Raw genomic sequence first — 288,358 nt, 5'->3', positions numbered from 1 at the left:
AGGTTGAGCTTGGACTCTCTGTCTGTCTAAAGCAGTAGTGAGAGCAGAGAGCCCTGAGCATGGTCGAGCATGATCAGTGTAGGGTTTTTGTCATAGCAGAGGCTGGGATATGGGGATTTCTAGGGTTCAGGACCCTGATTGACTGACATTTGTCTAAGGATGTCTTGGTGAAAGAGGATAAGTGTATGCTGGGTTGAGGAGCATCTGGCGATCTTATCTATAATGACTGGAACATTAGGTATTTTTCCCCTGGATGAGAACGTGAAATATTTACCCCTTGGGTGCCCATTGGCCTATTCCAGGGCTGTGCCAGTTTATGGCTTTTCCTGGAACTGGGTACAGCCTTAGGGTAAACCAAAACCTAGGCCTACTCTCTAGCTGGTTTTTATTGAGCCTGTCATAGTAGCAGTGTAGCCAAGCTGCCCTGAGCCCCACATATAAGTGACCTGCATGTGGTAATCCCACCCAGACAAGAATAAGACCACTACCACTATTTTTGAGCCAAATTTGAAGCAATGATTTCTTACTTGGGTGCACCAGAGAGCTGACCAGAACTGACTCCTAAATTGGGTTAAAGAGAGCAGCCTCAAGTCCATTTCTTAAGACCCCTTTAAGAAGTAAAATCTCAAGTATTTGCAAACTAGGTTTACTGCAAGACAAGGGAGCAGTAAGAAAGTGAAGAAAAATCTCAAACAAAAGAAAATAAAACAAAACCCAGCCACCGCCATGTGGTCATCATGTGATTTGGGATGGAGTAGGGTTAGGGTGACTAAAGAGGGCTTGGGTGTTCTTGAAAACAAGTCAAGGTCATGGATTGAGGCAGGTTAGGTTCCAGGCAACAGGGACTTAAAAACAGAAACCCAGCTCTTACAGTAAATGGAAACTTACTTTTAACAATACAGCATAATGACTCCTGCCTTCAAAACAGAGCCAAGCAGGTTCCTCACATGAAGGCTTTTTTTTTTTTCAATTCAAACAAATGTGACACAGATGGCCTGATAACTTTACAGACACGTTTGATAAATACTAGGTACTGTGCAAATTGAATCTCTAAAATATGAAAAATCTGTCCTTCAGAGTTCAAAATACAGATGAACTCTTTATCTTTGAATCTCGTTGGTCCATTTGGAGAGAGATTCCATCTCCCTTCCCCTTCCAGTCCCCTGGGATGGTCACAAAGTACTGAGTCAATCCAGCAATTCACACTGGATCACATGTGGTCATAAGTCTTCACTAATTCGGTCTCTAAGATTGATTCTCATAGCCACTCAATATATGATTCTTCATGAATTATTAATGAAATCTCAATTCTTAAAGCAATTACATTATGTAGGGCAAATCATTTAATCTCGCTAGTTAGCCAAAAGACTGAAAATCAAAGATTGAACCTACAGGTAAAGTCTAATCAATTCAAGATAAATTATTAGTGACTGACCACTGTTTAAAGTCCACACACATGAGAATCTGAAATGTTTCCTCTTGTAACCATTCCTACAATTCTTAAAGGAAGGAGTTGAGTTTATTAGAATAAGGGGACAAAGAATTACACAGAAAATCCAATTACTAAGGAAATTAGGAGACTGGATAATTCTGTCCTTCTACAAATTTAAATTTTGTTTTTCTTCAATACCAGCACCAAATCTTAGGTTATTAGTGTATATATGTATCTCATTCATTAAGCATTGATGAAGCCAATGTGCTAGTCTATCTCATTGCCTCTGCAAGGAAGAAATTAATCAATAGTGTGGTCTATTGCTGGAATCCATACAAGTGCAGAATCCCTAGTGAAGATCATCCAGCATATAGAAGTTCATACAGGATTTCCTGTGTCTAAGACAGAACCTCTGGTTAGTCTCTTAGAACACTACCTCACCTCCTGAGTATAGGCATTCATTTAACATTAGGTAAATGCCCAGCTTAGATCATACAGACTCCAAGCAAGAGAAAGGGGTCCAGGCTGCTAAAGAAATTAGGTGGGCCAGTAGCTGTAGGGAGGCCTGTTCCTATGTTATGTTCAAGTGAAATGGATAAGCAATGACACAGAGAAGTCACTGAACTAAACTGCTCTATGGGTAGAAAGAAAGGTTTATTGGGGATCAAACTGCCAAGACCGTCTGGGGTAGGGCAGGGCATGTGTGTGTGTGTGTGTGTGTGTGTGTGTGTGTGTGTGTGTGTAAGAACAGGATATGACTTTGGACCTGACAAAATGAAACTTTTGGAGGGGGTCATTGGTATTTTCTTGAGAAAGATATGTTCATTGTAGGCTTAACCAAAGTTAACACCTTTTTTTTCCTATTTCCTATGGGATGAAAATACATCACAGCATTCTTACATTATTGTCATGTATACCCACCCACATGGAGAACTGCTGAGCAAAGAAATAGTAACAATGCCTTTTTCTTCAACATGATGCAAGATCAAGGCAAAAAGGAGAACCCCATTCGGGAGCTTCGTGTCTGCAAGCTCTGCCTCAATATCTGTGTTGGGGACAGTGGAGACAGACTGACCCGGACGGCCAAGGTGTTGGAGCAGCTCACAGGCCAGACACCTGTGTTTTCCAAAGCTAGATACACCGTCAGGTCCTTTGGTATACGAAGAAATGAGAAAATTTCTGTTCATTGTACTGTCCGTGGAGCCAAGGCAGAGGAGATTCTGGAGAAAGGCCTGAAGGTGCGGGAGTATGAGTTACGGAAAAATAACTTCTCAGATACTGGAAACTTTGGTTTTGGGATTCAAGAACACATTGATCTGGGCATCACATATGACAGGCTGCATTGGGGCCAAGAACAGAATCAGCAAAGAGGAGGCCATGCACTGGTTCCAGCAGAAGTATGATGGGATCATCCTTCCTGGCAAATAAAATTTATCCAAAAGGCCAATGAAATTTTTTCAGGAATGCAAAAAGAAAAAAAAAAGACATAATAACACATATTTCATTTCTCAGAGAACTACAAAATCACCATGATGAATTCAGGAGTTGTTAGACATCACTTACAATAATAACATCATATTTTTCTTAAAAACAACAACAACAACAACAAATATATCCCTAGTGCCGGTTCCAGACATGAAAAGCACAGAAGCACCTAGTTACAAAATATAAGAAAGGGTGTTGCGCACAGTGGTCCACACCGATTAACTCAGCGTTTAGGTGAAGGCAAGATGATCTAACTTTCAAGGACAGCCTGGGCTATAATAATTAGTTCAAAGCCAACCTGGACTAAAGGAGATCCCATTTCAAAAAGGATGCCAAAAAGTGAAATGCAAATGAAGTAAAAGTTCTAAAGTAGTTTGGATTTTGTTGTGTCTGTTTTATGATAAATACCTAAGAAGCAGCATGTTTTAAGGGTATAAGTAGTTTTTTTTTTTTTTCCTTTTTTATCCCCAGGGACATAGTATAAGTAGTCTTTCACCCATGTCCTGCAGGGACAGAGACTTCTCAGTACTGTAGGGAATGTGAAAGTTTATATGGTTATTCAAATGTTAAACCACTGCCATTATCCAGGCTTTATTCTTTGAGAAAATTGAGTCTCCTTTGGGAGAGAGAGAGAGAAGGTGTTGAGGACATTTAAAATCTGCTCCTTGTAGATTTCTACTAAACAAAATATCATGATCTCTCTTCTTGGCGGTATTGGGGTGTCTAGGGATAGTTCGTTTCAATTAGTGCATTAAAATACCTTACACTTTGCAAACTGTGTAGAAATGTAAGATGGCCATGAAAGCCCAATGAGGATCCTGTAGGCAACCTGGAGGAAGCAGATGCAGGGAGGCTGTAGACATTGTCTCATCAGTTTCCCATCCCTCTCTCCTGGAAGTAGATGTTTTAGTAACTTGCACTTGGGTTGGGAATCCTGGGTTTCCACATAGATGACTTTGTTCAGGAAATGAGAATAGAGGAAAAGCAGACAGAAGAAGCTCAAGCAAGTGGTCAGACTCTGAGCAGCACCCACACAGTGTCGAGACTGGGCATCACAATGGAAAAACATGGACCAGCAAAATGGGTTTGGGGATAAAGGTGCTCACTACTTCTATCATGTAGGCTCAGTTCCCAGGGCCTACATGATAGAAGGGGAGCACAGACTCTAGCAAACTGTCTTCTGCTATCCACATGCACTCCTTGGCACAAGCGTACATGTGCACACACACACACACACACTCACACACTCACAACCTCACATATGCGTAATGTATACATCAATGTAACAATTTTGAATGGAAAATTAGGAAAAGGTAACAATCATTACAGGAAGCCCATTCCTTTCTTGTGGTGTGGTGTGGTATGTGTGTGTGTGTGTGGGGGGGGGGGTGTGAGTGTGTGTAAGAAAAATAAAAAGAAACCAGAAAATATTGTTCCCACAAGTACAGACTTCGGCAATTTACCTTTACAGTTCCAGAAATAAGTATCAACTTTCCTTTTCTACTTTATTATTTCTTATAATTAGATCAACTGTTTAGATTATACTAGAATTATGTGAATAGAAGTTGTTCTGTATAAGTTATTATCAAAGGAACATTTACAGCCTCAAAACATAAATAAAACAATGATTTAATTTAAGGCAAGACCTACTCTCTGATAAAATTTGAAGGAATGCATTCTGAATGTAAATTTTAAATCATTTTTAATGTAGCCTTGAACGTTGAGCTTCAGGGTGCAATATCTTCTCTGACCACCAGGTAGCAGACAAATGCCTTGAAAGAAAGGCTTGTCAATCTCTACTAAGTGACAAGAAAAATAAATAATAGGCATGGGTAATCTAATGCCTGTTTCATTTAGAAATAAAGATTTCTTTGACAAAATCCAACATCCTTTCATGATAAAAGTCCTGGAGAGATTATGGATACAAGGGACATACTTCAATATAATAAAGGCAGTTTACAGCAAGCCCATAGCCAACATTAACTGAAATGAAGAGAAACTCAAAGCATTCACACTAAAATCAGGAACAAAACAAGGTTGTCCACTCTCTCCATACCTATTCAATATAGGACTTGAAGTCTTAGCTAGAGCAATAAGTCAAGTGAAGGAGACTAAAGGGATACAAATGGTAAGAGAAGATGCCAAATTGTCTTTATTTATTTGCAGAAGATATGATAGTATATATAAGTGACCCTAAAATTTTCACTAGGAAACTCCTACAGCTGATAAACACTATTACCAAAGTAGCTGTGGACAAAGTAAACTCACAAAAAAAAAATTAGCCTTTTTATATACAAATGACAAAGGACTGAAAATGAAATCAGGGAAACAATATCTTTCACAACAGCTCAAATAATATAAAATATCTTGCAGTCACTCTAACCAAGCAAGTGAAAGACTTGTGTTATAAAAATCTTAAAAATACTGAAGAAATGAATTGAAGAAGATAACATAAGATGGAAAGATTTCCCATGCTCATGGATTAGTAAGATTAATGTAGGAAAAATGACCATCCAACCAAAAGCAATCTACAGATTCAATGCAATCCCTATCAACATCCCAACACAATTCTTCACAGATCTTGAAAAGAAAATTTTCAACTTCATATGGAAGTACAAAAATACCCAAGATAGCTAAAACAATTCTGCTTGATGTATCATCATCCCTGATCTCAATTGTACTATAGAGCCATAGTAACAAAATCAGCATGGTATTGGCACAAAACAGACACATTGATTAATGGGACCCAACTGAAGACCCAGAAAACAAGTCCACACACCTATGGTGACTTGATTTTTTTTTTTATAAAGAACCCAGAAATGCACACTGAAAAAAGACAGCAACTTATACAAATGGTGCTTGTCAAGCTGGATGTCTGCATGGAGAATGCAAATAGATTTATACTTATCACCATATTGTACAAAAAAACAACTCCAACTGTATCAAAGACCTTAACATAAGACCAGATACATTCAATCCAATAAAGAGAAAGTGAGAAATTAAATCAAACTCATTGGCACAGGAAAATAATTTCTGAATAAAACACCTTTAGCACGGGTACTTTCACTGATAATTAACAAACGGGGCCTCATGAAATTGATAAGATTCTTTATGGCAAAGAACACCATCATTTGGACAAAACAGCAGCCTACAGGATCTGCAGCCAACTGCACATCCTATAGAGGACTATAACCAAAATGTATGAAGAACTAAAATAAAAAAAAAAAAAACTGGACATCAAGAAAACAAATAACCCAATTAAAAGTGGGGGTAAGATCTGAACAGAATTCTCAAAAGATGTTACACAAATGGGTGAGAAGCACTTAAAGAAATGTTCGACATTCTTAGTCATCAGGGAAATGCAAACAAAAACTACTTTGAGATTTCGTCTTACACCCATCAGAATTGCCAAGATCAGTAAAACAAATGACAGCTTATGCTGGTGAGGATGTGGAGCAAGGGGAACACCCTTCTATTGCTGGTGGGAGTGCAAACTTGTACAGTGTCTCAGTTAGGGTTTCTATTGCTGTGAAGAGACACCATGACCATAGCAACTCTTGTAAAGGAAAACATTTCATTGTGGCTGGCTTACAGTTTCAGAGTTTTAGTCTATTATTGTCATGGTGAGAAGCATGACACCATGCAAGCCAACATGATGCTGGAGAAGGAGCTGAGAGTTCTACATCTTGATCCACAGACAACAGACGGAGAGACTGTACCACATGGGGCATAGATTAAGCAGGTATGACTTCAAAGCCCACCTCCACAGTGATACATTTCTTCCATCAAGGCCACACCTGCTCCAACAGACATACCTCCTAATAGTGCCACTACATATTGGCCACACATTCAAACACACGAGTCTATTGGGGCCCTACCTATTCAAAACACCACAGTCACTATGGAGATCAGTATATCAGTTCCTCAGGAAGACGGACATTGATATACCTCAAGATCCAGCTTAATATCTTTTGGGTACATATCCAAAGGATGTTCCACCCTGCTACAGAGAGACATACTCAACCTTATTTATTTCTGCTATAGTCATAATAGCCAGAAATTGGATCCAGTCTAGATGCCCATCAATAGATGAATGGATGAAGAAAATGTGGCACATTATATAACAGAGTATTATTCCTCAATTAAAAAGTGAAATTATGAAATTCATAGATAAACGGATGGAGCTTGAAGAAAATCATCCTGAGTAAGGTAATCCAGAGCCAGAAACATATGTATTCGCTTACATGTGGATGCTAGCTGTTAAGTCAATGATAAGCAACCTACAATCAGTAGAACCAAAAAGAGTATTCTTAAGGGACTAAGTGAAAGGTTTAGATTTCCCTTGGAAGATGAATAGAATAGATAGTTATAGATGGATGGGGAGGGAGGCTGGAATGGGATGATTCAATTGGGAGACAGAGGGAGGAGAAGGGTGAGGGAGAGTCAACTAAAATGAGGACCATTTGAGGGGTTTCCTGTGTGTGTGTGTGTGTGTGTGTGTGTGTGTGTGTGTGTATCTATATATGTATATTCCAGTACTGGAAATGGGTTCAATCTAATTGAGTTGTTGGTCAAAGGGGTCCCATGGGAATCCCCCCCCCCCCCCCCGCCAAACAACCCAGACTGTTGCCAATGCTATAGGTTGTTCTGTACAAACTGACAGCAAGTCTCCATTATTGCAAACAACACTTACACAACTCATTGACTATGGAGAACTTGAGCTGGTACCTACCTGGAGCCTTCATTCCTATCAGCCAATGCTTTTGGTACTGGAAGGATCTCTGCATGCTACCGAAGGAGAAATGTAAACACCAACCCTTTGATCTACGATGGTGTCCCACTAGCAAGATAAGCTAGTGTGATGGTGGCACAAAGCTTATGGGAATGACCAACCAATATCTGACTTGATTTACAGCCCACTCCCTGAAATGTAACCCATATTGAACATTGCTTAGGTGACCACAAACCTGAGACTAGATAGCCTAGGGATCTAGGGTAAAACCAAATACTACAGTTCTACTAAGGAACATGGTGATAAAATGACACCTAATGACATTCTGCCTTATTCAGTCACTATCAGAGAAGCTTTGTCCTGCAGCAGATGGGAACAAATACAAAGACCCACAGCCAGACATCATGCAGAGAGTCAGAGACCTTGGAACACTCAACCCTAAACAGGATGCCTCCATCATTCAGGGTACAAGGAACCCTACAGAAAAGGAGGCAGAAAGAGTGTGAGAGCCAGAGGAGATTGGAGGACACCAAGGCCTCTAAACACAGCAGGAATGACACACTTAAGAATTCATAGAAACTGTGGCAACATGTACAAGACCTGCATAGGTCTGCACCAGGTGGGGTTCAGGAGCTGAAAGAACAAATGGACACATGCCTCCATCTATAACCCAGCAGCCATCTCCAATAGATAACCATTTACAAATCCAAAAATTACTTTTCTACAAGGCAATCTCACTGCGAAACAAGCTACTTGTAATAGTAGGGCCCATGCCCAGCAATAGATGGCCAATAGAAAAGAAGCTCAAGGGATTACTTGGAGGTTCTTTGTCTCATGATAGGTCAGGACCTGGTTTTTTGTTTGTTTGTTTGTTTTCTGTTTTTTGTTTGTTTGTTGTTGTTTTTGTTTTTTTAACCTCACAAGTCCTTCGCATATATATTATGATTTCTTCTTTTTTGTTTTTATGAAACTCCTGTGGAGGCAAACATGTGTATCTCTGCATCTATATGTGTTTCTTAAGCATTTTCTTTGGCCCTTTTCCTTTGTTTTGTCCTGTTCAAATAGTTTTGTTTTATCTTATTATATTATGTTATATTATTATGCCTTAGCTGTCTGTTTTCTAAGGAAAGGCAGAAAGGAGGTGGATCTAGAACAGAGGGAGGAACTGGGAGGAGTCAAGGGAGGGGAAACCATAATTAGAATGTATTCTATGAGAAAAATCTATTTTCAATAAAATAAAACTAAATTTAAAAAGAAATAAAGAATTCTGGAGATATATATTTACGACAAAAATCACTCTATCCCAATATTTTGAAAGAATTTATCATCAATATATTTGTAAGGAAATCTTCTCCTCTCTCTCAAGGTGGGTGAATATTTATTTATTAAAGGGCATATGTCTATATATACTCTGCCCATTCCCTGATGTTGTCTGATACATCTACAGACAACAAACACTGTAAACTACTGTAGCCTTTCTATTGACACAGACCTTCTTCCCAGGCATCTTTTGTTATCACAAAGCTTGTTGGAGTTAAAAAAAAATCAATATATGACTTAGAGTGGAATTGCCAGCCTCAGTTTATTCTTCGGTCAGTTTTAAGTTAAACTCCAATCCATTAATTATGAAAATCAACAAAACTGAGGCAAAACCTTAATTGAAAACAAACTTAAGCAAATTATTCTTAGATATGTATACCCACCATATTATGTACCTTTAATTTACAGGTGTTAATTAGTAAATGTTATGAGAACATCCCCGGGTTTTACCCTAATAGTCCTTCCTCAAAGGTTAGTCACAATCTTAGGAAGAGTTCAACTGAAAAGCAGGTCTTTGCCTTCTGGTTGTTGGAACCTCCTCATCCTTGAGCTCTCGTACATTGCTGCTAGCCCATCCCCTGACTTCATTAGGTACAGAATCTGCACCTGCTGGCTTCTCCCCACCTCTCTCACCAGCTCTTGTTGCAACTGTCATGGAAGATACAGTGGCCAGCCAGTGGTTTCTTTCAGCACTCTCAGAGACTTTAGACATCCATTTGAGTTTTGATCCATTTTTTAAATTGATATTTGTTCATAAGAGATAGGAGTCTAGCTCCACAAGGGAGGGTTTTGAAGCCACATGTCCTGAAGGTTTTTCTCTTGAGCAGACGAGAGGATTCTGAAGGTGGAGTGACTTCACCAGATTCTAATTTGAAAGAGCATTTATTCACACCAACTATTGTCATATCAAATGTAGCCATGTGCAGTTCATCGAATTGTTTCTACAAATGAGTTTCTTAGTTTGCATTTAACACTACATTGATTAGGTAAGAAAATATGTTCACTGTGGTGTAAAGCTCTTTCTCAACTAAGGCATTAATGCATGGCTGCAGATAATAATGCATGGCTGTAGATAATAATGCATGGTTGTAGATAATAATGCATGGCTGCAGACAATAATGCATGGCTACAGACAATAATGCATGGCTGTAGATAATAATGCATGGTTGTAGATAATAATGCATGGCTGCAGACAATAATGCATGGCTGTAGATAATAATGCATGGTTGTAGATAATGCGTGGATGCAGATAATAATGCATGGCTGTAGATAATAATACATGCTTGTAGATAATAACTCAGGCTGTAGATAATAATGCATGGTTGTAGATAATAAGCAGACATTCAAATCCTAGGACATCTGAACTCAATACCTGACCACCCTGCCCTACACTCAGGATTCCCGACTGCCTTTGTTTGGTTTGGAAACTACTCTGCATGTGTTTAAGACACACTCAGTGGGAGTATCTCAATCCCACGTTTTCTCTCTCATGTCTCACATAGGTGTGTGAAGAAGTTCTACCGACTCAGCCATGCAGTGTTTTTCAGACCCTTGTTGCCATCATCCCACCCCGGCTGGATACCTGTTAATGCCCTGCTGGACTCTGATCACGTTCCCTGCCATTCTACCTATTCTCAGAAGGAACCGTTTCCATTACAGACAGGAGACAGATTGTACTGCTGCACCTAGAGCAAATCCTTCGACCCTTACAGCACTCCAGTTTTGCTGTGGTCCAGCCTGCTTCACTTCTCGGCTTCTGCTGTCTTCTCTAGCTCACGTCCACAATCAGCCTTGTCCTCTATGGTGTTGCTGCAGAACACCAGGCATGTCTCTCTTGAGCTAGCTCCTCTCTCTGCCTAAATTACTTTTCCAGGGGAAAACTGTTAGCTACTGCAGGAAGGTCTTTCAAGCCTGTGTTCAGATCTTACTTGTCAATGTGGACTGCATCAATGGATTTATTTGATATTACAGCCTACCTGCCTACATGCTTCACACCCTTGGCCCCCGTTACTTTGTTTCATATATTCCTTTGTTTCTTAGCACATGTTGTTCTGCTTATTTTCAATTCTTATTTTCAATTATGATGAGAAGTGTTTCAGATTTTGAACATTCTTTTCTGTCTTTGAAATATTTGCCTCTGCATAATAAGATATTTTAGACTAGGACCCAAGTTGCAAGTGCAAATACAAAATTCACATTTTATAAACATGATGATAATAAAAGCAAACAAAACAGACAAATATCCATGCCCCTTAATATTAATTTTTTTTATGGAGAGAAGGTTTTGCTATGCAGTCTTGGCTGGCTTTGAACTTTCAGAGATCTATTTGCCTCCTCTGTGCTAGGATTAAAGGACTGTGCCACTACACCAGCCCCTTAGGAATTTACGTTCTAGTGGCAAAACAAATAAGATGCAAAGTAAAATTTAAATGAAGCTAGATGTTTAGTGAGGGGAGGAAAAAAAACCTCTAGAATGAGATGCAAAAGTTGTATAGGAGTTAGAGATGATCAAGAAACACATCTGTGCTCCAAGAAAGTAATATTTTTGTCAAGAAATAAAGGGGGGCGCTGATGAGATGGCTAAGTGGCTAAGGACATTAGCTGCTTTTGCAGAAGGCCAAGGCTTGATTCCCAGCACCCACACAGCAGCTCACAGCCATCTATAATTGCAGGTCCCAAGGATCCCATGCCCTCTTCCAGCTTCTGTGGGTACCAGGCACACAAGTGGCACCCAGATGTACACCCAGGCAAAACGTACGCACATAAAATAAATGATGAGTACATCTTCAAAAGGTCAGAAGTGAAAAGGAAGCGTTTGTAAATGCAGAAAAGGTAAATTCAAGCCAGAAGCAGTAGGGAGGCCCATAGGGCTGCCACAGAGTGAACTGGAAAGGACAATAAGGAAAATTAGAGAAGTTAATAGAAGCACATTATCCTAGCTTTTGTGTGTCGAGTGAAACAATACAGCTTTTGTGTTGACTTCGATGAAAAAGCACTGGATCAGAGGCAGAGCACAATGGATGCGTGTTTCACATTGATAATGGTTCCAATTAGCATGCTGAACATTGTCTGAAAGGCATACCTTAGGTGGAGGAAGAACAGTAAGAGTCTTACAATAAAACAGACCCTAGAACAAATGCATGCTGCAGACGATAGAAAGCTATTGGATCTTGGGTGTCTTCAGAAGATGAAGACACCAGAATGCTTTGATAAATCATAATAATATGAAATAAGCTTTAAAATCATAATAATACAAAATAAAGTCAGGAAAAGTGATGATTTAGAGGTGTGTGTTCTAAACAACTGAAATGATTAAATGTTACTTATGAGAGAAGAAGACAGAAAAGGAACAGGCTTTGGAGCTAAGTTAAATAATTTAATTTTTTTCCACAAGTAGTTTGAGATGCTTTTTAAATATCTAAGTAAAATGGTTGTGTTCCATATTGTACTTAGTAGTTTATTGCTTGAAGCAAGAATTCTAAAGCCATAGATATAAATGTATATGAAAATATTTTCCAGATTTTTAATTAGTGTTTATTACTTGTAAAGAAATATGGTGTTCATTATGAAAATTAAAAAAAAGTGGATATAATGCACTTAACATTCTCCCAAATTATCCTCTTTTGAAGATATTTAAAGCTGTGAGATTAAATGAATTAATTCAGAGAAAAAAATATAGCAAAGTGCAGGAAGCCACCATGACTGATGCCTGTGTCATACTAATATCCCAGATTAGACAGATGAGGAAAAACCAGCCAAAATCTAGGGAAGGTGCATAGAGACAGTTTCCCATCTGCCTTAACAGGGATTTTCAGAAGCATGCATGCTATAGCTTACAGTATTTTTTAATGAAACTAGGAATTGGTTTGGGGCACTGATGAGTTAGCAAAACGTAGCACATGAGTACACCTGAGCTTACGCTGTTTTTTTTTGTTGTTGTTGTTGTTTTTGTTTTTGTTTTTCATTTCCTCAACACACTAAGCGGGATGCAAGGAGGGCCGGAGCACAGGAGCTAACAGTGCCCGCTGTACTAATGACATCCACACTCACATGGGGTTGTCTCTGCCAGTCTTCATCAAGACTCAGAGTTGCCCAATGGTCTACATGTGGTATTTCACAACTGATCTTTACATTATTGATTACATATTTTTTTTATAAATACAGTACATAAATTCTGTTACTTTTCTAAACATATTCAATTTTTGGAGGCATTCCGGGTGGTAATCTCCTATGAACGACATTCCCATGCTTATCCAAAATTTAATTGAGAATATTTTTTTTTTTTTGTTTCTTTGTTCAAGACAGAGTCTCTCTATGTAGACCAAGCTATACTGGAACCTCGGCTTCCCATATGCTGGAATTAAAGGTGTGAGCCAAGTTAAGCATATTTATAACATTAACAGCTCTTGAGAAAAAATATAAATCGAATCAAAGAACAATGTGGTAGGAAAAAATTTTGGTCCTTTTGACACAGTGAAACAAGTGATTTTTTATTGTTATTAAAATGTAGACTAAGGCATTCTTATGTTTTTTTTTTTTTTTTATTTAAAACATGACATGTGCCTGACTATGTCATTGCCCCTCCAACCTAAATTCTTCAATGGCTTCCTATTGGTCTTTATTTTATTATTTTTATGTGTGTGGGTGTTTCATCTCTCTATATGTGTCTGCACCAAGTATGTCAGGTGCTGTTCGAGGTCAGACAGAGTGTCAGATTCCCTGGGACTGGAGTTACAGATGGTTGTGAGCTGCCACGTGGGCGCTATGAAATCGAACCCAGAGCCTCTGAAGAGCAGCCAGTATTCTTCACCAATAAGCCGTTCTCATGTCCCCGGTCCCTGACAGTTCTTCTTAACAAAATGCTAATACATCTTAGATGGCCTCCTGGATCCTATGAGGCCCCACCCTAAATTTTGTGGAGACTTACCTCAGAACAATCCTTCTCGATTCACAGTTGTTCTTTGATTGAACCCTATTCTTTGCAGGCCTTTATAAGCAGTTTTCTCTGCTGGGAACTCTTCTTCATTTACACATTCCAGCTATGCTCAGTTGTCCAAAGAACTCCCTAAAAAAAACTCAAGTCCTTTATTTCTTTCTCAGTGAACATTTCCTGATTTTTTTTTTCCAGCCTATACCAGGGTCCTCTCATAGACTTGCAAAATACTTGACCATCGTATCATTTGTAATTTTATTTCTCTTCTTATTGTTTTTTTTTTTTTTTTTTTTCCCCGAGACGGGGTTTCTCTGTGTAGCTTTGCGCCTTTTCCTGGAACTCACTTGGTAGTCCAGGCTGGCCTCGAACTCACAGAGATCCGCCTGGCTCTGCCTCCCAAGTGCTGGGATTAAAGGCGTGTGCCACCACCGCCTGGCCTTATTGCTATTTTATAAATTAGATAGTAGATTACATTGTATCCCAACAATATTACTATGGTGATTGATAATGTCAGTTCGACAGGGTCTAGAATCATGCCTATGGGGGATTACCTTGATTTTTAGTATTTGATATGGGAAGCCACATCTTAATGGTGGGTTTGACCATTCCCTAGGCAGGAAATTCTGGACTCTATAAAATGGAGAGAGTATGCTTAGTACTAGCATGCATTTGTTGTTTCTTGACTGTGGACATTGTTTAAGCAGAGGCTTCAAAGTCTTGCTGCCTTGACTTACCCATCAGGATGGACTCTGACTTGAACTGTGAACACAAACAAACCCACTCACACAAAGCTCCCTTTGATCAGTGTCAGGAAAAAAACTAACTTCAATACATTGTTGGTGTTTATTTATCTACGTTGAATGAATTAATACCTAGAAAGGACTAATCACTGAGTGCTACTTAGAGAACACAACTTCCTTAATGCTATTATCTGTTATTTTTTAAAAAAGAAAGCAAGTCAGAAGAACTAAATTATTTTGAGTAGTTTTGCATATGATTCAGTCATCTTAAATTTACCATGAAACTGAGAGAGAGTTTTAACCTTAGTAATGCAGAGGTTGGAATAATGGATATCTTAATTCATGTTTAGTGATGCTTTGGACAACATATATGACTCATTATTAGTCGAGCTAAAACCTAATGCATTAGAATTGGGAATGTATACCTTACTAAGCAATAAATGTAAGTGGAACTTGGCTTATTAAACATCATAGTTCCAATGAATTTGAGAATCTTTATAGAACGTAGCTTCACATCTATGGTACAAGTCACACAGCGATTGAATTGAACCTACTCATATTAAAAACAAGAACTTTGTTGTTTTATCAGCACTTCAGTATTCCCACTAGAAATTCTGGGCTAAATGTGTATTCTGGGTTGAGGACTATTCTGACTTTTAGATTATTAGTTGAACAAGTCTACAAGAAGAAATGTAAAAGCCTAAATTCATCTCAGTCTGGGCAAGATTTATTACAAGCATGTACAAAAAGTACAGTGAAATGCAGTTGTTCCCTGATGTCATTCTCATCTCAGAAAGACCATTTTGCCTCTCTGCTGATCGCTCATTACCCCAACATGTTGGCTAATGTTTATCATGAACTTGATGGGATCTAGGATCACCATGGAAACAAATCCCTGAACATACCTGTGAGGGAGTTTACAGATGAAAATTAATTTAGGTTGGCAGCCCACCCTAAATGTTGGTGGCAGTATTCCATGGTGGGAGTCCTAGGTTAAATAAAAAGGAGAAAGTGAACTGAATACCAACATTAATCTCTCTCATTAGTCTCTTGCCTGTGGGCATAGCATGGCCAGCTGTCTCCTTCTCCTTCCACCATACTTCCCTACCATCATAGACTGCTCACCCTGAAATTACAGGTCAAAGAAAACTCTTCTTTCCTTAAGCTGTCCTTGTCATGCATTTGCCACAGCCATGAGGAAATTAACTAATATATCATCTACAATCCATTTATTTTTAATTAAGCCCCATCAGAACACACCCCTTTGGTTTTTATGTCTTTGAATAATCATTAGATCACTTGTCTAAGAAAAAAAAAGATGGTACGAGTGTTTGCTGAGAGATTCAGGCTAAAATCATAAGAAAGAGGATTTGGTCAAGTATGAAAAAAAAAAAAAGTCCAAAGCAGGAAGAAGAAACAGCCTCAGATATTAAGGATATCAAATATCTTCCTGAACTGGAGTGATAGGATTTTTCTAAGATAGCTTCAAGTAGGCAAGAAACTCGGGACCTTACCAGAATTTGTGAATAAGATTATAGACTTTTGGTTTAGTTAATCCCTGGAAAAAATGAGTACATTTTTATCCTCCCTCATGCCCTTTCATATAATACCATTGTATTTTAGCTACAGCACTAATCATTACCATGAATGTATGTATGTGTGTTTATAGTTGCACATTATACAGGTGGGTATGTAAAAGTTTTCCTTCCCTTGTCCTTGCCTCTAAGCACTGAGAACAGAGGGTTTATCTTTGGACTGAAGGGCTACTTGTTAGAAAGTATGTGGCACTGTTAGGACATGCGAAAAATCTTTAGTTCATGAATGAAAGGATGTTTACAGTTTGAATCACTATTTGTATCTATTTTGAAAAGATGCTTGTTCTTAACACCTACAGGTTAAGTGGGTCACTCTCTATGTTCTCTCTCTTCTAAATCATATCTTATTATTTGTTCACTCACCTACCCACCCACTCATCCATCCACAATCTATTTTGTAGGTCAGCTACCTATTTATTATTTCAACCTTTCAAGTTTTTATACAAGTATGTATGGTATGCTAACAGTAAATGGAATTCTGCTCTTACATTTGTCTCACAAGAAAACAGAAATTCAAGGCTATGATAGAAATAAAAGGACTTTAATGAGACTGAATAGGCAAGGCATTTAATCCAACCTTGTTTTCTAAAAGAATCCCATAAGCCAAGATCCCAAATAAGAGTATAATGAAATCATATTTTAGAAAGAAAAATTTTTAAAAAATCACATTTCCAGGCTGCAAGGCTAAAATAGCATGGTATATGTGTAGAACCTCTTTATCCACCTAGTGAATCCCAGCTGGTAGATAATAGAAAGTACTTGTACTTACTGAATATTTAATAAATGTTTGCTCCAATGGTTGTATGGTTCTCCATTGATAATTATGGCAATTATCCACAAGCTACTGTGACTTCCGGAGAAGTGGAGATTTTTCCTTTTGTTATAGCAATATATAGCTAAAGTAGCATCAATTCTTAAGCATATAGTATTTTAAGTACTTTAAAAGATAGAACTTTGGTTTTCACTGCAGCGCTGTGACCACATGCACCTTTGACTTGGGTTGTACGTTGAGCTTAGTAAGAGAGCAAGAGTTTTGTACACATTATGACTGAAAAGAAACCATCCTCTATCTCTGTGAGAAGAGAAGGAAAGCAGGTGCTTATAATCTATCAAAAATATCAAAAAGCGTTCACTACTCTTTGAAGAAAACAATAAACTTTATTATTACAGCATTCTGGGCCCCAGTATATTCCATGCTATTTAATACAGAATATCACTGGAGAATTTCTTGGCAATCGTAATTCATGGTTGATCTCTCTCTGTTTCTTATGATGTCTAGCCAACTCCCATCTGTTGTGTAGTTTCAGAACAAGGCTGTCACAAAAAAAGATTCACTGCCCATCGGAGGGGTAGACCAGAAGCTGCAGCAATCTTCACATCTCAATCTGTAAAAGTAGTGCAAATTCCCGGGTGTGCTTGTGGAACCTGCGAGAGTCAGAGAATGGGCCAGTTACTGAGATAATGAGATGATATGAAACATAAATACCTCATTAAATCATACAGAAACAACATCAAACAAACATCGATGTGGATACACTAAGGAGAGGGCATATGAGACAAGAGCACATGCAAACTTTCAAGATGTTCAGCCCCAAAGCCATTTATCATTATCCTAGTCTATTCCTCTATTCTTTTTCTTCGTTTTCTCATAGCACATGTACAAAATTAAAAGTTTTTAAGTAGAAAGGACTATTTTTACATAAGCCCTGAGATTCTTAGTTTATCTTGGAGCAACTGGACCTGCATCATTGCTGGTTAGGTCCAGGGCTAACAATCTACATGCTCCAAATGTTATTGGTTTCCCAATTCTCACTAATTCATTTCAGTCACGCAGCCTCTATGTCCATCTCTGTTACCATATAGTTTCTATAAAAGGTTGGCTTTGTATTTTCTTTTTCTTAGTTCACCATGTGTATCAGTTTGTTCTTCAAATTAGCACCGTGAAAGCCTTTCCTTATATTTAGCTGTTAACTCCAGAAAAGTTTTGTTTTTATTTCATTTTTGAATTTCCAGAGTCTATAATGGATGAGTAGAGTTAATGAAAGGATGATGCAAGAGATAAAACAAAGTCTCTGAGCAGGAAAGAGGTTGGCCTACTATGCTATGTGAGCCTTACTAAGGAATATCTCCACTTGCAGGGCATCACTTTCTATGTTTCGAAAAATATGGCAGTTTGGATGATTATAATTTTCCTTTCATTTCAGAAATTTTTTTGAATTGGATGGTTCTCAATTTCTGCAAATTTGCCACCTCGGTCATGAGATTCCCACCCTCTTCTCCACCAAGTATGAGTGGGAAGTTATTCTAATTATAATTTTCAAAAGGCAGTCAAGAAAGGATGTCAAGTAATATAATACTTGGAATGGTGTGAATGAGATTTCAAACTAAATATTTTTAGCCTGTGTTCTTTCTTTGATGTGTTTTTTTGCAGGGCTCCCATTTCAGATGTGACTTAGAGTTAATAATATGGTAAGAGTCAAGCAACTCTGTTTTCCCCTTTATGCTGCACAAAAGGAGGAGGAAACAAGCATCAACAAACTCATGGCTAAGAACATGAAGAGTTGCATGTTCTTTTATATTTGGCAGAGCAGAGAAATTCTGTGACCTCATAAAATATAAATAATAATAGCTGTAATATGTTCTTTTCTAGTCCCCGTAGGGTGATCAGAATTTGATAGTTGTCTTAGATTATCTGTTGCTGTGTAGAGATTCCCATGACCATAGCAACTCCTATCAAAGAAAATATTGAATTGTGGTGGTTTGCTTAGAGTTCAGAGGTTTAGTCCATTATCATCATAGCAGGAAGCAAGGCAGCACACAGGCAGACATGGTGCTGGAGAAGGAGCTGAGAGTTCTTACATTTTGACTCACAGGCAACAGGAAGTGGCCTGAGACACTGGATGTGGCTTGAACAGATATGAGACCTCAAAGCCCATCTCCACAGTGACACACTTTGTCCAACAAGGCCACACCCACTCCAACAAAGCCACACCTCTTAATAGTGCCACTCTCTTTGGGGGCCATTTTCTTTCAAACTACCACAATAATACATTTTTGTAATATTCACAACTGGAGCATATACTCCCTGCTGTGTTTGGAATACTCTGGATAATTTCATAACATAAATTTTCTTTACCTTGACTTAGGTAGAAGTCTTAAGTAATGGATTTCCTTCTTAAAATGTACCACTAAAGAAATGTGAATTGCACAGGAACTGTTACCATGTGAGTACAGAAGCAAACATTTGATTAAAGTCATCTAAAATGATGACCCTGGACAACTGCTCTTAATGAGTCCATTCAGCTCATATATGCACAAACTTTTGAAGAGGCATTTTCCATTCTGCCTCATAGCATCTTTCCCTTTTTTTTAACTTATACTTTAATAATCCTACACCACATCATTAGTACAATATGTTTGTGATATGATAAATCGAGGGTTAGGGAGAAATACTATTTTTCACACTTCTCTTTTGGGGATCTGTGATTATTTATTTTTAGTTTATCTCTAGTTGGAAATAGATTATTCTCTCATACAATATACCCTGACCACAGTTTCTTCTCCATTCACTCCTCCCAGCTCCTCTGCAACTCCTCTGTCCCCCAGATCCACTCCCACCCTGTTTCCTCTGCAGGAAAGAATAGGCCTCCAAGAGACAACAACCAAACAGGAAAAAAAAAAACAAGAAACAGTAAGACAAGACAAGGCAAAAGCTCTCATGCCCTCATATCTAGGCTGGACAAAGCAGCCCAAATGGAGGAAAAGAGTCCCAAGAGCAGGTAAAAGAGTAAGAGATACACCACTCCCACTGTTAGGAGTTCTACAAAAACACCAAGCTAGTAAGTAGCTGTAACATATGCAGGGGACCTGACGCAGATCTATGGAGGTCCTGTGCTTGCAGCTTTAGTGTCTGTGAGCTGATGTGAACCCTTCTTAGTTGATTTGATGGGCCTTGGTGCTACCGACATATTAACCCCTGTAATTCTTTGTTCTCATAGATGCCCTAGACATTGATGGACATTTAGCAACATTCTTACAATTTGTCCACTAGATGCCACTAACATCCCTTCAGTTATGACAATCTCAAATTTCTCTATAAATTTCCCCTCCCTCCAGGCTGTGAGGCATAACCACTTTCATTGAAATCCAGTAGAATGGTTGAACTGCCCTAGAAAGAAATTCTAAGTGTGGCTTCATAAGGCAGTAGAAACTGAGCGTTCATGGCTCAGTGACTACTGGGTTCCCTTGCAAATTTGTTTCTCTTCAGAAAGTACATTATGCTCTGTTCATACACATCCAGGGATAGTGAAGGGAAAAGTGTCAGATCAGGACCCCCAAGACAAAGTTCTCAGCACAAAGGAGACTTCTTTGCCCAAGAAGGACAGAGGGCAGGGAATAAGAGATAATGACAGGAGGTAGAGGATGAGGGAGAAGGGGAAGGGAATAAAAGAAAGGGGGCAGAGATATTTGTTCCAGAGGGACAAAGGATTGCCCCTGGATAGAAAGGAGACAGATTTGGTTCATAGGAAAATGGGAGTTTATAAAAAATAAAGGGGGAACCCCCGTGTTAGGTCGAGGTCTTTAATTTTAACTGGGCATGTTAATTAGGTAAGCCAAAGGGGGCTTTTGATTGCTGGACTTCAATACTTTAATACCTGGACCTTGGTACTCAGCCTCTAGAGGAGGAAGTGGCCAAATAATGGAACAGATCTTGGTGGCTAGCTTTAGGAATGTAATCTAATGGTTTTCTAGCAAGGCAGGGAGAGTGGGGGAGAAGGGCAGAGCCTGCCAGAGCCATGCTTGCCACATTCCAGCTCACCACCAGAGTCCCTTCAGAGAGTTTCTAACAAGTGTTCATTTTTGTAAAAACTCTATTGAAGTCAACACTGTACTTTAGTTTAACCTGACACCATTTATATGGGTGGCTTAGGAGTAGAAATTTTGTTAAGTGCAACTTGGCATGTTATCACTTTCGGGGAAACTCCATTCTCAGGAAATTAATTCTATCTCAGCAAAATTGTCCCATAAAGAACTTGGCAGATAAATGCTGCTTCGACTGTAGAGGTCAAATATTTATAGTTTGATAGTAAATTGCTTCAGCTTGGTACCAATGGATTCTTTCTGTAGAACATTGTTAGACAGGAAAATAATTGACTTCTTATATTTTTCAGCCAGGCTTCACAAACTGAGTCTTTGGCTAGTATTTTTTTACTGTGAGCCTAGCCTTCAATGTCTGGCACATCTCTCCAACCCCAGTCTGAGTCTTTGAACCACAGAGTGTTGAGTTCTAAATGGATTTCACCAGAGCATTTTAACTTTAAAATATTAGCTCCAGTCCCAAGTAATAAGCACTAAGTCTCTGCCTGAAATTCCAACCTTCTTTCTGATATCTTGAAGAAATGCATTCTTGGCAAAATAAGAACCGATGTCTCTGATCCAAACACCTTGTCCACCTTGCTGAATAAAAGTTTCATAAGCTCAATCTATACTGTAACTCAGAAGGCTGAATTTGTTAACTGCAGTGTGTGTGTCTCTCTGTGTATGTGCATTTATATAGTGTGTGTATGCTTATGTGTATGTGTGTATCTGTGTGTATGAATGTATGTGTGTTTATATGTGTATGTATGTATACGTGTATATGTATGTGTGTGTGTAATATAAAGAAGATAAATTATCTTTTTGTCTAGAGGTAAAAGAACAAAAACAAAAAACATTTTATTTGCAACATTTTGAGAAAATTTTAATGATCAAGGAAAAAAAAAAGTGTTCTGTGCCTGGAAAAGTATGTTTCTTAGACTCACAATTACCAAAACCATCAAGAAAAACCTTAACACATCAGGTTTGGGCCATATATTCAGACAGGAGCAAATAAATAACAAAAACAAACAGAAGAAAGCAAGTAATTAAATTTGATAAAGATAAGAGTTATTTAATTTTAAAATCATAGAAGATCCTTTAGAGAGATATGAAATGAAACTTATTTAGTACCTCGAGGACACAATGTCTGGATGTGGAAAAAGGCAGAGGTGATTCCTCTAGTCTCCTTTATTTTAAAGAGATGTAAGAAAGACAGGAATTACATCAGTTCAAACAAAATGGCTACAGTTCAATGGCTTCTAATAGACGAAAGGAACAAAGATCTTGAAAGAGATAAAAATGACTCTTTTATAAAGGGAAGAAATTACTGTCCTTGAACCCCTCAATTGTAGTCCAAGTAGAATTTGTACAAAGTCAAAGCAAGCATCCTGGGGAAACCTCTGGAAGTACAGAACGATTAGAGTCAACCTTTAATATGGGAAAATTGATCTACTTGAAACACAGAAAGCAGGACAAGAATAACAATATAAAAAACTCAAGAATCTCTTGGTGAATGGTTAAAGTGGATGTGATTGATATCAGGTTTCCAAAGCTGACCTAGGCTTTAAGGGATTTGTGATCCTGGAAGAGGTGCCGTGATGTGTGCATGGAAAGGTAAGGGTAGCTGACATACAAAGGTGGCTGGGAAGCACAATTCCATGGGCCCACCTGATCTGTGCACCTGATCTGTATATATTCCTGATAGAAGAATATCTCCTGCATGTGATTATCTGACCTAGCGAAATAGAGGTATGCAAAGCTCTTTGAATACTACAAGCTTCTAGCAGTCTTTCAAATCTCCTATTTGTATGTGTGACACAAAATCTGAAGGAATAAACTTTGAGTCAGTAAAGACAAAAGTACTTAGCACTCTGATCCAGCAAATCCTCCTAGCTCTACCTGGATCAGTAGAAAGGGGAACAATTTAAGAATTGAGTCAAATGTTAACACTAAAATGAATTTTTCCCAAAGGAGCGGGGAAATATTAAAAAGAAATTAGAATATGACAAATAGGAAGCCAGAACATCTCAAAGCCGTGGAAATCTTCAGGATGACCATAACTTAGGGCACAGGGTTGGTATTAGTCTTTATAGGGTTCTCCAGCATAATTTTCAAATATTTCAGTTGCAAGATAAATCCATCGAATGAGAGGAGTCTTCAGCTGAATAAATGTAGATGAAGTGAAAGTTTCATTAGCAAGCCAACTTCCAGAAGCCTGAAAAATAATAAATCCAAGCAAATGACAGAGACCATTATGTTGTGCCCAGGGAAAATAGGGACAGCACCTATTAGTGTAGAAGCACAGTAGCAAACGAATTTTATTGGGGGTGGGGGAAGTTGAAGCAAAAGAGCTTGAATTTGCTGAATAAAAAATAATGAAACCTGTTCACTGGGGACTCCGTGTTGCAAACTTTAGACATTGCAAGGAAATGACATTATAATAAGACGGAGAAGGATGATTACTCCAGTGAGAAGGAATAATATCTCCAGCACTAAAAGTCATAGGACAAATGTCACAATGGAGAAGGCAATTAAGGATGGAATGGGATGGTAGTGAAGCCAGAGACCACATCTTATATAGAAACTGTTAAATCCACATCCAACATTAAGTTTATATCAGAAGAGAGTGTGAAACCACACAAACAGGAAGCAGATTTGATTATGGGCACGTTTAGGTCAGCAGCTAGTAACATTTGCAGTAAGGTTGATTACACTAGCCTGAAGAAGAAAGGAATGCATACTGCAGAAAGAGACAAACAGATATACATAAAATCAATTATTTATTAATGCACACCTGTGCCTCAAAATTTTAGTGTTGTAAAATAGCAGTTTAACTTCCTCAATTCTGCAGGTTGGATGGGCATCTTTTCTGTGTGTGCCCCTAGTGGAGACTGGTTTCAGTTCATTGCTTGCTAGGGCCCTAGCTCAGCTGGGAGCGCTCATATTGTTGTCCTGTTCTCTCTTTCTAGTCATTTATCCTCACCCGAACCTGAATTGATCCTCACCAAAATCGTCTTTCCAGCATGATAGGCTGAGGGCTCTGAGTAGGAAAACATGACAATTGTTAGACTTTTGAATCCCAGATACAAAATCTCACTCAAAAGTGAAGCTGGCATTTTCTTTGGGCCACCAACCAGCTCCCAAATAACGATACAGAGATTTATTATTAATTATGAATACTCAGCCTTAGCTTAGGCTTATCCCACTAGCTGTTTTAACTTAATTTAACCTGTTTCTATTCATCTACATTTTGCCTTGAGGCTTTTTATCTTTCTTTCATTCTGTATGCCCTATGTCCCTGCTTTCTCAGTGTCTGTCTGTCTGGCCCCTGGTGTCATTTATTTTCTTTCTCCCTCCCCTGCCCAAGTCTAAATTCCTCCTTGTACTTACTCTTCTTGCCCAGAAGTCCTGCCTATACCTCCTCCCTTGCTATTTGCTGTTCATCTTTTTAGTAGACCAATCAGGTGCCTTACTCAGGCGAGGTAAAGCTGCAACACATCTTTACACAGTTAAACAAATGCAACACATCTTTACATAATTGAACAAACGTCACACATCTTTGCATAATTAAACAAATATTCCTCAACACAGTAGCATTCACACCACATTTTCTTGTTCAATGAAAACCACAGTCAACTCTGATACAGTCAATTCATGAAGAGCAAGGATTGACCACACAAATCTGATCCAAGACCAGGTGGTCCATCTATATAGTCATCCTTTGCCCCAGACCACTTTTGTTTTTATGGCTTTTTGAGTTCTATCCCCAATCACCTTGAGATTGATTGGATTATTTTTCCTTTCCTGGATAAGTTTTCCTTTTTTCCATTGATAGTTTTATTTTCTTGGTTGAAATTTAATTCATCCTCTAACTCTCCAATATCTTATTCATCTCTTTGATCACATTTAGAAATAGAGGTACTCTTCAACTTTAACATCCTGAAGCTATCCTTGGTAGCAATTTCTGTCTGGGTCCAGTCCTTCTGATAGGTGAGATCTAGTGTTAGCATTTCCCGTAACTGATGTCCTTCATCACAACTTTTATGTATTGTTCTTTGTGAACAAAGCACATCCTCTAGTAACAGAAGGTAATATTTTAAAAATCATGTAAAACATTAAAAACTGTCCTCATTCTACTTATAGTTATTTGAAAAAAAAAAGAGTCTAGATACAACATAATTTTCACACAGAATCAAAGAAGTATTGCTCCACCACCTCCCTTTTGTATTGCTCTTAAGATTAATGAGTTCTAATTGCTGTTCATATTAGAGACTTCTAGAGTTTTTCTTTGCCTAAAGCTTCTAAAAACACAAGCTGGTTCATTTGTCTAAGACAATGTTTATTAGTAGACTGAATCAGTTTGAAATTTTATCTTTTTTATTTATAAGATTAAAAAAAATTCCACAGGACTTTTTAGGCACAACAGGACTGATCCACATATGAACTTACAGAGACTTTGGCAGTATAGACAGGGCATTCCCAGGTCTCAGCCAGATGGGGTCCCAGAGCTGAGAGAAGTGGACATGAGTTCCCATCTCAAACCCAGAAGTGATCTCCACCTAATAACTGTTCCCAAAAGAAAAAATGATTTTCTCCAATGAGGTTTCACTGAGTATACTAACCACACTTAAGGCCAGGCCCCATATCCAGCAATAGATGACTAATTCAATAGTATTTTTGGAGGTCGTTTGTCTCATAATGTGCAGTGGGATGTTCTCTATGCTGTGAATGTGTTGCTCTGATTGGTTAATAAATAAAGTGCTGATTGGCCAGTAGCCAGGAAGTATAGGTGGGACAAAGAGAGAGGAGAATTCTGGGAACAGGAAGGCTGAGGGAGGAGACACTGCCAGCCACCACCATGAGAAGCAGATGTTAAGATACTGGTAAACCATGAACCAAGTGGCAAGGTATAGCTTTATAAAAATGAGTTAATTTAAGATGTAAGATCTAGATAGCAAGAAGCCTGAACCATTAAGCCAAACAGTTTTAATTAATATAACTTCTGAGTGATTATTTTATAAATGCACTGCAGGACTGTGGGGGCTTGGCGGAGAGGAACTCCAGCTACAAAAATGCTTTATCTGAGCATTTTTTAAACCTTACAGATCTTTTGCTTATATATTATGGTTTTCAATTTTATTCTAATGGGTTTTCTGTATACAACTGTGTGTGTTTCAGTGTCTGTATGTGTTTCTTTTTTTTTATTTTGACTCTTTTTTCTGTTTGTTTGTTTTGTCCTATTCTTGTTTGTTTTTGTTTTACCTTATTATTGTTATTGCTATTTTTATTGTTCTAATTGTTATTTTAGACACCAGTTTATATTTTAATGAGAGTGAGAAGGAAAGGGTGCAGATTTGGGTGGGTGAGGAAGTGGGAAGGAGCTGGGGGGAGATAGGGGAGGGGAAACCATAATCTATTTTCAATTAAAGCAAAAAGAACATACAGGAAGTCAATCAACATAAGAACTGTGGAATGTGGGGCCTAGAGAGGCAGCCCAATGGCCAATGGCATTTGCTGCTCTTCCAGAGTGGACCCCAGTTGGGCTTCCAACACCCATGTCATCTGTCTCACAACCTCCTATAAGTCCTGTTTGAGGGTATCTGACACCTGTTTCTGGCCTCTGTGGCCACTTGTATACATGTGTACATGCCCCCACACACACACACCATGCATGCATGCATGAACAAATGAAAAGTAAAAATTAATCTTTTAAAAAAGGAAAGTGATTTAATTTTGTTTTCTTGTTCTTTCTCTCCTTTTGTCTGTCCTTCTTTTAGCAATCTCACTGCCTGGCTTGGCCAGTGAAAGTATGGAAACTGACTCTGTGTGTCTCTGTTTTCCTATTTTGTAGGACATAGATTGAACTTTTTTTCTAATCCAGTCCTTATTTTAACAATTTCATTATTATCATATTATTATGATATCCCCTCATTTTTTCCAAGCATCCCCTTTTCTGAGAATTCAGTTTAATCTTGTGATGCAATCATTCCCACGCATCATAAGGCAGCTTTGACCTGTCCTTGCTCACGTTTTAGTTCTGGGTAGGCCTCAATGAAATGCTCTGGTGATAGTTTATTCATTATCACTGGTGTCTTCTTTTTCTCTGTATACTCTCCTCCTCCTCCTCCTCAAGCATTTTATTTTGTGTTTCGGTTCCTCTTTGTTGTATGTCTGTTCACTCTTGCCTGTAGAGGTGACCGAAAGCGCCGTGGACAGAGGCAGAGCTTGTCAGCTATGGGCTGCTGTTTGTGTGGGATCGGCCAAGTGGAGTTTAGAACAGCCCATCCTCGTTTTTCACGTGTTTAATGAGATTCAAGCACAGGTGTTCTATATCATGTGGGATATATTAAAATAATTAATTTCAGAGCTATCCTTTCTCATGAGCCTTTCTTCATAATTACTTTAGGGAGGTCTACACTGAATAATGCCATATCAAACATTATTGCTCAGTTTTACCATCTGAATGTATTCATAGAAATATCCAAACATCCATAATCAGTAGAATTCATTGTAATATTCATAATAAATAACCTATATGCTCATCAATGTGAGATGACTATATAGACAAAGGATGGAATATATATTATAATAGTTTTTGAAAGCATAAAGGACCACCTAAATAGGCTCACATGGACAGAAACCTGAATTTCCTTTTAATTAAGATATGAGACAAAAAGAAAATATCTGATGTTATGTTTTAATAAAATTTAACTGAGCAAAATATAACTTATCCTCTGCTACAAACAAATCTTCAATTGCTATGGAGAAAAACAGTCTCTACTCCAGTAATTTTTTTCTGTGTTTAACTTGGTATTTTTTCCTGTTTAACAAAAATTCATGACAGTAAAAATACTCTTGTGTCTTCCTTCTAAAATTCAAAGCATATTTTAAGCAATTTAATTATACATTACTGTACTCAGGTATTCTTTTACGTGCAGGCACAGTTGTTCACTTGCTTTACATATATTAACTCTGCTTTAACCCTGCATTTTAGGTGAGTGTACTGAGATATTAAATGATAATCTGAAGTTTAATAGGTTCATTAATCCCTTTTTCATTACTGTGACCAAAATATTTGAAAAGGGTACCTTAAGGAAAATAAGAGGCTTTTTTTTTTTTTTTTTTTTTTTTTTTGCTTATGGTTTGAGGAGACATCATCTATCACAATAAAGAAAGCATGGCAGGGGTAGGAAGCAGCTGGCCACACTGTGTCTTCATTCAGGAAGCAGAGATAAGTGCTTTCTGCTCAATGTGATTTCTCCTTTAAAAAAAAAAATTCCTTTTTATTCCATCCACATCCTTGGCCCAGGAAATGGTGCTGCCCATAGTCAAGACAGGTTATTCCTCCTGTGCTAAACCACTTTGGAAGGTTCTTCACAGATATCTCAAAGATATTTCTCTTATGTGATTCTAAATCCAGTTAATAATGGAAGTTAGTCATCCCTAGCAAAGACCTAAAATCTACACAATCTTTCTCCAGAAGCTATACTTCAACTAGTGTGCCATCCTATTTAACACTGAGGTTTCTGCTACTTTCAGGCAAAATACAATTGGGAAGACCAGCTTTTATTACTAATATTATAGTTAGCCATTCTAATAAAAAAATAAAGGAGCCCTCAGCTTCCCAGTCAAGTTTTTATTTATTCCAGTGTGCAACATACCTCACATCTTTTAAAGTTAATTTTAGCTCTTATTGGTATTTCATTTTTATGCCTAGATTCCTAGACTTTCTCTAACCTGATGTTGACAATAGCCAAGAAATACCTATATCTAGACAGTTTCTGGAAGTCTTTCCTTCAGTAAACTGGCTGGATCATCTAAGCATGGGGTTGGTATTGACTTGATTAATTCAACCATTTGATGACGTCTCTGTGACCTCTGCAGTAAGTCAAATAGGTCCTCCCCTTAAAGCTTATAAAGCACAATGGAGTTAAATCACATTCGTGCAATACTACTAGCATGTCAAAGTTACTTCCTTCTCTAATATTCTAACTCCTGTTTTAGGTCACATGTTTTTAAAATTATGTTTTTGGCAGGGGTTTATACTTTTAGCTTTCCAGGAGGAACTGGAAAGATGTTGTGAGTTCAGATCTCTAACATCCACTGAAAGAGCCAGGCTTGGTGGCACCCACACACATATAAGCACAACACACACAGAGACACATGCAAGCACTCATGCTAATAATTTTCCCAGGTGCTCCTGGCTACTTTTTTATCTACTGTCCTTTATCTGATGAAACTGTCTCCTGACTCTTGCTTCCTAACCTGACTGTAAAGCCTGTGAAATACTACAATGGCCAGTGAAAGAAGAGATACCTAAGGGTTATACCTTTGGAATAACCAACAGCCACCTAATTAGACTTAAGGCCGACTTGACAAGAGGAAAATCACATGTGATGCTGTAAACCTAGCTAACTACTTGTGGCTGGTGAGGTCATGGACCCTAGAGGAGAGCTTTCTACTGCCATTTTCCTAAGCTAATATTGTTACCAATTACATTTTAAATACCTCACCTTACATCTGCAGATTGGTGTAACTCCCACCCTTTATCAAAGAAGCTGGTTTTTACAGTAGACAGAGACAAAAATTTACAACTGGGTCACAGTTCAGACAACAACTGACCCTACGGTGCCCATCACCAGTTGATACATCTGCAACATAACACCTACTCCTAAAGCTCAGGAAAAGATTGTGGAAAAGGGGGTAAGTTAAGAGCAGAAGAGAGTACTCATGTGTTAAATTCTCAAAAAAAAAATACTAAATAGGAAAACAGAGTTTAACATTTTATTATTAGTTGTATGTGTGAGTGAGTATATGTTTGTGTGTGAGAGACAGAGACAGAGAGGAGAGAGACAGACAGACAGACACACAGAGAGAGAGACAGAGAGAGACAGAGACAGATGAGAGAGAGAGGAGAAAGAGACTGAGAGACAGGCAGAGATGAAAAGAGATATTTGAGCCATGCGTGCTGTGGGGCATCAGTGGAGATGAGAGGACAGTGGGTGACAGCTTTGTGGCATTCATCCCTTCTGCCCATCTCTACATGGATTTTGGGTGACCAAACTCAGGTCATCAGGCCTGTGCTACAGGTGCCTTAACCTACTGAGCCACTTGGCTGGCTCTGAGAAAAGCATTTCAAACAACAGTGGATACTGATACTCTGCTGCCCACAACACAAAACCCTTCTAGGTGAGCTGTGCAGCTGTTTCCAGGATCTGTGTCTTCTTTCTACTTAGAGGAAGCTGACCTTAGTCAGACCTGGTTGACCTGCAAGTGCAGAACAAGACGTTTCTGGAAAGGCCACTGCTCTCTAGCAGGCTCTTACCCAGTGACTAACTTGATGCTCAAATGCAAAAGTCAGCTCCTTTTCCTTAGTAATGACGGATTCAGGTCTGCAGTTCACATTTCAGAGCAGCTTGTGGGATCAGACGGACACAGGAGCTTTGTCTGCAATGACATGATTGCTCTCCCTCTTTTCTATTTGGATTTATTGACCCTGGCACCAGGTTTCTATGGGAACCCTTCTTTAATAAACATCTTATCCTATACACACAAATCTCTGGGCTCTACCTAAAGGGAGTGGCAAGTTCTTAGTCTAAGAAATGAAGGGTGGGATCTCTGTCAGTTGTGTGCGGCATGAATCTTGACCCTTCACTTCTCTCTGTTCTTTTGTATGGGCTGGTCTTTTGGGCTGAGTGGGTTTGCCTTTGTCTACAACCAGGTTCACACAGTTGTGATGCCTCTGTGCATTTTCTTTACTTGTTTTCTGGTCATTTCTCATTTGTTTTTCCTTACCTAGCTTCTACAAATAGAATATCAAATTCAGAAATTAACAAAAGCAGGGACAGTAGATAAGCTCCTATTGTGATCTAGAATGGCATGCCTGTACTATTTGACGATTAAGTTAGAAGTTTGTTCTTAGGATTTTGTGGACATGTTATCAGGATAATGACAGCACTTTTTATCCTGCTTCTCTATTTTTTTTTTAATTATAAGTGACTGTCAATCATGTAAAGTGCTTTTCTGTGTCTAATTATAAAATGGTGATTTGAGGTTTTTCTCCCTTAATTACAAAGCATTCACTCACATTAACAGATTTCCAAAGCATAGCAACATTGCTTACTTGAAACAAATCCAGCTAACAACTAGTTTGCCAATATCTATTTAAGGTTTATCTCTGTATTTATAAATAAAAATGATCTTTGTGGTGGTTTGAAAGAAAATGGCCCCCAAAGGGAGTGGCACTATTAGGAGCTGTGGCCTTATTGGAGTAGGTGTGGTCTTGTTGGAGGAAGTGTGTCACTGTGTGTATGGGGGGGCGGCTTCGAGGTCTCTTTTGCTCAAGCTCCCCTCAGTGTGACACTGAGACTGCTTCCTGTTGCTTGCAAGATGTAGGACTCTCAGCTACTTCTCCAGCATCATGATTGCCTGCACAGCATCATGTCTCCACCATGATGGTGATAGATTGAGCCTCTGAAGCTGTAAGCAAGACACTTCAATTAAATGTTTTTCTTATAAGAGTTGCCATGGTCATGGTGTCTTCTCACATCAATAGAAACCCTAAGACAATCTTTTTTTCCCCCTCTGATACTACTATCCCTTAATTATATAGTACAAATTAAGAGTGCTAAACTTTGTGCTATTAAGTAAATGGAAGACTATGTAACACTGTAAGTTTGACAGAATTTGTCTTTCAATGCTAATTGGTCATGATGCCTTCTTCATTAGAAGATATGCAATTATATATTTAGTTTTATGAAAAATAAGGCTATTCATGATTTCTATTCTCTTTCATCTATTTTGAGAAATAATGCTCTAGGAAGTTACCGATATCATACATGACATTTGCTGGGACACTTTCTGAAAAGTAAACTCATATTTTTTAAATTACGATGTCATTTGAAACTTGTCCTCATTTCTAAATCCTGTGACATCTATCATTATATTGTGATTAATAAATGTCTATCTATTCTGCATTTCTATTTCATCATCTGCTCTAAATTATAAGTTGAATTTTGAGGGTTTGAAGCCTTTCTACCTTTTTATAATTTCTTAATTGCATAAATAGCTAATTAAATTTATTTCTAATGTAGTATGTTGAAGTTTTATGTGTCCTACAAGTTTAGCATCATATTAAATGTTTGGCTACAATATTTCTCCAAATCAATTTTAACCTTTGTTTTACCCTCCAATTATTTAAAAGTATAGTTTTGGAATCCTGTAATCTGTGGTTTTATAAATATATAGTATTTATTTAAAATCTAAATCAATTGTAATATGGTCAAACAATATGATCTGTTATTATTTCTTCCAAATTGGCCAAAATCCTTTAATTTATCCTAGCCATCATTTTAATATGTGTAAAATAATGCATATAAAGGTCCATTACAGTGACTATCTGATAATAGACACTCCATATAAATAATTGTTCCTAAGGTAAAGCATTACACTTAAAGTCCTGGCTATAGGTTTATAAATGTGTGTGAGGACTGAGGGGCAACATATCTTCAACTATCAGTCTAGAGTGACAGTTAGAGTGATTCAATCAGATATCTACTTCATGGTGAGTGCCTTTTAAACATTTTCTTACTGACTTCTTAAAGGAGAGGGACACTACCTAGTATTTTTTTTTTTTTATGATGCAAAACCCAAAGAGGTTAAAGACATGACAGTTCTTTAGTACCCAAGGCTTTCTCACCAGGTTGACATATCCTGAGCTTTTGATTTTGTGAACCCTTTGCTGAGTTAATCTATGTGCTGCTGAAAAGAGAAAAACAAATACTCAAATGCAAACACCTAAAGACAAAGATCTGCTTTTAGCATCTTCTGCCCCAGACAGACATGGCAGACATAGCAACTGTGGAATCCATTACTCTCAAATGATGTGCTCGTCAATAGCATTTCGTCAAGTAGTTATAGCTTCAGGTAATTCCCATTACCCCCAGAATATTTTATCCTTAGGAAATGTCACACAGTGACTAAACGTGTTCAGATGTAGGCAACATTAGAACGGATAGGAGACAGGCAAGAGTAAGACTTCATGGGATGGATTTTGCTTACTAGTCCTCCCGGATTCAGCCAGTAGGTTTATTCCTTTTCCTACAAAATCCCAAGTTCCTCAAAGGCAGCCTGCTTTGCTTGATTTTTTTTTTTTAAATCCCTCAACATGACTCCTGGAAAGTTCTATGCCACTGACGACTCAATAAAGGCATGACAAGTGGTTGTATTTTAAATCCACTTATTCCAAAGGGACACATAAGCAGATGAACTCTGACTAAACCTAGTGCAGGCTTCTACAAAGGAACGTTTAAGAACATATTTGTTAAAGAGCACTCAGGAGGACTTCATTCTAAAAGGGTGCAGGAAAACCCTGCAGCCAATTGCATATCAGAAACGGCATCCATTTATCTTTTGCCAAGCAGCGTAAAGTAAGGATGCCTTTGAAAGGAATTGCCCTTAGAATGGAGTCATGGTTTAATGTGCTTTGTTTAGAATATTTTTCCTTTTAGGAACCAGCACCTGCATCCGACTGACAGCCTTTGCTTCTGGGCATGGAGTGGAGTGGGTAATGATACCGATGACATTTACGGTCCAGTGTTTTAAGAATTAATTTACAATGGAGATGGTTCTTAGTACAGTGAATACATCACCGCAATGAAAGGTTGACGCCTACTTTATCAGCTATAAACCATGCAGGCTAGCTTAAGCCCTTCAGAAGGCACTGCAGACATTACTCACCATTATTTGTGGTTCAATAATTCACTGGGAAGATACTTGAAATATGAAAGTTATGTCACTGTAATGAAAACAAGAGCAAAAGCCTACATGTGGAGAGGAGAGAGAGAGAGAGAGAGAGAGAGAGAGAGAGAGAGAGAGAGAGAGAGAGAGAGAGAGAGAGAGAGAGAGAGAGAGAGAGAGATGAAAACAATGGAAGGAGATGTTCCTGGTCTTTTCCTTCCCTGGCCACACTTCCTATTATTCCTGATATTTCTCTATATTCTACTTCAGCTACAATGAAGCATCAAAGCATTTTCAGTCATTGAACTACTCTTCATCATAACCTACAGACAGGCCATGTATTTTACTTGTTAACCACTTATGGTTGGACACATACTTAATAATCTTTTCTTTCAACTCCTGGGATATTCCCTAAAATGACTCTAAGGATATATTCTCTCAAGAGAAGTGGGTTTCCACCCTAAAGTTACTAAAGTGTATTGTAAATAAACCCAGATGTAAGTCTTGACCATATTTTTGAAGATATGAAAGAGACATAATTACAAAATTAATGACAAAAGAGAAAAAAGGAACTAAAATGAGTGGTTACATTGCAGTAAGTGAAAATTGATAATTAAGTGAAAGGCTGGTCAGTGGGAAACAGAGGAATTGTGTCAAAAGTACCAGTGTCTATTCTTAGTCATGAAACAGACAGTGGATAAATCCTTTTCATTGAAATTAATATTTCTATGTCTTTAAAACAGTATGGTATATCTCACAGAATACCTGATTGTAAACAGTATGTTTGGGGAGGAGGTGGTCAAAATGAAGAGCAAATGGGAAATAGATTCACTACAATTAGCTTTTACAAAGCCTTTTTTATTAGGGTTTTATTTGAGCTTAATGGGATTTTAATATGTCTTGTATGTAAACCAGTGACACCTATATATACATCTTCTCTCACAATGCAGCCTTCATCCTTAAGGTCAAATATAAAGATATTTCATACATCCACCTACAATAAATAAGCAATAGATCTGCTTTAGAGAGTTAACGACCCTCAAAGAGAAACTTCACATGGACAGTGTTGCTACTGGATGGGCTATGAGTTGCTGTACACTATCTATTATTATTCTGTTGCTGCTGCTGTTTGTTGACAATGTCTTCCTATGTGGCCCTGGCTGGCCTTGAACTCAGAGTCCTCCTGCCTTAACACACACACACACACACACACACACACACACACACACACAGAGAGAGAGAGAGAGAGAGAGAGAGAGAGAGAGAGAGAGAGAGAGAGAGAGAGAGAGAGAGACCCGTGCTGGAGTTACAGTAATGTGCCAGTACAGCTGGCTTTGTTTATATTCCTTAGGTGTTCATTTAGAAGCTATGTGAAAAAAAAATTAAACACTATGGGGTAATTATATTCATAGTTTCCTTGTCTGAACAGACTGGCACTCTGCTCAGAGCTATCTTTACACAGGACAAGTCCCATGTGTAAGATTTTGTGACATTCTGGGGAATTACCTTTGACTGAACATTTAGTGGGAGCTAATCTATCAGATCATTGGAAAATATTACATTGGAAAAATACGTTCTGGAGAAGTGTCTCAGCAGTCAAGAGCATGGACCGTTCTTAGAATAGACCAGAATTGGGTTCCTGGTACCCATGTCAGGCTGTTCATAACTACCTCTCCAAATCAGCTTCATAGGATCACACACCCTCTTCTGGCTGCTGAGACCATTGCACACATGTAATGTATGTATATACCTGCAGACAAAACACTCATACACATAAAATAAAAATGAATAAATAAAATATATTTGTAAATCAATCACATATTAAAATGTAAGTCTTTTATATAACTTACCAGCAAGTGAACAGCCTCATCAAGTAAAGCCTGGATCAAACAGAGGTACTCAATTTCTTTTCAATGTTTCAAGGACAAGAGTAAATATAGCACAGGAAACCCAGTAGCCACAGTTTTAGCAATCAACCTCCGGAGAGGAAAAGACCCAACAATTATAATCCCATGTACTTGAATTTCAAGCTGTGAGCTTTGGCACAGCCATTTTCTTTTGTTATACAAAACATTTGAAATGAATGACTTCACCAGTATACTCTAGTAAGAATCAGGAAGGATAATCTCATTTATGTCTCAATATCTGTAGCATCTGGATATATTAAATGACATTGTAATAGCAATATGGATACAATCCATTTGTGCCCAACACTGGTAAATGATTTCAAACTATAATCCATATGCTTTTCCTCTAAGGATGATAGGAAAATAGTTTTGTAATGCTTTAATATTATATACAATTATACATTTATTGGTATTTTAGAATGTTTTATTGTAGAAGTGTTTTCAATTCTAGCATCTTCAGTTTTTAATTCAAAGAGTTGAGGCCACAGTTTACATAAAACAGTCTTTTGTGTTGAAATAAAATTTCATCAAAACTTTTAAGCTAACTAGATAAAAAATAATGATTTTTTGGGTAATTTTTTAAGTTTAATAACAGAGCATGCTTTGACTTCTATAAGCATTCTCATTTGGCTGGAAATTACAGAGTTTGTCAGGTAGTTTCAAACCACTCATCTTTTAATTTTGATCATATATGTGTTACTAATAGAGACAAGGAAAAGAAAACATTGGAGTCCTATGTTCCTCTTGATCCACATGACTTCTGGCTACAGTATTTATCATTATGGTGCGAACATCTAAAACCACATTATGTCTTGGGCTTATCAGACTTATCAGAATCCTAGGTTAAAGAATAATCTAAACTTACTCCTAAAGCCCTTAGTGTGAAATCATACACACACACACACACACACACACACACACACACACACACACACACACACACACATACTGTCTCCACCTATGTTATACGTGCGAGGAACTGGTTTCAGAGCTCAATACACATGATAACTAATCTCAAAATAAACAGGATGTGAGTATTGAGACCAGGATGTGATGACTGAGGAAGACACCATGCAAATGGGGAAAGCAGTTTGATTAATTTACAGACTGGGACCTAGTAACTTGACCAGGGTCACTCTGACACCAAAGGTCATCCCATTAGTTATCATACCCAGTGCTTCCCCCATTATTAGAGTTGGCCCAGAAGACCACAACCAGTGTGATATTAAGAAAGTCTCAGGGCCTCGCGCTTGCTAGGCAAGCACTCTACCACTGAGCTAAATCCCCAACTCTGAAAGTCTCAGGCTGTGAAAGCACACCTTGAACTTGATTGGCACTATTAACTTGAAACTTGAAAATCACCGAGGATGCTGGCAACAGAGAATATTTAGGTTTCGTTTTGGCCAGGACTCTCATTTGAACAATCTTCCTTTGAGGCTCTATTTTTGATTAGTTAAGCCAGTCATCCTGTTTGGCGCAGTTGTGCGGCGTTGCTTTGCTTACTCCAGCCGGCTGTTATGTTCCCCCCACGCCCCCAGAGGTGGGTGGAATGACTCTTATTTATATGTCATTCTAAAGGGATACTTAGATGACTTGAGTTGGCAATATATCAATGCAAGACATTTCTCTCACACACACAGCCAGCCTGAAGGACTTTGAAATTCTTCGTTTGACTTTATAAAAGATTCTTTTCATCCCTCACAAGTTCATAGACTATTTTCATGTAACTATTTCTAACTCTGTGGTTGGAAAATGATTTCTCTGAGGTAGATACTTGAATTTTCAGATGAGTAGATTCTAAATTTATATGAGGCAATTGATATAGTATGTCCTGTCTTTCTGAAAGAGATTATAGCATTTCAAACAGGATGAACTTTTGATCCACCATCAGATATAAAAAGAAATGTAAATTCCTTGAGCAGAGGTACTACTCATGTGTACATACTAATATGAGAAAATAGAGATTGATTCAATGAGCATTTATTTCATGCTCTTGTGTGCCTGATAGAAAACTCGGTGAAAAAAATTCAACTTTGTTCTCATTTATGGAATGTTCAACACCTCAGCAATGATTCTTTTATGGTCACACATGGATCCATTTGTTTATCTAAACTTCCACTTCTCATCAGCTCATATTACCATTTGCACATGTGATTTAATTAACTTAAAGAAACTATCATTTTAATATTTATTTTTCTTTATTGTTGAAAATTTTATGTGTATGTAATGAAACCACCTCATTTCTCCCTACAATTTCTACCAAATGTGTTCCCCATGTGTTCTCTCTCTTTCTCTTTCTCTACACACACACACACACACTATATGTGTATATTGTATATGTGTATATGTACACATATATTGTGTATAGCATATAATATATATAGCACTATATATATATATATATAAATATATATAATATGTCTTCCTTTAAATAACCACTAAGTCCAATTAGTGCTGCATATGAGGCCATTCACTGGAGGATGAAAAAGTTATGAATTGCCTTTGATAAAAACTCATGTATTCAAGTTTTATATTCTTTTCTCAAAGGAAAATACACTTATATCACTATCAGTTTAGTTTTAGCAATATGGTTTTGTTAAACCTAAAACTCTTAAAACATATGATTGTTTTAGTCACTGCGGAAGACGATACTCACTTTTAGTGAGTGGCAGGTGGGATTTCAGTGCTCTGTTTTTATATCACCTTTTAACTGAGTACACATCTTAACAGAAGGAAAGTGTTAACATTTAATTATCTGTGAAATATTTTCAGAGTCAGCTTTGATGTGAAAAAAAAAAATAACACTCTGAGAATGGTAAGCCTATAAGCTTGAGGCACAAACCCAATGCAAATTCTTTGAATTAGAAGGCAACAAACTACAATAAATAATCCTTAAAATAATGCTTTGATAGTATTACTTTTTCCACTTTCTTCCTTATTGACTAGCTCTCTTATTTGATCTGTCTGCTGTACCCCCATTCTCGTCCTAGTGGTTGTCAGCAATGGCAACCTGATTAAGCATTCGCAAGGGATTGTAACGGGGATTGGCTTAAGCCAAACTCAATTGTACTCATCTGGGTGGAAAGCAAAACAATAGTTACCCAATTCTTAAGGTGTGATGGTGACACGTCACCTAGCTGTGACATCTGCATGATGGTACATCACCCTCTATTTCCAGATGTCTAGAATCGTGCACAATCAACCTCAGTGGTTTGGTCAACAACTTTCAGTGAGAAGCACCTAGTACTAGACATTCAGTGAGGGTTAAGGGAGAGCATCACCTCATACATGGGTTATTATCAAATCCCCCCCCCCCATTCACCCTCTCCCCACCCCAACCCATCAAAATACTGAAATACCACCAGCAAAGTCTGTGTTCTGTGCTTCCGGTACTTGACCTTGCCTCATGTTTCCGATGAGTGCCCCCATTGCTGAGTAACATTATAATAGGAGAACTCGCAATATCCCCACTTGCAAATTGATCCTGTTACATACTTTCTAAGTCCTTCCTCGGCAATAAATAAAGTGGGTGACACCCAACTCCTTGAGTAGTCTTCATTCTTAGTTGAATGTAATGTATATTTGACCCCATGGTAGTTCCAAATAATAGTAATAGCTCTATGAATAGAGGTGATTATTATTTGCGGCTATATCAATGCATGTAAACCATACTGTATAGTGGGAAAAAAATGGGTCTAGTAAAAATGCTTTTCCTGTGCTTGTGTGCCTCATTTCCTTCATTATAAACTTCCATTGACTGTAAGATGCCAAATTTGAATTAAAAAAATGTTACTCCATAATGTGAACAAACAGAAAAATGCTCAGGCTGATAAATCAGGCATGCTAAATCAGACATGGTGGTTCTTTAATCCTAGCACTCAGGATGCAGAGACAGACAGATCTCAGATCTCTGTGATTTCGAGTCCAGCCTGGTCTACATAGCGATCTTTTTGTCTTACGTTTCAAATCAAATCACTGAACTGATTGTCTTTAAAAAGCAGGAAAATAAAAAACTGACTGCAAATGCTGTCAGTTATATCCTTGTTGCAATTTCCACCAGAAGAGAAATATGTACTTGACAGCTGAAAGTATGAATGGTCTAATGAAGAAAAACTTTTAGATCAGCATCTGGAAGATGTCAAATGTGACTCAGTTCACTGAGAAACTTCTGGAGCCAGGTCCTATGCAGAATTTATGAGTGCACCAAGAGCAATCCCTGGGCCCATGGCATTAAAGACCTGGATGTGCATACTGAGAAAAAAGAACAAGGGGGATTTGAGCCCGTGAGAGAAACTCAGAGAAAAGTCCTTATAATTGATGTCTAAGATATGTGAGGTGGTGCACATCTGCAATCCTAACTACACTAGCTAGACAGGAAAATTACTTGAGTTCAGGTCTTCTGGGCCACAGAGTGCCCACACTAAATTTGTCATCAATGTGGTGCCCTCTAGAAGAAGTCTGTGAAGTTGCTTAAAGAGGTGTGGCCGAAGTCAGAGAAGGAGTAGTCCAGAGCGAATGCCTGGAGCTGAGATCCACAAGAGTGTGGCTTATACAGGTGAAGTAGGAAAGAGCTCTGTGGAGTTTTCAGACAGAAGAGAAGATGCAAAGGAATCATGATGACTGAGAAACGCCCCTTCCATTGCTGGGGTGGAAGTAACAGGGACTCATCTAGAAAGAGGTAGCTCAAGAGAGGTAGACAGGAGACTGAAATAAACATTTCTAGACCTTTGTTACCAAATTTTCTTTGTGGTTACCCTATGTGAATTAAGCTAGGAGAAAAAATTAAGTATGATTGGATAAATATTCTGAGACAATTGATAAGAGTATTCAGACAATGGAATTATGTAAATCTGTGTCTCTTTCAGTTAACAATGTCCACACATCTATTGGTTTAAGAAAAAAGAATAATATGTTGGCTCTGAAGGTATAAAATACGGGAAAGAGCAGATATTCAGACACTTTAGGATCTGTTTGCCCAATGATCATTTTCAGGAATATATCTATCTATACACTAGCTTTATCATTAGGAAGGATCTGCTCTCATGGGTGTAAAAGGACAGATGGCTGCTTCAAAGAAAATAAAGCCCTCATATATCACTACTCCAGCAGAAAGAGAATTGCTTTTTCCTTGTAGTGCCAGCAGGGGCTAAGGCTATAGCTCAGTGGAAGAGCACTTACCTAGCATCCATGATACCCTAGGCTCTATCCACAATATTGTCAGCAGAAAAGAAAGGATAGAAGCAGAAGTCATAGACTGAATTGGGTAGGGGGCTGGCTCAGAGGTTAAGAGCACTGACTGCTCTTCCAGAGGTCCTGAGTTCAATTCCCAACAACCACATGGTGGCTCACAGCCATCTGTAATGAGATCTGGTGCCCTCTACTGGCATACAGTCCTACATGCTGTATACATAATAAATAAATACATCTTTAAAAAAGAATGAATTGGATAAAAAATAAAGAATGGAGATTTCCAGTCACCTCTGAAAAAAGAGGGTTAATTTACTTCTCTTTCATCCTTACCTGGCTTTTATAACTTGTTTCACTAAAAGAATTATGATTGGATTGTGAGATGGACCCCAGTTTGTTTGATCACTAGAATTTCAGAAGGTAGTGGCACTGTTTGGGAAGATTGTGTGCAATCTTTAAGAGCTGGGTCTTACTTGGAGGAAGTGTGCTTCTGGAGGCAGTCCTTGTGGTTTGTAATCCAGGCCCATTTCCTGTTCATTCTCAGCTTCCTGAGATGGAATAAGAGCAGCTACCTCCTTCACTTGCCACCATATCTACCCAGCCGCGATGGAGTATAAATCAAACTAAACACTTCCTTGCTTATTTTCCTTCTTGTCCAATTTTTTGTTGTTTCTGCTACAGCAATAAGAAAAGTAAGTAGCTGAGAAAATACAGCAGAAATATTGATTTTTTTTGTTACATCATAAGAAGCTTTACAACATTTACCTGAGTCTCCTGGAATGTGTGATGTAAAGAAATTCTCCTGGGACAGGTATGTGTTCTCAGGAATTATTACTCTTTATGTTTCAAATTTCTTATTTGTACAATGACAAAAATTTAATATTTGTTAATCATTTCTTCATCACTTCCTGCTTAGACTATATTGATGTGTATCAGCTGGTATATAGTTGAGATTTGTCTTATTTTCTGGTTAAAAACGATAACTTTTATAAGGTTCTATGGCTATAATAACTTTAGTAGTCAATTTTTATAATCTTTTTACAAAGTAAATCACTAACCAAGTAAAATGCCTATAATTACAATTCTTTAAGTAAATAAATTTGATATTCTGTACTTTATGGGCAACATGGGGACATTCGGTGCTAATATTTTCAGAAGTACTTTGTTATTCACACAGGTCTTTTCTGGGGGTTACAAATAGTTGCACATTGATGTTATTCCCAGAAACACCGCCTCCATAAGACAGAGAATTAAATTACTTCTTTAATCTAGCAACCCCAATGGGAGAATTGCAGGAAATACAGCTCTCAGATTAAATAATAGTAAGAAAACTATTCTAAAGAGGAACGTATGGGAATCAAATAGCCACCAACTTCATCAAATTGCATTTCTCAAATGAACTGAAACTTAAGGCAATCAGGAGCTTGAGTATGGCAACTAGCTTCCACACAGTGGCTGGCAATCTCTACAAAGTTCTAGATTCATTTTTCATACAGAGCTCAGAGACTCTACATCCTGGGCATGAGAAAAGGGAAGCTCTCTAGGCTCTTTCCTTGGAAACTCCTCCCTAGTAGGTTTTATTTTAAGGAACAATACTGTTTGTCACTGCTAGAAATTTGTCTCAGTGTTAGTCCCTCAGCTGAGGTGAAGTGGTCTCATACAAATGCAGAGGCTGCCCAGCTAGCTGTTCACTTCCTAAGATTTACAGATGACAAAGTCCTTTACTGCACATTTGTATGCTACGTCACCCACCCTGTTGCTTCCTAGGGATCAAGAAGATGTCTCTGGGTCTGAATCATTAGTAGGGCAATTTCCAAAGGCCTTTGTGCAAGAAGAAATCAAAGACTGCAGAAAACGTGTTGTGGGTTATTGGCTAAACAGACCCCAGTCTTCCATGCAATAATGTTAGAAACAGGATTCAGTGAACAACCTGGCATTGAGAGTTTTGTCCCTAATTATCTGCTGAATTAAATCTAGATCCCAGGGAAAATTCTAATTACTTTGAGTACTTTATAAAGTAATACTTATATTAAAGAAGTTATATATTTTTAGAGTAATACTTTCTAGTACATTGAACATATTAAATGCACTTGCACAGTAACGAAAATAGTTAGATTTTGTAGGCAGAGTCAGTGTTACTACTTTTGAATGAGAAATTTTATTACATTTTCTACAACATTGTATTTTAATTTTGTAGGGAATTACAAAACTTTACCTTCCTTGTCTTTTAAAATATTTCATATTTTAATTATTAAATATTTAAATAATATTAATATTTTTGAGATTATAATAAATTCTATCATTTTCCTCCTTCCCTTTCCTTCTTCCAAACCCTACTACACACTCCTCTTCTTGATCTTTTTCAAATACATGGTCTCTCTCTCTCTCTCTCTCTCTCTCTCTCTATATATATATATATATATATATATATATATATATATATATATATATATTCCTAAATACATAGCTGCAACATTCTCAAACCATAGTCCATATGTTACCTGTATGTATATGCTTGTTAAGATGACCATTGGTATTGGACAACTAATTGGTCTGCTCTTCCCTGGAGAGACTATTTCTTTCTTTCTCAGCAACAAATTTAATGGAGCAGATATGGTTACATTTATAACTGTGCCTTATAAAAGCAGCACTTGAGTAAGTCTGTTCTTCCTTATTTTGCTAAGAACAATGAACTTCCATATTCTCTGTAGAAATAGCAAGTGGAGAAAATATGCCTAATACAAGTTAATAAGACAAATTTATGTTAAATCATGTAGGACTCTTTATCTTGTTTCTTGGAGCTTCTTCAACTAGAATCCTTATGATCCCAGGTCAGGGAAAAGAACGACTTTTCCATACTATGGTATCATCATGCTAACTAATATAGTGACAGTGGCCACAATCAGTTTGTAGCTCAGGCCTTCTCCCCCATTTATATTCCTCTGAGCCTCATGACTGGACACAAGCACAGAAAACCAAAAAGAGACATGGCAAAGCCTTCTGGAGAACAGGAGTACTTGCTAACCTGCTATGGCGCGTCTACATGCATTGGTTAGAAATGCAGTCTTAAACGTTAATCAGTTTCACACTAATAGCCAAATTAGAGATTGGGTTGGGTGGCACACACTGTAATCCCAGCACAGGCAGAGAGATCACAGCAGGCTCACAGCTAGCCTGCGAGTTTGAGACCAGCAGGCACTATACAGCAAAATCTGCCTCAAGAAATAAAATAAAACAAACAACTCAGAGGATGAAGGTATTATCTATATTTGGCCTCTATTAACAGCTATTTCCTATGCTTCAGGGGTGGGTTCTTTTTACCCCTCTCAGTAGAATACTTATAAAAAATTGTTCCAATGACTGTCTGAATTTGATTTTCTGTTTAATCATCCACTTTTCATTTTAATTTCTTCCAGAAGAGCTTTAAGGGAATAATAAAAGATACCTGTCCATTTCCCAGACACATATGCATACACATTTATAATGTGGTTAATGAAACTTCTAAAGTACTATAAAAATGAGGGAGAACACCATATATTTCACTTTGCTACATAGTTGTGAAGATTCCTTATGCTGGCTTTCTAATAATATGAGACAATTATCCACTTCCTTTAAATATTTTATTGGTAACAATAGTATGTTTATCAAGCTATTTTCAGGCATATAGAAAAAGTTAATAAAGCCTAGATCATGATTGGCCAAGTATTATAGATAGAAAAATGACATAATATTGTTCAGTCGTTTTGCTTGAACAAATGATATTATCTTGAAAAAAATTATTTTCCTTTCCCATATACAACTAGACATTGTATGGAGTATCAGCAAAGACAGGGGGGCTTTATTTAGCAGGCATTCTTGAAATATGTTTAAAATAAAAATATGATATTTTCATAGGTGACATAACATGATCTAAAAGAAATTTGTAAATTATATCCACATTTATCTATAAGGTCAACTGTGAGATTATCTCTAACCTCAATTTAAAGGCTTCATGTTCATGATTTGTTAATTGCATTAAAGATGTTCTTTTTAAAAGCCAAGAAACAAAATATTTGTTTCAGTAAACAATTTTATTTATAGTGGAATTCACAAAATTTTTATATTTTGAAATTATCCACAATGTACTATTTATTGCTTACATTGAAAAGAAGTATTCATTACAAGAAAAGATGAAAATATATACTTTTAGGCAGCATTGTTATATTTTCATTTGATACAATATGAACAAGAGATTAAAGAGAAGAGTAAAAGTTAAATATATTTTGAATTCCCTGTAATGGATTCCAAGCTATTAAAATGTTTTTGAAGACAAAAATAGAGATCCAAATACCAAAGTTATTTTTGATGAGCAATATTTACATTATATATGTATAAGTTAAGAATTGCTATAAGCAACTGTCAATTAATCGTCCCCATCAGAAAAATATTTTTGGAACCATGAATCTAAAACAAAAGGAAGCTAAAAATGAAGACAAAGAGAAAAACAGGAAGAGGAAAAGTCATCATTGCAAATATGACTTTCAGTTAAATACATTTTCTTATAAAGTGGCAAGATAATATTTACAACTGAAAAGCATATGTTATCCGTAACTTGTCTTCCCTTCGGACATGTGGGGCATCATTCCTCAGGTGTGATAGTTCATAATACATGATAGATAAGTCTGGAACTGGAGGGTCCTGGGGTTGCAGGCTGTGAATTCGTACTGGCTGCTGGAGAGAGAGAAGCTGTGTCCTGGAGAGACAACTCGGTTCTCTCCGCAGACGCGATCCGATCCACGATGCTGGACAAACAATCCAAGCTGGATAAGGAGCTTTTATCTGCAGCACATGGTAACAGTACAAGGAGAAAAAAATGGTTTAAAAAAAAAATCCCCACACAGACGGGCTTGCTTACGCTGCCCTTTAAACTGTAGGTCAGCACCTTTGACATCCTAGGTTAGGTGATCACAGAGAGCCTGATGTAAAAATTTGCAGCAAATATCTAGCAATTCCTGGGGGTAAGGGTGTGGAGGGAAGACCCCCGGCAATATTTCAAGCAAAAGTGAGTGTGTTCATGTGTGTGTGCGTGAGTGCGTGCGTGTGCATGCATGTAGTGTGTCTCTCTGTCTGCCTGTTAGGGTAATCTGTAGCAGAAAACGTATGTTTACTCTGCCAAAGCCTCCCCATGAGAGCCTTTCATTCCTTTTCCCAGGACGGCTTGGAAGGACAGACTCTACCATGACAGACTGAACTGTGAGACTCAACAGATCTTTCAATGTCTCGAAAGTTATCCGTTCTTACCGTTTGATACGTCGGGACAGTAGACGCTGTCAAAGCTGCTGTTCTTTCGGGACCAGACAGGACTGCTGCATTCAGGCTGTAGCACAAAACACACAGAAATGTATTTTTAAGCCTTTGGCAAAAGACGCATAGACCTGGGGTGCGATAGTACCGGCCCCTAGCTCCGTCAACTGACTGCTCTTAGTTGCCTCCACAGCACTGATTTAGGAAGGGGCTGCTGTCTCCACATCGCCAGGGCACCAAGGTCAGTCTCTGTACTGGAAGAAGAGAAAAGCAGAGGGAAGACCATGGAATCTCGCAGTCATGTGCACTGGGTTAACCATGCAAAATGGATTGCAGTACAAGGAAGCCGTACTAATCCTAGGAGAGAACACTTTCCCAGGGCAAAAACACGTTAAAAGGTGGCCACACTGGAGCAGATAACCCTCGGGGGAAAAAATGAACCAACATTTTCTTCCAGCTTGACCTCAGAGCAGGGATTGGGACCAGGCTGGGGAGTCTAATTCTTCACTGAGTTATAAACTTGGGGATAGCTGTATGTTAGGTTCCACAGTGATTGATGTATTTTGGAAAAAGCAGAGAAAACAATCATTTAAATTAACCTGGGATACATGACAGTCTTTTACTACCATGTACATACATATAGACCGCGCTGGGAAATTAAAGTAAAATCTTGTACAGCAGTTTTTTCTTTGCATCGTTCTGTGAACACATCTCTTAAAGCAACGGTCCCCTCTGTACCTGGTTTAGAGGCGATACGAGGACTTTTCCCATAGACCAAGGTAAGAGAGAGAGCCGGTCTTGGAGTTGTGGCTTACCATTCCATCCGAGCAGTTGGAGGTGGGGCTGGTGGGCTCTGAGCAGCTCTGTCCGGGCAAGCTGTAATAGTTCTCCACCTGCTCCCTCAGCAGCTCCTGCAGGCTCTCGATGTAGCGGATGGCATTCCTGAGGATCTCCACTTTGGGGAGCCTCTGGTTGGGGTTGGTCGTGGTGCACCTCTTGAGCGTTTCGAAGGCTTGGTTGACCTTCTTCAGGCGTCTGCGCTCGCGCATGGTGGCGGCCTTGCGCCGATCCATGGTGGTGGACTTCCTCTTGCAAGCTTTGCAGGCCCACACGAGGCAGTGGCCAGCCTGGTGGTGGCCAGTAGGTGCCCGCACGTGCTCATCATCATCGGAGCCCTGCAGCTCAGCTTGGTGCGCTCCGAAGGCAGCCACTCTTGGCTCAAACTGGTCCCCAAACTCACCCTCAGGGGAAGGGATACAGGAGCTTTCATAGAAGTACTCAGAAGGTGAGAACTGGCAGGCATCCATCATGTCCATTCTTCAGAGAGGCAGGTGGGATACCTAGATTCAGCAGAGAGGGGAGAAACCGGACGCCTTGGCTGCTGCAGGCCAGCAAATCCCAGGCAGAGCTCAGGGTTTGGGATCGTGTCTCTGTAATTAACAAGGACAGACGCCTGTTGGCCAGGGTCGGTCGGTCGGTGGCTGAGGTTGGGGCTCTTTATATATTCTTGGGGGATGGGAAGGGAGGCTGGTCCCTGTAGCTGGGCATTATTAGCATATCCCACCACAACCCCCACGGGGTTGTCTGGGCAAACCTCTGCCTTGCTTCTAGAGACAATTTGGTGTTTACTGGGCCCTTTGACACTAATGATTTTACTGCAGCCTAACCTGCTCAGCGGCCTTCTGGATATTCTAAACCTAGGGATCATGGGGTGGTGGGGGTGGCTTCTTGAAATCGATCGCATTTTAACACAATCAGCAGCAGCAGCATCGTAATAAGGCATTCAACTCCGGTATTTCCATCTGATGCCAAAAGGGAACCTAGTGTCTGGAAGAATCGCCTCTTTACTCTTAGGGGCTGAGGGGGAGCTTGTTTCCCAGTTTCTTGAACTTTACCTGAAGAGATTTTTGTCAGTTTGTACCCTGGTAATGGCTTTAAAAAAAAAAATAAGTAAAGTGGTATTTTCATTTATGGAGTGAACCTAGAGTGTCCTGTTTCAAAATCTGTTTGATTAAAGGACTCAAGGAGCTCTGATGAGTTGGTTATTTCATGGGTTTGACATTCGCCGGAGCTTCCTTCTCAGGCCTGGCTCCATCAGAGGTCATTTTTTTTTTCTGCTGCTGTAAAAAGGAAATGTCCTCAGGTGGACCAAGTGACCCTCCAGCATCCCTCCCCTCCTAGCTTCCCTCCTTCCTTCCCTCCTTCCTTCCCTCCTTCCTTCCTTCCTTCCTTCCTTCCTTCCTTCCTTCCTTCCTTCCTTCCTTCCTTCCTCACACACTGGCCTGTTCCCTCTCCCTCTGTGCCAGACCTAAGTTAGTACCAGCACAGAGAGATTCCCACGCCTGTGGCTGGGCTATGGCAGAAGTTCAGTTTCTCACAGTTAAACTCCCTTTCCAGCGTGGAGTGGAGTTTCCTTTCTCCGGAGTTTTCTGCTCCGCCCTATCCATTCTACAGACTAAACAGCGAGCCAGGCTTCAGGGTCGCTAATTTTCTGCTTTCAGGCCAGCTAACACCGTTACAGATGCATCCCAGCTGCCGGCACAGAGATCCTGGGCTAGTGTAAAATTTCCAGCTCCTGTAACAGAGTGACTTCACACACTTTGGCGACAAAAGCCTTTCAGAAATGCAATTTGCAGACAGGTCTTTTTGAAACTTTGGTGGACCAAAGAAGACAAAAGGGCGAAGGTACCATTAAAAAAAAAAAAAAAGAGCTGATTCCTCCGTTTTTACAATGTCTCCTCCACTGTTAACTCACTTTCAGATCACTTGCAAGGGAGATGCTGTTCATATTCAAGAAACACCATTACTTAAGGTCGACACAAGTTCTTTGGGGCTTTGGACCTCCATTTGTAGCCCCATTGTAAAAAATACCAACTGTTCACAGTTCAGAGTGTCATCCAATTAAGTAAGTGCTGTGGCTCCAAAGTGATTCTCTCTCTCTCTCTCTCTCTCTCTCTCTCTCTCTCTCTCTCTCTCTCTCTCTCTCTCTCTCTCTCTTTCTCTCTCTCTCTCTCCCTCTCTCTTTTGGCCTTTCTATTCTGATGATGATGGTGATGATGATGAAGGTGATGATGGTCATTGATGATGATGATGTTGACTCAAAGTAATTTTTCTAAAGCAACCGTAACTGACTGATCTGGTATCCATAGGCCAGAGAAATTGTAACTGTCTGTGGAGGCAAGCACTCCTAGGAAGGACCTGAAAGCCAGAGTTACAGTGTTACTCACTGGGCTTGCTAGCTCTGTCTGTCTCTGTTCCCTCTGCCCTGTACTGTCACCTTGAAGACAGATTTCTTCTGAAAACCAGACCCTGTCTCACATCCAGGGACTACTTAATCATCTAGCCAATGGGAAACCCAACTATACCGTACTGGGGCCTAGTTACAAATGTATGCCTTTGAAATGAATACAGTATTAGGACAATATGAGAGGAAAAAAAAAAGTCACACTCCTGAAAACAAGGCTCCTGCCTCATTTATGTGGATGCATATGAATGCACACAGAACAAACATGGAGCCTCTGGGACTGACATTGTTTTGGAAAGGAAGATATTGTCACCCTCAAATTCACAGCAAGAGCTATAGAGAGGCTCTGGTCACCAACCACACAACCCAGAGCCATGAACCTTCTCCTCCTCCTCTTCTTTCTCCCCTTCTTCCTTCTCCCCCTCTTCTTTCCTCCCTTCCCCTTCCTCCTTCCCTCCCCTGTCTCATATTTAAGATAACTAAAACAACTTAGTGATTTGGATGCAAATTTGGTCCTTACAGTTGAAGTGGAAGACAGGGATTCTGCCCTGCCTGTCTTAGGACTGCCTCCCAGGCTGGCCTCTCCATGGGAGAGGATGGATATACCTACTAATTACTGCCTTGAATCTGCCAGGCATGGCTGGTTTACTAATCTTCACCATTTCCACATAGTCACTCAGTACCAGAAAGGATTCTGTCTCTCTCTCACACACTTTTTTTTTTTTTGTCTTCATTTTTTAAAGTTAAACTTTAACTCTGGGGCTGGCTAATTTTCCCTTGTCCACACGGGGATTTCAAACAGTCTCCTTGTCCTCAGAAATGTCACCAAGCCCCGGGAGGTGGGGAGGTGATCCTGTTTGCTTCATACAGTCACTCTCTCTCAGTCTTCAGGGGCTTCCTCAGCTACTGCAAGCAGAAACTCATGCAAACTGGAGTCTTTCTCCGGGCTCCTGTCCTGGGAAGACGCTGTCACTCAGGGGCCCCTGTCAGTAGCAGAAGTTCTCAGAGGTTACGGCTGTCTTTGGTAAGGTGATCTCCAAACAAATTCACCAGAGTGCAGCAGGCAGAGTGGAACTAAAGAAGCAGGGGGAAACACAAGCGGCTGGATGCTTAATGAGTCCTGCTGAGGGGAGACAGGGTCCGGGTTGAGGGCCCAGGGGACTCAAGTGCTGAAAATAGGATCTCAGAGCACAAGAATAAAAAATGAGTCAAAACTTTCAAGCCATAGCCACAGCTGAAAAAAAAAGAGGGAGATCAAAAACTTGAGGTAGTCTGTAAAGAAAGAAGAAAGTCTACTCCTGAGAGATGAGAAAGGCTCCCTCCCCACTCAGAAGGCATGGCTGTTCTCTTCCAGGACAGACCATGTGGGGAAGTGTGGGATTTGGTTGAATCTTATAACAAAAGACAAAACAAAATTGGAGAAATTGAAAAGGGAAGTATAGGAAATTTATATTTGGTTTATATATATAAAGAACACACAGAGAGACACACAGACACATGTATACACATAAGACACTTGTATACACACATACACACACACACACACACACACACACACACACACACATACAACCGTTTCTCCTCACTTCTGCCTCTACCTGCAGAACTCTGCTTTTGCTTCTTGTAGATGACTTCCCAATGTGCTAAACAATTTTCAGTTGTTATCAGCTTCGGGAGGGAGCTGGGCACACCTATGTAAACACATTAGTACCTGCCAGAGTTGTAAGAAGAATCTGTGGACAAGACAGCTGAGGAAGACATTGGCCTCTGCTTGAATTCGAAGGCTCCCAGGAGAGATCAAAGGACTATATAAGGGCATTTAGCAGCCTTGAGAGGAGAGAGAATAGCATGTCCCCTCAGCACTGCCATTGTTGCCCCCTGCACATGGCAGGGGCATTTCATCCCACAGAATGACTCAGAACTTAGGCTTGCAAAATAACTTTCTTTTTGCAGACAGGATCCTCTAGTACTGAGGATCATCTAGGAAAGATTTGATTAGTTTTTGGAACTGAATGGAGAATTCTGTGGAAGGGACTACCATGCTATTGCCTCTAGTAATGATCAGACCGTGAGATCTTTAATGTTTAAAATCATATGTGGATGTAAAAGCATTTTTAAAACCTATATATGGGGATATGAGAGAAAAAGTCTCTCAATGAAGAAAGGGGACATTTCCAAAGGGAGAGTATGAACAGTAGAGGAATGTCTTCATAATTTTAAAAGGGATTTTCTGCATCCCGATTTCCCCTGCCTCTCTTAATAGTTGTTAAGAGCTCCAAATGTCTATCACCCTCACAAAAAAACCTCATGAAAGAGTTTGGCAGAAAATTGAGATCATTTGACATAAGCAAATTTCCCCAATGTCGAGGTTTAGAATTCCACGATACTGTAGGATGATGAAAGTTAGCTCTTGAGAGACTTATTGACATTTGATATCTATGAATTGTTTCAATAATAGCATAACAGAAAATGACTCATTACTTAATATTTGACATTATATGAATCTCTGGAAAGAGATTTAGGTTCAATCCCAAAGCCCTTATCTTTACCAAGTTATTATGTCTTAATTTTCTGCTCCCATAGCCTTGTTTATTTTGGCTTTGGCTTCGGTTAAAGATAATCATCATTAATATCAAACAAAAACAGTTTAATCACAAATACATCAAGGATTTCATTGGAAAGCCTAACATGTCATCTATAGTACTGAAGGTCACATGAACTCTTTGGAAAATATTTTCTCTATTTAAAGAAGAGGCTTCCAAAGGCAACCTCACTCTAAACAATTTCTCAGGTTACCCAGCTAAGAATGATAGAGAAGATTTGGTTTGCAAAGACTGAATAAAATCCATCAACAAGAAAAGATCGTGGGTTGATAAAAACATTCTGCTGCAGAATAGCTCGTAGTACAAATCTTATTAGAAATATGTGTAATTCTAAGGTAAATGTCTTCTACTGCTCAGTTATGATATGTCAATTGCACAAAGAATTCAGTTTTTGAAAATACTGAGATAGAAGCACATTTTAGGGCAAATGCTTTGGTTGCCAGAAAAACATTCATAGACATATTATACGTATGGTTAGTAAGGCTAGAGACCACCCAGATGCAGTTACACATATTTGGGTTGGGTAGTTTGACTAGCAAATGTTTTGGCATTTATTTTTGGAAATTATGCTGTAATTTGGAGTTTGCTAGCTAGCTGCTCTCTGAGAAAGAGGTTTATAGAAACAATTGTCAAAGACATCCAAATAATTCTACAGATCAGAGATGTTCTTGCTCCTTTTCCAAGGCTTCCCTTTCTGGATGAAAAGTAGTCCAGAGCATAATCTTGCTTAATATTTCCCTGTCTTTGAGTACTGACTTTATACTTACCAGATAAGCTTCTACTCCAAGAATCCTCTGAAATAGCAGTAATAAATGCAGTCCTCTGGTTATAGTCGGATTATATTAATACAAAACTAAGGACAGCTCATCCTCTTGCTCAGGATGATTACTCTCCCCAGCCAAAACCAGCAAAGGCAAGGAACTATGGCTTGGGGTGGCATACCTCTTGATGGGCAATTGAGATGTTGCTACTACTATAAAATGAAAAGAGTTGATGTTAGCGTCAGTCTGTATTTTCTTGATTCAACACTTAGCATGTGCTATCTTCGTGGATGTTCACAAGCCCACGGGGCAGGGAGTACACTCCCTCCTATTGTTTTATGGACAGGGAATGAGAACTAAGCGGGAGCAGGGTTGGCTCAGGTTGTACAGGAACAGCCTGGATTTAGTTTAAGTAGAGCCCTCTCAGAGACTCCGTAGTTCGCTATGTAGCACAGCCACCTGCTTCTCTCAAACTTTTAAAAGGAATTATATGCCAATGTCAGATTCCTCAACCAAACTTTCTGAGTTTTGAAGTTTTTTTTTTTTAGAAGAACCCAGACTTTTTTTGTATGATCAGAAAATAAATTAGTTACAGAAAAGCATACCCAACCATAATGCCCTAAATCTGAAATGCTCCAAATCCCCCCCCCTTTTTTTTTTGTATGTTGACAGTCATGCTCACAAAGTTTCAGGGTTTGGTTGGATTTTGGGTTTAAAGACTGAACCTCAACATTTATGCAAATATCACAAATTCTGAAAAAGTCTTGAAAATGGAAATCTTTCCAATCCCAGGCCTTTTGGATAAGGGATTCTCAACATGTACTGGCACCAGGAAGGATTTTAAAAGGGGGCAAAATCGAGCTGCCTGTCTGCAGAGTGCATCGTCTGTGCTGCTCTCTGGAACTCTGTCTTATTCTTCGGAGGGCTAGGACACGGAGTTACGCTGGGAAATACTCGATTCGTTTGATTTTTACATCTGAGCTCTAGAGCGGCTGCGGGGTTAAGAGAATTGGCAGGGGGGGTGAGAGGTGTGGGTGGTTGGCGGAGGGACGTTTTTTACGGAATGCTGGACAGAAGCACAGGTTTAGCAGAAGCCGCATGCTTTTCTCCTCTTTACATCCCACTGTGTTTCGTGGTGGTCGTTTTTTTTCCCCCTGAGGTTACAGGATAAACAGACGCGGCACACGTTGTAAAATCTTCATGGAGTAGAGCTCCTGGGGCTGCCAGGTCTCTAGGGCTTTGCAGTTTGGTCCAGCTAAGAGGTTTCATGTGTGTTGTTGTTATCTTTTGCTCCCAACTGTTTAACCCTTCCATCTCTGGAAGCAACCCCCACCCCCCCCCACCCCCTTCAAAGACACCCACCAGCCCTCTTCAAGAGACAGATTGTTCCTTTCTTTTATCTTTCTGTTTGGAAAATAAACTCAAGCCAAAGAGCACTTGAAGACATATATTCCAGTCTGCTGGGGGGTTAGTCTAGTTCAAGAAAACTGACTAGCAGGCCGTAGGCCCTGAGGACTTCAGGTCTACACTTGGAAATAGTGTAGAACACCAAGGAATAGGAAAAATAATAATTTGGGCTAAATTAATTGAACGTCTTCTAGGGAAATGAACGAAGAAATTTTACTGTATTTAAAATAAAATTTCAGAGTAAGTAAATCTCATTCATATCACCAACTATAGAATAGTAAGGAAAGAAAGAAAGGAGAGTAGAAATGCTTTCTGGATACTTCCTTCTATTAATAACAAGTACGAGATCTACATGGAATATTAACGTGCCCAGTTTGAGTCTATAGCCCTAAAATTCATTTTCCTTTCTTTAAATTAGGCTGAGAGAAAAGGCCCAAATAAAACAGGCACATGTGGTATCTAAGTTAAAATATGGCTATTCTCTATTAGTTTTGTACACATGACCTCATTTTTTTTCCAGTTAAATCAAATTAAGGCCACCTTCATACATGTAGAAACGTATTAATATTTTAATATTACAATACCAGGATCTTCACACATTTTATATACAATGCTTAATTCCACATTTAAAATATATTCTTTGGGCTTACATAAAAATGAAAGTACTAAGACTATTTACAAAAGTACATTAAACACCATTCGGATTAAACGTTCCCACTTGGATTTAGACAGGAATGAACTTCGTTTGCAACCGATACGAAAGGGCCTTGTGACCATAATAAAAGTTAATATGTTATATATATATTAAAAAAAAACCAACCAAACTAAAGCTAAGTTCTAGAGCTAAGCCAACAGTGGTTCCAAACAATATTTGTATAATAATATTATTATTAAAAGCCAAGGGCAAAGGACTTTTTCACTTGAGGTGGCTAGGAGTTTCTCTTTCTGAGTGTCTCCGGCCTTTCATAAACTCTAGGGGTCTGGGAGCCCTAACCTAAACGATTAGGCGTTAAGGAGTCTTCCTGTTGATTGAAGAATGTCCCAAATGCTGGCTGAGTTACTTCTCCACCACCTCCTCCACGCTGGAGAGTTTGCGTTCTTCCGAGGAAATACTGTCCACGATGGACGAAAGGTACTGAAGACTGCTGGTGGCTGGGGCATCCACGCTTGCTCCTCCTAAACACAGGGAAACGAACACAGAGAGCGCATATAGCAACCCACAGCTGTGTCGCAGCGCAAGAGGATTGCATCCCGGAGGTGGGGGGGAGGGAAGGAGCGCCGGACTTTGACCGTGTATCTCTGAGCTCGCGTTGAGCGTTCTCTGTTCGGCCAGAGCATCCGGGTGCTGAGCCGGAGGCTTCCAGGGCAGCCCAGTGCCCTTTACTTTACGTTACCTTCCTTAGCCGTTATCACGAGCCCCCTGGAATGATCCGAAACACTTGGCCACTGGGGGCTGCAGGTGCGCAGGAAATCCGCACCCTCAAGCTGGGAAGAAAAAAAACCAAAGCAACAGATTAGGAAAGAAACAAATTCCGGGAGAGGGGGAGGAGGAGGCTTGGGGGTGTCTCCCCTGCTTCCTTGGGCCGGACCACATTTCCTGCTCAGGGCAGGGGCTCGGTCTTCTTGGGTCACTGGGGGTTCATTAGAGGGGGAGCAGGGCGGGGTTGGGGTAGGGGGACAAGCAGGTGGAGGTTAAGGCCTCACGAAGGCGTTTAATCAGTCTTTACATTTCCCTGCCCTGGCAGCATCTGGGCTTACAATTTCTTGCTTGGGTCTGTAGCTGTAGGGGTCCACCCCCAGCTCCTGAATTTTCTCTTGCTGATCCAGCCGGTGCAGCAGGTCTTGCAGACGCTCGATGTAGCTGATGGCGCTCCGCAGAATCTCCACCTTGGGCAGCCTCTGGTTGGGGTTGGCCACAGTCCGGCGCTTCAGGGCTTCAAAGGCCTCGTTGATTTTCTTCAGCCTCCTCCTTTCGCGCAGGGTAGCAGCTTTCCGCCGATCTGTAGGGGCAGATTTTCTCTTGCAAGTCTTGCAGGCCCAGATCAGACACTGGCCGGGGCAGTGGGGAGGTTGCAGGCCTGGAGGCGCCAGCACATGTTCCTCTCCGCTGCTGTCGCTCCCGGCTTCCTGGGGCATTTGGTCCTGGCAAGGGGACAGGGTACCATCACTCCCTGGATACAAAGGAGAGCCCTCTGCTACTTCTAATGGCTGCAGAGTCACATTTTCACCATCTAAGAAGAAGAAATAGGAGCCAGTTTCAAAAAGGTCCATCATCATGTTCTCCTCCTTGGCCTCTGACTGATCTGAACTGGGTGATGGACTCAAAAACCCAGAGGAGCCACCCAGATGGCATTTAATTAGTGCGGTGACATAAGTCAACCCAGCTTTATATATAGTAGCTCCTGAAACTCAATCCAACTTTTAGCTGTCATGGACTATCAGTCTCCCAAAGTGATTACAGCTAGCGCTCACTAGAACATCTAGTTTGAAAGAAAAAAAGGAGAAATGTCACCTCTCAGAGTGATGTGACAGTCTACACGACAAACAGGTTAAAACAAAATACACAGAGAGAGTCACATCACCAAAACATTCAGTGCTTCCTATTTTGGACAGTTTAGACACTAACCTGCTAACCAGGCAACTTCAAAACAACTGGGGATTAAGCCTGCCCGGTCCCCCTCCCTCCAGGGTTCATCTGAATTCTAAGTATAGACTCATGATGAGGGATTTCATAGGCAATAGCCATTGCTCCAAAATAGCCTCATTAATATTTCCAGTGTGGTTCGGCTCTTTTCTCTCTTCTGCCTGTCAAAAAAGATGCTATCCCTGTGATTAAAACCATGACCAGTCCTTCAAAGGTTACACATGGCTTTCAGGCCTCAGCCTCAATAGAAGCAGGTAAATAGTCTCTTTCCTCTCTTTTTTACTAAATCTGTAAGATGAGGTGGGAGTTGTGGGGGTGGCCGAAGGGTGCTCACATCCCATGCTACTCTATGAAATGACTCGGGATTCTTTCATAGTGACCTTCCTTGGCTACCAATGTTATTTTACAGAGTGGTAACTAAAATCTGAATTCTGCTTCCTTTCCCAGTTGGAACAATAGTATATAAAGTTAGGAGTGAGCTACAAGAAAGATAAAATACGTGTAACAACCCACTTAAAATAGTTGTTATAAACAAGCCACACAGCAGTTGCTTGATATTTCATGCGTATCTTTGGCCTCATCCCAAGTGTTCTTGCTCTGCACGGATTTTTCTTCACATTCTCACTATTCACTGACTCCACCAAAGTGGTTTGCTAGGATTCAGATGACAGAGGAAGCAGCCAAGACACATGTAATGAAATAAATGTCTTTTATGGCACTTCCAGCACATACACATGTAGTTCCCAGTACAAAGAGGTGTATAGAAGGCTCCCAGATTTCAAAGAACTCACTTTCCGACCTAGCTGGATTGAGTTCCATTTCTGTGCCTATGGATAACTTCTATTTGAACTACTGCAAGATGACAATGGTTGCTTTATCCAGTTAAGTAAGGGTTCAATAAAATATTATCAGACATAAGACTTATGCAGCATGTAGCTGTGCAGTGAACATTAGTTATCACACATAGTATAAAATGTGGTTGGGGCTAAGCTTTACAAGGTGAATAAGGTATAGCTGGTGTTTTCTCCTCTCTCTCCTCGGCTATTCTCTTTTTCCCTAACCCCTTGCTCTTCTTTCTTTGATTTTCTATCCTTTCTGAGAATTATAGAAGGCATACTTCCACTACCAACAAGTAGCTTTTGGAATAAAAGCCATACTTTAATAGTCAGTGCCTGAAAAACTGGATGCAAAGTATAAGATCTTATTCTACCTCAAACAATGATGATTATAGGCTATATTCCCTATGGCTTCCCTTTTCAAAAACTAAGCTAAATTAAAAGAAAAAAACAATGTAAAAATCACTATCATATAATTTATGAATTAGTTAAAGATTTAACCCAAGATGTTTTGTTTATTCTGGAAGGTAGCTCTTTGAAACCTCCATTGAGACCTGAACTTTGAATGTTACATTGGAGCAATTTTGGCTGGTTTTGTGTTTTTGGTGTTGTGTAGCTGTGTAATTCCTTATCAAGCCAGAGAACCATCATTACACTCTGGGGTGGTAGAAAACATTAGGGAGAAAAAGGAGAGTGTAATACTTAAGTTGTGTTATTTCATTCAATTTCCACCAGCTGCCTGGTTACCAAGATTAAGACTGTAGACTGGAGGCTTGTGAACCTTTGGGCCCAGTCTAGCTTTTCATGTGGAAATGAGCTTTTGTTTTTAGCTACAAGCTGTGCTGTCTCTTATCCATAGAAGACAACTTGAAAAGTTAATTTTTGAACAGGGGAGTCACATAGCATTATTACTCAAATAATTCAAATAGTGTCCTGATCACTCTTCTAATAATTCTACCTCTTCTCACTGAATTTAAATATAGAATTATTAATTACTTTGACAGAAGGACAGAAGCAGGAGTGGAAAGAAGACAAGACATGGCCCTGGAGTTGGGTTGGGGGAAAACTTCAAAGGAATTTGCTCAAACTTAACATCTCAATTTCCCATAATCTGTCCTTGAGATTGATATAGCGGGCAGAAAAATGGATGTGTTTTCAAAGTTTGTCATTAAAAAATGAAACTTCTAAAATTGTGAAATCACTTTAACAATGGAGCACCATTGAACAGGGGGAAGGAAAAGCTTGACCAGTAGGTAGTGAGTGCAAACTGGAACAAGAAGGACTGGTGTGCAATTGCACACCACAGGGACACCAGAAAACAATAAGGAAGTGTGTGTGTGTGTGTGTGTGTGTGTGTGTGTGTGTGTGTGTGTAACAGAAGGGTTGGCAGAGATGACTCCATTGGTAAACCGCCTGCTGTGTGAAAGGACAAGCTGAGTTCAGATCCCCGGAAGCCTTGTAAAATGCTGGGCTAGGTGGTACATGACTAAGAAAACCTAGCACAAGAGAAGGCAGAAACAAGAGGTTCCCTGGGACTTGCTGGCCAGGCAGTTGAGGCAGAAAATAGTGGTTGGTGGTCTTGAGTTCAGAGAGAGGTGGGGAATGATAAAATGAGATATTAGAGGTTGAGGTTCAGAAACAGGTGAGGAATGATAAAATGAAATCATTAGAGGTTGACTTTACCCTACTTACACATGCATACACATACACACATTAGAAGATGACACGTTAAAAGCTTGCAACATGAAGAAATGTTGAGTGTTTAAGAAGGTATGTTAAACTTGATTCGAATGTTATATAAGGTGTATATGTATCAAAACACATCATACCACACTTATGTATAAATTCAAAATAAAGATGTAGCATGACATATAAAATCCTTTTATTGCTGAGGTTAGTAGAGAATCTAGGCCAAAAAAAAATGTCACTGCTAAAGTTTCAAAGCTTGGTCTATGGAAGTGCCCACTAAGGTAAAGCCATCCCTAGAATCTGCTAACTTTAAGATGTATGAAGTAGATGTTACACATCACAAACTTGCTAAAGAATGTGGAAACTCCCACTTAATCTTTTACACATTCCATATAGAAATGTAAGAGAAGAGAATTATAAATTATAAACAGAGAAGATTCGGGGAACTGGTGAATGGCTGTTAAAGGTGGCTTTTCTTCCCATCAAGTTAGCCTTTTTCTACTGAATTATTCCCTACTAAATTGTAAATTCCCATTCCCACCATGTTGAAGAACTTCTGTAGTACAGTAAAACAGTATCAGTCTTCTCCTTGGCATGAACAAATTTCTACTCCCACTTCCTACTTTATTCACTCTTTCTTTCCTTCCTTCTTTCTCTTTCTTTCTTCCTTCCTTCCTTCCTTCCTTCCTTCCTTCCTTCCTTCCTTCCTTCCTTCCTTCCTTCCTTCCTTTCTTTTCTCATTTGTTGTTTTGGAAGTTGTAGACAGGAATGGGGATGTAGGAATAAGAACATTCTAGCATGGGCAATAGCTGTCCTTTTAGAATCGCTCAGTGGGAAAATGTGCACTGACCCCAAACAACTACCTAGTGTACTCTTGGAACTCAAATTGTTTACAGAATGTGAGAGGCTTATAATTACAGTTATATTATTTCTCTATAGAACATGAGGGAGACACAATGGTATCTACGAGTTAAAGAGGCTGGTGTAAATTCAAACCATCCCATTTTAAATAGTTAAAATATATCTTTAAAAATTTGGAGAACTTAAGTAGCAACGGGAATTACATTGTCATTAACAACCCGCTCAAGGAACCCTGAATTCATTAATCATAAAATCTTACACTAGGCAAATGGTAGAACATTTTCCAATCATTTTTCCTCTCATTCATAATTCATGATTATTTTCAAATGCATTTTTCTGTCATCTTCTCCCCAAAGTTTGAATATATCTAGTTTTTGTCCAAGGAAAGAAGAAACAAGAAAAGCACTGTGTATAACTTAGTAGCAAAAAAGATTGGGGATAACTTATTTAGCAGCAGAATTTAACTATGCATCTTTAAAAAAGTAGAACAATGTATCGGGAAGGGGGCAGAATCTTTGGAGCAAGACATTGTTGTGGCTTCCAAGCCTTAGTTTTTTTTGTTGTTTGTTTGTTTGTTTGTTTGTTTGTTTGTTTTTTGTTGTTGTTTGATTGCTTGTTTTTTATGAGGTCAAGTAGTGTACCTGATAAATATCTCATAATTTTGATGTTAGCATTTGACATGAAATAATAACACACACACACACACACACACACACACACACACGAGTTGGTGCATAACATGCAGTGCTCACTCAGTAACTATCAATTTTCCTCCTTGATTCATGAGGCTTTAATTGAACTAGCCATGCTAATCATACCAAATAGATTGTCAAACATAGTACAGAACATGTTTGAGATAAATTTTGGGGGGGTTGGTTATTTGTTTTAAAGATATCAAAGTGAAAATATTACAAACAGCAACTCTACTAATAGTGCTTCATGTGCTTATGCCCTAGTCAAAATTTCAGTTTACTGGGGACAATGACAGTTGGCTAAATTCACAGAAACGAATAGCCCAGGAACTTTGCAGAAGAATGCAGTCCTTTCAGGGTGTGTAACAGGGAAGAGTCTCTGAGGATTCGGGACTCAGAGGAAGGATGACTTAGGGACAGAGGGCTTAAGATGTTAAGTTGATCATTTCCAGGAAGAGAAGTTGGAGCTTTTGGAGAACTGTGTTTTTTGAGTGGTGGCGAAGGTAAGAGGAAGTTCAAAGAAGAGACTGACACAGGGAAGGGGATGAGAGTTTGGTAAAGAAATTTCTGTGGGCTATCGCTAGGGTTTGGGGCTAAATCGTTATATAACCAGATGCAAAGAAACCATTAGCTGAGAAGGTAGAGCTCAGGGCCAGCGATGAAAAAAAAAAACAAAAGGAAACTTGCGTGGAAGAGAGTATAAAAACCAACAGAATACAAGACTAGTTCTGCAGAAACCTGGATGAGTGCCCCCCCCAAGGGAAGGGGAGGGAGCAGCCTGCCAGTAAAAGGCAAAATTCAGAAGACGCCATGCCTCAAACTTGTGGACACCAAGAAACATGAACCCTGGGCACCTGTAACTTACTTAAGCAGCCAGCAATGCGTGCTCAGAGATTCCTAAACACGATGGTAAAAATAGCTTTGCACTTAGACTGAGAGAACATGTGAGTCACTTCTGGGGACATGGGGGAGGGACCCAAACCAAGTAGAGGAAGAGAAAGCTCTGAAAGGTCAATGCTCTACACTCCCAAAGGTACAAACAGAAATGGGGTAGGACCGAGACAGGGGCCACCTGAGTTGTGAAGTCTTTTGTGAAACCCAAGAGAAGGGGAATCTTGAAGCTGTTCTCCAGATCTTTCCAGAAACACTTCACTCTTCTGAGAGTGGGAAGACAGGCTCCTAAGAGCCCGCGTTCAGTTTATGCAGCAGCCTTCAGGCTGCTGCTCATCTCTTTTGGAAGCGTGATTTTCAAGGAGAAGATAGAGACTTCTATCCGAGAAACACCCAGTGTCTTGCATCTGCATTTCTGAATTTCAGGTTAAAAAAATCTGTGAACCATTAGAAATTTTACAGGTTAAGTTTTCCTTTTATGTGAGTGACTGATTGACATGAGTTTGCTTAACACTGAGTAGATGCCTAGGACTCCTGATGGAAAGCCCTATAACCAGGACAGTCTTAGAGCCATCAGAACAAGATGGTTGCTGTATGTCCGGAAGAACACTAGGGATGTTTCCATATGTCTATTCATTTAGGAGATTAATGGACAGTGCGCACAGTGCATGCAGAAAGCTTTTCCTTTAAGAATTATTGTGGCTCACAAATGTGAAGTTTGGTGTTAAACAGAGAAGTCCTAGGCCTTCCTTTGACTTGAACAAGCAAAATCGTTTTTCTAAGTTTCAGTTAACTAGACTTTAAACTGAAATCATCACTTCATAAGATGGCTTCAAAGATTAAAAGAATTTCATCAAAACAATTATAATGTCTGACACATAGTAAGTTTATTATTAATAGTATTGCTCTATTTAACCTCCAATTAAAAAGTACAAAATAACTCAGTCATTCAAACAAATCATATGAACAGAATTTTGTTTACCATTCTATGCAAATTTTATACTACATAATTTTATTTAACTATATTGCCCTCTTCAAATATTACATAAATGCTTTTGCACAATGCTACATATAGTTAATATTTAAAATGTGTAAGGTGTATAGGGTTTCTAGGTTGCTTACATCTTTTTTTAAAAATTAAGTGAATTATGATATTTACAGTATCCAAATTACAGAGGTGCCTGGTGTTACCGTCCTGCTAAGCTAAACAGATGTCTCTGGTATTGAATGGTTATCCAAGTATTTTGTTACTGCCCCCCAACTGGCTGCTTATGACATATTGCCCAATTTGGTTGGTGCTTTAATGCCAGTGTCAGGGCATACTGTGACAAATAGCCACCACTGTACAAACACACTGTTCCATAAAGCTTCTCCACCGGTTTGGGAAATGGTTGTTTAATCATCTATTCATATTTATTTCTAGGGTATGGACAATATATATTAGTTTGTAGGCAAGTGATTAAAAATACAAAAGGGTATAAAAAAGTTTCTTTGCATACAATCTGTAAATTCGTGTAAGCATCAAATGGTCAGCACGTCACTGATTGCACAGTGACAGTGTCTTCTCTGATTTCATGATCAGTGCTAGATGTTGAGATGTTAGAAAAGTTTTGCCATATAGTCTTATAATAGAATAATACTATTTTCATTACATTGATGAAACACATTGATGGTTATATTGAAACACATTGATGTTTATATTTTCTTGTAATTGAGTATAAGCAAGATATCATGAGAAGTTAGGTGCTTAGGTAATAGTGTGAGGTTTGGGAGTCGCTGCTTTTGAAGTTAGTAGAATGAAAAGCAGTAATGTGTGCATGCATTTATATCTCATAAAGCGTCTGTGATTTAACTCTGAAGAAGTGTGAGTCACAGAATTTGGATTAAAGGGTTTTAAACAAAAGATTGCAAAGCACCAAGCTTATTTCATTGTTTCCAAGACTGTTCAAAAACACAATATTTTAAAACAGTGTCAAGCAGGAAGGACAGAGATGGGAAAGTGCAGCATGTTGAAGAGGGAGGGAAATGTGATGTCAACAGACAGTGTTATCCAAGTCCTGAGTCACAGGGCGTGTGTCCTATAGTCTCTTCCCCCATCACTCAGGCTTTACTTATAGAAGTCATCAGGAAAAGGCTGTGGATGAGCACTGGATCCTAGTAGATAGAAAGTGTGTAGATCCACAGGACGCAAGCATGCTCTGACTGTCTGTTCCAAAGCTACAGATCACCTAGACCAGGAATTTTCGACCTTCCTAATGCTGGAACCTTTTAATTAACAGTTCCTCAAGTTGTTGTGACCCCTAACCATAAAATTATTTCAATATTACTTCATGTAATTTTGCTACTGTTATGAATCATAATGTAAATATGGGATATGCAGGATATTTGATATGCCACAACCCACAAATTGAGAACCATTGACCCAGAAGAACATCTTTCTCAATTGATTTTAGATGTCAAAATTCAAACATGGTCAATGGCTATAGAGAAAAATAGAAAATAGAGGAAAATTCTAAAAAGCACATGGTAGAGAGCTTTCTAGAATCTTTTCAGGAGTAACTTTACCTGTTAAGAGTTGCCCCCATAATTTGGGCAAATTCAAAGAATGTAAACTGCAGTGCAATCACATGAACATATTTGGTTTATGAACATGATTACATTGAATTTAACCAATTACATCATGTGAGCCTCTCATAAAACAATTGTTACTGATAAAGCCTTTTCATAAAGAATCTTTCCTTTCATATAGTTTCTTCTAAAATATAGATGGAATATATTTCAAATTTGCAGCTCTCCTTTCTCCTCCTCCTCCTCCTCCTCCTCCTCCTTCTCCTCCTCCTCCTCCTCCTCCTCCTCCCACTTCTCCTCCTCCAATATAGAGTTTCTCTGTGTAGCTCTGGCTGTTCTGGAACTCACTCTGTAGACTAGGCTGGCCTTGAACTCACAGAGGTCTGCCTGCCTCTGCCTCCCCAGTGTTGGGAGTAAAGGTGTGCACCACCACCACCCAGCCTTAGTTATTCTTCAATCAGATTTAATACTCAAGAAAAAAGAAAAAGCCATTTTACTTCATTGCTGTTTTTGTTGTAGTTGACAGAATGGAGATAATTAATTTCACACCTCACTCTTTAAAAAGGCTAAACCTTAAAACACTTTAGTTCTCAATATTCTAAATTATTTAGAAATAGTCTGGTTTAGGTCTTTCCTTTTCACACCTGGTAGATGCATTGCTTTAAAATCTTATAGACTGAGAGCAGAAATCAACAAAACAAGATATTTGTGTGCCCATAAACACTAATACTCTTTTTGCTATGCAAATCAACCTAGACTGTAAGGAGCAGAATCTCTAGGTATGATGGATTTTCAGTAAGGTAAAAAAAAGTTGCTTTTCACACAAACAGGGATCTCTTAATGTGCTTTCCTCTACTCTACTGGCTTTCAAATCCTCTTGGAATTGATAGCAATGGTCTATTTTGACACTTAGCATTAGTTTCGTTTCAATAGGACTATTCTTTCGGGGGTTGTGGCAATTTAAGGTTTTACAAACTTTTGATAGGTCTCTTTGTTGGAAATTCTTTTTGCCTTCAGAGGACTAGGCAGCAGCAGCATGTCATAGAGCCATTAGCACAGTTTACCTCTAGTTCCACCCTACACTTTCACAAAGAGAAACTTTGGACGTCAGAAGAAGTGAAAAGAGAAAAAGCTGTTAGTCCTCTGGATGAGGGGCCATGGCTTATGAGAACAGTAAATACATGCAAGAGCTTTGTTTTTAAACTGTTGCCATCTACGTGCATCTAACAGAATCTGATTATAGTCCGTTTATAGATTTTATTTCTTCCAGTGGAAGTCATGGGTGCCCAAATCAGTGCAAGTGAGCTCGTTTCACAGTGATGACTGGGGGTACAAACAGAACCCAGGCAGGGGGCTAATTATTTTATTCCCTGTGAAATATGGCCAATGTTATTAGGTTTTATATGAAATCAGAAAATTGTCTCATTTTAAGGTATTTAATAGGTATTTAATAAGGGCTGCAGATGCATATGGTATTTAGCAAAGAAATGAAGTCATACCATCAAGTAGTTGGCTTTTCCCATGACACAATAAGCAGTTTTTTTTTTTTGTTAGTTTTTGTTTTCAGTCACTGAGACTCATTACCTCACAAAGAAGGAATGCAAGAATAAAGGGTTGCTTTGCACTTTATCAATTTGTCGTGGTATTCCTGGAAAAGTTTATGTTTGAGCTTTGCCAAAGAGCAGCAATTATTTTATGGTTGGTACATTGAAAATTGATTGCAGTTGTGATATTTGGCTGTTTTGACACTCTTTTACCATTTTGTCCAGATAAATTAATATAGCTTAGTCTTTCAGAATATTTGTTATGATTGAATAACACTAAGAAAATACTCTGCCTTAAAAAATCTCCATCCTTTCTAGATATTAATTCTATAATCTTACATATATGATTGAAAATAACTAGACTTCTCATGTTTCTAAACCGTATCTTTGAGGATTTTATTTTTTTAATGTTTTTCTAAAACTTTAATAACAGATTTTTTTCTTTAGTCTGATCCATGTCAATTTACCAAAACGCTTGTTTGTTTTTTTTCTGACTTTGAAGAAAATCCCAGGTTTTTCAATGGAATAAGCATCTTTTAAAGATTAAAGTCATGATTAGAATCAGCATGGGGGGTATATGATAATACCGTAAGGCTATTTTTGGCCATGTGACTTACTTAAAGTTATATATATATATATATATATATATATATATATATATATTTGTTTTTTAGTTTTTGGTTTTGTTTTGTTTTGTTTTTGAGACAGGGATTCTCTGTGTATTTTTGGTGTCTGTCCTGGATCTCGCTTTGTAGACCAGGCTGGCCTCAAACTCACAGAGATCCCCCTGGCTCTGCTTCCTGAGTGCTGGGATTAAAGGCATGTGCCACCACCGCCCCGTGTGTTTTATATTTTATAAATACATTTTCATAGTAAGAATCTTAACCAGAATACAAATGAAGTATGATTGTAGAAGACTTTATAAGATTAGCATAAAATTTTGTGAGGAAGTAGAAATCTAAATCTAGCTTCAGAAGTGAACAGCAGGACTGTGTTGGGACTTGGGGTTTCAGATGACCTGCTAGAGCAAAGACAAATAATACGGACAGAAACAAGGAGAGGAAGGAGGAAGTGGGAGAAGAGAGGCCAGAAAGGGAAAAGGAGAGTTGTAAGGTCATTTTTGAGTCCAAAATAGACTACTATTAGGCTAATATAAGAATCAACCCTTTAAAAAAGATGGTAAGATTCTAAAAATCCAAACATAATTCACAATTGACTTGAATATATACTATTTGTAGCTTAACATAAAATGGCTTCAGGGTTCAGTATCTCTATGTATCTATCTGTCTGTCTGTCTGTCTATCTATCTATCTATCTACCTAGCTTAGCATAAAATGGCTTTAGGATTTAGTATCTATCTTTCTATCTATCATCTATCTATCTATCTGTCTGTCTGTCTGTCTGTCTATCTACCTAGCTTAGCATAAAAAGGCTTTGAGGTTCAGTATCAATCTATCTGTCTATCGTCTATTTATCTATCATCTATCTATCTATCTATCTATCTATCTATCTATCTATCTATCTATCTTCTATCTATTTATCTATCCATCCATCCACTGACTCACCCACCCACCCACCTACCTACCTACCTACCTAATTGATTTATGGCATAAGGATTGAATATAAGATCTCTCATACTGAGCCAGCTTCCCAGTAGGAAACATCTTTTAAATGGTTTGCTTCCTTGAACCAAAATTGCTGAAAACATGAGCCCATGAATCACAAAAATCTGGGATATACTTATTTGTCCTCGCTCCAGAGTACATGCAAGGAGATAACAATGTCATGTGGATCATCACAGCCTACCCAGTTGTCTTAAATATCACTTCTCACAGTTGTCTTCTCACAGGGCTTACACAAGCATCAATTTCTGGTTCTATGGTTATTTATATTCTACCACTGACCCATCACCATTTAATACTTATTTGTCCACAGTACCTACATAGGGTAAGATGAGTAGAATCATTCATTTAGATTGGGAAAACTAGTCAAACTAAAACTGATACTATATAACTTTGCAAGGAATGCATAAGATATTTATCAAAAAGTTTCTTTTCTCAGAGCTAAAGTATCAATATTCCTGATTAAATATAAGCATTTATTTCAATTTTGTATTTGTTTAAACTGTACTGGTGCTTAGCCTTCAAAACTAATATCTAAATCAGTGAAAGATGTAATGTTTATTTACTCTCTTTGAAAAAGAGTTTCTGTTTCAGTAAAAGTCCCTGGAACTTTCATGGGACCTTTGTAAATTGCCACCTGAAAAGGTATTTTAAAATAAGACTTCTCTTTTTGTTGCTGAGATAGCAAAACTTTTGACACAAATGTGGCTATCAAGGTTCAATCAGAGAACATCACTTAGTGTTCCCAAAGCATGTTAACTGACGGCTTGTCCTAAAAGCACAGTGGCGGAGTTTCTTATTCCTGGTCAGTCACCCACCTCCTGAGTTTTCGTCATCACTAATGTCTCTCATATCTATATAAGTTTTTTTGTTTGGCAAGCTCAGGATCCAGGATGTGTTGTTACTATCCTACTTTCCATTCCTACCCCTTAGAACAACAACAACAACAAAAATTCAATGTTTGTATTCACAAAGTCTTGGATTGATAGCCACAACATATCTTAATTTACCTTAAAACAACTCAAAATTATTTAAATGGGTCCATTAACCCTGTAAAATAACAAGGGAATTGTGTTCTACAAAGCTATTATACAATTACAAAACAGGTTTCAATGACTAAAAAAAGTATTTAAAATTTTCCCCGATATGCAATTTTCTTCAGAAATGATACATAAGTTTAACACCTTGTGTTTTATATTTTGGATGTTGTCAGCAAATTAACTTTTCTTTCTTTGACAGACAGTTGCTCATGGTTGAAATATATTTATTATTTTGTAGCCTGAAATATTTGCATGTTTTTTCAGTTTATTCATTTTCATCTTCTAGTCAGAAAACGTTTTCATAGTAACTCATGGCAATTTTGCCTCTTGCTGTTCTGTTTATCATTGTATTGGCTAGGTTAGTCCTAACACTAGATCTCTCAAGTACTCTAAATCTCTTGAGTACAGTTCAATATCCAACGGTTTATTTATTCATTCACTCTCTCACATTTATTTGATGCCCAGGCACTAAGAAGGATATATATATATATATATACCTATATGCAAATATGTAAGCATTCAGAAGTCAAGGGGATGTTGAACTCTGCCTGGGTATCTGTTTTGTGTATATTCCTGAGAAGAAGAGCTACTATTCAGCCTTGCTGGTGGGCAGAGTCTGGCTGTCTGCTGACACCCTTCCCTGCCTCTGGCTCCACTCGGATCAGCGTAGTGCCAGTTCCCAGAATCCTGTGAGCCTTGCTTCACCTGTCTGTGATGACACACCACCTCTAACCAAGCTCCTCTCAAGTGACCTGCTACCCTGGTTTTCCACCTGTTGCTCATTACTGTAATCTCTGGACCTGGTGTGGGCTTCTATGCATGTGCACACTGGCAGCTCATTCCAGACCCGCCTCTCAATCCCCTGCACCTGTCTGACACCCGGAGATATCTTGTTTGGGGATAACTTGACACGGCCTCATCCTGTTTTTGAGTCAAGTTAGTTTTGAGCAGGCCTTTTTTTAAAAATGATAGACTAAACCCCAATTCATTTCTGTGTCCTTAAAGTGTAAATACAATGTGATTAAAAGAAAAAACAATTTGCCTTTAGGACACAGATATATTGATGAGTACATATATTTTTTATTCTGTCCAGTTGGTATTGAAGTGTGTTTGTGTATGTGTGTTTTATACATTCATAAGATAGCTCCACAGTTAAGAGGGCCTGCTTGCTGCTGCAGAGGGCCCAGGATGGGTTCCCAGCATGCACATGGCAGCTCACAAAAGTCTGTAACTCCACTCCCGGGGATCTGACCTCTTTCGGCCTCTGCAGCTATTACACACATGTGGTGCTCAGCCATACATGCAGGCAAAAATACCCATATACATAAAATAAAAATAGTGTAAAATTTTTTAAATGAATATAGCTGTTAGATTTGAGGCATCCACATGTCTGCCAACTGGGAAGTTACTTTTTTGAAATGGGTACAATGTAAAACAAGAACAAAACAACTCAGATCGTTATGGACCTATAAATTGCCCAATTGTACAGAATTCCTTGTCAGTTTCAGTTGTTAAAAGTTCTCAATCTGTGGGTCATGACCCCCAACCCTTTCACAGGAATTACCTAAGACCACCAGAAAACACAGATATTGACATTATGATTCATATCAGCAGCAAAATTACTGTTATGAAGTAGCAATGAAAATAACTTTATGGTTGGGGGTCACCACAACATGAGGAACTGTATTAAGGGTCACAGCATTAGGAAAGTTGAGAACACCTGATCTAGATAAACAGGGGTGATATAGCAGGAAAAGTATCTTTTGTAATTCAATTTTAATTCAGTAGGCCATGAAGGGTTACTGAACAGATCAGTGAAATTATCAGAGGTATGAATAAGGGGCATAAATATGACAACAAACTACGGAATTTACAAAGTAAACAATGTGGTTTGGTTAGGACCAAAGATATTTTGGAAGAAGCCTCAAACAATAGAGAGGATAATGAACTAGGTATCTGAAGACAAAGGCTGGCACTGACCATGGGATGGAATCTAATTACATAGATTAGCACAGACAATACCCAGGAGCATCTGTTTTGAGAATGGGTTTAGTGTTCATGTGGATGTACTAAATCCAAGCTGGTCATTTACCTGATGGTCTCAGGGTAATACAGCAGGATGTGGTGGAAAACGTGGCCTCCTGTGACACAAGGCTAGGCTTTTGGGAGTCTGTAAAAGGTCAATAATAGTACCTCATCCAAAGAGCTGTCACAAAACGAGTGAACTCCTGCAAATGTCTTGGAAAACATCCTGGGGCTTGCTATTGGTTCAATAAGGTTATTTAAAAGCAAGTAAAACCCAAATAGTCTATTTTATACATAGATTCTTACCCTCATTTGAGTATATTCTTTAAAATTACATAATTTCTGATTTAATAGAGCAGGGCATCGGTAATAATAATCATCCTACTGTCCATTGTCTTTATGAGCAGACTACACTCAGATGAAACTCTGTTTGTGAGAGTCCAGTGAGTAAAATGCACCATCTCAGCCATGGAAACTCAGATGTTATAAATACTCTGTAGCAGTCGAATGCTCTCTCTGGAAAGTACTTGGAGAGTACTATGTCAAGTACTATATTTAATATTTAAAATATCAATTGTTCATCAGAAATTCCCACGGAATGGAATAAGTAAATAACAAATGGAAGTTAATAATCATCTCCAAATTTAACTTGTGCAAGCAGAAGTTATGTGAAACTATGATAGGTTTGTGAAAACAATTCATAGATATTTCATACAATTTGTTATAATAAATCAGTAAGGTAGAAAATTTATTCATTTTTAATAATTATGAGATACTTATATTATTTCAAAAATTTTTAAATGATATCTTTATTAATTAAAAACTAAAATTGCATGCAATTGTCATACAAACAATGTTCCGGGATACATGTACACTGTGGAAAGTTTAAATATAATTAATTACCAAATACTTTTGTGGTGCTAATAACAAATATCCACTCACTGTATTTTTCTTTTTTTCTATGTAATATTCTTTTTTATTTTATTTTTCTTTATTAAGAAATTTTCTACTCACTCCTCATGTTATCCACAGACCCCCCCCTTTTCCCTCCTCCCACCCCCGAGTCCGCACATACCCCATAATGAGGTCTCCCATGGGGAGTCAGCAGAGCCCAGCTCACGGAGCCTAGGCAGGTCCAAGCCCCTTCCCACTGCACCAAGGCTGTGCAAGATGTCACACCACAGGCACCGGATTCCCAGAAGCCTGCCCATGCATCACAGACAGATCCTGATCCCCCTGCCTGGCTGTCTCCCAAACAGTTCGAGCCAAACAACAGTCTTCCATGTCCAGAGGGCCTAGTCCACTCCCATGGGGGCTCCACAGCCACCAGGCCACAGTTCATGGGCTTCCACTAGTGTGGCCAGTCATCTCTGCACTTTCTCCCATCATGATCTCAATGTCCCTCACCTGCAATATCTCTCCTCTCTCTCATCAATTGGATTCCCGGAACTCATTGGATACATTATTATTATCTAGAGTCACGATGCTATTCTCCTAAATCTAATTATGCACCTTTGGAAGAAATCTTTCCCTCTTCCATTATCCCATAAAGCACCTCATCCTTTCAGAACCTCCTTCCCACTCTTTCTTCTCTGAGTTTGACCCTGGATAAGTGAGCTTGTGCTTATGCACATTAGGAAATATTGAAATTCAAAAGAAACCCTTAAAGAATAAACTTCTTTATTGTATCATATAATCCAGCAGGTCTGACAATGTAGCCAACTATGCTCCAAAAAAAAAAAAAATTGGAGACCCTTGTATATTCCCCGGATTACATCCTATGCATTCTCTTAATCCCTACTCCTCCCTTACAGTGGAAGCTATAACTTTTCCCATGTTATGTCTGTATTAGGATGGCACATTCATAAATACATAGGGCTTATTGTATCTTAAGTTGCTATATAAGTGACAAAATGTAAACATCTTTCAAATATTTCATCATTATTCTGCTCCTTTAATCTAGTTTATTGTATTTATTTACACAATTGACATGAAGTAAAATGCACTAATTGTGTGCCCATCGTTTAACACATTTTGCACGTGGATCTGCCTATGCAAAACATCACTCCATCCAAGAAAAAAAAAAAGTTTTCCTCATCCTTCAAATTTTGTTGTTTGCCCATTTATTCTCCACATCACCCCACTCACAGAACCATTTATTTTTCTATAGATTAGTTTGACCTGTTCCAAAACAGCATACAAAACGTATGTAAGTACTCTTATTTATTTATTTTTGTTCCCTTGGAATGTTTTTGGAAATTCTCTATTCTTGAAGGTATAAACAATTCATTAGTATTTTAATGCCATTACATTTCATTGCCCAAATAAACCACAATTTGTCTATTCCCAGTGATGAGCAATCGACTTCTTCATTTTTAGCAATTATAAATAGAGCTACCAGGATCAATTACCCAGGTCCTTTCCTGTAAGTATATTTTAACTTCCCTTAGATCAAAGATAGGACTTAGGGTTATGTGTATGTTTTTATTCCTGTCGGTCTCAGAGAGGTTCTTGAACCTGTAAATATATATATTTTCTTAATATTTGGGGCATGTTTGGACATTATTTTTTTTTCAAATATATTTTCTGACTTGCCTCTGAATTCTGTAATTCTGATTATAGTTGTGTTATGCTGTTTGGCATGAGGTCTAAGTTAACTGAGGACCTCTGACTTTTCCAAACTTTTGTTTGTTCATTTTGATTTTTGATTTATTTTTTTTGTCCATGACTCTGAGTTTACTACGCCTTCTGCAATGTGTAATGTACTCTTAATTTCATAAATTCTGACACTGACTATTATGGTTTTCATCATTAAAGCTTTTTTTCCTTTCTCCTATCTCCTTTTTCTTTTTCTTCTTCTCTCCTCCTCCACCTCCTCTTCCTCTTTCTCCTCCATGTGTGTATGTGTGTCTTTCTCCTCTGTGTGTGTGTGTGTGTGTGTGTGTGTGTGTGTGTGTGTGTACGTATGTGTGTGCGCACGTGCCCCCACGGCTGATTTTAGGCAGTATCGTCTTTTTGTGACAACTAGTACAGAGCTATCCACTGCAGCCCGGAGGGGTCACCCACTGGTACTCAAGTGAAGGCAAAGACTGCCTCTCCTGTAAGAATCCATCCATATCCAATATTCAGTGTTGCGCGATATTAATTCAAGATGTGTTGCATTCATGTATGCTGTGGAATATTTGTTTAACGACGTAAAGATGTGTTGCATTCTTTTTATGTTGCATTTGTTTAACTATGTGAAGCTGTATTACTTTGCCTGTCTAAAAATCTTGATTGGTCTAAGAAAGAGCTGAACAGCCAATAGCTAGGCAGGAGAGGGGTGGGTGGGGCTGCCAGGCAGAGAGAATAAATAGAAGCAGAAAAAGAAAAGAGAGAGGAGCAAGAAAATGAGGAGAGGAGAATGCCAGGGGTCCAGCCACTCAGTCAGACATGGAATAAGAAGGAAAGAAAAGATATACAGAAATAGAGAAGGGTAAAAGCCCAGAGGCAAAAAGTAGATGGGATAATTTAAGAAAAGCTGGCTTGAAATAAGCCAAGATAAGGCTGGGTGTTCATAAGTAATAATAAGTCTCCATGTGATTATTTGGGAGCTGAGTGGAGGCCCAACCCCCCACCCCCAAGGGACAAAGAGAAAAGAGTTAAAAAAGGAAAAAACCCAACAACTACAATTTAGTAGGAAGTGGTAGGGCCCCATTAGTTGGTCTACCCAAATCCAGGAGTGCCTCTTAACAGGCCCAATGTGGTGCAGGGCCAAGTGTAGGCAACCAACCACACCTGCTACAAGATCGTGATTACAATGGCCGTGTCATACTCTTGTCTATAAGGAGGAAGTGGATATGATAGGAGACTTAAGGAGAGGAGCGGTAAGAGTAATGAGAATTCACTCTATACACATATAAATTGACACAGAACAAATTGAATCAATAAAAAAGAAAGTAACTGCACAAAAAGAGTTTCTTTATATATTTTTTTGTATTTTCCAGTAACTGTTATGTTCACTCACATTTAAACAGCTATATCAAAATATTTTTATTTCTCTTAATTATACATCTCTTTGTTGGTTAGCATTATCAACTTTGCAGGATCTAAAATCACCTAGAAACAAGCTTCTGGCCACTGTCTTAGTCAGTGTTGTACCCCTGTGAAGAGACACCATGACCACGGCAACTGTTATAAAGGAAAGCATTTAATTGGGGTGGTGTGCTTACAGTTCAGAGGCTTAGTCTATTATCATCACGGTGGGGCATGGCAGCATGCAGGCAGACATGGTGCTGAAGAGGTAGCTGAGAGTTCTACATCTGGATCCACAAGCAGCTGGAAGTGACCGAACTATTGGGCCTAGCTTGAGCTTTTGAGACCTCATACCTCCCCACCCACAGTAACCCACTTCCTCCAACAGAGCCACACCTACTCCAGCAAGGCCACACCTCCTAATAGTGCCACTCCCTGAGCCTATAAGGGGCCGGCCATCTTCTTTCAAACCGCTACAGCCATACTTTTGAGAGATTGTCTTAAGTTCATTGAGATGGGAAGATTAGCCCCAAAAGTGGGCATTATCATCCTCTGAACTTGGGCCCTGGACTGAATACAAAAGAGAAAGCCAGCTGAGCACCAACATTCACCATTCTTTGCTTTCTGTGGATGGAATGTGACCCTCTGGCTTCTCCAGTTCTTAATTAAGTGCCATGACTTAAGCCACTGAGATGGACTGGACCCTCAAAATGTGAGCCAAAGTAAGCTCTTTCTCCCTAAAGTTGTGTGTTAGGGTATTTTATCACAGCAAGAGAAGTTCCTAATACAGCATCTGAGCTTTAAGGCTTATTTTTATTATTTTTATGTATGTGTATTCATGCTTGCCTGTCTGTAGATGCATGCACATGAATGCAGGTGTCTACAAAGGCCTGAGACATTGGGTTTCTGGAGCTGAAGTTCCAAAGTGTTGTGAGTCTCCTGATAATGGGTTCTAGGAATCAAACTCAGGTCCTCTGCAAGACAAGCAAGCATTGTTATTAAGAAAGCTCAGCCATATAAGCAGGCCTACAGCATCTGTTTTATTAATGTGTCATGATTCTGGTTATGGGTCACATGCATTTTCATATGTTCAGTAATTCATAGTTAGATGTTGTGTGTTGTGAATTTGAAAGTGTGTTTCATTGGCATCTCAATTTAAACAGGATTGAGCGGTTTTTCAGTGTAATGTGTTTTGATATTTCAAACCTTATAGTTTTGTTGGATAAGTCTAGTTTACTGGAGTCTCTGAAGATTTTGATTCAAGCCTCAGGTAATTTCTACTCTTTAATTTAAGAAACAATCTTGGAATTTTGAATTTAGAAAGCAACTATAATACTTCACAATTAATTTAGAAGAAACTGATATATTTCCAATATAATCTTGTCCCCTAGGATGTGGTATGATTTTTCATTAACATGGATGTTATATTTTATCACCAGAGTAATCCATTTTCTCAAAAAATATGACTCATGATCACAATTATCCTTGTATTACTTTATTGTGATTAGCAGAAAGTCTCTAATTAGCTAATTGGAAATTGGGATGCAGCATAATTATGGTTTTCCTATCAAGGATATTTCACATCATTCAAAGCATTCCATCTACGTGACTTAAAGAGATACTTGTACAGGGCAATAAGATTTTTTCAGCTGTGAGAGAAACTGAGTTTTAAATTTAACAATCGCTCTTATTTGGGAATTAAAGCATAGCAATTAATATTTTATTACCTTTAACTATTGCATAGGACCTGGGAACATTTAAATGATTTTGTAAGGATTAAGTAGAACAATAATATTAATATTGTAAAAAGTCCTATGAACCATCCAAATGACTTTTCAATCTACAAATAACTTCAGTGAATATGAAACTAAATAAAAATAGGATGTGTCTTTATAAACATAAACTTATTAATAGAGGACAATAATATACTTTGAGACTTTCTACTACATTAGTTTTATTTTCAAAGGACAATATTCAGGCATTATTCAACATGTCAAGTTGAATCATCTAAAATGAAAATCTTCTCAACTTGTTTTCCTAAACACATTTTATGTAGTGTATTTGTCTATGTATCAATTTAAACCCAAACATTCCATTAGCATGTTTTTGACTTCTCATTTATAAAGCTATCCATGGTCTTATTTAGCAGAAATTAATATCTCAGATAATATCTTTTCTTTGTTCTGTACATATGAAACATACAAACAAATATGAAACCACTATCATAAATTTCAATGCAATCCTTAAATGGGATATTTAGCTTTATTGATTACATTTGCAGTTTCTATTAATGGATAATTTTCCTGGTTATGAGTCACAAACTTTTCACATGTTCAGCATTTTGTAGTTCTACACTAGATATTGTCAATGTGACATTGCTAAACTTTTTCTTGGCTTATTAATTAAAACAAATGTTGAAATTTTTATTTTGTTCACTATAACATTATTTTTATATTATACTCAAAGCCATTATGGGTAGAAGACCATTCTAACCTCATAAAGTTATATTACTTTTCAAATCATTTTCATGTGTGTAGTCATCAGTGTTTCTTAGACTATCTTCAGTAGTACCTTTACTAGACTGGAAGCTCTGTCCGTTTTCATGAAATCATTTATCCTGAAATATTATTTATTCTAAGAAGACAAGCTGTTTTGCTGAGGTTATGCTTAATAACTTTCAATTTTCAAATATTACTATCATTCAGTAGAGTAATTCAAATCATTTTGTGTTCCAATTCTCTTAAAAATATTTACTATGAATTTTCTGATAGACCTTGTAAATAGGCTTAGTTATCCCCCAGTGACTGCATGGGTTTATAGACTATTCGGCTGAACATAAATTCCATTTTAAAATTCAAGTGTTTGGTATAGCGTGTGGAGTATGATTCACTCTTGTAGAGGTCAAAGTTTAATTAGTGTTTTCGCCAAAGACTTACGCACATTTCCTACAAAGCAACAGAAAAAAACGTATGCATTTAAGTGCTGCATGAAAGAAGATCCACTACCTCCAGCTGTTCGGGTCTCTGGCGAGCTAGTCAGAGAGGCTCCAGTTACATTTGGTTCCTACGGAACACATGTTGCTCATTTATTGTACATGTGCTGCAATGAACTTGGACAAATTGGATCCAAAAAGCTACAGGTGTTCTTCATTTTAATTCACACTTAGTAGCCAGCCGTAGAACTTAAATATGCATGGGTCCTTTCCTAATCTAGTTAGGAGACCATTTATCTATCATTAGTGTGTGAGTTTCTATCCCCCTTTGGTTAAGGTTTCTTGATATGTCACTATGCTCTGCATATTTAACAACTTACATATTGTTTTCTGGTAAAGAACTCAAGTCCTTTTGAAAAATTGTCTTCATTAGTTTCTGGTAGATCTAAAGTTGTTGGGACCCCAATGCCTTCTATAAATTAATTATTATTTAGCATATAATTTGATATCAGACAGTGATATACTTGGAGTATAAAGTGCACAAGTGGTTTTCAAGGCTATCCTGTCTTTACTGAAGCAGCTTTTTTTTATTTTAAAATAATTTATAGGTGACAATTAAAAAAATGATATTGTTCATTTGCATTTTGGACATTTACATGGAAATATACAGGGCAACCCTGAAAAACTATTCCCCATGCATGAAATTTGCAGATATTAGAGACAATGATCTGCCTTTGATCAAACTCTATTTTTCTCTTTATTGTCATTTACTATATTAAAAAGTAAATCCAATCAGTACTTTCCAGAGACTATTTTCTGTCTTTCATGAACACAAAAACTGTTGGCTGCCATCCATTTTCAATAAGAGTGTTTAACTAACACTTGAACCTCTCAGACTTCTCATCTATTGTTATTGTTGTTTTTTGTTCTCTCAATAGCATAAACATGTTGATTGGAGTTGTAGATGGTATTTGTTTATATTTCCTTCCCATAAAAAATGGTATGCAAATTTCCCACTTTTCCTGAAACTGCTTTTAAGAATAAACAATTTAATTTCTTGGCGAGTGCATTCCATATGAATATTAATTTTTGAGGATACCTTTGGAAATAATCTTATATGAATCATATATAACATATAAATTATAATTATGTTATACTAATATAGAAAAGGTTTTATATGAATATGTATTACATATGATATAATTAATATATTTATTGATATTGTAATATATATAAAGCAGCTAATTAATATTCAAGTCAGGCTTCAAGTAATTCAGTTCCTTAATATTCACTTTTATTAGCCATCACATTTTCTATACATATAATTCAGCAAAAATAAGCACAATACTTAGTTCCTATCTTAGAAGTAGAATAATGAATACTATTTCTTTATTATGACTCTGACTGTGAAAAAACAATTTCATATAGTTCAATTAAGTACATTATTACTCAGAAAAAAGGAGTTAAAGTGGTTTTATTTAAAAAAAAAATCTTATTTGCTTCCACTTTGTTCATTTCTTTAAATTCTACCATTTACTCTCTTGTATAATCGGCCCCGGGGAATGAAGTAAAGGCAATCCAATGTCATCTACACAGAATTTCTGTTGGCACCACAGCAGCATGTCACTCATCAGTTTACAAGCTTGCAACACACTATATGGTTTTATTGCCATTTTTATACATTTCTATTCAGAAACTCTTTAAAACTGTTAGTGTTGAGTGTAAACCTAGTGGGCAAATATTCTGACTCACTTGATTCTCTGTGTATTTCAAATCAAAAGAGGGGCACAACCTGTGCCTGGTGGTATGTGAATGTAGGCAGGCCAGAAAGATTCTCTATAACTTCATATGTGAACTTGCACTTTGAAATTTTCCTTTCATTTTTTGCAAACTGAAGATCACAGTACAATTTAAATAGCCTTAAGTTTTCTCAGAGTGCTACTGTGTGCTGAATAAAAGCTGAACGATCATTGCAGTGTCAGGGGGTTACTGTTCAGCTGTTCAGGATCATGAGATGATATCTCAACACTCATAAAACAGAGGATTCAAAACACAGGGGCGTGCATGGAAGTACGGATCATTATGACAGTCTTGGAAGTCATCCACAAGAAACATCAGAGCCCTGGAGGCCAAAATAACACTACCAAATTAACATTTACAGCTTTTGTTCAAAACGAAATCCAATACACAGGGAAAATGCACACTGAAACACTTAACGCTGATATAATAATAATTTTATATTTGGCTTATTCCAAAAAGTATTGAGGACCTCAAATAACTTGCATGATGTATTTCCTTAAACATTTTAAATACATAATATTTAATTCTATACAAAACAAATAACTATCTTATACGAGCATGTCCTACAACTGTCAAAAAAAAAAAAAAAAAAAAAAAGTGAAACCAGTTAGTGAGGCAGAGCATGGGAAGCATGACGTTTTCCTTTGCCCAGTTCAATTCAGAAGCAAGAGGGGTAATTTTGGCTCCTGGGATCTGAAAATTCTATCTTCCAGTTGTGATCTTTGGTCCAAATTTTACATGGTAGTTTCTTCCCACTCAAGCTCAACATCACCTAGAGAAGATAGTAAGATACCAAAGACTATTGAAGTTAACAGTTTAAAAGGTTTTAATCCTTTTTTTTTTAATTTTTGAGGTTATAATATTTTTAATATTTTTGAGGTTAAATATTTACATCATTTTCTTTTTCTCTATCCTCCCTCTTTATCCTCTCCCCCATTAATTGTTGCTGAATTTTTAATGACAAAGTGTGATCAAGGCAGGAAGGCTAGATAATAGAGAAATGAAATACATGATACCAGTACTACGGTAGCTTCTAAGGCATTTTGAAATTATAGTTATTATGACATTAATAGTCCTGACATAAGATAGTAAGCTAGTGAACGGGGTGTGCATTGTGTCTGCTTACCTTCCATGGCATCCAAAGAGTCCATCTTCTGGAGTGTGGAGTAGTTAACAAAGCAGACGGGTTGATGGTTTCCTTTATTTGATAAAAGATCCAGAATGCACTGGTGTAAGAAGATATACTGTGCCTGGGCAACAAAGGAAAGAAGTTTCAACAAGAGGCAGAGTGGGGATTTTTCTTATAAAGAGGGTTATTTTGTTACTGTGAAAGACAGCCTGAACCTGACAAGTGTGAATTATCTAAGATAGAAACAGAATATGCTGTAGTTTATAAATGATTTTCTCCCATTTCCATCATAAGATTTACTAAACTCTCAAGGCTTCTTACTGGTTTAATAGGCTGTTTTATAAAACATTTGCCATTAAGTGACAAGTATTAATGTATTCTTTCTTGCTGTATGAAAAGCAGTAAATATTACTGAATCTATATGTGAGCTTCCTTTTTTATGTAAGACATAATTCAGTAATTCCTACTTTTTTAAAGATAACCCTCTTGGAAAAACACAGATGCTGTATTTATGTGTGAAATTTATGAGTGAGCACTTTCATATAACAAGTAGCATTTTTAAAAAATATTTAGCAATTTTGCTAATCACTGGGACATGTGGCTAGCCCAGTGTCAAAGACCTGTTCTCAATTTGCAAATGTAAGTTAGTTGCTATTGAAGTATCTTAACATGTAAATTCTGGGCAAAGACTTCTAATGTTCCATTGCATGTAGATTGATCTAGGACCATCTGCATTTTTAATGCTAATGTCAACCTCTTTCGCTTGCTGAAAAGTTTCTTCAGACTATGAAAATGTATATTTTAGACCATCTTTTTTCATGACTATGGAACACACCTGGATTTAAAGGAATATCACTGAATGTTTAATTTAAACTTATGTATGTAATTGATTTTAAGAAAATTCTTAAGAATGGCTATTTTAAGTGATTATATTTATACATATTAGTATAATGCTTTTAAACCCCTTTGGGAAATTTCCAATTGAAATTGTCTTCTAGGATAGCTTGTCACTATTAGCAATACTTATTTCTTTTTGGGCTCTAAAACCTTTCCAGTAATGCTTCATCACTGGAACGTCATCTCCATGAGAACAGAACTCTTTGATATTTGGTGCTAAATTCCAGTTGGCAATAACAGTGCCTGGCACACAGCAATTGCAAAATACGCATTTGTTTACTTCATCTCATTTAATTTTCACAACTACCCAATCTTTACCATTTAAGGGAAGATGTAATTTAGACAGCTCACAAAAGTCATTAGAGATCAAGTTTTGTATTCAAGTTTTGTACTCACAGATGATCAAGTTACAGCATTTGAGTTTGTTAAGACATGAAGTTGTAGTCAGGAAATAACAATTCTGCTGAAATTTCCAATATGTTCCTTGTCACAATAACTATGTTTTCCTCAAGCTCCCAGCATGCAGTGAATAACATTGTTAATAGAAATCAATGTTTTCAAAAGAATTTACACTTAGAAATTTTGGTATCTTTCAAAAGCACATTTGAACTTGAAGTCACATTTGATATTTGAGACTTTGGACTGTTGGGACCTCCTCCTCTCTCTGGAAAGAATGAGGAGTGGAAAACTCTGCCAGGAGAGCAAGCCAAGCTGGGTAAGAACCTTCTGTGGGCTCCAAGAGCCTTCTGGCATCAAAAGTTATTGCCAAGCAGGCTGTGGGATGTCATAAAAACTGTGGTTTCTCCCTTAGACAGCCACACTACCTTAAGAATTTGTTTCTTTTTCCAATGCTTAATTCCCTGGTCCCAGAAATCATAAAACTTGTGCTGGGAGATTTAAAGGACATAACATACATAAAATATGTAGCAAACGGATAATTAGTTATTGTCTTCTACCACATTGAGTTTATGCCAGCTAGCTTCCAGGAGAACCCAGGACAGGACCAAGACTAATCCAGATCAACCTTTAATCAAAGCATCAATAGAATTCCAGGATGTAATAATACTTCAGAACCTTCTCTCAGAATGGCTATTTGGATCTCTCTCCTATTGATGATCTGTGTCTCTTGGGTGTCTTTCGGCGCCTGGATGATGCTGGGCTTCCTGACTTCCCACTTGTGCTGTTACTATAGTATATGCTGAGACAGGAACATCCCTCATAGAAACTGAAATCACTCCCCAGTGCAACAGAAGAAAATAAGCCATAACTCTTCAGAAAGACAACACTGCTTTATAAGGACTGGAACCAGGATATAGTCAATTTTCCTGTTTTTTATTATAGAGAACATCTAGATAGAGCATAATGTCAGGGAACTAAGAGATGAAAGAGCTTCAGAGCACTTGTTTTTCTGCAAAGGGGATGCAGGGAAATCTTACAGGGTGCGTACACCATCCTGGACATGATACTTGGTGCTTTAGACATTTGCTTTATTTAACACAGTTAACACGCTTGTGTAAATGATCGAGTTCACTAAAGAAAAATAGCTCAAAGTCTCAGAGCCCAAAATCGACGCACCTCAATTCTGAACTCAGTTCTGACTTTGAAACCTTGAACATGCCATTCCCCTATCCAACCTGAAAGATTTTGCTCCAGCTGGCTAATATATATGCTACAAGAAGTTTATAACATATAACATATATCAAGTACTAAGCTGAGCATATTTATTAATTGGTGTTCTTGAACACACTCTTTTTTTTTAAGTTTTTTGAGACAGGGTTTTTCTGTGCAGCTTTATAAAGGTCACTTCTACAAAGTTGAAAAGCCTAGCAAGTGATTCAACTTTTATTACTTGAAGATAGACTCTGGACTCTAGGAAACAGTCAGCTCCACTCTGCCTTAGACAGGAGAGCCAACCACTAATACTGTGAATGCTATTGGAAGCCAGCATGTATCCTTAAGAATTTGAGAAGAAAATGTTAGCTTTCCTATTATCCTTATTTCTATTTTTAACTAAAATTAAGAAGGAAATTGAATTTTTATAATGGCTAAGAGTTAGATTGATATTGGGGTCCTTCTAAGACCCCAGGATAAGGAGCAGCCATCTAATTTGCAGAGCCTACTACAGAATACAGATGTAGTCTTTTATCATGCTAACATGGACGGGGGACAGGCTCAGAAGGCCCCACCACTAGTTCAAGAGCTACAGACAGTCAATGGCTGCAGAGGCAGCAAGAGCCAGTTTTCTTTAGGATTGCCAGAGTTTAAACCCTAAACCCAATCCCATGTACATACAGCCAAACTACTTGGACTCAGTAGTGTGTGTGTGTGTGTGTGTGTGTGTGTGTGTGTGTGTGTGTGTGTGTGTGTGAATAATAACTATAGAAAAAAAGGACATAAATTTAAGAGGAGGATATGGCAGTGGGAATTTTGTATCTTAAAATTTGTAATAATGGTGACTTTAAACTTGTCAAAAGTTTCTTATCAAAAATAATTAAATGAGTGATATAAAAATTAAACCAAATGCAGGGTGCTTTTGAGTCTGGGGATCTGTAGACTACTGAGGTTGTATGTCCATAAAGGTTGCCCTTGTCACATGTCATATTCCATTTCTGAAGCAGCTTGTGGGAAGAGTGATACTTCACCCACTTGTTCCTGTCAGCTCATGAAGGAATGGACGTGGACATGATCTAGTTTTAACTAACTAATCCTTTCAGAATTGGAGTGTCTGTGAAAGATTCCTACAAAGACACCAGATTAAAATTCTACATGCAAGCTTCAGTGAACGAGAAGAAATTGTTAAGCTTAGTAATCTTCATGCTTCTTAAAGTAAAATTGCATCAGATCAAAAGATTGTAAGATAACAGCATCATTAACAATGATGCTACAATAAGACATGACAAAAACTTATCACTCCTTTTAAAAAAACCTTATTTTATTTGGTATATATATGTAATTGGCCTGACTGAATGTCTGCACAGCAAGGGTGTACAGTGCTTGTGGAAGCCAGAAGAAGGCGTTGACTCCTCTGGGACTAGAGCTGCAAAAGATTATGGGTGCTTGGAACTGAGTCGCTGTCTTCTGATAAAGTAGAGCCAGTACTACCTAGATTGTACTTGGTTTCCTGGCCCCTGATCTACCAATTTTACCAATAAGAATTATATTAGGACTGTACAAGACAATATATGTAAAGGATCTGATATGTGCTTTATTAACAAAGAAAAATTATATATAATCAAAAGTAATAAATAAAAATTCCCAGCTATTTAGCTAATAACATGCTGCAATAATCACTAATACTAATATGCAACAGACATAAATTTAGACAAATTAAATGCACAGCAATTCATTAAAGTCAACATTTTAGTCAGTTTTTTTCCAACTACAGCTTTTAGCACATTTTAAAGAGATTGCTTTTAATTTATTTTCTACACTTTTCAAAGTTGTTAAATATTAAATGCTAATCTGTGTTGTAAATTGCTTTCTACATGCCGACAAGTAACAATTAATTTGAATGAACAGTCAGTGGTGGTACTCAGTCATATCTTTAGTTTTCCCATAATCTGCACTGGCTCTCCCCACCCCTGCCTCACCCCTGCCCCACCCCCACCCTGCTCAGCATTTATAATACAGGAAAACAGGTTATCACAATGCAGGCTGCTTCAGGAAGCTGCTCCCATGTAGCAATTCTAGAGCTGACAACCACAAATGGAGGGTGAGCTCAGATATCTTACCAGGTTCTGCACCATGCACATTCTTTCACTCCTTAATTCAGCCACTAGTCCATAGATGTCCACAAAGTCATGGTCATTTATATGTTGGGTTAAGTGGTCCAGAGCAATGAAAACTCCCGTTCTTCCAACCCCAGCACTGCAAGAAGGATGAAATTACAGGGACAGTTTTCAGCAAAGGCTAAGTCGTGTTGAGGGTGATGTTGATGGTGAAGTACGGTACAGCCACATTTTGAGTTTCTTTGTTCTAGCTGGAGATAGTTTTTATTTTTTTAAATTTGGAGATTCTCTAGATATTGATTTTTTTTTATCAAAACTGTGTTTAGGCATAGAAAGATGCTTTGCCCTATTACTTTTTAATCAGAAAAACACACACACACATGCCAAGTGATGAGCTATCATTTTTAATTAATTTAGGGGCCTCTGAGAAGTATCACCCAGCCAATAGACTAAAAAAGTAAATCCTGTACTGGTTGAGATTTAACTTTGCTTGGTGACACCTTAACTCTGCACTTATCTTACCTCTGCCATTTAGACTTTTAGAAAAGATACATTCTGGTTTATCATAACCAATACAATGCTTGGAAATTGTAAGCTGAAGTGAACCTAAATCCACCTTCTATAAGAAAACAAAACACGACCATGATCCTAACAAGACCCCATCGGATCGAAGAGCATTGCAAGCACATACTGGACTCTGCAGACGTCTTCCTCACCTGCAATGTACAACCATGGGGGTAGTGTCATGTGCTCTGCTTGTTCTCACCAACTTCACGAAGTGAATCAGAGGGGTGGTGTTTTCAGGAACCCCATGCTCAGGCCAACCAGTAAAGTTACATTGTCGGACAGTCATGCAATCTCCATGCTAGTCAAGGTGGAAGATGAAAAGTGGTAACATTAGAAAGACATGCTGGGCAAAGTGGACTGAAGTCTTAGCTTTCACAGGTGACTTTATCAAGATGACCCTCGACTAAACAGAACAAATTCTGCTTATATAATTTCTAATGAGATCTTTTACTGTTACAACTAACATCATGAAGGCCACCAATGGAGCTCAGTGGCAGAGTTTTTGCTTAGCATACAGAAGACTGGGTTCAATGCCCAGCACAAAACAAAAGAAGGAAAAGGAAAATTGTGTGCTATCATGAATAGTATCAGTAAAAAAAATAGATCTTCAAATAGATCTGAAGGTAAATAATAAAATATATTGACATTCTACAGATCTTAGATTTTGAAACCATTTGATAGGAAACAAGGTATTTAAATTTATTATCTATATAAAACAAGGGCATTGAGTGTGTAGTATGGCAGAAAGGGAAAAGACCTTACATAAAGAGGCAGTTAAATAATAATAGAGTGGTAGCCAATACTGCCTCTTCTGTGTTCTGGATTTAATAGAAAATGCAAGGGCTGGAGAGACAGCTGCCATGAGAACACGAGAACCAGCTTTCAGATCCCCAGCACCCACATGAATAGCCATGCACGATGATACATGTCTGTAAACCCCAATGCTGGAGGGGGGAGGCAGGGTCAAAGACAAGTGGACCATTGAAACTCATTGGCCACCCCAGCCTAAACAATATACTGAGCCTGAACCTAGATGCTTCAGGTTTAGTGTGAGTCTCTGTCGGGGAATGCAAAGGTGGCAGGCAATCAAATAAAGATTTCCAACATTGATCACTGGCTTCCACATGCAGGTGTGTACCCACATGTACAGGTGAACCTGTGCACACACCACATAAGAATTTGTACATAAATACATGAACCACACATGACACACACACACATACACATCAAGTCTTTAGAACTCAGGGATGAATGGTGTTGAAAACTGTTATCTTAAATAGTATAGTTTCTTCACATAAAATAAACCCAGTGTTTGCTGTGTGATATTTTGATCCCATTCTGACAATAAAGTTTGCTTTGAATCAGAGGACAGAGCCAGCTACTAGCTGTCCGAAATTAACCGTAGAGGATTTGGAGGAGTGAGGACAGATAGAGAGATGGGAAGTAGTAGGGCAGGGATTAGAGCGCATCTTGGCCCTTTTGGATGGAGGAATAAAAGAGATAGGCAGTCACTGGTTGCTTCTCCACTGCTTCTCTGATCATTCAGGTTCTTACCCCAATATCTGACTCCCGAGTTTTTATTGAGAAAGAATAATTAGATAAAACCATCAAGTGCTCTAGTAATTTTTTCCTCCTCCTATTTATTTTTCAACTCATGAGTTTGATGCTAATTGGTTGATATAGACTGTAATCACACGATTTGGAATGTGACAGTTACAACAGTTGCATACATACCTCAGTGCATGTATCAAAACATTTACAAAACAGTGGGAAAGCATGGTTAAGTAGATAGCTATACGTACAAGGGATAATTCTGGTATTCATTTCATTTTGCATATTTAAGTTAGTCATATTTTATACCCTATCCATTTCCCTCTTTTTTAAATTTTATTTTACCCTTTCGATTTTCAGATCCCTGATGGTCCAATCAATCTGAATGTCCTCCATAAGTTTTGTAATCACTATGTCTCCAAAGACTGTCACAGGCTTGTTGTCCTCTGGCCAATATTGATGGCATCTGATCTGCATCCAGAGAAAATCAGCAGTCATGATCCAGCATAATGCTGCTCTTTAAAACTATCAAAGTCTTTAATGATCATACACAGCACTAGCTGGAACATTCACAAATATTAATATGATTTATAAAGCATCACATTGTAGGGGATATTTCATATATAACTCACCCGTCCTTTCTCAAAACACTGTGTGAGCATTACTAGTGTTTTCGATCTGGTTTCCCATACCATTCTCCAAAAATCTCCAACTGTTCCTGGTAATGGGCCTTGGGTAGCAATAAACTCATTTGGACATAAGTATCCCTAGAAGGATGCAATTCCACACATAGCATTAGTATTTATATTGAAGCAGCATATTTTTACTTCTGATCAATACCAGAAATATGTTAGTTGTGAAATGACGTGATTATTTAAATTGTCTACTTTTGAATGGTAAATAATCTTAGATACTCCGAATTTCCAATATCAACTAGAAACCTCACAGTCCAATGTAGTGTAAGAAATTTGATAATAGGGGATACATAATAAATGTATATTGGGCATGTAGTAAACATATGAACCAAAGAAAGAAGAGGAAGACTTAAAGATAAAGGAATTTGTATAGAAAATCAGGGATTCAAATTGTGTGTATTGAATGTGAACTATTAGCTGTTCACATTGAAGTGTTATACAACTAGGCATATGCATTTGGAACAAAGGAAGAATCTCTAAGTAGAAAGATAATTTGATTTAAAGTCATCAGATCACAAGGAACATGAATTTATGAGAAGAGAGTAAATTCAAGGATTGTGATCTAGATCATTACAAGGCTTGCAGGTCAAGCTGATGAGAGACAATCAGTGTGATATAGATGAAAGAATCGGAACTTCTGACATATCCAATGAAAGAGTGAAGGTGCTGACATTTGATTCAAGTTTCCCGAGTAGTTAGCCAGTGATCTCATAAGAAGCAGTTTTTGTGTCAAGCTTTCTTGGCATCAAAGCATCATTTGAACAATCTGAATAATAGATAAGGAAGAAGAAGAATGAGGAGGAGAAGAAGAATGGGATGTGAGCACACATACTTCTATAAGGAACTTTAATGTGAGTGGAGCACAGTACCACAAGGAAAAGATGGGTGTGTTCGTGTAGGAATGCAATCCCAGCACTTGAGGTGTAGAGTCAGGAGGATCCAGAGTTCAAGATCAGCCTCAGTTACACAGGGAGTTCCAGGACCTCCTGAAGTTCAAGAAACCTTGTCTCACAAAAGGGATGGGAAGGAAGGCTGGAGAGGTGTCCCAACAAGTTAAGAGAACTTTTAACTTTCCCAAAGGGCCAGATTTTGTTCCTAACACCCACATCAGGTTGCTCACAAGCATCTGTAATCCTAGCTCGAGGGTATTTTATACCTTTTCTGGCTACCATGGGCAGCTTCCTACCCCACACCAACTCAGGTATACATATAAATATATATGGACATATACACATACACATAAAATTTAAAAACCTTTAACAAAAGAAGAAAGCTACAATAGGAAGAACATGGTGGAAGAACTTAGAAATCTCTGTGAGTTCAAGGCCAGCCTGGTCTACAGAGTGAGATCCAGGATGGCACCAAAACTACACAGAGATACCATGTCTCAAAAACAAAAAACAAAAACAAAAAAAACCAAGTAATCTCTAATGCAATATTATGATATTTATTTTTGTAAGATGAGGGAAACCACAATTATGTTTGCTTAGTTTCTCAAAGAATAACACTAATGGGACAGAGGAGAGAAAGAAAATCCCAAGCCTATGTTATTAGAGAGGAGGAATTGGCTAATTAGAGACCCGGACAGTTTGTCTTGGCCACAGAAGAAAGAGTGCATGAGTCTATGGGTGCAGATAAAGATGACCAGGAGTTCTTTTCACTGTATCCATTGTATCAGTAAGAAAGTACAGCCACAAGACATAGGTGGACATATGGGACAGGCCTTGGAACTGGGAGAAAGAATAAAATAATATAGAGAGCTGGAACTCAAATGGTTAGGGGATTATGACATGATTAACAATATCTGGTTAGGTGTAGAAATTGTGGGAGTTGCCAACCAATGATTGGTCCATCCTGAGACCCATACCATGAGAGGAGCCCACTCCTGACTGCCTGGAGGGCCAGGACCCAGATAACTCAGAGACCTAAGATAGAACCAAACATGACAGACAATAAAAAAAAGTCAATGAAATGACTCCTAATTATATTCTGCTATACTCATTGATTGTTGCCTAGCCCAGTTATCATCAGAGCAGCAGCATCCAGCAACTGATGGAGACAAATATAGAGACCCACAGCCAAACACTAGGCAGATTTCAGGGAATCCTGTGGAAGAGGACGAGGCAGGATTGTGGAAGCCAGAGGGGTCAAGGACACCACAAGAAAACCCTCAGAATCAAATAACCTGGGCTTATAGGGGCTCACAGAGACTGAACCATGAACCAGGGAGCCTGCATGGGGCTGACCTAGGCCCTCTGCATATATGTTACTGTTGTGTAGCTTGGTCTTCTTGTGGGACTCCTAACAGTGGGAACAAGGGGCTGTCTCTGACTCTGTTCCCTGCTTTTGGAACCCTACCTTCCTACTGGGTTGCCTTGTCCAGCCTTAATAAAAGTGGTGGTGCCTAGTCTCACTGCAACCTGATATGTCATGGCTGTCTGATGTATATGGGAGACCTGCCCTTTTCTGAAGAGAAAGGAAGAGGAGTGGGTGGGGTAGGGGGTTGGGAGTTGTGGGGAAGCAGGGGAGAGGTTGGGCAGAGGGACTGGAAGCAGAGGAGGGAGGGAGAGAGGGAGGGAGGGAGGGAGGGGAAGTGATCAGTCAGGAAAAAATAAATTAATTTTAAAAATTCTGGTTAGTGAACCTGAGTTTAAATTGGCACACATTGGTGTGGTCATGAGTATTTCTCCAATCGTATCTAGTGGAACAGAGAATTCTTCGAGTTTTCTATGAACAAGATAGGATCGTCATCAAGGCTACAGACTCAGAGGAAAAAAAAATCATTGAAGAAAGAGAAAAATGAAACAAATCAAAAAAATGGACTATGAAACATAAACTTTGGAAGAAGGTGAAGTACCGATTGGAATGGGAGAGACCAAAATTTTGATAAGATTTACGGGCTACAGGTTACAGCAGAGAGGAAGAATTATCAAAATTCGGTGATTTGGGGAAGATTGTAGAGAGGCTGCACTAGATGGTGATGAGGTCTGTGCTGTGAGCCACCTGGTGACGCCAAGCAGAGGGCAGGTTACCGGAAGAGATTGAGAAAATGATGACCATGACAATGAATCCACATTCTAAGTGGATTTTGACATCACCAAGAGTTAGGAGTGAGGTGGTGTTAAGAGCAGTAGCGATCCTGGAGCTAATTCTAAGAAGGTTTGCGATAGTGGTTAAAACAAAAAGAGACATAGTGTGTCCTGTGCTTGATACTGTGAACTCAAGCTGGTGGCTTCAGCCAGGAGGAGAGAGGTGAGCAATGGGGACGAGGAAGGAGGAAGCAACACCTTTGCCCTTCCTAATGTTTAGTGTCTATGGATGAGGATGCAGGCTTGCTGGTGAGCCAGGTTTAGAAGGAGGCACGCTTAGAGAGGAACAGGGTTCAATGCTAATTCACACCACACGCTATCAACTATAATCCATGATACAAAAACTTGAGCTTGCACACATAAATTATTTCTTTGAAACTTTTAGCAAGTATTTGTAAAAAATAACATTAAATGATCCTTATTTTCCTGATTGGCAAATATGCTTTGTACACTATTGTTTTTGTTGTAGTCTTCTTCTTCTTCTTCTTCTTCTTCTTCTTCTCCTCCTCCTCCTCCTCCTTCCTCTTCTTTTTTTCCTTTTTCTCCTCCTCTTCCTCCCCCTTCACCTCCTCTTCTTCCTCCTCCTCCTCCAATTTTCTTCTTTTTCTTATTCTTCTTTTGGTCAAATACAAGAAATGTGTTAGAGATGGCAAAGGTCTATGGTGATCCATGAAGGCTTTGTAGTCAAATGATCCGTGTCCTAGTCACCTCTCTCATTTGCCAGGGTGAGTTTTAAACATATACATCTTGTTTTTAATTCCTTCTTACTATACCATATATGCAGCCCCATTACACCTTGCTTTTCATATAGAGGGGACAATTAGATTTAAGCTTTTCTCTGGCTAAGGCGACTTGATTTTAAAGGAAGACTAAGGAGCCGTGAAATGCTGCACAAGTGGAAATGCTCAAGGCATTTCCTTCACATTTTATTAGAGTTGGGGAAGCATGCCATTTCCTTTTACTATCTAACCTCTAATTTTTGAGTATTGGTGTATAAAATTTGCTTCCTCTGAGAAGAGACCTATTAGCTAGAAAGCTTTCTCTGAATTGGAATATACAGTTTAACTGCTTTTAAAGCTCTATAATAATTAGAAAAAAAAAGTGTGAGTTTCATGGCACATTTCAACTCTCATCATCATCACTGACCCTACATGGCAGTTTTTACAGCTGTCCTTAAGTTAGTTTCTAAGCTTTGCCTCTGGGTTACCAGCCAAGCAGTGTAAAATCTACTGTAACTAAACACCCACTACAATAAAAGTAACATACATTCATTAGGTGCTTCTGATGTGGCACACAGTGTGATTAGCTCCTTGCACATGTTAAACTCTTTAAACCTGCTGCAGCCTTTAGGGAAGTTATTTTTCTTTCTCATTTATAGATATAGAAACTTGGAGTACCAAGGGTCACAGACACAAAAAATGACAGAGAAAGTAGGCCCACCCAAGTTCTGAAGTACATGTACAACACTCCCACCTAGTGCATTAAAAGTTCCTTATAGTGAACTCATTTGCTCACTGTGTGCTATGTCTCAGGAATTGCAGAACATGTAAAAATGAAAAAAAAAAAAGGAATTTAAGTATTACCAACATAGCAATATTTTTCTCTACCAGTTTTGAATACATAATTATTTAATCATTCATCCAAGTAACTCCCAGTAATGTGTCATTGTTAATAATACACACAAATGCACACAAGGTTAAAATCTGTTGACAGAAAGAATTTCTGGTATCCACCCTTGGCAGCAGAGCCTTCTGCTTGCCCATAAAATCTCATTTTTACCATTGGTCCCACTGAACTGTTTCTAGATGTATTGGTACAACCAGCTACCTGTAAGGCTATAATCTTTCATCTCCTTTTTTTTTTTTTCATAGTACATCCTTTATCAAAATGTTCCAGCTTCTCACTAAGTCCTGGATAAAGAAGCACAATTCCCCAGCCTGGCCCAGGGCAGAGGAACATGGGGATGTACTGTCACATGAGCCTAGTATTAGATCCTGACTTTCAGTATCTCCTGAATGCCACCTGCTGCTACCCATTTTCTTTCCTGGAGCCTGGTTTTCTTCACACAGACAAATTATTTTAGTACTCTCCTTTAGTCCTCTTCCCTTTTCTTCCAGATCCAAAGAAATAAAAATCCTAAGGCCATATCAAGCGTTTGTCATTTGCTCTTGGGGATATTTCATTAACGTTCCATTGAAAATGTCAGCTGGATGGTGGTGGCGCACACCTTTAATCCCAGCACTCTGGAGGCAGAGGCAGGTGGATCTCTGAGTTCAAGACCAGGCTGGTCTACAGAGTGAGTTCCCAGACAGCCAGGGTTACACAGAGAAACCTTGTCTCGAAGAAAAAAAACTAAAAAACAGACTAAAAAGAAAGTGTCATGTAACAAAAGTTGTAAATTGGGGGAAACTGAAGTATCACATGTGTTTTCTGAGGTAAGCACAACCCCAGTTGGAGGTGCAGAAGTAAGGAACACTATGGTACTGTTGCTGTGTGGTTAGTATGTCAAGTAAAGGATGCTTTCCTGGAAAGTATTAGCAATGCAATACACTGTTCACAGTGCTATGCAAACCTGCTTCCATATGGAGTCCCTTCACCTATTCCTGCTTACTACGTAAGTCACAGGAACTTTTTTTTTTAAAAAAATAAGATTTCATATATTTTAACATCATCTTATTGTAACAGAACATATGGCTTCAGGCTTCTTAGTTTATTGATTAAAGAATCTCTTTGAAAAGCGTGTGTTCATTTTATGTATGTAAGTGCTTTATCTCAATGCATGTGTGGGCACCATGTGCATGGCTGGTGCCCTCTGAGCTCAAAAAGGAGTGTCAGATCATTGTGAGCCGCCATGTGAGTGCTGGAGCAAAACCCAAGTCTTCTTCAAGAGCCACGGATGCTCTTAACTACCGGGCCGTCTCCCTAACCCCTGCTTAAACCACCTTCTCACTTGCTATTGGTTGCATACTGACAACTATAACATTCAGAGAGAACACTAGAGGTTCATAAATATTACCTTGCTGTGTCATCTGTATGCTTGTCATGCTTACTAGAATGCACTGTTTCCTTTCTTGGTTGGAAATAGATTCTTCCCTCATACAATACATTCCAACCACAATTTCCCCTCCCTCCATTCCTCCCAGCTTCCCTCCCCCACCCCTCCCACCAACTTCCCCTCTCTCCCAGATCCACTCCTTCAGAAAGGAGCAGGCTTCTAAGAGACAACAACCAAACAGGGGAAAACAAAGATACACTAAGACAAGGCAAGTCCTCATATCAAGGCCGGACAAGGCAACCTAATAGGAGGAAAAGAGTCCCAAGAGCAGGTAAAAGAATCAGAGACACACCTGCTCCCACTGTTAGGAGTTCCACGAAAACATCAAGCCAACAGCCCTAAGGTATATGCAGAAGACCATGTGCAGACCCCTGCAGGCCCTGTACTTGCCACTTCAGTCTCTGTGAGCTCACATCATACCCTGTTTGACCATTTGTCCCACATTTGAAATAACATTACAGAAATGAAGTATTGATTTGGATCTACTTGTTGGCAAGTTGAAAATAGTACGATGACTTAGCTTCGTCCTATTCTATAACATTGCAAGACATTTGATCAATAGGACAGTGGTTACATTTAAAAATCTAGATATCTAGGCAATATGGAATAAAATGGGACTTCAACAGGCTGTAGGGCCTAGCCTACAATTAAAAGTTCTGTATAATTTTTAGAGAAGAATTGCATATGTCAAAGACTCAATCATTTGATGAATGAATAAAACTTTATAATAGTACTTTCACATGGTCATTTCAATAGAGAACTAAAGATCTAGTATTAAAACTAGATGAAAACCATATCAGCCGGGCGGTGGTGGCGCACGCCTTTAATCCCAGCACTCGGGAGGCAGAGGCAGGCGGATCTCTGTGAGTTCAAGGCCAGCCTGGACTACCAAGTGAGTTCCAGGAAAAGGCGCAAAGCTACACAGAGAAACCCTGTCTCGAAAAACCAAAAAAAAAAAAACCATATCGTTGCCACTATAATCCCTAATATGATATCCAAAGAAGTCTTCACTTCTCCATTATTTACTCTATTGACAATAAGATCCAATAAAGGATTACAATTTCAGAATTAATATTGACTAGTAAGGAATTATAATGAAATCTACACACACACACCACTTCACGGAAGTTTGGGAACAATGAATACAATACAGGTATGTTTGATGTAAGGAAATGGATGAAGTATCACAGAAGGACCTCAAAGAAATTGAAATAAATGGCAGGTCAGTGAGTAGGAAAATACCTAAGAATAGGGAAATAACACAAAACTGGAGAGTGTGCACAGCAGCAGAAATCTTTGAGTATCTGTACGCTCACAAAATGACAATGATTAATCTTCCAGACCAGCTGAAGCCAGTAGGAAGAAACATAAAGGGACTACCTTGAAATTGCATAATAGAGTTGTTTAGAGATAAAGCCATTTACCTTAGGAGAAAATTAATGAATTGATGCCTAGAAACACTAACAAATAATTAGCAAGAATATTTGGAATACATCCCAAGGTGAAAGGCAAATTAAATGACCATAAGTGCTCTTCCCACTATAAAATGCAGTCCTGGATGGCTAGAGGTTTCTGAGCACCAACATGGTGATAAATATTGGCAGAACAAAGAACCACAGAGAAAAAGAGGGATGGAGAATAAATTGGCTTCACTCAGTTTTCAATCCAACTCAGTAAGATTGATTATCTTTGACATGCCAGAGACCTTTGTTTTCATGTTGATTCATCTATGTTTACTGAGTGGCTAGATGGGGAGTACACATTTTACATCATCATCATCCCTTCGATGGACTCCATATCTCAAAGGAAAAGGTATATAACAAGTTTTTGCACCATATGAACATGACTGTCAATTTGACTGATACTTCACTGACAACGAGATTAGCTGACCCTGTGTTCAGAGAATATATTAACAAAGCATGTGAAGTGGTGCAAAGGTCAGGTATAGTGAGAAATGTTCTGTCTGCACAAACTAGTAAAATAAATAACAAATTAAAAGCCTATATAACCCCTGTCTCTCAAACACCTATGCATCAAGTTGCTATTAGGAAAATAGCATTTTCCATTCTATAGTGTTTTAATGAATTTGCTGTCTTAAATATTTGGAAATGTATTCAAGTTCCATCAAATTATACCATCTATGAAAATAGTAACTTACAGAAACATAGCTGGCATTAATGTAATCTGATCCTGGGATGCTTGCATCAGCAATCAGCTTCACTCTGTTATTATTATCTGAGAAAAAACATAAGAAATTATAATAGGATTTTCATATTGCTAAGACTTCTGTACTATGAAAGTAATATAAAAGTGCATGATCTAATAATCTCCATTCATATATGAGTATAGCATTTTAAAAACATTCTTTCATGACACCTATTTCTACTATATACATTATCAATAAGATCTTGCACATATTTGTAGAATTCCTACACATATCATTACAGAATTAGTTTCAAATGTTGTGCCATATGCTGTGTTCTGAAAATTTTTCTTATTTACTTTATCTTTCTACACAATCAAAAGTATATCTGGTTTGTGTTTTTAAGAAGACATTTAGCATTTTAATATAGCATACCCTATTTAATTTTGACTTAAATTGATCCCAATTATTATTCAAAGTACTGGAAAACATAATAGAGTTAATCACATAACTGTAAAACTGTATTTGTTCAACATATTGCCAGAAGCAAAAGTCCCTAAATCACAGGTGTACCTTTTGTATGTGGAAAGATACTGTCTAATTATCTCTTAATTTTATCTGTACACACTGAGAATTAGTTGAACATTTTTAGGGCATTCATCATTATAATAATATTCTTATTTTTGTACAAGTTCATCCATAGACTCTTCTAAAACTTGAATACATTTTTCTAATTTACATTTCAGTATTTCAGACTTTCCCTTACTCCGATATTTTTTTTAAAGTAGTGAGGTGTAGGTTTACCTTTTACTATTTATTATTATCTGTAACACAATAGTCCCATTTAAAAAATATTCCATTCATTTTTTCCCCTTGATTTAAAAATTATGATTACTTTTATCATATACTACATTACCCATACATTTAGGTCCAGTTTTAAACTATTCTTTCCCATTACCTGCCTATTTTTCCTTTAATGTAACATTTCTAGTTATTCTTCTCAAGACTATTTTAAGAAATGCATTCACCAAGTAGATATTCTGTATCCAGTAATGTTTTTTTCCAAAAAAGGGTGCCAGAGATGTTCTTGGGAGTGTGTACCAAGCTGGTTTTATAACTGTAACATCTACTGATAACTTTAAATACAGGAATCAGAAAATATCTTTGACTAAATAATTCAGAAGTTTGGCTGGATTGTGCTGCTAAGTGGTCCGGTACATGCTTAGCCTTTGCAGGGCTCTGGGTTATCAACACAGCAACAGAAAAGAAAGACTTTGTGGTCTCCATGGAAGGCACATAAGAGGAGAGAATTGGTTGTGAATATCTACACAGTCTTGAGTGAATCATTTATCTTCTGTGGTTCTTACTGGCCTCAACTGTACCATGCAGTGAAAATATTTATTTTGTATAACTCTCTTGATGAAATGTAAAAGCTTACAGGAAATATTCAATACTGTTATCATGTTCTCCAAGTTTAAGCGTATACCAACATTAATTATCTAAACTGTTTTAGTTATATTGTGAGAAATTATGATCAATGCATTGAAACTTAGAGATCCCTAATATTTAAACAAATTTCTGCAAATGGTTTATGTGCTGGTGTTACTGTGTTACTGCGTTTTTTAAGATCTGCCTAATGACATTGTAGCTAGTCTTGTACATCAGGAGGGGAAGCCATTGGGGTGCTATTCACTCGATATGCCTGTTTATAACAAGCACTCTCCATTTTTTCTCATGGTGTTGGGATATTAAGGTCACAGTGTCCTGTCAGACAGAGATTTGGAAATCACGTCTGCAAGTATTTGCTGCTAATTCTAGTGTCCTAAAGCCCTGTAAGCTAATATCTTCCAAAAGGCACTGTGATATTTGAAATTCTCTTTGCAACATTACTCAGGGGAAACACGGCATTACTCAAACCTGCCTCCAGCAAAACTTCAGATTCTATTGAAATATATTCATTCACTACGACGAAAGACACACTTTTTCCAGTTTTATGAGTCCTGTGCAAGCACAATGACAACACACAGTCTCAAAATCTTGGTTGCTTGCCTAGCAACCATTCATGTATCTATTTCTGTGTGGGTTTGTGTGTGAAAATATGCCATACCTCATACAGACAAGGCTATGACATTGCAGATGGACTTCAGTCTTTAGCTAGGGATGGGGGTCTTGCTGTCTTCAGAATTCAGTGCCCTGGGATGTATCACAGTCTTATCCACTCAGAAAGTTATCAGCATTTAAAAGAAAATGATTTATTGATTACTAACCATGAGGGCTAACATTTGCTGAATGCTTTCTGTGTTCCAGTACTGGGAAAAGTGATTTATGTGACTATTTTACTGAATCCTTCTATTAGCCTTACAAGGAACAGACAGCATGTTGGCAGTCACAAAGAACAGGCAGCAACAGTCTAGAACTGTGTCTCAGGAAGTCTCATTATTTTTTGTCTTAGCCTCAGTATGGAGGTTTAAGACATTCATTCTCCTTACTCCTTTTTATTGTTTTGAAGATGAACATTTACTTCCACCAACCACTCTTGTTTTCTTCTGAACATAAAAGTAATAAACTTCAGTAGGGGAATGGGATGGTGGAGTTGGAACAGGGACAGAGTGAGAGAGCAATGAAAGAGATAACCATGATAGAGGGAGACATCATGGGGATAGGGAGAAACCTGGTGCTAGGGAAGTTCCCAGGAATCCACAAGGATGACTCTAGCTTAGACTTCTAGTAATAGTGGAGAGGGCGCCTGAGCTGGCCTACCCCGGTAGTCAGATTGGTGAATACCCTGTCATCCAAAGCCTTCATTCAGTAACTGATGGAAACAGATGCTGAGATCCATAGCCAAGCACTAGGCCAAGCTCCAGGAGTCCAGTTGAAGAGAGGGAAGAGGCATTCTATGAGTAATGGGGTTTAAGATCATGATGGGGAAACCTACAGATACAACTGAACCAAGCTAGTGGGAATTTGTGAACTTTAGACCAACAGCTCTGAAGCCTGCATGGGACTGAACTAGGCCCTCTGCATTAAGTCAGACAGTTGTGTAGCTTGATCTGCTAAATGGGCCTCCTGGCAGTGGGAATCAAATCTATCCCTGGTGCATGAACTGGCTTTTTGGAGCCTATTACCTATGGTGGGACACCTTGCAAAGCCTTGATGCAGGGGGAGGGGCTTGGACCTTCCTCAACTGAATGTACCAGGCTTTGCTGACTGCCCATGGGAGGCCTTACCTGGGGGGTAGGGGTGGGAAAGTCTGGGGGCGAGAGGAGGGAAGAGGAGGATCTGTGGTTGGTATGTAAAAAATATAAAAAATTTCTTAATGAAAAAAGTAGTAAGCTGATGGTCTGAATTTTCTTTCAGCCAAAATGGGGACTAGATTGCTATCTTCATTACAAAAGAATGAAACATTATAACAAACTATTAAGGAACTCAAATTTTCATGCTTTAAGTCAGAAACTCCTTAGAAACTAGTTAAATTTATTTGAGTTACTTTATTTGTGTTGACATAATGCAAATTAGTCCCAACTTTATAATGTAGCTAGAACTAAATACTAATGAATTCATGGTAGTTGCCTTTTGATAAGAGTATAATATTTACTGACACAGAGTGCCACTTGAATAAGCATGTTGCAAGCAGTCTAGAAGAAATCCAGTGCAAACACATCTAACAACATGGACATTACCCAATCAAGTAAATTTTCTTAAAGTTAGAATAAAAACCATGTTACACTACCTATGGTGGGACACCTTGCACAGCCTTGAGGCAGGGGGAGGGGCTTGGACCTGACTCTACTGAATGAACCAGGCTCTGCTGCCTCCCCATGGGATGACTTACCATCTTGTAGGAGGGGATAGGGGGGATTGGAGGGAAAAGGCTGGAGGGGTGGGAAGATGGAAGAGGGGAAATCTGTGATCGGAATGTAAAATGAATAAAAAATTATTTAATAATAAACAATGTATTTAAAAGCATGTTAAAAATGGTCAGACATTTAGAGATTATCAGTCATATTCTTTATTTCTCACATCACAGTTTTGCCGTCTTGCTGCTTGAAGTCATTTTCTTCTCATTGGTTTCGTTGCAGAAGGAACCTGCAGTGGATAATGCTATTTATTTTTGCTTCTATTCCACTTCCTAGACACGGCAGGTTGTGTGGATTATAACCTCTGATACACAGTCCTCTAAATTCAGTTGCCTGCATGAATAACTTATTCTCTAGTACCAGCCTGTGTTCTGCTTCTTCCTATATAAATTCTACATGAGATTACAGTCACCTTTAAATTAACACTTCCCTGGCTAAAAGGGCTGTAGGAATTTCCTCAGTATGTTTATTTATTTGTTTGTTTATTGAAGCACTAAGCGTGCGCATGCTGGGAACTCTTCTATCAATGAACTATATTCCCAGTTCTTTGTAAACCCTTTTTAAAGATTGAGGCAGGGTCTCACTACGTTGCTCGGATGGATCTTGAATTCCTTAGGTAGAGAAAGCTGTTCTTGAACTTTCGGTCTCCATGTTCAAGCCTCCCAATTATTTGAGAGTACAGTGCTGCATCACCTGGCCTGCTTCCCAGTATACATTGGAACAAAGTTTCAGGACTTCAAAATTCTTAATGTCATAATTGGATCAGAATTCTACTAAGCAGGCACATGCATTCAAAGACTACAAAAACAGACATATTAGTAACACAGTGATATAAAATCTTCCTCTACAAGTAATCATTAATTCTTAAAACAACAACACTTTATTTTCCTTAAATTGAAAAATGGAGTTGTCCTACAGCAAGGTATAGTTCTGCCTCTCTGCAGAAACAATTCCAGTAAACACACATTGATTCTATTCATCAACTAGTATTTTGCAAGGCATTTTAATGTTCCATAAGACTACTATGCTTTCAGGGAAATTTAATACACAAAGTGAAGTGTGAATTTCCCTTCGATTTGAGACATGCTCAATAGGAAGATGTTAAAAGAGTTAAATTACAAAGCTAAGAAGCAAGTCAATCTACAGTTTCTTGCACCTGCGTCAATGAACCTTATGTGAAAAAACTGAAAACCATGTAAATTAACTTCAGTAATTAGGAACAAAGCAAACATGATACAACTTGAAAGTCACTACTAATGCAATGTATTATTGTAATTCAATTAATGCGTAAGGAAACAGTAAACAAATGCTAAAAGTTAAGATGGTGGGCATTTGAAAATACTTCATAGTGAAAACATAAATGAGACTTGCACATACATGGTTTTATGTTTGGAAAGCGATTTTTTGCTCTGTTCCAAGGGAGATCAGCATCAGTTGAAGAAAGATCTTGAAGAAATTTCGGTAATTCCTGTGGGGAAAAAGTCATTGCAAAGTTTAAACTTGGTAAATATGAAATTCTGCTTAGTAAAACACAATTCCTTAATCTAAACCCTTCATTTGTTTAGTTTGTATGTATATGTTCACGTGTGTGTGTGTGTGTGTGTGTGTGTGTGTGTGTGTGTGTGTGTGTGCATCTACATGTTGAAGGGTAGGGAACAACCTTGGGTGTCATTCCTCAGGGGCCATAGGTCCATTTTATTTTATTACTTTAAAGAAAAATCTCTCATTGGCCTGAGGCTTACCAAGTCGGTTATACTGTGTGGTCACCTAGCCTCAGGAATCTATCTGTGCCCATGTCCCCAAAGCTGGAATTACAAACGATAGGCAGCTTTTACATAAGCTCTAGGTATCCAATTCATTGGCCTACTGAACTATCATTCCAGTCATAAATGTTTTTGATTTTTATTTAATTTTAATTTTGTGTCACTGATACCTGGGATTGAATCCTGAGCCTTGTGATTGACATAGAATCTCCATTGCAAAGCTATTCTCCCAGGCCACAGTATTTAAATTTTTAATTAAACAACTCTATCATAGATATGGGAACAAGGTCAAATGAATAGCAATGATTTTCCCTAAATGTCACCATTACTATTCTGAATGATTTTGATCAACCAGAATATGGCTTTCCCTTGCGATAATTTCATTGAACTCTGGAGAGCACTAAGGTGCCACATGCTACCCATGGCTTCATCAGGTGCACACAACTGTTGTTATTTAATATGTTAATGCCTCTTTAGAGAGAAGAAGAGAGTTGAATGATTTATTTTTTGTTTTTTCTCCCCAGACAGTGTGATTTCATGCCTATTAATTGGTACAACCCTGGTCATTTTGAGAAGATGTCAAAGGTCAATTCTGCACTCCGTTGGCCTCGTTAAATTGATAGTGGAATGCAAAGGTGAGATTTAGAATGAGCCAATACAGATGACGGGTTGGGAAGATCTACTGTTGACATTTGAAAGAAAAATGCTGCAGTCTGTCTGTCTTTTTCTTTCTAATGCATCTTTAAGGAAGCTGGTAGAAGAAAATGTATTGATTATTTTCTTGGGCTGATGATTGCCATTCATGAAATTATTCTAACTTCTGTAATGATAATACACTGTGTTGTCCACTTTAATGTAATTATACATTATTTCTTTTTATTCAACAATTCTCCCTTCTACAAAAAAAAACCCTAAAGAGTTCTTTTCATATGGGTATATATCATGGGCAAGACTGGGTATAACCAGCAAGGCTTATTAAAAGTTAACAAAATAAAAAGACCCAAAATAACTTCCCTGTGTCAAGGTTTTAGAAGTATTGAAAGGGGAAGGGGGAGGAGAGATGTGTTGAAAATTGACTTGAAAACGATACAGTTTGGAATGATTTCACATCCAGGTTTCCATTTATAGTTTTAAGTGACTGTGCTTCTGGTGGCCCACACTCAGTCATCAGGCTGATAGTTTGAATAGCATCATGATACTGGGTGGTCTTATTCTTATTGGGACGTACAATGCCAGTGATCTTCCCTAGATAGGTCTTTCTGCTCCTGTTTGATGTCTTCTCAGTGGGAACTAGATGAGCAAATTATTTGTCCCTCCTTTTGCTTTTGTATTTATTCTCTATCTCTGGAATAGTTCCCCCTTTATCTTTTCATTGGGATTCAGCTCATGCTACCATTTGTCTGAGACATCACTATTTTTCTTAGTCTTTTCTAAGCAGCGTTCAGCATTGATCCTCACATCTTTATACACATCTTAATCACGACACATGTGTCCTGTTTGAAACATGTCTCTCATCTCTACAGTTCTTACTCTAATCTGAGTTTATGTGTGGTAGAGAGTATCATCCTAGTAACTGATATTTGTGCCAAGCCCTTTCCACACATTCTATACATAGTAACTTTACTATTCTCAATTCAGGGAGGTAGATTTTTTTTTCAAATGAAGACATAGGGGGCAAAGGGATTAGGTAATTTGTCTAAAGCCATTTAGCTTGTAAATGCTAAACTGATGAATACCAATGTGTCAAACACATTGCATGCCATAGTACAAACTCTGAAGAAGAACTAAGGACAAGAAAATAGAAAATGAGTTCAAAGATTAGTCAAAATTGTGCATCCAATATATTGTTATTATAATATAATAATTTTGATTTTAAAAACTTAATAAAGCATTAGGATAAGAATGATTTGGTTTTTTAAAAACAAAAGAATAGCATGGCTCCTCCCCCCAAATCTAGAATTTTTCTTAATACATGAAAATACATTTGCTAATAAGACTATTCATCTACTTAGTTATGAATAATTCAATTATGTTTGCCCCTATTCTAGTAAAATTACACGTTTGCTCCTGAGAAATGGAAATTTCTTTCTGTATAAATGCTAAGGGAACTTCACGGTTCCCTTGATTTTGCTAAGTCCAGACCAGTATTACTTAAGAAGCATAACCAACCAGCGGCAGGGGGCCCCATTCATCTTCTCACATTCTCCTTATTACTCCCTGAGAAACTGAAATTTTATAATCCTGAATTATTTAAGCCAATTGTCTGACTCTTTGTTTCAGAAGTTCACACACTAAGAAATTCACAGAAAAAAAATAGAGGTAGACTTTTGGGTACACTATAAAATCTACTTCACTTTCACCATGCAAAATAATCATGCCATCTCAATAAGGTACTTATGAATCTCAAAACAGATTATAGCTCTAACTTTTACATTTCTAAATAATTTCAATTATATTGATATACAATACTCAGCTAATTAATAAAAATACTGTATCAAAAGAAACGAGAAAATTGTTAAAAAGTGAAATTATTTTCAACTTTAAAATAACTTAAACAATGAGTTCTTAGTTTTACATATCTCCATGTAGGATAAAGCATTTATTTAATCATAACTTAGAAAGACTGTATTGAATGTAGACATACGTGTCTATATTCTGATAGTCCTAGAAGTTGTAATGATATTTGCAATATCTACAAATATCCGGCTCTGTTCCCTGATTATTTACACCACAAATGTACATTAAGTAGCACTCATTATATTCGGTATTCAATGTACTTACAATAAAATGCAACATGTGATCATTAAGGGCCTAAATCTGACACAATTATTTCAAAGTAAACTACATTTACAATACTATCTAAAGCTCATACACAAATACAAACTAATGAATCCATCACTCTGCATTTCCATCTCCATCAGGATGAAAGAGCAGGGAGCTGGGGCCAGCCTGCCATTGCCGGGAGTCCTGAAGAAGATCACCTTCTCCTAACACAGTAGGTGAATACTCTGATGAGGTTGCCCCAAAGGCCACCCAGGGTAACATTACTATCTAAACAATCAACCTGGTAATTGGGTATTGATTATCAAGGCCAGAGTCCTTCATGGCCTTGCATGCTTAAAATGGACGTGAAATGTGACACAGGAAACGACTGGAGGTCTTGCAATGTTGTGACAACTGCTGGTAACATACCGAAAATTCCTCTTGAAACTTTAGGTTGTTGTTTGTGCAAAGCTCTTCGACGTGTTGCAGGAAGGACTTCTTGCTTATTGGCCTCCAAGTAAAGAAAGGTATTAAATGGAACCATGTTAGCTTATGTTCTTTTTCTTAAGGGAAACCTTGGGCACTGATTGCACTGTTAACATCTAAGCAACAAGGACCCTGTAAAACCCTAGTCACACAGTCCTTTCAAGTCAACCTGTCCTGTTGACAAAAGGGAGTTTTTCCTCTTTAAATTCACTTTCTTTGCATTCATCACACAAAATTCTTTCAATTTTTCAGTGACTTCAAAAGAAAGACTTAGCATTTTAATGAACAAAAGTTTTCAAGTAAATGGGAGGGCATGAAGTTATCATTGACTCTTAAATGCACATAATACCTCTTTGTCATACAGAAGAATTTTATACATTACAAGGTTTTAGAAGATATAAAATATTGCAGTGACCTCATTCTCATAATGATATGGCTTTTAAGCCCAAAGGAGTTTAAATATCCCCATATTACTTCCCAAGTTAAAATACAGACATGCAGGCTTCACCCCAGAGAGAGAGAAAGCATTTCTCCAGTTACCATGCAATTAGTCATGCTTTTATGATTTATATCCAGCTTAAAGGTTTTTCCAACAAACATTCAGAAAGAGAGCCACACATTAAGAGTCATTGAGCCAGTGAATCTAAAAAGTTGATATTCAAAGAGAAGGGGGAAAAGTTCACAAACTTACTTGATGGATTTTCTATAACTAAGTAACCTGCAACAGAACCATGTTAGATGTATTGTGAGTGGGAGTGGATGGCTCCTTCTCAAAGAGATCTAAGTTAAAATCACAAAATTATTGTAAATCAATAACGTATAAGTACAACATGGCTTCAACTAACATGCAGTTCTTAATTTCAAAATTATATTAATTTTGACTAGGTTAGCATCTCTTCCCAGTTGTAAAGGTAGCATTATCATTTAAGACAATGTATTGAAAGAAGGCTACCTTTTAATATATTGTAAAGAATAAAGAGTTAATACAGATTCAAGAAATATTTTATTTATAAAGAGTGTGGAATATGTGAAACAGAAGTTATGCAAAATTACATTATATTGCCCAAATTTTGTTTCATGACTGAGTTTTGGTTAATATACAGCCAAAAAAATCACATTTTATCCATTTAAACTACTTTATGTACATTTTGTGACAGGTCATTGACAAAGTTAAACTCTGAAACATAAGATATTTTAACAGAAAAACAGATAATGCAACACACACTTAGAGATATGTTCCCTGTTAAATATCATGCACAACAAATTTGCACTGCAAAAAAAAGCACAAAAGGCACAAATATATACACAAACAAAATGCAGGAGAGATATTACAAATTATTTCACAATAACCTTCAAGAAAAATATTTCTTGGAATATGTGTTTTTAAAGTCATGGATGAAGAACAAACAAGACATGATGACTAACTATTATGAAAATTATCCCAAAGACTTGTGTCCAATGGAGAAAACAAATAAAAAAAGAATGTATCTTATGACAAAAAAAAAAGAGTTAATGAAACTTGAGGGGATGAAGTAGCAGGTATGATGAAGCTGGATATTAGAATTCTAAGTCAGTGGTGGGCATGTCAAAGAGAAAATAGCCTCATACTTTCTCCCAGTGTGAGCTGCTAGAGCATCCTAGCATCATCCTAACGCAGACAAAGAGGTAAAGGCTAAACTGAGGATAAGCCAGATAAGGTGAAGAGTTTCCCACAGCAGCCTAAAGCACTTTCAAGCAGGCAATAGAGAGCTCCTTACCATAGTTTCAGGGATTCAGAAATGGCTAAATGGGTTGTTCAATCAGAAAAACTTTGGTTTAAGTGGAGAATATAAAACAGAGCAGCTGGAAATGTGAGGCACTGGAGGTAATAGACATATGCCATAGAGACAGTTGCAATAATCCATGCCTGTTGGAAATGTGTTAGGCTACGCAAATCTTGATTACCTGCACATGAGAAATGACTGGGATCTTTGCAATTGAGACATCCATTTTCACACTACTGCATGGAAATGGGAACTCTTGATCTGAATGTAGATGACAGATTCTGTACCTAGCAGAGCCAAGATTAAGACTGGACTAGAGAAATGTATTTTACTTGTATACTTGAGCTCGGAGATGGATGCTACTTTTGGGAAAGTCATGAACAAGGAATTAATAAAATCAATTCATGTTTGTGAAGAGATATGAAATATGAATAACATGAAGTATAAATAAGCAAGACCTAGAAAAAGGTAGTATTATTCACATTCTTGCTTTTTCAGTAATGAACTCTATCCTTCACTTACAACTTATAAATAAGGAAAATATTATTTTTCTAAGGCCATTTTTTCTCAGTGAGAAATTATAAATTTCCTTTAATTTTACTCTTTATTTTTCATGAAACATTCCTCTATAGATTCTAATTTTAAATTTCAACAGCTAACTATGAAATTGGATTGTGCATTCACGCCTCATTATAAAATATGATGATCTTACTGACTTCAAATATTGCTCCATCATCAGCTATGCTCTTTTGAACAGGTTTCTTTCTCCCTTCCCCCTCCCCCCTCTCCCTTTCTCCCTCTCTCCCTCTCTCCCTCTATCTTTATTTGGTTTTTCAAGACAGGGTTTCTCTGTGTAGCCCCAGCTGTCCTGGAACTCACTCTGTAGACCAGTCTGCCCTCAAACTCAGAGATCCACCTGTCTCTGCCTCTCTAGTAATAGAATTAAAGGTATGTGACACCACTACTCCATTAGCAGGTTTTTAATGTTTTGGTACTGACCTTGACTACAGATCCACTTCACATGCTGTTCCTCAGATCCTCATTTTCTTCTAAGGGTCCTTCATCTTAATTCTATGTGCTTTATCCACAACCAAATTCTACTTATTTCTTAATATCTGATTCCAAAATTAGCGCCCAGTGGGCCTCATCTAACGGCAAAGACTAGAAAATAATGTTTTCTTTCTGTGCTATCTGATTTCTAAGAACAAATAACGTCATACTGTGTGCAATAGATATTTTAGTCCATGTACTAAGAGTGCATGCATTTACTTGACAGTCCAGACTGAACTAACACTCATCTTACTTGATAATCTTCATAATTTATTTATAATAGCAATGAACCCATTATTAAATATAAAATCAAGACTCCAGACACACTGAAGGCAAGTTAGAAATTCTCTAGCTATTATGAAATGATACTGGAATTGAATGGATTTTTTCACTCAATTCTTAGGAAACTCAATTTTCAGGAGGTCATAAACTAACATTTGAAATAAGTGTAATCATTAGATTTACCAATAACAATTAATGAATTCTTAATAAAGCCCCTATATTTTTTTATATTAGGTCTCCTAACATTAAAATATAGCAGCTGCTAGACACTTAGAAATAGAACAACAAAATTGTGTTTGTCTTCTCAATTGAGAAGAAAAGAAAAGAAACTTCCTAGTTATGGTAGGACACACCTTCCGTAGCAGCACTTGGGAGGCTGATGCAGGATGATCTCAGGTACGCTGGTACAGCCCCACAAATGAAAGAGAAGAAGGAAAGAAAGAAAGAGAGAGAGAGAGAGAGAGAGAGAGAGAGAGAGAGAGAGAGAGAGAGAGAGAAGGAAGGAAGGAAGGAAAGAAGGAAAGAAAGAAAGAAAGAAAGAAAGAAAGAAAGAAAGAAAGAAAGAAAGAAAGAAAGAAAGAAAGGCAAGCAGCAGGAGGGAAGGAGGGAGGAAGTAAAGAAGGAAGAAGGTAAGATGGTTGGCTCAAATATGGCTTTGTTTTCTTTCCTATCACTTACTTTATCTAAACTCAATAACATTTTTGTAATCATTTTTCACAATTATCTTTATGTTACATGAGAAATCGGGCTTCTCAACTCCTAAATTTTTGGTAAATTTTAGTTTATGCTTGTGCCACAATTATATATAAATCAAAAACTTGAAACCTTTATACAAGTAGCTGAAATAGAGAAGGTAATTTAGAATATATAACCAGCCATCTCAAATAGAAATTTGATTGCTCCCTCTTGTTGATGTCTGTACTGCCCACACCATTGCTCTGATTCCGTAGCATCATGTAATGTGACTGTATTTGATTCCTGTGTGCTATATAGCTATATTTCTACCTTAGATGATGTCATTTACATAATAAATCATAAGCAATATTAATTACTAATAATAAATAATAAAAGTAAAATTTGTTTATCTTCAAGATCCTGAATTTTTATTTTTACCAGAAAATATTAATTTGGAAAATGTATGGGTAGAAAAGAAGGTATGACCAACTGTGAGAAAAATACATTGATATGTTTATCACTGATAGAATAATTGAATTCCTTGTAGACATAGACTGGTTGTATAGGCCTTAAAAAACTCACTGAGATTGTGAGTAAAACCCAACAATATTAGTTCAATAGTGATGCATTCAAATAGTGATCTAAGGGGGCATCCACACTCAAGTAAAGCATTTATTTTAATTAAAAATTTAAAACTTTTAAAAACTGTTGAATGAAATTCATTTTCACATTAAGACAGTGCTCACATTCACTTTTGGTACTGAGGATAACTGTCAAATTATATTAAGTTCATTTAGTAGATAAATCGAGTTTGGAATTGGCCAGATTTTTGTAAGATTACAGACCACTTTTCAATATAAAGGGCTAAATACTTTTATTACATAAATCTTTTCATTACCTAAGTTCTAGCTGCCTTAAATCCTATGTCTTTCAGTAGAAAGAGTATTATTTCACAGCTCAGTTCATTACTTGAAGGTCTATCAGAAACTTAAATTCTGCTCAGATTACTCTTATGGACCCAGAGAGGAACCATTTATTTATGTTGGCAGTGGTGATGAAAGACCATATTGTCAGGGACTCGGCTTTCTCTCAAGGCCAATTAGTTGAAATCTACAGGGAATTAAAATATAGCGTTTATAGAGATAAGTACACAATGAGAGTAGAGAAACAGCTCAAATCAGCATTAACAGTGGTACAGGACAAGATGAGAAATTTGTTTTTCCCCCTTAAGCAGCTTAACAGGGTTAAAAATAAAATAAGATAAATTACTGATTTGATAAAATATATGGATTGTACACCAAACATGTCCTAACTATTCAAATAACAAATTAGAGAAGAATCTCTCCAGTAAAATGTATGTTAAATTTTCTAGGTTTTGAGAAATACTGGTTTTGTGAAATTATAAGATTTTTAAATAAGTTTTTACTTTATATATTTCACCAAACCTAATTATTCCTAGGGTTTAATCAAAGTGATGATATTCTGTCACTTGTGCGAAGTATCATCAGTCATGATTTTAGATAGTTCTTAATTCCTTCCTACCCTAGTGTTTTAAATCTTTTTGGGGCTTTTTTTCAAATCCATTCCATCCTTTTGGCAATGCAACCAGTAATTGTTCTGTGGGTCTCAACAAAAATTAAAAAGATTCTGAGCATTGGCTGTTAACACTGATTCAAAGGCATCATTTCCTAAGGGAGACATAACCTTGCTCAGGGAGCAATCAGTGACAGACAGGTTGCCATTCCTCTCATTCAGGCAAGAGGAATGGCATCTAGATGAGATAAGAAGGCAGCATCCTCCCTGCTGCCAACCAGTTGAGGTGAGACTCCCAGCGCGGCAGGCATCACACTTGCCTTGTTACAGAGTCGCTCTACATTAGCACATTTGAAAACCAATTCTTGCCAGATGTTTTATTTCACTAACTGTGGGCCCAGATTATTTATCTCAAAAGCAACTAGACAGGAGCAGAGAGTCTCGAGGAGAACTGTGCCCAGCTGTGTTAAGACATGGGCCAATGCCCTCAGTGCAGATGTAATGGAAAGGAAGCAGAAGACCTCACACCCTGTACAAGAAATCTTCTGCCCTGAGCTATCTGCAAGGGTTGCAGGTGAGCAATGGAAGCCCTGGGTAAGAGCTGAGGAAGCACCACAGAAGTCGTATGTAGAAGATGAGATCCACTACCATCATGTATTGGGTGGGAAGGAGTCATGTGAAAACTGATTCACGCCAAATACTAAGCTCAGCTCTTTCAAGAGCAAGACCCAGTATGCACCAATTCTGGGAGAACCCCTGAGGTACTAATTGCAGGAAGGGAAAACTACAGTAGAATCATTCTATTTTATGATGATGCCAAGCATTAACTGGAGTTAAATTAACCAAGCAATATGCCATGAATCAACAATTCCCAAAGGTTAGCTTATAATGTTGGTTAGAAATAGTTTATGTGTAACATGATCAATGAAGTCTTTAGTCTAAGAGCACTTTACATTGATAACCATTATGTTAGCAGGGAAATTTTTTGAAAATGAAATGTTTCAGCCGGGCGGTGGTGGCGCACGCCTTTAATCCCAGCACTTGGGAGGCAGAGCCAGGCGGATATCTGTGAGTTCAAGGCCAGCCTGGGCTACCAAGTGAGCTCCAGGAAAGGCACAAAGCTACACAGAAAAACCCTGTCTTGAAAAACCAAAAAAAAAAAAAAAAAAAAAAAAAAAAGAAAGAAAAAGAAAAAGAAATGTTTCATAGAACTTCTAATTCTGTTTATGTTAACCTGCTCCCTTGTTAAACTAAAATAGAATAATGCTATTTTTAATTCCAAAATGTCAAGTGTGCTTAGAGCAGAAAAGGCCTATGCCCTTTTACTTTAATCACAGCATATATTATACATTATCAAGTTTGATGGAGGGAGTCCTGGCATCATGTTGCCTTATGGTTTATGGATACTCACTCCTCTCTAATAGGTTTGTGGTTTCGAAATCAAATGCCATTTCATCCTCTGCTTCCATCCAAACAATTCACCTCTAGACTCTAGAACTCTAATTCAGCTGTGTGCCATTCTCTGCTTTTATTAATAATATTATTAATAATTTCACACTGCTATACTTGTGCCAGGACAAAATGGGATTACCAAGCATCAGGGTAGTTTCTGGAAGTGCACGTGGTTGGTTACCTACTGGACAGGACAGAAACTAAAGTTTCATAAACGATAGTTAGAGGACAGAGGACAGGAAAAGCCATCGTGTTGGTCCTTACAGATTGACACCTGTGCTTGGAGAAATGGGCTTGTGTGAAGTATTCTCCATCATCATATGGGACATTAAACTCTTATGTCACAGAGATATGGTAGGAGAATGAAAAGCCTGTGAAGAAATCTAGATGATAACCTGATTTACCATCAAAACCATCCCATCATAGGAACACAACATATTCTCATGACATACACATTGTAAGTCAATGTGCATTTTGGTAAGAATCTTACCATAGCAACAGCATGCAGTCTTAGAGAGAACACATCACAAGAAGAAAGCGTTTTCTTTTCTTTCTGGCCTTGGAAAGAATGGCATATTAAGCAATAAAATGCTCAATATCATGTATTTTGAAATAGACAGCACACCACCTGGCAAAACCAAAATAATCACACCAGAACTCTGCATTACCACACAACTTACTGGATGACAAAAATCTCCTTGCGTCTAAAGAAAAATGAAGAGTATCTGGAAGTAAAGATTCATTATTCATTTAGCGCACAATACCACATTATCTTCTATTTGCCATTCTGGGAACATGGGCATTGGTTATCTTCCAGTTCAGTTTCTACTTGCAAGGAATTGTATTCTGGACTCAGATATTTTTGCCACTGTTTACAAGGAGTTCTTAAATTCAGAACAGATGTGAAACTAATGATCAGAATCTGGCAAGCAATGATGGCAATCTATGTGCAAACAGTTTTACATTTAGTTCCTTGTGTCTATTACAGTTTATTTTATTTTGAAACAGCACTTCACTATGTAGCTCTGGTTCATCTGGAAAGCACTGTGTAGACCAGATTATCTTCAAATTCAGATATCTGCCTGTCCTTGCCTAACAGGTTCCAGGATTAAAGACTCACACCACCAAACACAGAAGATACTTGCTAAAGTCAAAATAAAAATTACTCTTCTACACTAAAATTCTAGTTTTTTCGAATTTTTCTACACTAAAAACTTGCTTATAAAAATAGTAACTATTATTTTGTTAATCTCTATATATGAAAGTAGAATAGTTTTTAATTTTACAAATATAAGTAACAGTAACAATACCAACTGCATCTTGATATATAGTTTACAAAGCATATTCATATAATTATATTATTTATTAGATTAAATTATATTTTTAAGTAGTGGAGATGAGTCTATGGCTTCAAGATAGGTAAATAAGTTCCACTTGACTTAGTTATTTGCCCAGAATTTTTTCTTTTCTTTTCCTTCTTTCTTTCCTTTTTATTTTGTTGCTGTTGTTTGTTTTGTTTTTTATTTTTGTTTTGTTTTGTTTTGAGACAGGATCTTGTAAGTTGTACAAGCTGGTCTTGAATTCTGACTAAGGTTATAAAACATTTTCTCAGCACATCTCTTAAAGTTCTCATAGAATTAGTGGGTACTAATTTGTTTGCTCATTATTACTTCTTTGGGAAAGAATGTGGAGAATGAATCCTCAAACTCTTTGTGACGCAGAGTGGAATATAATTAAATAATAAACATTTATATAATATGATGAGTTTTAAAATATAAGCACATGGTAGAATGCATACATGCTAAATAATTTCATAATATAAACCCTCAAGTCTTCAGCATGATGCGCTACTAAGCATTTTGACTTTGTTTATATCAACCATATAACTCCTTAAAATTAATACTGTCCTTACTGGCAAATGCTTTCTCTTGGACAGGTGAAGAGATACAGCACTGAGGATAGATGCAAGCTCACTGGAACAAGAAAACACTGGAACAGTTTGGGAGAGTGCACCCATGACCTGGGTAGAAAACACATGCGAACTGGTAGATTTCAAGGACTTTGTCTTCCTTCTTGCAGAAAGTTGGCATTGGGCATAAGTACCCTGCCATCTAGGGAGAAAACCTGAGCTCCTTGACTCTTCATTTCCAGAATTCAACCTTTATTTCTGACTTAGAACATAGTTATATTGTGAAGCGCCTCACAGACTTCAAAGGTTCTCAGCAGTCCACTGATGACCAGCTCCCATGCAAATGTGCCTAATGCACTAATTTTCAGTCATTATTTTTTTAACCTTGCCTTACCTATCAGTGACTTTACCAGCATGAAAACTTTAATGCTTTTCTGTACTAAATCCAGGAGATAATATTTATTATGGGCCATTGGTATATATAAGTCTTTTTTTTTTTGTATTGTTTCAGAATGGATGGGACCCAGCTCTGTGAAGGATACACAGCAGTGGATAAAAAGAAGAAAAGAAAGAATGTAACTGCAGAAGTTCAGTCAATCCATAGAGATTTTGTAACATAAATTCTGCAGTTCTACAAGCAAATGGTAAAGCTAAAAAATTGGAAATTAAAGTTTCAATTTCTTTACTATTTGAATAATAATTTTCTGTGATGCAGAAATAAAATATACTTAAAATATTCTTTTGCTCTTTTAGGTTTTAACAAATATCATGATATATAGATAATATAACACAAAGCAGGAAAATCAATTAAGAGCCAAAGCCCTTGAATTATAAATGCCCACTAATAAAGAATTGGTAGAGACCTGGCCTACATTTCTATGACTCGAAACCTCTCTGTAGCTGCCAAGACAGTCATTACCAGAATAAAAAGTCAAAAAGAAAACCACACAGTTTCCTAGCTGTGTTGAATGGTAAGAAGTAGAGAATGGTTATGCTCTGAAAACACCACATTTAGGAAAGCTACCCCAGCACTGACGTTCGCTGTCAGGAAAAGTGACCTCAATGGATGCTTTTTCTCATGTTAACCCCCCCCCCCCCCCCCCCCCCCCCCCCGCCACACACACACACACACTTTACTGTATTGAACTCCTCAAGATCTGCTTACTGTGGATTTATACCAAGTTCAATAAAGATGCTTCAAGACAAAAATAAAAATGCTCATAAAGAATTGTTGTGACCTTCCTGTCATTTACATCAGGATGGCAAGATTCCACTATATTTTTCAAGCAGCTCAAATTAATGTCACTGAGAGATTTGAGGTTATTCCCTTATACACATTCAGAAGGACTGTGGCCAGCCTGCTCCTGTGGAAGAGACCCAGGGATTGAGAAGAGAGTGCAAAAAGAAAGGAGTGCTGAAGTTCAGTTGGTCCACGAGGGAAGAGAAGACATGTCTACTGCAGATCATGACCCTAGAGGATTAGGAGGTGAGCTGGAGCTGATGATGCTCTAGAATTCAGTAATATGTTTTACTGTGGAGGCTATGTTGGGAAGCTATTGTTCTCTTACATATAGTTTTCTTATGTAAAGACAAACCGACTATATACTAGGTAATATACAATTCTACACACAAGCCTTTAGAGTGCCCTCCTATGATGGTAATAGAATATAAATAATTATCAATATGTAAAAGTTAAAAGGTTACCCCACAAACCAAGTATCCTTAGAATGTAGTGACACTAAATAACTCTCATTTCCTAGGGTTTGGGAGGACCTCCCTAGGCAGCATATCTTCTAGACATGAGAACAACATGCTTATGAAGCTGATCTATTAAATGAAGATCAAGTTTGATAGGTAGTATCCACACATTACTTTTGATGCTCAATATTTTAATGCCACCTTGTAAAAATTAATTATAACTTTTAAAATGTCGAGAGGGCTTTGCCAGTGCCTTGGAATAATCATGTGCTTAATAAGAACCACATGCTGTTGGAGCTCACGAAAGTGTAAATTTAAGAAAGTCTCATGACAGCTTTTATCAAGTATTTGGGAGATTATTGTTAGACAATTTTTTAATTGTGCTAATATTATAAACAGTTTAAATGCTTTTGAAAAGATTTAAACTTATTATTTTTTTAAATGTCATAGTTTGCTACAATGATGTCACTCATTCAGTACACACATTGATATTTCTCTTTCTAAGGTAATGTGCTTTTATTTTGCATTGGTTTCTAAATTCCAAGTGAGTTTAGAAGTATAAATGCCATATACACTATAGACCTTCATATAATTTTATGCTGAAATGAGGAACTATGAGCAGAGCTTTCATAAATGGTAATAAATGGCATAACAACAGCAAGCTTTTATGAGCATGATTAAATTAAACTTAAGATAAATATTTGTGGACATTTCTAGAAAATCTATTATATGAGGAGAGTTATGAAACAAAACATTGAAGATTTAATGCATAAAAATATCTCGTCTCAGGGAAAATGTCTTGTTTGAGTACCATAGTCCGAGATTCATACTGAACTCAAAATATTAGGAAGATTCACTGAGTCTCCATGCAGCAGTGTGTAGAAGACGGAGGTTACCCTTTGAAAGAAGATCTCTGTGACCCGTGTAAACTGGAGCCCCACAAACACTTCCAACAAGCATAGGTCAGAGGAGGGTCATGGCTCCGGGCCCTCTGTACCTCTGCTTGCCCAGAGGAGTGTGCTCACCGCGTTAATCTCTCGTCCTTCAGTTCCAAGTCTGCCACCGTGATGAGCTGGTCCAGCTTGAATTTAGTATCAATAATCTCTGCCTCCCGAGGAGAGTACGTACCACCTTCTTTCTGCTTCTGTCTAATTCTGAAACAAGGGCAAGGCAATCGGTCATGGAAAAGCATGGCAGATTAGGTGCAGGGTTTTCTTTTGTTTGCTTTTTTTTGTTTTTGAAAGCAAAATCATTTAGACAGATAATTTTTTTGTTCCGTGTGAACTACCCCTCCTCCCTTTATTTGCTCCCTTATTATTATTTTTTTAATCACCAAAGGAAAATGAAATGGAAATAGCTAAGGACTCTAAATATCGGTGTTAAAAATCAGTGAGTCATTGTTTCTTATAATGGAACATTTTACATGTATCAAATATATAAATTGGCTTTTAAATTGTCTCATTTAATTTTCATGGATATATGAGGTATAAAATATTATCTCTGTTTTATAATCAGAAAACTCAGGTTTAGGTTAAAAATTGGGTAATATGACCTAGAAAACCTAACCAAATCATTGGGCTTTTTGTTTGTTTGGTTTTTGTTTTTGTTTTTTTTTCAGACAGACTTTTATGTTATTTTATAGTTCTGACTAGTTTGAAACTATTTAAACCCGGCTGGCCTTGAACTCATAGAAATCTTCCTGTCTCTGCCTAAAGAGTGCTGGGACTAAAGGAATGAGCTCCCACCAGCCCTGTCTTTTTAATTTCAGGCCTTTATCTACTCATTTGTTTAAGGTATGGTATGATATATAACAAGACACTATTTTACATCTGTGTCAGTCATTAATATTTCACATGTGTTGTTTATGACAAATACTAGGGTATATAGGATAATATCAAGAACATAAAATGGCCGGGCAGTGGTGGCACACGCCTTTAATCCCAGCACTCAAGAGCAGAGCCAGGCAGATCTCTCTGAGTTCAAGGCCAGCCTGGTCTATAGCGGGAGATCCAAGACAGGTACCAAGAGAAATCCTGTCTCGAAAAAAACAAAAAACAACAACAAAAACAAACATAAAATGTAGCCCCATCCTCAAAGACATTATATATTTGAGCAGTATATTCAAAATGTATAAAAATCAAAGAAAAATATTGAAACTAAACTCATGAGACCATACTTGACTTGATAAAGTATTTTGAGTGATTACAATTATTAGTATTCAGAGGACATAGAGAAGTTCAGTTTGACTTAGGTGCTCTGGAGCCAGAGGTGGGAGAGAGAACATTTCAGATGAACTGAACTAAAAGGGAGTTTTCAGAAATCCTAACTCTTGATATTCACCCAAAAACACATTCCCTTTGCCCAAAGAAGATCCTGGGAAGCTATATTGAATAGGAGAACCCTTCTTACCATTCAAAGGTTCATCTTGTAAAAAAAAAAATAGAAGGTCAAATGTAATTTTGGTGCCAACAAATCATTTGAACACTGAAGATGAAAACTTCTTATTGGCAAGGCCTATAAGTTGCACAGTCTTCTTTCCGCATTTTCTTGTGGTCTGAGAGTCTTCTTTCATGTCAAGGCATTCTGATAATGTGCCAAAACTCTTACTAAAATGTAAATTTTTTCTAGTTGACCAGAATAATGACTTTCCCTTGTTATCAGAATCTGCTAACAGTCTGTAAGCTAACAGGTAAGTCGTCTTTTAATAGACACTTCCAAATCATACATTAAAAAGCTGACTTGAGAGACTCAAAATGAAAAAGATGGCAGGTGGAATCCAAACTACCCAGGCAAGTTTTGGTTAAAAATTTAGCCCATAGAGCTTTTCAAAAAACTAGTAGGCTAGTTATTTTCATAAATAAAAAAATTATTTTAGTGATTTCTCTGATAAACCTCCATATTAGGGGATTGGAGAGAGAGATTTCCCCTGAGGTTGTATAAGAGAATGAGAGGGCTGAGACTGAGAATGGGAAGAGAGACTTGAAAAACAAGTACATGTATGATGATTAAGAGGAGGAACGATCATGTGAAAAACCCACTAGGAAGTGATGTCTTTAAAGTTGTCTCTTCTGTGAAATAATCCTTCCATACACTATGAAGATGTGTTGCTCTCATTGTTAATAAAAAGCTGATTGGCTGATGGCTAGGCAGGATTTTCAGGGCAGAGAGAACACTAGGAAGAAGGAGGGCAGAGTCGGGGGAGTTTTGAGCCAGAGGTGTAAGAAATAACATGGGAAGTTCATATATGAGGTAAATGAGCCTTGGGGCAGCATATAGATTAATAAAAATGGATTAATTTAAGTTATAGCAGCTGGCTGGACACAAGCCTAAGCTATCAGCCAAGCAATTATAATAATAAATCTCTATGTGTTTATTTGGTGAACAGCTGGTGGGACAGAGCTGATTGGTGGTCTAGATGGAAAACTCTACCTACATTGACCTTCATTTGTCTTCTGTGATAATTAAGTGGGCCTTGATTTCATTTCTCCTCTGTCACCTGTCAGACCAGGCAAAGGGGCCAGGGAGTTGCTGTCTTTCTGGCTCTGGTACTGAATACTTTATTTCATTTTATTTTACTTTATTTTATTTTTGAGAAAGGGTCTCATGTTTCAGCCCTGGCTGACCTGGAATTCACTACATGGCCTGGAACAAACAGAGATCCACTCGCCTCTGCCTCCCAAGTGCTCAGATTAAAGTCATGCATCATATATCCGACTGGTACTGGAATTTTAATGTTCCATGTGGGGGTCCAGCGGCCCACCTGAGGAGTTATCAGTGCTCCTCTGCCCAAGTCATTAGCCAATGATTCCACAAAGCTCCAGTCTGGCCAAACCCTTTTGTATGAATGAGATACATTGACAACCAATTCTAACTTTCCCATCATCCAATATGGATGGATGACCTCTGCAAACAGTTGCCTTCCCTCTGTCATTCTTCTTTGCCCCTGAAAGATTATACGTGCTTGTAATGACCATCCCATGACAACTTTGGGAGAAGACTTTCTTGACTCTTAGTTTCCTTATCCATCTCTCTCCCTAGTCTAATAAGACTAGTTACTCAGCTGCACTCTCAGCTCTGGGTCCCTTTTAGTTCTCTTTCCTCCTCTTCTCTCTAGTATTTACATCAAACATTTTCTATCAAAATAGCAGAATTTACTTCTTTAAGGCTAGATTTGTTCAATTCATATTGTTTTATATACTTCAAAACATCATAATATATATCCAGGCAGGTTGGGTACTTTATAAATTTAAGAAAAATTAAGCATAAGTGTTTCCCATTTGCTTAACTGCTGTGGTTATTGTTTCTTGACTGAACTATGATAGATATAATGCCCAGAGAGCATTCTGGGACACATCTTACCTTGCAAAGGCAAAAATAGCTGTTCCAAGGAGGATTATTGAAAGGATACACAAAGTGACTGACAGGATGATCTCTACAGTTCTTTCTGAAAGCCCTTCACCTAAGAAAGACAGAAACATGATCATTAATGCTACCCTGGAGTTCTATCATGACCACATAGACTATTTCTTGGCATATTACTTATGAATACCAGCAAAGCAAATTTAATTTGCTGCTTCTTCCTCTCTTCTTCCTCCTTCTCCCCTTCCTCTACTTCCTTTTAATTTGGAGGTTCAGTCCTTAAATTTTTTCCTTACCTTTACAAACTTTATTCCTCTGTGAGCTTACGCAGCCTCATGGTTTTATAATTCCATCTATATGACAATTGCTTAATATTTTTACTAATAAACTCTGGCCTTCTATTTACCTACCAGATATTTTTATTGGGACTTATGACTATAATTTCATAGATAGTATGTCCAAAATGTGATATTTTTTTCTTTTTAACTGAATTCTATTCTCAGTTGAAGAAAATTCCATTACTCTAATTGTCCCGGTTAAAAAGAAACTTTAATGTCACATTTTACTCTCTTTCTTTGGTAGTTTACTGCCCATTTGGTACTTTAATATAAATCTTTAATATCATATATATGATACATATGTGACTATATATACATATAGTCACACATGTGCTTCTTACTAAATGAAAACACAGTCTGTTAGAAATGTGATCATTTTAATGTGAGAGAATAAAGAATAAAATAAGTTCCAAGTATCATTGGGATGGAATTACATGCATCCTAAGCAGCCTGTTGTAGGTGTGCTGGGTACCAAACTCTTCTCCTCTACAATATAGCAAGCTTTTTTAAAACCATTTAACCTTCTCCACAGCCCCTGGTCATCTCATTTCTTGAAGGGGATTGCTCAATCATATCTCAATGACTTGTTATAGAATAAATACATACGTGTCTCTAACTCCTGTGGAAGAGTCTTTACACTCATACACTGTATTTGGAGAAATTTTAATTGATGTGACTCATAATTTTACTATAAAAATGTTTCAGTTCAATGAGAAAATAAGTTCAAGGTCTGTAAATAAGCAAAGATTCATGTTTTATCTTTTTTTCTCTAGATCGGTGATTATAAAATGCTACCCAAAGTTCCTGTAGCTATTGATCTGAATGGTAGAGTTGAAAGAAAACTGAGTTTTAAACATCAGGGTTTCATGGTCCCCTAGTATATCCAGCTCCATTTAAAGGATGCTATAAGACCAAGTATTTCCTATGATATTAGCTACACCTTCTTACTTACTAAAATCCCAGTGCTTTGTTTCATGAATTTTTAACATGCTACATCTAATCAGATATTCTTGCCAAAGGAAACCTGAAGATGAATAAGGAGCCTTGTTGATCAGGTGATGGGATGCAGAGCCTTAAGACTCGGTTTTCAGAGACCACAAAATGAAATTTCAGACTAGATTTCCATTTCAAAGCACTGGCCCAAGTGAGGAAATGACACACAATATATTAATAAGCAGCATGTAATCCTCTGAGCACATGTATCACAAAAGTGCCCTCAGGAGGGGACACAATGTACCAGGATTGTCGGACACACTTTCTGATTCACTGCTATGCACGAATGAGATCATTTCTCCAAATCCTGTCATACAAAGCAGGATTTTTTTTTTTTACGTGACTTTCCTCATAATATTCACAAGTCATTTCCTCACTAGACTTAGCCTCTGTTAATTAAATTATTTTGTTTGAATAATATATTCTAGCACTGTAATTTAGCAATTTATAATAAAAAGCACAGATTTTTCATAACTATTATTTTCTGACTGGAATTATGATTACTTAAATTTAGCAGAGGGATCTAATGAGAACTTTGAGTTAAATGAGAGGTATTAATCTCATACTACAATATTGGCCTCCTCATTATAGTTTCTTCATTCTCTGTATATGCTCTTGGAGTTAATATATGGGGAGACTGTCCTTTTATTAAATTACTAGTCTTTTGGGATATTAAAAAACAACATGAAGAATTAACTAAAGTTAATTTTATGACTTCATATTTTTTAAAGTATTTGTGTGTGAGTGTGTGTGTATGTATGTGTGTGTGTATTTAGATATGAGCATGCCAAGGCCAGCCAGGAGAATTAGGAGAACAATTTCTGGGAACTCACCCTACTTTGGCTTGTGTATCACTCTCAGGTAGTCAGGCTGGCACAGTAAGCTATTACACTCTGACCTATCTTGCCAACATTAACGTCAATATTTTAGAAATATAGTTCTACAGAAGGGAAGCCTGATAAGGATTTCAGGTAATGAGTTCATATAATTAGCATGATTCAGAATTCTACATTATGTGCATACACCATGGCATCATTGTAAAGCTCAAAATAGGTACTGTTCTAAGGGTCAACCAATTCCTTTGAAAATAAGTATACCCTAAAATGTTCGACAAGGACATCCTCCAGTCAAACTGACAAAATTTTAAAAGGAGATGAACAATGCTCACCAGAATGTGAGAAAAAGTCATTTATTCATTGGTTACAAAAAATATTAAAAGCTATCATTAAATCTTTGTTCACAAACCAAGAAAACAAAACACACATCCAGAACGTGCTTATATATGAAATGGTAACCTTAAAAGACAAGACAAGATGGTAAGACATGAGAACAGCTAGAAATAATTTAAGATGCTGTGATGAAAAAGTGTCATAGTACAGCAAGCAGAGGCATCCATCCACGGTGAAACTGGAAGCAGCTTCAGAACATGGTGCTGTCTGTTTGTTTTAATTTTTTGTTTGTTTTGTTCCCCATCCCCATCCCCACAGTGTCTTGCAGTAGTTAGTAGCACAACACTGACCAATCAAACTGCCTGGATCTGAAAACTGATGTGTCAACTCTCCTTTGCTGGGTTATACAATACAGTGCTTCAGGATTCTTGCTTATGGGTTACTATTATCTGTAGGAATGCATGGTACAGAGTTAAGAGTGGACAGACGGTTTTATTTCTAAAGCTACTTCCCAGCTTTGAAATTATGCAACAGTGTCGGGTGTCTTTGTTAGTAATCATTTCATAGTCATGCATTCATTCCCTAATCTGAACAAATCTCTCAGCTGACTTACAAAGTAGGTATTAGTATTGCCATTGTAGAAATAGGATTTCAGAAGTTAAATACTTTAAACATTTGCATAGCTGTCTTGAGGAATCTAAATTCAACTCATCATACTAAAAGCATATTAAATACACCTGCTTCTCTACTACCTTGGAAGATGTGATCACTGCTGCAGATGATGTAGTAACTCTCTCTCTCTCTCTCTCTCTCTCTCTCTCTCTCTCTCTCTCTCTCTCTCTCTGTGTGTGTGTGTGTGTGTGTGTGTGTGTGTGTGTGTGTGTCTGATCTCCCTTCTTCTCTTTACCGCTTCTTCCTCAGCTTGAATACATTGGGACAAATTTTTTGCACAATTTTAAATAAGAAATGTAATATGACAGAATGCCATCAGAGTCCCTTTGTCATGGGCTTTACAACCTCATCTTGCTCTGCTTTCACAAGGACCCTGCAAGGTCCTGAAAGGGATGTCTGGTTTTCAAGTCCCAGAAAACTTCTCCTATGAAATCTTACAAACAGCACATTGCCTACATGGGGTCTCCACGAACTCACATGCCTTGGGAAGATTTAAAAAGCTGGAGAGAGAGAGAGTTCATGCAAGTGATGAAAATGAGGACGCTAAATGTTCAATCTAAAGTAAAAGCAAAATCAATTAAGTATAATTAAAGTAATGTGTATGTCATTTTCCACTTACTACTATGCCACAAAGATTACGCTCAATGCAAGATTTTCACTCAGTTTTAACCCTTTTAGTTAGTTAGTATGTGATGATTTGGGGGGCGGGGTGCTATTTTCAATCCTGTATGCTAACACCTATGAGAGAGACAATTCCTACAGCATGATCTCCGGAAACACAGCCTTGGTAAATCTCTCAAGTAATGAAATTTTAATTGATAGGCTACTCAGTTCAGTGCTTGTTGCCAATGGGATGCAGATATTACTAAAGGAAGGCTTATCTGCCTGTGATTGGATAACCCTAATGGGACCTATACTCCCTCCACTAAAGTCTGGGATTACATTCACGAATATGTCTTAACGGGCTTGTCAGAAGCCCTGGGTTCCACTAGTTGGCTGTAAATGATGCCATCTGTAAATGATGTAAATGATGACACACGGCATAACTGCGACAGAAAATGACTCAGGCTTCCTTTGCCATCATCTGGTTACACAGAGGTATTCTTGCAAATACATGTCTCTTTGCTTGCCCGCAGGTGCACAGTGACCCATTCCATCTGCAGGCCTTTTCTCATTACCGAAACAATCAATATTATTTCCTTCTTGAGCTCTTCTACTTTATCTTCTGGGCAGCGCTCTTCTGCCAGGAGTGCTTTTTCTATTTCATGGCCTCTGTTAATGTCCTCCCCTCTCATCTGTCACTATTTTAGAAGCCATTTAAACATTACAGGGCAAAAGCCAATTACAAAACCACTATCTATCAGGAGGGAGTCCCTGAAAGGTCAGTCTAAGAGAGAGTCCAAAAGGCTTTCCTTACATCACTGAAATATGAAGATTACACTGAACTTTGAGGAATTGGATAATACATATATGGGACCCTTCATGGTCACTACCAGCCCATTGGCACTCAGTTGGCTATGTCTCGTCTGTGTCCCACTGGTCCTTTCTTTTGTGGCCTCTCTGAGAACCTGAGCTTCCTCCTTCATTCCACATCAGTCACATGCTAAAAGCCCCCTCCATTTATAGGGTGTGTGGGAATTAGTGTCTGGATGCTTTGGTGGTAGCTGTTATGTTTCCAAACACAGTCAGTATGTGTTTCTGAAGTGTGTGTTTGTTTAGCCCCTTCCCTTGGTTGCAAGTACAGAGAATGAAGAGGAAGCCATCGTTGACAAGTGGCTTAAGACTGTGTTCTATATTATGCCTTTTGGAAAAGTGTGAGTAACCATGTCCTCAGACTGCATGGTTCCTGATTTTTGACTATCCCCCTTTCTAAGGCAGCTCTCCTCCATATCACCCTAACGTCTTTTCTCTCCCACACAAATGACTGAGCCTGGCTTCCACTGATCGTCTACACAAGACCGCCCATTTAGTAACAAGCACGTGACACCCAGACAGCAAACCTAGCTCCCCCATCTCTTCTCTACAGAGAAGGTACTAGAGTTCTGCATCTTGTCTGCCTTCTATCTTCCATCAGTAAATGCACCAGAACAATCATTATTTAGCTGCAGGAGTTGCTGCCAAACTCTGATTGGTTTGCTGACCACAGTGCACACAATGTGCTGTAGTAATATCAGGGCATGATAAGATCAGCTATCAAATGAGGAGATGTTCCACACCATTTCAAAACCACAAGTCCAATCAGCCTGCTTTCTCATTATTACACCTACTGGGTACAATTAACCAAGACAATAATGTTGTAGCCAAACACTTTAACAGGAGAGATTTGTTACTCAAACAAGCCTATAGGCAGCGTATCACTTGATTTAACTCTTCAGGATGCGTTTATTTTTTTACGTAGAAGTGATAGAGGCTGACTCTTTAGCCAGTTTACACTTGCACATCTGAGCCAGACTCAGAGCAGTGGAACAATCTACTGTTATGCACCTACAGTTCTCACTGAACTGTACTGTATGTAGCTCATGATGTACTGATAGACCACCAAGATCAGCACCATGCATAAACGTCATACATTTTCAATCAATATTCCAGAGATATCCCCACCTGAGTATTTTGTAAAGTAGCTTATAAGTTTTGAAGCCATGGTACAATTATTTAAAAATTAGTGATTCCTTTCAGGGAAATTCTAGGTAGTTAATGAAGTAAAAATCCCTTTAAAATCTTTGATTAGGACCCATCAAGAGAAGCTACTAGGGCCTAGAGAGATAACTAGTGGTCAAAAGCACTTTTCATTGTAGTGAACCCTGGTTTGGTTCCCAGCACCCACGTAATACTTCACAAGCATCTGCAACTCCAATTCCATGAAGTTTGATACCCTCTTCTGACCTCCCTGGGCACCAGGCATGCATGTGGGGCACATGCATACATGCAGACAAAATATTCACACACATTTTAAAAAAAACCTAAACTTTTAGAAGCCATTAAGCATTGAACAATTTAAGAACTACAATTTTTAATATTTATACATTATTTTACTTAAGAACTTAATATGTTCTCAGATTTTGAACAAGACGACATACTTAGGGGGATTATATTATTATTTCAAATCACGGAGCTAAGATTTAAATCCAGGTCCCTACGCCTTGACTTGTAGCATGGTAGCAGTGGAATCCTGAGGTAAAATGCTGAAATGCTGGCCAAGCACTTAATGAATCTAACGATGTGATCGCTGGTTTCCTCATGTGTGAATTGGAGTGAAGAGCACCCCTTCAACCGGCGCTCCTCATTCCTGGCACAACTGACGTTGTGGGCTGCTTTGTGCGATGTGGAAATTCAGATGCCATGAGAAGCAAGCGTGGCGGATTCATGAGCAGGAACAGTGCCGCCGCCCACCACCATTTCAACTTCCTTATTTCAACTCAAAGGTGTTCCAAACATCATTAATTCACCCTTGAGACATAAAATCACACCGATCCAGAAACACTGATCCAAATTAAAATATAATTTTGAAGAATTTGACAGCTAATACATGAAACGAGTCTAGGAGGTATGCTTCATTCAGAATATCTAAGTTAGGATAAAAATTATCATAATGGTGCAGATGAGATGGGTTCATGTGACTGAACTGTGTTAGTTAGGTCCAATTTGTGAGGATGTGATTGAAGAAACTAAGGAAAGTAGCATGAAAGAAAAGGAAGGCTTGTAGTTTTGAGAAATTTTCAAAGGAAAATATTATCATATGATTTCTCTTTATGAAAACCTTTAAAGTATGAGACTATATATTTAAAGAACCAAATACCTTTTTGTTTAGATTATCATCAAGGAATGAACACTTTAACAAAATTTGTAGCCAGTTGTGAATAGTCAAAGCATCTATCTTTAGAAGAATGTTGTAAATATCATTTTCTTTAAAAATGTTAATTATCTTTAAAATATATTTGTACCAAAGACTACAGCCATAGATTAGTGTATTTCCCAAACATTTAATAACTGCTGTCATCATATAAACACATTAAGATCATAGATAAAGCCTGGAGGGACAGCTTGGTGGATAAAGTGTGTGACTTGCATGCATGAGAACCAGATTTTTGATCCCCATAGTTCATGTTAGAAGCTTAAGCAGGCATGGTGGTGACCTGTAATCCCAACACAAGATCCCTGGAGGTAACTGGATGGATACAACAGGCAGAATCTGAAGACTCTGAATTCAACAAGAGGCCCTTTCACAATAAATAGAATAGACAGTGATGGATAGAAACACGATATCACCTTTCAGCCTCCATATGCACATGGACACAAATGCATGCTCACCTGCATATACATATGCACTCACACACAAGCAGACATCCATATACACATACATACAGAGATGCTACACACATACACGAGAAAAAGAAAAATTAAACTAAAAAATCTTACCTAAAGTTTTAATAGGGTCAGAGTAATCAGAGTCAGTAAATTGACCCATGACATTTGTGGCTCTAAATTTAAACCTATAAAAAAAAAAAGAGAGAGAGAGATTCATTCTAAGATACTTTTTAGGCAATAATGAATGGTATTATTTCCTGGTTCCTTTATGAGCCTGTTTGTCATTTCTGTAGAGAAAGGCTACTGATTTTTGTGTGCTAATTTTTATATCCAGGTACTTGGATAATGTTTTTGCTGGTGTTTATCAGCTGTAGGAGTTTCTAGTAGAGTATTAAAGGTCACAGACATAGATCAAATCACATTATATGCAAATTAGGCTACTTTTTTTTATTTGTATCCCTTTATATCCTTCACTTGTCTTATTGTTCTAGTTAAGACATCAAGTACTATGTTGAATAGGTATGGAGAGAGTGGTCATCCTTGCCATGTTCCCAGTTTTGGTGGAAATTCTTGAGGGTCCTATTTATTGCTTTTATAATGTTGAAGTATATCTCTTGTATCTTTAGTTTCATTAGGACTTTATCATGAACGGATGCTTGATTTTGTCAAAGGTCTTTTTGTATAACTAATGAGATGACAACGAGGTTTCTGTTCTTGAATCTATTTATGTAATAAATTATATTTATTGATTAACCTATGTTGAACTATCCCTATATCTCTGGGATGAACGCAATTTGATCAGGGAGGATAATTTTTCTGATGTGTTCTTGAACTCATTTTGAAAGTATTTTATTGAGAACTTTTGTGTCTATGTTTATCAAAGATATTGGCCTAAAATTGTAAAAGAAAAACAATTTTTATGTCCCATTATCTTTTCTACAAATATTTTAACAAATAATTATGGAAAATCAATAGTTTATTCAAGAAAAAATAAATTTACAAGACATGAGTTTAAGACTAAGTTACAACCAGGAAAAGTCTATACTTTAATCTATATTAAATGAATAATTATCTTGCTCTCATGCTCATTGAATTTGATGGGAAAATGAGTAGAAATTTGACCAAACTCAAGACCCAGCAGTAGTCAAAAAACATTAAGCAGATAATCTAATTCATAGATGGGTTTAGATGGAATCACATGAGTAACAATGTGGCTACTGTAATTAACAAATATAAAGCATAGTAGCTGTTGTATCTTATTTTTGGAAATATTGCAGAATCAAAGGACAAAGATTATATAGAATTGTCTTGTTCACATGTACACAAATTAAGACTAATGATGGCTATTTTCATTATGTGCCTAGTTGTATTTACCCATTTTTATAAATGTAAAACAGAAAGAGTACAGAAGATCATCCTTGAAGACACCTGAAATTACCTAACTTAAAAACTAAAACACAACTGTAACAAATTTGTAAGACAAATTACAGTGTATGATTTATTCTCCAGCATTATCAAACTCTTATGATAACATCTATCATGAAAAGAACTGTTGAAAAAAATATGTAAAAGAAACAATGAATAAGAGTAAATATGAAATTTTTATCATTTTAAAAATGTTTAGTTCAAATAATAACCAAAATTTAAACGAATTGCCTTTGATAATAAATGATAGAATATTATTTTTCAATTGCCAGTTTCTCTAAATTTTCTAATTCTAACTCAGCCAACAACATTCATAAGGAATTTAATATCACGTTAACTACCATGCTGAAGTATGAATACCTACATTTTTAAAAATTAGTAATAACAATAAGCTTTGGAAAAATAAAGGCTAAGATAATTCTCTTCTTAACTGCAGCCTTATTTTTATAAAATAGTATCTACAATAAAATAGAAAACAATATTAATAAATTCAATAAAAATCAATAAAGCATTCATTCAGATGATTGATCAGATAAAAGAGATATTAGCATTAGCATCATCAAAGGAAATCTTAATTGATTAAAAGACTATGAGGCCATTTCTGAAGGCCGATGTACATCTTCGACTATGGCAAAGAGCAAAACACTGAGGTCCAACACATCAACCACATTGTTCATTACAGAAATAACTAACTTCTCCCACAATGCATGTCCTCCAGTGCCATACCTTTCAAATTGCCTTTAAACAACTTATCATATCAAATCATACTTAATTTCAGAATTGTATGCCTTTCCTATAATACTGTATGCCTTTGCAATGAATAGATAATGTTGCATCTAGCTCTTCATTTCTAGTGATAGTCAGCCTCAGTACCCATGGGAGATCCCTTTGCTCACCAGAAGGATGCATAGGTTAATAGGTAGGTGACATACATTAATGAACTTGTAGTATAGTACATGGTTGACATACACTATACTTACAAATATTGCTTTTTTGGTTTCAGAGGTCCATTGCAAATTTTCTCTTCATTGCCAGGGATCATACAGGCATTATCTGCACCTATCACGTAGATTTCTTCATTACCACTGAACTTTGTCTTTCCTTCTATACATGGGGGATTAGGGAATCCTTCATTTGTAAAATATGGCCTTGCTTTGTTGAAGTATGCATCATACCATTTTGTCACATTTCCGTCTTGCTGAGCTAATACAGGGGAAAAAGAATGTCCACCACAAATCACATTGAAGGTATCTTTGCATCAGTGCAGCACTTTTATGATTGCAGTAGAGAATTCTAGATGCAGCAAGAGTCATGCCATGAACCATTGGCACAATTCAGCTTATGAACCTGGACAGTTTCCTTCACACAGGAATCTGAAGGGCTGTGGGGGCTGATGTAGCAAGTAGACCAGTGGTTCTCGACCTGTGGGTCAAGACTCCCATGGAGGTTGACAGACCCTTTCATAGGGATCACATATCAGATATCCTGCATATCAGGTATTTATATTATAATTCATAACAGTAGCAAAATTACAGTTATGCAAGGAAAATAACTTCATGGTTGGGGGTCATCATTGTATTGAAGGGTCACAGCATTCATGGTTGAGAACCACAGCAAAAAATCAAATCACTCCAACCGGTACACACAATAAATAGATGACATATTTTGATCAGGCCTTTCCTCATTTGAGTATAGTATTTTTATGTAAGTTATTAATATAATTACTGAAAATATTAAGTCTATTGACCACCTTAAATCATGTTAGAATCATGAAAAAACTTTACTTGATAATTTTGAGCAGAACCTTCTTTAGCATTCAGAAAGTCACATTCCACAGTCTCCTAAGGTAGACTGAAATCTGAGGTACCTCCTGTTTCTGCCACAAGCACCTGGACATTTTTGATCGGTCCATGATCGTCATTGTAGTAGCATATCGGCATTCTGATTGTAATTGTTGTTGACGTCACAAGCAGTTTTCCTGTGGCATCATGGATAGGAATTGGCTTGGTTTTTGGTCGTGCTGGAGCTAAAAACAGTAAAACATGACTAACAGTTTTCTGAGCAGAAAAAAAACAAACTTCACCTTCTAAATTCATGTAGGTAGCTAACAGACAAAGTGACAGCCCATGCAAATATCAAACTAAGTAGTTGTTTTTGGGGTACAGTAGATGTACAATAATTATTATCTCATAAAGGTATTATTATGTATTTGAGACTTTCCTGGGAAACTGAAGCCTAGGTGCAATTTTTCAGATATTCAACTCTTTGTTGTGCAATAAAAACACTCAATTTATAAGGGCTGTCACAAATAACTTTCAAAAATTATTTACATGTAACATTTTTCTGTGTGTTCTTTTTCTTCACTTTTGTTATCTTGATTAATTTCTATCCTAGTCGAGGTAGCATCTTTCATACTGTTCATCTGTGTCAAAGCCTGGATAACAGTCTCCCTTATTTTTGGTAATGTTCACATTATCAGGTAAAATTTCAGATTCATATATAACAGATTTCTTACTATTGAGTTTTCTAATACAGATCCACCATTCATTAGAGTTACACTGCATATTGGTTTCTTGTGTGAGTCTTTCCCAGACAGAGGTACAGTGCTAACTCATGCTTCTTCATGACTACAGTATGTGGTACAGCTGCATACCAACCATGGTCCAAGGATGAGAATGTACTTCTCTTATAGTTTTCAGCATTTTCTGTAATAATTAACCTCAACCTATGGTGATATTTTATTTGTACTGAAATGTGATTTTAATTGCATGTTAATAAATAAAGTTGCCCTGGGGTCAGAGCTATTAGAGCCATAGCAAGAGCGTGGTGGTTAGAAGAGCTAGGTAGATTTCTGTGTGTTCAGGGATACAGCCAGTATTGGAGATATATGCCTTTAAGACCTGGAGGGCGATACTTACAGGCAGTGACGTTTGGTTGGGTTTACAACCAATGAGAAGGCAGAACAGAAAGACTATTTAAAGACAGACAAACAGGAAGAAGCTCTCTCTCGGGGAAGCTAGGAGCACTGCAGGAGGTAAGATTTTAGCTCTGAGTTCTGATCTCTCAGCTTTCTCTTTTACATTGGCTCTGTGTTTCTTATTTTAATAAGATGATTGGTTACATCTACATCAACCGGTTGACTTTGTTTGCCCTTTTATTTCTGTAGAGGAGGTTCCAAATATAGAATATAAGAAATGTGCATTTTATGTGTATATGGAGGTGGTACATGTGTAATGTGTGTGTATAGGTGTACAACTGTGTAGTTGTGTATGTGAGTGTGTACATTCATGAGGCAGCCTGAATTTGATATTGCATGTCTTCTTTGTTCACTTTTCATTTTATTTCATTAAAAACATAAAGAATCCAGGTAGTCTAGCTAGTCAGCTTGCCCCAAAGATCCTCTACCTCTGCCACCATAGTGCTAGACTACAGGCAGCCACTGTACCTGCTTAGGATTTACATGGGATCTGGGAGCTTGAACTCTGGTCATCACACTTGTGTGGCAAATGTTTTATCCACCAGTCCATCTCTCCAGCCCACCAGATATACATCTTTAACATTAGTGGATATTTTTAGAATAATTTCAAAGATATCATAGTACTTAATATTTTGCCATCAATACATATAAAAATCCCCAAAGCAGGATTTTTAGGGTTTCTGCTGGTTTCATTTCTTCTGATAGCTGTGTATGTGTTTACATGTGTGTACACACACATATACATATTTGCTGTTTGAAAGTTACATATCCAAGCGTCAATGTTTAAAAAAATAATCAAGAAACTCTCAACAGTTTCACGATATTTGCAATATTGTTTCCTTTTAATAGACAAGAATTGGGCCAGCAGATGTGAAAGGAGAACATAAGGGTTTGAACCAAACCCTTTGGACTTGAGTCTTTGACTCACTCTTTCTTGTGCATTGGATCCAAAAGCAAATCTCTTAGTTGATACATCATATTGGCATTCTGACAAGAAAAGGTTGGAATGAGACTGGATAGGTATGAGGTCCATGGAGAGTAAAATCTGTGTCAAATGAAGAGGCAAAGTACAGGAGTAGGTGGTGAGAGCCTTCAGATACAACTGCCTGGTGTAGCAGTCACAGAATGGAGAGAAGGAAGGAAAGGTTTACTAGGAAGAGGCCTGGGCCTTTTTCTGTTCTGAACCCTCAGCGATGTCACCAGGAGTCCTCAAGAACAAATCTCAATAACAGGAACCCATTACTTGGGTGCCATGATCCAGCAGTATATTAACCGTCAGATAAAAATTTATTGAGGCTGCTTCTAATTCAATACACGATGTAGCTAACAAAATCATGCATAGCACTAAAGACAAGTTATCTCTATGAGTCTTCACTACAACCCCATGCCGTTGCATCTCTCTGTGGGCAATAGATGGAGAGTGGAGGTCAGAATCATTTTCGCACAGAGATGGGTAAAGCATGTGAAATGAGAGATTTCAGTCAAGCATAAAAATACTGTGTAAACTGTGCTTATACATATGGGTGTCTATACAAAGTGATGGAAAAAATTCAGATGGTGTGGCTCGACCCCTCCTTTGTGTTTTCTGGAGCTGTTTTGTGAAAAAATTATAGCTGAAACAACTTATTTCTTTGTATATTCCAAGATATAAAATTACTAATTAAAAATATTAATGTGTATAGGTGTCTGCTTGTCTGTATGTGTACAGTGTTCATGCAGGAACCTTCAGAGTCAAAGAGGGCATTGGAACCCAGAACTAGAGTGAGAACTGAACCTAGGGCCTTTGAAAGAGCAGCAAGTGCTTTTAATCACTAAGCCATTGTCCAGAATTTATCAAATAAAATAAATAATGCTTTTAAATAACACACCTGTGCTTATTAGTTGTTAGTAAAAAGATAAAACGTAAAATTGCATCTGTCAATGACTCTTTCATACTCTTGATAATAATTTTCAGGTCTTGTTTAAAAGGTTTTTTCAAAGATGCTCACTCTTAATCCTCATAATTAACAACATGCAAGGTAGGAACCAATAGCATCTGTACTTTCGAGACTTATATGTGCTGAGAAGGTTTCCTAAAGTCAAACAGATATCAAAAGACCAACCCAGGATTCAGTCTCAAGAGTTATCTAAACAGCCTGAAAGGCTGGCACTTCAGCCATTGTCCTCCACTGACCCTTCCAAAGAAAGAGACATTATACTTTCCTATAGAAAGACATACTTGGAGTAATTCTACTCCAGGTAGTCTGGAACAAATACTTAAAGGGTTTCGTTGTTGCTTTCTTTTTTTGCCCCTCCATCCACTCCTCCCAGTCCCCACCCCAATCAGTTCCCTCTTCCCCCAGATCCACTTCTCTGTCATTTCTCCTTAGGAAAGACCAGGCCTCCCAGGGGTATCAACTGAACACAGCATAACACGTTATAATAAAACTAAGCACAGACCCTCATATCAAGGCTGGATGAGGGTTTTCTTAAACGTCTTGGGACCTTTTGTTTTCCTTCATTTTTAGTACTTATGTGATAGAGGTAGTACAAAAAAATCACTTGATATCAATATCTGGTCAGGCAGTTGCTGGTCAAATGGACTTAAATTACTCTTTGGGATTTTGTGATTACTTGCTGGAGGGGAATTTTCTAAGATACCTGCCAGAATAGTGAAGTGGTAGATCTACTTTAGAGTTAAATATACAAGGTTGGTTACATGGAGTTTAGTAGTCACTATTTGATCACCTGAACAGAATCCAACTCCTAACACAGAGACTCAATCTAGGCAGATGCAGTTTTAAAAAGCTCTTCCCAATAAAAATAAAGTTTAGGTGACAACCTTTAGGACAGACATTCTCTTCAACAGTAATTCATGTCAGCATTTAGATGTTTAAAACTTTTAATATGTGCACGTTATTGCTAAATTTATGCATATCCATGCATATTCATTATGTAAAGGTTAGCCTCCTGCACGTGATTCAGATTACAATCACCATCTGGTTAAGAAAACAACAACTTAATGGAAGGCAGTTCGTTTATACCTTTAATATCCATGGTTATCCGCATCTGCACTTTAGGCCCGGCACCAGCGCTGTTGATAGCATAAACCTGGAACCAAAAAAGGCTTTATCACTACTCCAAGCTTCCTGTCTATGCATGTGCAAGTGAGCATGGTTATAAACAATTTTTAAAATGATCTCTCAGGTACCTTGCTCACCCTTAACACAGCATGGAGGACCTTGGTCCTTCCTCAATTGAATGTACCAGGCTTAGCTGCCCGCCGCCCCCACATGGGAGAACTTACCCTGTTGGAGGAGGAGATGAGGGGTGGGTTGGGGCGGGGGGAATGGGGAGGAGCCAGAGGATGAATGAAAGGGGGGCATCTGGGTTTGGTATGTAAAATGAATAAAAAAATTTTTTAAAAAATGATCTCTCTTTTATGAACAATGTTATCTGCCTACTAATTATATTTTCTCAAGCCTGCTTAGTACCACAAATATCAGAAGAACCCTAACAATCAAGAATTTCTTACAATTAATATTCTGGAACTAAGTCATGAGACTAAATGCTAACTGACACCAAGGTCCCTACCACCAAGCCTAGGAAGGCTGTGCTGCCTGCCATTTGAACCCACGGGAGGAAAATAGAACACCACCAAGCTTATACCACCTCTCCCTCTGCTTGAACATCTGTTACTTCTCTCTGTAGCCAGCACATTTTGCCCTCCTTTAAATCCATATTCAAGATCTTCTTCTTGTGTCTGAAATGAAACCCAATGCCCCCTGCCTCCCTATTTTCCTGTATTAAATCATCCTCCTGAAAGTTGCCCTATATGCCCTTCTTCACCCCTGCCCCAAAGTATCTGATGCATAACCTGCATAATGCAGCATATACACATAAAACATTTTTGTTTGTGTGCACAGTGGGTGATTTACGCAAATGGGAATCCTTTCAATTAGCTTTGTGCTCAGGAAACTGAAGACCCGGAGTCCTTGACTTCACCTCATCTAGCTGAATACAACAAAAGACCACAAGAGTAGTCCACATTCCTTGTAATTAGTAAACACAATTTGGCATGTGTAACATATTCTTTGGAATTAACTCATTTTATATATTAATGGGTCATCCTCGCATTATGTCAATATTTTGGAAATGGTTTTGTTAAATTTAACTTAAAACAATACACGGTATATGGTAGCTATATTAAAAATGCCAATTCTAAACACATCGGTTAAAATAACTAAAAGAAAAAATTTGGTGTCATTTGTAACTTTTAAAAAGGAACTATTCAAAATAAGTAATGATCTTTTCTTTATTATATGACTTAAACTGTGGTGATGAGTAAGAAAAACTGTTGAAAAAAACTGAAAGTACTTCTTAAATAGCAAGATGCATAGAGATACTTGGGAATCTTTTTAAATACAAATATTCATGATAAACTTCAATATCCTGAGATGTTTATATTGCCATTTGCAAGCAGATACATTTTTCTTTATGGACCAGCTGTACTTTGTTTTATTTCTCATTTTCTCTTATTTTCAACAGCCAAATTGATACAGTATTTCTTTCTATGCTCTCTATAATTCTATATTTCTTTCTATACTATATTTGTTCCTCACATAATGTTCTGCAAAAAGTTACCATTCCTACCCCAACTTTTCACTTGGAAAAGTTGAGTCACACATTTGAAGAAGTTTTCCAGATGGGTTAGAAATCAAGATTGAACTGAGGTTCAAATTACCACTCATCTTCTAGCAGATATTTCGTAAAACTTACTTGCAGTTGCAACAAGAACCTCAGGAAGACACAAAGTTGAAGCAAGGAACATATTTACCTATTATTAACAATGTTCTCATAACTAAATTGATAATTACAAACAATTGCTCCGAGGAAGGGAAGCTATTTTAGGCATTGTTATGTTGGATGATAGGTTGCTGAGAGGTGATGTTTCTGAACAAAAAAAAATCTTGCTTATATTCCCTAAGGTGTAACACTAAGTAAGTATAGAAAGAAATAATTTGGGCATATGTTCATGCATGTGAACTTGCACACATTCTTGTACCTGTCTTACATCCTTTGTAAAATTATTGTAACATACTAACAGAAAAAAATAACTTAGAGAAACGAAATGATGAAATGGCCTACTCCTGCTATTTTCTTCAAAATTTGCTTTTGAATGTGTCATGTACAGTTTTCTTTTAGGCAACGGTCACTCTGCATGTCACTACTCCATATGTTTAACCTTCATTTTCTTTCTTTACTTCCAGGTGCCTGCTATTCTTGTACAAGGTTCTCAGTTAATAGTATTTTCTGTATTTTTTTAAGCAGGAAAGAGGTTGAAATGTGGTATGCAGGCATATTGTGAGTGTTGGCTTTATAAGTTAGGCAGTTAAAAAATGGTGGCTGCTTACGCTGATGTTGTATGTATGTCCGCCCTTCAGTCCTTCCAACACTGCAACGACAGATGTGTCTGTCTTCTGGACAATGCTGAGGTTATGAATCTGGACAGCAGTCGGATCATCTTCTCGGTAGACCAATGCCTGATATCCTTGGATATTTCCATTGGGTTGAGAAGGTGGAAGGAATGTTAACTGAAACTTGGTTACTTCATCTGGTATCTTCTGAAATGTCATATTGTTAGGTGGGTCCTTGGGCACTAAAAAAAAAAGTTGACAATTATAATTTTTAAATCTCAATATAAAATGTATTTTCTGCACACTTGTGTTTTGAAAGACTAATTAAACATACTGTAAATATCATGTATTATGGAAACTAGAAAAATGATGAAACACCAACTCTATTTTCCAGAAATTCTAGTGGTACTTTAGCTTGTCTGTTTGCCATATGCATGTGCTCTGTGATTAGTACTGGGGATTAAATCCAGCACCTCCTATTGCATCAGCAGCCCAGCACCCACAGACTTACACAGAACGTGCCTCCTCGACTTTTCAATCACTTTATTCAGAAATAACACAGATTCACAGGAAGTTGTCACAAGAGGATCAGAGCCCCATGTGACCTTCCTGGAGTTCCCAGTGGTGACTCAGCAAATGGCTTTATTCAGTGCCAAACCAGAGAACAGGCATCTAGACGATACTGCTAACTAGAAGGCAGGCCTTGTTCCGATATCATCGATGTTTTTGTGGTTTTGTGTGAGATTTACTTTTATGGTACTGTAAGCCAAATACAGATTCCTGCAATCACCAACATGGAAAAGATAGAACTACCCCATCACTTACAGAACTCTCCCCTTCCATACTTCCGTGTTTTCCTACATGCCTCCCTGTAATAGCATTGTTCCTCTGCTCTGTTGTCTTGTCATTTTCAACGTATCAATAGTGCAATGTTTTCGAGGTTCACTAGGCTTTAGATGTATCAATACTTCATCCTTTTTCAAAAACTTATTTCTTTAGTGTTTTCTTGATGGGGCATCATGTGAGTGCCATGTTGAGCACATGCAAGGCAGACAACAGCTTGCAAGATTTAGTCCTCTCCTTCCAACATGAGGGTCCCTGAGATGGAGTGCTGGTCATCAGTCTTTGTGACAAATATCCAAACCCTCTGAGTCATCTTCCCAGATATAAAGTCTCCAGCCACGGGAGAAAGGGACAGCAGCCCTGACAGTCACCAAGAAGTATTACATTTTGTAGTTTAACAGGATTTGCTTAGCATGGAAAGACATCTGTGCTGTTTACAGCTTTTGTCATTCCTAGTAAGGTGACATTACTATCCGTGCATTTATAAACAGAAGTTTTAGATTCTTTATGATCATTGTTGACTATTAATTGCTTGGCCATATGGGAAGTACATGTTTAGTTTTACAAGAGAATGCAAAATATTTTTCCATGTGTCTATACCACTTCACATTCCCACTGGCAAGTGTTATAGTTCAGTTTATATCTTTGCCATCATTTGGTATTATTACTACTTTAAAAATTATTATGTAATTCTGTTTCAGTAGCTGCATGGTTATATAATGTTGTGTGTTTAATTTGCATTTACATTAGGACTAATGATCTGGAAGTTACATCTTATTGTGTGTTATTTCCTAACCATACCTCCTGATGGATGAAATATTTCTTTAGGTCTTTTGACAGTTTTCTAATTGGATTTTTTTTTAATTGCTGAAACTTGTAAAATTCCAGTTCATTATACTAAAATAAAAACACAGCAGGGCAGTTGCACATATAAACACATGCTATTTGTGATAGCATGTGCAAAGCTTGTGAACCCAAGTCAGACCAAATTTCAGCATGAAGAGGGGAGTCGGGCACACAATCCCATCCCTAGCCAAGGAGCTATTGGCAATAGTTAGCTGCTAGAAGAGAAAGGGTCAGTTTTCTCTAAAATTGTGGGCCGTGATAAGTTGAATGCATTCCAGTAGAAGGCCATGCATTCAAGAATATTTGTGCAACACAAATTGGCTTTGGTTAGATGGAGGCAGAAATGGGCTAAAGGGGAAGGGGTGTACCTAGGAAGAGTTGGGGTATGGAGGCAAATATGATCAAAAATCATTGTGTGAAATCCTTAAAGAAGTAATCGAAAATTAAAGAAAAATTTTTTTTCTTTTAAAAGACTATTATAGAAAGGAAGGTAGTCGTGAAGGGGAGGTTAAGGAAGTAACATATGATCAAAGTGTATGCAGGTGAGATATTGTCACAATGACACTCAGTATTCTGTATAATTGATACTCTGTGCCAATGAAACATTCCCTTATTAAAACACAGCAAAGCACCCACAAAAGACAGCTTAGTATGCCACTACTTACAACAAATCATAAAATAAAGTGATACATGAGAAAACATTATTTTAAGATTATAGAGTATTGTTCTTTACATCACATCATTAAAATGAATTTGTACATGTATTGTGATTTGAATGATACATGATATGGAAACGTTTCTTTTCTGTCAAAATTGTCTGTGAGAAGACATAAGATGTAGCCTCACAGTCCAGGTGCTCAAGCTTCATTAACTTCAAACTTCTTTGCAGATAGAATCTTGCAGTACCCTCAAATGTGGATAAATAATAGTGAGCAAAAAAGACAAGCAGAAAAATTCATCATTTGCAAAATATTCCATGTTAAGTAGAAAGTTTTATAGACAAAATAAATCTTAGTTTGGTTTAAATAGTTCCCCACTTGTTTTTACACATTTACATTACTTAAGAAATGTATCCTCTTTTTTTATATAGAAGTGTTTCCACAAATTGAGGATCAGGCTTAAAGCTGGATAAGGCAAGGAATTCTCTCAGTGCTGGCAACAATTTCCTATCCCCAAATTACACAAGCCTTTACAGAATAAATTCTATTCTCAGAGGCTTAATTTGCTCTTTTTTTTTTTCTGGTAGTAGTACTATTAATTACCTCCTAGGGCAGTGGCTCCCAACCTTCCTAATACTGCAACCCTTTAATACAGTTCTTCATGTTGCAGTGACCCCCCAAACATAAAATTATTTCATTACCACTTCATAGCTGTAATTTTGCTACTGTTGTGAATCATAATGTAAATAGCTGATATGCAACCCATAAGTTCATGACCCAAGGTTGAGAACTGTTGTTAGAACAACCTTGACAAGTTGTGCTTTGTGGTATACATGTGAGTGTATTCGCCAACCCTTTGTTTACAGAGAAACGGGAGGAAGAAATGTGAGAAGTACAATCAAGATTTAGATCCCTGGGATACTTGGCAGCAAAGGAGAACAAATGGAGCCTTAGCACACGAGAAGAAAAAGTACCTTGCAAATTAGAGTCCTCACTTTGCAGTAAGTATAGGAAAACATAGCATAATAAAGAAACAAGCTAAAAACTATTTTTGCCTCCTCTATGTATCTTAGAGACAGCAGCAAATAGACAACAGTAACACAACCCTTCACCTGATCTTTCCCGTGACATGTCTGGTGGAAAAGAACCTCAGAAGTCTGAAGAAGGTGGGTGAGCAGGCCTTGGGAGATTCACTCTCCACATTCACTTCCTACTCCCTTTTATGATCTTTTTAGCCATTCTGACCCTGTTCACAGAGCTAGAGGAAATCTGTATGGATTCTGACATTTATGAAACAATCACCTAATATAGCGTGTCACTTGACTAAGAAAACAAGTATATGTTACCTGATTTTAATATCAGATTACTTAATATGATTAGTCAATTTTCATAAAAAATCAGGACAGACATAATCAAGGTGAAATTCTAGAAGAAACAATGTTAGCTGAAAACATTTAGGCAAAGTAATTCAGTTTCTAAAACAGCAGATTTGATAAATGCAAAAAAGTACCATGGGGCACATTTAATTTGGTTCCATATTTACAACGATTGAATGTTCTACACATCCTACTTTGCCTCAAAAATGTAAACAAACTTTATATTTGTCAATTGCACCATCATTGATTTTGATTTTATTACATTTTATCAATCTCATAGCACATACATTTTCTCCAGGAGAGTGTGAGGAACTGTAAGAAAGACCAACAGCCAAGCCTCAGTTAATGGTTAGGAATGGTGAGAAATATTCCTTACCTGATTCTAAAGTAGTAATTATCACTTCAGCACTTGACTTCCCTTCTGCATATGCCCCACTAACATTTCCAATAAATGCCGTAATCACCACAGAATACCTTGTGAATACTTTTAAGTCGTTAATTTCTATTGTTTTGTTTTCTTCATTTGACTTCATGAAGGAAATATTAAAGTCATCATTATCTACCTATGGAAAAAGTAGTTAGTCATTAAGATAGATAACGATCCAAAGCTACAGGTATACTGATCTGGCCAAATATTCATTCATTTGCTTTAAAAACAGATCACTCTCAAAAATTCAAAGTACTATGATAAATTTATTCATTTATAATTATGTTAACAGTTGAAAGTGAGAAAATGTAATCAACCCACCATGATCAATCAACCTATCAATCAAATAAGCAAAAGTCACTTTCAGAGTCACTGAAACGATTTTCTACTTCACTAGCTTATAGAAGAAAACATGTAGGTTTTGGTGCCCAATCACCCAGCATTCAAGTTCCAAATTGGTCAGTTAGTTCCATGAGGCAAGCCACTCATGCAGTCTTACTTTCTACTGGGATGATAATACTGAATTATTCTATCTTCTTGGGAATTTAGAAAGAATAGATCTAAAGTAGTTGGCATGGAGATTTTGATTTTTGTTTAATGACTCTGTAAATTATGCTTTATAACATAATTCAGAAGGTATAGATACTTAAATTACATTTTTGTACTTTCTAACTGAATTATAATTGTGAGAGGACAACTTCCTTTTGAAATGCACATTGATATGTTCTGCCCTTTTAATTTTTTCTTTTTCTAATTTTATTTATTTTTTATTTTTGAGATTATGATATAGTTACAACAGTTCTCTCCTGTCTTCCTTCTCTCCAAATCCTTCCACATGCCCCTCCTCACTCTCCATATTCCTTTGATTTCAGCCTTTTTTCACTCATTGTTATTGTATGCACATTCATTTAAAATTGCGGTCATAATTATAGATCAAAGAACTTCTAGCCTACCACTGTTAGATATAACAGTGGTTATGGGCACAACTAACTATAAACATCATAATTAAAACACATTCACAAATGTGAATCTTTAGGTGTATTAAATGTGGCTATGGTTTGTCCAAATATAGTTTGTCTTTGATGGAAGTTTTTGCTCACCACTCTAGACATTAAACATGGCGAAAGCTTTTAGTATTAAATAGAAGGGCCTTGGGTAAATGGCTTAGTACGTGAGTGCTTGCTATACAACCATGGAAAGCTTAGTTTGGATCCCTAGCATCTGTATAAAAGGCATGTGGGGCGGGCCACATCTGTTACTCAGCACTGGGATAGAAGAACAAATGCAGGCAGATCGCTACAGTCCATTTGCCAGCCATTCCAGCCAGACTGCAAGATACAAGTTCAGTGAAAGATTTCTCAAACCATAAGATGGAAAGTAGCTGAAAAGAGACTCGTTGACCTATGACCTCCACAAGTATATACACATGTCCATACATACATACTTACAGAGAGAGAGAGACGAAAAGACACACACACACACACACACACACACACACACACACACACACACACACCATGTACATATATAACAAATTTAGAAGGGATTTTCCTGATGTAAATTTGAGAAAATTCATAACCATTCAGGGTATATTATTCAGAGGTAGCTGCACTGAATACTGCAGGTTTTATATATAGTTAGCACTGTGGAGATAAGGTTTAACTTGCCCATCCTTTGAAACACAGAGAAACGAATTTTGGAGTTACTCAGTTGTTTCTTTAAATTTTGGTTTGCAAGAGCTTTTAACTTAAAGAAGATGGTGATGCTGACATAAGAAACAGACTAAAAGGCTAATCAATAACCAGCATCACAGTCAAAAAGTTCATTTATTGTATGAAGCAGTGGAAGAAAAAGCCCTCGTCTCTAAAATGGTAGAAAACCTTTCAATATACAAATTCTATTCATTAAGTACAATAGTAATGGTACAAAATGTATGAGTATTTAATTAGTCATCAACACTTGAATTCACATAAAATATGGATTTTCAATCTTTCCTCATGATTAGGCTCTTATTCATGCTGAATAATAACTATCTAGAGATAACAAAGAGTCAGTCACTGTAAAGGAGTATAAGGCACCCATACTCCTAATACTTACAGAGTGAATTTATTAACAGGAGGTAACTTTACCAAGTTTGGGTGACACCCTCAAGCTCCATAGCTATAGGACATCTGAGATAGAATTTCAGTCTAGGTCTTCCATGAATCCAAAACTATCTATCTTGCAATATGATGAGTGAGCTCTGATCATGAAAAAAATACTCTATTTATATATTAAACGATTCAATGTTTTCCATTTGTACAATAGACAACAATATCAACTAATAAAACTACATCACGGCACACATCCTGTATTGTATATTTAGGATATTTTTTTTAAAATCCTAAAAGAATAACTGTAGATCCTCAGAGAGCATCTACAAAAATGTACTACCTCTTCATCAATAGACCTACTCCACAATGGTTGTTAGTGACTGCATCCACTTACCCATGAATGAAGCCTCAAGTCCTGTGAGTCCTCAATTGCAAGGTTGCTTACTCATCATTTTATCACCTACTCTTGTTATGAAACTACTCCAGTCAATAACTATAACATGACATAACATGTTTAGCAACTGGACTCCAGTTTTTCTCTCCCAACTCTACTTCCTACTTATGTTTCACTTCTTGACCCAGTGAAAGAGCCTTTCCTGTTTGCTATAAGGCTGTTCAATCCTCAAGTCTCTCCATGAGTTTGATTTACTCTGTGAAGCCTCCTTTATATTCTGTCCTCATAACAGGAATTTCTAATTACTTCATTATCTCCCCCATAACATCATGCCTTACCCTATAATTGTTCATATTGCCATGTGGACTGCTAGAGCATGAGCTACATGAAAGCCGAGCTTTCATTTCCCATTCCTGTCCTAGTGTATAGAAGTTATTCAAATATAACTTAAGCCAGAGAAGAAAGGTAATAAAAAAAAATCATAAAATACACACAGAATTTCTAGTGGAATTAACTGAGTTGGCACCTGTGCCTGTACATCTCCCTACTCTGCTTTCCTTTATCCCACCTGCTCACTTTTAAGGTCAGGAAGAAGGCTGTAACAACGAGATGACAAAACCATCCTAAAATCTTTTGTTTACCTTTTCTGTAAGCCTAACCAAATTCCAAAGGATAATTTCTTTCTTTGATGAAGAATCATTCATAATTATCCGTTTATCATATGCATTAAATACATATATTCCCAGGGCCCTCGTGTTATTTCTTTTTATCTATCCATGTACCAAGATCATCACAAATATTGGCTACAAAAGAAGCAAAGCTGAAGAATGTGTGGGAGAAGACATTAGAATCTCATTTGATTTTAATGATAGCAGAACTTTTGAGACAGAAGCACCTCCTTTAGAGGATTAAGCTATTTACCTTTTCCACAGTTAGTCTCATCTGCCCATGGGATACAAGCTATTTCATAATAAGTAACAGTTATTTCTCGCCGCTGAGCTCTACATGTGTGTGCAGTTCTGCTATTGCAGCTGCATGCAAAAGACTCATTCTCAGGCTTCTCAATGTCTTCTCTATGTTGTGTCCTTTGCTTCCCTTCTCAGATTTATTCCTTTTGTTTCCAAGTAATACACCTCACAATCATCCTCATTTCTTATCCTCACTCACCACCAAGAATTAGTTGAGGTTTCAACAATCTCACAGATTTGTTATTTCTCATCTGGATCCTTTTCTATACTTCCTCTGCTTTTATCGTTATCTTTTTTTTCCTTTGCCCATTTATTCTTACAATTTCCTGACACTGACCTAGACTACATCCCAAAGACAGAACACAGAATATCTAAATGAGCAACCAGTCAGTCTGCCAGTGTGATAAAAATCCTTAACACACCACTGTTTTACTTATTCAAGTGTCCCCATGAACATAAAAGTCAGCGTCCATTAGTGGGTGTGAGTGCTCTGCATGCTGTGAATGTGTTGCTCCCATTGGCTGATAAGTAAAATGCTGATTGGCCAGTAGCCAGGCAGGAAGTATAAGGGGGATAAACAGACAAGGAGAATTCTGGGAAGAGGAAGACTGAGTCAGGAGTTACAAAGGAGACACAGAGGAAACAAGATGTGAAGGCAGAACTGAGGAAAGGTACTAAGCCATGTGGCTAAACATAAATAAGAATTATGGGTTAATTTAAGTGTAAGAGCTAGTCAATAATAAGCCTGAGCTAATGGCAGAGCAGTTTTAATTAATATAATCTTCTCAGTGATTATTTTATAAGCAGCTGCAGGGTCTGTGGGGCTGGGTAGGAACAGAGAAAACTTCAGCTATATTCCATAATGTGGGTCCAGCTTCATGTCTCAGTACACCAACTTTTTTATGTCATGATATGGAATGATTGTATTATTTGTTTTGAAAAAATTATTCTTTTATTTTGATATCTCTCTTCTCATTTCCCTTTCATGCTCTCCAAATTTTTTTTTTCAAGATTTATCTCTTCAAACCTTATCTGGGAGACTGCTTCTTGAATACCTCTTCCTTCTCACTCTATTCCAAAAGTCCCTTTTCTCTGTATTTTAAATCAAATTTCACAACTTTCTGACATATGCAGAGTCTTTGCCCTCAGAATAAAAGAAACATGCATTGAAGTAAAGCTATTGTTGTTGAGCAGTTGGTAACTACAGAATCAAGACCTACACTAACCAATCTATGAAAGGTATAACTAAGGACCATGGTACAAAATCAAAACCTCTGACTAAATAATCTGCATCATGAACTGTGTTTTATGCTGCCTTTCAGAGGAGGTAAGACATGCCTTACCGATTTGACATCAATCAAATAGAATGTTGGTCCTGTTATGACAGCAGGTTCACTCCAGCTGATATTGATACCATAGGGGGACGTTGCAACCACACGCACATTTTCAGGAGGACCATCGGGAGCTGCAACAATAGGAAATCAATTACTCTGCCCCATTAGGTAGTGCTTGCTACAGTATAAAAGGAAAGACTATAGAAAATGGATAGTCACAATGAATTCTACATTCATTTACAGGTCACAAACATGGTAAAGGTTAATCACAAGACCAGATTTGTAAAAGCTAGTTACTATACATAAATGACTTTCACATAAAATAATTAAAATCATAAGGCATGATATTTAAATTTGACATAATGTGTTTAAAAAAGCATAATTACATCATTTGTATAAATAAATATTTTATTTTAAAGTAAATAACTTGGCACAACTGTCTTAACACAACTCTTTCAGAAATATTTGATTACTGAAAGAGGCAAAAATCATAGTTGAAGATGGGAACAAGCATAAAATGCTGGCATTGTTTAAAATATCACCATGTGATTGCAAACTGGGTTGTTTTTATGCTTTTGTTGAGAGGTAGAGTAAGATACAGTTATGCAGTAATTCTGATCTTTATTAGATACACCAGTCATATTCATGATCCACTACAATTTTGGAAATTTATCGAAAGTTGTGTTTGTTTTCAGTTTGTGAGGCAACTAGAATTAGAAGGGTGCTGATGTAGAGTCATGAAGGGATACAGCTTCTTCACTTTCTCCTCATGGATTGCTCAGCCTGCTTTCATAAAGAATCCAGGACCACCAGCCCTGGGATGGTACCACCCACAATGGGCTCCCCTTCATCAATCACAAATTAAGAAAATGTCCTACAGCTAGAATTTTTTTTTTTTCCGAGACAGGGTTTCTCTGTGTAGTTTTGCGCCTTTCCTGGAACTCACTTTCTAGACCAGGCTGGCCTCAAACTCAGAGATCTGCCTACCTCTGCCTCCCGAGTGCTGGGATTAAAGGCGTGTGCCACCACCGCCCAGCTACAGCTAGAATTTAAGGAGGCATTTTTTAGTTAAAGTTCCCTCCTCCCAGATGACTTCAGCCTGTGTCAAGCTGACAGGAAACTAGCCAACACATTAAATACGATTTAATATTCTTCTCCATTCCTGCACATCAAAACAGCAAAATGTTGCTGCTTAGGATCTCGCTGCAAAGGTTACAGATAAATTACTCTGGAAATGAGCTCCTAAGGTCTCCCAGGCTGACAGAGAGTCACACAGTACCAGAAAGATCCAGAGTTTCTAAATTCAGGAAATGTAGATATCACAGGAATAAAATAGCAGGAACAATGGCATTAAATGTCAGGAAAAATCCCCGAAGAATAACTTTGGAACCTAGTCATGGAGCACTTGATCTCTACACTGAAGAATGTGAAGTTCATTCTGTAAATAATAGGATGGAACAACTGAGAAAAGAGGTGTTTGTTCAGCATTTAGGAAGAAACTCAAGTAGCTGAGGAACACGTAAATGCATTGATATGAATTAACTCAAGCCACTATTAACAGCCGATAAAATTAACTGGTGCCATGATGTTGGATTTCACAGCCTCTGCAAAAATGACTTAAAATTTCAGGAAATCTGTTATATGTTGAGACGTCTTCAATAAGGCTGGGGCATGTAGTACAAGTGAGTAACATTCCCTGTAAAGACCCAAGTTCATTTCAATATCAAATAGGTATTTATGACGTTGCTATACTTGGTGTGTGCCTCTCTAAAACTTGGGTGTTGAAACATTATAGTCAAAGGGATGGCATAAAGGAGCATCGCCTTTAGAGATGATGAGGTCATGGGAGCTCCTCATATAAGGAGTAGGCTTAAGGACCATATACAAGAAGCTTCACAGAGCATTCAGTTAATTTGCCCTTCAGCCTTCTATCTTGCAAAGATAAAGCATGTGTCCTCCCCAGAGATTGCAAACCTCCCAGATGACCAAATATTCTGGTGTTATCTTTCACTTCCCATCCTCTAGATTATTATAAGTAAATAAATACATACTCTTTATTAGTTATCTAGTCTCAGAGATAGCAGCATGGAGCATAGTGTGGAATTTGGGTGGCAAAGTTAGTTCATGTAATATATAGATATGCTTTAATAATAGCACTGAAATGAAAAAATGAATCCTGCTTATACATTTAGTGAGCATGAGAGAGGAAGTGAGGACGTGAAGATCCCATGTCTTCAAGGCTAGTGCTAGCATCTTTTTAGAATCTCCTGAGCAAAAAAAAAATTAAATAAATAAAAATCTAAATATCATAGATTATTATCATGAAGTGGAAGAGGCCACTGTAGATTAAGGCTCCTGATGCCTACTTCATACTTGAAGTGTTCTGTCCTTACATGCTAGAAAGCAGAAGGGCAAGCTAGCCGAATGCTCTATGAGGTCACTTTTACAGGAACCTTAATCACACTTATGAAGGGAGGAGCCTTCATGCCCTACTTACCCCATGAATCAAATAGATCAAAGGAGAAAAAAAAATCTCTTGAACCTAGCTGATTCTTCTCTATGAAATGACCAAGCTCAGAGCTGCTTGGATTGCACTTTAAGACAGGTGCCCCACCAGGCAAGTTCTTCTTCTTGCTAGTGCCCTGACATCATGAACAATTATTGAGAATTGTCCTGACTTAGTAAGGGTGGTGATTTGACTTTTGTTTCTGTAGTGATGGTAGCTTGGTTTTGGAAATATTTTCAAGAGAATATGTCAACATCTTCTTGGTCTCCAGCATGCATCTTTTAAGTCTCAGCTCAGGGCATATCCAGATCTCTCTCCCAGGAAGGATTTGCGAGTGCATCTGTATAGGAGCTCAGAAAGAAGCAAAATGCCCTGCTTTGACTCTTTATCTCTCACTGTAAAATGTCAATCCTGCAAGTGTTCCTTCAGTGCAAGCAATCAAAGCCCCCATCAGGGAGTGCAAGCTACCCCAAGCAGAGCAGAGAGAAACATGACATTTAGAAACCACTCATGACAGGTCTACTCACCCATGCAACTAAATATTTTATGTTCCACACACTGATCAAATATTTTTTTAAGTAAGCTATCCAGCCCCTTGCTGATCTATGCAAAAATGTCATTTCTTGAGCTCTCTGAACTTGTTCTTCTTTCATAGTTTTCTTTCTTTTAAGAAATAATCACTCTAAACTACATTGGCATTTTCAGTAAATTTTAATGATAAAATTGCCTGCTTTACACAAAAGTAACCTGTGTCAACCACTTCTGTGAAAAATTTCAAATTTCATCAACTAGAGCTATGAAAACTTAGAACTCCTAAATTGAAACCATGAAATACAAATAAATATATATAGCAAATATATGAGCATAGTATTTATATAAAAAACAATATGTATTCTATCTGAAGAAATGAAAAATAATTATTTAATTCATAGTAAATTTAAAAGAAATATTTAAAATATCAAAAGATCATCCTTTATAAACATGCATTTAATTATTTTATCATCTTTCAAATTATGTAAACACTTAAATATCTCAAAGGCTTCTAGGTAACTCTTGTGTGGAATTTATTAAAATTCCAAAAATGTCTAACAAAGTACACCAGCATTATTTTCTTCCTTTGCTACAGTGTAAGGTAATCTATTATTATAGACTCATAAAAAGAAAATACAAAAAATATTTAGCTAAATACTAAATAAAGGAAGCTAAGAGAGGCAAAGCTATGAAGAGCTCAAACTATACCAGTTTGAAAGCTCAGTAAGTTTTAAGCATCTTTGGGAGACATTGTTTGTCTCCCCATAAACTGTCACATTCTGATTTAGGATTGTTTGTGAAATGAATCTAGTCACTAATGGGCCAAGATATCACTATACCCTCTCTCTTATAAATCACGGCAATTTACTCAGTAGGCATGATCTATCCCTTATTCTCTCATTCCCCATAATCCAATCACTTCCTCTCATGAGCACTTTCCCCCTGGTTTTCACAATAATGCATTTTCTGCAACTAATAACCATCATTTCCTGATTTTCATGCTTCTATCCTTGCACAGGAATGTGGGTCTTATGTGGGTCAGGGTCATCTTTCCCATCCATCTGTGTCTCCGTGCTAAGTGTGTTAGCTGAAAGGTGAGTCTGGATAGACCATCATTTTGCCTAGTCCCTAGAAAAGTTTGACTGCCCCCTAAGCCTGAACGACTTTAGTAACCAATGTCTTTTGGTGTGCCTGATATTAAACTATCAGGAGTGTCACACTCAAGGACTTATTCAGAGTGTTGCCTTCTACATATCGCTATAAATTAATGTTGAAACCATTACAGTAAGTACTTAATAGTTGTTTTAATGGTATCATTCTATGGGTGAATTTCCTAAAAGTATACATATTAAATAAAAATAAAAAGTGACAGCAGTTCACAAGGTCAAAAATCTCGAGCTCTATGAATTGTAATTAAAATGTTCTTTATGTCTATTTTCATTCAAGTTCAGTTTAAACTTTGTTTACAAATGCCTCCTGGTCAGGTTATGGTAGTTCAGAATCTGACATGCTGGACCACAAGATTCCTAACAACCATCATCACTAAGTGAAGGGTTCTATAGCTTCTCTTTTGCAAAGGTATCAATCACCTCTAGGATTGTGGGCTGACTTTGACACGGGACCTGGAAGAATTAGCTTTATGTTTCAGGTATCTCTAAAGACTAGAGAAAATTTAGTTGGGGTGTAGATGTCTTTGTATGTAAAGGACCTGAAGCATTACAGGCCCCCAAAGAAACACAGCGTTAGATTTGCCATGTTTCTATACAGTAAGAGCATCGCAGTGCATGCTTCTGTCCAGTGGTCCCATGAATGGGATATCAGATTGTTTTTCCCTCAAGACCTGTGGTTTCCTTGGCTGGAATAAGATAACACTGTTAGTATATAAAATATTTCCTATCATTTTATAAACCTCAATTTTGCTCTACAGTTACTCACAACAATGTATAGCACCACAAAGAGCAGGCACTGAAAACCTAAGAATTTGTCAAATTACACCATATACTAAGTATGGAAAATGATTAATGGATGCTCACATTATTAGACTTTACCATATAGTTATTTCATTTAATTCTTAAAGGCGTTATCTGTTATCATTTCAGACCAGTTTACTAAAGAAATGCAATGAAAGAAATACAAATTCCATTATAACACTCGCATTGCCAGATAAGAATTAAAACATTCCAATATTGTACTTGATTTAGAACAATATATTTTTTTCTAGAATTGTATCATATTTACAAAATTACTTTGCAAAATAGTGACTTTAGGCCAGCAGCATCTGTATTATCATAAGTCATAATAACTCAATAGTCAAAAGAAAAAATAGCTACCAACTATGCCATACACTGAATCAATTGAACCCTGGGGAAAGGCGCAATCAATTAATATGCACCTAGGACAGTTATTTATTGTCCATACGTAAGTAGCATTGCTTTCTAATGTCAACTACCTTTGGAAATGTAGTAGCAGTGGTAGAGATGGGGAGAGATTAGCCGTTTCCTGACTCTGTGATGGCTGGGAGGATAGCTGTATAGGAGTTTGGGAGCTAGTAATCAACCTGGGGACACATGGTTCTGAGAACAGTCACTCCACAGACTGGCCTACTATGTCATCTTGGTGATGGATAAACTGTGGAATAACTTCACTACTACCATGGCTTCTTCCAGTCTCCAAAGTTTCTAGAACATAATAGGTCATCGTGTTCCATAAAAGCATAAGGAAATGTACCCAACCCCAGTTTGTCTTGGAAAGAGACGTGTAATTGCCGGGCGGTGGTGGCGCACGCCTTTAATCCCAGCATTCGGGAGGCAGAGGCAGGCGGATCTTTGTGAGTTCGAGGCCAGCCTGGGCTACCAAGTGAGTTCCAGGAAAGGTGCAAAGCTACACAGAGAAACCCTGTCTCGATAAAGAGAGAGAGAGAGAGAGAGACATGTAATTAATAAAAAATCACTCAAGACTAGAAGCAGAATAGAACATGAGGGCCAAAATAAACATGGCTGTTTTGCTCTCTTGCTCATTTGTTATATGGCATAATTTAGGTGTTATTATCATTTGGGTATCATTAAAGAAAATTAAAAAGCAATAGATTAAAAAAACCTCAAAGGTATACTTTGAGGGTATGTGTGTTACAGAAAGCCCCATCTCATTCATTTATAATTGGAGACGCTTGGATTACTTGCTAAAAATGTGGATAAATATATCCAGATCTTTCTTAGACCAATTAGTTAGAACTACTATATCACACAGAGATATTTTTGTAATTTCATGTAACTTTCATTTCTAGTATATTAGAAAAAGGCATACAATTTGTTTATACATATGAGATTTTAAAAGAATTTTTGTTTATATTCTGAAAACATTAAGACTCTGTAAGAACCCTTTTCTGACAGTATATTGAAATGTATTTTAGTAGATTAATTTTATAACCTTGCTGATATTTCTTGTCAATATTATCTTGGCAGATGCTCTTTGTAATAGTACTTGTCACTATTCCACTCTTGGTAATGTCTATACTGTTACTGTGCTGACTTCCCACCCTGTTTCCTTTCAAGAAAATGTCTGTTTACTGTAGGTTGCTTTTGAAGTCAGTGTGGAGACCAGAATGACCTCAAACTCATTATCTCTCACCTCCACTTCTCAAATGCTGAAATTTCATGTATACGCAGCCCAGCCATGCTCGGTCTGCTAGTCATTTTACAGCACTCAGAGGAGAATTTTCCAAGTCCTGCTAGGGTGTGAGAGTGCAGGTTCAAGGCCACAGACCAACAAAGTACATGACTGTACAGGTGTGCAGTCTCTAGGACTGTGTGAGTCCATGACATGACCATGCATTAAGATTGCTGTTTCGATCACTGTTCTGAACAATGGAACCCATAGCTTTCAATTTAGTTACCTAGCCTGAGAAAAGTAGTTATCAGTATCACCCAGCTAGAAACCCTGAAACCTACAGCTGAGACCAGCCTATAAGAAACACTGATGCTACGGTGGCACAAATGTTATGGAAGTAGCCAACCATGTCTTGATTGTATTTAAGGCCCATGACATAATATGAAACCCATACCTCACATGCTAAGGTGGCAAAGAACCTCAGACAACATAGGTCTGGGGTCCTAAAGGAAAATCTACTAATGTTATTCCATTAAAGGACCACAGCAAGAAAATGCCACTTGATAGCATAATGTTACATCTTTAGAACAATACATCACTCAATTCCCATCAGAAGAGCTTCTTCTTGGAGTAGACAGAAAGTGACAGAGACCCATAAGTGGACAATGTACAGAATGTGATAGACTTTGAAGCATTGTTCCTAAATGGGATATCATTTATCAAACTCCTCCCCTCAAAACTCAGGGTTCTGTATGAAAGATGAGCCCAAAATATTGTAAGAGGCAGAGGTCACAGATGACCCTCAGAAAACTGTTCCATCCAGACACACCAGTGTTGGTGCATGTGTGAACTCACAGAATCTGTGACAGCATGCACAAGACTTGCATAAGTTCAAACCAGATAAAAAAAAACTACCAACAAGGAAAATGGGAAGTGTATACAAAGTCACACCCCTAATCAAGAAGCTATTTACAATCTGCAACTGTTAGAAAAAGGAAAATCAGTTTTCATCAATGGAGTATCATATCACTGGTATACCAACTGTACTTCAGGGCAGGTCCTATTCCCAAAAGAACTTGGCCAATACAAAATAGAGTCCATGTCTTTTGTGTGGCTTTTGTTTTGCTTTACTCTTTTTTTATTTGCTTGCTTGTTCTGGTTTTTGATTTTTATTCTTTGTGAGAGAGAGAGAAAGAGAGCATGAAACTATGTGGGTAAGGAGGTAGAGAGGGAGGATCTGGTCAGCACTGGGAAAGAAGAAAGAATATCATCAAGATATATTTTATGAAAATAGTAAATAAAAACATTTTCAATAACAAAAACATACCTGAGACCTGACATTACAGCAATCATGTTTGTTTTTATTTAGAGTTTTCCATAGTCAACTATGGGTTTTTATTATATCTTAGAAAATAAAGAAACAGCTGAATTTTTGCTGTTTTGGTAACTAATGCTGGTGAGGTAAAGTTATAGACCCAAACTCCCACTGCGCTAATCCTCCTTCACAGATCTTTCTGAACCAAATGAAAGACTATTCTCTGTAGAATGAAAGCAAATCCAACTAAAAATGAGATTTAAAGTTGCTGCTGAGAAAGGAGGGGGACTGTTTTAATTCTGAAACAAACTAGAGTTGAGGAATAAATAGGATAGAGGTTATTGTTTCCTTCCTACTCTAAAGAGTGGGCTCTAAAATGTTTTTTTTTAAATACAGTGATAACTTTTATAATTTCTTTTGCTTTAATTTATTATATTTGTTGCAAAGCAGTCCTTTTGCTTACGTTAATGTAATTTCAATAAAAATATTTTTAACTTTTTATTGATTCTTTGTGGATTTCACATCATGCATCCCAGTCTCATTCATCTCCCCATCATTCCTTTGTATCCACCCTCTGCCCTTGCAACCTCCTCCCCCACCAAAAAAATTAAATTAAATTAAATTTAAAAGAGAGATTAAAATCTCTTTGTGGAAGCTGTAGTGTGACACAGTGAGCCACACAGTGTATATTTTAGTCTACGCATCTTTACTTTTAAGTGTTTATTGCAATGAGTCATTGGTCTCGTTCAGCGCCTCTGGCTTCCATTACCCTATTGATACTGGGCCCTCACTAGGACTCTTCTTGCATATCCTGTTGTTTGTATTGAATTCTGGGACATTTGTTTAATAATTTGGAAAAGCTCATTTGACACTAATTATTAAGTGATATCGTGAAATGTTATTTGCTTAGTATCCATCTCTGAAGATTCCTTTACCCAACTGTCTTTTACTTGTGTGGCCGCACCCTAGGTATCAACACTGTGCTTCCCCTTTTTTTCCTGTGTGAGTAATCTTCCTTTACTATGTACATTTATTATACTTCATTATTTTAGCAAGTTGTTTATGAACTTTGAATTCTTCAATCATTCTAAAGGGTATCAATTATTGTTAATGTTTAGATTCATTTTAGAAAGTTATTTCTTCACTGTTTGAGATCCTGACAGAAATATTATGTACATATTATTTCCTGTACAAAAATTCAGACTTATGCTGATTAATAAAAAGAAAATCCCAAACTCTTAAAAACATTAAGTAGACCATGTCTTAAAATAAAAAGGAGATAAATCCATCCTATGTGGACAGTAACTCACTGGATGAATTTTACTTTTAACAACACCTATACAAATATTTGAAGGACAAGATTCAGAGGACAATTAAAGAAAATTTAAATCAACTAATTTGAAACATAGATTTGAATTTGAAATGTTTGTTCACTAAGTCACATGGCTTTCTTCAATGTCTATAGTATATTATAGGTACAAATACATGAGGGATGGACGAATAACCATAAGTAATGGTTACCTGATTATTTCTGTTTTTAAGGCACTCAAAGTCCCATCAGAGAAAAATATAAATTAGGATGTAATTTGTTTAATATTTTAGAAACACATTTTTGGGAGCCACAAACCAGAAAGAAAATGTCTTGGAGACTTTTTCAAAAATATAATTTGGAAAGAAAAGGTAGCTGGCCTTAAAAAGAGGATGAGAAGAACGCTAAGAACAGCAGAAATCCAGGAGCGTAAAGGCATAAATGGTAGTATGAAAAATTACTGAAATTCCACATAGGCAAACAAAAGCACCAAAAAGTTTTCATCATAGAAGTGGTATGGTAAAAATTAGGAAACAGGACAGACATTCAAGTATCTTTTGTACTAATCTAGAAGATGAATATGAAGAATACTCTTGCAGACCTCACTAAAGAAAAATAAATACAAAGACAAGAAAGATTTAAACATGAAAGTCCATTGGCCTCAGATAATGACTTATGAGTAGTGACAATCACCAAAAATAAGAACTCAGAATGATTTCTCAGTAGCTACATTCAACAACTAGATAGTCAGGTGTTTAATACATTGAACCAGGAAAGAAAAAAGGAGGAAAAGACTGGTCAGGGTGCAGAGGGGGCTGGTAATTGAATCTTTGAAAATCTAAAATGGTTAGACCAGTAACACCAATATACAGGTCTAAAGGAGACCCATTTTTAAAGGACAGATTTGAGAGTCCTAGGTAGCTAATATAGACAACTTTCAACAGCGTTGGACTAATTTCATTTATAGAATGAATTGTAACATTTCCCCCTCATGACAGCAGGATAGAACTATTCTAACAGTGTACTTCTACCCAGTCAGTGCATTTTTTTGTTTGTGTCCTGGATTCAGTGTTCCAATTTATGGCTAACATCACTTTGGCATTGCGTCTCTCTATTTGTGTTGCTCTAACATTGCTTGTAAGCATATTTTACAACTTAAATTAAGAAAAGTACGGCAATGCATTCACATTTTTTTAAAAACACATTAAGGTGTGTATACTCAGCCCTCTGCTTGCCTTTTCTTCTTTGTTAGTTTGTAAAGTGACATTCCTTAGAAAATTCTTTGATGAGGCATGTTTTGTTGAATTTTTTTAACCCAACAGATGTTTGGGTAGTTAAAATTCCTCATGAGTATGGTATCCTGTGGTTTTCACAACCTAAGCTCTATCCCAGGAATTTTCCTTTCTTACAGTCGCTCTGTCCTGGTGGTCTATAGGAGACGCACATTATCAGATTCCCGTTTCATTCCACACTAATTCACACCAACACTTCTTCAATGTTGTGTATTTTCTTAATATTACACATGCCTGTTGTACAACACAAAGATTTAACAGATTTTGATGCTATACTCTCCCACCACACAAGTCAACTTGAGGGTATGGATAATCAGGAAAAAAAATGGGTAGATATAATAATAAGCAAGTTGATGTTTTAAGTTAAATATCTCTGCCTTGTAATTTCGTGCTTTGTGTCTACATACACACAGAATGAAATAGAGATGTGGTTACTACAGAAATGACTTAAGGAGAAAATGTTTGCTTCAATTATGGAGATCACAGGACAAGAGAGAAAGAAGCATTATCTTGAATTGGCTTGGTGTTATTTCCTCTGTTCATTCTGGCTTATATTTGCAGATTCACAGTCAGAGTAAGACAATTTAGCTCTCAGCTTGCATCCTAAGTCGATTCCTGAGAGGATCCGTCCTGTTGCTCTTCTTTATGAGCCCAGGGAGATACAATAATAACATTTTCTTATGCTGCACACAAGCCTTTACCCTTGTGATTCATACTTTGACATTTTTTGTTATTTAAATTCTGAATGGTTTAATTTCAGATTAATCATCAAGCATTATCACTTTTTTTAAAACCTCCAAGTGTTGGTAAGATGTTGTATTAATAAATGCGTAGCTACAACTTGCCACAGTTAGAGCAAGCACACACTTATATGAAACATTGATTTTATATTGTTACTTCTGGTTCATCTAATTCTGTTACAAGATTAAATATTTTGTCTTAAGTTATATCATGAAACAGCACACCATTTTCTAATTGTAGGTAATAATATAAAATATTAATTATTTTTAATCTGGATTATCTGTTTTTATAAAATTTTTACTAATTTTTGATATGAAGAAACTTAAATAACATTGTTTAAGTGCTGAAAACTTAACTGCTTTTAAAGAGATTTTTGTTCAGTCATTTTAATTCCTTTTTATTGTTTGTTTGTGTTCTCTGGTTTTTTTTGAAACAAGGTCTCACTATGAAACTCTGGTTGTCCTGGAATTCACTATGTAGACAAGGCTGGCCTTGATCTCACAGAGGTCCACCTGCCTCTGCTTCCCAAGTGCTGGGATTAAAGGTGTGTACCACATATTCACCTCTAATTCCTTTTTATTTTAAACGTTATTTCACCACACAAGCATATATGTAGTACATGTATACATCTGTTCATCTGTTAATTATACATATATATGTAATGATATGTGTAGTTTATTTTAGTCTTTTATATAAAATAAAATCAGATTCTCCTTGGCTTCATAAAATTAATGAAATTGTACTCTATTGTACATATATGTAACTCAGAAATTAAAATATACATATCATTGGAAAATGTTTATTCTCTTATATCAAGTTGCCATATTCCTTAGAATAAAAGACAAGTAAATAATAAATTTATTAGACCTATGCACAAAAGACTTCTCATTTTAAGGGCTATAAAATTTATGAATGCTAAAAACATAATGTATTTTCACAAAGCTAAAATATGCACACATACACATCTATAACTTTATGTAAATGATTATTTACAAAAAGTTATATATCCGAAGTCTTGATTTAATTGACTACTTAAAATATAACTACTCTTTAAGATTTTTAATACTTGACTGGACTAATGTTTTTTCTTTTAAAATATTATTTCACATATATATGACACATGTAGCAAAGGTACATATATGTTAAATATATAATACATGTAGTACCTTTTTGTTTTCTATATCATATATATGTATGTGTATCTTATTATATGTATATTATATATTATTACATTATAACTGAAAATAATATAGTTGCATAGTGAATATGTATATATTTTTGCATATATACACATATTCACTATGCAACTGTTTTATTTTTCCAATTATAATAGTAATAAAAAAAGAAAATAGTTGCATAGTGAATAGGATAATATATGTTTATTGTATGCATAATATGTATATTATACATTATGTAATAATATATAATTTAATAATATATGATATACATATATAATAAGATATACATACATATATTGTCCTAATCACTATGTAACTATTTTCATTTACAGTTACTAGGATTAGCATAGTTATTTCTTTTCCACACCTGGAGGGGTTGAAAATACCCATACATCTTGACCGACCAATCTCAAAATGAATGTAAATTTTTTCATTTGTTTCTGCAAACTTAATATGGTAATAAAGTCTTAACAATGGGTAAGAAGTGTCAAAAAGTGGGGTATGGAATAGTATTCAGCTAGAAGCCCAAGCACATGGACTGCTAAGAATCCAACTTTCTTGCTTTATTTGCCAGATTCTGAATTGATATGATATGCTTTTATGCTAATTAAACAAATCTCTAGTAGCCTTAAGTGTCTCTGCAAGAGTTCATGCACTTGGAGAGTTTGCTTCCCAATACAGTGAGGGGGTAGAGGCAGGCACTTCATGAGCAAGCCGCTCACAGGCTGCAGGATGGAACCTTACATAGAAGACACTGAGAAACAGGCATATTCTAACCCAAAGTTGCAAATGAACAGGCCACATGTAATGTGTTTGGGATACACAACCGAACATATTTTTTAATTTTTAAAAATTAACCTCTCTCCCTCCCCCCTTTTCTCTCTCTCTCTCTCTCTCTCTCTCTCTCTCTCTCTCTCTCTCTCTCTCTCTCTCTCTCTCCCCTCTCCCCCACAATAAAGCTCTAAAAAGGTAAAAAAAAAATTAACTGCAAGTTAAAAAGTCAATGTGTTCACTTAAAAATATCTAACCTTGCTATTCCCTACCAAACATCAGAGGACCTAATAGATGGACCAGAGGAAACATGGCCTTTAGATAACACATTCTCTGCTCCTTTTCCATTGTTCCTATCATTCAACTGTCTTAGATCCACCCACTTTATTCCATGTGATACTCTTTCCAATAACATACAGTTTCCCAGGCTATAAAATTTCTTCGTTACGTTGAATGTTCTACTTTCTATCAAAATTTAGTTTGTCATTTTGCTACTACTCCTATCAGTTGAAGCACCTTAGGTCAGAGCTTTGCCAATGATTTCATCTTTACGTGTCTATTTCTTTATGCTTTCAGTTTTACTGTGACTGCAGAGGTCATAGACCTGAGATGAGAAGCTACTATTGTCATTTTCCTAAACAAAAAGAATTTCTAACAGTAGTCTGATAAGTAGTACTTATCATCATACCCATAGTTGCTATACTTCTTCTCTCATCCAAGAAGTTTCTTTTTGCCTCAGATGGTGATTATTGCAGACATTCACAACTGGCCAAAATGCAAAGAACAGTTGAGCAAGGGGTGCCCAAACCCACTTGGTTAAATGTATAATTCAACCCTGTCCCTAAGGGTCAGGAAACACCATGGAAGAGGGGTCAGAAGGTTCTAAGAACTGCAGGACCAGGATGCCTTATACGAGATAGTGTCTTAAAGACATGATAGGGCAGTCAGGTTGGATATCTTTTCCACACACAATTTTCTTAAGTGATCTACACAGTTACAGGTTGGAGAGTAAAGGAATCCTCTATACCAGTTCTTTGGAGAATCTGCTAAGTAAATCTGGGCATCGAGACTTCTTTTACAGGTTAATTGTATTAACTTGGAGATAAAAATATTGGAAGAACTTTAGCGTCTACACTAGTAAAACCAAATTAACTCTGAATGTATTAAAATGGGAAATTGTAACATGCTTTTCTCCCTGTAACTGAAGAAGAGTCATGGGGTTGGCATTGGTTAAAAATAAATTTTCATGTAGAATATACAATAAAGCTAATTGCGAGTGTATAGTGATGTGCTGTGGGTGGCAAAGGATGATAAACTTTTCAATGATTTGTTGATTGACTAACTGATGTGCTGAGAAATATGGAAACATACTCATAAAGATGAAATGACACAAACTCTTTTGAGTGATTAATAAATGGATGTAGGATAATTAATAAATAAATATATCACCTGAAAAAAAGACATGATAGGGAAGCTGCATTAATAAAACCTCAGAATGTGGTTGTCTAAGCAAGATTTTCATAATGGCAACCAGTTGGCTTGCCAGCAAAGATAGGGAAATTTTACAAGGTGTCACCTCTAAATGAAGAGCTATAGGCAATCAGCAGCTGCTGAGAGAGAGAATCAGTTTTCTCCAGAGATGAGCATCCTGATAGGTTACCTAATCCCAAGTGGGCAACCCCAAATCAACAGATACCTAAGAGCAACAGTAAATGGAACCAGTGATGTGTGTGTGTGTGTGTGTGTGTGTGTGTGTAAAAATAATTCAGTAATTATGGAAGAGGAGATCATGGATTTGAAAGGAAAAATACTGCAGTGATTGAAGGAAGAAGAAGGAGGACTAGAAATGATGTAAATATAGTACTTGTATACAAAATTATCAAAAAATTAAAAAAGAATAGCAATGTCTTCTTAAATAATCCATTTAAAATAACTATTCTCATCAACTAATCCAAAACTGAATCTAATTTGTTCCCACATTTATCTCTCCCCCTCCCCCTCCCCCTCCCCCCCCTCTCTCTCTGTTTTAGCACTGGCATCTTAACTATCACCTACATTGGACAACAATTCCTTCTCCCTTATCAACTATAGATTATTCAGTCAACTTTCATTTGTTTGAGAGATGCCTATGGAGTATCTACTTTTATCAGAAATTATCCCAGCTAACAAGGTAACAGTAACAATCAACAGACAGTTTTAAAATAACTAGGTAATTATTTATTCAATTGAAGGTAGTGCTATAAAAACTTGGTCCAGCCCCAAAGTAGTATGCCAGCCTGTGTTGGCTACCCAAGGGAAGCCTTACGACCTATGAGGAGGTGATGGGGGCAGGTTAAGGGGGAGGTGTGGGGAGATGAGAGAAGGGGGAGGGGGAACAGGAGTTAGCATGTAAAATGAAAATTTTAAATAATAAAAAAATTCTGAAAAATAACTACATGGCTATTTTAGATTTAGTTGTGAATAATTCTAAACATGAATCATTAAATAGATGGTTATATAAATATTTTCTTCTGTTCATGATAAGAAAGACAAGGTATAACATTTTATCCAGAAACAAAACAAAATAGGGATTTTTAGCAGTAAAACTATCATAGCACAAACGGGAGCTAAAGGTAAGGCAAAGTGGTTACAAGTCAGCTATTTTAGTATTAAAAAGTCAGTCTCAAGTTTAAGTAGCCACTCAAGATAGCTCACTTGGTTAAATTAATCCTGAACAGATGGAAGAGGAAAGGAACACTATCTGGATTTTCATTTTCTGCAAGCAAATCAATAATAGTATCTATGAAGATAACAAAGGACAAATATGGGGAGATTTGGTGTTTAGATTGTACTTATTTCGAGAGGTTTATCAGACATTCCTGCCTAATGCTATCAGTCGTAAAAATACACTGATCCGCAGTTCTTGGAAGCATTTAGGACTATAAGTAGAGATCTGAGCATAATCAATATGTAAGTAGACTTAAAGCTATAGGACAGAAGAAAGCTACTAATGTAAGATCTCCTAGGTGCTCTGTAATATTAAAGAAAAAGGCAAGTCTGGATTTCTGGGTATTCCAACATTTAGAATTAGTAAAACTGAGCAAGAAAAATTTGCAAGTGAGACTAAGAAAGGACTGATAGGAAGGTCAGGAAAACAAACAAAAAAATCCAGGGGAAAGTCTTCCAGAAAAGCCGAAGTATAAAAGAAAAGGACTGAGATAAGCAGTGTGTTGAAAGCTTGAGTTTTGGAGGTTCTATATCAAGTGTAGAATTACACTAAACAACATTTGTTAATCACTATGATAAAAATGATGCCAGGCATTCCAGGGAACTGTAACAAAAGATACATTCAGGAAACCAAACAAATGCTCTAGACAAAAGTTTATTATATTTGCTATAAAGACCTACAACAGAATCCATTTGTCACTAAAAATCGTGTGTGTGTGTGTGTGTGTGTGTGTGTGTGTGTGTCTGTCTGTCTGTCTTTCTGCTTGCCTGTCTGACTATCAGTCTTTGCTTGTCTGTCAGTCTTTGCCTGTCTGTCTGTTGGCTAATAAGAACAAACTCAGGAAAATTTAATTTTAATTTGAAAAGAATCCCTCAATAAGAGGCTTGATCAAGAGAGGAACAATATAAACTCCGTATTTAAAGAGTGTTGTCTTTTAATATAAAATGTTCCTGACCAGTTCATGTTTGAATATTTCATGACCAGCTACTGGACTTTTTTGGGAAGATTGTGGGACCTTTAGTGAAAAGAGGCTTTCAGGAGGAAGTACCTCACTGAAGGGTGGGTCCTGAGGGTTTATAGCCTGGTCTACTTCCAGTTCTTGCTCCAGCAAGCTAGTCACCATACCTTCCCCACTTATGGGCTTTGAATCTCTGGGGAACGATATGCTTGAGTCCCTTTTTTCTTAAATCACTTTGGTCAGGTATTTTGTTGCTGTGTATAAAGTAACTAAGAAGGAGGGCTTTTTACATTGAGTAGTGCTGGTATGAGCACTCATGTTGACTCTGAAGAAGTAGGACTGGGCCCAAAACAGCTTTTCAGAGAACATCTCCGTAAATGAGGCATTTAAAATTTGACTTGTAAGTCATTTACATTTCATGGAAATCCTCACACTTCTATGAGGACAAGACTCAGAATAAATAATAGAAATTGATTTACTCAATCATGGGTATTAATGTTTTTTTAAGTAAATGGGATGGCCAGTTATTTTAAAATATGAAACTTAAGTTCAAGAGCAATCTTTATCTATCTATACTCAATGATTTCCAGAAAAAAATTTTTATGACTTCTTCCTTAATATAAAAGTGCTAAACTGTAGATATTATTGTGAGAGATTATGCTTCTTTATATTACTTTTCTTCTATCTTCAGGTGAGTATCAGATAATTTACATTATTTTCCCAGAAACTCACATCTATTAGGGTCATCATATTTACAGTGTGCATGTTATGTATGTTTGTGTGGGTCTGAAGTCAATAAAAAAAATTGAGAATTCCACTTAAAATCCCCAAAACCAATATATTTGAAGTGAAAGTGTAGGCACCACTCCAGAGCAGCATATGACTAATCAATATGGCTTAATGGTATTCCACAGAGAGTCTTCCCATAATTCCTTGTTGTAATATAAGACTCTAGATGTTAACACAGGTTCTAGGGTTATATAAAAAGCTCTAACAATCACTGGAATTTAATTTTACATTCATTTCTGTTTAAATTAAAAACAAATATGTTGTTGCATAAATTGGTTTGCATAATGATTTATTTTCACATCTGGTGATTTTGTACACAATGGAATAAGTAGAAATTATTAACACAGACATAACATAACAGAAAGCGGTATGAATAAATAAGTCATGGCAGTACTTACGGCCAGGCAGAGTTTGTGCAGAAATCCAATTAGAAGCGTTGCCATACCCAGCATTGGTGCTGGCAGCCACTTGGAATCTATACCATCTATATTTCTTTAATCCATATACCGTTTCTTCTGTTAAGTTTGCTTCATAGACGAATTGAACTTTTTGATGTTCAACACATTCCTCAGAATCCCATCCTCTGCACTTCTGAGCGCGCAGTTGAGTGGTTATCTTGTAATTTTGGAAGTATCCAAGGATACTATCAGGTTTTATCCATGTTAGTGTTGCACTAGTTGACTGAACATTAGAAAGAGCTATATTTGTGGGAACACTGGGAACTAAAAATTAAAGAGAAAAATTACAAACATTATAATGCAGCCTGTGGAGATCAGTCATGTGACAATAGCACTCACATCATTTTCTTCACATTTTAATGAGCAGAATTTCATGTTGATTCTTTGGGGGCCATCATTTCAAAAGGGTCAGGGAAAAACATTTTGGTTTATTTTTCACTTATAGCTTTACTGTACAACCCTCTCTGAAATGGTTGTAGAAAAGCACTCTGGATTTGCATAGAAAAATTTACTAATTCAAAGATAATCATAGGCTTACATCATCCTCTGAGCTTCCCTAGAGATAGCCTGAATTTTTAATGTTCTGTTCCTAAGGAAGATTTTGTTTATTTATTTAAGTATCTAGAAAGCAAAAGGCACATTATTTATATTGGAAGTTTTGATTAAAAACTGTTGTAAATAAACAAGCTTACTTAATGAATTCATGTAATTAACTATAATGTCATTTATATTGTGTATAATGGAAATTGACACTTTCTGTAATATCACCCAACACACTAGCATTACTGTACAGATTAAAGTAACAATATATTGTCACAACAGTGTGCTCTTAGTAGGAGCCCTACAACACTTTAATTTTCTATCTAGGAACCATTAATCAGACTCAGAGCCCACTATTGGGGAATCAGTATCCACTGAATCAGTATACACTAAAGCCCATGATTTTAAAGGCAATTTATTGGAAAAGTAATAAAAGCATATTATAATTAGAAATATGAAAGATCAATCGGCTAAGCAGGATTGGAACTGTTGATGACCATGAGTGCTCATGCATACCTTCAATACCCTTTGCTAAGATGATATAGAAAAAAAGAATGATTATGACCTTTGAAAATTGCATGATTCATGAAAATTATGCTAATATTCAGATGAAAATTAAAGTTAATACATGTTCAGAAAACTCACTCATTCCTAAATACATCAAATTAGTAAAATATTTGATAAATATGTAAAGATAATTTATGAGTATGGATAATATTGTAGGTACCAAAAATATAGTAAACAAACCTAGACATAGTTCTTTGCTCAGTGAAATTTATATTGAAGGAGAATATGTACAATTAAAAATACAAATAAGGTGGGGAATGGAGAGATGGCTCTGTGGTTAAAATACAGTTTTGTTCCCTGAGAAGACTCTAGTTCTCTTCCCAGCACTCACAGATTTGCTTACCACCTTCCTTGACTCCAGTTCCTGGAGAGCTGGTTCCCTCTCCTGGTCTCCATACACACAAGGGACATATGCAGCACACATACATACATGCACACAGAAGCTTTCCGATCTCAAATATGCCTTGAAGGAGAGAAGACAGGATTAACTCCTGTGTAACTTGGAAGGTGTGAGAAAGGCAAGGAGAAATGAATGTGCCTAGACCTTGGTACTGAGCAAACTGAACGATAAGAATAAATCAAAAGATAGGAGCTCTGTGGAAGGAGTAAGATTCGGGAGAAAGAACCGACTTTTATTTTCAGTATGGTAACTCTAAAATGCCTCTCAGATACCCAAAAGGAAATAGAAATGGTAGGCATATATGTAAGTCTGGAGTTCTGTGGAAAGATAGGTAGGCTTCATGTCTTAAAATTTTTAATTACTCATGACATTTGTGCTACTGAGAGCTAATAAAAACCTTTTGATTTGGTTCTTAATTTTTTACTAAATTATTTATAGACTGATTATCTATATATTGGCATCAAACTACAGATAATAGAAGGCATACATTATTGGAAAACCATTATTACATTATTTAAAGACACAGAATATGCTTCTGCTGATCACTTTAATAATGTTTAACATCAAATTTTATTGCATAAGGATATTACTTTAAAAATAATGTATACTCAATAAAACATTTGACATGCTACTTATAACACAATATGTTTTATCTTTACATATTATAAAGAAAAGCAATCAGATAAAAACGTTCTGAGGAAATATAGAAGAAGCAGTTTTAGATTTAGCTAAAAACTTAGCAATTGCATGGCTTATTCAAATATTTCACTGACTCATTTTTAACTGAGGTCACCTGAACGTAGAACATATCTTAAAACCTTCTTACATAAAGCAGATAAGTATAAATGTCTTAGGGAGTCAGGAGAAGTTTTCAGAGAAGAGTCAGCATGCGGGACAGAATTTCTCAGGTGGTAATGGTGGAGATGCTAAAAGTCAAGTTTGATCTAGTTCTAACAACAACAAAGAGAAGAATTGCACAATGACTTGGGGACTTTCTGTGAGGGACTTACAAATAGCTTGTGTTACAATGAAAAGCTACCAAAGTGTGACATGGAGAGGCTCGGGAGGGCGTTTTAACAAGTGTAGTCGTCTAATTATTCAACAGGAAAAAGGAAAATTCACAGAATCCTTATTTGTCAAGGAAAGAAGTAAGACGCTAGCAGAAGAGTGAGATCTGATTTTTATCTCTGCCATTGCTGGTTAAATCCATAAGACAGAAAAATGAATGGCAAAATCATTGACTCTGAGAAGTTGAAGGAAGTGGAGAGACAATGATCTTGGTCAACTTCTCTCCTTATGCATAAAGGTGTCTGCAAGTTTGTTTGTACATCCAGCATCTTCTTGTTTTACCAAACATTGACCCAGGGATAGAAATGAAGTAACACTGTTACTATAATTAAGAGTTCAAACCCATAAATTTAAAATCAAAGGATAGCCATTGGACTTGACCATGAGTTCTTTAAAAGTCGAGCAATTTATTTGGCTGTTACAGAAGAGGGAAGAAGAGACTTGAAGAGCTAGATTTACTGTTTTAACAGCAACATTAAAACAAAGCACCTCTATTCCTGCGCTTGATAAAAAGGAACATGGAGATTAAACCACATAAGTCAACTCTCAAATCTGAGAACAGATCCTCATCAGGAACCAACCAAGAAACAGGTAATTGGGGCCTTTCAGTAACTGCTTTCTGCCACAACTCTGTGAACTTAGAAGAGGAATTTGAATTCCATGTGAAAAAGTAGATACCTGGATTTCTGGTTACATAGAATACCTGGATTTCTGGTTACATAGAATACCTGGATTTCTGGTTACAGCATTAGAAATTAATTATTTGCATTGTTGTAAGCCACCCTTTTGTGATAGTTTGTTATACAGCATTGGGAATCTAGTATCATTTTCATCTATAAAATGATGAGTTATGCCGGGTGGTGGTGGTGCATGCCTTTAATCCCAGCACTCAGGAGCCAGAGCCAGGCGGATCTCTGTGAGTTCAAGGCCAGCCTGGTCTACAGAGTGAGATCCAGGAAAGGCACCAAAACTACACAGAGAAACCCTGTCTCGAAAACAACAACAACAACAAATGATCAGTCACTACTTCTGCAGCATTTGATACAAACTCAGAACAAAGTGAAAGTCACAAATCTCAAACAGGTCTTTATAATTAACTCAGAAAGAACTCTATTAGTTTCTACAGATTTTATTATTCCGAACTGATGTCTAGTGTACCATAATTATTCAAGTCTGCATTAAAAATATAATCTAAAGGAGTTCTATCTATTTCCCTTACACTTTTACTCTAATATTCTGTATAAAAGATCTAGAAAATAGACAGGGAGAAGTCCATGAGATCTCAGCCCTATACCAAGGTCTGCAAGTAACTGAGGAATGCTGAATGTAGGAGAAATAGTTTTGTCCAGGGAAGAGTACACCAACTGGTTATCTAATACCAAGTGGTCAGCCCTGAAAACATACACGTGAGTAGCATTTTACATACTGAGAAGGATACATTTATTAACATATATGTATATAAGTATACATATATGCATGTAAGCAGTAATTAGTGAGAAGAAAAGAGGCCATGAATTTGACAAAGAGCAAGAAAAAGTATATGGAAGGGTTTGGAGCAAGTTTCAAAGTTTTTAGAAGTGAGAAATGATGGAATTATATTATAATCTCAAAAGTTAAAAAAAGATCTAGAAAAGAATTGCCTCTGTACCCATACCAATAAAATATTAAATAGAGGAGAGATTCAAGATGGCAGAGACAAGCAGACGCAGGTAGGCCTGTGGCAGCGGCCCGCAGAGGTAGACGGGTCCGGCGGCAGCGGCCGACAGGGACATTTAGGCCCGGCGGTAGCTGGCGGAGACATTCAGGCCCAGCGGTGGCCCACAGAGGTGGACAGGCCCTGAGGCAGAGATAAGCAGACGGAGGTGGACGGGACCGGCGGCGGCGGCCGACAGAGACATTCAGGCTCAGCGGCGGCCCACAGAGGTAGACAGGCCACGCAGCGGAGACAGGTGGACGCAGGTCGGCGACCCGCGGAGGTGGAAGGGCCCGGTGGCAGCGGCCGACAGGGACATACAGGCCCAGTGGCAGCCAGCAGAGACATACAGGCCTGGTGGCAGTTCACAGAGGTGGATGGGCCCAGCAGCAGTGACAAGCAGAGGTAGGTAGGCCCGCGGCGGCAGCCAGCAGAGACATACAGGCTCGTTGGCCGCCCGCAGAGGTGGAAAGACACAGCGGCAGCTGACAGGGACATACAGGCCCAGCGGCGGAGACAAGTGGACGCAGGTAGGCCTGTGGCAGCGGGCCACAGAGGTGGACAGGCCCGGGGACGGAGAGGGACGGACACAGCTTGGAACGGGGATGCCCCTGGCCCCAACACCTGGGGAAGAGGCTATCTCCGTGGGTCGGAACCAGGGCGAGTTTGGACACTCCGTCTGGGGACAACCCAGGGCCCAACTGCTGATCCTGTGAAACCCAACAACTTGGAGGTGTTGGTGAGACTACCCCACTCAGCTGAAACCCATCTGGGAGAGGATTCAGATGCCTACAGTTTGAAGTCTGAAGAAACAAGATCAGCTGAGGAGTTGACAAATGAACAAAACGTGACCTGGGAACACAGAAGAAGGTGCTACCCAGTCACCAAACCAGATCACCAGAATCATAAGTATATAATTCACCGACTGAAATCAGCTGTCCCTGAAGAAACAGCCCAATAGCACCAATTTAACCAAGAACCCCTACTAAACCAAGACTAAAAATTAGAACAAGAGAGGCACTCTCAGACACAGACACCACCTGCACCGCACAGAGGAAAAGATGAGTAGATGCCAGTGCAAAAATACAGGCAACAACATAAAGACCTATATGGCAACATCAGAACCTAGTGATTCTACACCTGCAAGACCTAAACATACCACGACAGAAGAAACAGAAGAGATCAACCCTAAAAATGACTTTAAAAAGATGATAGAGGCCCTTAAAGAAGAAATAAAACATTCCCTCAATGAGGAAATAAAAACTTTCCTTAAAGAGGAAATGAAAAACTACCTTAAAGAGGAAATAAAAACTTTCCTTAAAGAGGAAATGAAAAACTCTCTTAAAGAGGAAATAAAAACTTCCCTTAAAGAGGAAATGAAAAACTCCATTAAAGAGGAAATAAAAAAACTCCCTTAAAGAAATGGAAGAAAAAACGAACAAAAAATGGGAAGAAATCAAATCAAGCCAAGAAAAAGCAATTAAACAGATGAAAGAAACATTCCAAGATCTGAAAAATGAATTTGAGACAATAAAGAAAACACATGCTGAGGGAATGCTGGAAATAGAAATCCTGACAAAACGAACAGGAACTACAGAAACAAGCATAACCAACCGATTGCAAGAGATGGAACAGAGAATCTCTGACACTGAAGACACGATAGAGAAAATAGATTCGTCAGTTAAAGAAAACACTAAAGACAAAAAAGTTGTAACACAAAACGTCCAGGAAATTTGGGACACCATGAAAAGACCAAACCTAAGAATAATAGGGATAGAAGAAGGAGAAGAATACCAACTCAAAGGCACAGAAAATATATTCAACAAAATCATAGAAGAAAACTTTCCTAACCTAAAGAAAGAAATACCTATGAAGATACAAGAAGCTTACAGAACACCGAATTGGCTGGATCCAAAAAAAAGTCCCCTCGCCACATAATAATCAAAACAATAAACACACAGAACAAAGAAAAAATATTAAGAGCCGCAAAGGAAAAAGACCAAGTAACATATAAAGGTAAACCCATCAGAATAACACCAGACTACTCAATAGAGACTATGAAAGCTAGAAGATCATGGACAAATCTCATGCAGACACTAAGAGACCACGGATGCCAACCCAGACTATTATACCCAGCAAAACTCTTAATCACCATAGGCGGAGTAAACAAAATATTCCAGGATAAAACCAGATTTAATCAATACCTGTCTACAAACCCAGCCCTACAGAAATCACTAGAAGGGAAAATTCAACCCAAAGAAGCTAAACACATCCATGAAAACTCAGGCAATAGATAATCCCACACCAACATACACCACAGAAGAAACAAGCTGGTGTAGCTATCCTAATATCTAGAGAAAAAGGATGTTTCAAAAGAGAAGAAGTCTTGTGGCAATGCCTCAGTGGTCCAGGTAACTACCAGAACTCAGAAAAGTTGGTTGAACTTGGGATTGACTGGGAGGCCAAAGATTTAAAAAGCAGAAGATTCTCTCAAGACACAAGTTGTGTGATAATAGTGTGTTTTGTGTGTGTGAATGAGAATTTGTAAATGTTGAATTCTAGGCTTCGAAAATCATTGTCAGTGCAGATTAAGCTGCAAGTATTTATGCTTTAAAACTTAAATTATAAAGCTAGTTACGTCTTTCTAACAACTAGCTTTAATGTTTATGAGCATATTTTACCTACATTACCTTTTCAGGATGTTGAGAAAGATGCATCACAAGCACAGGCTGGAGGCTGGGGGCTAGATGGTTTTGAGGAAGAGGTCTTGGTGGACTCTTTCATAGAGCAAAGGGAAGCAATGCCTACTGGGAAATGAGCTAAGTTTTAATCTAGTCTTTAAGATTAGAAGTCAAAAACAAAAATATTAAGGAAAGGAAAACCTAATTGATCTTTGAAGTATTGTTATGTGGAATTGAGTGGGACTTTTGAGGCCTTTCTTCCAGAAAACAAGGACTTGGTTGTCAGGCCTATATTAGGCCTAAACCTTGGTGCCATGTAGTTGTACTTAAATCATTTCAATGGAAAGTGTCTTAGTGATTGGAACTTCTAGTGCAGTTTGGAGTTCTTCCATTTGAAAAATGTGATATTTGCATGGGATTGTTTGAATCTTGTTTTCTAGTCCCTCCCCATCACCACCCTCATAGTCTGAAGGTAGATTTTTCTCTTGATAAAGGAACAAAAAAGGTGAACATCTTGTTTGTAAATAGGTATCTAGTAACTAGTGGTAAACTTGAAATGGTAGAATTCTTTAAAGCCTAATTCTAGATAGCCTTAAGAAAATGTATCTTAATTACTTTTGAACCTGTATTCACCTTGTTTTTTTCAAATATCTTAAGTTATATTTTCTTTTTCAGAGCTGCTTCTTATTTGGGGCTACTTTTTTTTTTTTAATTGAGGCGTAATTCATAAAAGGGTATATTGTTTTGATGAGACTTTTTACAACTGTGGCTGGATGTCTCTCTTTAGTCTTCCAAGAAGGGCCATTTTACTTTTTTAGAGTTACTTTTAAAAGTCATGAGGTCAACAACTTGGACTACTATGCATGTAAGTGCTAATGCAAATTAAAGCCCAAGTTGACCTCCAGCAGCAGTTCATTCTATGTTGACAGTGAGAGAACACTTTGCCTGTTAGGATACTGTTACTCGTGGACTGAAATGCTGAAGAAACCCCTCCCCCATTTTGTTTTTTTTTTTTTTTGCAAAAATCAAGATATATTCTAGGGTTTCCTGGTTGACCTCAACAGATAAACTGAGATGATAGTCTTAGTTCAGAAATGATCTGAATGTAGATTTACAGTCTACGTGTACAGCTGGCTAAGTGAGATCGCTTTCACAGTTCTGCATGTATCCCATCGGCTCCCCATTAGTCACTGAACTCTTAAAACTGGTATTGTAACATTATCACAATGTTTTGCGCCAATTTTATAAACTTTACAGTGCAATATGTGTTCCTTTTCTGAGGCAAACCAAAGGTATATTTCTCAATGTTCTGCTGCTATCAGCAGCGTTGATGGAGGATTTTTATACATTTGTAATAGATAGAAATAAACCAGAAAAAAAGAAGAAAAAAAAGTGGTGGAGGAAAAGGTGAACACTGCAAGAATACTCAAAAGGGCTGAGAGTTGCAAACGCCAAGAATGGCTTTGCATAGTAAATGGAATAGAACAACTCTGAACTATAGCTTACTTTTCCTGGTTTGGTCTGACAGAATGATTGAATGCTTTTGTACAAAAATCAGAGCCTTAAAAACAAGGATTTGGTGAGATAGTAAAATGGTGTGCCACTTTGGCAAAACAGTTTGGTGGTTGGTCAAAATGCAAAACATTGTTACTCTGTTACTCAACAATTCTACCCTTAGGAATATATCCTCAAACTACTGAAAATGTGCACCTATGAAACATGTACATGAAGGTTTACAGCAGTGTGTTGCTAATAGTAAAAAAGTTAAAACAACTCAAATAGCTATCAAATACTGGAGAGAAATAAAATGTGGCTTATTCATACAATAGAATATTATTAAGACATAAAAATGAATGAGAAACTGACAGATTAAATGACTTTGGTGAACCTTCATAATTTCATTTGTAGATCTTTCCATTTCTAATTTATAAATACATTTGGGGTTATAAATTATAAATGTACTGCCTCCTGTCAACATTGTATACTTCTATTTGATGATTTCTGTGTCAAGCATTATATGGAAATGTTTCCAAGTATTTTCTGTATTAACTGTGAATGAATAGAACAAAATAAATTGCCTGTGATGGAAAAAAAAATAAAGAAAGAAAGAAAAAAATTAAAAAATATATTAAATAATAATTATATAATATGATGAGCTACCATACACATAAAAATATCAGTGTGGATACTGGCTAGTGTCTACCATGACCTAGGCTAGTCATTTAATAAATATTTTTGAACATACAATTAAATGAATGCATACAATGGGGTTTTATTTAGATGGCTTGAGCAAGCTCTGCTGCCGAGAGATAATTTAGTAAGAGAGCAGACATGAGAAGTAGCATGCCAGATGAACACCATCAACTTACAGTTAGACTCAAAGGGAAAACAGAGCACGGCATATTGGAAACACTCCATGCACATGGAGAAGGATGGAAAGAAAGGAAGTTGGACACATGGGGGTGGGGTAGAAACACATGTGAAGCCTTCTAGACTGACTTAAGTTTTTAACTGTAGCCTAAGTGCAGTGAAGAGATAATACATTTTTTTAAATCTTATTAAAATTTACATTGCTCTTTGTCAAATTCATTGCTTGTTCTGCTTGGGAGCCAAGTACTATGGCCCAGATACTTTTCTTTTAAATCTACCTCCAATCACTCTTCCCATGTTTTTTCCCCCTCGAGGTTTTTAAGCCACTAGGGGTGGAGCCAACCAAGAACGTGGAGACTTGCAAGACCCAGGTAACTGCGGCTTTCAAGGGCAAGAATTTAAACTCTGCCACAACTATGAGTTCTAGGGAGAAGACTCTGGAGTGCATATGAAAGTGTACACTAAAGAGCAGACACTAGTCAATGAACTAGAAAAGGCAGAGGAGGTACTGGCCCCTTCTCATTGTAGACGCAATTGCTATCTGTAGCTCTAGGAGCAACATTTTCTTTCAACTTTCAGATATTAGGAAATGGGACTTCCATAACAAAATTTGATGCAGAATAAATTTTTCAGAAAATTACTGGCTCACAGAATCTAGTATTCCCCAGAGAAGGAAATTTTAAATTGAGTCACACTTTTGCCTGACAAAGAAACAAAGTCCATATATAAAGTTTTCTTGCTGTGAATAGAGGAAACATCTGCTCATGGGCTGTATACTGTCCTGTTTCGTACCATAGGACAGCCACATAGAATCAATACTGAAGAGTGTGGCTGCTTAGCAAGTATTTGTGTGAATAAATTATAATTTATTGCAATAGTCCTTAGATTTTGATGTGGCATCAATTACAGCACACATTTTTCCATTAAATGTATCTAGAAAGATGCACTAGAAATGATCAGACCCCAAATGTGTACTGTTATGCATGGATAATCTATAACAGGGCAACTTCACAAGTACTCATAAGCGACCAGCAGTAACCCTTATTTAGAATGAGTATCTTCGCTTTGATGAACTGTGTGTGGAACCAGACCATTTCAAGGCAACCGCCCTATTGAATTACAGATACAAAGAGAATTACACTCGCTTTAGCATGGAGAATCAGATTTCCATTCTTGAAGAATGACTGAAAATCTCAAAACCTTTTCTATCCACAGATGGTACTAATTTGAACACATCATCCCATGCTTCCTGGGGTAATCACACAGCTTGCTTAAATTTTCTAAACATGACTGAACTGTGATGAAGCGATCAACATTAATGGCCAAGGCATTTAGGAAATTACATTTTTATTCATAAATTATTTGTATCAGCAAAAACATGTTCATCACAGTTGAATTGAAGAGTTTGAAGAATTATGCTTGATACAGATTTAAATATTCCCCAGACTTCAGGGACTGAATTATAGTATCTACTTAGAAGATGAAGTTTAATTGAAATTTAAATATGATGTTAATTTATGAGTGTCACATTTTAGAAATTGCCAGCCTCTTACCACAGGATACTGATGGTAGTTTGATTTGCTTTCCCACAGCCTGGTTAGGTACACTAATGTGCAAAACCAAGTTTTAAAACTTCATTTAGGCCAGGCAGTGGTGGCGCACGCCTTTAATCCCAGCACTCAGGAGGCAGAGGCAGGTGGATCTTTGTGAGTTCGAGGCCAGCCTGGTCTACAGTGCGAGATCCAGAAAAGGCGCAAAGCTACACAGAGAAACCCTGTCTCGAAAAACAAAAAAAAAACAAAAAAAAAAAAACAAAAAACCCAAACAAACAAACAAAAAAAACCCCTTCATTTAGTTTTAGAAGCAACTTTCAGTTGCTAGAATGTTTATATGACCTATTTTAAAAGAGAGTTACAGAAATACAAGCACGTACAAATATGAGTTTGCTAAAACTAACATATATGGCTCAATACTAATATCAAATTTTCAGTATATCAAGTATAAATTTTGCACTGACTTGAATTTGGTCAAAACCATGCATTAAACTATGCTGATACTGTGCTCCCCCAAATATTGTGCACCCTAATAAACTTATCTGGGGTCAGAAAACAGAACAGCCACTAGATAAAGAAGCCAGAAAATGGTGGCACACATGCCTTTAATCCTAGCATTCCAGAGGTAGAGATCCATCTGGATCTCTGTGAGTTCAAGGCCACACTGGAAACGGCCAGGTGTGGTAACAAGAGCCTTTAATCCCAGGAAGTGATGGCAGGAAGCAAAAAGGTATTTAAGGCATCAGGACAAGGAACCAGAACAGGGTTAAGCTTTTAGGCATTTAGCTGAAGTTCAGCTGAGATTCATTCCAGATGAGGACACAGAGGCTTCCAGTTTGAGGAAACAAGATCAGCTGAGGAATTGGCAAGGTGAGGTAGCTGTGATTTGTTCTGCTTCTCTGATCTTCCGGCATTTACCCAATACCTGGCTCCAGGTTTCTTTTTATTAATAAGAACTTTTAAAATTCATGCTACATTACACATTCATCTAGACTTTTGGTTTTTCAAGACAGAGTTTCTCTGTGTAGTTCTGACTGTCCTGAAACTCACTCTGTAGACCAACCTATCCTCAAACTCAGAGACCCAGCTGCTCCTGCCCTCCAAGTTCTTATATTAAAGACATGCCCCACTACTGCCTGGCTTCATCTCAGTTTCATAGGTTACAAGTGTAAATGTATAGGTTCTTTTTCATAGATACATAAAACAGCTTATTTTATAGAAACAACTATAAAAGGTGTATGACAACAGACAAAATTCAATAGAAGGTATTCCAGAAGGTTGAAAATGAATAGCCATATATAAATGGCAATAAAATATTTTCTAAGGGATGGTAATCAGCCTAGGTATATGAAAAATAGCTGTCATAGGATGCAATAAGAAACTGGGGGTCGGGGTGCAGTGTTATTAATGAAAAGCAGTGAAAGATTGGGAGAGGCGTTTAGATTATGACCATAGGTAACAGATAAAAACCAACAGAAATTCTCTGGGAAATATGAAGTTGAACAAAATACAATATGTAATCTAGCTGGTTATAATGAAAGGTAATTTTAAAATATGCATTTATTTTTATTTTATGTGCATGGTATTTGCCTGCATGTATGTATATGTGTCACATGTATGAAGTCCTTGCAGAGGACAGACGAAGGCATCAGATCTCTTAAAACTGCAGTTAGAAATGGTCGTGGTTTGCCATATGGTGCTGGGAACAGAACCTGGATCCTCTACAAAATTGGCAAGTGTTCTTAATCACTGAGCCATCTATTCAGCCTGTGAAATGTAAATTTTATAGAAACCAGTTATATGTTGTGTATGTGAAATATAATACAGATCATAAAGATAAAGAAAATTATAAATATCACTAAGAGGAAATACAAAGGAACATGATGTATTGGGTAGAGAGGAAACTGAAACACAATGAAATTAAATGAGCCCAGCATTGGGTTAATAGAAACATGGATATTGCAGAACGAAGCCATGAATTTGGCTCTGATATAAAAATAATTCAAAGAGAAAACCAAAGATCATAAATCTCCATAATCATAAAGACGAAATAAATGAAGAAAATGCAATAATCTCTGGCACTGAAATATAAAATATTTACATACATTCATATATCTTCTACAGAATCATATAAAGAGCTTATAAAAATCATATGAATGTTTAGTAAGCAATGTCTTAAACAATAGTTTTATGCAGTAAAATGTGTATTTAAATTTAATTCCTAGAAGGAACTCAGATTAATCTATAATGCCTTGCCAACATTTGTACCTAGTAAATTTTATTTTAACAATTAAGGGTATAAGTGGAAAAAGTAATATATGTATAGCTAAATTAATGGATTCCAACAAGATGCGTGCCACAATATTAATCCTGACTGAATGATTATTTAAATTTTTCCTATCTTCAAAGGACTATATCTCTACTGAAAGAAACATTGATTAAAAGATGTATACACAAAAATGCCCTGGCTCCAAAGTGTAAGAAAATATTCATAGTAAACAATTAAGAATTTTAAATCTTTAGGACTCCTGTGAGAGGTAAGATGGGGAAGAAAAGAGAAGAAAAAGATCAGTAGAATCTCTAGTTACCAAAATATATACAACAGAATGTGTAATAATCTATTTAAATACACATAGACCACTAAAATGTAAACACATATCTTGTGTATCTATCACCAAGTGTGCAATGTGATTTTCCACACAAAATACTTCCTGTGATTAGAATTGTCAGAATAATGGAGCTCAGATACATTGGTTTGCAAAAATAATTTTGAAAGAACCCCAAACTAATAATGATATATTCTAACCTACACACTGGATAACTTTAGGGAACTATGATCTGATCATGCATACAAAACATGCATACATGTAAAATTAAATAAATAAATAAGTAAATAAATAAATAACTATCAAAAAGTCAGTCATAAAAATATCTGCTCTAATACAAAAACCCAAAGCTAGATGACTTCACGAGGTAGCTCCATCCAACAGTTTAGATTGAAAAACATAAAACTATTTGTGGAAATAAGAGGAAATTATTTCCCAACTTCTTTCATTAGGTCAGTATAAATATTTACAAAATTCACTACAATAAAAAGAAGTAACAATTAATAACTTGATCACAGATACAATTTCACACAACATATCAGCAAATCAAGTCTATCTGCATATACTAGGATAATTCATCTGATCATGTAGATCTCTCTAAAGAATGCAAATTTCAGGTAACAATTCAACTAAGTCATGTCAGTTTTCATAGCAATGGTATAAAATATTATTATTATCTCAATAAATTCAGAGAGTCAAGTCCAAAATTCAATACCCATTTAATAATAAATCAGCATGGTTAACTAGAAAAAGCATTTCTCAATATGAAAAATGCCACTAACAGAGAGCCTACAGCAATAATACATAAAATAGTTAAAGAACTAATCCTTTCCTATACCTGAGGAAAACAAATATGTCATGATTTATCCATCTAGCCAGTGTAGTAAAACAAGATAAGTCACAGAGTTAAAAAAAAGAGGCAAAAATTCGTTGCATTGTAGACTATATGGCATTTTAACATATTAGAAATTCTAAAAGGATGGATTTTAATGGCCTTCTACAACTAAGTAATGAATTTATGGAAAGTACTGAATATGAATTTATCAAAAGCACCAGATATAATTATCAATATTAAGATCAACCGTTTCTATATTTTGTAGCAAAGTGATAACTACAGTTTAAGGACTTCATTTTGAGTAACATAAAAACACTAAACAGAAATATTTTAGTAAAAGACAAATAATTATTTACTGAAATTAAAGACCAAAAAGATGAAGAACCATTCTCATTGTAGCTCCAAAATGTTAAGAAGTCATATCTCTCACATGTATATCCATTCATTGAAACATCAATAACAATGCTGTATCTGCATTTGAAAAACGTAAGATGATTTTAATAATAAAATGTATATGGAAATGTAAAGAATTAAATGTAGCTAAAGTTTTGAAAAAGAACATGTTTGTAGAACTTATATCTGGTGATTTCAAGAGTTGCTATCAGAGCTGAGAATGTAGCTCTGAGGATAGGATGCTTGCCTAGCATACATGAAGCCCTGGACTTGAACCTCAGCACCTTTAAGCCAGGTGTGGAGGTGCAAGTTTGTAATCCCATCATTCTGGTGTTGAAGGCAAGATAATAAGATCAAGGTCATCCTTGCTATATAGTGAGTTCAAGGCCATCTGGGGTTACAAAGGATCCTATCTTAAAATAATAAGACCTTATAAAGCTATAATAATCTATGTAGTGTAGTTTTATGATAAAGATGGATAAATTAATGGAAGATAGTCTATCTAAAATAGACCAAAGTGGTAAACTCAGTTTATTTTTGAAAAAACTTCCATAAGAAAAGATTTAGAGAACTATTTTTCAAATAGTTTGGAAAATTTTAATAAAATTGAAAATAGTACAAAAGAATTAATTTTTTTAATCATACTTCATACTACATTCACAGAACTTTAGAAGCATAATGGGCCTGGATGTATAATCTAAAACTAGTCAATCTATATAATAAAACTTAAAGCAATATACTTTTGGTGATATTGTGTTCCCCAAAATATTGTGTACCCTATTAAACTTATCTGGGGTCAGAGAACAGAACAGCCACTAGATACAGAGGCCAGAAAATGGTGGCACTCACGCCTTTAATCCTAGCATTCCAAAGGCAGAGATCTATCTGGATCTCTATGAGTTCAAAGCCACAATGGTAACAGCCAGGCATGGTGACACATGCCTTTAATCCCAGGAAGTGATGGCAGAAAGCAGAAAGGTATATAAGGTGTGAGGACCAGGAACTAGGCCTGGTTATGCTTTTAGGCTTTTGAGCAACAGTTCAGCTTAGATTAATTCTGAATGAGGACTGAGAGGCTTCTAGTCTGAGGAAACAGGATCAGCTGAGGAATTTGCAAGGTGAGGTGGCTGTGGCTTGTTCTGCTTCTCTGATCTTCCAGCATTCACACCAATACCTGGCTCCAGGTTTGTTTTTATTAATAAGACTCTTTAAGATTCATGCTACATATACTCATGATATTGAAATGCAATATACTCATGATATTGAAATGAGCACCAACTTCTTAGGTAAGAAAGTAAATATATTAACATGAGATTAAAATTTTCAATAGAAAATAGGCACTCCTGAAAACATACATAAATAACATTATACAGACTGATCAGGTTATATTTAGGATATCTACCTATTCATATATGAGTGTAATAATAACATAAAAATAGGCTATGAATTTGAAAGCAAGCAAGAAGCACCTAAGGGAAGAGGGGTACATGGGGGTTATTCAAAGGTAGGTAAAAATTATATAATTACATTATAATCCCCAAAAAAAACTTTAAAAAAGAAAGTCAACCTAGCAAGTGAGAGTAATATTTGTTAACCTGGGCCCATAGGAGCTCAGAGAACTGAACCAACAACCAGGGAGCCTGCATGTGACTGACCTAGACCCTCTGAATATATGTGACAGTTGTGCAGCTTGGTCCTCTTGTAGGACCCTTAACAGTGGGAGCAGGACCTGTCTCTGACTCCTTTACTGGCTTTTGTGAACCAGTTCCTCATACTGGGTTACCTTGCCCAACCTTAATACAAGGTGAAGTGCTTAGTCTTACCACAGCTGGATGTGCCATGTTTTGTTGATGCCCATGGGAGGCCTGACCTTTTCTGAAGAGAAACATGAGGAGTGGATGGGGGGACAGAAGGGAAGTGGGAGTGAGGGACTTGGAGGAGAGAAGGGAGCAGAAACTGTGGTCAGGATGTAAAATAAATGAATAAATAAACTTTATATGTAATATATATATATATAGTCTGGCTTGGACCTTAAGTGGTCTCCAAAAGTTCCATATGCTAAAGAGATGGTCTCTAGCCTACTGGAAGGTAAAGATAAGCTTTACAGACATGCCATTGAAGAGGACATTGGGACTCGACATTTCTCTCTTCACTTCCTGGCAGTCATGAGGTAAGTGCCTTTGCCTTACCATACATTCTCCTTCTTTGATGCACAGACCATAAGCAATGTGTGGCAAGTGCTGATGGACTGAAACTCCTGAAAACTCAAGACAAAATCAATTTTTTACTCTTTTAAATTGTTTAATTCGGGTATTGGCCCCAGCAACAAACAGCGGACTAGCACAAAGATTATATCCAAAATATGCAAGGAGCTCCTGTAACTTAATGTTTAAAAAGACAATTGAAGTTAAATAACATTTGTCAAAGAATTGAATAGAAACCTCCCCAAATGAGGTAAGGAAGCCTTCACTTTACCTTTCCAGTATGATTGAATTTCTGTTGCTACAGTTTGATAACCTGTCCCTCAAAGTATGGTTCTTGTTTCTTACAATGATGTGGTAACTATGAATAATTCTATGAAATAAAAATGGTCCTGCTAGTCCTCTCATCATGAAATCACTACTAAAATTTAACAGACAAATGAGAAATTCAGTAACTAGTCATATTTCTTTACTTCGCTTACTGTTCATTATGAATTGATTTTTCAGTTCTGGCCTAGGCAAAGAATGATGCAATTATGTGAATTCTTTGTCTCCTAGCAATAAGTTCACGTGGTATGCTGGACCAACCAACCACTACAGTTGTGAAGCATTGGTTGAGTAAGGAATGTTTACAATGCTGTTTGTGGCACAAGAACTTTAGATAGGCAGTCAGAATAACTAATGGAGATGAACTGAATGTAAATGAGGAATGTAGTTGTGTTGAAGAAAATAAAGGATGATGACCTATAGGAAGTAATATCAACAAAACCCCAACAAACATGCAAAGAATAGCCTGGCAGTGGTGGCACATGCCTTTAATCCCAGCACTCAGGGGGTAGATCCAGGCAGATCTCTGTGAGTTCGAGGCCAGCCTGGTCTACAGTGTGAGATCCAGGACAGGCACCAAAACTACACAGAGAAACCCTGCGTCAAAACAAACTAACAAACAAAAAATGCAAAGAATAAAATGCCAGAAAATCCAGATTCTGAAAACAATGTAACAGTTAACCAGACACTATCCTATTCCTATGTCTAAAAGTAACAAGGGAAAATCTACTCTTGATAAATTTTTGAAAGAAATAAAACAGTAATTTATGCCAGATATGGCAGCTCATGACTTAATTCTACCACTGGGGAGGCTGAAGAAGAGGCATCATGAATAGAGATGTGACCTGTACTACATAGTGAAGTTCTGCCTCAAACATAACCAAAAAATATAATTAAATTAATAATTTTTAACATTTTAAATTGCACTATACTGAATGATAACTGTTCTTTTTGGTAAGACTATAAATAATTTTAATATTTTTCATGTTTATTTACAACAAGTAGTGTGGTGGTTTGAATAAGGAGAGTCTGCATAGGCTCAGGTATTTGAACACTTGGCTCCAGATGATGGTGTTTGGGGAGAATGAGGAGGTGCATTTGCAGGAAAAGGTATGTCACTGGAGGTGGGATGTGAGAGATGGAAGGGTTGCTCCACTTCAGATTCACTCTGCTTTGTTCTCACACATGAAGATGTGAGCTCTCAGCTTCCTGCTCCTGCCGTCTTGCCTGCCACTTGCTGTCATACCTTCTTGCATGACTGACTGGTACTTCTCTGGAACCATAAGCTCAACTAAACTCTTCCTTCTATAAGTTGCCTTGGTCCTGGTGTTTTATCATAGTAACAGAAAAGTGACACATTCGGGCAGTTAAAAGTATGGTAAAACACACACACACACACAGAGAGAGAGAGAGAGAGAGAGAGAGAGAGAGAGAGAGAGAGAGAGAGAGAGAGAGAGAGAAGATCAAAGGTCATGTATAGTTTTCCCATTTAATACTACTAAGGTTGGTTTATTGGAAGCCAGGCATGCCTTTAATCCTAGTACTCTGGAAGCAGAGGAAAGTGGATCTCTGTGAGTTCAAAGCTGACTTAGTCTACATAGTGAGTTCCAGGTCAATCATAGTTATATAGTATATATAGTAAGGGCTATCTTACTATAAAAAAAAAAAAAAACAAAGAAAAAGAAAGACTGCAAGAACATTGTTATGATCTCACACTAGCTGACAAACACTGACTGTTCATATGTGAATATTTAACAACTACATGAAAGTATAAATATCTATTCATGACACTAAGTTCAGAAAAACTCAGGTGTCCGCCAAAAGCAAAAAGAATCATAAATAATGGAATGTTTCTATAATAGGAAAGAATCTGACAATGAATAAAAGTTCTAATTTGTATTGAAAGAAATAGATAAAACATAGAAGAGCACAAGAGGTTTAAGAACAACTAATATTAATCTTTATGGATTGACATGAGTGCAGTGGCTGAATTGAGGAATAAATATGTAGGCAGAATTTCTATGGAATAAGGAAGCAGTCTACATGTTGACTGGAAGTGGTAATGTGGGTGGGTATATGATTCTTTCAAAACTCACTTAACTTTTACAACTAAATTTTTGTGCTTTTAGCCATATATAAATTCCCCATTAGTATAAAGTACAATAAAAATGAAAAGAGAACAACCTTTCTATAAAAGCACAGAAAAATAATTCTAAATAGGGGCGGGGGAGGGATTGAGACAGGGTTTCTCTGTGTAGCTTTGTGCCTTTCCTGGAAGTCACTTGGTAGCCCAGGCTGGCCTCAAACTCACAGAGATCTGCCTATACATCTTTTTTTTTTTTTTTTTTTTTTTTTTTTTTTTTTTTTTGGTCTTTCGAGACAGGGTTTCTCTGCGTAGCTTTGTGCCTTTCCTGGAGCTCACTTGGTAGCCCAGGCTGGCCTCAAACTCACAGAGTTCCGCCTGGCTCTACCTCCCGAGTGCTGGGATTAAAGGCGTGCGCCAGGAGATCTGCCTATACATCTTAGAGACACCAAAAATCTAGATGTTGGTACCTTTGGATATAAATCTGGATTTTTTTCAAGAAACACACACACACACACACACACACACACACACACACGCTTTAAGATAAGTCTAATATATCCACTCCAAAGGAAACCTGAGTATGTCAGTGATGACTTTGCCATTATTTGTTACGATGAATTTGCAGGCAAAGTACACAAAGTACTTTTAACAATAGCTCACAGGGCAGCTCTTAAGGAGCATGGCTTCTGCACTCAGCCAATAATAGCACAACATCCAAAAGACACACTTTGTATTAAATTTGGAGCCCATGCTTTAAAAATGTTAAGCTCCTTCTATGTAACACTGCATCACTAATGTGCTTGCATATAGGTAGTTTTAAAATGAAGGCAGGTTTGCTGGTTCATACCTGTCATTGCAGCCTTCCAAAGACAGGGACAGGAGGTTTGTTACAAGTTTGAGGACAGCCTGGTCCAAGGAGCAAGTTAAGGCCAGCCAGGGTTACAGAGACCCTATCTCAGAAAAACAATCAAGCAAAGTTACAATACTTATTTGAAAGAAATATATCTACAAAGAATTAATATAATTAGTAACAAATTGGAAAACTAATTACTAATTTTAAATGCATCCTTTAACTGGTATAGATTTAATTACTTTATGTAGGCTTTTCATTACTTTCCTAAAACTGCAAGTTTTAAGATAGTAACTCTTCATCATAAGTTAATCACAGAACTAATACAAGATTAATTTGAGGTTGTAGTTAACATATGGTGAAATTAAAATTAAAATTGTAATATACTAATATACTAAGAAATGGGACTTTCATTTGATTTGAATTCCAAAAGAATTTTATTGTGGATAATATTTATTATCTTACATTAAAAAATAAAATTCTTCTTTAAATTTGTAGTTTTGTAAGCCAAGGAGCTTTAGTATTTAAAGTTTGCGAAGCTGAGATTAATAGTATTTGTATGACTTATACGAACAAATCATTTATATAGCATTGATTTTAAATTAAGTGAAAATGAATATATTCCTTTGAAACGTGCTTTTTCTCAATTCATTTATTGAACATCTCAGAATATTTATAGTACTGCTAAATGTTGTCTATACAGTTTATAGTCTCATAAAAGTAATAAGTACCCTTCTGAAGCTTTCCAGTACTATATTTAATAGAAAGGAAAACCAGATTTTACACATATACACAGCTTACTTAAAACTGGAAGTAAAAAAGAACAAGAGAAAAACAAGGGAGGAGGTTGATATGTCAAGGCTGTTCCAAAGAGTATCAGCTACATAGAGCAGGAATGGAAAATAAGGTAACAGGATATGCCCTGACTCCTAAATAAGTCTTTAAAAACTGCCTGAAGAACAGCTGGCTTTAGCTGGAGCTTGGATGAAGCCAAGAATGCCTTCCTGGAGTTCACTTAATGAAGGATATTAGAGTAACCTGGAGGTCAAGGAGAATTATACATAGTAACCCAAATTCACTTTTTAAAAATTTGTGTTTAAAAGAACTTTTAAATTTAGAATTTGATACCTAGGACTGTTTGAAAATACCAAACATTACCTCTTTGGAACTGGTCCAAGTTGAAAATATGTGGCACAAGTCTAGGAATGTTAAAACATTTCCCACAATGCCTCTGTGTTTAATAACTCTAGGCACACTAACTTGCAGTACTTTTTGTTTTGTAGATCAAGCACAGATTTGAGGTTACAAATTGTTTGCCTAAGTTTTCAATCCATATTTGAACAAAACTGTATTTACCCTCATCTGGATAACTATTACTGTAGGCTTTTAAATAGAAAAATCTCATGATGGAACCAAAGTTTTCTATTTTACCTTGTGAAAGAGTGTGTGTGGGGGGGGGTAAATTCCAATAAATACAGATAATGTTCTGAATTTCTAAGACAGGGAAGATTACGAGGCAGGAGGGGTGTTCTGGATTAGTGCTAGCTCTGGTCAGAATCAGCCACAGAGAGTCAGTGCCCACTCAACCTCCTGCCTTCTCTTCATTGCTCATGCTTGCAAAGCCAAATTGCTGAAGTCATTCTCAAGAGGCACTGAAGGTCCAACTTTGCATCATTAAAACTTTTGAAGCGCCATAGATGTGTTTGCCTTTTCACTCTTCTCTACAGGACCTCGTACAATCCATCAACTCCTGTCTCGTGGAATGGGTATGAAGATCAACACGAAAGCGTTTAAAGGGACACACTCGATGGGACTTGGAAGATGGCGAATTTGTACTTTCCCACTTCCCCCACTGCCGACACCTACAAACAATAAGGAGGAACAGAGTTGACAGAAGGACACGTGGGACAGCTAAAAAGGGGGCGGGGCTGGGACAACGAGTTGGGGAGACCAGAGGAGCCTGAAAGACATTTTTTGAAATGAAATGTCATAATGATATCTTATGCCTTATATGCTACTTTAAAATCTCAGTCAAAACATGCTCTGTCTAAGCAGGGTGCTCTTGTAATCACAGCACTGAGAGACGGAGACAGGAGGATGGATGCCGTAGACAGTAGACAGCTAACCTGGCCCCCGGCAAGTTCCATGCTAGTAAGTAGCCCTGCCTCATAAAACAAAGTGGATATCACCTGCTGAATGACATCTGAGATTGTCCTATGCTGACTTACACACATGCACGTGTGTTTATGTACAGAGGGGAGAGAAGAAAGAGGGAGAGAGAGAGAGAGAGAGAGAGAGAGAGAGAGAGAGAGAGAGAGAGAGAGAGAGAGAGAGAGAGAGAGAGAAAGAGAGAGAGAGAGAACCCCTGGAAAGAATGTATGTCAAGGTCAAACATCAGACAGCAAGAGAGTGAGCCAAATTTGATTTCTTCTTATGACAGGAATAAGAACAGAGTCTGTGACTCAGAGCTAGCTGTACACTGTGACTAATTTTCCACCATAAATTAGAAGCTCGCAACAGCTCTGAAACCGCTTCCATCCGAACAATGAGTTCCTAGCTCTTACTAGCATCTCATCAACAAGCAATCCATGTGAATCCTGATAAAAAATTAGATACCTAACGAGGATTGTAATCATAAATATAATTATATACTAGACTCAACACCTAATTTTAAAGATGAGAAATACTTTTGAAGCACAAATTAATATTTCATCTGAATGATTCTTCTTAATTACGAGAAATTTTACATTTGACTGGGAGGAAACAGCTCTACTTTTGCCTGATGGGTATGTGGAAATAATATACAGAAATAGAGAAAAAGCCCTGATAAAAATAGCTACCAGAATAATACAAACCATTTCTTTCTTTTACCAACTTGTCAGTGCCTAGATCACAAGTTCCTTCTGTCTCGGGACTTTCTGCCAGAAATTTTGAGTAAACAAAAACAAAACCACATGGCCTCTCTAAGCAAAGAGCAAAAAGTAGGATTAAGTGTATTATTACCTACATCATCTCATTTACATGAAAAAATGGTGTGCTAATATATAAAATTCTGACTTCAGAAATCTGGACTGAGAATTGGCGGTTGTCCATTCTGAGACAGATGTCAGAAGAGCAAACTATGTGGGTGCACAAGAAGTCATCCAAGATGTCAATGACTGACCAATTCTTTATACCTCCATCTAGATAGACTTCCAAACATGAATTAAGATCCATTCAAACTCTTGAACAAATAGTTGTGACAAAGATTTCGACTCTGAAGTCAGGTGCCTGTATATCTAATGTACACTGAACTTTGGTTGTATCTTGGCTCTGTTAACTGAAATCTGCTCTGTTCTCTTGACTGGCTTTAATCCAGAACACGAGTATAGTTAAAATAATAACAAGCACTCTCTCTAGTTCTTGAAAGTCTGAACTTCTCATTTATTTCAAAATTATCCTTTCTTTTTTGCCAGTTTTCCTGTCTAGACTGCTTATGAACTTTTTTTAAACCTGGTGTTCCCTCATTAAGACCACCTGTGTAGAGCTGAAAATATTTCACCCACTAGGAAATTATTTTTCACCCCTTGTTGGACCTATATGAAGCCATTCTTCTGTCCACAGACATATCTGTATTCTCTAGTCCAGTACTTCAACAAATTTATGAATGCCTGTGGTAGGCTTCAGTGTATTGAGTCAGATACTTCATCACTTGAGGCTTTGACGAAACAAGATTGGACTATAGGAATCTGGACCACCAAAGCTTGGGATGTCATTGAAATCTACAGGTCTTATATTTGAGCTGAACTTTACTAGTCTGTAGTATGTGCTTAGCTACTGTTTCCTAGGATGAATAAATGAAGTCTATTGTGCTGAATAAATAAAGTTGGGCTAGAGACATCTACTATATGAGGAGGGATGGTGAAGGTGTAAAAGTACATAGTACTAGAGGATAGAAAAATTCTAATCGGTAATAAATTCTGAGATAGAGTTTCTGGAGTGTGAGAAGAGATGAAGCAGTTGAAAAAGTGAGCTACCCCCACACACTGTGACTTTCAATATCACCTCTACAGTTCAAACAGCCAAGTCTGTTCTTTAAGTAACAGATCTAAACTGTCACAACATAGGCCATCTAAATTGTATGCTAGGACCAATTCAACTGAAGGCCTTAAGTGGAAAGACAAAACTGAAGAGCAGGCTGGATAACTGTGGATGATAAGACCTCTGCAGAGGCATCATAGGAAGCAGTAAAAACACAGCACAAAGAACTCTTTAGTCTGCCATGTTCTTTTTCTTTTCTTTTGAACCTAACTGCTACCATTGTATGCTAGACTCTTAGCTTTCAATGATCCACAGTCATATCACTCCTGTATGTAAATATGTTCCTCCATAGGAAAACTGGTAAAGTATCAACCCAAGACATATCCAAGATGACCAAGCAGCTGCAACCATCATGAAAGGGGAATTTACAGTTGAATCACTTCTATTTTTTTTCCAACAGCATTCAGCAGCTTGAATATGGATAAAGAGTGGGATCTTTTCAGAGTTAAAGATCTTCCTCTGAAAAAGATCATGACATTATTTGAAACCTAAGAAGCAGAAGATGCCATTGCAATACGCCATTCTAACCTGCAAAGGAAGGATATTGTGAGCTCAGAGGAGCTTTGCATTAGAAAGGAGAGTGGGAATTAAATGGATGCGGACACTGGAGAGGAAGGCAGGCCTTTCTAAGATCTGAGTTTGTATTTTCAAAGATAGAAATGTGAAGTCAAATTAGGTGATGAGGCTTTCACCAGGGGCCGGGGCTGGTAAGATAGTCCCGTGATGAGGAAGTGTCAGTGAAGTGGTAAACAGTTAGGGTCTACCACAGCTCTCATCAGGGCTGACAGCCAGAGAAGCCTTGTTATGAAGAATGAGTCCAGTAGGATATGGAGAATGAGTCTGGTAGGATATGGGAGAAGGTAAAAGGAAGGTAATAGCACAAAGAAGCAGTGTTGAGAAGCTGTGACTGTTTCTTCTTACAGACTAGAGCTGAGTAACATTTTCCTTTTGCTCAGATGGTCTGAAAGGAAGATCTGTGTGTTTAGAAAAGGAAAAATGGATGCACAGGACTCTGATACGTAAGTTTTAAGAGTCCACAGAAGCACCAAGAATACCAAGAAAACAATTATTAAAAAGATATATTCTGGAAAGTTTGCATGTTAATTTCTTTATTTAAATAATAATAAAACACACTCAATACATTAGAGGGTTTTATCATTATATAACTGCCTTTGTTTCTTCCTTTCAATGTCCCATAGTGAAGATGGTTAAATATGCATTTACTTGGTCCTCAGAGATCACATATGCACTCATTTGGTACTCAGAGATCACATGGGTAGGAAGCACATGCTTCCTTTTCTAACAAAACTTTTATATTTTCCTATAAATGTGCTATAGTGGTTGTGGAGGTGGCTATGTGTGTAAATCGCCTGTCATTCAAGTGTTAGGAGCAAAGTTTCAATCCCCAGAACCTATGTAAATGCTGGTTGGGCATGGCAACCTACTTGTTATTTAAGAGCTTGGAAGGAGGAGGAGATGTGGAACCCCTAGAGCAAGCTGGTTAGCTACAGTTGCCCTATCAATGAGCTCTGCATTCAACTGAGAGACACTGACTCAATATAGAAGGTGGACATGGATCAAAAAAATGTCAGCTTCAGGTGTCCATAACCATGCACAAGTGTGCATGTATGTGTATGAACTCATACATACATCCCCAGACACATACAAACACACATACACAGAGATAGGCATACCTACTGCACAGACACACTAATAAAAATAAGTGTCATGTAACTACTTTTGACAAATATATGATATTATTTATGAATAGCTAATAGTTTCAGATTAGTTACCTGCTTCATACTAGTTGTCATTAGACATATCAGGCGAGTTATCAGGCTAGTCCTATACTGATGAACTGCTCAGGTTAGGTACCAGTTTTGCACTACTTACCTATTTCAGCTTCCATACCTGTTTCAGATTATTTGCCCATTTTATATAAGTTACTCATTTAAAACTAGTAAGCTGTTCCATACTACTAATAGTTACCTGTTTCATGCTATTTATTATTCCATTCTAGTAACCTGCTTTCGTGTAAGTCATCTATTCAAGGTCAGTTACACACTTCATACTATTTCATGCTAATTAATGACCTATTTTGGCTTAGTTAACTATTTTACACCAGTTACCTGTTTCAGGTCAGCTACATACTCCATACTAGTTACCTGACTCAGGGAATGTGCTGACGTTACACGTGGTCTCCTTGCCTTCACCAGCTGAGGTTGACGCTCTTACTTCAAAGATGTATGATGTATTGGCCAGAAGTTTGGTGAAAGTATACATGTGGTCTTGGGGAGAAACTTTTGTAGAATTTCCTTCAAATGTTATCATATAGTGGATAATTATCCCATTTGCTTTCCTGGGTGGATCCCACATCACTAATACTGACTGCCAGTTACGTGCCATACACTCTATATTCTGTACAACATCTGGAACTTAAGGGAAAAAAATTTGCTCAAAGTTAAAATTTATACACACATAGTAAATTGTCAAACTATGAAACCAAGAGCTAAAATGAGATTATACAAAGAAAAAAATTAAAATGTAGTATGTCAACTTTTCCAATATGTGTATAACAAGTTCTTAACATAAATGGCCAATGGACCCTTTTCTCACCTATCTTGCTAATGCTTACAATATTGAGTCTTTAATGGAATATTTTCCTAGGTCCAAGAAGCAAACACATTCTCATAGTTTTGGAAATGGGTTGGCCTTGATCAAGTCCAGGCAGTCACGGATGCCAGCTTTCATAATTAGGATGATACAACCTTCTCAATAATTATTACAGAACATTTGCAGCACAAAACTGTCTACTATCACTGTTCCAGGCCCAACAGTGATGGGAATTCCATAAGCAAAATTTTACTGGGGTTCTTTGGAAGAACAGCAACTATTTTGGAAGTGAGTAGAGATATTATTTAAAGGGTCCTTGGTTTTTATGTTAGAACTTCTCTCAATTTATTTGACAATAACTTCTTTTCTCTGATGTCCATTCTATGTAGTTGACATGAATGAAGAGTATTACCCCATCCATGAGAATGATTATAGTTTAGAGACACTGACTACTTTCGCTGGAAATAGCCAATAATGCCCCCTAGTTTCAGTATTAATAGCATAACTTCATTGTTATGCTAAGATGAGAATAATGGAAGAAAATCAGTATGTGGTTGATTCACAGATTACAAACTGTTCATAGTAGAAAAAAAAAGGAATGCTGCTGTTACATAAATGTGATTTAAAGAAAATTCAAGAAATCTATGACTTTTCAACAATTGTTCTCTGGTCCTAAATGCGTCTCTTATAAACCTTTCTTTTGTACGATGAATACATCAATGCAGAAAGACAATACTAAGATGTGTCTGACATACACAAATCAAAAGTTTTGGGAACATCTCCTTAACTGACTCCAAACTCCCAACAAATAGTTAGCAATTAATATATAAAAATGGGCCGGGCGGTGGTGGTGCACGCCTTTAATCCCAGCACTCGGGAGGCAGAGCCAAGCGGATCTCTGTGAGTTTGAGGCCAACCTGGGCTACCAAGTGAGTCCCAGGAAAGGCGCAAACCGACACAGAGAAACCCTGTCTCGAAAAAAACAAAAAAAAAAGAGTCAGATGGTGGTGATACACACCTTTAATCCCAGGACTTGGGAGGCAAACTCAGGTGGATCTCTGAGTTTAAGGACAGCCTGGTCTACATATACATATATGTAAATTTTATATCACTTTTGCAATCAGAGCATTATGTTTTGTAATATAACTTCATTACTGAAAAAATAATCTTATACAGTTTATGTAAGATAATCCTCAACTTTTATTCATTCTGTGTGAACATTACTAAATATTTTATAGGTTGAAAACCTTTAGATATTTTCCCTCAAGCTGATGCACACATCCCCTAGTTATTGCCATCATTTCCTAAATAAAAAAAAAAAAAAAAAAAGGATGTTGTTCCAGTTGGGTTGCCAATAAGTTCTGAAGGTATGCTCCACCTATTCTGTCTGGATTGTGACTTCTTCATTCAGAGCAGGGAATACTTATAATAATATTTATACATAATTGATTGCATGATAAACATGCTAATAAGTAAGATCTAACGGATCTTTTTTAACTATTTTAGAGCACTCCTGTAATGTATGTGACTAATGTGTGTTTCCTTTCAGTTGAAGCTACAGAACTTGGAGGAATCCTGAGCCTTTGTCAAGATTACACACCCAACAAGCCACGCAGCTCAGATTCTAATTCAGACACTGGTTGCCCAGCTCAAGCTTTATCTATTCTAAATACTAGGGATCTGATTTGTCTGTAGGCATGCTGTGAGAGAAGATCTCAAGTGTCTGCAAGTTCATGGGGAAATTACTGATTTAGCATCTTTAACCTCCAATCTCATGTGGAGGTTCATTAATACAAATCCATCTAGAGCTGCTATGAACTGACTGGAAAATGGATTTTCAGTCATTCAGTACTAATTATTAAAAAAATAAAAGAGGAAGAGGAGTGTCGTCAAATATACAACCCAGTTAGCAGAAGGAAAGGGGCATGTCTAACCCACCATTAACTAATTCACAAAGAAAAATTATCCAAGGCCTACACAAAGTCTAGATGGGGCTCACACCATTGTGCTGCAGTGGTTCCGTTGCTGGGAGACTAGGCCAGTCGCCTTTTTATAGTACTTCATGTTATGAGGGGACTGTTTGAAGTACAAGAGGCAACATGGACTCTTGCATCTCAAATCTTTTCCGGAAGAAAAGTCCTAGTCACAATTCATGAAAAGCTAAATGGTTGTGTTAGAAGTAACTGCTGGTTCACTTCATTGCTCTTCCCAGCCCCAAGGGTAATTCTAAAAATTAGGATATTTTCCCTGATGTCTACAAGCCTACCTTGTTACCTCCTTAAAAAAAAAAAAAAACTAGTCCTTATCTTACTCAGGTCTAGGGCAAAAGTTGTATGTAAATATGCATGTATCAATACATATATATGATTCCAGAAATGACCCAGCCTAACCTTTAAGCACCGGAATTCAATTCCCTTTGAGAGGAATACAAAACAACATTTTATTAAAAAGAGAGGGATGGTGAAAGTCTTGATTAAATATGAGAGCAAACATCGCAGAGGCGGAAACTGTGACTAACCGGACTCTCGAGTTGTGAATTTCACTACGTTACTGAACTGATTGCCATTTCCGACTTTGGTAAATGCAGACACACTGATCGAGTAGGTGCTGACAGGCTCCAGCCCAACAAGCTTGGCATCAGTCTGAAAACCTGAAATATTCTGAAAAGCAAAAGATCCTTAGTCACAAGGCATCTTCAAATATTTATTTGTAATTTCCTGATATATTTGAATATAATGATATTTCCTTTTAGTTATTAATATTCATATCCACTTAGTTATTATTATTCATAAATTCCTAAGAGTAACAATTATTAATATTTTGTGCTACAGGGCATGTTTATGATGCAAGGATGAGCTGCATTTTGAAGAATCTCATCATTTGGGGTTTTGAATGGTTTTTAGAATCATGTGTTTATTCATTTCCTTTCAATTTGCTAAGTGAAAGTTTCAAATTTAAGTACAGTTTCTGGCCAAGCATTAGTAGTCATTTCTTCCAAATTCACATCCACCTATTTCCTAATATCCAACATATCTGTAAATGTTTACTTATCTGTCAGCTACTACTACTCAGTGGAAAGAAAGTCAGAGATGAAACAAAATTTCTGTCTCCATGGAACTTAAGTTGGAAATTCAAAACAACTCCTAAATTTCTATTTTGACAATATTTTTAGGAAAATGTTGGGGGGAAAAACTTTAAAAGGTATGACAGTTGACCAGAGAAGAATATGTTTTCTTGTAGAAAAACTTCCTGCCAATAGTAAAGAGCTTTATTAGAAAACACATCCTAATGAAAGTGAAAAGTCAAGTCATTTAACAGCCTAACAAATACTAAACTGTATCTCTCAAAGTATAAACTATACTGACTGTTCATTGCACATTTCCCTAGGGAATTTTACCAAGAACATCCTTCTAGTTGCTTATATGCGGGGGGGGGGGGGGGGGGGGGGGGGGGGGTGAGTGCCAGGGTGTTTGTTTGGAGGTCAAGCTCTCTCCTTTCACTGGGTGGTTCCAGGGATTGGATTCAAGTGGTCAGGCTCGGTGGCAAGAATCTTCACTAGCTGAGCTACTGCGCCATCCAAAGAGCATTGTCTTAAGGCACCTACACTGATAATAACGCTAGATCGCATTTTAAAATCATCTCCATGAAAGCAGGTGTATTTAGTAATAGATATGTATATATGTACATATATTCTTGCAATACCAATTAATGAGAAAGGAATTCATGAATTTTGAGGTGAGCACAGGGATATATGGGAAGGTTTACAAGAAGGAAGAAATGCTATAATTATAATCTCAAATTTGTTTTTAAAAAAGAAAATCTCCTCAAGCTCACTAATGCTATGGCGACTTGTTCCACCAATACATTTACACTATTGACAAACCATGCTGAGAGATGATCTGTGGATTATAAGAATTACTAAACATAACATGGTCCCCATCAACAAGAAAACTTTATATTAGCTATTAAGGTCCACAAAATGTGTTACTAATAAGAAATGAAGCATGATAAAAATTCATTTTGATTTTTCAAAAGAATGATGACCAGGGAAGTGACTGAACTTGAGAGTGTAATCATTCACTGAAATAAAGTATTTTCTTGGCTGCTGAATACATTTACACAAAAGTAAGTCTTTATAAAGCTTTTCACTAAATAAAGGACTTCTTGCAGCCCATCAGAGTAACCCAAATTTCCAAGTGATGTCAATGTCAGTGTGGACTGATGAAGAGGCAGTGGCATCTGGAGTGGCTCTAATGTTCGTCTGTCCCCACAAAGACACAGGTAATAGAGAACAGAAAAAGAATAAAACAGCAGACAAAGAATTAAAAAGGACATAAAGTGAATCTGGCAGGGAAAGCTGAAAAACAGGGTAGCAGTGAAAGCCAGACAGAGTGAAAAGAGTCGGCATGGTAAACTAAATATTTAGAGGTGGGAATGATATGAGAAGAGATTTAAAGGTCTGAAGAAAAATATAATCATTAAAAAGGATTAAAAATGATGGCAAACAGAAGCAATAAAATGTAGTCATTTTTAAAAAGAAGACTGCTTGCTCTAAAATTATATACTTAATATTTTGTGGCATAAAATTGTATGTTTGCTACTAGTGAAATATTAATGGAAAACACATAGTAGAGAAAAAGAATGTTTAAAGATATTGAAATCATATTCAGGTAACAATATAATGTTCTTTCATGCTCAAAGCTACCAGGACACTACAGGGAATTTTTGTTCTTTTTTTAATCTGTATGCAATGAACAATAATATATTTATTAAATGGCTGGTATTGTTCAAGGTATTTTCTATGGTTTTACCCTTGCAATCTTCAGTAACATATGAAGCTTTTTAATTCTTATTTTGCATTTGAAGAAAATAATCTTAAGAGGATAAGTAATTTCTATAAAGCATCACTGTGAATCTCAATAGAAATATTTGAACCTTTGAACCAGGTAATTTGATGTCAGAGCCTCTGCTTTATTGTTCTGCTAAGAGTGTTTATATTAAAGATCATCATTCAATGGAAATTAGGTCATATATATACATGCACACTCCAATGTACATACAAGGTAATCTCAAGGATGGGATTACTCCAAGGAAACTATTTCTCTCCTGTGAATATTTTCTGTAGCCCATATAGGCAATCTGAAATTATGAGGAAACACTGAGATTAAACTTGAGATTGATAATAAAGGGCCAGACATCTGTGTCACTATGACAAGTTTTATGGTTCTGGGAACCATTCCACATTTAGGAAGTTACAAAATGCAAATTCTACTCAACCTATCAGATATTAAAATAATATATTAATTTCCAGGAAGGAAGACATTGTTCATGATGACAATAATAAGCAAACAAACCATAATTGTTGCTCTGGATTTTCTACTATTGTCTTTGTAAGCTATACATTGTAAAAAACGGATTTATCATAGAAATAAATTATAATATATGTAATATTGAATGTTCACTCTGTATTTTGCACTCTTCTGGCAAATAAAAATATCCCAGGACTTCATTTGCCATTGAGAGAGAGAGAGAGAGAGAGAGAGAGACAGAGAGACAGAGAGAGAGAGAGGGAGAGGGAGAGGGAGAGAGAGAAATTTCTTAAGTAGATATTAGTTCATTGTAACTTATTTTGGCAATCAAACACTAGAACTCATGCACCTAAGGTTCAAATGCATTGCTTTATTGGTGCTTTGCATATTTCTCATTGATTCTATGTCCTAAAAATTGGAAGAAGGAAGAGCTTCTGAGGATTGCAAATGAATTACCACTGAAAGTCACAGAATAAGAATTTATCTTAAAAGATCAGGATGGGTAGCATCACATGCCATCAGAAAAGACTACCACAAGAACAGTATAGACATTTTTGTGAAAGGTTAAAAAGATCCATTTGATACTTATTTTTTCAATAAGAGTAGTATAGTATATATTAGATTTGAAATAAACCATACAAATTACTGTATATTTCCTAGCATTAATTAAATGGTACAGTTAGTTCTTAAAATGTAGAAACTGTGAGAATAAGTAAATTGTTCCAAGAAGTATTCAGCTTTCATATCTGAAAAAAATGGTTCCCTATATTTTTCACAAACATCCTATGTTTCGGGGTGGGGGGGAAGGCTTTTAAACAAATGTTACCATTGTTCAATTAATCATTGTGGCGCTTTTGGTCAAATCCAGAGCTTTGCACATAAGAGGCAAATATCCCACTACTGATCTATTTCTCTTCTCCCTCCCCTGTTTAATATGAAGCAGCACATTTTCCCCCAGCTCAAAACATTTTAATTCAGTTTCTGAGTGTCTGCAATAAATATGTGCTGTTATAATCAACCTACCTTATAAAATACAGTATCAGTGTCATGCTCATGAATTTTAAAACTATATACTTTAACAATACCGCCTGGAAGAGGACTTGGACTCCACGTCAGCCATACAAAATCTGAAGTGTAGTTGATTAAAGTCAAATTCTGGGGAGGTGCTAAAGGCACTGCAGGGAAACACATTATAAAACTTGTGTTCATAAAACATGTAACACAGAAATACTATCTTGAGTCTAGCTTCTTCAAGAAACTAATTCAGAGAGATTTATAAAAATGACCACACGTTGTAATTCTAGAAACGAATACCATAAGTAATTTTGCTCTTATATTTATAACCCTATGCTTCAAAACAGTTTTAAACAGAACAGGTAATTCTGAAGCCTGAACTGGAAAAAAGAAAGAGAAAAGGAAAAAGAAAAGAGATCAGCAAAGTAGGCGAATGATGGTAAGTTGGCTACAAGCTGGATTTAAAGTTCTTCACTGTTCAGGCTGTTTCTTCACAACAGAGAATGCGAGCTGAATAGAGAAATCTCTTGAAGTCGCATATCTCCCGGCTTACCTGATTCATCTGTGTAAAAGAAAAGAATACTGGAAGGACCGAGTCCTTTCGTAGTCCTCGCAGCGGCAAAAAAACTATATAAGGTAAATGGCGAGAGTTCTTCCAGGACTATGTGGTTCCCAGAAGTGATGAAAGAGTGGTTTGCGTGCGGTCCTTGTAAAGTTAAATGGTAGCTTAGTATCACACCATTTGGCTTTAATGGGGGATCCCAAGATAAGAGAATTGAGGTAGAGGAAAGGTTTTTAAAAGTGTTGATTATTGGTGGAGTTTCGGGAACTATAAAAGAAAAAGAGAATGTCAAATGAGATAACAAATTTTCATTAGTAAAGAAGATGCTTCAAATATAATTGGACTTAATTTTATTAGTAGACTTATAATTTTAAGCCCCTATGTCTATTGAAAAGATAATTACCTGAGAACATAATTATAAATAATGTCTTTTGTTAAAAAACACAATACAAACGAAGAGGACATTAATAATCTTCATAAAAAGCAAAGACAGGGTCTTGCCTACCGTCTTCTTCAGTTTTGACATGCAGCCAGGCAGTATAGGTCTCAGAGAATCCCTTTTCTGTTGACGGTGTAATTTTAAATATATAGTCAGTATATTTTTTCAGATTATCAAAATATATGCTGTTTTCATATGTAATCAGAGGCGGTCTCATGGCATGAGAAGTCTGCTGTAAATTCAGTGAGACATAGTAGAAGACAAGGCCATTTGGTCGGGCTGGTGGCGTCCAGCTCACGTTTATTGCAGTTGATGAAATGGACTGAGAAGTCAGGTTTCCAACAAGCCCTTCGGGTACTGAGGTAGGTAGTGATGAGAACATAAAAGCCATTGGTTATCCCAGTGGTAACAATTTATAAATTGAATGTAATTATTGAAACATCAACATGAGCTCATGCATGTAAATTATTTAAATACAAAAAATGCATATCCTTATTAATATGGAAAATTTTCAAAATAAGCTTTATCATTCTTAACACATGTAGTAATTGTGTTTGTATCATATTCTCCTGACTTTCCTTTCTTACCATATGAGGATTACATGTGTTTATATGCAACATGTATTTCTAAGTAGAATCAATGGTTTAGTAATTATCTAAATAAAATGCTTGATTTCCTTATTCCAAAGATTATCTAAATACACAGAGATGATGATCAGAGTCATGTTTGTAGTAAGAATATTTAACTCTAGGATTTTCTGACTCCAGTAACAAGATGTCTCTTGACAATCAAACACTAACCTGAATTTGCACTTTAAGAAATTATTCCACTTATAAAATTTTAATTTTAGGATATCAACTAGACTCAATATAAATTTGAAAGTCTCACAAGACACAATACACAGCAAATAGTTATTACTTATGGTGCTGCAATTATAATTGATAAAATGTTATGGGGGTTGCAGTTATCTTGGGAGCAATCTACAACTAAAGTGTCTGAAATGATATTGCCCACAGTATGCTAAAAGGTTTTGTTAAACATTCATCAACTATATATTTTAGCTTGTTGATTGTATTCTCTTGGTGAAGCTGTCCACTACTCGAGTTATTTTTTGTCAAGAACAAAGAGAAGTCTTTCATATTTATACTGGTAACATAATGATTTTTTTCAAACAGTGAACATTGGGATTTAATTCAGCAGAAATTTAAGTCAAAGTCATTTCTGTGGTGGTATTGTGTTCCCCAAAATATTGTGTACCCTAATAAACTTATCTGGGGTCAGAGAACAGAAAAGCCACCAGTTACTTAGGATAGGCAGTTGTGTAGCACACGCCTTTAATCCTAGCATTCCAGAGGCAGAAATCCATCTGGATCTCTGTGAGTTCAAGGCCACATTGGAAACAGCCAGACATGGTGACTCACGCCTTTAGTCCCAGGGAGTGATGGTAGAAGGCAGAAAGATATATAAGGCGTGAAGACCAGAAACTATCAGCATTTGGCTGGTTAAACTTTTAGGTTTTGAGCAGCACAGTTCAGCTGAGAACCATTCGGATATGAGGACACAGAGGCTTCCAGTCTGAGGAAACAAGATCAGCTGAGAAGTTGGACAAGTGAAGTTAGCTGTGGCTTGTTCTGTCTCTCTGATCTTCCAGTGTTCACCCCAATACCTGGCCTCAGGTTTAATTCTATTAATAAGACTCTCTAAGATTCCTGCTACACATTTCTCAATAGGACAGTAATATTTAAAAAAATAAACAAGGAGAGGGGCTGGAGACCTGGCTCAGCAGTTAAGAGCCCTTTCTTCTCTTCCACGGGACCTGGATTGGGTTCCCAGAGTGCACATGATGGCACACAATCCTCTGGAACTCCAGTTGTGGGGCAGGGGAGTTTCATGACCTTTGCTGGCCTCCAAGGGAACTCTAATTGCCTGATGCACTCACATACATGCAGGCAAAACATCCATACACATAAAAAAAATCCTTAATATTAAACAAAATGGAAACAGAAGCCACATGGGAAATGGACAGTAATCCACCTTTCACTGCATTCTGAAAACTTAAACTGAAACAAAAGAAAAATCAGAATCAAGAGCTCTGTCATCGTAGTTGTGTGAATGTTCAGCATGAACAGCCTTCTGAAGAAGCTTCATAGAAGAAATTTTTTTTAATTGAAAATAGATATTTTTATTATGTTTGTCACAAAGACAATTTAAAAACTGCTTCATGAAGTCCTGTGTGGATTCAAAGTCAGAAAAGAAAGTTAGCTGTTGGGGATTTCAAAGCAACTTCTGAAACAAATGAGCAGGTGTTTGAACTATCACAAAGGTTATCCAGGATTGCAGGAGTGTTCTTCCCTGTCGATTCTGGACGACTCTGACATCTCTCAAAGCAACAGAAGCAACAGGATTTTAATGAATGGATGATAAGAAAGCCTGGTTGAGCCTGTCCAGTACTCAAAAGCTATTTTTACCAAGAACAAGCAAAGTATTCCTTTGTCGTGTTTATATTGGTCAGTTTATGATTTTTTCAATCTATACAATTCAAATGTTATTATAAAGTATGATGGGCAGGAACTATGGCACTTCTTATATAGGAGACTGTAACAGAACAGAACAATGAAATGAGATTTAGCGGGCATTAGAAGTAAAGTCATAAAGAGCATTCAATTTCCAGGCGTTTAGGAAGAACCCTCCTGTAGAGTCCCCTCAGTTCATTCACAGCAGCACAGTGTTAAAATAAAAACCATCAACCCTATGAAATTAATATTATACAGGAAAAAAATGGAAGAAGCTGTTATAGTTGTAATAGAGCCACATTAGATATATTTAAACTCCTAGGACAAGTAGTTAAATATGTCTAGCAGATTTCAATGCTAATGAAAACAAATAGAAGTTCCTGACATTATGAGAGTGTCAAGTTTTCCGATTAAAGACGTGTTGATTTACATACTGTCTTGGTCGGTGTATACATGAATTACGTCACTGCTTTTATTCCCGTCTCCAACTGAAGTGCTTGCTGTTAACCAGAATGTATAGTAGCTGAATATTGCCAATCTATATATTTTTACAGACACTGTCATGCTGTCAGGTTCATTAGTTACTTCCAGGAAGGTAAAGTTCTGAAAAATAAGCACATTATTGTAGTAGTTCAGAGTGTGTTTTAGTAGGCATGGATGTTGCAAAATAATTATTGACCAGGAACTGTCTGCTATTATTTTAATAATTTAATCCTTAAGAGAAACAGCATGAAGTAATGTTACCATAAAAATTAAACTTGAATTACTTTCGTACTAAAAGGGAACTAAATGGTAGCAGTTTTTCTTACCAGATCAATACATAAAATATTAAAGAGAAAAGTACTGGCACTTTACCCTGTAGAAAATGTCAAATGGCCAAGGGAAAACTGCATGGCTATGCTGGCCCAGATCAGTTTCCCTTGGGAAACTTTCAGGTGTTCTTTAAGGCATTGGATATTTTCAAATAGATTTGAAAAAAAAATTAAAACAACTTTTCATTTTCATAATAATTTAATAATAATGGAAATGTGGAAGTATTTGCCTTATCTACAAACTCAAACCATTTCTGTTATTTATCTCCAGTGACTCTTTATTGTACTGTTGTAGGGAACAAAGAAGAGGCAGTTAATACACTCATATACAGAGTTAAAATAAAATTCGATATGTTTTCAGTATTTAAGAAATTTGTGCTACAATTTCCTTTCTGGACAATATTTAAAATTAAAAAAATATATAATTAAACAAAAATAATTCTTAAACAAAGGAAAATAAATTTAAGCAAAACCACAAAGTTAGCTAAGAGTGGTGCACTTCGTAATTCCAACACCTGGACGAATGAGTCAAGGGGATCCCTAGGTCAAGGTCAGTCTGCACTATATAGTGAGTTTCAGGGAGCCTGAGATACCTGGTGGACCCTGCCTCAACCAAAGTGCATTAGTATCAACACTTTTATAAGAAAAATGCGCCATACAATTTACACGAATTACTTTAAAGCTTACAGACCTAAACTCAAGTATAGCAAAGCGGGACTGGACCAAATTCTAATCTCAATGGTTCTCGGCCTTTAACAATAAAATTGGAATAATTCTTCCCACTTTATAGAGAATAACTCTTTATAGAGAGTTATTGAGGATTAGACTAAATGACACACACAAACCAATTAATAGTGTGCTTAACCACAATAAAGCAAGAATAATTTGCTTAACTAATTAATGTAGGAGACTCTGTTTGAGTACAGGCAAGATGGTTCTAAAATTTATTGACTTAAAAAGTCACAAGTTTTGTGGGGGCTTTTGACATTATCTGTCAGTACAACAAAAGATTTTCTTTGATTTTTGTGGTGTCTTATTTGAGAATAGACATTTTAAAGCAATGTAACAATTCCTTGGAAAATGTAATTTATGAGCTTGGATGCCTTCCAATACACCAACTATACACATAGAGTAACTGTATATGTAGAATAACTATACATATAGAATAACAGTACACAGAATAACTGTACACATAGAATAAATGAACACATAGAATAACTGTACAAATAGAATAACTATACACAGAATAACTGTATACATAAAATAACTGTACACATAATATAACTGGCTGATGTAACCACAACTTAAAAGTATTAATTATTGGAAGGTTATTAGAATGAATCTTAGTTTTTCATTGAAATAGAATTCATTCAAATTATCTATAAACATCACAAATAAGCAATGGATTATTTTGAATCACCCAAAATTTGTTCCAGTTGGGTGTATGACTTAGCATGCATAGACATGAAGCAAAAACATAAAATCTTAGACATTATACAGGTGACCATTTCATTAATTTATACACCTCATATACCTTATTTTTGCCTCATAATGTCTTTTGGCTCAAATTATCCAATTAAACCTTACACTTTATTCATGTAAATATAGCCAGAAGGTACCCTACAAGTGCTTTCTAATTTGATTACCGAGCAAACTTATTTTAGCACTTTTAAATGTATATGGCATTCTGTCAGAGGTATTAAGAAAACGTGACACATAGTAGAAACTGAATAATGTAAGTGGTAACTTCCTCTACTAAACACAATGTGTGATAACTGAATAAAGGTAGATCATTTAGCAGTAGCAAAGAGCTTATACTACTCAAGAAAGCATGGAAAGATGGCTTCAGTTCCTGCTCAAATGCTTCTGAATCATAGCTAAGTGCTGAAAATCTTGCTCCATGGCAATAATTTTAATGTTATTTCCATTAAAATATTTGTTGTTCATTAAACCTATACATGAAACTGTTCCAGGAACATAGATGGAATATAAATATCATATATCCCTTTTTTTTCAATGCATTAGCTATCACAGAAGGATTCTAAAATATGGACCAGATGTCCAGAATAGGAGGTAAATAAAGAATGCTAAGTGTGTGTGTGTGGGGGGGGGTTCCACAAAGTTCTGTGGGAAGGAGAAAGCAGAAGATAAAAGCTATATACATAATCTGCTACATAATTTTTCATTCCAAGTACTTCTTCAACCAACTAAAAAAAGATAGAGATGATATGCTACTTTGAACATCAATTTTACGAGTGCATTAAAGCCTGAGTGAATGTCAAGCAACATGAGACTGTCTCCTGAAAAGTTTTAGGATCGTTAGCCTGTGCCCTCTTGCAGCTGTTACACTTAAAAGCATTCTTAAAATTACTTGATAGGAGATAACCTGTTCTAAAACTGATGAGTTGAAAATGGGATCATATTATATATGCAGGTTTGAATACGTAGACTTGGATGCTTGTGCTGAAACCATAGGTAGGTGTTCACAACTGAGGTGCAGTTGGAGCCAAAGAGAATCAAAGTGTAAATCTGCACAAACTGCAAGAATAATGGACAGAAGTGAAACAATTGCTAAGATCTCAAACTATACAAACAATGCATTTAGCATAAAAAAGGAAAAATCTTCATGTTGAACATCTCTTATGGAATAATGAAATAATGGTCAATCTGTGAGTGAATCTGTGGTAATAAATAATTGCCTTGCTTCTTTTCAGTTTTCAAAAAGAGACAGAATATCTGCTTGATGTACAGAGGAAAAAAGCAGACATTTCTTTTGTTCTTTGTTCTTAAGTCATTTGTTTAAAAATATCTTTGCATATAATTAGATATATATATATCTTTATGTATATATCTTTTATAAAGTAGTCTTCCTATTAAATATGGATTTATATAACTCCAGTTAGAGGACAACATGTGAACAAGACTTAACCTCTGTACATTAAGTTCTACTGCATTTGCCCTGAGACGGTTTGCAAAGCTCTGTCCTTAACCTATGAGCTCAGCAAGCCATACTGTAACCTAGACCTAGAGATATCCAATCACAAGTTCTGACTCTAAGCCTAGTGTCCTGAGTAACAAATGGAACACCGTCACTGCAAAGTACAGACTATCTGCCTTCTCTTTCCATTAGAAAGACACCCTGAAATGGGAACTGCCAACTCACCATCAATTCAGTCATTTTGCCCAGTAAAAACTTTACTCTGCAAATTACAGTATTTTTAATACATGTTTCTCAGATTATATTCTAACTCCCCTGTCTTTGATTGAACCCCACAACCATAAATTTCTCTTTTTTATATATTAGAAATCTGAAAATATTTAATTTGGAGAAATCATATAACTATTCTGTACAAAACTGAAAACATTTCTCTAAATTAAATTCATCTTGGCTCATTTATTACTACTATATTCATATTCCAGATAGTTCCCCTCTGCAAGCCACAGTCCCAACCCTACATTCTGCAGACTAATAACCATATGCCTATTGATCTTTGTTATATCTGATGCTAAGCAATAATAATATCATTGCAACTATAGAAACTCTCTTCCCAATAATAAAAAAATTCAATTGAGGAAAAAAATACTATACTAGAAATATTTGCTCTTGAACCCACAGATAAGTGTAGTCTTCAGCCCTCATCAATGAAACTTTTCTTTCAATAGAGACAATTAAAGAAAAACACAACCAATCAAAATGCAGAGTTGTGGAGGCCAGTCCCAATGGACAGACCTACAAAAGGGAGTGAACATTGTTAGCCAGAGGGTCAGAAGAGTTTACTATGAGATTTGTTTGTCTTAGTAATGTCAGAAGACACACCCACAAAGTCTTATTCATGTGACTTCCCAAATGTAAGCTGAACAAGGACAACATCAATGGAAATGCCAAAGCAGATGGGAAAAGCCTTTGAGGCCTCAACCCTACAGAAGGAACTACAGATAACTAACCAATGCAGAAAGTAGGAGAATTAGTCTTCTCAGGGGAAAAACACACCAATTAGTTCTCTAAAACCAAACACTCAGCCCAGAAAATATATGTATGAGTAACATTACACAGACTGAGCAGGTTATGTTTACGTATTTAGGAATATATACCATACATATATGTATGTAACAACAATGAATGAAAAACAGAGGTCATGAATTTGAAAGAGAGCAAGGAAGGATATATGGGAGGCTTTGGAGAAAAGAAAGGAAGTGAGAAAATGATGTAATTATATCATAATCTCAAAAACTAAAATAAATAATTAAAAATATGTGCCAGGTGGTGATGGTGCATGCCTTTAATCCCAGCACTTGGGAGGCAGAGGTAGGGGGATCTCTGTGAGTTTGAGGCCAGCCTGGTCTACAAAGAGAGTTCCAGGAGAGCCAGGACTGTTACACAGAGACACGTTGTCATGAAAACTGAAAAAAAAAAATGCAAGAAAATTTAACCACCGAAACTGTGTTGTATACAAACAAAATTAAAATATGTTTTCTGCTAAGAAGTGAGAGTAAGTGAAACCATTGTTGTTTAAAAAGAACAGTTATTGGAGAAAATAGAATTGAAGTTGTTTATGTGATACCAACTTCACTGCTGTAAACATGTAAAAAGCAAGAGTACTTGACTTTTCTCCACCACTATTTTATACATCAATGAGATTTTCATAAAATACAACTGTTGCACAATTATCAATATAAATAGTCCACAATATTAACGACATGAAAATTAATACTCAGCTCTTACCTGCACATAAGTACCTGAAGCATTCTGGTAGTAAACAGAATAATATTGTATGATGCCATTAGGTTTTACAGGAGGCGTCCAAAAGAGAATTATTGATGAAGAACTGAGATTCACATAATGGACATCTTTGGGAGGATCACTGGGTGCTATAAAACAAGCAATTCAGAAACTTTGCAGTCAGGGCTACAAGTTAAGCTGAAGTATCTAAATTTTGCAACAGCTGATAAATGAAAAATGGGAATAATCATATTTGAAAAATCTTAAATTAGGAATAGTATCTACATGAATGTCAAAAATGAAATGCATGCCATGCACCAGGCTTTCCTTCTACACTTTTATCATTTAATATCTATAGAGGGGACTTTCTTACTCATACAGTACTATCCTAGCTCTAAAAGATTGCCACTGCTTTTGATTTGCAGATAACACCATTGCCAGTTTCTAGTAGAGTACATGAATATGAAATCCTATTTTAATGTACAGTCTTGAATTAATAAATGCTAAAATCAAACAGAAAGTCAACATCAGTTAGTTTATTTTTCTACATTTAGCCTGCAGATAAAATGTTGAGGACATGTTAAGTCCTGTGCTGAATTTATCCACAGATCTTACTCCTTAGCTCCTCATCAGAACTCTGTGATGTCATACACTGTTTCAAACGGGAAATTGAAGCAGACAGATACTTCGAGTTCCCAACTTTACACAGGTAGGAAGTAGATGCAATTTCACATCCAGCTAATCATGGCTGTTAGGCTTAGTAACACATGTTGATATTTGATATTATTTTTGAGCTGAATATTCTTTGAATTGACTGAGATCTTTGAGAACTCACCTCCCTCTGGTGTTCGGAAGTTAATGATACTGCTTCTTCTTTTCCCATCACCAAATCTGGTACTTGCTGTTACATAGGCACTGTAGTCAACATCATAGTCCAACTCTGACAATTCCAGTGAGGCTTTAGTTGCATTAATAGTTTTTAATGATGATTTATCCCTAAGAGAGACAGGAGAATAGTAAAACTAACATTTGGATTAAATGCCATCAGGTACTTTGAGGAACTACTACATCAAAAATATGTAACACTCATATTGAGTAATTTATGGACTTAACTTTATAGAGATGTCACTTATTCTGAAATATCAAAAGTAGCAAATATCAGAACACTTCAATAAATTAACTTCATTAGCTTCCAAGTATATTTAGTAATTCAACCCAGTGTTAAGTGTTTATAATTACAATTGGCTTGGGCCAATTTTAGTGAATCTGGGGATGGTGCAACTTCACTGGATTGAGTTGCACGTAGGAAAAGCACAACTTTGGATATGTCTGAGGGTGTGTCTTCAGAGAGGATTAACTGCTGGGGAAAGATAGTGTGAAAGTGGATGATATCATCCCAGTGGTTGAGGGTCGGGGTAGAATAAATGTAGAAAAGAGAATGCCTAGTACAAGCCATATGTAGCTCTCTCTTCTTCCTGGCAGCCATGAGGTTAGATGCTCCTATAAGATCATGCACCATGACTGAAACTTCTAAAACCATGAGCTCTGAGTCTTTCATTCACTCAACATAGCACTATAGTACATCCCATAATGCTACCTTCCAACCTCTTCAGAGTCATGGTGACTTCATCCTTCATATGCTGCCTCTGCTGAAACACTCTCTGACTCATTAACCTAACTTTACCACCAACATTCCAAAATGAGAAGTCTGGTCAAGAAAGTTCCCATGACCAGTGTTGGTTTATATTGAATGCTTTAAACTTTAGGTATCATTTTTTTTTGGAGACATGATATCACTATGCATCTCATGCTGACCTTGAACTCATGGTTCTCCTGCCTCAAATTCTCAAGTACTAGTATTACTTGCATTATTCTATTACGACATTTCAATAGGATGAAAATCTTGTAATAACGACAAAAATGGTACTATGCATAGTTAGTTTTATATCATACAAATAGTCATGTATAAAGATTAGCTTTTATATTACTCTGGAAATTTTTAGATCCATAAATTTAATAAAGAGCTATATGAGAATTGTCTTAAAACCCCAATCAATGTCCTTCAGCAAATCCTTTAAAATTATTTTACACTGGCATATTATTACATACTTAATAAATCCACAACCACTTTGAGGTTCTACACATTTTTATTTCTATACATGTGTTGACATATATCTGTCAAATTGTGGTTCAGTATTCCTCCTCATAGTATTTGGGAAAGAAAATAAGCTAGAATCACAATATCACTTTTACTCCATAGTCTTTTACCTATACCTTTTAGGATATCCCTTTAGCAATTTTGGAGGAAACTATCTCTCAATTTTACTGACACACAAAGGGACAAAATTATTAAACAAATCCAAGCTTCATTCAAGAATATAGCGAGTAAATTAGCTTTGTATGATTTTACAAGAACATTGTGTCTCAATTCAAAGTACATTGAAAGAATAAATGTACAGTGCTCTAATAAAACTATTTAATTAATGTATTTGCCCTCAGCAAGGACTGTGTATCATTGAAAACATATAATTTGTTGACATAAAGCAGAGAAAATGGTACTTTATCATCTTGATATGATGAGCATTATTTCATGATGAAAAGTTTAGAGGAACAAATTATTTTAAACTGTAAAAGATTAAGACAGATTTCTGAATAAATCATCTGCAAACTATGACTAACATGGTAGTGGAAACAGAATGATTACACATCAATCCTCATGAGTAATTTTGTAGAGGAATATTCATGACAAGGAGAAGAGTCACCCAGAATGCTAAATATAAAATCATTCATCTCAAAAACACAGTGAAAGAAAGACTATCCAAAGGGATGGTTTTATGAGAATTTTGAATTATTAAAAGAGCTGGAATGATGGAAATTTGGAATCATGGGAGATACAGGAAGCCTAGAATAGAGATCCTGCCCCACATATCACACATCACTTTTAGATTTAAATATTTTAGATTTAATATTTTAAGGGAACCACAGATAACTATGTATGTATCAGAGCTAGGATTCAGTACTATGTCTCACAAATTTGAAATCCATGAGTAGTGAATGATGATACCTGCACCATATCTTCTCAATTAAACTTATAATGGCAAAAGTTCTCTAAAACATTAGTAATCAAGAAGCAAAAATCAGAAACTATCACCTCTTCATAGCAACACTGTCCAAAGCTTACAAGAAATATCACAGTAAAAAATTGCTGGAAATTAAAAATACATTTTAGCTACTTCATTATCATTCATATATGCTTCATTATGTAGATTATCTTCTTGAGTATATTGTATTTTTGCTTTACATTTGTGTAAAATAACCCCATTAAAGTAACCATTAGTTGTATAAAGTGCATTATTCATATGGCAAACACCCTAAAAGAGTGAAGAATAAGCTTTGAACCTTAAAAATATACTTTTCATTTATTCACCGATCCAATATATAATAAAGTTACAATCAATTGTGAATGGTAGTTCACTGTCTTAAGTTCAGCAACAAAGCAGATTTCTATGTAAGTGTATGTAGACATGCTAAGTGTATTTTTGTCTATATCTGTGTGTGCGTAGTTATGTGTGTGATTAGCAAAGCCAAGTGTGCTGGCAAATTTTCTATTTACCTTTTGCATATTGAGAGCCAATCTGAGGGCCTGGAGAGGTGGCTCAGTGGTTAAGAGCAATGGAATATTCCCAGAAACCACATGGAAGTTAAAAACCATCTCTAACTCAAGTTCTGGGGGGAATCTGATGGCTTCTTCTGACCTCCTCAGGCACCAGGCACACATGTTGTACACAGACATCCACGTAAGCAAAACATTCATACGCATAAATTTTTAATTAACCAATTAATGAAGCAAACCAGTACTATATAATTTGAGACCAAAAAATTTCATAACCCAGAATGAGAAGATGAATCAGTTGATAGGAATTCTTTTTTTTTTAATGTGACTTTTTACTATCCCTTTATTTAAAGAATTCTTGTTCTTTAAACATGAGGGCCTGAGTTCAAATCCCCAATACTCATATAAAAAGCTGAGCATGGCTCTGTGGGCCTGGAAGCTCTGCATTTGGGTGAGTGTGGATGGAGACAGGCAGCTACTGAGAGCTTTCTGGCCAGCCAGTCTGGTTCAAATATTGAGATCAGGTTCAGTGAAAGAATCTATCTCGAGGAAATAGTATAAGAAGGATAGAAGGAGACTACCCATTGGCCTTCTATAGCATAGATATGTATACCACACAGAAGCAAACACATATATGCACTGCACATGCATGTACAACACACACACACACACACACACACACACACACACATACTCACACACATTAAAAAAAAGGATCCCTTGCCATCTATCAAGAAAAAGGAGTATTTTTTTATTCATGATATAAAAATTTTGAGAGATGAGACTGGGAGGCATAAGCTAATCATATTAGAGTGTCTCGGGGGAATAAAAAAAATACCAAAGTAGATTTGGGAGGGAAACTCCATGTAAAGAGGCTTATTCTTGCAGCAGTGAAAAAAAAAACTGTAAAGCCCTTTGAAAATCTCAGCATGGTGTGTTACCCTATACAGCAAGGTCTATGAGGTCCTGAACCAACTAACCAGAGTGACCAGAAGACGTGGAGGAACCTTTCAGGCACCACACAGTTGCAGACTGAGGCTAAGGAAACAACCAAAAGAGTCTATTATCTGAGGGCCAAGGGGACCTGGGGACTTGGATAAGTCTTGAGAAAATCAAAGATAAAACAGAAAATAAGAGCTTTCAAAACAGGAACTATAACTGTAAGTCAGTGTCAGATAAATTCTCAACAGAGGCCAGGTTCATGGAGCTACAATAGCACACACTGGAGACACTTGCACCTGGCTTTCACCAAACTTCCCTTGTGCTCAAGTCTATCTTGAAAGGAATCATGGAAGAAATATCTCTTCAAAGATGAGAGAATAAGTATTTTCAAAGAGGAATTGAACTTTGAATTTATTGTTTGCCCAAGAAAAATTAAGCTAATTCCATGGAATGTGAAAAGCATGAGTTGCCTCAAAGGTCCCCACAGTCCTAACATCATTAAAAAAAGCATAATGAATAAGTTATTGAGAATAAATGCCTTGTTTTATATAACATGTGACTCTAACCTTGCTAGAACGTTAAATATAAAATATCTGCCATATTGCTCATTTTCACAAAGTCCCCCACTTTATACACTTCGGTATTAAAAACAGACAACTAGAATTATAGTCATGCTCCTAAAATAGGTGGTTAGTATAGATCATCATCGTCCAAGCCCAGAAAGATATAAATCCAATACAGCAGTACACCTTAGTATGTTCTCCAGGCTCCTGTGTACTGTGCATTATGCTGAGATTCCCAGATGCTTTTGTGGAGAGGCAGGGGATAGCACAAAAGAAGATGTTTTACTTACATTTTACTAAAACATCAGAAATCCAGGATTCAACATGCATGGTTCAAACATCAGGAAGCCACTGTTGATTCATCTCTTTTATTTTTTCATTTTTACTCCTATAACCAATCAATGTATCACCAGCTCTACTGGGCTTTCTAAATTTAGCACAAAGCTGCCCACTCCCTCTTCCACTGCCAATATCATCTCTTGCCTAGACTATTGAATAACCTACTTCCTGGTATCCTGATAACAATTTCATCCTGTATAATTCATTCTCTGTGCTAGGAATGCTCTGGCAACTCTTAAGTTAAAAATGGACAACCAGATTGTCTTTATGACTTGGCATCTGAGCTTTATCAGTGCTCTCTTCAAAATTTTACTCTCCTCTGATTCTGTACTCCTTATCAAACCTGATGCTCTGGTCTTCAAAATGAGATCGTGTTCTCCCATGGCCAGGGGAGTGGGGTGGGGGAGTAGAGTCAATATTGTGCCCTCTTGGAAAGTTCCCTGCAGATCAGTGCAAGACAAGAGGAGCCTTCTTGTTACTCAGATCATAAAGGAAGACAACTTTATGAATTCTCTTCTTTCACCCAATGTTTTCTCCATTGTTTACTTCTGAGTATACAATGCAGCTTTCTCTTTACAGTAGACTCACTGAGACACGGCCTTGATAGTGTCTCATTCACAGGTACAGAGATATGATGAATGAATGAATGAATGAATGAATTGTAAACTAAGTAGAAAGATGGATGGAGTAGAATTACTTTTTTCCTTTCTATTACTTCCTTTTCACTAGCAATTCATGATATTCCCCTTGTCACCAAAAACTAGACAATACAACCAGAAATCATGTATTTATGTAAGAAAGGTAAACTTTAAGGAACAGTATACACAAGGTCTACAGAGGAATTAGAGGAAATCTTAACTTAGGAAAGTAAAGGAAAGCTTTTGAAATGGGATAATCTCTCCAATGCTGGTCCTTCTCAAATTCACATTTACATTTCTAGGAAGTATCTATTTTTTAACACAATACTATGTAAATTTTATTTTTTGAGTTGAAATAATTTAAAATGTCTTTTAAATGTGTTACATGGGTAGTGAGCTCTGTTTAAAGAACATAAATTAGATCAAAAGGAGAATTCTAGTCTCCTGGGTTGTCTTAAAGCAGTATAACTATTTGTTAAATCATATGAGACACACTTTGGACACCATCATTTTCAAAATTGAAGGATAAATAAGTAACTAAAGTTAAAGTGACCAGTAAATCACTGCTTACCATCAATGGAAAGTTGACCTTAATATATCTAAAAGCATATCTTTGATTTATATTTCAATCGAAATTATTTTATGTAAGAAAATGTGTATAGAGCATTTGTTTTAAAAGTTTCAAATATTTTAAATGATACACTTGTAATCATGTAAGTTGATTATCCAGACCTTCAAGAATATACATTTAGTATAGTTTTCCACAGCGTAGTTTTTTGTTTTAGTTGCAAAGATTTTTATTTGCTGACCCACTGCATAATATGAGGTAAACTTATTTCTTAATAAAAGTCATTTTAACCTACCTATTAATAATCAGGGCCCTAATGCAGCATCACATTCTGAAATAAACACTACATTCCTATTATATTACAAATTAATATTTGTTCTCAGAACTACTTCCAAAAAAATTCTTACCAGACATAAACTGTGTAATAGAGGATAATTCCATTTGGCTCCAAGGGTGGTTGCCATGACAGCATCACAGTGACACCAGACAACTGTTTCACAGAGAAGTTCTGAGGGGGAGAATCAGGAGCTAGAAATTTGTGACAAAGAATGACACATTTCAATAAATATATATGGAAAGTGTAAAAATGAAAGCACATAGTTGTTGGGGTTTTTTGTCTGTTAAATTCTATGGTAAATGAAGCAGGTTCAGAGCTTCTCTCCACAGACAGGAGAGCCTGATTGTTTACGTTCAGATGAAATGATGAAAGAAGATTTTCATGGTGCTCTTGGAACATCTGCTCCTGTGATTCAATGGAAAAAAGTATTTCATGAGAAAATACAACACGGGTCTGTCACAGTGACTCATTGACTGATCAAGAACATCTTGGTAAATTAGCACCCTCTAGTAAAAGCAAATGTTTTATCGGGGTGAATAAATATATCATGTAGGAAAGCTCTCCCCAGATAATGACGAGTGTCATACATTCAAAGAACAGTAAGAAAAAGAGTTTGATGGAAATTAGAATGACTAACCTCACCCAGACCAATAGCATTCCTCAACCTTAGATGTGTCAGAAAATACTAAATAAGACCAAAATCTAATCAATGAATCTTTATAATTGAAAAGATCCGACAGGAAACACCAGTGTAGCAGTATAGGACAAGAATGAGAAAATGGTAAGAATCACTTTTAGACGGCAGAGAATGGCTTGTTTTATCAAATGAGCGAATGCAGAGGCGACAGCTAAAGTTGGTATTTCTGTTTTGGTGTTTTCAATGGCACTGCACTGGAAAATGCTGTCGAATACTGATTAACCTATGAGTCTGCGTATCATTTAGAGACATGTGTTTCCTGTGCTATGAATCACATTCTCTCACTTATCAAAGGAAACCTATAAATATTCTCTTGTCAACTTTCTAAAGGATAATTTGTGTTTACTTTTAGAAAAAAGCATGCCAGTCACAAACTGGAAGTGATTTAGATACAAACATCCAGCAATCCACATTTTTATTCCAAAATAAACTTTAAGATTCTTGGGAAGAATGCCAGAAAAAAATACATATATGCCCAAAGTATTAGTATATTTTCTATATGCCATACTATATATTAATATATAATATATTATAATATTTATTACTACTTTGGGAATTTCTGTTATCAAATACAATCCAGAAAAACTAAACTTTAGCCCAACAATAGTGGCCAGCAGATACAGTCACTAGTTGCCAAGCTTAATATCCTGAGTTCAATTCCTGGAACCTACATGACAGTAGGAAAGAACTCACTCCCAAGAGTTGACCTCTGACTTCCAATGAGTGCAACACACACAGATGTGAACATATACACACATACACATTAAATATAGTAGAAACTAAAAATAAATGAATTTTTAAAAATTAAGATCTTTTACAGCATAATCAGTTCAGCCTGTCATATCATCAGAACACATGAAGGGTCTTCCACTGGCATGATCTCGCCTCACTCATACCCTCTTCACTCAACTTCCCTCAGGTCCCCGCTTAAACATAATGCTAAGCTCTATTTTGCCAGATGCCCTGAGTAATATAACCTCTTCTTTATTCCTAGTCAATAATTTTTGGAAGCACTTCTACTAGTAATCAAAAGTACACAAATTACTTGCTTATACACTTGTCAACTATAGGTCACTTCTACACTGAAAACTCTCTGAGTTAAAGTGTCTGACTCAGCAAAGTCAACTTCCCTGGGCTATTCGTCATTTGCTGAAATTTTTCAGGAAAGACAGAAGGAATTTTTTGTCTTTCTCTCTGTTCCTCAGTGAATATACAATTGGGCCAAGAATTCAGATGAACATTTGACTTGACAACCTATTTTTAATGACCTGAGTGACCCCGCGTAATAATAAGAATTGCGTTTACAGGCCAGCCATTTTAAGTAAACAACTAGTCAGGCAGTACATGCCCTTAATCCCTTAGCAGGCAGGATCTCTGTGTGTTCAAGGCCAAACTAGGGAACAGAGCCAAGTGTGGTGACACATGCCTTTAATCCCAGTACCAACCATAGAGACCTGGAGGTCTGTACAGACAGACAGACAGTGACAGAGCTGTGTAGGAATAGGAAGTGAGGTAGCTGGGCTAAGAGCCAATGAGAGGGCAGAAAAGCAAAGCATATAAGCTTGGGTAGACAGGAAGTTGTGCTATTTGGAAGCTGTGGAGTTGGTGAGGTGAGGTTAGCTGGGGACTTTTGTATTTCTCTGATCTCTCTAAGGCTTTAAACACCCCCCCCCAAAAAAAAGGAAGAAAGAAAGAATTGCTTTTACATAGAAAGCCAGCTGGAGAGATGGCTCAGTGGTGAAGAGCACTGGTTGCTCTACCAGAGGTCATGAGTTCAGTTCCCAGCAACCACATGGTGGCTTACAACCATTTATGGTAGGATCTGATGCCTTTTTCTGGCATAAAGGCATACGTGCAGATGGAGCACTCATATCCATAAAATAAATAAATAAATCTTTTTTAAAAGCCAATTGTGTCCAAATATATAACATAAAAAGCATAAACTCCAAAAACTATTCCAAAGCATGTCTCTCAGAGTGATTTTTAATGGTCTTTAATATGTACCTGTGTTTTGTTGAAGTATCAATGCAAAGTGATCGCAGCAACATGGTTGATTTCACTCAGGTTTGGAAAATACGTGAGTAAATGTTTAATATTATTCTGCCAGCCACCAAGAGAGAAACCTGGACACCAACCTAGCCACAAAACCTTTGAGCTATAATCTGCCCTGCCTACAAGATGTGCTTGGGCAATGGTGGCCCAGAACTTGTGGAGGTGGCCAACCAATGTCTGCTTTAACTTGTGGCCCATGCCATGAGAAGGAGCCCATGCCCTACATTGCTTGGATGTCCAGGAACTGTAGATTAGATAGCCCAGAGCCCTAGGGTAGAACCAAACATGGCTGGTTAAAAAAAAAATCAATGAAATGATCCCTGATGATATTCTACTATATTAACAGATAAGTGACTAATCCAGTTTTTCATCAGAGACTTTTGCTGTGGCTATCTGTATGCTGTGAATGTGTTGCTCTGATTGGTTAATAAATAAAGTGCTGGCTGGCCAGTAGCCAGGCAGGAAGTATAGACAGGACAAAGAGAGAGGAGAATTCTGGGAACAGGAGGGCTGAGTCAGGAGATGCTGCCAGCCACCGCCTCCATGAGAAGCAAGAGGTAAAGAACTGGGAAAAGGTACCAAGCCACATGGCTAAACATAAATAAGAATTATGGGTTAGTTTAAATATAAGAGCTAGTCAGTGGTAGGCCTGAGCTAATGGCTGAGCAATTTAATTAATATAAGCCTCTCTGTGCTGACTTGGGTCTGAGCAGCTGCGGGACTGGCAAGTGAGAGAGATTTGTCCTGACCATAAGCCAGGCAGGACCAGGAAAACTTCAGCTACAGACTTTCTCCTTAAGCAGATAGGAGCTGGTACAGAGACCCAGAGCCAGACATTGCACAGAGAGAGAGTCTCCATCTGGTCCCTCCCCTTGGAGACCAGGGAACCCCATGGAAGGGGAGCACTATGAGTCAGATGGGATGGAGGACACCAGGAGAACATAGCCCACTGAATCAACTAAGCAGGGCTCATATCAGGGAGACTGATGTGGCAAGCACAGGATCTGCAAGGGTCTGCACCAGGTCCTCTGGGTATATGATATGGCTGTTGATGTTTTTGTGGAACTCCTCACAGTGGGAGTGGATGTGTCTCTGACTCTTTTGCCTGCTCTTGGGACTCTTTTCCTTCTATTTGGTTGCCTTATGCAGCTTTGGTGTGAGGGCTTTTGCCTTGTCTTAATGTATCTTGTTCTGTTATATATTGGTTGTTGTCTCTTAGAGGCTTGTTCTTTTCTGAAAAGAAATTAAAGAGGAGCAGATGTGGGGGAAAGGGGAGGTGGGGGGAGCTTAGAGGAGTGAAGGGAGGGGAAACTGTGGTCAGGATGTGTTGTATGAGAAAAGAATCTATTTTCGATTAAAAAAAGAGTATTAACATTCATTGGTAGCATATTGGCTAATAACTAAAAAATCTAAAACAATATCCTGAATGTATTAATAAGCTAATCCTAATACTTTAAGACGTGTTGAAAGTTACATAAATTAGACTCCAAAACTTCTGTAAATGTCATAAAAATGCTGAACACTGTTGGATTATAATATTCACACTATTCAACCTAAAACTTGGGTCTTAAAAACTTCCATGAAGTTGTTTCTTAAATTTACCTAGTACAGTTGGCTTCAAAGGCAAAAAAAAAAGACTGTTTCTGGTTTTTCTCAATGTAAATCTAACTTTTGTAGCTGCTCTTATAACATAACAGTGAAATCTCTCTATAATACCAGTGCTGTACATAGGTTGATAGTTTAGATGTGTGGTATTGTATTCCCCCAAATATTGTGCATGCTAATAAACTTATCTGGGGTCAGAGACAGAGCAGCCACAATATTAAACATAAAGGATAAGCAGTGGTAGCACACACCTTTAATTCTAGCATTCCAGAAGCAGAAATCCATGTGTTCAAGGATACAGACAGGCATGGTGACTCACACCTTTAATCCCAGAAAGCAAGCCTTTAATCCCAGGGAGTGGTGGTAGAAAGCAGAAAGGTATATAAGGTGTGGGGACCAGAAACTAGAAGCATTTGGCTGGTTAAGCATTCAGGCTTTTGAGCAGCAATTCAGCTGAGATGCATTCTGGATGAGGATTCAGAGGCTTCCAGTCTGAGTAAACAAAACCAGCTGAGGAATTGGCAAGGTGAGATAGATGTGGCTTGTTCTGTCTCTCTGATCTACCAACATTGACCCCAATAACTGGCCTCAGGTTTGTTTTATTAATAAGAACTTTTAAGATTCATGCTACATAGATGAAAGGAATTTTTACACTAGGTTTCATTCTGTATATGTCTCCAATCTATGGTCACATTACCCCACTCTCATCTCTACAGGTTCACTGAAATGTTAACAAAGTGTATCAGTATACATGGCAGTCTTACCGTCTTCTTCAGTCAGTATGCTTATCGGCATACTCCGAACTCCTTCACCTTTGAGTGTACTAGCAGATACCTCGATCACATAATGGGTATATTTCTTCAGTCCTAGGCAGAAATAAAATAGATAAATTAACACAGAGAATATATATCCTTTAGCAATATGCAATAGGTAAACAATTAAAATAACTCTCAATTCAACACTCTTTCAAAGTAAGAGCTAAATAAACTAGGATTGATTAGCAGTCTAAAAGGCCTAACCTGGGCCAGTGGAGATGGGGTAGAGTAGCTGTGCAATCCTGGGGACCTTAGTTTGAATTCTCAGTAAAGGTAGGCACAGTACTGTGTAAGTGTAACCCCAGTGTTCCCAAGGTGAGATGGGAGGTACACACAGGAGAATCCACAGAAGCTCACAGGCTATATAACCTGCGACATTCAGGTCAGAGGCAAACAGCAAAGAGATCCTACTTCAAACAAGGAGGCAGATGAGCACAAACCCATAGGATTGTCTTCTAACCTCCACATGTGTACAGTCACACACACACACACACACACACACACACACACACACCATGCACACAAAAAAATCCCTTCTGTTGATGAATACAAGATATAAGACACTGTAGAAAATGCCAGACCTAGAGTATTTTCACGTATGACTCTTAAATTCTCACATTGTTTTGCCAAAAAGAATTCTTATTCCTAGTATATAAATAATCACAATTAAGTTATTTTAACATGTTAGGTTAATATTTTCTGGCCATGCTGTCAATATAAAGGGCAATATCAAACAGCAGAATTATAGTTTACCTCTAATGTTCTGAGTCAGAGAGGTCGTGTTTATAATTTTTGCCTCATTGCCATTACTTCTCTTGAGGTAAATTGTGTACTTTTGTATGATTCCATTTGGACTGCTTGGAGGAAGGAAGGATATCTCAATCTCTCCCGAGGAAATGTTTTTGTAAGTAATATTTTCTGGTGCACTATCAGGCACTGGGGGAAAAAATTAAAGATGTGTTTTTATAAAACTAATGCACCCTAAAAAGAAAGGATATCTCAATCTCTCCCAAGAAAATGTTTCTGTAAGTAACATTTTCTGGTGCACCATCAGGCACTGGGGAAAAAATTTAAAATGTAATTTCATAAAAAACAAATGCACTCTAAAAGTTCTTGACTAAAAGTTTCACATACTTGCAAGAAGACATTTAAAGGCAAACACTAGTCACAGGTTGACAGTGCTATACAACCTAACAGAGTGAGGTACCCGGAAACTATAGCAACTAACAACAGAAGAGGGTGAAAAGTCATCTCAAAGGAAAAAAAAAGCTATGATTCTGGAGTTTCAATTTGATATTTTTATTTTCACACAATGAACACACTATTGAATCTCAATATAACTTGAGTCATTTTAACCTGAGAGAGAATTCATGACCTTCTATTTGTGCACACACACACAAGGAAAAAGCAGAAAATTGGGCTCCCACTTAAACATCAATGGATAGAACCCATGTTTGAAGTTAAAATCAATGTTCTGGTTAAGTTTGCCACTCAAAGGGTCACTTCTTGGAAAAACAAAACAACAACCTCATATTTTAAAAAAGAGCACTTAATCAAGTACTTTGTTCTAATACTTAATAGTAAATTGACTGCAAGGATATCTTTTATTAAAAGAGTTTGGACTGTACTAAGCTAAACACTGTTGCACAAAGGAGAAGCAAAAATTGTTCTGAAATGATTTTGACCTTCACTTACAATACCCTTTCCAAAGATCAATAAGCTAGTTTGGCCCAAAACAGAATCAATGAAAAAGCAAGCAGCTGTCTTGATTGTCTCCAGGTTCTGGAGAGTGTGCCTGAACCTGCCATCTCCTGTCACTGGTGACTACCCTAATTGTCATCATAGAGCCTTCATCCAGTAACTGATGGAAGCAGATGCACAGACCTACAGTTGAGCACTGGGTGGAAGACGAGGAGTCCTGATGAAGAAAGGGAGAAGGGATTATATGTGCCAGGCGGGTCAAGGTTATGACAGGGAACCCACAGAGACAGCTGGCCTGAGCATGTGGGAGCTCAGGGACTGGACCAACAGTTAGCGAGCCTGCATGGGAGTGATCTAGGCCCTCTGCATGTGGATGACAGTTGTGTAGCTTGGTCTATTTGTGGGACTGGCAGCAGTGGGATCAGGACCTGTCCCTGGCGCTTTAACTGGCTTTTGGGAACCTTGACAAAGGGGGAGGAGCTTGGTCCTGCCTTAACTTGAAGACCTGCCTCCATTTCTGATCCAAGGTGGAGGAGTGGATGGCGGGAGGGGAAAAGAGAAGGGAAGGGATTGGGAGGAGAGGAGGGAGGGGAAACTGTGGTCAGTATGTAAAATAAATGAAAGGTTTAATTAATTAAATAAATAAATTTTAAAAATGAAAAAAAGAAAAGAGAAACTATCTTGGGTATGAGGCTAAGTAATATAACCTGAGAGTAAAAACACCTCCTAAGAATATAAGACATCCCTAAATAAAAGACCAGGTGTTCTGTATTCAATGGTCCCATTTTGCGGAAAGCAATGTAGAAAATGGTCCTCATTGCCAGGCGTTGGTGGCGCACGCCTTTAATCCCAGCACTCGGGAGGCAGAGCCAGGCGGATCTCTGTGAGTTCGAGGCCAGCCTGGGCTACCAAGTGAGCTCCAGGAAAGGCGCAAAGCTACACAGAGAAACCCTGTCTCAAAAAGAGAGAGAGAGAGAGAGAAAGAGAGAGAGAGAGAGAGAGAGAGAGAGAGAGAGAGAGAGAGAGAGAGAGAGAGAGAGAGAGAGAATGGTCCTCATATGCGTGGTATTCCAGTTCTGGCAATGGAGAAAATTGACAGCACCGAAAGAATACTTTACCTACAATAACTAAAACTCCATGTGACCTAAAAACCATTACTAAACGAAACCGGAGAGCTGTGGCAGGAAGATGGTTCAGCAAGAAAAGCGTTCTCCACACAGGCCTGATAACTCACACTGGGGCCCTGGAACCCGAGTAAAACAGTCGTGTTGGTGTTACACACCTATAATGCCAGCACTCCTACAGCAGGACGGGAGGTGGAGACGCAAAATGTCATGGAATGCCATGGGCAGCTAGCAGGCTTACAAAGCGTAACACAAACAGCGAGGAAGGCCCTGCCTCTACAAGGCAGAAGCAAATCCAACTCCTGACTGTGGTCCTCTGACCTCCACAAACTTACTATGACATCCATCCATCCATTCTCACTCATATGCACCCATGTATGCACACACACACACACACACACACACACACACACAGGTGAGGGAGGAAACTGGTACAATGTCCAACTTGCCTACAGAGTGAATGCAATGCCTTGGGACAACTGAGGAGTAAGAAGCACCCCTGCATGAGGAGTAGGGGCCCCCAGCAATGCAATTACACAAGGGCCATTGTACCAGGAGTCTAGGAGCACACCGAGTTCCTCCAGGGGCATCACAGGCTTAAGCGATCAGTGGTTCCTCTACTCAGGTGGCTGGTAAATGCATTCTCAGTGACAGGAACTATCCACCACCACCCCAAGCAGAGAGGACAGAAGAAGAAAAATGATTCCTATTTTTTTGTTTGTTAGTTTTTTTTTCAAGACAGGGTTTCTCTGTGTAGTTTTGGTGCCTGTCCTGGATCTCACTCTGTAGACCAGGCTGGCCTTGAACTCACAGAGATTCTCCTGGCTCTGCCTCCGGAGTGCAGGGATTGAAGGTGTGCGCCACCACCACCTGGCAAAAAGTGGTTCTTTTGCCATTCCTCTGCGTTATGAAGTGCAAAGGATGGTTATTCTATTTCCCCTTTGATGGGTGGGGGAAGTGGTCCAGTCTTGATGGGAGGTAGGGATGGAAACTGGAGGAATCTGGTGGCTGGGGTGTGGGGGAATGGAGGGAGAGAGTGCTTGGAGAAACAACTGGAATCAGGGGCATCTCGTACAATGGAAACTCCCTGGAGTCTATGAGGATGACTCCATGTAAGACTCCTAGCAATGGGGGATACTGAGCCTGAACTAGCCCTCTCCTGTAACCAGGCAAGACATCCAGTGGAGGGATGGACACCAACCCAGCCACAAAACCTTTGACTGACAATTTGTCCTGCCTTCAGGATGTGCTGGAGGAAAGGTGGTACAGAAATTGTGGGAGTGGCCAACCAATGATTGGTCCAGCTTGTGACCTATACCATGAGAGGGAGCTCACCCCTGACACTGCCTGGAGGACCAAGACCCAGAGGCAGGATAGCCCAGAAACCTAGGTTAGAACCCAACTGAAAAAAAAGTCAATGTAATGATTCCTAATGATATTTGGCTATGAGAAGTGCATTTTGTGTGTGTGTGTGTGTGTGTGTGTGTGTGTGTGTGTGTGTGTTTATTTTTTTAAGTGTTAGGAAAGAGGGAATAATGTAGTTTATTATGATTTCAAAACATATTTATACCCACAGTTATAGTTACAATGTGTTATTTGTGTGTGTATGTGTTCCTAAATAAAAAATACATACAGCTCAGTCTATATAATGTGATGTGCATGTATATGAACTCAGGGCAGCCCTAGCTCTATTGTAAACATTTATCCTTATATCCACAGATAAATGTTCTTCTTTCCCCTCATAAAGGAAACATCTTTTTGCAACAGATGGGTACATTTTGAAAGGAAGTATTTATCAGAAGGGAGTACTCATGGTTACAACAGTGATGGTTTAAAAGTTCATTCACACAGCAGTAACAATTACGACTATTCAGGAAAGCAGTTGAACAATGCAAGCCAAGTATCTGAACATTATTGCATTTTATGGTCCTATTATAAGATTTTTCTCCCCAAAGAAATGAATTTAATCTTTTATTATTGGTATTCTAAATATAATAGACATAAAATTCCTACTTACAAACATAGTAGAGTAATAAAATTCAGAAACGCCTGAAAGCATGGATTTCCCTTGTAGTGGATAGCCATTCCAACCTTGATCTGGAAGTTCCAACCCCCATTGAGGCTTCGGTAACTGTCACGCCTACAAGGCGGGGCCAAGAGAGGACCTTGAAGACCCGAGATCTGGATGCGACTTCTCTCTTGGTTCCTGGACCCTGGACGCTGGAGGTAGACCGAGCAGAGTTCTCCAGAGAACACCACCAGACTGCGCTGCGTCTTTCCCAGACCCTGCAACCTACCTATCCCTTCATTTGTAAGTTATGCCACTAAATAAACCTCCCTTTTTAACTATGTGGAGTGGCCTTAATAATTTCACCAATATTCCCTCAGTGTTTTTCAGTTATAGGTGCTTAGTTGGTAGTTAAGGCATTAGGAGAAAACCTGATGCAAGAATGTAAAACTTGGATAAAGTATTGTAATTTAATACATAGATATCAGTAGCAATACATACCAATTATAACTCTATCTTCCCTTCCTAAGAATTCTAAATCCTTTAGTTCCATCCCAACCCAGTCCACTGCAGTGACAACAATCCTCAGCAACCACCTGAACTGCTTCTGTCATTCTCTGCATCTGAGTCAAGGTTTCAAGTGGCTGAGAACATGAGCCCCAAGGATTCTCAGCTACTGGATTTGCTTTTCTTTCATAATCCTGATAGCACTAGGGTCTAAGACCTGGGAAGCTATATTTATGCCTCCTCTCTGGTGTGTACAGTCATTTTTCTATTTTCTTCTTCCTGAAGGATCACAGATCCTTTGCAATTCTATTCCATTAGATATTGCTTCATTCCCAAATCACATTACTTAAATAGGCTGCATCGTTTTCCTCAACCACTTCTCCAAAAATCTTAAGGACCTTTGCCACCCAGGGAAACTAGCTTCTTCTCTACCACCTTTAGATTGTCAACATCCACACAATTGATGCATGTAATCCCTTGAACCCCGTATCCCTTGATCTCTTTAACTCTAATAATATTTTCTCCCACTTCATCTTAAACCTGGCTTTTGTAGCAACACCTGAGACTTGGTAATATCCAATGCCAGTCAGTCTTCCTCCATTTGTCTACCACCACCTGCCTTTACAAGCTACAGACTCTTGTATTCCTAATTCAAAAATTCTCTGTCTTTCATCAAGTTTTCATTGTCCATTGTCTTTGTTGTGCCCTTAGTTCCCTGCATCGAGGCTAGTTCCCTGCAGCTATTATAATCACCCCGCAGCCATCTTCATCAGCTCCAGTTTCTACCTTACTTTCTTGGCCAAGTCTCAATTTAGGCATCACCCAACTCTACTCAGTATGAACATTCCCGGTGTAACAGCTGCAAATGGCTACCTGAAATACCTCTCCATGGGGAGCAGCCTCACTTGAATTTGTACCTTGAAATTACAAGTAGATCTTTTTCATTACTGGTTGCCTACATTTCTTTCAGTTACTTCAGTCTTCTACTCTTTTATGTGCCTTTTCACCCTCCTTATCTCCCCCAAAAGGCCAATAAACTCTCCCTTCCTTATTCTAACCTGATAAGCTTATAACCCATTTCACTGATAAAGAAAAAAAAAAAAACAGAAGACATCTTCCTACCATAAATCTTTATAAAAATGCTTACCCTCATTACTGCTTCCCAAGGCCCTCATTCTTCTTCTAGATTACATTCCCCTCGCTATTCAGACTTCACACTTCAAATGACCTAGAAATGCATGTTAACACACATGCATTGTAATATGTATCATGGTAAGCATAAAGTCGGCCTCTGTAAAAACTTGTCCCCTCAAACATGGTTCCTTTCTATCTGTCATTTAATATCTAAATTTCTTGAAATTCCACCCTCTCTTACCAACCATGCTCTCTAAATTATAACTCCAATCAGGCACTTTCCCCAGGAATTCTACTCCACTTAAGTCATGAATGCCGTCCATCTCTTACCACGGCATATATCAGATGTATGTCTTCATCTCTCTTCACTCATCAAGAACATTTGACTTAGTAAATAAGTGGCAGTGGGTTTTTCTCCCACTTCATGGGTGATGGAGGCTGCTTAGGTTTGCATTGTTTCATCTTCAGACCCTCCAGTATCACATAGCCCAAGGTATTTTATGCTCCTTGTTCTTTCTTGCTCAACTCATGAGATCTCTTTTCCTTTGACTTTGTATATCAGAGCTATAGTGATGCTTTCAAACTTATGGATTCTTTGAGCTTTCAATGTATTTGCCTAATTGCCCATTGACAGCCACCAACCTGGAAAGAGAATTGAACTTTCTATTAAACAGCTGCTTCCTTGAACTTCTCCATCACAGTAAATGCCACTGCCTTTCTCACAGATACTCAGATGAAAATGTTCCAGTAATCGAACTTAATTTTTTTCTCTTCCCATGTGTAACACACTCAACAGAAACCTGCCAAAAGTGTTAATCAGATCATGTTCTTGTGTCATCATTCTCCAACAGTTTCACCTTAGCGAGAATCATTAGACTTCCTAGACTGGTACCCAGGAATCGATTCCACCTATTTCTGCCTGTCTACTCACAATTGAGAGGGCACTCTACTCCCTACCAGCTCCACACAGCTTGAAGGAGACAAGCACCTCCTTCTTCAAACACAAAGCATTTCTTCCTATTTCCAAAAGTTGGCAATTTCTCCATCTGGAATGCTTTTTTATCTTTATTTTTCCTCATTTAATCCCACACGTAGAACTATGAATGTTTCTGGGTAAATAAAACCTCCCTAGTGAGAATTGTTTTCTGCCTCCCAGTTAAATGAGCAGACTACCCGCTGTGACCTTTCCTCACATTCTTCACCCATTTCCAGGGAACTAAGCAGATCTTGGTGGAACACTCTGCTTTTGTCCCTTCTGTGGCTCTGCTCAGGCTTCCTTCCTACCCAACCCCATTCCTAAGTGTCAGCGCCCAAAACCTAGAAACATATTTTGCTTGGAATCTTCAGTGGCCAAGCATGGCAGGATGGAAGTTGAATTCCCTACCAGGCAATGCACATTCACCACACCTTCCTAAGAATGAGAGAAGACAACAGACACAAAGGGGGAAATCTACCCAATAAAGACAAGACCAGATATCAGCACCTAGAATTACAATTTTTCCAAACCCCGATGCCTAGGAGCCAGCATAAAAACACAATCAGTAACAGTAAGGACATAGCGTCTCAACTAGAGCACGGCAAACCTACCTCAGGAGGCCCTGCATATTGCAACATAGCTGAAGCATGATACAAACATGTTAAAATAGCCGTGTGGATACAATAGAGGACATTAAAGAGGAATTAAATAAAATCTCTTAATGAAATCCAGACCTGCCTCAGCTGAGTCTACCAGGCTGGGCTGACTCCCCAGGGGGAGACCTTGCCTTGGATGAGGTGGGAATGGGGGATGAATTGGGGGGGAGGGCTGGGGTGGGAGGAGGGAGGAAGGCTGATATGTGAAATTAACTTAATTATAAAATAAAAATATTAAATAAAAAATAAAATAATTTAGATGATTTAAAAAAAGAAAAGAAATCTATAAAATCACAAACAGTAAAAGAAAATAATTAACACAGCTCAAGAGCTAAAAATGGAAATAGAATCAACAAAGAAAACCCAAACTGAGGGAAATCTGGAAATGAAAAATTTAGGAACTGGAACAAGAAACTCAGAGGTAAGTTTCACCAGCAGAATACAACAGATGGTAGAGAAAAATCTCAGGCATTGAAAACACAATAGAAAAAATGGGTACCTCAGTCAAAGAAAATGTCAAATCTAAAAAAGCCTGACACAAAACATCCAGAAAATTTGGGACACTAAGAAAAGACAAAATGTAAGAATAGTAGAGGAAGGAGAAGAATCCCAGCTCAAAAGCTCAGAAAATATTTCCAACAAAATTATAGAAGAAAATTTTACTAACCCAAAGAAGGAGCCATCTATCAAAGTACAAGGAGCAAACACAACACCAAATGGACTGGACTATAAACACAAGCCCCCTTGCAATATAATAATCAAAACACTAAACATCCAGAACAAAGAGAGAATGTTAAAAGCTGCAACAGAGGCCAGGCAGTGGTGGCACACACCTTTAATCCCAGCACTCGGGAGGCAGAGCCAGGCAGATCTCTGTGATTTCGAGGCCAACCTGGGCTACAGAGTGAGTTCTAGGAAAGGTGCAAAGCTACACAGAGAAACCCTGTCTCGAAAAAAAAAGAAGAAGCTGCAACAGAAAAAGACCAAGTAACATTTAAGGTAGATCAATTAGGATTATACCTGACTTCTCAATGGAGACTCTAAAGGCCAGAAGGGCATGGACAGATATGCTACAGACTTCAAGAGACCACAATTGCTAGGCCAGACTACTATGCCCAATAAAACTTTCAACCACAGTAGATGGAGAAAATAAGACATTCAATGATAAAACCAAATTTAAGCAATATCTATTTACAAATCCAGTCTTACAGAAGGTACTAGAAGAAAAATTCTAACCTAAGGAGGTTAACCACACACAAGAAAAGACAAGGAATAAATAATTCCAGACCAACAAATCAAAAAAGAGGAAACACACACACACACACACACACACACACACACCAACATAAAAGAAAAAGAATCAATAAACATTGCTAACTGATATCTCTCAACATCAATGGTCTCAAAGTACCCAATAAAAAGACACAGAATAACAAAATGGATGTGAAAAGAAGATCCAAATTTCTACTGCATCCAAGAAACACACCTCAATAGCAGGGATAGACATCTCTTCTGGGGAAAAGGTATTTTAAGAAAATACAACTAAGAAGCAAGCTGATGTAGCCATTTTAATATCTGACAAAATGACTTCAAACCAAAACCAATCAGAAAAGATAGGGAAGGACACTACATACTTACCAAAGGAAAAATCTCCCAAGATGATATTGTCATTCTTAACATCCATGTACCTCACAAAGATATCCAAGTTCATCAAAGAAACACTACTATAGCTTAAATCACATATTGACCCCTACACACTGATAGTGGGAGACTTCATCTCACTCTCATTAACAGACAGGTCATCCACACAAAAATTAAACAGAAAGAGAAAATGCCAGAAATAACTGAAATTATAAACCAAATGGACATAACAGGTATTTACAGAACAATTCACCTGAACACAACATAGTATACCTCCTTCTCAGCATCACATGGACTTTCTCCTAAAATTGACTACATATTCAGACACAAATCAAGTCTCAATTGATACAAGAAAATTGAAATAACTCCTTGCATTCTATCAGACCACCACAGATTAAAGCTGGATATCAACAACAACAGGAAAAAAGAAAGCTTGCAAACTCATGGAAAATGGACAACTCATAACTGACTAAAACATGGATCAAGAAAGAAATTATGATAGATGTTAAAGACTTTTGAGATAAATGAAAATGAATACACAACATAACCAAGCTCATGGGACAGACATAGAGAAGGTGATTCTAAGAGGCAAGTTCATGACACTAAGTGCCTACACAAAGAAAAAAGAAAAAGAGCGATCTCATACTAGTAACTTAACAGCACACTTGGAAGTTCTAGACCAAAAACAAGACACAACCCAAAGGAGTAGATGACAAGGAATAAGATCAGGGCTAACATCAATATAATAGAAACAATGGCAAAATGAAAAAAACAATGCAAAAAAAATCAATGAAACAAAGTTGGTTCTTTGAGAGAATCGATACAATTGACAAACCCTTATCCAAATTCACTAAAAAGGAAGAGAGGGAGCATCCAAATTAACAAAATTAGAAATGAAAAGGGGACAACAACACAAACACCAAGGAAATCCAGAGAATCAGAAGGAAATACATTTAAAACCTATACTCCACCAAATTGGAAATAAAAAAGGATAATATTTTCAATACATACAACTTACCAAAGTTAAATCAAAATCAGAGAAGCAATTTAAATAGACATGTAATCCCTATTGAAATAGATGCTGTAATTAAAGTCTCCCAAACCCAAAGTCCAGGGCCACATGGTTTTAGCACAAAATTCAACCAGCTTTGCAATGAAGAGTTAATGCCAATACTCCTAAAATTATTCCACAAAATCCAAACAGAAGGAACAGGGTCCAGTTTGTGTTGTAAGGCCACAGTCACCCTGGTAGCAAAACCACATAAAACCCAACAAAGAAAGAGAATTACGGACCAATTCCCCTTACAAACATAGGTGAAAATACTCTCAATTGCAAATCAAATCCAAGAACACATGAGAAAGATCATCTACCATGATCAAGTAGGTTTCATCCCACAGATGCAGGGATGATTCAATAGATGAAAATCTGCAAATGTAATCCACCATATAAACAAACTAAAAGAAAAAAAACATGATCATCTGACTAGATACAGAGAAGGCCTTTGACAAAATCCAACTCCCCACTATAATAAAAGTCCTGCAGAGATTAGGGATACAAGGAACATACCTCAACATAATAAAGGCAATTTACAGCAAGTCTATAGCCAACATTAAATTAAACGAAGAGAATTTCAAAACAATTTGTTGTTTGAATCTTAGGTGGTCTTTTAATAAAATATCCAGAGCCAGATATTGGGGTGAAAGCTGAAATATCAGAGAAGCAGAGTAAGCCACAGCCACCACCTATTACTTCACCAACTCCACGAATCCTCTGACTGAAATCCTCTGAGTCTTCACCTGAAAGGGTCTCTGCTGAACTTATATACCTTTCTCCAACCTGCCATCACTTCCTGGGATTAAAAGCCTGTGTGCTTCCCAGTACTGGGATTAATGGTGTGTGCCACCACTGCCTGGATTTGTTTCTAGTGTGGCCTTGAACTCACAGAGATCCAGACAGATCTCTGCCTCCCAAGTGATAGGATTAAGGGTGTGTGCCACCACTGTTTGGCCTCTATGTCTAATCTAGTGGCTGGCTCTGTCTTCTGATCCCCAGGCAAGTTTATTATGGTATACAATATATCACTACAACAATTCCACTAAAATAAGGAATAAGACAACATTGTCCACTCTCTTCATACCAATTCAATACAGTAGTTGAAGTCTTAGCTACAGCAATAATACAACTGAAAGAGATCAAGAGGATACAAATAGGGAAGGAAGAAATCAAAGTAACATTATTTGAAGATGTTATGATAGTATGCAGAAGTGACCCTAAAAATTCCACTAAGGGAATTTTTAGCAACTAATGGCTGCAGAGAGAGGGAAAATTAGTCTTCCTCAAGAATGACTCCCCTAATTAATAATCTAACATCAAGAGGTCATCCCTGAAATCATGTAGATACAAGCAACACTAAATAGACGCAACTGGCTATATTTATATATTTATACTTGTATGTGTGTGTGTGTGTGTGTGTGTGTGTGTGTAAAACAATAATAATCAATGGAAAATAGCCTATGAATTTGAGAAGAGTAAGGGGTTGGTGCATGACTGGAGTAGGAGAAAGGAGAAATGGGATGGTTTTCAGGTAGTAAAAGGAAGGGGAGGAAAGATATACTTTTCCTTTTTATAGATTATAATTTAATTATAACATTTCTCCCTTCCCCTTTTCCTTCCTAACCCTACTGTATATCCCTCTCTACTCTCCTTCAAACTCATTGTCTTTTTTCTCACTAATATATGTATATGTAATATATCACATGAATATATTATAATATTATAGATATATAGATATATGTCCCTAACCTGTTCAGTCCATATAATGCTACCTGTATGTATGTTTTCAGGACTGTCCAGTGCAAACTGAACAACCAATCGGTTTACTCTGTCCTGAAGAAGACCACCTTCCACACTCCCAGCTTTCCACGGTTTCCTTTAGTTCTTCAGGTAGGGTTGAGGCCTCATGGGCTTTCTCCACCCATTTTGGTACTGGGCAATCATGTTGGCCAGACTTTATGGGTGTAATTTTTGGTATTACCAGGAGATACAAGCTAACAGTAAACTTCCTGATCCTCTAGCCCTTACAGTATTTCTTCCTCTTCAACACTGTCCCCTCAGCCTTAGGTGTGGCAGTGTTTTGTGTACATATCCATTAGGACTGGCCCCAGAAGGCACCAGGCAAAGGTGAGAAGCAACCAAGAGTCCTACCCAACTGTAATGCCTATGAAGTACATCAACAACCGTCACGGCACAATAACCTGACAGATACCTTGGTGGTAACCAATGATACTCTAAATGGACTTAAGACCTGTACAGCAGGAGTGATACCATGCCTAGTAGAATCCCTACCAACTATCTGTAAACATTTGTCCTTATACCCACAGGTAAGTGTAATCTTGACCCCTCATCAAGGAAACTCCTCTTTGCAACAAATTGAGAATACTGCAGAAATCCACAACCAATCAATATGCAAATTTGCAGAGCCTAGTCCCAATGTAATTATATTTTAACTAAAAATATTACTCTTTTTAAAGTAATAATTTTAGTTAAAACATAATTACATCATTCCCCCTTCCCTTTCAAAAAGGAAAAAAAAACCCTCTAATTATAAGGAGGGGTAAAGCTATTTAAAATGCTGTGGAAATAAAGCTTTAATGTAATAAAACTTGTGACTTTGAAAGACACTTTGCAAAGGTGTCCCTCAGGCGTTGCTTGCCTACCATCAGTAATCAGGACAAGAACATATCCCTGAACTCAGCATGACAGCCTTTATATTTTATTCATTCATCCTTAGGAGATAACCAGAGCTGAGTCTCCAGGCAGAGAAGTGACTCACTGGTTTTTGGAGAGTGGAGATACACTGAGAATTTTCTCAGCTAGCATTCAGAGTGCTCCCAACGGTAGCAGCCACACAATGGTGCTTACCAGTTGGAATAAACTGAATCTATTCAAAATCTAGAAACAAAAGATAAAATTTGATTTGTGATTATAATAAAGGATGTTATTGCAAAGATGTCAGAAGACAGTATGCTTGGCATATAAAATTGTGAAGTACATAGATACATTTAAAGATGCGTTCCATTACTACATAAAAATTCACAGAGTTCTGTTCAAAGTTCTGGTATAAGGCTGTGTCAAATTGATTAGTTGTTATTTCCCAAATCAGAAAAGTTCAAAATATTTACTTAAAGGCTTACCATAAAGAAAGTTACATGGTAAGAAGGAAAGAGACTCTGTCTGTGCCATCCAAGGAGTCATTCGCACTGGTTCTTGTTATTTTGGTGACTACTGTACTGTACTAGACATAAGAAAGCTTACTTCAGGCCGGGCGGTGGTGGCGCACGCCTTTAATCCCAGCACTCGGGAGGCAGAGCCAGGCGGATCTCTGTGAGTTCGAGGCCAGCCTGGGCTACCAAGTGAGTTCCAGGAAAAGGCACAAAGCTACACAGAGAAACCCTGTCTCGAAAAAACAAAACAAAAAAAAAAGAAAGAAAGAAAGAAAGAAAGAAAGAAAGAAAGAAAGAAAGAAAGAAAGAAAGAAAGAAAGAAAGATTACTTCATTTGTAAACTGCCCGCTCTGTAATTAACGCATACCTATGAATACCTTCATATACCCAAACTCATTCATGCACATGAACACAAAATCAGCCTGGATTGATCTCCCCTACTGGAATTCCATGTTTTCCTTCCAAGCATAAATAAACTCGGATTCTCTAAACCTGATGAGGCTCTTGAACAGATTAGTTCTGTTATTTGTAATTAGCAGCATTATCCTATCAATGAGTTTTCACAACAGTTGTACACAGAGCTTAACTGAAAGCATGGGTCTTTTATAAGAAAGAAGATCTATTTTTTAATAATATTATTAAATTCTAAGAATAGACAGATAGCTGTTTTGAACTCATTCGTTTTCAGATAGAGTCCTAGAATCTTACAGGACCCCTCCTTCTTCTTCTTCTACCAGGGGAGCAAAAGCTGGAAGCTCAACAGGAGCCTGGAAACCTCCCTGGTGTCACTCCACTGTCTTCTTCTAGACAGATGGAGAATGTGCAGGATACCTAGAGACTACTTCTACAGGGCGGGTGGGCCTCTCGAGCATTAAATACAATCTTCCATGAGTGAGGCCTCCTACTTCCCAGAAGGCTGTCAAGCCAGCCCAGTGTGACCCATCAGAACAGGTGGACCAGAACGCTCAGGGCTAGGTTTCCCCATCCACATTGTTATTTCATAGCATTATCAGGAGTTTAATAAATGAACCCTGAAAAGGGGCTCAGGGGACCTACCATCAAGCCTGAGCTTTACGTTATCTGTGGTGATTTATTGGTCATTTTATTAAAATAGTCCCACCTCGCCTTGTCTACAGAAAGTTCAACATGTTTTCTTAAATATTTTCTGGAACTGAAATTCTCGTTTGAAATTACATCTCAAGTTAAATTCTAATATTCACTTATCCCTGCCTTAGAAATAAGCTCATAAGACAGATAATGGAAAGGAAATTAGTGTACTTTACCAATACAGAGTAAAATATCACATATCTGCAATGTTCAGAAAACATTTCTTTTATAATCCATCATTAAACTGTGGTGTCCTCGATATGATAGTTACATAAGAAGTAAGATATCTGATAAGCATCCTGCTTCTTCAAAAGTCACAATAGAGTGAAACTTAATCATTTTCTTCCTTGTGCTATGTCAAGCTGAGACAGCCAACCACCACTGTGAACTGAGAGATCCCCCTCACATTTTATAATTTTTTTTTCCAGCATGAAGTTTGAGAGCAAAATGGGCTTTATATGACTAATGGGGTTGGTTTCAATTCCAGTTTTATCACTTGCCAGCTGGCTAGCCTTAAGCAATTAAATTCCCACCAATTAATATGAACTGTAGAGGGAAAGGAAACCATTTCCTTCTATACTGCTGTATGCAAAATAGATTGTGGAACATTGTATATGTTTGCTGAATGAATGATCCCCTGGGAGCCTCAGTTTTTTATAATGAAAAACAATGGCTTAGTACTGTGTGTACTCTACTCTAGAATTAAGATGATAACTTACTTGAAAGCCATGAACAGAAACTGTGACATATATATAACAGGCATTCCAAAAAAAATTGGCCCAATGTAAATAAAACAATTCACAAAAGAACAATTATCCTTCTTCTAAAAAAATTCTGCCTTTAGGCTCAATATTCATAAGAGCAACAAAGCATGCCAATGTGTAATTTGATATCAATTAAGTTTGGTTCAAGGGTGTAGCAGCTCTTCAATGCTATAAAGAACTGCTTTTGTCACTCTTAGTCCTGCAGTGGTAATTATGATCGTCATTCTGTATCCACAATGTTGTGACATTTCATCAGAGTAAATCTGTGCAACAATCTCAAGAGATTACTCTCAGTGGAGGTATACTGTCTTACTGGATTTCTAGATTTTCAAGTCCAAGGACAGAACTTCACATTTGTATCTGGCTAACCTAAATGGGGTTGCCGATAATTGGCGATTTGTGACTTGCAAAATGAGAACTTTCTGGACTTCAGACAGTAGCAAGTCGGTGTAGGTTTATTTATTTAAATGTGCAGATGACAGAGTAACTTTACAACTAGATCTCACTTAGCATACATAAATTGCAGATTTGCCCTAATAGTAATCACTCCAATATGTGTTCATGTCACAATGGAAACAATAAACCAAGATTATCTGGCAAAATGTTTATCTTGTGCTAATTGCTCATGCACCGCTGAAACTGAGATACAAATGACTTTTTGCTTGTGTTATTTCTGTTAATTGGGGTGTGCCTAGCGCACACACACACACACACACACACACACACACCTCTACATGCCTATTCAACAACCTCTACAGAATCCTTCCTCCTATTTACCCTCATCATTAAGACCCAGGCTGAACTTCGCCTGCTCCCTAAGCACTGTCTTGTCACACACATTTGTGCACAAACTCTGTATTGCTGCCTTTATACTCCCCCTTAGAATACAGGAATCCACTCTTCTGAGTGTCTCTGTGTTTATCTGAACTGATAGCAAGTAGCTACTCAGCCTAGAATCTAGTCTTCTGAGTGTCTCTGTGTTTATCTGAACTGATAGCAAGTAGCTACTCAGCCTAGAGTCTGCAGACACAATGGATGAGTCTTTGGTATTTTTTTATTAATAAAACTTTTTATTCATTTTATATACCAATCAAAAATCCCCCTCTTTCTTCCTCCAGCCCCTCCAGCCTCTCCCCCACAACCCACCTCCCATTCCCTCCTACATGAAGGTAAGGCCTTATTTGAACAATTCATGGATTTTTATTAAAAGATCCTTTATATAGGAAATTAGTTTTTAAATTTTTAAAAAGCTCAGCCTTTCCTCTACATTTTTGCCAGAAAAAGTGAATAAATTTCTTTTACACAAAAAATAACAATGGGGGGTTTTTGTCTCATAAAAATACAAACATTAAATTGCCAGCTATGTTTACTGCATAACTAAGAATTATTAAGCAAACAAACAAAAACCACTTACTTACCAGTCTCTGAAGTCCTTACAGAGAGGAATGAGGATGACTGATTGCCATGGCCAAGTCTGGTATATGACCGGACAGAAATATTATAAAGGGTGTATGGTTTTAGGTCACTTAAAATTATGGTTGTTGTTGAGGTGTTCTTTATTAACAAGGTGTCTGCATTTTGGTAAAGCACCTCGTAAGCAATAATAATCCCATTAGGCTTTTCAGGTGGGGACCATTTCAAGCTCACTTCACTTGGAGACACATCAGTTACTCTGACATCTTGAGGTGATGATTCTGGCTCTGGAAGGGATAGAACAAACCTTTTAAAATATAATTTTTCATGCTTATTGTTTTAGACACTGAAGCTTCCATTAGGTAGAAGCATCAAGAGAATAATATCCTTTCCTTCCTCCATGCCTCCTTTCCTTCCTTCCTCCCTCCCTTCCTTCCTTCCTCCTTACCACCCTTCCTGCCTTTTTAAATTAAAAATACACTGCATATTCTTACCATCTTCTGGAGTTCTCACAAAGATGTCATTTTCTTCTGACAAAGAACCTTCCCCAACAAGAGTTGAGGCAGCTACTCTCATTTTGTATATTGTATATTTCTTCAACCCTAAAGGACAACAGAAAAAAATTGTTTAAAATCGTTCAAAAATAACATTCTTAGATTAGTGCCATTGACCATAGGGCTAATGTGAATAATTTATAGGACTGGATCTCTCAGTCAGCTTCCATATACACTTAGTCTCCCAGATTCCTGGGGCTTCAAGGTTTTCCATGCAGATGATATCAGAGGACTTTCCTGTTATGTTAATGCAATAACCTAAAGCTTTTAAAAAAAAGAATTTTTGGCACACAGCAAGGAAAATTGGCACACACACACACCATCAACTGAATTGTCTCAGCTGATTTTCATGTGAATTCACTTGTTCAAGTCTTCAGTAACGAATTATTTTCATGCACTATGCATAATGTTTCTTATGTTAAGTGTATTTCTGTGATAGTTGTGACAATGCCTTTTTTATTTCTGTGAATATATTTTGAAGAAATACGTTGTGTCATTATTTCCATAAACACTTCTAAGATACCCAAGAAGCACACATCAACAAAATCTGGAATGTGTCCTGCAGCATTTAGAATGGATAGAAGTGCACACTCTCTATCAGAAGAGGAGTTCACAAAGAAACAGGATGTTTCCTTCTTTCTACCTGTGATGAGAAAGCTGGTATCTACAGTAGTCATCTGGAATGCTCTGTGTGTATCCAACTCCATTGCATAGATTGTATAATGAGTGATTTTCCCATTGGGATATTCTGGAGGATCCCAATATAGCAAAATAGATGAAGAACTAATATTTTTATAGTTTATAACTTGAATGGGGCTTGGCACTTGAAAAGAAGAATGAACAATTAATAGGAATGAAGAAGTAAAAGGATTAATCACATGAATAATACTTGCAAGTAATTGTTTCAAAGAAAAGTCATTTGTACCTTGCTCACGTGTCCTAACAGTGAGAACCGTTGGTGGTCCTTCGCCCATGATGGTGAAAGCAGATACGCTAATCGTGTGCTCAGTGAATGGTACAAGCCGCCTGATAACATAAGACAGCTGTTCAGCAGTGATGTCAGTAATATACTGATTCTTGGTGGTTACTATTTGAAATCAACAAGAAAAAAAAAAAAGATATTTGGCTCTACAATCAAAATTATTTTTCCTCAATGAAACCTAATAATATGTATTAATATCTTTGTACCCTCTCATATGCAGAATAGCAGACATATAATTTGTAATAAATATGAACATTTTATGAATTCTAAAGACTCCCCAATATCTATAAACATCTTGTAGTTTGTAAGTTGTTATATAATATTTTAGAACATGAGAGCAGTGTTTTGAGAAAGAATATAGCTTTCCAAGACTGGCTAAGGTTTTTCTTTCCTGAAAGCAAACACTAAGCAACAATATAAGAAGGAAACATTATAAATCAATGCTAAGCATTAATTGTAGAATTCAAGAAATGAAAGTTTTATTTGGACTCAAAATTTATTATATACTTACTAGTCCCTGCTGTTCCTTACAGCAAACATTCTTGCTTAACATTTAACTGACACATGCATGAGCCTTTAAAGAGGTCTGAAATGTTTACTTTATTTACAAATTTTGCCTATGAATTTTCAATTAGAAACTAAGCTAAATTTGAAATATGTAGGGAGAGCAGCTGTATCAGAACCAGTGTGTCTTTTAGTTTTTAGTGTTGCCCCGGTTGGCTTTATAGAAGAAATATAAATCCACACGAGAAAGATGTATTGATTGCAATGTAATTTCTTTTACTAATTCTACCATGAACAGAAGACCATAAAACTTTTATTTTGGAATGAGGCAAATACCAGATCATAGAAAAGGCAGTGAAATAGCTTTCTCTTCCCCCCTAACATTAAAAAAGAAAAGAAACAGTGGGGCCCTGTGTTATCTCATCACGTACCTTCAATTCACCATATATTACATTCTCCTTTTAGAAACAATAAGACTCACTGACCCCGAAGAGCAAGTCTGCGTGCTAATGACATCACCACATCCCAGGGACACCTACACCTGTTTATTACACTGTGCACTAGAGTTGTAACTTTCTGACCTATTTACCTTTAGTGACATTTGAAAACCTATTCGTCAAAAGCTGCAGAGAATGTGAGGCCTGTAAATGATTTGAAGATATATTAATCCCTCCCCAACACACCTGCTTTGGCAACTGTAATAACTGATTGTCTATGCAGCTTGGCTAGAGACTCTGGGGTGCTACTTTCTCTAGGAAGAAGGTCAAATGGGTTAGAAAGGGCCTGTCGCTGCTTGTGTGGCATTTCCATTTGTTCCATGAGGCTATCCGACAGTTAAAAAGAAATAGCTGACTCCAGCCCACGGACCATTAATAACATGGTTGAACTCTGAGCTCAGGTTCATACCTCAGCTAGCTGTTGGTTTCAATGACTTCAGAAAGAATTAAATTTTTACCTACCAACTGGTGAACTCAGGTCTTCAGCTCTAGTCCGGCCGGGAAAGTCATTGTATGGGTGGCTGTTATAAATGAATGAAGCCAGAGAGTGCAGGTCCGGAGAGATCTCTGCTGAACCCTCATAAAATCCGATCATTGGTTCCATTAGGTTCATCATTTCTGGAGACATGGGGTTGTTTATATACTGCAATTAAAAGTTGGTGTTGACAAAGAATGAAAACTCAGTGCTTCATGACTTAAAAGTTTGTTGCTTGGGAATTTATAAGAAAATAACATTTCTATATGTATTGTGTTCTTACTCTCCAAGATTTTGTTCTCAACTAAATCCCTGCACTGTGGTTTAACATAATATGGTTACTCTAGTTCTTATTAGATTGGTACTGTATTTTAAGGGGAAAGGAGGTATTAGTTTCAGACATGTGTTGTTTTCTGCATGGTGTAATTACATATTTTCATGCTGTTTTCATATCTTAAATATTTTAACTTCTCATTCTACAAATAATAAGTATCCTGAGCATATTATTAAATGCAGGGGTTTTTTTTCCTTATCTGAGCATCCTCATTTGTATACTACTACTGAGTGGCTGGCTATCTGCTTACTATCAATATTAGTGATGCCATAATTTATCTTCAATCAAATGAATGACAGACAAAAAGAAACTTTTAATGCAATAGATTTCAAGCAGGGTTCACAGCACACCTGTCCATCGTTCTAAAGTAACTGTTGGTAACTGTCCTGGTTCCTACATTCCACAATCCAATCCATACATGTCAAATCCACCATGGTAACAGACACTGACGTGAAAATGTCAGAAGCACATTACAGATGTATGTAGTAAAGGTGGTAATGGAGACAGCTTGATTTCACTTTCCTTTGTTAATCCCAACGCAGTATAACCAACCAAAATAGGATGGAGGAAATGTTGTAGTCGAGGGTCTATATAAAATGTTAACTTGGAAATGAATGTTAACCACTAATTTAAAAGGTGTTGCCTCAAGAAGGTTAAGAATCACAGCAACATGTGAACTTTGGATTCTAATTTGAACATACTGGTCAACATAGGCATTAGAGATGAGCAGAAACATTTGATTATAGTGTAGATTAGATGATGCCAAGACAATATCAGTAGTTTTCCTAGTTGTAGCTGTGGGATTATTATAAGTAGTTGAAAATGTCCATTCTCTAGAGATCCATGTTAGGTAGACATAAAGAGCAAGAGTGACGTAAAGTCTGGAGTTCATTTGTAGATACGTCTGCCGCTCAGCAACAATGGGAGCCAGCTGAGGGAACATTCAGAATGGCTAGTTGCTGAATCTAGAGAGTGGGCTGATAGGGTCTTGCCATGCATTTTTTTTATCCACCCCGCCACCATACTTGCTTGAAATTTCCAAAATAAAACTTTTTAAAGAAAAAAAGTATTGAAAAAAATCTGTTTTAGTGAATGTCTGTTTTGCTTCCAAACTCACTTCTAAAAACCCCCTTTAAAAGAATTTATTCTGCCGGGCGGTGGTGGCACACACCTTTAATCCCAGCACTCGGGAGGCAGAGACAGGCAAATCTCTGTGAGTTCGAGGCCAGCCTGGACTACCAAGTGAGTCCCAGGAAAGGCGCAAAGCTACAGAGAGAAACCCTGTCTCGAAAAACCAAAAAAAAAAAAAAAAAAGAATTTATTCTATTCCTTACCAACTAAACACTCTTATGCTTTCAAAATTAATCATCAGTTAATTATGTGTGCTCTAATTATTCTTATGTTCTAGGACATCTGCCTCTTAGTTACCTTATATATTTTGGGTTGTCTTTACCACTGGAGCCAAAACTAGTTTTTTTTTTCCCCCGTTATAATTAATTTGTTCAGTATTTTTAAAGTAATAGTAATAGTAGATGCTCAAGAAAAAAACTCAGATGATAAAAAGAATATAGTAGTTCAATTAATTGAAATATCTACAAAATGTTTAATTTAGATGCCAACTTTTCTGATAGATTAAAAAAAAATGGGAAAATGATGTAAGAAAACTTCCAACCTCCAAAATAACATTACTAAAATAAAACCATCTAGAACCTAGGAAGATAACCGAGGCAATGAAATGCTTATTCCATAATCATGAGGACCTGAGTTCAGATCCCTCCAGCACCTACATAAATGCCAGGCAGCATGGCAGCCTGCCTGCAAATTCAGTACTCAGAAGGCCAAGACAGGAAGTCCTCAGAACAAGCTGCCGAGCTAGACTAGCTTTCTAAGCAGGCACTGGGGGCTTTGAAAAGATCCTACCTCAACAAAAAGATTGAAAGAGATTGAGAGGGGATACCTACCATCTTGGACCTCAACAAGCTTGTGAACATAAACATGCTTCCATACACATGTGAACATGCATTCATACAGCACGTGCTATTAATAATAATAATAATAATAATAAAAAAGAGAGGTGGGTGTAGTATGTTTACTGATCAGCCAGCATGGTCAAAACTGTGAGTCCTGATTCAGTGAGAGATCTTGTCTTTAAAACTAAGATGATGTCTCCCATAGGAGAGAATTTACTTTAAGGGTGTGACCCCTGATAGGTCAATAACACTCCAATACAGGTCTTCACACCCTGAAATATATGGACAGCGCAAACTGGAGTCAATGGGTTATTAAATGCAAATAAATAAATTATAGACAAGAAGTTGGGTATGGCAGTGAGGTGGGGGTGAATCTGGGAGGAATAAAGGAAAGGAGTTGGGGGTGAATACGACCAAAACACATTGAAAATCTCAATGAACACAGAAGAGGGTGCCAGGTCTCATTACAGATGGTTGTGAGCCACCATGTGGGTGCTGGGCGTTGAACTCAGGACCTCTGGAAGAGCAGCCGGTGCTCTTAACCTCTGAGCCATCTCTCCAGCCCATGGGTGGAGCTCCGGGAGTCTAATTAGCAAGAAAAAGGAGGGTTTATATGAGAGAGAATTGTTGAAACCAAGGTTGGATAAAGCACAGAGACAAATAGTCAAACGAATGGAATCACATGAACTATGAACCAAAGGCTGAGGGGCCCCCAGCTGGATCAGGCACTCTGAATAGGTGAGTCAGTTGGTTGGCTTGATCTGTTTGGGAGGCATCTAGGCAGTGGGACCGGGTCCTGTGCTCATTGCATGAGTTGGCTGTTTGAAACCTGGGACTTATACAGGGATGCTTGGCTCAGTCTGAGAGGAGGGGACTGGACCTGCCTGAACTGAGTCTGCCAGGTTGATCTCAGTACTCAGGGGAGGCTTTGCCCTGGAGGAGGTAGGAATGGGGGGTGGGCTGGGGGAAGGGGAGGGGGACAGGAGGGGGAGATGATATGTAGAACTGAATGGTATTGTAAAATAAAATAAAAGGAAAAAAAAGAAAATCTCAATGAATTAATAGAAATGTTTTTAGAACTAAATGAATAAGTTGGAAAATACATCCTGATATCAATCTGTTATCAACGTTTAAGTGAACATACATGGGAAGACTCACCCATAACATACACACACACACACACATCATCATCATCATCATCATCATCATCATCATCCTTAATCTTGGCCACCAAAATGTTTTGGGCTAAGGTAGAAGACACCTATAAGACCCTCATCATAGTATAAGGAAGCTAGGAGAGAGAACCTGTGATAGAATAAAGTAAAGATCTTTTATCTTCTTATAGCTCATTTGAGCTCTGACTCTACAGGGAAATGGGGGAAGACATGAATCACAAACATGTAATTCAGAAAACACTCTGGTATTGCAGCCAATAGGCTATGTTGGAACCACACAGCTGTTCCCACTATCAATCATTTGCCCTGGAAAACCTGCCATATAGGAAGCACTGTGGATAACACCAGGAAGCAGCACAGGGAGCTTCCCCTTGAACTGTGATTTTGCATTAAATCTCTCAATAGTTTCTACCACATGTCAAATAAATTTTGGTGAGCCAACCATAGCATTCCAACAATTAACTAAGTTGAGCATACCTGTTGACAAACTGCCATTTTGATGTAAGAGTTGCCTTCAATGCTTTTGATTCTGACCCTCACCCCAATTCTAATTTTCACTGGAAAATCCACTTCAAACCAGGGCAAGGAATTGAACTCTGGCTCCCTATCAACCCAGAGTGTTATAGATTATCATTGATTTCTCCATGCTGAGAATAGTTCTAGCATGTTGTCTCTTTCAAAATGGCATTAGGTTAGATGTTAGGCTCTTCCAGAGAAAAAAGAGTGAATTTTAAGAGCAAAATTAAGTAGATGCAATTATACTTTAAAAAAAATGTAAAGGGGTAGAGGGAAATAGGTAGAAATAAAGGAACTAGAGTGGAAAAAGAAAGCCCAATGTAACACTCACAAGTCTTGACACCTACTGAGTGCAAATGACTGGCCATGAAAATTGTAGGCTTTCTACATTAGGTAAATTTGTTACTGGTCTTATGCTGCCCTGCATATTACAGGATGTTTAGTAGCATCCCTGGCCCCTGCCTACTAAAAGTATATTCCCAGTTGTTACAAGGACAATGTCTTCAGAGGTTACCCTATGTTTAAAAAGAAAAGCAAAGTTGCTCCTAGTTAAGAACCATTGAATTAGGGAATGTCACAATTCATCAACATAAAAGGCCTAGCATATGTTACAGAGGAATCCTTGGAATTTATGAGAAAGAACTAGAAGTCTGCAGAGTTAAATTCCTAATCCACCTGAATAAACCAACTTGATTTTACATGTAATAACCTTCATTGCAACAAGTGGGATTTCTATCAGCTTAGGCTCACTGGAGTTCTGCTGAATTGAGTTAATGGAATGTCTGACTTCTTAAGAGATACTCCTATTTCAGGACATCATTTGTGTTGCTATATTTTAAAAAAAATGAGTAAAAGGAAAGTTTATAATTAATATGTTTGAAAGCATCCTAAAGGATGCTAACTCTAAACATTACTCAGGTGAGCAAATGCTTCAGGCTTTAATCGGGTCTGTTCTATCTGTGCTCAGTATACGCTTGCTAACACATTCCTAGCAACTCAGTCTCCTCTGTCCCAACTAGTCAGGCTCTCTCCTCAGGCTCACCAGGCAAAGACATTGATATCCTTGAGAAAGGTGTAGGATGAAAGATATCATCAATATTGATCTCTGGAGTCTGTAATGTTAGCAACCCAGTTGATGACTACTAGAAAAAGATGCCTCAGGCTATATCAAAATGTGATACTCCACTAAACATCATTTCATGGAGAGATGACTATGGGGGTCTTTAGGCTTCAGTCCAGAAAGAATGAGGTATCCAAAGCTTTAATTTTAATCTTTGTTTTAATAGGAAAAAATTTACACCAATGGAGAAATTAGTTCTGCTTGGTGTGGTTCTAGTTTAACTCAGTATAGAACACAGTGCTCAGTTTGGTGAAAGGATCATTGTCACACTACAAAACACACATAGGAGATGGACTTGGTAGAGATGATCTAGATATAAGAACTAATGAAAAAGGAAAGCTATTGCTTAAGAAAACTGTCCATCTACAACAAAAAGTCAAATCTGCATTTATCATTGTATTGACATATAGATAGCATTTTAAGATACCATGTGTAAAATAAAATACTGAAAACTTATGCCATGTCATTTGAATACACTATGAAATTTCAACTTCCTTCTCTTGTCATATGATCAAGTCAATAAAACTAGCAGAGCAGGTTAGATTGTATTTTCATGATTTCAAATCCCCAAGAGCCACTATAATAAATAGTACAGGTCTAGAAAGGACAGCTGGCAGCAGGACTCACTAGTAAACATCACCAAGCAAATATCTCAGCCTCAAATGTAAAAGAATAAAAATGTCTTGGTCATTTATGTATATTCTTGTTTATCAGAATATATAGAACCTCATAGTCACAAAAAAATCACCAGTGTGCCCATATTGAACAATGTTTAATGTTTTACAGTTTATTGTCTAGGAACTGCTTATCCCTTATCATCACAGTTGGTGAAACACTTAGTTGATATTGAATTTCCAGTTGTTGATTAAAAATATAATAGATGAGATTTAAATGTATGTTGAGAAGTTGAAATAAAAGTCCTCAAGCTCTGGTATTCAAATTGCAAATATATTTTTCAAATGTTTTTTAGGTATCAAACCTAATATCCTAAAGATACGTCATATTATTTTAATAATCCCTATTTAAAAGTAACAAGAAAGACATAAAGGCACAGTAGGAAAAAATTCCAATGAAGATCTTGAGACCAGTGAGACAGAGCATAGAATAGCTTTGCTTCTATATAATTTTCATCATAAGTGTCCATGGACTGTGAGGGAAAATGGAATAAAAGGAATGATAAAAGATTATAATTTCAATAGCAATGTCCTGTTCCCACCTTCCCTTCTCCTGACTTGTTCCCAAGAAGCATTTTAAGTATCTCTGGTTTGAGTTCTTTGTTTATTTCTAAAATCACTGAATAGGAATATGTTCTGTCTTAGTCTTCTTTGCTATCTTTTGGCTTTTGGCTATAAGGTTGGGCTAGATGACATATACATACATATATGCATGTATGTATACATCTTCCTCGTCAGTTCTCAGATCTCATGTGTTTACTTTCATTAAATAAAATACTAAGGACCAGAGTGTATATGAAATTTTCAGTGAGCAGCCTCTCAGCTAGCCACCCATCATCTACCTCCTTCTGATAGGCTTCATATAATCTCTTCCCTCTCCTGTCGGTGAGATGGGACCTATTACTGTTACAAAGGTGATAGGGTGTGACCACATGGCATTGTACAGACTTTCCTTTGCTTGTTTGATGAAGTAAAAGGCTAGACTGAACAGACCTAGGTAAGAAACTGTAGTATCTTCTAGAAGTAAAAGGTGGTACCAACTAAGAACAAAAGTCAATGAGAAGCCACGGCCCTTAACTCTACAGCCAAAAGGAAATTAAATCTGTTAAAACAATGAACAAGCCTAGAAGTAGACTCTTTTTCAGCCAAGCCTCAGGATAAGACCACGCCCCAGTGAACCCCTTGACTGCAGCCTTAAGAGACCCTATGCAGACATCTGGATTAAGCTATCTCTGCACTCTGGCTGTCAGAAACTGCAATAGAACAGGTGTGCACTATTTAAAACTGCCAAGTTTGCGTCAAACAGTCACATAACAGTGAGAGACTAACACAATGGGAAAACAATGAAAGCCTAGGAGAGAAACTGCAACACTGAGTGAAGGTGGGAACACAGGGGTGAGACAGAGATGCATTCGAAATACTCTGTGATGGTAGAAACAGCTGGCTCTGTGACTACTGAAAACTAAGGAGAACGTAAGTGGAAGAAGACCTCAGTATTTCAAATATTCATGAATGGAGGACAATAGTGCCATTGTTCTAAAAGAAAAATCAGGCACACAGTGTCATTAATGTTCATTTTAAAGTCTTCTAGATCATTCTTCTTAAAAACCAAGTTTCGCCGGGCGGTGGTGGCGCACGCCTTTAATCCCAGCACTCGGGAGGCAGAGCCAGGTGGATCTCTGTGAGTTCGAGGCCAGCCTGGACTACCAAGTGAGTCCCAGGAAAGGCGCAAAGCTACACAGAGAAACCCTGTCTCGAAAAAACCAAAAAAAAAAAAAACCAAGTTTCAAAACCAAATTAACCAAGAGATGAAGTAATCCTCAGCCCGTAGCTTGGTGCTCAAGCTTTAGGTCAGCCCCTCTTCAGACAGAGTCCTTGTCACATGAAAACTATTAATTTCCCTACCCAGCTTTCTTTTGGTAGCCTGTAGACTCTTCACATGCCATTATCATTTCTGTTCAACAGTCTCTGTTGCTAGGATCCCAACAGCTGCATCCTACCATCTCGTTATTCATTGGGGGGGGGGGGCGTTGTTTGGTTTGGTTTTCTGTTATTTTGTTTTACAGGGGTGGTGTTTAGACACGCTTGAACCCTGGCAGAACCATACCAGGTAGAAATTTACAATATCAGAAATAAAAGGTAGAAAACATGAATATAAGGAGGAATCAGTGATTGAAAATACAAGATCATTTTTTTATTTTTATTTTATTTATTTATTTATTTATTTATTTTGTTTTTCCGAGACAGGGTTTCTCTGTGTAGCTTTGTGCCTTTTCTGGAACTCACTTGGTAGCCCAGGCTGGCCTCGAACTCACAGAGATCCGCCTGCCTCTGCCTCCCGAGTGCTGGGATTAAAGGCATGCGCCACCACTACCCGGCTAAGATCATTTTTAACAGGGGCTATATTCAGGGTTCAATGGTGTTACACACCTGTAAGTTGAAGATCTGATATCAAAGAAAAAAAAACAACAAACAATTTCAAGATAAAGTACTGAGATGTAAGAGTGCTGAGAAAAAAAAGAGCTCTCCAAAATATCTCTATAAATATGTTAGAAAATAGTAAGGACATTTGTTAGCTTCGCTGTTTTCTTTAATCATTTAAATGCAAAACATTGAAAAGTTGCAGTATATAAAAGCAGAGGAAGTGTTAAGGAACAAATGGTATAAAATGCTGTACAGTAAGGGGTAGATTTTACGATGAGTTTAGGGAAAAAATATATTCTTTTAGAAAAGAAATGTGTTAATATCATGAGAATTGTTAAAGATATTCAACCCCTGTATTTGACACTGAGGTCACATGTAACTCCTAAAAAGTTTCCAAAGATTTGAAGTGCTCTTGAGACAGAAGCGGGAGGTAAATGGGAAGAGAGTGCTTAACCTGAGAGATACCCATGACAAGAAAACAAGATAATCAATGAGGATATTAATCCATGGATTTTTGTCTGTTATGCTACACTCCTACCCTTGTAAAATGTGTGGGGGGGATTATTAAAAGGGAAGCATGAATTGGCAAGATCACTCCATTGGTAAAGCAACTGCCTGGAAAGCCTGATTGCCAGAGTTCAGATACTCAAAAATTATTCAAAAAGCTGAGCATGGTGGCATGCATCAGTGTTCCCAGTGATGGAGAAAGAGGCAGAGAGTCTTAGGGTTTCCATTACTGTGAAGAGACACCATGACCATGTCAATTCTTAGAGAGGAAAAGCGTGTCATTGGGGCTTTGTAATGAACATTACATTTTCATTTAGTCCATTATCATCATGGTATGACATGGTAGCATGCAGTCAGACATGGTGCTGGAGAAGTATCTGAGTGTCCTACATCTTGACTTTGAGGCAACAGGAAAGGATCTCTCTCACTGGGGCATGGCTTGAGCACATATGAGACCTCAAAACCTGCCTTCACAGTGACACACTTCCTCTAACAAGGCCATACCTACTCCAAAAGGCCACACCTCCTAATAATACCACTTTGTGGGCCATTTTCTTTCAAACCACCACACAGAGATATGCAGACCTCTGGAAACTCCTGGGCTAGTCATCCTTGCCCATGTAGCAAAGTTCTGGACCAATGAAAGATCCTGCCTCAAACAAAAAGGAGAAGTCACATAAGGACTGCCACTGAGTGCATGGCACATGTATGTCTTCAATGACACATACACCTCACATATAATCACAAACACACACACACACACACACACACACACACACACACACACACACTTTTAAAAAGATGAAACTAGAAATTCCTTATAGTTTGACTTGTCCAAGGTCACAGTTATAAAGCACAGCAAAGGCAGGCCAAAGACTCAAGGCCCCTTGGTTTAGACCTTCTGTTGTATCCTCCACCCCATGTCAATGTTCCAAGGTGAACACAGTGACCGATCACATGAGGAAGTAGAGTACCTGAAATGAATTTGATGTAACAAGAAGTGATCCCTTTACAGACATAAGAATGGGATGGGTCTTGTTATTAAGAAGGGTTTAAAGATTGAATGTCCAGTAGAGTGAAAGTTCTAATGCCAAGATTAATTCCAACAAGTCACAAATGCTAGGAGAGAACTTACTACAATGTCAGCTACAGTGTTAAGCTCTTTACACATATCATCCATGAAGTCCTCATCATTGACCCTTATAGGAAATCATGTAATTCCTAACTTACATCTCAAGTCAGAAGAATCAGGCCTCCATTCCCAGCATTGGGCCATTGATAATGGCAGAACCAGGCACTGAGCCCTAACCATTTGCCTTCTGCATCTACACTCTTAACTATTTTATCCTGTAATAGCCAGGTCCCTATCTAAATGCAGGTTGAATGAGCTCTAATAATAATGTTCTTTCCACTATGCTACAAAATCTCCAACTGGCCTTTCCAGGACCTTTTAACTTTTAGAGAAAAACAGGTGTGTCTGGCTATTCAACAAATGCCATTAGCAAACTTGGGAAACCAGTCACCTGGTTCAAAGAAAACCACATATCTATTTTAAGATGTTCTCAGCTGCAGCAAATGCTTAAGCTTCCGCTCTTTGATGAGATGCCAACTAGAATATCAGAAAACATATAACTCACCATCCATTATACAGAAGAAAGGACACGACATAGGACTGAAGTTTAACCTGGGGGTGATGTGGGTAACAACTTGGAGTGAGAGATCCTGCATAGTTGCATAGCATTGAATATCATGGTGAAATCAATGCCAGAGTTAAAGGAAGTCTCTTATCAGAAATAGAGTGAGTGGGGAAAAGGAAAATAGTGCTATAGTACAAGAGTAGCGATTGTGAACTAAAAACAGCAGAAGCCAATTTCTTAATAAGCATCACATATATCTCTAATGGCCCACTGATTGCTACTCTGTTCCTAAGAACACTTAGCCTTGGAGTGCCCAGGGAGCCGCCAACGTGAGGTTATAAGTGAGAAGTCTGGGGACTTCAAGGGTCCTCACAGGTGAGTGGCTGGCTTGGCTGAGGAAGTAAAGACAGTGCCGCACATCAGCTGCCTATACTTCCTAGCAAGAGAAGAGGAGAAAATAAGATAGGCACGGTGCTTAAATGTAATATATTAAGAAGACCAAGGCCTCTCATGTTAAATGGAACACTTGACTTTCTTTCTATGTAGTTACATGTTTTCATGAATAAAAGGCAGTGCTGAGGCTATTAGCTTCTCAGGTTCAAATAGGACAGAATTACTTGTGGACAGTAGTCTTTTGGGGGGGGCAACTGTTTTAAATTATAAGCCTCTGAAAAAGCATTTAAATCACAAGCATTGTCTCCCAATAACTCATTAACTAGATTAGAATAATAAAACCCACATATAGAAGTACCATTAGTCTTGTATGATGGTTCAGTGGACATTTTTCATATAAAAAATGAGTAGTAACCGGGCGGTGGTGGCGCACGCCTTTAATCCCAGCACTCGCGAGGCAGAGGCAGGCGGATCTCTGTGAGTTCGAGACCAGCCTGGTCTCCAAAGCGAGTTCCAGGAAAGGCGCAAAGCTACACAGAGAAACCCTGTCTCAAAAAACAAACAAACAAAAAAAAATGAGTAGTAATATTTAATTAAAAGTCCTAAAATAAACTATGATCTAGTTAAAATCTCAACATATCTCAATCTATTTTACTTCCTGGTAGCAAGTTTGCCAAGAACCAACAGAAAAGGTCTCAGCAAAATGGGAAATGAAAACTGTGATACCTCATCTTGTCCTGTGAGCAGAGTATTTTCCAAAATGACACCTGTCTCCACCAGTGACACTTTCACACGGTATTGGTTGATGATTCCATTTGGTTGTCGGGGTTTCCTCCAAGTAATTCTGATTTCTGTGGCTTCTACCTCTGTGATTTGTAGATCAAACACTACACCTGGAACTAAAAAAAAAAAAATTAAATAGAATTAGAAAGAGAAAATACATTCTCAAATGCAAATATTCCCTAAATCTTTAGCCCATGATATTAGATATATAAATAGCTCTGGGGAAATTGACTAGAATAATTACTAACATATTAAAAACTCAGTGTGGCAAAAGAATCCTTAAATGCATGGAAATTTAAAACTAATTTTATGTGCATTCTTCTTAAAAATATGAGGAACAGGATAACATGGAGTCATTTCCCCAAAACAAAACATCATAGCATTTGATCAGACCATATCACTAAAATAATCTCCAGACTAGTGAGATGCTCAGTGGCCAAAAGCACCAGCTTTCAAGCCTGACAGCCTGAGCTTGAGCATCTAAGCTGGATCCACAGAACTCCTAATGAAAGGGAAGGAAGAATAGGCTCTCCAGTGTTGTTCTCTTACCTCCACAATCACAACATGGCAGGTGCAGCCCTCCAAGAGTTCACAAACACAATAATAATAATAATAATAATAATAATAATAATAATGATAATAATGATAATAATAATAATAATGGTGATTAGGAAGAAGAAGAGGAGGTAGAAGAAGAAGAGGAGGAGTAGGAGGAGGAGGAGGAAAGGAGGAGGAGAAATTTCCAGAGAAGCTCTTATAAATAATTAATGCCCAGTCAAAACCTTAAAGTCTTTATTAAAAAATATAATAACATACCCCAAAACAGTATCTGGCACAGCCAGGATACAATGAGATATAGTCAACAAGCACAATTCACTGTCTCTTAATTTATTACATGAACTTGTGTAAAGACTCAGCTGAATTAACATGTTTGTCTGCTGAATTTACATGTTAACCATGTAGGGCCAGAGTTTTGGTGTCCTCGCTTTTTGAAGTGGGAAAAATTAAGACAAGCAAACAACTGATTGCATAAAGCACTAAGTAGTTAGAACAAGATATATGTATAAAATGGTCAAGAGTGATATCTAGAAAACCTCCCAGTGCCTCAAAGACAATGAAGAAAGGATAAGGCTGAGCATTTCACCATTTTTGTGAATAATCAGTTAATCAAGTCACTTTCTTTACCTAGAGTACAAATGCATTTTTATCTTCCCCTTAACTCCTATAAAGTTACTATATGCATCAAAACTCAAAGGAACTTCTAAACTACAGGTTTGAGAGAAAATATGACATGAAAACATCACCCTTTAAGGTCAAAATATAATAGCTCACTAAGCCTACGTCCCGTCACCATCTCATAGTGGTCTAGGATTAGCAAAATCTAGTTACAAAAGATTCACATTACCTCAGGAAGAAACAGAGAAGAAGGACCCCTTCCCTGTCTAAAATAATAGAAAAAAACTGAAAATAATGTCACAACCCCCATAAGTATCATTATGATCATAGAACATATTTCTGTCTAATCCAGACATGTAGTATGCTATAACTCTAGATATTACTTCCAATAGATTGTTTTTCTGTGTCTCCATGAAATTATCAGTACAGAAACTCCCTACACAATATAATAATATAAATATTTCTAATTACTTGAATACTTACGACTGGAAAATCATTCTAGTGGTTAAGATTCTAGGATCTAGCATGGGCAAAAGCTGTAATGGAAAGTGGCAGGTAAGCTTAACGTAATTAGCTACAATTTTAAGTCTGTAATGAAGGATATCTCTTCAGACTTCCCCACCGATGCGCTGATCTGAGGAGAGCACATAGTTTGCTCTAAGAAAGATGTGGAAAGAGTTCTAGAGTAGGGAAAGAGTTCTAGAGTAGGACTCCACAATCAGTGAGTCACTCACTCATCACTGAACACTGGACATCATGGTCATTACTCTCTGCACCTGAAAACACAAGGACATAAAAGGCATAAAGCCTTCTGCAACAGTTCACCTGTTTTGTTTTTGTTTTCTGGTTTTTGTTTTTTTGTTTTGTTTTTAATTTTCCTGAGTTGAGGACCGAACCCAGGGCCTTGTGCTTGCTCTACCACCAAGCTAAATCCCCAACCCCCACCTGTTTTATTTAAGTAAATTATATTATATAAAAGAAAAGTTTAATTTTATCATTAAATTGTATAAAAAAGTTTTATTCCATTAGGATGATTGTTTCTAGGTATTATGTTGCTATCACTGTGTTTACAAACCCTTTGTATTATCCAAGAATAGAGAAACTTTTCAAGAAACTGTAAATTAGCAGAGGTACAGACACAGATAACCTCCTTTTATCTTTCTTTTCCACCTTTTTGGGGTGTCGTTATGTAACAAAGACCTTGGACAGCACTATGTAATATAAATCACAGAAGAGATCAGTCATTGCTCCATTGATTTAAATTAACATATAACTCATAACTAAACTTTGTATTTAACCAGACAATAAATCTTCTACTTGAAAAACAAGTGAATTGTCCATTCTCCTTTGTGAAAGCATAGTGGGAACACACCGAATATATCAATACTATAGAAAAATACACATGTACTACAACTGTTAATATGTGGGTCAAATTTATGAATAATAGCGAACATTTTTACATATATTCATCCACAAAACTTCAAAATTACATCATGACACTAATGCCTACTATTGTAATTCAAGTAAAGGTTAAGGGGCTACGTTGTTTTTATTGACTACAAAAAAAATTTAGTGGATGAAGGAAGTGGAGCAGACAGCAGTTTTCTCTTTAAAAAGACACTTATCTGGTATCCCACATACTCTTACAGAGAAACCAGAGAAGTACGGATTAGGCTGATCCCTTTAATATCGATACAAAATTAAAGAAAACCAAGCACGCAGGGCAATTATTCACAGTGCAGAATCAATTCTGAGGATGTTAGCCACAGACACTGAGTCATTCTCAACACAACACATTCGGAAATTTTATGAAAAAAATAGGAACTAGAACAGAAAAAAAATCAATACAAGTAAATTCTGAATAATTAGAGGTTTTTAGATGAAAAGTTATTAGAAGTGAAACAAAAATAATATTGTAGCGAAGAAAATGCATGAAAGTAACCATTCTCCATAATTTAATCCAGCTAGGTTAAACTTCCATTCAAAGAACATGAGAGAGCACCAAATTAAAATCCATTCATATTCATGAAAAACATGAAGTGATGAGACTCTCAGTGGTTTTCCAACAATTAGATGACATTTGGAACATTGGACATTATTAAATTACCACCACCACCCCCATCATCTCTCTTCACGCCTAAGTAGATACATGCTCAGTAAAACAGTAAGTGATGTATGTATAAAAACCCTAGGGAGATATCCTGGAGAACTACTATAGAAGTAGCATCTTTTCTCTCCTAACCAAATAGACTATGGATATTAAAAGTTTTGGTGTTAATGAAATCAACCACACTGAAATGTGATAGCACACGCCATTCTCTATAAGAAGTCAACTCAGCCTTTGTCTATGACTATTGGAACGTTGGTCAGAACGCTAGTTATTTTAAAAGGTAATAATTTAGGAGAAATAAGCTAGTTCTAATTATTCTAATTAAAACAGAACGTTTAGTACTTTAAGATATGGGGCAGCAAATAAATAATGTTCATTAATATACAATGAAACTTATTATAACAATAAATTATAAAGAATAAACTTTAGATATCAATTTTCTAGGCTATAGCAAGTGAGTTAGTTATTAGGTTGCCTCATGTAGTTTCGGGATTCTTTTATGGAACAATTTCATTACTGGGAGCAGGATTAATTAATTCAGAAGCTGAAAGCATTTTGCAGTTGTTAAAGCCCACAGAAGCCCTTCCTGAAGCTAAATGAATGGTCATGGAGCTCCATGAAAGAAGATGGGCTTGAGCCGGTAAGAGCCATGCCTTTCCAGCCTTTGCAGGGCCCCCTGTAGCGAGGGAATATTCCACTAAGAGTCACCAGGATGTAGTAGTCTCTTAGATAGGCAGTTGTTGGAGATGGTAAAATGAAATTCAGGACAAATTGCTTTTCATATTCAACAAAAGAGTCATCCACTCAAGATAATTCATTATGGAACACAGTCCATGTGAAAATTCTGGACAAGGTTCCTTAGGGTTCTATGTATTTTGTGAATAAAAGAAATACAAATAAAGGGAAATAAATTTTAAGTAACATCCAATTCAAGCAAGATAGCATTGTCTGCGGCAACATGTTATCTAATTCTTTATCTTGGTCAAATGCTAGAGATCAAGATTGATCATAAAAAATAATAATTTCGCTGATTTTTTTAAAATTTGTTTTTCTTTGGTTGTTTCCATGCTGTAGATCAAAACCTAAGTTCTTAACACATGCTAAATATGTGCTCTGCCACTGAGCACTTGCAGATAAGCAAGATCAGCCAAGTTAGACCCTGCACACAAAAGAACCAGAGCCCACACCAGAAGGTTGTTCCTTGATCATCTCCACACATGCCCCTTGGCACAGAGGCACACACAACATACATACACACACACACACACACACACACACACAGGATGTTTAAAAAATTTTTTTAAGTGAGTCAAATAGTTTGAGGAAAACCTCTGCTGTGTTTTATGACCACTCAAAAATCCTTTAACTTTCTGGGAAAGGCTCAAGAGCACGTTTTGGATTGAATTAGCAAAACTTAAGGAAAATCACACAAAGCAAAGGTTCTTTGAATGGGACAAAACACTAAAATCTCAGCATCAAGTGAAATCTTTTTCCTCATGAGTATACATTTCCATTTTAATCTGCATGTTGAAACCATACATATGTATGACCTATAGACAGATTTTAATTTTAGGTCGATAAATATAATATTTTTTACATTCTTTCAACAACCAAATAGTATCAAGGTTTAATTTTTCTTTGAAGGGAGAGATGGAGAGAATTTCCTGATGGTTGCTGCCCTCTAATGGTCTAATCTATGAGTGATAACATAGTGAATGCATACCCAATTGAACTGTGTAGGTGGGTGGGGGCACATATAAGTATATTTAACTTGCCGGTTATTGTATGTTAGTTACCACACAAACAAACTCTGGAAACTTTTTCAAGTGTTAGTTTATTCTGAAACATGATTCATGCCAACAATTGTATCTTAACAGAAATGAAGACATTGAGCAAGTTTAGGGTGTACCATGAAAATGTGAATAGCACATTAACAATGGATTTCACCAAAAACATCGGTGCTTAAAAAGCAAAAATATGATAATTTCTTGAGATATATTATTTTCATAATTTCCTTAAATGGTGAAAATTTTGTATTTTGTTCCCACCAGGAATCCTTACTAGTTCAGAAAACCCTTTGATTATCAAAATACTTTGTTCTGAGTGGTAAGAATATAGTGATTTCTCCAGAAATGACTTTTGTGAGAAAACACATTCCATGTCTGCCTAATACTGCATTTAAGCGATATAAAAATGTGTGTTATTAATTTATTTATGACTTCTTGGCATTCTGCTAAAAGCCATTATGAATCTCTGTCACCTTCAATGTACATAGTCTTCTCTAGTCCTCATTGCTCCTGGGTCCTTTCCTTTATGAAGCACGCTGCAGGTTTAACATTCTAAAGAATGCAGGTTCAGAATAAAGTAGATAGCAATTTAACAAGGAAAATTATGGGATTTAAGTAGACATAAATCAAATTCCTTCTAAGATTACATTTACCAATAAAATTCACAAGGATTTCAAAAATATCACATTAACTTCATATAGGAAAAAGTTCTTACCATCTGGAGGGGTAAATACTGAAAGATTTGACTTGGGACCAACCCCTGCACTGGTTTCTGCAGCAACATAGACATCATACATTGTAAATGGTGTCAAATGTGTAAATGAAAATCTGAGGTCTTTCGTGCTATTATCCAAAATCCGCCCTGCAATAAGCAGACCAGACCAATGGGTTATTTTTTATGATTACACAATCATTTCATATAATATATAGAAGGAAGAACAATAATCAAACTATTAAACTGAAATTTAATTATTATGAGTGAATGTATTTTAAATATTTGGTTAATTTTGACGCAAATTTGAACATAGAAACAACATGAAGATCTTTCAGTGCTTAAAATAACTTTTCTTACATTACAGAGTCCTGTTGGGGTTTGATTTTATTTTTTTTAATATACTTAAATGGGAAACAGAGGCTATAAATATAGTTCATTTGGGATACTGTTTGCCTAACACACACAAAGCTCTGGGTTAGATCCCCAGCATATAATGACGATGAGTATGATGGTATATGTATATAATTCAATATTTCAGAGCTTGGAGGAGGAGACAGGAGTGCCAGAGAGCATCATTGCCCTTCTTCCTTTATATAAAGTCCATGGTTTTTAAGCCCATGTCAACATGTAATCCATTAGCCTCAGGTCACTCACTTTCATTCTGTACATGGTGTGCAACTCAACACTTTCATTTTAGCATGTGGTGATTTTATTATCCTGAGAAATAAGCATTAAATTATAAAAAATCTCTTAAATAATCTTCTGATCATAAATATCATTACCCATAACTACAAAAGATATATTATCTCACTTTCATGCAACTATCTCCTGCCATGTTATTCTACCTGAACTCCAGTGCTCTCTGGACATACTATGAGGAATCCCTGTACTCTGTGCAATGTTATTGTGACCCTAAATCTTCACAGCAGATAATGGAAACCTGATTTTCTATTATTCACCTCAATTTAGGGTATTTTCAAAAAATTGTTTCCTTTTACAGTTAGAAATTATCCACATATTGTATAGGTTTTATTCTAAAATGTAAAGGCAAAATGGAATAAGTCATACCTGATGGTCCATATAATTCAACTCTGTAGCTAAATTTCCCTGTTACTATAGTTGGTGGGTCCCACGAAATTGTAAAGGCCTTTCCTGTAACATTGCCTGTTATACAGTTTTGTGGTGGTCCTTCAGGCACTGAAATTAATATAGAGAAAATAAATATTACACACACACACACACACACACACACACACACACACACACACAAATACTTCTAACCAATGTAGATATTTGACTTGAGAAACTCTTTCTTGTGGACATACAGATAGAAAAGTTAAGATTAAAAACCCTCAAACTTAGGCACAATGACCTTTATTTTTCACATTAGTATTTATCTTTGTTCTAATGAACAACTCTGAGTATTAACTCAAAATCCTTGTTCAACAAATTTCATTTTCTATGATTCACATGAAATTATTTTATACCGTATATGGGGTATAAGAGAAGGATATACTATTATTCAAATATAGTTATTTAAATAGAGACAATAATAGTCTCAAACTAACATGTGAAGGAAAATAATAGGACCTGACATGTATGCCTTTGGACAAAAAGATAAAATTGCCTTACCATTAATTTCCAGTATCCTCAAAAATTACCAATCATATTTGATGCTTGATGCTATATTACAATATACATATCTGACATCTATTTTGTGTCAAGATGTGTACTAAAATATCAGGTACATATTATGCTCATAATATCTACACTAATATGTTATGATACTGTATTGGTATCCACATAAATACAATCATAAATAAATACGACCTCCAAAAAAAAAGAATAATGTTAATGATGTTTAACTGCACTCATTTAACCCTAAAACTCCAATACACAGAAGGTCCTATGACCGCCTCCATTTCTCAAGCAAGAAAAATACTGTGCATAAAGATCTGAGCAGTTACATATTTAGCCATTGTTATAACCTGATATTGAAATGCTGATCAGCATTAGCTCTGCTGTTTCAGGTAGTATCTTGCACATCTGTTAATAACAATGTCAATGAGGAAGATTATAGATAACTAAGATGCATTGGAAGAGCAAAGGCAATTAGGAAGAATTACAGAGGGCATGGATTGATAACTGTCATTCATGGTAACTGAAGAATTTCCTCTTTCAAACCTCTTTTTCTTTTTGTCTTTAGTTTAGCATTGAAGAAGATATTCCCAGTGGATGCCTATTATCTAATATGGGTGAAAGAGTTACTTAAAGGAAGTAAAGTTAACAAAAAAAATTCTATGGACAGAATGAAAGATTATTCCATAAATAACTTCAGGTCAGTTTCTTTCTTTCTAACAAAATCAAATCATACCTGATTCTGGTGTCCTAACAATGGTACTGTCAATATACCCTGCTTCTGTGGTAATAGCTGAAACTTCAAAGAGATATGTTGTATATGGCCTCAAGTGAGTCACCACAAAACTGACGGGCTCTTTCCATACAGAGCTGATCTTACTCCGTGCCAACGTGCTGGATGAATGTGTAGTACGGAGAGGAGGTGTAACTCTACCGAGGGTTGGAGAAGGGCTGGTGGTACTCCACAGAAAGGATTCGCTGTTCTCCTAGTGAGTGAAGGAAATTGCAGTAGGAATAATCACATGATACCTCTAGGTAAACGCAAAAAAACACAACGCATTTATTTTTTTCTTTATACTATAAATATTATTTTTCAATGCGTGTGATAAATTTAACAAATTGAGTTTCAGGAAAAATTGCTAGATTTTAATTATAGTCACTAATGTCTATATTAGGACATAATATTAGGATATAATACCTATTATATCCACTGAACTTTAATCTTGAAATCCAATGTAGAATTTAAAGTAGCATAAAATGAAGGTAAAACAACAGCTAAATCACCAACAAGAATTTTTTAAATTCATGTTAAACATATAGAGCAAAAGACCTAAGACATTTCAATCTATGTTCTTAACTATTCATACCATTTTTTAAATCATAAGTACTCAAATAAAGCAAAATAACATTAAAATTTTTATGTTCCCAGATAGGGTGCATATGCAGATATATACGTGTGTATTCAAAATAGATTGTAATTCAAAACAAAAGACTTTTGAGACTTTGCTGCTCTATTTAAAACAAAATAACTTTGCTTGGCTGTTTCTTTATCAGTAATAACATAATAAAAAATACCAAAGATAATTTGGAAGAAAGCATTACAATAGCTTGTATAAGTTTCACATCAATGAAAAAAATGGCAATATTTTCACAAAGATATGCCACCAAACAGCCTACCAGTTTAATCTTGCATTGACTATGGATTTCCCTGCAGGTACCTTCTCCTCTAACACATGGACTTATGACCTCTACTCCAGTAGCGACTACACTTTCACACCTCAGGGACTTAAAAAGTGGCCCCCTGTTCTTCCTCCATTACTAAACCAAATGCTGTCCCCTTAATGTAGTATTTCAAGATCTGCCTGAGAGATGTGATCTTCCAATCTTTAATTCAAACCCCTAAAATACCATGAGATTCGCATAACATGATACTTATGACCTAAGAGTATAATCTTGCAAAATATGAAAACTTAAAGATGCAAGCTTAATAAAAGTTTTGATGTGCAAAATACTCACATTACATTCTGGCAATTTCCCAGTCAAAATATCCTCTACTTTGATGGAGACATCCTTCACTACTATGCCACTTCTGGCATGTTTGACACTGATCTTGAAGCCGGTGATTTTGCCATTTGGTTGCCGAGGCAAATACCAAATCAAGTTTACTGCAGAATAGTTTAGGGCTTCAACTGTGAGATTGACCACTTTACCTGGAGCTGAGGGTAGGACAGGTTGGAGGAGAGGGGAAAATGTGGTAAAATTTAAGCTGTTTATGTTCTTCAGAGATACTAAATTTCCAAATAATATGAAACTAAATATGTAATGCCTTGAATAAAATCATCTTTCTACCTAAATATATACTCATTTATTTCACCGTAATTTTTTTTTACAAAATGGACTTAACCATATCTGCATATTTCAGAATTACTCGTTTAGCATATCCATTCATTCGATGAAGCTTTTCAAATACACATGAAAACCATTCAATCCATAGTTAGTTGTGAATATACAAACAAGTATAGGCTGAAATTTTACTTCCTTAAATATTCTTTGGAATTATGTAGGTACTGGAGAAGTTGAGTAAAAGTGATAAATTCAAACTTGTTGCCCAAATACAAAGAATTCATATCTGAAAAGTTTATAAATATCTAGTGTCTAACATTAAGTGGATAGATATCCAAATAATAGTTCATGATTTTTTTATTTTGAGTTTCATATTTCCTCAAAATCAACCTTTCCCCCAAAATTTCTTACTATCAATTATAAACTATCTATAATGGTAATCTGTACATTTAGTTTCAGCGACAACTATATTACATCAGAGTGAAATGAAACTGTGTACATTAAGTATGCAAATAAATTATCAAGATATTTCAGTTTATAGAATAAAACAAAAATGCTTTTAGTAAAACTACATCTAATAATAATGGTGACTGGTATTAAGGTGCCAAATGGCTAGAGTTAAGGTTTCCACTGTTTCAAAAATGCCAAAATCTGTAGTAAAAGAAGTCTGAGTAAATCATGCAACAAGTTGGGTCCTGAGATTCAATACAAGTGTAACTGAAAGATTTTAGACAGTAAGAATGAGGAACCACAATGTAATGTCAAAATGACATTAATAACAGAAGTAAATTAATCACAGTTATTGAGAGTAGTTACTAATAGATAAAATAATAAATGGAGCCGGGCGGTGGTGGAGCACGCCTTTAATCCCAGCACTCGGGAGGCAGAGGCAGGCGGATCTCTGTGAGTTCGAGGCCAGCCTGGGCTACCAAGTGAGTTCCAGGAAAGGCGCAAAGCTACACAGAGAAACCCTGTCTCGAAAAACCAAAAAAATAAAAAATAAATAATAATAATAATAATAATAATAATAAATGGAACGTTTTAAAGAGAATTGATGAAATAGAGTTGAAATTTAAGAAGTTTGTTAAATAGTCAATATTTAATTTATTGGAGGTATACAAAATACAATAAAACAAAGGAGCAGAGGTTGTTAAATGCATAATACTGTACAACTGCAACATCCTGTTTACTTAGGTAATATTGTAGCCTTCTGAGGTCTATGATGTAGTTGAAGACTAGATAATTATAATCATAATTTTCCTTGGTTAGGATAAAAGATAAATTAGATATAATATTTTAGACTCACAAATATAGGACAGATAAAATATTTTCTTTAATTTTACAAAATACAAATAGACTAGATATTGAAACTGTAATTCTTGCTTGATATATGTAATTCTACCAGGTTAAAGTTAAAACCTTCCTTTTGTTTAGAAAAGGGGAAGTGATGGGGGAATGTCTTTTTGTAGGCTATGAAAATATGTTGCTCTGATTGGTTGATAAATAAAGCTGTTTGGCCAATGGTGAGGCAGAATAGGGTTAGACGGGACATTCTACCTAGAGAGGAAAAAGGAGAAAGGCAGAACAGAGAGGACACTGCCAGCCGCCGCCATAAGAAGCAAGATGTAAAGATACTGGTAAGCCACGAGCCATGTGGCAAAGTATTGATTTATAGAAATGGGTTAATTTAAGATGTAAGATCTAGCTACCGAGAAGCCTGAGCCAATAGGCCATACAGTTTGTAATTAATATAAGCCTCTGTGTGTTCATTTGGGTCTGAGAGGCTGTGGGACCTCAAGGATGCAAGAGCCGGGTGCGCACAGGAAAACTTTCAGTTACACATCTCATGTATTCCATAGAATTTAATATCTCTTAAACCAGTAACTTTGCTGAATGTACTACACATTTTTTTCTATACTGACTGTTGTATCCTCTACATGTACCAGGATGCTAAATTATGCTTAGCATTGGGGGAATTTTACACACACACACACACACACACACACACACACACACACACGAGTGACATATATATCATTCATAATCTCAAAAAGAATAGAAATTACTGTATAGCCTTATAATCTATCTGGCATATTAACACACATATTTGCTTATTTTATCCCATTAGAATATAGGGTCCATGGTAAATATTTGTTAATTGGTGATACTGTTGTCTATTTTTCTATACATTTATTTGATTCTAATTAGATTGGAAGGTATTTTGGTCATCTAAAAAGGAAATGAAAGTGGGCAGGGCAGCAAGATTTGCAGTGTGGGTTAAGACACCTTGGATACGATTTATTAAAGTGCTTCCAAGGGTTGCTGGTAGATTTAGATATTACTTGGAGGGAGGAACTGATGATGACATCAAAGATTCCTCTCAGCCACAGGAAGAAGGGAGATGTGTGAAATAATTTGGTCGTGGCTGAGTATTACAAAATGATATGTTAATCACCAAAGTCCACATTTTCATGTCTAATGTCACAAAAGGCTTATCAGTGGTGCTAATAGGAAAAGACATATACACCTACTTGGCAATAGTCTATTTGCATCACTATGTAGTTGTGGGGACATATATGCATGGGAAGAAAAAGAGATGAGCCACTAATGTACCAAAATATTCATAAAGGTGTTTTATAAGCTTGCCTACTTGCAAGCCCAGCAGGCAGGACACTTAATGAGGAAGAGTCTAAGTATGAGGCCAGCCTGTATGGCATAGTGACTTCAAGGCTAGCCTAGGCTGCAGAGAAAGAATTGTTCTTAAAATTAAATAAGTTAAATTAAAATAGAGCTGTTTTGCCTGACACAACAATAAATGATTTTTTATTTTATTTTTCTTGTGCTTTCAAACGTTTTGCTCCCAGTATTATACTAAATAGCTGTTATCGTTAGAAAGAACAATTTTGTTTTTCACAATGCTTTTAGTGCCCCCAAATAACTAAAAGGAATTCAAAGAGCATTCTCAAGAATTTTATGCATTTTGCATCATATTTTCATCACGTTCCAATTTTTTAAACGTTAAGAACTTATGACTAAATTACTTTAGAATTAATGACTTAGGAAAGTTACCACTTTCTGCAGTTTGGAAAAGAAATGGGTCACTAAACACTCCAATGCCAGCACTGTTTTCTGCTGCAACCTGAAACAGATCAAGAGTTTGGTGTTCAAAGTTTTTGCTTTCTAAATACACAGAATCTAAAATGATACATCTTTCATTCCCCCACCCCCACCAAGGTGAGCTCTAAAAGAGTTTTCCTGTAATTCTTACAATATTCCCCAAATAGAAAGTGACATGGGTGGATAGTGGGTAGATCATGTAATCCAACTAGGAGCTAGTCTGGCCAACATCCTTCAGATGAAAATACTGGGTGAGAGTGAAATCAAAAGGCTTGGCCATGTTCATAAAAGAAATAATGGTAGAACATGAATTCAGTTGAAATATTTTTTTTCCAAAACTCAGTCTTTACCCACTATATGTACTATACATAGGACGGACTATTCATATGACATCAGACATTAAGATTCAAACTCTATAATTGGGCAAATGAGTACTCGGGGAAAAGTACCAGTGAAAAATAAGTTGGATTAACAACATAGAGAATAAAGTCAAAATTTAACAGAAACACCAACTATTTTTAACTTGCATAATTTAGTGAGATAGATCAATGGGCAGAGAAGACATTGTAAAGAGACTCCTAAGCCTTTACAAAATGCCATAAATGGAACCGGACAATCTTGTAGTTCTTCCACTTGCCAGACAGGAAACTTTAGGTAATTTGCTTAACTCTTCTAGGGCACATGTTTTTCTCATATTTAACTGGGAATAATAATATGTCACAGGGTTTTTTTTCCCAAGACTAACTGAAATAATATATGTAGACCACTTTACAGGATTCCCCCTTAGGTGTTACTTATACTGAAGATATCAAATGTACCATGCCAAATTCCCTTTGGAATTCATCAATGGTTAACATTTATTTGAAGAAAGCAAATGTCACAACAGTGATTTATGAAGTGTGGGAAGAAACATAGACTACAGGCTTCTTAATAAGACTGAAATGAGAGAATTCAGAGAAATAAAATGAGAATCCATAAAAATAGATCTAAGCAGAACTAGCCTGGGCAAATCGACTTGCTGTGAACAATAATTTCTTACATCCCATTAAATTTAATATTTATTTATTATACCCAGGAGTTCATGTTGTGATACTAGTTAACCTAAATATGCACATGTTTCTAGAAAACACATTTTGCAATTTTCAGATATCAAAAACCTTTCTTACAAAACCTAGCATCATGTTTTATCATCAAGGAAGGCCACCACAGTTAGTAAGGCCACACACTCAGCTTTTACAAATTTTCTTCTCTATACTCACTTATCGTCAAGACTAAAAGAAAAGACGCATGCGAGGGCTGGTGAGACAGCTGGGAAGGTAAGGACTTTTGCCACCAAACCTGACAACCTGAGTCAGAGCACGGGAACCCATGAGGTAGAAGGAAAGAATCAACTCACACAAATTGTCCTTTGACCTCAACACATGGCCACTTGTACCATGACATGTACATCCCCTGGAACACACACCTCATGTAACACAATAAATAAATAATAAATAAGTGGGGTTTTCTTTAAAGAAAAAAAAAAGGCGTATATATTAATTTGGAAATAGCAAAGAGCCGAGAAGATGCCTCTGTTCTTTACTTCCTCGTCTGCAAATGTCATAGCTCTCCCTAATTGCAAACATTTCTACTTAATGTTCCCATACAGCACTGCTTTGTGCAAGTTCATCTTTCATATTCAAATAAAGCATTAAATCATGAATCGTTAACATTGTAAAGTAACACATACTTTTAGAAATACAAAAGTGAGTAAGAGCTCAACAATAATTTCTTGAGTGAAACAGGCTTGAACACATTATTTTTAGTAAAACTGTACCTTCAATAGTTTTCAATCCCTTATCAAAAAGTTTAGCAATGTACATTCAAGCCCAACAGGTTTGGAAGAAAACACCAATGTTAAATTTAAGTCCGATTAAAAAGAACCTGTATTTTAGTCTTGAGACATAGATTGGCAGCTGAGCATTTGCCTAACGTACCTCAGGCTCTAGGTTCCATCCTTGCACCGCAAAAAATTTAAAATAATCAATATGTGGCATGTAATATGTTCACTTTGAAACCTGAAGTATTGAATTTAAACTTAACTTGCTTTCCATAGAAGATATTAAGCTAAAGCTCTCAAAATGGATAATGTATAAATATATTCATCTACTTAGAGATGAAGAAAGATTACAATTACTTCACCAGGTTTTACATTTATAGTTGGGTGTTGAACACATGCAGCCTGCCACTCTTCAGTGACTCGGAGCATTCGGCTAGCACATTTACACGTTGACAAAAACTCTTGCACTTTTCTCATGGATTTACTCTTTAATACTAAGTATCCATTCACCAAACTTTTACCTTAATCTCATATGTTGTTCCAGGGTTAAGGTTAGTGAGAAGAACCTCCAGACTGTCTGGCTTTGCTCTTGCTCGGGTGTATGCTGTCTGCATCCACGGGCACACTTCCTTATATTTAACAACATAAGATAGGATCCTTCCATTTGGGTTAGGTGGGGTATTCCACGAAAGAAGAATCCCGGCAGATCCAACTCTCTCCCCAGCTAGGAAGACTGGAGGCCCTGGTTCTATTTTTTTAAAACATACATTATTAAATGATCAGATAATTATTCTATTTCTACAAAAATAGTATTTATAAATGTGAATGTTTGAAGTTTCCAGAAACCAGTATGAATTTACTCTCCCGAGACCTTTGCTATTTAAAAAAAAAAAATGACTAAGAAATATATTTTTGAGGCATTACCACATTCTTTTGTAAGAATGTAAAAAATGGAATGCTACTAAACACTACATGCCAAATATACTTTTGATGCCAAGTTATTTTTTGAAAAAATTTGTTCATACAAGGTTTACCTGCAAGAACTAAGAAAAGAAAAAAATACCCTTATGAACTGAATAATCTCTCCTAAACAAGAATGGTGAGCTTGTTTTCTTGGCTCTAATAATCCAAATGTCACCATTAACAGTCTCTCTGATCCACTTCACAAGCAAATATAATTACCTTTTCTCTTTGAAAGTAAAAGAAACCAAAGAGCCCAGAGAAGGCAGGTTCTAAATATTTTCTCAACTTTCCACTTGACTTTTAATTACTCTATACTGATTTCATACATATAATGCAAATGCTGACCATGTAGGTATTTTTATCCAACAGAGTGATAATGAGGAAACACACTTTAAAAAGTAACTGAAAGCATGGACTTACTTGTCACGTTTATTGTCACTGTTCTACTCACAGGTGAGCTATATGTTGTAGCAGAAATTGAAGACAGTGTTACATCATAACCAGTGCCATAAATAGCGTCGGAAACATCAACCTAGAATGCCGAGAGTAAGTAACACATTATTCTGAAAAGCAAGTTAAATAACAAATCTACCATTGTTTTAAAAGTTAACACTTCTCTACATAACTGTACTGTTTAAATTTTCAAAAACAAAGTTCCATATCATTACAAACTATGAATTTGTCATATCAAACAACTGTTTGCTAAGTAACGTAAAATAAGTTGGAAACATACAAAATGCCCTGTGTTATCAGAGTGTAAATCAGTATTGCTACCCACGCCAGCTCTTCGTCAACAGGGAAACAATGGCATCTTCAAAGCATTACAGCCTTTTACTTAGCCCCTTATATTTTTAAGAGTACATGTAAAATACCTGTGTCTCTGAAGTTCCAATAAAAAGGAAAAGGAAAAAGAAAAGTAAATCCATCATTATTACATTTTTTTCATGCGGTAGGAATCACATTGACGGCTCTGGAGAGAAATGTTGCCTGCATTAATGATTTAAAGTAGATCCTCCTGGCAAGTACACAATTAATGAGCCTGGATTACTCAGTAGCTCTGCCCTTTCTTTGTTAAACTATTCATGAACTCTTGGATGGATGGCTGTAGGTTCAGTTCACACACACACACACACACACACACACACACACACACACACACACACCCGGGGGAAGAGAGAAAGAGAGATAAGACAGAAAAGACATCACTAAGATAAAACCCCAGGATGCTGAAAGTTAAACTCATTAATTTGACATCGATGTTTTTTGTCTACATCTTAGGCTTTTAAAATCCATGCAAGGAAAAGAATTTATGAGTTCTATACAGAAATTTCCTGCCAGGAAGGACCAAATATAAACATACACACAAGCTGACCAAGTTCGAGAATGAAAACTATACCTGATATTCTCCACCTCCAAGATCTGTGATAGTAACAAAGCCATGGCCAGGAACAAGATCTACTAGAAACATCTCCCCATGGCCTCATGGCAGGCTTCAGAGCAGAGAAAAACATCTTGGAGGGATATTTTCTCTCAGATTTTTCTCTTTACTCTTGGGTTGTTTTCAGTTCTGATGCTGAAAAATAGAGGTTTACATACAGTATATGTTCCAAAATTTTTTTGAAAATCAACAGCCTACAGTGGCATTTCTAATTAATCAAATTTTTAGAAAACAGTGACTCCTAAATGACCTTTATACACAGATGTATAGTTTCAATGACATTTAGTTTCTTAATTTTTAAATGTAATTATGAGAATTAACATGAATTTATGTTTGTTCCTGGGATATTTCTGAGTTCACATAATCTGTTGGTTAACCTGCTTAGTTTTTTCTAAGGTTATGTTCTATTTGAGCTTTAAAATCAATGTAGACTCCCTGATTGACTAGATGGTTTATCACAGAGGATAATTGGGAAAATTGTGACAAACATTCATACATTTCTGATTAGGACTGAGGTTCGTGTTTCTTTAAAGGAGTAGTTTTCATACCGGAAATGAAATATGAGTTTTTAAATGACAAGTGCCCATTGTCCTCACCAGTGCAGGTGTGTTATCCCATCTATGATTCCGCTGCCGTTTCTGCTGCCTGGAATCCTTAACCGGAGCTTCCACACAGAGCGTGTGGCCAGTGAGTCATGTTGGTGTTCTGCCTTATCTCAGGAGTGGATTCCAAACAATATAGGTGGAAGGAGAGAGGCGATGAAGCCAAGCCTATCAAAACACACTGATACAGACCCAATCCGACACCAAAAGGATGGGGTCTGGAATAACTCACTGGACTCTATTTTTTTTTTTTTTTCATTTCAAAACTCCACTCCTAGGGATGATTTGACAATGATATAATAATAAAAATAAAAGATGTACACTTCTTAACAAAAGCATTAGGCACTCACATAAATTTGAAAGTAACCTAACAATTTTTTTTTAGTATTTTAAAGATGACATTTTTATCACGTCTTTCTTATTATTTGCTTTGTGTGCATGTGTGCAGCGGTTTGTCCCCCCATAGTCTCAGACATTTGAATATTTGGTCCTGAGAAAAGATGGCAGCTAAATTGCCCAGTGGTGGTGGCATGCGCATTTAATCTCAGCACTCGAGAGGCAGAGCCAGGTGGATCTCTGTGAGTTCGAGGCCAGCCTGGGCTACAGAGTGAGTTCCAGGACAGGCACAAAGCTACACAGAGAAACCTTGTCTCAAAAAACCAAAAAAAAAAAAAAAAGCAGATGAACATGCTAGACATAAAAAAAAGGATAACCAAGAAAAGACAGACTGTTTATGGCATTGAGTCTGGTGGTCATATAAGACATACAAGACATTTTAAATTTGTTTTCCCCTAAAGCAGTGGGGATGATTTTCAGTAGAAAAGCAACAGCCTAACTTGCTTTGATTGTTTTAAGGACTGATTTAGAATTTATGGCATATGAATTCAGAGTCATAAAAAGTGGGAATGGGAGACTAAGGTCCAGGGTTCCATGAGACTCTAAGGAGAGACAAGGAGGAGATGGAGTTATGCAAGATTCAGGGGATAGCTTGAAGACTGGATCCACTGAGAAGGTTTTGCCATAGTAAGCCTATAAGGAGTTATCCATGGAATGTAATCTCCCAGGTGTAGCAAAACACAGAGCAAAGATACTCTCAAATGTCATCATTTTAGAAATAATATTGAAAAAAATCAAATGGTAAAATTATCTGGAATTTTAAGAAAAAAAATAGCACCATATTAAATTTGGCTGGAGCTAGCCAAATGAGTTCTGTTCTTATATTTTTTGTTTGTTTGTTTGTTTGTTTTTGTTTTTCGAGACAGGGTTTCTCTGTGTAGCTTTGCACCTTTTCCTGGAACTCACTTGGTAGCCCAGGCTGGCCTCGAACTCACAGAGATCCGCCTGCCTCTGCCTCCCGAGTGCTGGGATTAAAGGCGTGCGCCACCACCGCCCAGCTCTGTTCTTAGATTTTTATCTTGGATGATAATTTACCAGAAGTTAATCCCCAGTGTATTTGCACATCAAGTGATCAATCATTTTATTATATAAGTCCTTTAAAGTTAGTTATTTTTTTATTATGGTAAATTTCTGGGATCTAAATATTTCCCTGCACCCTGTGGTCTTTTAAGGCTACTCTGACCAGTTAACCTACATTATGAGCTATAGGAGGAATTTTTTATTTGCTTGTGACTGTATTTTAAGGTGAAGAGAAACATGTAAAATGAACTTTAATGTTTCATTTAACCTAATCTATTAGAACCACCACTTTATATGTATCAACATAAAACTATTAATGATTTCATTAATTTTCACATTAACTCTGAAATGGTGTGTGGGTTTGACATTTATGGCACATCTGAACTTTCTGGCCACTTGTCAAGATTTGATGGTAACAAGTCACTAATTGCTACGTGTTAGACAATGTAGTCCACTGTAACCCTTAAATGTTTTGGCATGGGATTTTAAAGCTGGAGAATAACAGAGATTTGGTCAGTGTCTATAAGGAAAATAATTCAAAGATATTGAGAGTTTGTTTTGACACAAATGACAAATAACCTTTGAGCAAAAAAATAAAATACAGAAAGGAAGTGAATAGCCCCATTACCAGGACTTCAAAAGAATACATGCAAAGTAGAATCAAAGCATGACATACCTCAAGAGTGCCACAAAAGATTCATGCAGGTCTATCAAAGTGTATTAAAAGTCAAGACTATCAAGTTTCATTTATATTTGCAATGTAGTAAAACTATCTGATAAGCTTCAAATGCCACATTTAAATATTTCTGTAGCTAAACCATAGTTTGGGCAAAATATACACTATGTCTGATTACTAATGTATCTAAGCTTAAGAAATACAAAACAAAAAGAACTCTTGGAAAGATTATGATGCACCTTTATACACTTGCATCAGTTCAAGGAACAAGCCCAGTGGTGGTGCCACAAGCCTTTAATCCCAGCACTCAGGAGACAGAGGCAGAGGCAGTCAGATCTCTGTGAGTTCAAGTCCAGCCTGATCTACAGAGCAAGTTTCAGGACAGCCAGGGCTACACAGAGAAACCCTGTCTCAGAAAAAAAAAAAAATTCAAGGTACAGTATCAATGGATACTATTATTTCCATGTAAAATGGTAAATGAATTTAGGTCATTTTACCCAAATCTCATTTAAATGGGTAAATAACAGAGCCAAAATTTAGACCCAGGACAATGACTTCAAGTTTTAATTAACATGATAGCAAATATTTTTAATTTTCACATAGTAGTTAACAAATAGCAGCAGCTCTCCCCACCCCAAGAAAAAAGTATTGAACAAAGCCACATTTAGGGGACACTTAAGCACCAAATACATTGATCTATCATTCTCCTTTCAAGTTGAAGGTCATTGTATAAGCTTAAAAGACACAATCTAAATGTCGTATGACAAGGTATCATATATTCATCTAGTCCTTTTAGCACCCAGAGTGGCTGGACTTGAACTAAAGGAGAGAGCTACATATGGATATTATTAAGCATATGTCACTGAAAACCAGTCCATGCATAAAAACCAACAACAAAGAGTTACTAAAATGCACAACCAAAATACCAAAGACCCCACAAAATATTGTGAAGAAAATCAATGAATGATAAATGACATATCTCATGCTAGTCTATCTTCCACATAACCCAGGCCAGGTCACTAAATTGCTCATTAAAACTTTGAGAATCCCCATTGACTTTAGGTATTTCCAGTTCTATAATCTGAGAGTTATAATAACCTGAATATTTTTTTTAATTCACTGAAGGCTAATCATCCCTGTCTTTATTTTTCTTCACTGCATGCTTCTATGGCTAAATAAAAACAATTATAATTGATTTTATAAATTATTTAGACTTTATTTGTTTGATAAATAATATGTTATGTGGTAGGGTTAGAAACAGTTTCCTAGGCAGATATGCTCAACCATCTTCTGGAAATAAAATTTTCTTACTGAAAGAGGTAAAATCATAAAACCTAGAAACATTTCAGTGCTTACTGACTAATAGGTGTCGCTGACAACATTCCTTGCTTGTCTGGCATGGGAAGATAAGGGGAATGAGTAGAATGCTGGGAACCTGAGGTATGAGAGGGGTAGTAACAGAAAGTAACACACAATTACACATGGATATTATCTTAATGGAATGCTACATTCAGACACAGTGAGTCATAGCAACACATTGATGAAAGGTAGAAAGAGAAGAATTTTACATGATCTAAACATAAAATTTTGTAACCTCTTAATGGAACAAAAACACACAGAGTTATCATCTCCAAAAAGAGCATATAAAGAATGCACAGGCATCAGAACCCAACTGAGGAAAACATAATTTGGGCCTTAGCTGAACTCTCAAAGGGTGTTTGGAGAGCTGGGATGATAAATTTTATATGAAGAGAGAAACGATCCCAATTATTCAAGCGCACTTCACTGAGCAACTGGGATATTGTTGCCCAATTCATTAAACTTTAACAAATAATCTCATTGATTGCGAATGACTCGAATAACCGTTAGCAACATAATGTTATCCATAACAATAATATGAATTCTAAAGATCAATATGCTTCTAAAAAGATCATCTTTACTTAATAACAGATGCATAATTTTCAGTCTCTGAAGAGCATGTAGTGAGACACCATGGTGGGGTTATATATTCCATCTTACAATGAATAATTTTTAATTGGCCTCAGGGTATCACATGAAAAGATCATTCCCTGTGGCATATGACCTAAAATGTAAAGTTTAGGACAGATATGCAGGGTAAGAAATGAGAATCCTTTACAATTAACATTAAAAATTCTTAAGTATTTACCTCCAAATACCAGCACTGAATATAGGAATGAAGTGAATCATTCTAGAAAGGACAGAATTTTTCATGAATGATCTATTATTCAGGATGTCTCTGTCTTGAATGACATTTACAAATGACAAATAGGATGCTCGCTCCTGACTTCATGACCTTGCTAATATAGAATATCCTGCCCTCTTTTCCATGAGTCTGATGCTATGGCTTAGTAAAGGTTCATCTCAAGTTCAGCTCTTCTCTAATATTGTCATTCAGAATTAATATCTGCTTTTCACAATCACCCCAAACATATGTGGAAATTACTTTGTGTGTGGCATTTCGTTATCCAGCAAATACTTGTTGAGCACATACTAAAAAGGGCAACATGATTCCAGGAACCAATTTGTTTTGGCAAAACAGAAAGGCTTCTGGGTGAAGGGAAGTTACTCCCAGTGTTGGCGCCTGCTGACAAATGACTATGTAAATGAACAAATCAGATAATCAAATCACAGATGCACTAGAAAGAGAAGTTTTATTTAAATTTGACAACCAGGGAGGAAGATAAAATTATATTTAAACTGAGAGAGCAATGATAGGGGGGGAAAAAAGTTAATCCAATCCGGATGTGGAATGTCCAAGCCAAGTGAATGTGCTTGTCATCTAACAGGGATGCGGCTGGAGATCTGAGGAACAAAGAGATATAAACAGCTGCTACATAGTCTCTCAGTAGGCTGGAAAATTAAATAAAGATCAGTCAGGAGAGGTCTCCATTGTTCAGGGTGTATTTGAAAAGCAAGCGGACAAATGTTATAACCGATGCTGTACGAACAGCAAGGAAGTCTAAAATGGTACTCAACTGTGAGAAGGGAGGGTCATGTGTCACCTGGGTTGTCTTCATGAAAAAAGGAAGGAGATTGAAGGGGAGATGGGAAGAAATGGACAGACTCAGGGTGTGCTTTTTAAGATGAATGCCATGCTTCTGAAACTGAGCAGAAGACTAAATATGTTTCTTCAGGTACTGAGAAGATGCTTCACTCACTAAAATATGCTTCTCTGGTTGTGCATAGCCACGGGACTCGTAATCACACAAAAGAGTGAGAAAAGCAGAAGAAATTCCTTTCCTGGAATTTGCAAAACAGAGCATTTGCTGAACATCATCTTGATGAGTTTTCTCAGCCAAACAATAGAAAGCCCTTTCATGGGTAGGGAACAAGCAACAGAGAATAATAAGCAGTCCAAGGTTTTGCATTGGGCATGAAATCAGAATTCAGAGGACAGAATCCTTCGCTCATGACTCTTCCACACAGTCTACCCGCCCACCCTTATAAAATCTCACACAGACTGACCAAAGATAAGCATACCAAAATTGCATCAAATGACAACATTTTGTAGCTATCACCTGGGGCTTTGAAAGAGGAAGCTGTGGAGAAAAATAAATCACTGCATTATTTAGGACACAACTCTAGGACTCTATCACTAAACAGGCAAAAGTTTCCTCCAGAAAAAGACACGAGGAGGCTAGCATTTAAACATCAATAGTAACAAAAGACATGCTCAAGGAACACAGTGCAAGTTAAAAGAAAGTTTTCTGAGAGGCTATACAAGAAAATATCATTTCATAGTGATAATATCAGACAGCCTTCAAAGATGTGGGATTTGAGCTGAGCATCAAAAGAGAGATTTTTGACAAACTTCCATTTTATTATTAAAAATGCATGACAATAGCTACTCTCTGTGGCTATTCTGTCAGTGATTGCCATTTGCCACCCATAGCTATTGAGGGTCTCAAATATGCATAGTGTGAATGTGAAATGTGTTTCAAGCACAAAATAGATGCCAGATTTGAGGCAGTCTATACGAGGGGGAAAAGAAAGATGTAAAATCCCTCAATAATTTTTATGTTTGTTACCAATTAGAATTTTGAATACACATTAGGGTAAAATATATTACTTAAATTATCTTTATTTCTTTTTTACTTTTGAAGTTTCTACTACAAAATTTAAAATTTATTGTCTCCCATTCCTGATTCACTTCATAATTCTATTGCACAGTACTGATCTGATAGACTGTAGATTTACTCCAGGTTCATAAAATCCAGCTGAAGGATGAAAAAAAAAACTGAAATGGCAAAGTTCTGTAAATATTCTGTGTCAACTGCTTGCTCTTTTGTCTAGATTCATAGGGAATTCTTTCCGGTTTTTAATATGGGAGCAATTTTTTTTTCATGCTTAGAATAGCTATTCCCTCCCCTTCTATCATAGTTATGAGACTCCTTAGGGGATATAAATCTTCTTTCACTCCCCATGCTCAGGGAAAGAATGCCAGAAAGCTAATCATTTCAAAGAATTGGCAAGTAGGACAAATATTTGGTGTTTAATGAGTTTCAGTTTATCTATATTAATAAATACTACTTATCTTTTAAACCCATAGTGTGCTAGGCAAAACAAAATAGCAACTTCAAGTTCTGTTTTTTAATAAGCTGCAGTATAAGATTGTTCTTAAAGAGAGTTTTTTTCTGACCCTCCCAAAGCTAAAGATGTTGGGAGACATTGCCTCACTTCCCCTATCTTTCTTGAGCTGTTATTGTAATATTATTTCTTGAGCATCCTTCCCCATAGTTGAGGTTCTGCCAGAAATAGCCACCCTAAAGATGAGAATGTGCTACTAGGAAATGACCTCTTCCAACATTGCATAATGAATCTGTTAAGGGAATGAACTCTGTCCCAGAGGTCATTCTACATTTCAGTCTAAATGCATATCAAACAACAACATCCTTTTTAAAAGATCTCATTCTTGCCTTTCTTCTATGCTTAAACTACAATTGACTACAGTATCATAAGAGAGAGGCCAATTTCATATTTTTGCTGTGGGATAATGCTCTTCTAAACTGTACAGAGTACTGTTTGGCCAATCTCAAGGCAGAATAAGGTTAGGCAGGTACATTCAAACGGAAGACAGAGATGAAGGGTGGAGTCAGAAAAGATGCCAGCCCACCACTCAAGGAGCAACATACCAACAGACTGGTAACGCCATGGCCACAAGGCAATACATAGAGGGTTAATTTAAGATGAAAGAGCTAGCTAGCAAGAAGACTGAGCCATAGATCCAACAGTTTGTAAATAATATTAAGACTCTGAGTGATTATTTTATAAGCTACTGTGGGTCAGACGGGACATAGAAAAGGCTCCAGCTACAATTGGTACCCAGAAGTGGTAGCAAGAGTTTCCACCTAAAACGTGAGAGAACTTAAGAAGAGATGCTAGAATGGAGCCACACTGGGCTTCCTGGTCAGTCTCATAGTCTCATGCCAGCAGCAACATAGAGAGGAGTCGCCCAACAGCTGACAGCTGCCATGAGCTAAGTGGTGTGGCGGGCTCCCGTAGTCTCTCCTATAGGCCCCAGTATAGAAGGGCTTCTCCCAGCCCCTACCACTGACTGTGGGCTTGAGAGCACAGTCCTGGACTTAAAAATACAGGCATGCTACTTAATACTGCTTCCCAGAACTGGGGAAGTAAGCATGACTCCTTGGTACCTGTGCCATGTTGAAAAGCTGAGTGGGGTGGAGCCAGAGGCCAGGACTGCTGCTTCAGTCCTAGCCATGCTACAGTTTAAATCAATGGTCAGAAAATGATTACAGATACACAATAAAACAGACTCGGAAAAAAAACCCTAACGGGTTACAGTGTCTTTCAAAAACAAACTTAGGCTTGAGAAAGAGAAGAAAAGGGGTAGAGAAAGTCCTTAAAAAGAAATAGGGTAATTTTTTTAAAAAGCCACATAAAGATAGAAAATACACAGGATCTGCACACTGTATATTATTGTGCTGTCTTTTGGATTTTTAACTACAGAGAGACATTTGATTGTGGGAGCTGCTAAGGTACTCCAACATATATATTTTAAAGGTATCTTGACTTCAAAGTTTGGGTCTAAGGATATGTTGCTTTGGAAAAGAGGTTCTGCTTTTGTTTCCACAGAAGAGAACCTTTGGACTGCTTCCAGGTTAATACGGTTTGATCGAACAAGACCCTCCGAAAAATCTCCAATGGGAACAGATGGCTCAGATGATCCAACATTTCAGAGTGCCTCTGTTGCAGTTTCCTCTGAGTTCTTCGTCCCAAAAGGCTTCAAGGCTGCAGGCTGAAATGATTTTTCGGAGGGTCTTGTTCGATCAAACCATACTGTACTGTGTATATGTGCCACATTTTGGAAAAAGTACAAAGACAACTAGCCAAATTAGTGGAAACACATGAACTGTGGACCAATAGCTGAGGAGCCCCCATGATACTAGACTAGGCTCTCTGGATAAGCAAGACAGTTATTTAGCTTGAACTGTTTCGGGGGCCCCCAGGCAATGTGATCAGGACCTGCCCCTAGTGCATGAGCCAGCTTTTTGAAGCCTAGTGCCTATGGTGAGACACTTTGCACAGCCTTTGTTCAGGGAGGAGGAGCTTGGACCTGCCTCAACTAATGTACCAGGCTCTGCTGACTCCCCATGGGAGACCTTGTCTTGGAGAAGGTGGGAACGGGGGGGTGGGATGTGGAGGAAGGCTGGGGGCAGAAGGAGAGAGGACAGGGTAATCTGTGGTTGGTATGTAAAATGAATAGGAAATCTCTTAATAAAAAAGAAAGAGCTTGAAAGAAAAAAAGATTGGATATCTACTTCAGTCTAGTGCAATCATATTCCATTCCTTAGAGATTTAGGTAGAAAATGCCCCTGTGGCTACTCATATACCATCTATGGCTAGAAGATGAGTAGGTCAATGTTCTACTTGGCATTTGAGCTGTTTGGTAGGGAAATTTGGTCTTTGGGGAAAAAGAATAAAAAAAAAATAGTGTAGTGGGTAGCTGTTCCAGCCCTGATCTTGAAACACTGCCCCCTAGTGTGACAGCAAGTAACTGCCACACCTGCCCCTGGGGCATAGCCAAGAAGAGACCCCTTAAGACTCAAAGCATATATGTGTTTGGCTCTCTTTCTCGATCCCTGGTAGTTCTGGAGGCAGGACTGTACCTCATCTCTTCCGGATCCTGTAATCAACCCCTTGTTGGCTGTAAGTTACCCCAGAAATAAACCTCTCTTGATTACCAGATAAACTACATAGAATTGCCTCATTAATAATGATACAATAGCTTACACAAATGAACAGAAAGAAGCAGAAATACAGAAATGAAAATTGTATAGATTCTCACTGACTTTTTATCTAAGTATTGTTCTTCCTAACATTTGGCCCTTGTTTTCTACCTGGTACCCTGTGTTAAAATATCAGTATTTCTCTATTGTTTTAGCTTACTGGGTTGTTGTAGGTTATTTGCAGCTAATTCTATAGGAAAAGATAGAAGAAGCTCTTGTGCATTACCTATCTTAGCCCTTGTTGTCTCTGAGCTTGCCTGCACTCACACCAGCTTAAACTCTGTTGTCTCTGAGCTAGCCTGCACTCACACCAGTTTAACCTCTTTTGTCTCTGAGCTAGCCTGCACCCATGCCAACTTAACCTCTGTTGTCTCTGAGCTAGCCTGCACTCACACCAGCTTAGACTCTGTTGTCTCTGAGGTAGCCTGCACCCACACCAACGTAGCCTCTGCCCAGCCTACAAGTCAGTGCTCAAGAAAAAAGTGATAACTGAAGAAAATAAAATTCTCCAACTACATTGCCTGTGTTTACCCGATGATACTGTTTCTAAATTATGATTTAGATGACACAGGACACCCAGGGTTTCCTAGCAAATGTAGCACCACACGGATCTGGTGCAACCAATTTCACCAAGGCCAGGAAAAGGAAAAAAAAAATTCACAAAAAAGCCTCTTCCAAGAAGGAAAAAAAAAAAAACACGTATAAACTATGGACTTTTATTTTTAATTTTTCATAGAAGAATTCTTAAAAAGTTATTGGCATTATATTTCTAACATAATTTATGCAGTGGATAAAATCAGAAGGGCAGAAGGCCTTTTTCCAATCTTAGAGTTCCTACTCCTTTTCCCAGAGTCCAGAAGTTTGCCTTCTAAGTTGGAGCCACACCCCTACGTCTACTTTATGTTCAACATACTTCATTTCTCAACAGAAAGAAATCTAATGCTAAACTTTTAGTGGAATAATAATTATGTCACTAAAAGTCTGTTTTTACATGAAATTTTGGTCTCTATAAACACACTGATTGGTTTAAGTTGATTAGAATTCAGCTGGCTGGTCTATTTAAACCTGTTCACCGATTCTAACCCCCCTTACATTCTAATTTCTGTGTTAACACATTTTCTTCTAACTGAAATTAATTTTTATTCCCACAATATATGTTAGATCCATTTGTTTACTTATCAATTCTCTCTCTCTCTCTCTCTCTCTCTCTCTCTCTCTCTCTCTCTCTCTCTCCATCTCAATAAATTTAAGAGGGATCACAAAGAAAGATATAAAAAGAATTATTAATACATGGTAGAAGACAAAAGACACACTGCAAAATGAGGCAGATAAAAACAAAAGTTTCACACCCCCTTTAGAGTCAGGTAACTAGATTAAATTTACACATTAAATGAGTTCTGAGCCACTCCGAGCCTCATGCTGCACTTGGGAAATGCACACCTGTTCTGTGCAGCCACTTAAATACACAGTTCCACGCTGGTGTGTAATAATTGTTCAAAGTGTTTTACTCCCAACTGATATGACTATAGTTGCATTTCTAAGTCCTATCCTGAAGTCACCTCTCACAACTAAGTAAGCATGGGCACACACACATACTTTATTACAACCAGGAGCCCCACAACTTAGAGGGGTATTTTATTTGATTTTACCTGATTGTATACGTTCAGAGCAGGCTTATGTGTAAATGATGTTTATAATGTTGGAAAAGGCTAATTGGATCCAAATACTGCAATTAAAAGACAGCATCTTCCATTTTTCACATTCCAGGACATCTTTTTTTAAAAAAAATATTAATAGGCATAAATAACCAAAACATTCAGAAAATATTGAGTGGTTCATCATAATAGCGCCTTGGGTCTTAAGTACTTTGCATTTTCCCAAATAGTTTTACACTTTATTTTAATAATGTTTCCTTACCTAGGTAAGAATAATTGTCCTTATTTTCCTAGTGGGAGATTAATGGTTTTGCCCAGGGTTGTCTAACTGATATGTGACCAAGGCGGGAATATTACTCAGACATTCTGCATGCAAACCAGTGCTGCTTCTCGGGTTGTTAGCATCCACGTCTAAGTCCTTCATCTTTAACAAAATAATGGATCTAAACATAGCTATTCCCTTGCTTTTTAATCCTGTAGATTTTAATTAACTATAAAGTGAACTTACTAGTGTTGACCATGATGACATTAAGACAGCTTCTTTTTAGTCTCTCTTAGTCATAACACTAATTAAACAGTCCATCCCTGGAGGAATGCTATTAAATGTGAGTGTTCTCCAGGTTAATGAGAAGCCACTTATTAAAACATTTATCTCAGAAACATTTGGAAAACTATTTTCTCACACTGTCTGCAGAAATAACTTTATTCATGCTCTGGTTTATTTTCATTGTCTATTGTGGAAATATATTTTTGTGCCGAAGAACAAATGGTTAAACTATATTTTCTTCATAGAGAAATTTCATTTAAATCAAAACTTCATATTATCTGTATTAACATGCAAATGCCTTGAATTATTACTTATTCACCCTGGTAATACTGCCGTGTGATGCTATTAGCTGTTCTAGTTTAGTCCAATAAAAATACCTTGAGTTTATTCTAACTTCTGCTTGCTTAAGTACATTGACAAAGCTTTCATGAACACATTCACACAGACAATGCTGATATTGTAATCTAAGTAATTTAATACTATTACTTTTCAGTATTGTCATAAATTTTAGTGGAAGGCAAACCATTTTCATTCATTAATGTGAAACTATTGTCCTCATCCAGAAGACTCTTGCTCTGAGCCAACTAACAGTTCCTATTTTCAGTTTCTATTATGGTTCATAAACTCAACTTCACTTGGGGCTACATCATTTAATACATAAATAATAAATTCAAACTTCAATATCATAAACTACTGCATTCAAACAGCCCTGATACGCTCATCATTTGTGCTGACTTTCTGTAATCTCTGAGAGTAACTAAAACATTTCTTGCTCTGCCTAGCAGATGTGAGGAGTTAAAAGTAGAAAGAGAAAGACCTCAGCAAAAATCATTTTAAACTTTGAACTAAAGGTGATATGTTTCTCGGTAGTGTTATATCCAAATGTTCCCAATCTCCTAGTGTGGAGAATACATTACATCTTGGTTTTGTGCAAACACGAATAGAAATATCTCAGAAATATTATTAGTACATATCCTAAGTAGATTCCAAACTGTGACAAAGTTAATCATCAAGAAAAATAGTGGAAATTTAAATAAAATGTCACCTTTCTTTCATGAAAAGAAAAACTTTAAATCACATAATGCATATTGCATCTTCTTTCCTCCTTAATACTTCTCTGCATAATAAAGGACCCAAATTGCCAGTATACTCATCCCTGACTTATTTTAAATACAGTAAAAGAATACCAGCCATGACCAAGTTCTAGGTCCATAAATCCAACAGTGTCAATGTCAACTCAACTAAAACAGTTATTTTCATAGATATTAGTAGTTCATAATTTAGTTCACTGGAAACCTGACAATTTTTATATATTCTCTGTGCTTTTTTTTTTTTAACCTCTTTTATTTCCTGTGACTACCACAGTATAAACCGCCATCTGCTGCTGGAATGCTTGTTTGCACTGGGAAAGTGGTGCCTCATTCTCTGCTTAATGGAACAATGGAGAAATTAAAACACAAGTGAAAATCTGGCAGCCAGCAGATAGTTAGCAGCTCTATTGTCTGGCAACAGTCCCACACACACAAAAAAAAAAAAAAATGCAAAGAATGTGGAAGCTCATATCAAGGAAGCAGAAAAAAAAAATCAGAGTCAATGCTCACAACCTAAAACTGAGAATAGTCTAACTAATTATTCTTAAAGAGGCAGAGACGTATTTGAATATTGAAACAGGCAATATGCTCATGTACAGCCTTTGTTCCTGTTTGTATTTCTTGTGTTTTGAGGACTGTTATTGAAACAGTTTTCAATCCTAATAGAAACGATGTGCAGGGTGGCCAGACCCAGGATGGAGAACTGGGCTGTCTCTTGCATGTCCGTCTGGACCTATCAATTCAAAGAACCAGTTACTGGGTGTTCACTAAGGAAGGACCCCACAGCTTACATGAGCAAAAAAAAAAAATCAGGCATATTTAGTTTCATTCCTGTCTGGTGTGAGAATGCAGCAATATTGGTTTCAGCCTGAACAAACCAAGTTTAATTCCTCCAAAGCGCCCCTAGTAACATACCATGAAAGCAGAAGTACAGTGTATGCATGTGATTTCATAATGCTGAAAATTTCCATCAGCAGCTTCCAGACAATAGCTGTGAAGAGTCACTCTCCCCTCACGGATATTCACTGACATGCCAGAACTCTTCAACCTATAACATGCTACTCACAAATTACTCTGGGATGTTTCCTACTTACTGTTTTTTTTTTTTTTTATTTTATCTTGTTAAAGAATATTAAATGCACAGCAAGGAAAAGATGTTAACATTTATTAATCACTCTACCCTTCTTTCCAAATTGAAAAGTATTTTATATATTCAATATCAGCTCCTGAAATGTCCCAATCAGTTATAATTAATGGGAGCTGGGGTGATATATTGTGTACCCCAATAAAGCTTGCCTGAAGATCAGAGAAGCAGAGCAAGCCACAGCCACCACCTGTTACCTCAGCAACTCCATGATTCCTCTGACTGAAATCCCCTGAGTCTTCACCCAAAAGGGTCTCAGCTGAACTGCTTTAGTTCCTGTTTCCTCATGCCTTATATACCTTTTTCTGCCCTGCCATCACTTCCTGGAATTAAAGGTGTGGGTGTGTTTCCCAGTACTGGGATTAAAGGTGTGTGCCACCACTGCCTGGCTCTGTTTCCAGTAGGGCCTTGAACTCACAGAGATCCAGACGGATCTCTGCCTCCCCAGTGATAGGATGAAAGGTGTGTGCCACCACTGTTTGGCCTCTATGTCTAATCTAGTGGCTGGCTCTGTCCTCTGATCCCCAGACAAGTTTATTAGGGTACACAATATATCACCACAGGGAGCCACTTTAAATGCCATGGCAAACATCTAATTTTGGTGTGACAACATAAATTACATAAAAGAAATCCAAACGAGTAAATATGATACTCAAAGGATAAGAAATAAGTTAAAGTTTTGTGAAAGTATGAGCATAGCCTAGAACATTGGTTCTCAATCTATGGGTCACGGCCCCTCTGCAGAGGAATGACCCTTTCACAAGGGTTACCTAAGACCATCAGAAAGTGTAGATAGTTGCATTACAGTATCAAAATTACAGTTATGGAGTAGCAACAAAAATAATTTTATGGTTGGGGGGGTCACTACAACCTGAAGAGCTATATTAAAGGGTTACAGCATTAGGAAGGTTGAGAATCACTGGACTAAGATGCAGGACGTCTAGACAAAGAGAAAAAGGATCCCCTCTGTATTCAATATTCACTGAAGAAGAAAAAAGCAACTTTGCTGATAGAATGTAGAGTGCTTTTCCACCATTTTGAAGAGTCCATCATCTTTTAAAGAATCAGAATTATCAGGGCCAGCCACTGGGAGTTTGACCATGCTCTGGTGAGTATATGGGCAACAAAAAAATGGACTTTTTTATTATTATTTTTCCTTTTTCTTATTTTGTTCAGGGAAGATCACAAGTTGGAGGTGTACCTGGGAGGACTGGGAAGTGCATTATGTGAGATTTCCAAATAATCCATAATAAAAAAAAGTCAGAATCATCTAGGAAAATGTCATACCCTAGATTATCATCTTATATATATTTATTCTGCCAATTCATATCACCTATTGACATTTACATAATCAAGAATTAAATACTTTGATAAGAGGGATGCTATTCAAGATAATTTATAATATAAGGGAAATAGAGAATTCTGATATTAAAGGGGCATGTAAAACTGCAAGCAAGGGCTGGAGAGTTGGCTCAGAGGTTAAGAGCATTGGCTGCTCTTCCAGAGGTCCTGAGTTTAATTCCCAGCTCACAACCATCTATAATGAAATCTGGTGCACTCTTCTGGCCTGCAGGCATACATGCAGGTAGAACACTGTATACATGATAAGGAAAGAAAGAAAGAAAGAAAGAAAGAAAGAAAGAAAGAAAGAAAGAAAGAAAGAAAGAAAGAAAGAAAGAAAGAAAGAAAGAAAGAAAGAAAGAAAGAAAGAATTCTTTAAAAATAAAAAACTGCAAGCAAAAATAGTGTTCTGAGGGAGGCCAGCAAGATGCCCCAGTGAATAAACGTGCTTACCGTCAGGCTTGATGACCTGAGTTTGATCCTCAGAACTGCCATAAGAAAAGAGTGAACCTGCAAAGTGTCTTTTGGTATTCACTTGAGTGCTGTGGCATGAATGTCTGTGTGTGTGACACACACACATATGTATGTGTATATATATATAATGTAACTTAATGAGCTGACAATAAATCGACTAAAATACTATCAACATAGTGAGGTTTTGTGACATCAAATTGTGTTATGTTATGGAAAAGTAATTTAAACTGAGATAGAATGATCATGGTTCTGAGTGACAAATCATAACAATATGGCATGTGCAAATGGAAAATTTTAAGAGAAAATGATAAGAAACTGATGTACTATTTTCAGATGCACGTTTCTAGGACATTTTGAGGTCTTACTAGGACATTTATTATTGTTTACCATTCATTTGTACAAACACTCAATGGCTATTTTATATAAATTTCATGCACCTTAAATCCTCAAAATTAATATTTGTAAAAATTTAAGCGAGTTAAAGAGATAGCAGTGTGGAGAGTGACCATGGCTTTATATTATATAAAGTGCAGCTGTATAATTGCATAAGATGCTAACGGGGGTCCTGGACCCAAGAACACGATCTAGTTTTCATATTCTACTTAAAATCAGTTACTTTCTTCACTCTTGGATTAAATCACTGAAAACTTGTTAAAATGCAAACTGTGTTTTGTAATAGACAGATAAAAATTCTTTATTTCAGTTTAGCATTCGGGTAGCTTCACGTGCATACTGGAACAATGAAGTTCCTGCTCTTAAGTGAGATCATAAAATCACTGTGGAAAAAAAAAGTCTTGAACATGACTACAGTAACGTGTAGAAACTACTCATTTGGCACTCTACACAAACCAAAATCAAGAAAATGTTTGGGTGGTTGGGCATAATGGCATACACCTGTAATATCAGCAGTCAAGATGATGAGGCAGGGGAATCCCTGTGTGTTCAAGACCAACAGTGCACCATGTCTCAAAGAAAGTTTATGCAAGTCATAAAATACATGATTACTCTAAGCACATAATACATATTCTTTTTTTTTTCCAGAGCTGGGGCAGAACCCAGGGTCTTGCACTTGCTAGGCAAGCGCTCTACCACTAAGCTAAATCCCCAACCCCTCATATTCTTTAACTTAGCTCCACTGATGATATGAACCAATTGTATTTTGTTTCTAGTGTTAAATGTTAACTCTTTTTATCTTGTTTTATAAACACAGTTATATCTGTCTCTCCTTCAGTTGTGATAAGTATGGCATCAAATTGTCCAGCACTGGGCATTTGGACAGAGAAGATTATAGAGTTACCACAACATTCATAGGGAATAACAACCTGAAGACAGTTGGGATCTGAAAGATTAAAAAGAGACATTTATGATGAACATTCTTTAAGTCTTAGGACTATTTCCATGTCCTTTGTCTAGCTGATTCTTGAATTTATGACAATGACAAGTATCCATGCATTACACTTTTATTTTGTATCAAGAGAAATAAGATATTCTCAGAGATTATATGTGCAATGTGCATAACCTATTTTCATTTTTGTTTCTAAATAGTATTCTGAACAAATAAGAATCCATAACTTCTCCATTTTTTGTCTTCTTAAGTATTAAGCAAATATCTCTGATATATGTGCTCAAATGAAGTAAATAAAGCCCAACTCCTGATTTCAGAAGGTTCCTAATCTCAGAAACTCGATCACTTAACCACAATCCAAAATACTGGAGCTGAGCTAGAGACATGCTAAGCATTTAGTTCAGAGCATAGATAAAAATGATTCTTGTTAAAGACTTCCCAGAGGCAAACACATTTTGTCTGAATCTTTCAAAAGCTGACCAGTTTCCTGGAAAGACTATGTGTGACAGAGTGGGGGTAGTGGCCAAGGAATTCCAGGTAAATGCAAAACCATGAGCAATGCATAAAACCCTAAGTGAGCATCATGAGTGCAGTAGTTCCATATTTTTTTCAGCTCTTTAGTTTCTAGATGTAAGTGCAGAGGTAATATCTACATTACAGAGTCATGGATATGGTTAAATAAAATTCATTCACAAACAACACGCTCAGGGCAGTGCCCATCATGTGGCAGGCAATCAAGGTAGGTAAAACATGAGGTGTGCATGAGAAACAACTAGTTCTGTGTGGTGATATTTTGTGTCTGATCTCACAAATAAAGCTTGCCTGAAGATCAGAAGGCAAAGCCAGCCAATAGTTAGCCATAGAGGCCGGGCAGTGGTGGCGCACGCCTTTAATCCCATCACTTGGGATCTCATGCCTTTGTTCCCAGTACTTGGGAGGCACACACATCTTTAATCCGAGCACTAGGGAGGTGGAGACAGTATGGATATGACTGGGCAGAGAGAGGAGCATAAGGCAGGACGTTTCAAGGAGCTCAGTCCTTTCGGCTGAGGAGTTGATGAGGTGAGAGGCGGCTGCGACCTTGTTCCTTTGTCTCTCAGATCTTTCAGCTCGGGGCTTTGATTAAGACCAATTAGGATTCATGCTACAGTTCTGGGCATGGAAGTGCCACTTCTACAGCAACTGTCTGTAAGAAGCTCTGCAGGCTTGGCCAGCGAGGTCAGACCATATCCTGAAGGCAACAGGGGCTTTGAACAAGCATGTCATTTCATTTTTAGAAACATGCTCCTGGCAACAGTTTGAAGGAAGAATTTGTTCATCTCTCGAACTCTCTGACCTCTACTAAAGAGCTGTTGTACTTTAATTCTCTGTTGTGCTATTTAGAACAGATTTGAGTCTTTAGATGATTTATGTTCATATTATTTTCTTCAGGTCAGTTTTTATTTTGCTTCTATTTATGGATAGGTGGAATTCATTATCCATTGTTTCCTTAAGTCTGTCTTTCTTATTTAGCAGGTACCTCCTCCTAAAAATATACATTTTGGAAAGCATTTTCTCCCTCTGGAGAATACTCTTTCAGTTTCCTTTGTAACATCTGGTTTGATGCAATGGAATTTACTCTTAGTTGTTAAGTAGCTGCTAATGCTGTTCTGCTACTTTACCCAGGGCCCACACTGTGTGGAAATTCCACACAGTCTATAATTAGCATTCGAAGACATGGAATCGATGCAATATCTCCATCCGTTCATCCAGCTGCAACTTGGAACCTTCTTGCCTTTCCCATCCTGGGTGGTAATGAGGAAGTAAGCGTTCAATAAACTCCCCATAACAGATTCTATATGGTACCTTCTGGGTTTCAAGGGGCATTTACCAGGCTTTCCCCCTCTCCAATTATATTTTATCTGTCATCACTTGCATGTTTGTTAAGTTCCCTCTTTAAATTTCGTACAACCCTCTCCAAAGACCTCACAAAAACTAGCGCTTTCTCAAGGCTGACATCCAGAAGCAACTAGTCCATCTGCATTTGAGGACAATGCTCTGAGAAAGCTTCCAAAGGTATCTGTACCGGGAATTAAAGGACCCAGTGATGGGAGATGAGTGGTCAGGATAGTCTTCGGGACCAAAGGTCTTCCATTTAGAAATTTCCTAAGAGAAATAAGTAGGCATAGTCCGTGGTGAAAAGTATATGAAGTGAGTGTCACTGCCTCTGGTAGATAAGCATGGGGATTTCCACTGGTCTTACTTATCCTGGGAAGGGAACAAACAGACTGAAAACCAACCAAATGGAAACAAAGCTCTGTCTTGGCTTCAAAACACCTGGAAATTCACATGACATGTTTTGAAAACAATAACAATCATTAGGAGACTTGACACAGATTTCTGTCTCTCTTGGTTATGACATCTGTCCTTGTGTGTCCATATTACATCCATATTAAGAAGAGTGACAACATCAAGAATTTCATTGGGCTTTTCTATATAAAGTAAATGGAACTAAACTAACCTGAAAGATTTTTAATTATAGGCAACGTAGAATGACTCTGAGGGACCTGTGGTCTATCAGAAAAATAATTCTACACAAAGGTGGGCGGGGGGCAGGAATGAAGCCCAAACACCAGGTCTTTCATAGCTTTTTCAGCCTCTAGAAACCCTGACTGTAGTCACTCGCTTCAGTGGAGACCCACATATGTGCAACGTCTTTATCTTCCAGTTTGCACGTCCACTGCTCCCCAAGGTTTCCACTCCTCCCTGCTTGAGAAATGAAAATCACAAGCACTCTCACGGTGCTTACTGCTTTCAACCAATGTCAAAGCCGTTCATTATATTCACTTCACAATGTTCATAAGACTTGCCGTTCCCATTTTAGGGGGAAGGGAAGTGCCTATGAACTTTGCCAAAAATATGTGGTAGTTTGAATGCATTGGTCCCCATAAGCTCACAGTGAGTGGCACTATTAGCAGGGGTGGCTTTCTTGGAGTAGGTATGGCCTTGTTGGAGGAAGTATGTCACTGTAGGGGTGGGCTTTGAGGTCTCATATACGCCCAAGCCATGCCCAGTACTTGAGTCCACTTCCTGTTGCCTTCTGATCAAACTGTAGCCAGCACCATGTCAGCCAGCCCACCATGCTTCCTGCCGTGATGATAATGGACTGAACCTCTGACACTGTAAGTGAGCCACCTCAATTAATTTTTTTCCTTATAAAAGTTGCTGTGGTCATGGTGTCTCTTCACAGCAATAGAAATCCTAAGACTAAGTGTAAGTTAGTAAATCATGGGGCCGGAATTCCAACCCAG

The 288,358-nt window shown here is 37.3% G+C and overlaps 3 protein-coding genes, 1 long non-coding RNA gene and 1 pseudogene across 8 annotated transcripts; 2 read left to right on the top strand and 3 right to left on the bottom strand.

Moving 5' to 3' along the window:
• The window catches only part of LOC114695634, a 4,389-nt pseudogene extending 93 nt beyond the window's left edge, over window positions 1-4,296 (top strand).
• A 40,171-nt stretch (window positions 4,297-44,467) lies between these two features.
• Myf5 (myogenic factor 5) lies at window positions 44,468-47,837 on the bottom strand. Its single transcript, XM_028873091.2, has 3 exons — window positions 47,025-47,837; window positions 46,207-46,282; window positions 44,468-45,744 (listed from the first exon to the last, which is right to left on the bottom strand). The coding sequence occupies exons 1-3, from the start codon at window positions 47,523-47,525 to the stop codon at window positions 45,566-45,568; spliced, it is 756 nt and encodes a 251-aa protein (XP_028728924.1). The 5' UTR covers window positions 47,526-47,837; the 3' UTR covers window positions 44,468-45,565.
• Window positions 47,838-54,769: 6,932 nt separating this feature from the next.
• On the bottom strand, window positions 54,770-56,783 carry Myf6 (myogenic factor 6). Its single transcript, XM_028873092.2, has 3 exons — window positions 55,983-56,783; window positions 55,619-55,709; window positions 54,770-55,400 (listed from the first exon to the last, which is right to left on the bottom strand). The coding sequence occupies exons 1-3, from the start codon at window positions 56,499-56,501 to the stop codon at window positions 55,282-55,284; spliced, it is 729 nt and encodes a 242-aa protein (XP_028728925.1). The 5' UTR covers window positions 56,502-56,783; the 3' UTR covers window positions 54,770-55,281.
• Window positions 56,784-56,918: 135 nt separating this feature from the next.
• LOC119086196 lies at window positions 56,919-114,857 on the top strand. 5 transcript variants are annotated; one of them, XR_005089429.1, is made up of 6 exons: window positions 56,919-57,122; window positions 102,381-102,491; window positions 104,778-104,855; window positions 113,797-113,905; window positions 114,281-114,413; window positions 114,523-114,857. It is a non-coding gene; the product is annotated as an uncharacterized LOC119086196 (long non-coding RNA). The 5 variants fall into 5 exon arrangements; XR_005089430.1 differs by having other exon boundaries at window positions 56,920-57,122; window positions 104,778-104,851; XR_005089431.1 differs by lacking the exon at window positions 113,797-113,905 and having other exon boundaries at window positions 56,935-57,122.
• Window positions 78,896-267,110, bottom strand: Ptprq (protein tyrosine phosphatase receptor type Q). The gene is made up of 45 exons (XM_028873029.2): window positions 266,944-267,110; window positions 266,492-266,603; window positions 265,630-265,856; window positions 263,242-263,311; window positions 259,846-260,045; window positions 258,566-258,815; window positions 257,260-257,388; window positions 256,192-256,338; window positions 250,347-250,519; window positions 238,858-239,038; window positions 237,338-237,499; window positions 237,056-237,235; window positions 236,353-236,460; window positions 235,864-236,145; window positions 219,357-219,539; window positions 218,553-218,654; window positions 213,505-213,625; window positions 207,270-207,430; window positions 206,438-206,583; window positions 201,337-201,505; window positions 198,456-198,746; window positions 197,942-198,217; window positions 197,398-197,549; window positions 193,584-193,725; window positions 190,618-190,887; window positions 164,143-164,466; window positions 146,051-146,172; window positions 141,202-141,388; window positions 137,099-137,343; window positions 134,729-134,795; window positions 130,596-130,754; window positions 129,709-129,931; window positions 127,415-127,488; window positions 119,827-119,926; window positions 116,493-116,621; window positions 105,797-105,823; window positions 105,049-105,130; window positions 101,471-101,561; window positions 96,252-96,328; window positions 87,887-88,021; window positions 87,600-87,725; window positions 85,853-86,001; window positions 85,140-85,275; window positions 80,509-80,632; window positions 78,896-80,154 (listed from the first exon to the last, which is right to left on the bottom strand). The coding sequence occupies exons 1-45, from the start codon at window positions 266,998-267,000 to the stop codon at window positions 80,117-80,119; spliced, it is 6,906 nt and encodes a 2,301-aa protein (XP_028728862.1). The 5' UTR covers window positions 267,001-267,110; the 3' UTR covers window positions 78,896-80,116.
• Between the last annotated feature and the right edge of the window lie 21,248 nt (window positions 267,111-288,358).

The sequence above is a fragment of the Peromyscus leucopus genome, chromosome 18, assembly GCF_004664715.2.
Source record: "Peromyscus leucopus breed LL Stock chromosome 18, UCI_PerLeu_2.1, whole genome shotgun sequence".
NCBI lineage: Eukaryota > Metazoa > Chordata > Mammalia > Rodentia > Cricetidae > Peromyscus > Peromyscus leucopus.
Note: the sequence above shows the minus strand (reverse complement) of the source record. Positions and strands in the feature narration are given on the sequence as shown.

Excerpts from the sequence above, each read along its gene's own strand:
- Ptprq (XM_028873029.2), bottom strand. The coding sequence starts at position 267,000 with ATGATGGATTTACTTTTCTTTTTCCTTTTCCTTTTTATTGGAACTTCA. Across the intron at positions 260,046-263,241 it reads TTTCCAAACTGCAGAAAGTG|CTCCAGGTAAAGTGGTCAAT; the intron begins GTAACTTTCCTA and ends TCCTACCCTCAG. Across the intron at positions 201,506-206,437 it reads CTTCAGGTACTTATGTGCAG|AACTTTACCTTCCTGGAAGT; the intron begins GTAAGAGCTGAG and ends CTTATTTTTCAG.
- Myf5 (XM_028873091.2), bottom strand. The coding sequence starts at position 47,525 with ATGGACATGATGGATGCCTGCCAGTTCTCACCTTCTGAGTACTTCTAT. Across the intron at positions 46,283-47,024 it reads CCAACTGCTCGGATGGAATG|CCTGAATGCAGCAGTCCTGT; the intron begins GTAAGCCACAAC and ends TTTGTGCTACAG. Across the intron at positions 45,745-46,206 it reads CTGTCCCGACGTATCAAACG|ATAAAAGCTCCTTATCCAGC; the intron begins GTAAGAACGGAT and ends CATGTGCTGCAG.
- Myf6 (XM_028873092.2), bottom strand. The coding sequence starts at position 56,501 with ATGATGATGGACCTTTTTGAAACTGGCTCCTATTTCTTCTTCTTAGAT. Across the intron at positions 55,710-55,982 it reads ACAGACCCAAGCAAGAAATT|CTTGAGGGTGCGGATTTCCT; the intron begins GTAAGCCCAGAT and ends TTTTCTTCCCAG. Across the intron at positions 55,401-55,618 it reads CGTGATAACGGCTAAGGAAG|GAGGAGCAAGCGTGGATGCC; the intron begins GTAACGTAAAGT and ends CCCTGTGTTTAG.